General features: G+C 36.5%; 2 protein-coding genes across 3 annotated transcripts; both read right to left on the reverse strand.

The window, feature by feature from the left end:
- Positions 1-3,352: 3,352 nt before the first annotated feature.
- Positions 3,353-193,313, reverse strand: CHGB (chromogranin B). 2 transcript variants are annotated; one of them, XM_056823497.1, is made up of 6 exons: positions 193,178-193,313; positions 24,763-24,863; positions 15,821-15,867; positions 13,256-13,349; positions 5,968-7,736; positions 3,353-3,762 (listed from the first exon to the last, which is right to left on the reverse strand). In XM_056823497.1, the coding sequence occupies exons 2-6, from the start codon at positions 24,809-24,811 to the stop codon at positions 3,679-3,681; spliced, it is 2,043 nt and encodes a 680-aa protein (XP_056679475.1). In that variant the 5' UTR covers positions 24,812-24,863; positions 193,178-193,313; the 3' UTR covers positions 3,353-3,678. The 2 variants fall into 2 exon arrangements, with proteins under 2 accessions (XP_056679475.1, XP_056679469.1); XM_056823491.1 differs by lacking the exon at positions 193,178-193,313 and adding an exon at positions 42,662-42,785.
- SHLD1 (shieldin complex subunit 1) lies at positions 72,313-126,953 on the reverse strand. The gene is made up of 2 exons (XM_056823498.1): positions 126,731-126,953; positions 72,313-72,990 (listed from the first exon to the last, which is right to left on the reverse strand). Exons 1-2 carry the CDS (start codon positions 126,735-126,737, stop codon positions 72,551-72,553), a joined length of 447 nt encoding a protein of 148 aa, XP_056679476.1. The 5' UTR covers positions 126,738-126,953; the 3' UTR covers positions 72,313-72,550.
- Positions 193,314-288,358: the final 95,045 nt, after the last annotated feature.

A 288,358-nucleotide genomic window follows, 5' to 3' on the forward strand; every position in this document is an offset into this window, starting at 1 on the left:
ATAATGTGCATTGGTTTCAAGACAGAAGAGTGGTAAGGGCTAGGCAATGGAGGTTAAGTGACTTGCCCAGGGTCACACAGCTGGGAAGTGTCTGAGGCCAGATTTGAACCTAGGACTCTTTCCCGGGAGAGGTAGCTCTGGCTGGTGACTTCCTGGCTGGTGAGCAGGCTGAGTTCAGTTCAATCCTGAAATTCGAGCTTGGAGGAGCTCCCTCAGATAGCTTCCTTGAGATGGTCACGTGGTGAGTGATAAGACTGACTCCCTTTCCCTTGGCTCTCAGGGGAGGCCCCCTTGGCCAAGGCCTTGAACTCCTGCCTGGCTGAGCCTGAGCCAGAACAGTTTAAATTAATTATTCTCTCTCTCTCTCTCTCTCTCTCTCTCTCTCTCTCTCTCTCTCTCTCTCTCTCTTTCTTAATTTCTTTCTTCTATATTAATTAAAATCACCATAAACTTCCAGCTGATTTGGGTATTTTATTATGGGATTTCCTTGGTGACCAAATTAATTTAGATTTTAAGTCACAACACTAAAATTATCCTTTACATTTGTTAGTTCTTTCCAGATTGTTTTATGGATGAGAAAAGCATTTTGTAAAGCAAGATATAAATGTAGGTTGTTTCTTGGATAAAAGGACCCGAACAAAGGAGAAAGACAAGGGTCACTAACAATTACTTGGTAAAACTGAGAAATGTGAGAAGATGAAGGAGGAAAAGGCAAAAAGGAGGAAGTGCCATGAAAATAATTTGAGCCGTAAGTGGATGAAACATTTAAAAACATCATCCTTCCAAGAAGAGCTTTATTAAATGAGCCAGTTTCCTGGGTGTCACTACAGATGATGCATGGAAATAGGTGGGGTAGCTCAATCACCGAAACTTCTGTAAAACTGTAAAATGGTAATTATGGCATCTCAAGATAATTTGCATAGATTCTGGGATGACAGCTGAGTATTACATAATACCTACCAAACAAGACTATTTTCTGAGCTTAAAAGTTTCAAAGTAATTGTTAAAAGTTGCTTTCTAATAATTAATCTATTTGCTCACCTGGTACTACTATGTCATGGGATCTTACTCGAACTTTTCTTTGTTTCTTGAGACTAGGTTGGAAGTGCTGTGACCACTCAAGCCTGAACCTCATGCCGATTTGTATAGCGTTAACTTGCTCCACTTTTCAGACCTGGATGGGTTCACCCCTCCTTAGACACCTCGGTGCCCACCTCTATTTGGGGAGAAATGGGGCTCACCAAATTGGTGCTGAACTGACTCAGGCCACCTGATGGCCTTTAGCCCTACTGAAGCCCCAGAACCCTGAGCTGAAGCAATCCACCAGTCTCTCCGTCTTCCCCAGCAGCGGGGATTGCAGGAATAGACCCCCATTTGAATTTTTAAAGGAAGACTTCATTATAAAAATCATAAATGACATGACAGCAACTAAGAAAACAGTGGAATGGCTTTGACCTATAAGTGCTAACACAGTGAATTGGGAAAATGTGGTGGATTTAAAAAAAAAAATTAATTCCTCCTTGGGATAAGTAGGACATTTGCAAAAACAACTGGAAATATGTTAGCAACACCCCAGTTACTGTGACTAAACTCCGATTAGACAGATTGAGTTCTCAGCTCCGACCAGGTGTCTGCTGACTTTATATTATGCGTATTGGCTCTCTCTACCAATTTACAAAAAGACCAGTACAAATAGCACTTGAGCGACAATAGGGGCCAGTAAGAAACTCTCATGGTTCTGTCTCATGCATTGTTTATAGGCTACAGGAAAATTGGGCTCTTCTGTGTTGTTTGTGCCAATTGTTCCTCCCATGTGGAGCATCTGCTGTGTGTCATTTTCTGGGCTGTAATTTTGGTGCATTGCAGTGTTTTGCATCCTCTCAACTGATATTCTCTCTCTCTCTCTCTCTTCCTCTCTCTCTCTCTCTCTCTCTCTCTCTCTCTCTCTCTCTCTCTCTCTCTCTCTCTCTCTCTCTCTCTCTCTCTCTCCCGTGAACTTTCAGTTTTGTTTTTTCCCCATTATTAGCCACTGGGGTAACTACCGTGTTGGTTTTGCGATGCCCTGTGAAGGAAAAGGAGGGGTATATGTGTTTGTGAACAAGGGCAGATGCTGTTTCATGTATCATAAAATAGACATCAGTTGAATGTAATAAGAGAAAGGCTGGGATCTTTCTATAATTTGTCAACAAAAAAGGATTTGACTTTAAGTGATACTTCAAAATTAGCTGTCTTCAGTGTTTCATTTAAGGTGGAACAGTATTTGTATCTATCTAGCTAATGATTATTTGGGTTAAAATAATTTATGGTCAGATTGCCTCCTTGGTCTTCTGAGCGTCAGGACATGAACACATTCAAGTAGCTCTTTTTTTCCCTCTTGTAAAATAAACTCCCTTGAAAAGCAATATTAATCCTACTAATACTTTTAAGAAATAACCTGAAAAAACAGCTTTAAAAATGCAGCTGGTTCTTGATTATGCATAGTGGAGGAGAGTGAAGTTGGACAGATGAATCCACCTGTATTCTGGCTTTACTATCTGTGCGTTGCAGCCTCCTCTTTTTCAAAACTTGAACTGGCAAGTAGAGAACACCAGAAGTGCTAACAAAAAATAAACTCACAGATAATAAATAACAAAGGAAAGAATTCTAGAATTCTGAAGCCTCAGAGATTCATGGGGCTCATTACTCTACCTCATTATACAGATATGGAAAACTGTAGTTACAGGTTGTCTCCAGCAACCCTCCTAAGTATGGGAGATTGGGACACTCAGGTAAACAACTCCTCCAGTGTTTGTGTTCTGTTCATTAGACTCTGCTGCTTTCTCAACTCCTAAATAATTAAAAATTGGTCATACTTAGTACAGGGCAGCTACAGTAGATAGAGTTCTGGCCCTGGAATCAGGAGGACCCAAGTTCAAATCCAGTCTCAGACACTAGCTCTGTGACCCTGGACAAGTCATTGAACCATGTTTGCCTAAGTTTCCTCATCTTTAAGATGAGTTGGGAAAAGAAATGGCAAACTACTCCAGTATCTTTCCCAAGAAAACTCCAAATAGGATTAAAAAGAATTGGAAATCAACTAAACAACAATACCTACTGTGATGATTTTAAAGCTGAGATTGTTAAAATGGTTTTACCATGTTGAGTATTTGATGTCTCTTCTGCAAGGTGGCATAGAAGTCAATCTATTTACTTTGTTACATATCCATTAGGCCACTCTTACTCATGCCTTCTATAACCTCAGGAGGTTCACCCACCATCTTTCAGCTGGGAGATCATGAAATCTAAATACAATACATACCCAAAGGAACATTAAAAGTCATACTCCTCCCTCACCAAAAAAGAAAGTCGAAAAGATGGTCCTGAATTTTTTTTATTTTTTTTTTCAAATGAGGAGGCATAATATATTTCTGAAGGACATTAGCACACTCATCACAAAGCATGTTCAAATATAAGTTTATATGCTAAAATTTATGCTATTCAAATTCCAATAGCATCCTAGAAAACAATAAAGACATTTCCAGCTGTGCAAAGCACTATACATTGAGTGAACAGTAACTTGCTGTCTTTGGGTAAATGATACTTTCTGGTGGCAGCATCTATCAAGACTAGGTAGTGTGAATACATGTACATTAAAGCTACCCACTTCTATAGAACACTATACCACTGTTCTCTGAGTGGTCACCCTCTCTGGGTACCACTGAATTTCTCCGCTATTTTCTGTAGTTCCATGTCCATTGCAGCCAAGTTTTCCAGTTCCTTCTCCTATAAAAAAATCAAAAAGAAGATTTAGACCAAGAACCATGAGTTCTAAAGGTTAGCCCTTGATTTGAGATGGATGGATTAGATAAAAATAAGCCAGTTTGAGCCTCTAATCTCTGGTACTAGACCATTCTACTTGCCATCTCTGCCTCTTCTGGTATAAAATCATAAAATTTCCAGATAAAGAAACCTAGAAATAAATTAGTTTAACCCTTATTTTACAAGTAGAAACACTTATTCTCAGAGTTGGTGACTTCCCTAAGGTGACACAGGGAGGGAGGGACAATCCTCTGACTCATTTTCCATTGCCCTTTTTATCACTCTGTACTTCTTTAGTCCTTGAAAAGAGCAACAAGCAAAAATTTTAGCTTTTCCCTTGTCAGATAGATTTGACCTGCTGGGACTGGTGGATGGATACAAAAATATCTCTAGAACAGGATTCTTAATCTGAGTCCATGCACTTTTAAATATATATGTATATATATTTAATAACTATTTCTACTCAGTTGCTTTCCTTTGTAATCATGTATTTTACTTTATGAATTTTATGATTTCTTGATTCTATGAATTCATGATTCTAAGAAGGGATTCATAGACTTCACTGGACTTATCGACAGAGGGGTCCAGAACACAAAAATGAAGATCAAAAAGCCCTGCCTTAGGGATTTCTTCTAGCCTTCTGATTGCACAAAGAGGAGGAGATACCTTTAAAGAACTCTGTCTAATGCCATTCTTTGGGAATTGACATTGGACCATCAATTTTCTCTAACTGGGGGATTGAATGCAACAGAGGGAACTTGAGGGATGAAGCTGGATATAATGCTTCAAATACTTGTAAGATAGTAACTATGGTGAACTCAAATACTGACTCCCTACCTCAGGATTTCCTTTTTTTTCCCTTTTGATAGAGCGAGTATCTAGTTATTTGGAAGGAGATGGTTTCTACAAATTAATATAGTAAGAGGTTTGGGGAGAGGGATGAAGAATCAATTACACTTTGAGAAAGTGGAGAATTCTCTGTAATGAAGTAATACAATCTAGATGAATGGTTTCCAAACCTCTATTAGCAAGGCAGCTTTGTGGAAGGTTATTTCACCTCCTTTTCCCTCACCACACACACACACACACACACACACACACACACACACGCACACACACACACATTTTAATTCACACAAATTTCCCCTGATCACTGTTTCTCTAACTTGAAAAAATTTCCCTTCTTACTTATTCTATACTTCTCTTAAGCACTAGTCTTTGAAAGACCCCATTTGGTAGATGGGGCTCTCATAGATTTCCATTATGAGGACTGAGTCCCTTACATCCTTTGCTTCATTGTGAATTTGCAGAAGTGACTCCTTTACAAAGGGGAAAGTAGTGAGCCAGAAGTTTAGATTACTTTTTCCCTGATTAAGCACTATTACCTTGTGAAAGTTTAATACTCATTAAAAATAATTTAATACAATATCATTTTAATATAACATTGAGGAGTGGATTAAGAATTGTTATCAAAGTCTGCAGGACCTGGTTCAAGTTCTCTCTCTGACACAGAGTGGCTGTGTGACCCTGGGTAAGTCATTTCATCTCTCAAGCTGCTGAAAACTATATAAGTTATAGAGCTCTTGCCAGTCTTTTTTGGTAGTGTTCCTTCCTGCAGCAATGAAAATACAGGTCTAGATCCACTCCCACTCCTACCCACCAAATTCAACACGCTATGTGAATCTTATACTTCCAATCTTACCTAGGGAAATTGTCACTTTTGTTCCTTCTATGTGAATCAATAGGTAGGAAGAATAGCTTTGATAAATATGATCTCCCCAAATTTGAAATTGTACTTTTCCATGTCAATTTCTTTCATCTTCCAAAAGAACTATGAGCCAGAAACCAAATAAATTAAATGGAATTTCACTTGCTCTGGCAATGTCTCCTTTAAGGCTGGAGGCACTAATGTACTGTAAAATGAACAAGAATCATGCAGTAGAAGAGATAGTACCGAAATATGGACCTTATTTATGTATCTTTGCCCTTTCCCACCTCTCCCCATCCATAATTATTAGATAATCAATATATATATTCCATTAGGAGAGGCAGGTCCCCTCTGTAATTTTCTTCCCTTTAACTTCCCCCATTTGTTAATATCAGATATTCTTGGACTCATCTGTCATTAAACATTGACTAACTTCTTCAAATAAAATTCAAAGGTCATACCTCCTCCTCTGTCAGAGGCTGCTGATTGAGGCCACCATTCTCATTTCTGACCATCTGGTGTTTTCTCATGTCTTCATCAGAGTTATAAAATTCTGGAAATTCAGCAGACTTCTTCCTGTAATTGAGAAGCTGGGCAAGTTCATCGACTCTGTCATATTGCCTTTTCAGATCATATTTGGGGATGCTGGCAAGATTTCTCTTCTCAGTATGCTCTTGATTCATGTCTCCTACAAATGGCTTTTTGTCCCACCAGTCATAATCATTGTAGTCAGGAAAGAAAGTCTTTTCATTCAGGCGAGATCTGTTTTCCTCTTCATTCTTGGGAAACTGATCATCCATTCTGTCCTTTTCCTCAAAATGTCTGTTCTTCCACCCAAGCGGTTCATAATAAGGACTGTATGACATCGCTAGCCTCTTCATCTTCTCTTCTGCACGATTAACATCAAGTTCTTTTTCTTGAAACCTGGTTTCTTCTCTCTCATTTTCACCATCTTCATCTATCTGCTGCCACTTTTCTATATCACCTTCCTCACTGTTTCTCTTATCATGGTCCAAATAGATTCTGTTTTGCTCTTTTCCCCCCTTAGAATGCCTCCTTTCATTGTCCATGTTGCTTTCTTTTTCATACTGTCTTTCACTGGGATACCTTTTATCACCTCTACTACCATAAGTGGAATGAACACCCAGGTCTTGTTCTCTCTCTCCATGATGGCGGCTCTTGTCCTCATCAAAGTGCCTCCCCTCCTCACTTTCTCCACCATAGTGATGTCTCACCTCTTCAATTTGTCTGTTGCGATGGCTTCTTTTCTCATCCTCTTCCTGGCTCTCCATATTGTCGTGTCTCTTATCTCTATACTCCTCGCTTGCCCTGCCATCATATCTTTCTTTCTCAAGATCATCAGAACCATGGTTCCTGTGGTAATTCCCCTTCTCTTCATGATAACTTGGTTCCTCCTCTAGACCTTCATAACTGTTTTTATGGTGGTTTCTCTTGTCCCAGAAATGGTCCTTATCTTCTTTTGATTCTTCAGACTCAAGTGTGTTTCTTCTTTCTTCAGAGTGAGCCTTCCTTTCTTCAAAGGACTGATCCAGTCTATATCTTCTGTGATGGTGTCTAGGTTTCAAACGACGTTTGATCACTTCAGAGACAGCAGTCTCTTCACTTTCATCTGATTCTATACTTCTGTGTTGATTTTTAGGCTCCCAGCCATGTTTCTTGCTGCTATTATCCTCACTATCCTCCTCACTCTCTTCACTGCTTCTTTCCTGGCTATGTGTCTTCTCAGGAGGCACCATAGAGAATCTATTATTTTTGGCTGAAAACTCTTCAGTGCTCTTAGCTATGGCTTGGTTTCTTTTGTCAAGGAAGGTATTCTGAACTTCTCCTGACTCTTCATAGAGAGGTTTCTCTTGACTTCCTTCTTCACTGTGATCATCTTTTTTATATGTCTCAATTCCCCCTTCTACCTTTTCCCTTTCTTTTTCATTGCTATTTTCAGTCTGGTGCTTTCTTGCCTCTTTAAGGACTTGATCTTCATGAAGATGAAGGCTTGTTTGGTACTTTCCTCTTCCTTCCTTATCTTCTTCTTCCTGCTGGAGTTTTTCTATGTCTTCTTCCATTTGCCTTTTAGATTCTTCCTCTATTGGCTTTTCTTCCTCCAAACTCATTGGTGTATGAGTTTCCCCATTATTTGGGTCTCTCAACAACCTTACTGCAAATTTGGAGTTTTCACTTTCATTTTCTGTTTCATCTTTGTCCTGTTGTCCACCTAAAGTGAAAATTTCAAAGAATTCAGTGTACCTTATAGTCTGTTTTGACCTACTCAATAATTACTAATTTATAACTTCTATATATCCTGAGCTGCTGAGGTATATAGGCTGAAGTTGGCCTCTGTGTTTCTTTTAAACTCCAATATTTCTTGAAAATAATTTGAGCATTTTTAAAAAGACTGATAACCTGATAAAGAGCTGACAATACAGTTTTACATAGATGGCATCTAAATCTGACTGTAAGCTCTCCAGATGCTCTGAGTTTTGTTTTGCACAAAATATTTTATTAGCATAATGAGTATAGATATTAATATTATATAAAAATTCTAATATAGAGTGAGAATCACTTTAGAACTAGAAGGGAGCATAGAGATCAAGCTCCTTTTTATAGGTGAGCTGACTGAATTCAGCAAAGTTTTATATCTATATCTATATATCTTTGTAGGTGTCTCTATCACAAGGCTCAGGATCATTCTTTACTGTGTTCACCCTGATCCTAGGGATAGAAAGATTATTAAGTAAAGTAGAAATATGATCAAAGATCAACTAAATTTAATTAAGGTAAATAGAAAATTTGTATAATTAAGGTGCCCCCCCAAAATCCTCCATTTGGCCCCCAAATGATCTGTTTTGGTCATCTATAACCATCATATCATAATGAATGATTTGAACTAATATAACTAATGAACTAACTAACTAATGAACTCACTAATGAACTAATCTAATAGTTAAGAGAGGCTAGGCCATAATAATAGAGGAAGAGATGGAAACCTTCTTGACAAAGAGGGGCTGTTTAAAAACTTCCAGTAAAAGGCTCATTCAATTTCCAGAGAGCTCAATTTGTTGGAAAATTCCTTTTTTTAAGTGAGTTGAAATTTGTGCCCTTAAAACTTTCACCCACTAGACCCTAGTTATATCTAATGGATTTAACAGAATAAATCAAACCCCTCTTTCATATGTTGTTGTTCAGTCATGTCCGATTCTATGACCCCATTTGGGATGATGCCATTCAAAGATCTTTAGATAGTTCCTATGCTCCTTCTTTTTTTAGACCTTCTCTTTTCTAAGTTTAACAATTCTAGTTCCTTCAAAGGTTCTCAAATGACAGTTTCAAGTCTTCACCATCCTAGTTATCAATATCTCATTTATATGTGATGCCTGGATTTTAGCACAACTCTTTAGATATAGTGTGACAAGCCCAGAATAAAATAGTACTATCGCCTCCCTTATTCTGAACTGTGCTTTATTAATGCAAGCCATAAACAGATATTTTTTTGGCAACCTCAGTGAACTATTGATTTAAAGTAGCCTTATCAATTAAGATTTCTAAATCATTTCCCCATATATTGCTATTAAACTACATCTCCCCCCAGTCTGCCCTTGTCAATTTATTTTTTCAACCTGAGTACAGGGTTTAAAATTAGCCCTATTAATTTTATTTTCGTAGAATTGTTCATTAATACACCCTGTTCTTTTTGGAAAACAGTTGTCATTCAACATATAAACTACCCCCTATAGGTTTTATGACATTTGTAAATTGGTTATGCTTATATTCTTTTCCAAATCGTTGAGTAAAATATCAAACAGGATAGGGTGGAGGATAGTAAGTCTTCTAAGATGATACTGATCCATTAATCAAAATCTTTGGCTACCATTATTTAATAATATCTAATTTTAAATTAGATATGAATTCAGCCACCTCCATTTATCCATCTTGTCTCCAAGGATATCAATAATGCCTCCTCAAATCTATAATACGCTGTGCCTATAGCACAACATAGCAATATAAGTAGAAAGGAAAATATATTTAGTCTGTTATAATTTTTGGTTGGTTCTTAATGGTTATTGTTTCCTTCTTTATAGCCATATGCAATGTTATTTAACTTTCTGAGTCACCAAACAACCATCTTCAAAAAGTTAACTATAAAAATATCCTTTCAGACAACCCACTGATTTCAGAGGCTGCTCAGGTGCTATATGTTTCTAATACTTAGAATGTAAACTGGCAAGATAATGAATGTTAAATGAAATATTTTACAAGGCAATGGAAATTTTATCATTCTAATTTTTGTACCATAGATTATATTCAGCGCGATGATGATGCATTGTATTGTCAGTTTTAGTTTTGTTGGCTTAGAAGCCTAGTATTATCATAGAGAATGAATGGGGTGGTGGAGCTAGCTAAGCAGAAAAAAATCAAAGTAGGGATATAGGCAATTTCAGAGTCTGAGAGGTCAGAGAATCAACAAGAACAGCATCAGATAGCAGAGTTAAACTCTGACCCTAGAGTAGAGGGCCTATTTCATTTTGGGGTTGGATATGAGTATGGATGATCTTTGATCATAGTCAGAGGGAGGTAAGGATATACCTCTGCTTCCAAGTGAATCCTCCTCCTAAATGAGGCAAAGAAAATTTCTAAGATTAATTCAAATGAAAAAATAATTTCTTTTTGGATTTTTCTCCTATTAAAAAAAACTCTTGTTTGAGGCAGCGGTGTCAAAATTGTAATATTCCCTGCTAAATTTAGCTGTAAACCATAGCAAATGATAATAAATGAGGGCTGCAATTATAGCTCATAGGCTTAAGAATCTTCCTCTGGGGAGTTAAATACTGAACCACAAAATTAAGTTGTGACAGTTCTACAATTAACCCTAATTTTTAAGTCACTAGAATAGCCAAAAAAAGGCATCCAATTTAAAGACATTATGGTATAGTGGAAATAAAATTGGACTTGGAGTTGGGGGACCTGCTTTTCAGTCCCAACTCTAATACTTACTAGCTGTGTGTCCTTAGGAAAGTCACCTAACATCTTTAAACCTCAGTTTACTCATCTTTAAAATAGGAATGAAAACACTTGCCTTGCTTATCTCCCAGGATTATTTCAATCAAAGTGCTTTGGGAACCTTAAAACAATGTGCAAATGAGTTATTATGTTATTTAAATTGGAGAGTTACAGATATTAGCCAAAAGTTAGTTTTTGCTACAGGAAATGCACTTTGCTGGAAAATGCACAAATGCCTTCCTTCTTCACTTTCAGCTCCAGACTAAGTCAGTTGGAAACTGCTCCTTGGAACTCTGACCCAACCACCTCATGAAAGAGTCTAAGTCTTTACATCTGTCCATCATTGTTGCAACTTCTACCTTCCCTTGCTACAAAAATGACTGGAAAATTGGGCTAGCTGGTTTCTAAAATCCTTTCAAATTCTAAGACTGTAATTTTGAAAATTCAAAATTTCTATGAGTCTTACTTTCTCGCAGTTTTTGTGTTTATTCAAGAGCAAACACTGTCTACAAGAGTCAATGGAGAAGTAAGGATGGAAAGGTAAATAGGAAGATTGAAGGAAGGAAGTCTGAGGAAAAGCACATCAATTAATTCAAGGGAGATTCAGAAGCAGGTCACTGTAAAAGAAGGATCAGCAATTTCTTCAGCACTCTGGCCAAGGGAACCCATTGGTACACTTAAAGCAGAGAAGAAAGAAGGAAGGAAGAAAGAAAAAGAAGCATAGAAAAGTAAAGAATTGGCATATAGGGACCCCAAGTCCAAAGACAAGTCAAAGATACATCATTTGATTATTAGTGTCTTTCCTGGGGATCTCTCACTGACCATGAGAGCCCAGTCCATGGTCACTGACCACTAGAGGGCCTGACTTCCGTTAAAGCAGAGACCTGATTAAGGACTCATAAGCAGTAATTCTTATGGCAAATGAATGGCTTTCATACTGACATTGCAGGGAGAAACGTGTTTGTTTACATTTATGTCTAGAAACTAGAAAAATATCCCATTACTCTGTGTACACAGATGTGCACAGTTATACACAGAGATCCATCTTTTCATCAGCTTCTTCTTAGAAGAGAAGAATATACAAACAAACAAACAAACAAAAGAAGTGAAAAGGAATGGAGAGTCTTAGAGAGAAGTTACCAGTAACTATTTCTAGTGCCCCAATGTATGCATGCATCCTCCAGCTTACATTGGGTATTTGGATAACACTGAGTTATTCCTTCAACAGACATTTAATGAGTGTTTTCACTTGTTTTATGGAAGAGATGAAAGTAGGCTGGGTTGGGAGAGGAAAGAAAAAATGAGAGGCTTCACTCCATTTTCGAACTCCATTCAATATTTCTAACTAAAGAATCTTTTTTTGTAAGAATGGAGAAGGATTAAAAAAAGAATTTTCTTGATTTGTTTTTATCTGGTGTGATTTTTAAACACAGTTGAAAGAGGAGACACGTGGTTTTGGAAAACACCTTAGTTATGTCTACTCTTATTACATTCTATTCTGTTTATATCAATGCCCAGATCATGTCCCAAGCACTCCAGATACAAGAAATATCCTGATTCAAGCTAGAGTTGTAATCTGTGGATATACACTCCATGTATACCTTTTCTAACTGGACTAACAGAGTCCACACTGAAATGGACTTTTAAATGATCAGCATCATATATAGGTCAAGTGGCTTTTGTTGTCACTATTAAAGTTACTAACAGAACATAGTAAGTCAAGAGGAATATATTAAGAATACTTCATTTTCCAATCTTTTTTCCTAACTTCACCCCATTTTCCAATGCCATCATTTAAAATACTGTTCTTAAAGAGTGTGTTGTTTGTTAAATATTGATCAAGATTGATATCAACTGGGAAGTTGGTTTTTATTTACTTGTCATAGTTATATCCTATTTGATATGTCTCTACCATATCTGGGGACTAAAAGGAAAAAGAAGATGGAAGGATTTAATTTCATTTTGATGACATTATTTCTTCAAGTTTCTAGATAGTGAGTGCACAGTCTTGATTGATCAGCCTTGATAACCCTATCACATTGTCTCAAGTCCAGTTCTGTCTATTTTTGGATGGCCTGAGAGAAGAGATGAACACGTTATACTGCAAACTGGCTCTGCATACTGAATATATTATATATATATATGCCATATATATATATATGCCAGCTCCTGACTTCAGTGAGGAATGAATATGGCTGAATGTCATCACAGAAACCAGAATCACCTCCTTGTAAGTAATCTTTGATATTACTCTTTTTTACTTTCTTCTTACCATATCCTACCAGAAGCTTATCTTCCTCATCCTTAAAAAATATTCTTTAACCTTTCTAACCAAGTCAGCCATGCCTTGACTGCTCAACTTTCTGAAAAAAATGTTCTCTTCCTCCTTACCTTCTATTTCTCAGCCTCTTGCAATCTAACTTTCATACCATGCAACCAAAACTACTCTTAGAAATAGCAATGACCTCTTAATCATGAAACCAACAAGCTTTTTAAGATGCCTTTCCTTCAGCTTTTGACATACCAGGCATTTCTGGGTATTATCCTCTCTGGGCCTCTCTTTCTTGTTTATTTGTTTCCTTTCTTTTCTGTTTTCCCACCTCCTTCCTGCTACATTCCTGATTAGAAATTATGTGGTTGCTAAATTAAAATGTAACTAAACCCCAATCTAAACCAGGAGGCTGTTGTGTATCATCAAGTGTCTCAGCTCATCAGGCCCCATAAAATTACACTTACTCTTCTTCAGGATTTTCCTGCACTCTGGATTTATTGGAGGAGCATTTGGTCTTGATAAAGCATTGGAAAGGACTTCCACTATGCAGCGGGTCACCTGGGGAAAAGAGATAATTTCTTTGTTAACAGAATTATATGTAGTCTAAAGCACTGTAAAAAAAAGGCATCTAAGGGACCAAGACCATGTCATGAATCTTGTACTTATGCAGTATACAGCACACATAGAATTGCAGATATTACAACCAGAAAGAACTTAGTGACTCTTATAGCAACAGTAAAGATTTATAGTAGGATTTATTTCTAAAGTGATATGCCCTAAGATGTCAATACAATTTTGTTTCATCATAGGACAGAGATGAAACACCATATAATGACCATATAATTAAATTTTGATGTTGATAATAAAATAAATAAGCATGTGAATCTAAGAGAAATGTGGCTATTGGTATTTAAAATAATTGGTGAATACTTATTAAGCACCTGTTATGTTTAATACATTTGTATTAGGCACCATGGGAAATACAAAGTGAGTTATGGATTTTGTCTTTAAGGAGAATAAAGACTTTGGAGATAATTACATAAATACAGTGATAATTTAAGTACAGTTAGGGTCATTTGGACAAGAAGCTTTATTGGGAATACTTGCAGAAAATCTAGTGGATCTACTCAAAATATAATTAGATGAAAGGGAATTAAGTAGATTATCACTCTTTTGAGGCATTGAATCATAGGAATATAGATTTTGAAAATGGAAAAAGTTGATAAGGGGCAGCTAGATGGTTCAGTGTATAGAGAGCTAGGTCTGGAGATGGGATGTCCGGGGTTAAAATCTGGCCTCATATACTTCCTACCTGTGTGAAGTTGGGCAAATCACTTACCCCAATTGCCTAGCCCTTTCCACTCTTTAGCCTTAGAATTGATACTTAGTATAGATGCCAAAATAGAAGGTAAGGGTTTTTATAAAAATAAAAAAAATTAAGTTGATGAAACTGAGTTCCAAGTAAAGTTAAATAACTTGTTCAAGGTCATCTGACTATTAAAAGACAGGATCAAGACTAGAGCTCAGGTATTCTGAGTCAGATCCAATTTTCTTTCTATTATAATAAGAATGTTAAATGCCAAATTAAAGAAAAATAAGAAACATAATTAGAATTCAGAGGAAAAGGAAATTCTTGGGTCTAGAAGTCTATATGGGTAAACCTTTCTAAGAAAAATAAAATGAGCTCAGACTTGAATAGGTAGTATTTCAATAGGTGGAAGGAAAAAAAAAAGAAAAAAATAGGTGGAAGGAAGTGGGGAATAAAGAAATACATTTCTGAACTCCTCAAGGTGAATGCACTTCATTTTTTTGTGTTTACCATAGTGTAACCAGGCATAAGGTAGCCTCTCTAAAGAAGATGTTGCTTAGAGGAGTGATGGAAGCAAAAAAGAAAAAGTATCAATGAAATAGGAAAGTAAAAGACAGCAGAAGGAAGTTCAGAAGGCATTATAGATAAGCAGGGCAGTGTTGTTACTACTACCCTATTAAATTTAATATATACTTTATAACTTTTTATTACTTAATTTTAAAATAGCCCTTACTTTTTGCCTTAGTAATAACTCTAAGATAGAAATACAAGGGCTCGGCAAATGGGATTAAGTGGCTTGCCCAGTGTCACACTGCCAGGAAGTATCTGAGGATAGATTTGAAACCAAGTCCTCCTGATTCCTCAATTCTATCCCCTCAGCCACCTAATTTACCTTAATATATACTTTATAAAAAATAAATTATGTGTAAATAATAGAGATTCATGGTTTCCTATGCAATCCTTTTTTTTCCTCTTCCTCTGTATATGCAGAATTCATGTTTATTTGATACTTGTCAAATTTATAACTTTTAAGAAAAAAATTTTGGAGCAAAAGAAGTACATGTGACCTCTACTAGATTTGAAAGTATTTAGTTCAGAATATAGCAGAGGGGAATTACCATGCAACATTGAGATCTCTTTCATTGTCCAACACTGGGATACTGCCAAATCTAGGATTGTGCTGGGGGAGCACCAGAGAAGAAGGCAGTCTTTTCTCCAAGACCTAGAACCTTGATTCTGAAAAGGCCAAGATCTCCTGCTGGCAGAGCTAGTTTTATATGCCTTCTTCTCCAAATACCTGGCATTTATTCTTTTTATAATTGTATGTGCACCATGTTTTTTTCTTCTCTGATAGGCTGTAACTCCTTGAGAGCAGAAATGGTTTCATTTCCTGTTTTTCCTTCTCTAATACCTAGCACAGTACCTAATATACAGTAGGTACTTAATTAGTGATTGTTGATTGATTGATTCAAGGAATCAGACATTTGTAGCAAACAGTGAAACGTTGTTGTTTTTTTAAATCGTAGGAAATTTCACAACTGAAAACAGCAAGTGGTTTTGGCATGACATTAATGGTGGAGTTGGAGGAAGCAGGAAAGGGAAGAGATAAAGTGCTACTATTTAAGGAAAACTATATTAGGGAGCTAAAACTAGGAGCTGGGGAGGAAGAGGGGGAAAAGGGAATCCTAGAATTGTATTTTAAACTATTATTTTAATTTACCATTTCTTCTATATGGTCTCCTTTATCCACTGGCATGGAACTGACAGCTTTGGAAGAGAGAAGAGAAAGAGAAAGAAAGTTATATTAATTGATAAAAAAACAACAACTAAAATACATGATCCAAAATTCACAACATTTCCAGCTCTCCATTAGATAATAATGATTATCTAATTTTTACATTATATAATTATTATAACTCACATTATTACTCACATTCCTATATCACTGTAAAGATTGTCATGTGTTTTCCTACCTATAACACTGTGTGGTAGGCAATGCTCCCCTTTTATAGGTGACAAAACTGAGGCTTAGAGAAATCAAATGATTTTTCTCATGGTCATAAAGCTAAGTGTTGGAGTTATGACTCAAATCCAAAGCTCATGTCTATAAATTGTGTGCTCTTTCCACCATGCTTTCTTTCAAGACAAAAGGCAAGAACTGAAGCTGTCCCTGGTGTTGAACAAATTCTCATGAATGTCTTAGACTTTTGGTTGACTTCTGTACTAGGCCTTTCTTTTTTTCCTTCTTTCCTTCTTTCCTTCTTTCCTTCTTTCCTTCTTTCCTTCTTTCCTTCCTTCCTTCCTTCCTTCCTTCCTTCCTTCCTTCCTTCCTTCCTTCCTTCCTTCCTTCCTTCCTTTCTTCCTTCCTTCCTTCCTTCCTTCTTCTTCCTCCCTCCCTCCCTCCCCCGCTCCCACCCTCCCTCCCTCCCTCCCCCCTCCCTCCCTCCCTCCCTCTCTCTCTCTCTCTCTCTCTCTCTCTCTCTCTCTCTCTCTCTCTCTCTCTTCAGCCCTTCCTGCCAGTAGTTGGGGGGGGGGGGGGTTACCGATACACAAGTCTATAGGTGCAAAGAGGGAACAAAGCCAAGAAAGTTTTGAAAATTATACTTATTTGCACTGGAAATTGTCCCTATATGCTATTGTCCTCTGGAAGCTTTCTGCTTTTACTGTGAAACACACAATTTGACTTATCACAAACTAAATATTAACATGATGGTGGTGGAGAATTCTCTTGGCCTTAAAAGTATGTGCATTTATAAAATATTCAATTAAAAAGTACCCCTCATTGTAACTTCTGTTAGCTGCAGTCCAGGCAACTGCTTATTTGGACTGCCCCTAGACCCAGCTGTGCTTTGAAGAACCCATTGTAATATAATAATAGTAAGCAAAGTTTAGTTGAGCAGGTAGGCAGAGTTTGGGGTGGAAGAGAGGAAGAGAGGTGTCTTTAGAAGCTGGTACTGAAAAAAAAAAGAGCATGAGGCACATATATTCAAATTAGCCTACAATCTTCCTTTTCATCCTCCTCATCCCCACCACAAGGCAAAGGTTTAGGTTCCCTCCACCTCTTAAAAGTTCTTTATGCTTTTCTTTCATGTATTTGCTTTATCAAAGCTATATTTTCTTCTCATTTTAACCTGGTTTCATCTGTGTAGGAATGGGAGAGAGGGAATGAAGGAGAAGAGACATGGTATGAGATGTCTCAGATTCTGTATCCATTGGTTGATAGCCCTGAATGGACACATACTCACTTAAAAATGATCCTCAAGGCTGAGATGTCTTGATAAATGAGGACAAGCTCGTTGAGTTCACTATGTCTAACTGACCTGATCATGCTTCTCATTTCAACTGGCCATTTACAGAGGCTGTTTTGTCATCTTCCCAGATGCCAACTCCCAAAACATTGTCTCTTTCCCTGGGTGCAATATCTAGAATAATATTACCATTGCTTCTGGAAAGGGTATTTCAGTCAGCTGCCCTATGAGTCAGTTCACAAGTGCTATAATTCTCCAAACCAAAACTCTCTTTCCTAACTACCGCTCCTCTATATGTATGTTCCTCCACAATTAGAATACAAGTTCCTTGAGGACAGGAATCATCCTATTTTTGTATTTATAATTTTAATATATAGAAAAGTTCCCAGCCCATTTTGTTGCTCTTATTATGCAGTCATTTTACAAATATAGTATTTGACTATTCTTGACCACATTTGGAGTTTTCTTGGCAGAGATACTAGAGTGGTTTGCCACTTTCTTCTCTAGGTCATTTTACAGATAAAGAACTGAGGCAGAGTTAAGTGACTTTCCCAGGATCAGACAGCTAGTAAGTGTCTGGGGCCAGATTTGAACTTATAAAGATGAGTTTTCCTGATTCTAAGCCCAGTGCTCTATCCACTGTACCATTTAACTGCCCTCTTGGCACAGAGTAAGTATTCAATAAATGCTTTTTCATTCATTGACCTGCAAAGGACATTCTCCCTATTTTAGTTATAGAAGCTATGACCCAAAGAAAGTAAATGATAAAAATATTTTCAATTCAACATCTGAGCCAGAACCAGAAAATACATTTTAAGCACCCCAACCCCCTCCTCTGTTTGACCCATTGTTCTATTCATTATAACAGTCTGAAAATCTTATGGCACTTCTATTATGATGACTGAGGAGCCAGTAAGAACTGTCCAAGAGAAGAAAAACATATACTTAGCAGAAGGGAGAGTAAAGTATAGAGAAGTAAACTATCTGCAACCTCCAAGGAAAACTGGTTAGTGAGTTATGACCTACTTAATGACTTTACTAACTTTACAACTAATAGATCTCACAGGGAAGTTGAGTTGCTTAGAGATTTTTGGGGGTGAGTGGGTGGGGAGGGAACAATTTGGTAACTAGTTTCTTAATTATTTGCAAGTCAGCTTGCTGACCAGCACCCTGTAACACTGGTTGCCAGAAATATTAATGTTGTCATCCTAAATGTGACTCAGGAAATTGTGTATCTAGATTGCAGTACTCTGCAAACGTTGATAGAGTTGGCAGAACTGTTTTCTTGCTTTCCTGGGTATATGGGTGATTCATTCTGGAATCCTTTGCCTGAAAGAGTGCCAGGAATTTGGAAAAAAATATTTTCAAGTGAATGTGAATAAAATAGTTTCACATTTCCTGGAATACCACACTTACAAAAATAACACATTCTGCTTTGTATCATACTTATTTGTGAAATGTCATCTTCTCCATTTAGACTATATACTCTTTGAGAACATGAAGTATTCTCCTACTTACTTCCTATGCAACCTGGGGCAAGTTAATTAACTTCTCAGGGCCCCAGTTTCCTCATCAATAAAATAAGGGAGTTGAACTAGATGACTTCTAAGATCTCTTTAAGCTCTAAATGTATGAGTTACAATTTGGTTGATTTTATCTTTGTACTCAGGTATTCATTCATTTATGCACAGGAAATGATTAATAATAAAAGGGGCAGCTAGGTGACACAGTGGATAGAGAACCAGACCTGGATTCATATTTTTGAGTTCAAATCTGGCCTCAGACACTTAATAGCTGTTACCCGGAGGAAGTCACTTAAATTCTTAGTGCCCCTAGGAAAATTAGCCAATATCATCATCCTGTTGAAAACATCTAGGAAAACAAAACAAACTTGGAAACCACATAACTGCCTAAACATACCAGAATAATATTATGAAATCTGTCGAATGGCAGCTCAGTGTGTATGTATTCCAGTATATATACACAACAGGTATACATAATTTATCCTCTGCGTTCCTACTCCAGCAATGTCTAAAATATATTTCTAGACTGCTATACCCTCAAGCTATCATACTACATCTCTGCTTGCCTTCTCAGTCAAACACTAAGAAAAAGCCATCTGTACTCATTGAATCTACTTTCTCTCCTCTCATACTGCAATCCTTTTCAATCTAGTTTCCATCCGCAGCACTCAATTTCACAGGGCTCTCTCCAGTATTACCAGTGAGCTCAATCTTCATCTTTCTTGACTTCTCAACTGTATTTGATGTTGTTGTGCTGTTCAGTCATTTCAGTAATGTCCAACTCTTCACAACCTTGTTTGGGGTTTTCTTAGCCAAGAGTGCCTTGCCTTTTCCTTCTTTGGCTATCTTTTTACAGATGAGGAAACCCAAGTAAACAGGTTAAGTGACTTGCCCAGGATCACACAGTTAGTAAGTGTCTGAGATCAGATTGATTTGAGACCTGGCACTCTATCTACTATGCTACCCAGTTGCCCCTTGCATTTGCCATTATTGACCACCTTTCTGGATATTATCTCTGCTCTGGGTTTTCATGACAATGGTCTTACATGGTTTTCTTCCTACCTGCCTGGCCACTTCTTTCTAGTCTCCTTTGCTCAGTCTTTGATCTCTTAATCACTATGTAAATCTTTCTCAAAAGTTTCATCATCTTCAGCTCCCATGGTTTTAATTATCAGCTCTATACAAATGACTCACATATACATCCAGCCCTAGTCTCTCATCTGAGTTCGAGTCATGCATCACCATGTAATTATTTACATATTTAACAGGTATCAAACAGAGCTCATATTTCCCCCCACAATTTCCCCCCTTTTTTCAAAACTCTACTTTTATCAAAGGTTCCACCAATCTTCTAGTATTCCAGATTCATAATCTTGAAGTTATCCATGACTCCTTACTTGCTCTTATCTATATATGCAATTAGTTGCCAGTTCTTGCTGTTTCTAGCTCCATATCACTTCTTGCATTGTGCCTCCCTTTTTATTAGTATAGCCATCCCCTTCGTTCAAGACCTCATCACTTCTTATCTAGATTACTGCAACAGCCTTGTAGTTGAAATCACATTCTTTGCCCCCCCCCCAATATATCATCCACATAGTTGCCAGTGAGATTTCCTTAAGCTCCAATACAGCCATGCCTTGATCCTACTCAATAAATTCCAGTGGTCCTCTCTTGCCATGAGGATCAACTATAAGCCTCTCCATTTAGCTTTCAGGTTTTTCATAGGCTGACCCAACCCATCTTTCTAGTCTCATTGTCTATTTCTTCCCTTTTCATGTTCTGGATTCAGTCAAATTGATCCTAACACATATCACTCCATTCCTTGTATTTGTATTTTTGCACTGACTATCTGTCATGTCTGAGAAAAACTCACTTTTCACTTTGCCCTACTAAAATCTCTCACCCTTCAGAATGCAGCCTTAACAGCACCTTCTACATGAAGCCGTTTCTAATCCCTCCATCCATCAGCACCCTCCCTCTTTAATTACTTTGTAATTATTTCTATTTTATTTGATATTTACTTATATGTTTATTCCTTGTCTCCTCTGTTAGAATGTGTGCTCCTTGACAATAGAGGAGGCTTCATTAAAAAAATCCTTATCTTCTGTCTTAGAATCAATACTAAGTATTGGTTCCAAGGCAAAAGAGTGATAAGAGCCAGACAACTTGATGACTTGCCCAGGGTCACTAGAAAGTGTCTGAGATCACATTTGAACCCAAGACCTCCTGTCTCCAGGCCTGGCTCTCTATCCACTGAGCCACTTAGCTTACCCCTGGCTTCATTTTTTACATTTGTATCCCCAGCACCTAGCACAGTACCTGGCATACAGTAGGTGCTCAAGCAGTGTTTGTTGATGGACTGCTGCTGGCTTTTTAAACAGGCAATAAGATTTTGATCTTCATTTAAACCTCAGTTTTAAATATTGTTTTTCCTAAAGAAATGACTCAAAGGGTTTCAGTTTGCCTGTATCACTTTGCAAATGCTGGGAACATAATAAGCACTTAAATAAGTGCTTTTTGACTGACTTTGCAAAGCTTCTTAGTCCCTCATATTTTTTATTTTTACTTTGTCCTTTATAAGCCCTTTTCGCTAGAGAATTTCAAAGCATTTATATATAGCCTGTACATAGTAGAATCTCCACAGTCCTCCCAGAATGCCATATTGCAGATAGAGAAGCTGAGACAGAGTAGCTTAATGAATGGTTCTAGGTCACACAGTAATAGGTGGAAGAGGGAACAAAACTCAAGACCCTTTAAACACTTAATAGTATATACTAGTAAAACAACAACAATCTTGAAGATGATTACAACACCATAAACTTTTTTCCACTCCTTTATCTTCATATGTAGTCGAGTGATAGGTAGTGATACAGAAACAAAATATTACCACCTTTGTTTAAATTGTTTCTTGTCAAGATGAATGCCTACATCATGGGCTGTGATCCATTATGCTGGGTAGAGCAATGGTGATTCAGGTCACTCTCATTCTTTACACAATCTCTTGGTCAGTAACAAAAGGTTTATTTGGAAGTAAAGTACATAAAAACTCAAGCCAGGGAAGGAAATTTAGGCAAGTTTACTAACTGTTCCAGTTTCAATATATTGGACTTTTATCACCCTTGCCTCCATTTCTATGTAATCTAGAGGATGGATGGTTCACTAATTATTTTAATTTAACTAAATTTTTTATTGTTTACCTTCCATCTTAGAATAAATACTAAGTAAGTATTGGTTGCAAGGCAGAATAGAAGTAAAGGTCTAGGCAATTAGGTTTAAGTGACTTGCCCAGGGTCACACAGCCAGAAGTGTCTGAGGCTAGATCTGAACTCAGGACTTCCCATCTCTAGGTCTGGCTCTAAACCACTGAGCCACCTGGCTGACCCTTTAATTTCATTTCAGGAATGACTGTCTTCTAAGACTATTTTCTGCTCTTGCAATGACTTTTCCAAGATGAGAAATTATAAAATTCTTTGGAATCAAAGGCCTCTGAAACTATGAGATGATTACTCCCTTAGTGAAACATAGTTATCTATTAAAATCTAGCTAGAACTAAATTGCTCCAATTCTGTTGTTTGCTAACTATTCTATCTTAACATTAAAGTGTAAAGTACGCAGCACCCAGTGTTACTGAATTGTTTTCATTAACCCCAGTAGGTGCTAAAGCAATAATAACCAATATGTTTGAGTGTGATAATGAGTTCTCTTCATAGCAACAAAAAGGAGCTCAATATTAATTTTGCAGTTGCTATTTTGTAGAACTCATTTCTGTGGGGTTGAGGGTCTCATCTTTCCATCTGATCCTTTGTACCATTTGTACCTTCCTACTCGATACCAGAAACTTATGAAAGTAAGGACATCAGTTTTGCTGGTGAAAATAAATTCAAAGCTTTTTTTTCTTTGGGGGTCACATGCTAATTACTATAGGCTTTCATCTACAAATAACATCTGTGACATCAAATAGTGATTTTGGGGTCCCAGGAGGTAGCTCATTTCATGTTATGCCAGTGTTTTTAATTAGCTTACTTTTGCATAAAGCAAGACTCACAAAATTTCCAAGAAGAGAAAACCAAATAATCAAATTATAAATTAAATTAACAGTTAGTAAATTAATTTTTCAGCTGTGTGTAAGAGGAATTTCTGATGGCTCAAAACTGGACCCCACTCTCTTTAGGTTTGGTTGTAGGATGAAAATACTAACATCAAATATAAATATAAGTACTGTTTTATCTCTATTGTTGACAGTGACAAATATAATGTGCCTACCCCCATGAATATTCATTTTTGACAAAGGTGGTACTAGAAAACACACGTATTGTAGGAATTTATGAAGTCTACTTCACAGGAGAACTCAGTTGTAAAAGAGATAAGGCTAGATGGTGTTTTCAGGTTCCTCTCAGCCCTGTGTTTTGTGAATTCTGAATTTTATATTTCCAGTTGAGGTACTATGGAAATATGAACTTTTGTTGATGTATTTTCATGGATAAGAAACTTGTTATTTTTTATGATTAAATAATCAAAATTTAAACTGTCTCCATAAATGTCATAATAAGCATTTTGCCTATTAAATGTTCAATTTTAAACTATCTCCACCAATTTCATAATTTATCTTTGTTATCTATCTACAGCAGGATTTACATAAGGACTTTAGTCTTTTAGCCAATATCCATTATTTAAAATGTTGACTTTAAAAGACTCGAAATTATTCATTCTATCCTCTTTCAATCAACCAGCAATGTTAATTGCTGAGCAGAAATATCTTGATTGAACTACCTCATAACTATCTCATGTAAATAAAAATCTTCTGCAGATGTGTACTCTGCAATATAACAGATCTTCCCTTGACTAGTTTTGTCTGCCTAGATTCTGGATTTAGTAATTATAGTCAAAGAGAACCAGATTCATTGACAATAAGCCTATCCAAAAGTTGAGAATTTTTTTCTTTGCTTAGCCCCCAGAATTTATCAGCATAGATGCTAAATTAATTCACCGGGCAAGTGCAGACCAAGAAATGTTCAGCAATTTACATCCTAAGAGAATTGCTTGGGGATATTCAGAAGCTAAGTGATAGCTAACTTTTATATTGGGCTTTAAATGCTTTACATAGTGCATATGCATAAGTGCTTTACATATGCAAAATAATTTACATAGATTATGTAACCAGAGTCATTCAGCCAGTAAGTGTCAGAGGCAGGAATTTAACTCAAGTCATCCTATCTCTAGGAAGACTGAACCTCTCCATTATGACATACTGATTCTGGCTTCATACTGTATTCTAACTTCAGCAACAAATTACAGTCCAACAAGGATATATTAAATGACTACTCCAAGCAAGGTAAAGGAATTAGGATCTGACAATTCATAGTAAGGGGAAAATATAAAGAAACCTCAAACACAGACACACAAGCACACACACACACACCTACACCCACACACCAGATTTATTTTCCTCTTTCCCAACCCCCACCACCTTAGGCCATATTAGGCTATTCTTTGGGGGAAAGATTTAGGGAGAAAATGAGGTTACCATGTTTTTAATGCTCTTTCTCACAAAAAATGGTTGGTTGAAAAGTTAGATGCCCCCAGGTTAGGTTAGGAAAATCCTCAAACTTCCCCAAAACTGAAGCAGGAGGGAGAAACAAGGAAAAAGCAAGGCAGTTGTACAGGGATTACCAAAGCAACGTTGGAAATAGAGGAAGCCCTGAGAAAGAGCGAGAAAACTCACACATCCTAATTCTGTCTCAGCCTGACACACACATTTTCTCCATCCTCCTAGGCTGATACCCGTGATAATGCAGACACCGACAGGAAGAAGTACTATATCCAAACTAGGGGGAATGTAACAAAACTGGAAAAGAGCTATCCGAGGTTCTGAATTCCCCATCTCGACTCACCTCCGAAAGCCAAGGCTCCCAGTAGACAGAGCAGGATTAAAGGTGGCATGTTCCTTGTTCACCAAGGACCACGGGTGGTGGGGTAGTTAGTGGAGAAGGACCTGGAGAAGAGAGGAAAAGGAGGTATTAGCCGAGGTTGGTGGCAATCGCAGCAGTAGGGGGCTCAGAAAAGAGATGCTCTATTCACCACACCCCAGGTTCACCGAGTGGTACAGAGGAGCAGCTGCTCTGGCTCTATTTAAAGGGGAATGAATGGGGGCGGGAGGGCCAGGAGGGGGCAGACAGCTAGAGCAGAGATTCAGCCAGGAGGCGGGGACCTCTAGTTCAGTCTTCCTGCGTCACGAGGAGTCCTGAAGAAGAGACGAGGGGGGGGGGGGGAATGTGGGGGGAGGGGGGGAGGAGGATGTGGGGGGAGGGAGCAGAGACACATACAGGAGGGAGGGGGAATCGCCGCAATGAGGCAGAAACTTCAGCCTGCCCAAACGCCTACTTCCTGGGACTGGGAAGCTGGAAGCTAAAAGAAAGAAGGGGATAAAGGAAGAAAGTTGTTCCAGATTTGACTCAGGAGAGAGAACCTACGCCCAGACCACTTTCTTGCACCCTGCTCTACTATTATCCTCTGCTAGGATGATTAAGAGAGAAGACAATAGTCTTCACCAATAGATTTGTGGGGTTTGCCTCGGAATGTATGCATGTACTTACACATATGCTTTGTATAAATTCATACATATATTGCTATAGTAGATGTATTTAGATGCCTATGTATTAATCAGTGTTTGCATTGTGGTATGCACATGCTGCCAGGGAAGAAGAAAGAAAGATGGGAATAAGGAAAGGAATTAAAGGTGGAGACAAATAAAAGAAAGATTGTATTTTTAAAAGAAAAGCAACCAATCATAACCTCCCAAGTCTATGGTTCCTAGGTTATATAAAGTCCTAGGTGAAAGATTTTACCAAAAAATATAGGGAACTTGCATTCCTCTGATGTTCAAAAAATACCACAGAGTTTAAGTGAAAATCGGTTTCTTGATAATGGTCACCCAACTGTGTGATCTTTGACTTTTTCCTGTTCATATGGAGATAGATATTTTTCTCAATTTAGAGGAATGTTCTCCATATTAATATATTGCCAAAATAACTCAGGAACATCACCCTTTTAACAACTGGACCACAATAGCCTAGAAAAAAATGAGGCAGCATTCTACAGTAGAAAGAATGCATTGGCTCTTGAATGAAAGAACCTAGATTCAGAATCCCACTTCTAACATTTATTGACTGTGTAACCTTGGACCTTAATTTCTTAATCCTTTAAATGAGGACAAGATAGCTTCTAAGATATGCTCTAGGTCTGTGATGCTGTGAAAGATATTCCCTTAGAAGAGATGAGAAATATTTTCTTTTCTCACATTGATCACCCCAAACTAATCTCTTCTCAATGGAAAAGGTATGTGATCCTACAAGTATGTGCCTTGCATTAGAAGAAAGGAACAATCCAGAGACTTTATAATGGAGAATGTAGCAAACTGGCTGTGCACATATAGTTTCCCTTTATCTTGAGATTCTCTTTCAGAGAAGAAATAGAAATATTTAGAATTGGAGAGATGCATTTACATCCCTGAATTTAATAGGGTCTAATTCTTTTCACAGTTAGGTTACAAATTTGCCCTTTTTTGCTTGTCCTCTAAAGTAAACTAAATTATTTCACCTAGACTACTTTCACTGACTACTTTACATATTGTATTTAATATCAAAGTGGTCCATTTATATATATATTTATATATAATATAATAAATATGAAGCAATGAAGACTGAAAACAGATGCAAACCCCAGAGTCCTCCAGCCAGAGAGCTCCAGATGAAAAGGCTCTGTCCTTTCAGTTGTGGTTCATATGAAGCTTTTCTACTGGTGAAACCTCAGTAGTCATAATTGCTCTTTAAAAGTCATAAATTCACCTCACACAAACCTCTGAAAATTCCAGGCTCCAAAAAAAGGAAGGAATTATTGTTTTACCTCCTTTAGCAGGTTAAATTCTTCTTATCCTTGCTATTTCAAAATTCTCCAGGCAATTAATGTTCCCTTTTTCTTTCAACAGAATGACTGAGAAATGAAGTTCTTTCTTTTATTTCTCACTAGATATGAATCTTGTATATTTCTAAACTAATGATGAAACTATATTCATGGCACAGGAAGCATTTTAAAATGTCTTCCACTGAGAAATTTAAAGCTCAGAAGAAACATTTACATGCTTTTGTGAAAGACTCCAGGTTTTCTCATTGATCCAGGGCTAACATTCACAACATTGACCATCCTTTATATAACTGTAGTTATGTCACAGATAGTGCTGAAAAGCAAACTTTGGATAATATTTCTAAGGAAAATAAAATAGGAAATATTTAGACATCCTAGTAGACACAAAATATTTTGCATCTGATTTCTATGATAAGTGCTTTAGTCACAGGGAGAGTATTTGGATTTTTTCCCCAACAGTCAGAATACTTACAATTTCAATTGCTATCTTAAAAATGAACAGCTAGAATATTCAGTATATCTGATGCAGACAAAAGTCATATTTTATCTCTCATAATTGGGAGAAATTATGTTTATAGAGCTCTAGCCAAAGGTGTAAGAGTCTGATATATTAAACAAGAAAGTATATTTGATAATAATAAAAATCTAATTCTCTTAAGGAAATTATCACATGGATATTTGAGCTATGTAATTAAATGATCAAATCTACTTTCAATTTAGACTGTACCAATAAACATTCCCTAAGTAGTTTGGCACACTTAAATTTGTGAATCATAACATATCTGTTACTCTATATATTTTGACACATTGATTAAAACTTATATTTCATCAGGGAAGTAGTCTTTGCAACAATCTTTTTTTTATGGAAAACATTTTTCAGTATTCTATTTGAATCCAAATGGGCAGCAATTAGAAGATATCTGAAGGAAAGATGGATTGGCTTTCTTATAACAAAAAAAAAATGTTTTGCACAATGGACAAAGGGGTGAGTCAATAATGAAGAGGAGAATTATGAAATAAATAGGTTTAATGTTTGTGAGACAGTTAGTGGTGCATCTTTCCTTCAGTTAACCCATTTGTGGTTCAATAATCTTCAGTTAGTTGACTGGGGGCTGACACTAGACACACATACAGATGTGATTACTTTGCTGGTCAATTTTGCTGAACTATTTTGCATTGTCACTGGGAGTGAAGAATATGTTGGGAAATAAATGTGATATTAAAAAAATCCAAAGGCATCATATAAAAAAAGGAATAGCACTAATATTCTTAAGGGTATTAACTTCAGTATATGTCATAACCATTTTATATCATATTGATTTTAATATAGCCCTTCCCCTATGCAATAAGCCATCCTTTGTAACAAATAGTTAAAAAGAAAGATGGAAAATATGAAACAAGAAAATTAATTATTAGGCATTCCTTTTTCTCCCTCCTTCCTCCTATCTATTAAAAAAATAAAAGATATTTCTTTACTTAGGTTTATTTCCTAAGGTGATCAAGGAAAATAAATTATACTTTCTAAAATATTTATAGCATCTCTCTTTGTAGTGGTAAAGAACTGGAAATTGCAGGGCTGTCCATCAATTGGGGAATAACTAAACAAATTGTGGCACATGATAGTGATGGAATATTACTATGCTGTAAGAAATGGTAAACAGGTTAATTTTTGAAAAATATCGAAAGACCTCATTGAAATTATAAATTGTGAAAAGAGCATAACCAAAATAATATTATATAAAGCAACAGAAATATTGTTTGAGGAATGACTTGTGTATATCTGTCTCAGAGAAAGAACTGATAAATATAAATAAGACATAATTTTATATATACATACAACTTTTTGTCAAATAATGCCTTCTCCCACAAGGGGAATGGAGGAAATTGAGAGAGTGTTTAAATGTAACAAATAGATAAATTTATAAGGAAAAAGAGATAGAAAGAATTATAGAATTGCTGTATCACATAAGCACAGTCAAGCAAAATAAATTCAGACATGAATCATATTAATAAAATATGCTTCTTACTCTGCATATTAATCATCTTTCTGCTATGAGATAGATAGCATTCTTTTTTATCAGTTATGTAGAATCATGATTGATCATTTAAGTTGTTCAACATTAAGTGTTTCAGAATTATTCATTTTTATTATTTTTATATGAAAGAATATTATATTCTTCTGATCTTGTTTCATTCTAGATCAGTACATACACGTCTTTCCATGAGTCTTTGAAACCATTTTCTCCTCTTTTTTTTTTTTAATTAAAACCCTTACCTTCCGTCTTGGAGTCTCCTCTTTTCTTAAAGCACAATAGTATCCCATTATATTCATATGTCACAATTTGTTCAACCAACCTTTCATTCCCTAGTTGATGGGCATCCCTTTAGTTTCCAATTTTCTTTACAATACTACAAGGGCTATTATAAATAATTTTACACAAACAGTACCATTTCCTCTCTTTGATCCTTTTAGAATACAGACCCAACTGTGTTATAGCTAGTTTAAAGGTTTGCATTATTTAGCAAATTTTTGTACATAATTCCAAATTGTTTTCCAAAAAGGTTGGTTCCATTCACAACTCCAGAAATAGCATATCAATGTGCTTGCTTTCCCACTGCCTCTCTTGACTTTTTTTTTGGGGGGGGGGTCTTCTTTGTCAATCTTATGAATGTAAATTATGATATCAGAAGCACTTTCATTTGCATTTCTCTATTAATGATTTGAAACTTTTTTCTCACATGGCTATAGATATTCTGGGATTCTTCTTTTAATAATTATCTATTTTAGTTTTCCTGTAAGTTATATTGATAATAAAAGAAATTAGGACAAAAACAAGGGATAAGAGAGCCCTAAAAGACATAAATTTACCTCAATTTCTTTCTCTTATTACTATACACTGCATTTCTAATATTAGTGAAATGGAAGTGATGACAATAGCCATTCTTATTTCATCCATGATCTTTCTGGAAAGGATTCAAATTTATCCTGGTTATATATAATACTAGCTCATGATTTTAGAAATATACTATTTACATGTTAAGGAAAAGTACATGTATTCCTATGTTTTCTGATGTTTCTCCCCCAACCGAAATGGGTGCTATGTTTTGTCAAAAATTTATTCTTCATCTATTGACATAATAATATATTTTTTATAATTTTTACTATTAATGGTTGATAAGTTTTATTATGGTTAATTACATTTATATTAGTCAGATAAGTGGTACCAGGGATAGGATGTCTGACCTAGAGAAAGGAAGACATTTTCTGGAGTTCAAATATGGCCTCAGACAACTATTAGCTGTGTGATCCTGGGCAGTCACTTAACCCTGGTTGCCTCAGTGTTTTCATCTGTAAAATGAACTAGAGAAGGAAATGGCAAACCACTCCAATATTTTTGCCAAGAAAGTCCCAAATAGGGTTACAAAAAGTCAGATGTGACTGAATAACCTCCCCAGCTTATTTTTCCCTAATATTGTCAACTCTTCATTTCTTGTCATAGTATATAATCTTTGTAATATGCCATTGTTATCTTTTAGCTAATAATTTTTTTAAAGTTTTGCATCATTGTTCATTAGTAATATTGCTCTACAGTTTTGATTTTTTTTTCTTTTTTGGCTATCTGTGGGATAGGTATCAAGACCACATTTAGGTCATATAAGGAACTTGCTTTTGCTATTTCAGCAGTTTATATAATATTAAAATTAATTACTTTTGAATCTTTGATAGATCCTACTTTTGAATTCATCTGATACTAAAATTTTTTTTCTTTTGGAGTTAATTTCTTTTTCTGAAATTGATTTATTTAAACTCTCTATTTCTTCTGTTAATTTGGTTATTTTATATTTTGGTTAATTTTCATTTATTCCATTTACGTTGTTTTTATTGTTTCATAATTGGGCAAAATAATTTCTAATAATATTCTTTATTTCTTCATTTATTGTGATTTCTCCTTTTAAATTTTTATGTTGGTTTTCTTCTGTGATTTTAATTAAATTATCTAATAGCATGTCTATTTTTTAAAAAATAGCTCCTGATTTTATTTACTAATTTATTGTTCTTGTTTTACTTTCAATTTTGTTAATCCCTTCTTTGATTTTCAGAATTTGTATTTTAGTATTTATTTGGGAGCTGTCAATTTGTTAACTTTCTAGATGTTTGTTTGTTGACTTTTATTTAAATAATCAATGAATTGATCCATTATTTTTATTTTTTTCTTAATGAAAGTGATTAGAGACCTATGTTTTCCTTTAAGATCTGCTATGGCTGAATCCCCAAAATTTGGGTAAATATTTTAGCCTCTATATTAATGTTCTATTTAAAGAAATTATTTATCTTCCCATGATTTGTCCTTGAACTGCCAATTCTTAGTCATTAAGTTTTCAGCTGAATTTTAATACTTTTTCAGTGATTCTTTATTTTATATTTTTTACTGTTTTATGATAAAGCATATGTTTAACATTTCTGCTTTTCTGAATTTGAAAGGTTTTTGTATCCCAATTAAAAGCCAATTTTTTGTAAAAGTGTCATGTACAGCTGAGAAGTGATTTCTCATAATCTTCTTCTATGATCATTCAGTGATTTCCAGAGATCCATCATATGTCACTTTTGTAAAATTCTATTTAGGGGCTGAATTCTCAGACCAAATTGATGTTCCTTCCTTTACCACTGAGCCCTTTTCTTAATTCTGATAGGTTTTTCCTTTGCCCAGACTCTCCAAATCTTGGGACTCAGACAAAGTTAGGACTCAGACAAAAAAATACTTCACTATGCCCTTTTGTTCATTTGGTACACTGGGATTACCCCTTCCTTTGGGGATGGCTCTTAATTGAAGCCCTTTCCTTCAGAGGGGAAGAGAGATGGAAAAGAAACCTTTTCTTCAATCTATTGCTAAATCCTAGGTTGGGCAGCTAGGTGGCACAGTGGATAGACTGCCTGGGCTAGAGTCAAGAAGACTTATCTTCCTGATTTCAAATTTGGCCTCACATTTACTAGCTGTGTGACCCTGGACAAGTTACTGAACCTTGTTTGCTTCAGTTCCTCATATATAAATGAGCTAGAGAAGGAAATGGCAAATTACTCTAGTATTAAAAAAAATAAATAAACCCTTACCATCCATCTTAGAATCAATACTATATATTGCTTCTGAGACAGAAGAGTGGTAGGAGCTAGCCAATGGGGGTTAAGTAGCTAGCTCCCAATCACACAGTGAGGAAGTATCTATAGCTAGATTTGAACCCAGGATCATCTGGTCTCTAAGCCTGGCTCTCTATCCACTGAGTTACCTACCTACTCTACCCCCACTCCAGTATTTTTGCTAAGAAAGTCCAAAATGGGGTCAAGAAGATTGGACAAGACTGAAAAATATCTTAACAACATCTTAACAACCCTCTTCTGGTAGAATGGATCTAGTTGAAGCCTTTTCCTAAAAGGTAGACGGGTAGGGGCCATGATTTTTTTATTTACCTCCATATGTTGAGGCTTTTTTTCTTCACCACCTGCTAAAGCCCACCCACTTTATTTTTCTAAAAACAGCCTTCTACATTAAGGATTTTTTCTTCATACTGAATCTCTCAATTTTTGTTTACTGAATTCTTTCACTTTCATTTTTATTTCTTAGGGAGATCTATTTTTTTTTCCAATGAGGGGAGGTGTGTGTGTGTGTGTGTGTGTGTGTGTGTGTGTGTGTGTGTGTGTGTATGAATCAGATTTTTGTTTAATGGAGAGGATGTCTGAGCCATGATTTTTCCTTCTTCTCCACCATATTAGTCAGAATCCATATACCATTTCTATAGTATGTACTACTGTCTCGGTATCCAATACAGAGCTTCACCTTCAAAATATGTGTGTTTATGGAATGTTCACACACACACACACAAACATATACATCATCACCAGAAATAAGTTCGTTGTCTTCATACTTGAAGAGGACCAAAATAACATCACTATGTCAGGACAAATGCACAGGGGAAATGTGCCCAACTATGGCTAATTAGAAAAAATGAACTCAGAAGGCTCTACCACAGGTTGGGCACAAATAGCCTATATGAACATTAAGGATGGAGATTTCTTTAAATGTCCACATCTCATATTTCTGTTGAGTTACTGCAGTTCTGCTCTGCTCATAGAGCACCCTTTAGAGCATCCTTGTATTGTGTCTTCTAACCTCCACGTGAGCTCTTGCTTTGTGTGAGTTCTCCTTAAAATAGTTTTTTAGAGGCAAATATACATTTGGCATCAGAACGATGCTGCAAGCACATTGGAGTCATTCTCTCTGTAGCCCAATTTGAATGTTTGGCTGTTCAACTTGAGAAAAGATTTGTACTCAGGAAGATGAGTCATCCTGGCACTCCATCCACTCTGCCACCTAGATGCCTATATATATATATATATATATGTGTGTGTGTGTGTGTGTGTGTGTGTGTGTGTCTGTCTGTCTGTCTGTCTGTCTGTCTGTCTGTGTATTTATTATATTATACACACATATATTTACATAAAATATATATGTATATGTGGTGTGTATGAGTGTTCAAGAAGGGCTAGCACCTCTAGTTTTTGGAAGCTTCCCAAGCCCTTCTTAGGTCTGTTTGTCCACATTTGGTGTCTACCTTTCAACCAATTCTTGCCTTGGCTACAAGACACTGTAGCATGTGTATTGGCCACACCCCTTATACTAATTTAGATAGATGAGGTAAACCAGTTTGAGATTAACTGACTGGCCTCAAACTCATAGGCGAGTTAGAACTTTTAGCCTGGTCAGACATCAAAGACACCAGGGTCATCTACTGCATCCCAGACTATCGCCAGTCATCCTGACTTGTCTTGTCACTGACTTTGATGACTCTGGAAGAGAATAAATATGATGACTTTGTGTAAGTCTGCCTTACTTTGATCTGGTTCTTTCTCAAATCAAAACAATATGCTGTGATATTGGTCCTCTTTGAAAAGAAGGACAAACAATAACAACAATTAATTACCAGGTACTGTCTTAGGTGCTTGGTATACAAAAATAAAAAAGCAAAACAGTCTCTACCTTCATACTTACATTATAATGAGGGCAAATCAACCTGCCTTTAGTTTTCTAATCTTTCCACTGATGTAGTTGGACTAGATGCCCTATAAGGTCTCTTCCAGTTCTAGATATAGGATCCCATGATGCTCTATCAAATATCTTTAATTTCTAGTATGTCCCAGCAGCATTAAGGAAGATGAGATGGGAGAACTCGTTCAACATGAAATCGCTCCACACAGACAGTAAACTACTCTGTCTACTTGTAAGTTCAACCATATAGAAAATTGACATATAGTTGTCTGCTCCTAAATAATGAATGTGTTAAATTGTATCTTCCTTTTCTTATGTTAATTGGTAATTTTTCAGCCCCTTTGATGTACTTTTTAACAATACTCACAAGATCTTAAAAAAAAAAGACTGTGAAATTTGGTTGATTTTATAGGTGTTGGTATTTTGTTGTTTTCAATTATTTATGTTAAACACAGAATTTTGAATACCTAGTTAGACTGTGAATCAATGAAAAATTGCTCTATGGATGCTAACTAAAGGAAAACTTCATGCAGACTAATTTTAGCTCTGTCACTTAAGAAAACTTATTGCACCAGTCTATCATAATGGTCCTAAAGAAACCAATACAATAAAACAAGCATGTAAATTAAAATTAGCCCAAAATAGAATTAAATCTGTTTCCATTCTATCTGTCAAAAAGACATTCTTTTAGTACCTCAGTTTTCATAACCTTTGACTATAAGCTTTCTGTCCCTCTATTTCTTACTCTTCTTAGCCCCATTGCTTTCTATTTTACATTATATTCACTCATAAAGAATAAAAAAGTTTCCCAGATTTCTCCCTTAAACTGCCACATAAATATGATGCTATCTGAAATACAAATTCCAATGGATTTTCCACTTCTAAAATAAAAATCTGGAACCATGGTTAAAGGGCTAAAAAAAAAAAAGCATACTCTTTGACTCAGCAATACCACTACTAGATCTATTCCAAACAGGTCAAAGAGAAATGAAAAGGACTTATATATATATAAACATTTATAGCAACTCTTCTTGTAGTGGCAAAGAATTGGAAAATGAAGGGATGCCCATCAATTGGAGAATGACCGAACAAGTTGTGGCATATGGTTGTAGCAGAATACTATCATGCCATAAGAAATGATGAACAGAATAAGTTCAGAAAAACCTGGAAAGACTTATATGAACTGGTGACACTATGCAGTAATTGAAATAGATAGTAAAAGGGACTCATGATGAAAAATGTTATCCACAGCCACACAAGGAACTATCAGATTCTGAATGCAGATCAAAACATACCATTTTTTACTTTATTTCCTTAATGAATTTTTTCTTATATGTGCAATATGTGTCTTCTTTCACAGCATAAGGAACATGGAAATATGTATTGCATGGCAGCACTGGTATAAGCTATATTAGACCTTTTGCCATTTTGGTGAAGGAAAGGAGGAAAAGAATCTGGATTGAAAATGTCAGATCATTATTAAAAATTGTTTCAACATGTAATTGAAAAAAATTTAAAAATTTAATGTACATATTTTTAATGCCAGAAAATTGTTTCCCTACAACACAGATTTGTATTTTTGACATGTCAAGTCATTTGAAAGCTCAAAACCCCTGATATATAGCAATCATGATTTTCATGCCTTACTTAGGGTACATATTCCATGTCCTATTAATGACAACCACCTCCCAAGAGTTCTCCAAATTATGGATAATCTCGGTTTGGGTTGGATCTCTCTAGAGCTAAAGATACATTTCTGTGAGATGGGCCATTGTCTTGCATATGCATTTGAACACATATTTCCATAATATACCAAACTTCAGATAGCTGGGGCATAGGCTTCAGCAGGAAGACAGAACACAGAGTTCTTATTTATTATAACAGAATCACACAATAGAACTCTCAGAGAGTGCTACTTTCTGCTTCTTGTGCTATTACTGTGTTAACTGTGTGGAGTCATACAATACTCTAATCCTAGGTATAACGCTAGGCAAATTTTTTTTTTTTTTTAGTTTTTAAAACATTATTTTATTTGGTCATTTTCATACATTGTTCATTAGATCATTTTCTTTTCTTCTCCCCCCAACCCGCCCCCCTTCCCTAGCCGAGGCGTGATTCATTTGGGTATCATGTGTGTTCTTGATTCGAACCCATTTCCTTGTTGTTGGTATTTGCATTAGGGTGCTCATTTAGCATCTCTTCTTGATCATGTCCCCTCAACCTCTGCAGTCAAGCAGTTGCTTTTCTTTGGTGTTTTTACTCCCTCAGTTTGTCCTCTGCTTGAGGATAGTTTTTTTGTTGTTGTTTGTTTTTTTTTTCTTGTGGATTGCTGCAGGTTGTTCAGGGACATTGTAAAGCCATTACTGGAGAAGTCCATTACGTTCTCTTGTACCACAATGTGTCAGTCTCTGTGTACAATGTTCCCCTGGTTCTGCTCCTTTCGCTCTGCATCACTTCTTGGAGGTCATTCCAGTCGCCATGGAATTCCTCCACTTTATTATTCCTTTGAGCACAATAGTATTCCATCACCAACATATACCACAATTTGTTCAGCCATTCCCCAAATGAAGGGCATCCCCTCATTTTCCAATTTTTGGCCACCACAAAGAGTGCAGCCATGAATATTCTTGTACAAGTATTTTTACTTATTGTCTCTTTGGGGTACAAACCCAGCAGTGCTATGGCTGGATCAAAGGGCAGACAGTCTTTTATCGCCCTTTGGGCATAGTTCCAAATTGACCTCCAGAATGGTTGGATCAATTCACAACTCCACCAGCAATGCATTAATGTCCCTACTTTGCCACATCCCCTCCAGCATTCATTGCTTTCCTTTGCTGTCATGTTGAACAATCTGCTAGGTGTGAGGTGATACCTCAGAGTTGTTTTGATTTGCATCTCTCTGATTATAAGAGATCTAGAACACTTTTTCATGTGCTTATTAATAGTCTTGATTTCTTTAACTGAAAATTGCCTATTCATGTCCCTTGCCCATTTTTCAATTGGAGAATAGCTTGATTTTTTGTACAACTGGTTTAGCTCTATAGATTTGAGTAATTAGACCTTTGTCAGAGGTTTTTGTTATGAGGATTGTTTCCCAATTTGTTGTTTTCCTTCTAATTTTAGTTACATTGGTTTTGTTTGTACAAAAACTTTTTAATTTGATGTAGTCAAAATTATTTTGCATTTTGTAACTCTTTCTAAGTCTTGCTTGGTTTTAAAGTCTTTCCCTTCCCAAAGGTCTGACATATATACTATTCTGTGTTTACCCAATTTACTTATAGTTTCCTTCTTTATATTCAAGTCATTCGCCCATTTTGAATTTATCTTGGTGTAGGGTGTGAGGTGTTGATCCAAACCTAATCTCTCCCACACTGTCTTCCAATTTTCCCAGCAGTTTTTATCAAATGCTGGATTTTTGTCCCAAAAGCTGGGGTCTTTGGGTTTGTCAAAGACTGTCATGCTGAGGTCATTTACCCCAAGTCTATTCCACTGATCTTCCTTTCTGTCTCTTAGCCAGTACCAAATTGTTTTGATGACCGCTGCTTTGTAATATAGTTTAAGATCTGGGACTGCAAGGCCACCTTCCTTTGTATTTTTTTCATTATTTTTCTGGATATCCTTGATCCTTTATTCTTCCAAATGAACTTTGTTATCGTTTTCTCTAATTCAGTAAAATAGTTTTTTGGTAGTTCAATGGGTATGGCACTAAATAGATATATAAGTTTAGGTAGGATGGTCATTTTTATTATGTTAGCTGGTCCCACCCATGAGCAATCAATGTTTTTCCAATTGTTTAGATCTAGTTTTAATTGTGTGGAGAGTGTTTTGTAGTTGTGTTCATATAGTTCCTGTATTTGTCTCAGCAGATAGATTCCTAAGTATTTTATATTGTCTCTAGGCAAAATTTTAAAATAAAGACTGTAATCCATTACACTCATTCCTCTTTTCCTGTCCTCTATTTTGCTCTCATCATAACTTGCCAGCTTTTCACACTGCCCTAGTGTGGGGTTTTCCTTAATGGACTTCCCTGACCAGCAGGGTCCCACAAGGGAAGGGGCTCACCTTTGTGATGGGACCCGAGGAGAGGTAGGAACCAAGAACCAGGGTGGAAATGAAAGACACCGACAAATCAGTGATTGGATAGGGCAGGCAACCCCTATGATTTTCCTTAAGGCAGAAAATGAGGATAATGGAATACAAGGTGTTTGAGGAGATTAAGATAGAGAATGCAGGCCGAGATGGTTACAGCCTCGGGGAAGGAGAAGGTCAAGAAGAGAGAGACATAGTCATTGAGGAGCCCAGAGGAGCTCCATGGAAGGGAGAAAGGCCAAGAGGAAGTTCATGGGATTGCCTCTGAATTTATTCATGTCCTGCTTGGGCGGTACTCCCAAGCACGTAGTACCCACATCACAAAGTATAGACGCTTAAGATTGGGTGGCAAGGTAGAGGGAACACCTTTGGGCGTGTAGATTGCAAACCGCGCTTTCCCGGGGAATTGACTCCGAGCATGCTAATGAGTTTGTCTTAGCCAAGGGCCACATGGCCAGTTCAAGGTTACATTCACAAGCCTCATTGGTATAACCTTATGCTTGGAGACACAGTAATCATACAGTCATCTATATTTCATAGATGTGAATATGCTTGGGATGCTACACCTAGCCATTGTGTTAGAAAGAAATCCAATCTGAAAACACCATTCATTTAATAAATATTTATTAAATAACCTATCATATCCTTTTGTGAAATAATCATTTTTTTATATCCAAGTCAGGAAAGGATAACACAGAGAAAGAGAGTCAGTAGAGTACAGTGGAAGGAATTCTGGATTTAGAGTTAGAGGACCTGGTATCAAATCTGAGTTTTGCTGCTTATAATCCATGTGACCTTGGGGAAATCACTTACCCACCCCTGAACTCTTACTATCAAAAGTAATACATTAAATGAAGGGATTGAACTTGATAACCTCAGTTGTCCTTTCCAACTTTGAAATATATCCACAAGAACGTTATACCAATATTGCTAGTGAAGATACACAAGTAGAACAAAAGAGACAAACAGAAAGAGATAGACACCAAGACAGACAAAGAAGCTGAGAGAGAAAGAAGGAGAGAGGGAGAGGAAAGGGATAAAGAAGAGAGGGAGGAAAGAAGAATAAGAGAGAAGGAGGGAAGGGAGAGAGAGATGGTCTACGCTATGCTGACTTGAGCAATCAAGTGGAAATAAAAATATTAGTTTTATGATCCAAAAGATGTTTCATATTCTCAGAAAAAAACCACAACTGTTCATACAGAGAAACTGTGTTTGGTAAACATAGAAACAAAACATTGCTTACAGAAGAAGAACCTCAGTATAGGTATTAATAAACAAGAATGCAGGGTGAAAGCCACCCTGGCCAACCAATATTTCCAAAAGTGGTTCCAGGGTAATACTTCCTGTAAGGGGGCTTGAAAAGAATTGAAAGTAGTTTACATATGTATGAATGGGGTGTGTGTGTGGAGGGGACAATTAGTATTGAAGGGTGATGAAGTGGTTTAAAAAAACAGATTTTGTCCTTAATAGCCCTTTATTGTACTGACTGGATGTGACTGTTGGCCTGATTAACAAAAGAGCTGAAAAATGTGCTAATTAACATGAGGCTTTTTTTTTTTTTTGCAAGACAAGTCTTAAAAAAGAGCTATAATACTCCCTTTGAAGGGGAAAAACCCTAGCAGGCAGCTGAAGAGATCTCCAGTAGATGGCAGTATCTTAGTGGAGAAGAAAGCCAACCACAAATGGCAATAGCATCTCAGTAGAGAAGAAGCCCAGTTGTACTTGAAGCTGTTCAAATTTTCAAAAAGCAACAAATTTCGGATGTAGTGTGAAGCAACAACAAAAATGTAGAATGAAGCAACAACAAAAAAATAGCCAGCTCAGGAAAGGGGCCACCAGAAGTGTTCCAGCAAGGATGAAAGCCTTGGGGTTCGAGGTCCTAGGTTCATTCATCAATTTAGAGCAGGAAGAGATCTTAGAGGCCATTAAGTCTAACTCCCTCGTTTTACAAATGAGATTACTGAAGCCCAAAGAGGATAGATGACTTCCATAGGGTCACATTGGAGTACCTGAGGCAGGATGTGATACAAAGACTTTCTAATTCTAAGTCCAGGACTCTATGCACTCTGCCTTGTTATCTTTCAAACATTCAGGGACAGTAGTATTATTTCCTTCTTCATATTTGTACACCAGAATCTTTGTATGCCCAAAACTACCTGGAATAGAGTAGGCAATTAAATAAATGCTTTTTGATTAATTGAATGACCCCCTATCCACTGGCAATACATGAATCTGGGAAATTGTGCCCCTTTTCATGTAAGTGTGTGGGCTTCCTTGTTATTTTCTGTATTAATTCAATGTCTTTTACTTTGAATTAGTATCATTTGGTATGATCTGGCATAGAGATTCATTGGAATGGAGTTATTGATACTGACTCAAATAACATATAGAACCTGAGAAGTATCAAGAGTGCCCAGAGTTACATGGTATCCTGAAAGGACCTATGCTAGAGACACTGAGTAAATCAGGTGCAGGAGACTGTAACAGTACAAGTTAGGGAAAGATCTTGAATAGAACATCATAACCATTATGGAATATACATCATGCCATGTCAGAGCAGATTGTAGGAATTAAGACCCCATAAAACTATCTTAGTTAGAAGATAGGTCTTGTTTCCTTTGGTCAAAAAAAGAGTGTGCATAGAGAAGGCTTTCTCAAATATCCTAAATGTTCAATAAAGACAACCATCCATTCCTTGTATCTCAACCCAAGTATGTGAATAAAATGGAGATTTTATTTTGGAGAAAGGAGGTAAATGGTTTATGTTCTTTCTTCCCTTTTCCTTTATTTCCTATAAACATATTTAAAGGTATTCAAAGGCAGCTGAAGAAGATGAACTTCCAGGACTTCCTGAAGTCAGAAAACCTTAGATTCAAATATTACTCCAGACAATTAAAAGCTATATGACCATTAGCAGGTCACTTAACCTCTATCTGCCTCAGTTTCCTCATCTGTAAAGTGGGATAATAATAGCACTTACCTCCCTCCCTGGTTATTATGAGAATAAAACAATATAATTTTTGTAAAGTGCTTTACAAACCCTAAAGGGTTATATAAATGCTAGCTGTTGCCATTATCATTATATATTTCTAGATAAAGAAGAAACATAGACCTTTCTGCAATTAACGTGATGTCTGGAGGCCATATTCCAATCACATTGATGTGGTTCACAAATTCAATTTTCTAATTCTTCCTCTTTGCTCTCTGGCATTATTGAATCTCAAGTGACACAATGACTGATAGCAATATGTGATTTACATTTTAAAAGGGGACCAGAAGGAGTTTTCAGACACTGTGACAAAGGAGGAAGAGAGATATTTTGGTGCTATAGAACCATGTAAGTTCTCCCAATGTTATACCACTGATGGTACTGCCTACTTGGCTATGCTCACTGTCCAAAAGTGATGCCTCAATAGATATTAACAATGGTTAGGCAGGGATGGAAGGGACAAATATGCTGCCTGGTCACTAAGCAAGCAGTTACTAAACATCTATTGAATAAATGTTTGCAAATATATTTGTATCAGATGTTGACTTTCTCTATTGTGGGGTTGGGAAGGTAGAAGGGGAATCACTTGGAACTCAAATGTAACAATATAAATAAATTAACTAAAGAAACCCTCAAAACAATAGATGTTTGCTAAACTTCCATGTGCTAGTCATTCTGAGGGACAAAAGGGCCTGGTATCTACACTCAAAAAGCTTAAACTCTTGGGGAGATAAAACATATACACAGGAAAAATTAAGTAAAAATGCAAGGCAATCATAAATGTCAAATGGATAGGTTAAAAGAGACAGATCCATTGGGGCTGGAGTTATGGGAGACTTAATTGGAGAGGTAGGGGCTTGATCTGGAAGCAATAGCTGATGGATAGGATGTGGTTGGGAAGAGATAGGGCTGAGGATAATGGCATCTTAGCAAAGAGAACAGCATGAAAGAGGAGTGTTGGGGGTAGTGAGAAGACTAGTCTGGCTAAAGCAGTGATGTAGAATAGAGACATATCTCTCCAGAGAACTGGTAAGCCACATTTCAAATGTTTCAAATGAATGCCTAGAGCAGATTATGAAGGGATATTAAAATCATAAACATCTAGGAGAGGGAAACAGGAAATTAAAGATTTTTGTTGTTGCTTAAAGTCAACATCCTCAGAGTTCTGTAACTTACCTGTTACAGAAATCATCACAATCCAACAGAAAAATTGTAAAATGAATTAAAAGTTGGTTTTTAACAATGCTGAAAGACATGGCAACTACGAGAAGGAAAGTGAGGCATGTTGCACTTGTGACAGCCTCCATTTCCAGCCTACTTCATTCAAAGTAGTCTATCATTCAGCAAGTCCAAACTACTCACTCTTCTCTGATCTTATCCTGTCTTATTCTCTGCAATATCCTTTTGAAAATGTCATTCCCCCTGGTTGGCATGATCTCCCTCACACTTCTGTCTAATGAAATCTTTCTTTTTTGTTGAGGTCCAGCTCAGATGCCCCTTCCCCTGTGGATTCTTCACTGATTCATCCTCGTTCCAGCCCCAAGTTATATGCACAATGGATAGAGTGTCAGATGTGGGGTTTGGAGGACTGAGTTCAAATGTGGCTTCAGACACTTCCTAGCTGTGTGACCTTGGGCAAGTTACTTAGCTGTGTTTGCCTAGTCCTTGCCCTTCTGTTTTAGAGTTGTTACCAAGAAAGTAAGGATTAAAAAAAAAAACAAAATAAAACAGAGTAACCAATAAGTCTCTAACCTGTGGTAAATTAGACGGATGCTTCCCCTAAGCTTGTGAAGATTTCCTCTGGCAGAAGGGGCAACAAAAACAATTTGTTCCACTTAGTACTTGGGCTCTTAGAGCTTGGTTAGACATCAAAGATACTAAGGTCATCCACTGCATCCTGAGCCATCATCGGTCTTTTTGACTTTTGTCTTGCCGCTGGACTTCAGTGACTAAGGAAGAAAGAATGAGTGAGTTCTACAACTTTGTAAGACTGAGTCACTTAAATTTAATTTATGCATGAGCCAAAAGACATCACCAGTGATATCTTCGTGGTCCTTTTCAAGTGTGAAGGACAACAATCAGTCAACCAATATCTATCTATCTATCTATCTATCTATCTATCTATCTATCTATCTGTCCATCCGTCTTTCTTTCTTTCTTTCTTTCTTTCTTTCTTTCTTTCTTTCTTTCTTTCTTTCTTTCTTTCTTTCTTTCTTTCTTTCTTTCTTTCTTTCTTTCTTTCTTTCTTTCTTTCTTTCTATCTATCTATCTATCTATCTCTGTTTTCCTCTTAGCCCTTATACTTGTTCTTATCCTTGATAATTTTGAATCCTGGACTTGGTGGGGGTGGGAGTAGATCTGAATAAAATTTAAAAGTGTGAGACTTCAGGCAGCCTGACAGCATTATGGCATGCTAGGAAATTGAAAATAGGTCAGAGAAATACAGAAAGGGAGTAGAAAAGGGTATTTAAGGCAAATTTTCTTCTAGACTCAACTTTGTTCATAAAAGATAATCTTTTTGAATTTTTTGGTTTATTTTTATTTTTAATTATCATGCATATTTTAATTAATTTGTCCCTACTCAAATTAAACAAAGCTACAAACCAAAGTCCTCAGTGTATATCTACTGCATCTAGGGCAGGAAAAATCTTATATTAGCCAGGTCTGAAAATGTATTTTTCCTGCAAATTTACTTCCTCACTTCTTCGTCAGGAAGTGAGCAGCATGTATCATCTTCATTCTTTTGACTTCTTGGCTTTTTATTGCAATTATCAGAGTTCTGACCTATTTTTTTTTCAATCCTTACCTTCTATCTTAGGATCAATACTATGCTTTGTTTCCAAGGCAGAAAAGCAATAAAGGCTCAGTAATAAGGGCTCAGTGACTTGCCCAGGGTCACACAGGTCCTGACCTCCCATCTCTAGGTCTGGTTCTCAATCCACAGAGTCACCCAGCTGCCCCAATGTTCTGATCTTTTAAAGTTTTTTCTTTATCATGTTATTATACAATTGTTCTAATTCTGTTCACTCTGAATCATTTCACAGAGGCCTTCCTAGTTTCTTCTAAAATGACCTCATTCTTCATTTTTTAGGCACAATAATATTCCATTTCATTGATATACCAAGTTTGTTTAGTCATTTCCCCTTACTTTCCAATGTTTAATGATAATGACAAGATCCGCTATAATCATTTGTACATACAAACCTTTCCTTCTTTGTTTTATCTCTTTCAGGGTTCAGGTCTTAGAGTATAGCTGGATTTATATACATATTTTGGCAGGTTTCTGGACCTAGTTCCAAATTATTTTCAAGGATGGTTGGACCAATTCAAACTTGACCCACAGTGTGCACTAGTGTCTCTGTTTTCCTCAACCACACAGGATCCACCACGACCAGTTTTCAGGCTTCTGCACCAATCATCTTCCCCACTTAGAATGTTCCCCTCCTTACCTCTCCCCCAGTTTCTTTCAGGACAGGTGAAATGACCCTTCTCTGGGAGGTCTTTCCCAGCTCTTCCCACACTATCCCACTCCCCAGCTTTGAATGCCTTCCTCACCAAGTTTACCTTGTGTTGGCCTTGTATTTGCTCTCTACATATCTATGTATGGATTGGTTCTCTCCCCATTAGAACAAATGGTCTTTGGAGGCAGGGATGTATCTTTCTTTTCCATGATCATAGTTAGCCCTTAATCAAAATTTGTTGATTGAGTGAATGACTTTCATCAGGTCAGCAAAGGCCATAATGAAATATCATAATGGGGCAAAGCCATGGCAATCCTCTCATGAATTTATCTTACTCACCATATCTTAGTTCTCATTTGGAATTGTGATCATTTTGCCTCTACAAGATACCTTTATGGACTCATAGGATCTTAGATTTAGAGGTGGAAGGAGGCCATCCAATCCACTGACATTTTATCAGGAAGAAAACTGAAGCCTAAAGAGGTTGCTAAGTAACTTGCCTGAAACCACAGGGGTAAGTAGTAGAAGTAGGATTTGAACTCAGATTCTCTGACACCCATACTCTTGGCATTAAACAGGGTACCTCCCTGTGCTTCGATCAGCTTGGCCAGCCTAATCAGCTTTTTCAGATCAGGCGTCTACTATTTTTTCATATGTTGAGGTCCAAACAAGGACAGAGAAAACAATAAAGAAATTGCTGATTGCCCTGAGGTGATGGCAACATGGTTTCTTGTCCCTGGTTCTTAAGGGTGGTACAGAACGTACTCAGCTCCTATCACGTCCTCAAACACTCAGGGGGAAATCATTCTTCATTCCTGTCTTAGAACCACCTGTCTGTGCCAGGTGCTTTTTCCGGGTTGGAGCCTGGTGAGCAAAGCCAGCGCTTGAAGGGAATTTATTAGACACCTGCTTAACTTCTCACTTAATTTGGTGCCAAATGAATGTCTTTCTGGAGGCTTATCAGGCCAACGACAGGCTCTTGGGAACAGACCCACAGTGTTCTGGGAAGCTGGCTAATGAAGGATGCCCTTTGCTCTTTGGGAGATGTGGTCTGAGTGTAGCCATTATCTCCTATGATAACTAATCTCTCCACTCTCATTTTTCATATGTATGATACTGCAGGAAGGAAATTAGGAGGGAGATACTTTGAGGTAAAGGAAAGAAAAACAACAAAATCGGGAAATACAAATTGTGCTGCTGAAAAATAACTCTTTAAGGATGACACATAAGAATTCCAGGGCCAAACAGTCTGTCCTCACCCCAACCCATTTAACTCCTGTTAACTTGGAAAAACATAGAACTACTAAAGTAGTGAAGTCTTTAGTCAGGAAAGAGATAGGTCCAACATAAGCTATCCCAGAGCCAAGTGCCAAAATACTACACAGAGTCAACACCCTGGGGCTCTGGGGGGCAGTATCTCTTGGGAGGATCAACATGGTTTTATAAAACATCCCTTTTGGGGAACTTGACATCAAGCCTACACTGACAGGTTGTAAGCAGGCTTGGGAAAGAGGCTGTAGCCTGAGGTTGGGGCATCAAGGAGTGGTCTGCTTACAAAGGATACTAAAAGGATGCTTCCTGCATTGGTGTTGGGCTTCTTGGGACTGGATCTCTGATGCAATGGGGGAAACTTCCAAGAGTAAAAGGGTATGTAACACATGATTAGGGCTATAGTCCCATCAGGACTGGGATCTTTAAATACCTTAAAGTCCATTGTTCAGTCTGAAAGTGTTGAGTCTGGGACTTCCCTTGGCTTGAATTCTCAGGGGATTGGGGCAGAATTAAGGTCTCCAGATTTCAAGTTGACACTGTTTACTCCTTGTAAACTGCTTCAGGGCATTGACTTTGGGCAGTCTAATGGAAAGAATTTTGGATATGACTTAGGTTTGAATACTACCTCTGGCTAGCTGTGTGAACATGTAGTGACTCGATGTCTCTGAATCTCATTTACTCATCTGTAAAATAAAGATAATAATGCAGGTAGGTGGTGCTGCGGTGGATAGAGCACTAGGTCTTGGGGGCAGGCTGCCTGTGAATACTTAGTTTGATGAATCTGTCCTGGGGCAGTGGGCATTCCAACCATTTGGGTCATCTACTCCTAGGGGCAAGCCTATCTTCTGCTCAAAGAAGATGTCGTTTTAAAGATAATAGTTAAGATAGCGATATCTTTTTAAAAATGTTATATCAAACTTATTTAAACATTAATTTGGTGCATATTCTTGTTAGGATATCTGGGTTTGAGTACCAATTTTGATCTTAGGCAAGTTATTTAACCTTCTAAACCTTGGTTTTATTAAAACTTTTTTTCCATTAACTCATACAATATTCACCAATACTGACAACTTTGTTTGATAGAACCCCCAAATTTGCCTTTGTCCCTTAGGAACTTGCCTTCGGGGAAAGTCCTAGACTGACCTTTTTCTTAGCCAGAAAATAAACCTTAAAGTATCCAATGATCTCAGTTTAGATAGAATTAGGAGATATAATCAAATCTCAAGCACCCCTTTGTTTTAGAAGTTTCTCCCATTGTATCACTGGCCTCTCCCAGCCCTTGATTGGTCTTCTCCAAACCTGGTCTCCATTGTTAGCCAATCAATTGTCCTTCTTGTCCTTATTCCCCAGAAGGATATATAAGACCCCAAGTTCTTCAGCTCATTGAAAAATCCCAGAGACAGTGTTCCCAGAATCCCAGAGCTTTGTTTCTGCTTGGTATCTTGCATATGACTCTGTGTAGGGCCAATTAGAGCATTGTCTTTCTTGTCCTGATTAAAGTCTTTGGTGGTTTTGTGTTTTTCAAGGTTGATAATACCATTTTTCCTCATTTGTAAAATAGACAGAAATAATAAGTGGACTGTGTGGTGTTGTGAAATAGAAACCCACAGACTCAATATAGACAATTTAGGTAAATAAAAGTAAAAAAGCCAAATTTCTCCAAATCAAGGTAGAAAGTTAGATTTTATTGGAAGATGGCCAAGTCCTCCAATACAAGCATTCTCTTGCATATATTACATTGTTGAACCCCAGCAAGAGACAATGCCCAGAGGTGGAGAATATTTCCATACAAGGTTGATGACATATCACAAGACATAACATCACATAGACCTTATTTAGAAACAGTTACCCAATTACAAAGCTGATTGGTTAGTTTGTTTAGGGAAGCCCATTTTAGTCTAATGGCCAAACCACAAGGCAATACCCTTATTTAGGCAAATAGTGATGACCATTACCTCACTCTCATCTGATCTGGGGGGAAGGATGGTTATTTTCAAACAGGGAAGGGTGTGTGATGTTTGTGCCATATCAGAACATGAGACTCAGACGGTCAGCATCTTATGACAAAGGGAAGTACAAACTTAGGGAGGAGGTAAGTGAGAGTATAAGCTCCTGGAGAACAGGGACTGTCTTGTTTTGTTTTATCCTGATTTGCATCTCCAGCACCTTCTGTGATCAGGTGCTTGAGAGAAGAGTTGGAGTTCTAGGTATTGTGGCTGTTTTTCTATTCAAGAGATCAGAAAACTATGTCAACAATCTGAGCCCCTGAGCCAAATAAATCTTAAAGACAGTTTCAATACTGTTTAAAGAAAACAAGTTTAACTTGTATGAGGTAGGCGGTCCTTGCATATTGCTCCCACTACCCACAATATTGACAGTAACCACAACTGATGTTTCAGAAAGAGCTTTCAGTCTCCATTTACACTAGATTCCTTTGCTTGGAAAAATCCTTCCTCTTCCTCTTTTGTCATCTTTGCTAATTTTCAGGGTGTAAGATGAAACCTTGGGATGGTCTTGATTTGCATTTCTCTTATTATTAGTGATCTGGACCATTCTTTCAAATGGTTGTAAAACCCCTTGCTTTTCAGGAACATTTGCAAGCTAGAGGCCCCTTAAGCCACTCTTTTTATTTATTTGGGGAATATTTGGGGAAAATCCATAGATGGCTCTGCCACTTAGAAACTTATTAGGATCATTGAATCATAGCTAAAAGAGACCTTACCTGGCATCCAGTCCAATCGCCTCATATTCCAGATAATGAAACTGGGACTCAGACAAGTTAATTGATTTACTTAATGTCACATGAGGAATAACAAAATCATCATTTGAACATCCAATCCTCTGATTCAAAATTCAGCATGCTTTTCCCTGAAATTGTTAATAAGACTAATAATCTAGGCTCTTTTGAGCCACTAATAGCAGGTAGAAATGATACCTGGTTGAGTGGATGTTTAGAGACTAGGAAGTTTAAGCAAGTAACTGTCTCATCTCCCTCTCTTACAAAGAAGGAGGGACAAGATGTATAATCCTGAGTGTTCTAAAAGAACTGGATAAATGTAAGGTATTTTGTTAGATCTGTGGCAAAGTAAACATTAAAGAGCAGATACAATTATAAGATTTTGAGAAGCCATCATAATGAGTAAATAGATAAAGCAAAAAGCTTGTTTGGGTTATACGGATTTTTTTTATATAATGAAATTGGATTACTGAGAAAGTAATTTTCTCCAAGCTGTAATGGGTATGATTTGTCATTTAAGGAAAAAGGCTTTTGGGATCTCAACTAAAGCTACTTTGAGTTTGGAATTCTGTCCAATGACTACTCCACCATTTCAATAGAGAATGATGAGATACTCAGAGGATAAGTGAAAATCCTATGACAGTTGGAAAGGCAGTCCTAGGCTCAACTCAGAAAGTACTTTCCTGACTTAAGTAAGGATGATAATCCCTGAGTTATGACAGGAGCCATTAATAGCTTTGGTATTCTACATGAAGTCAGACAATGTGTCCTCTTAACCAGCATGGATAGTATTATCTTTTCCTGTCTTTTCTTTTTATGCCAGATTCTCATAATGTAAATTGTAAAGTGAAAGTTTCTATTTCCAAACAACCAAATAGGTCAATAGTTGAAGATTATCATGGGTAGGATGAATTAACATAATAAAAATGACAATCCTACCCAAATTAATTTACTTATTTAGTGCTATACCCATTGAAATATCAAAAAAAATTTTTACTGAATTACAAAAAATCATTACAAAATTCATTTGGAAGAACAAAAGATCAAAGATATCCAGGGAAATCATGAAAAAAAAATTCAAAGGAAGGTGTCCTTGCAGTCAAACTATAGTATAAAGCAGTAGTCATCAAAACAATTTGGTACTGGCAAAAAAGAGGACAGAAAAGAGGATTAGTGGAATAGACTTGGGGTAAGCAACCTCAGCAAGACAGTCTATGATAAGCCCAAAGATCCCAGCTTTTGGGATCAAAATCCACTATTTGATAAAACTGCTGGGAAAATTGAAAGACAGTATGGGAGAGATTAGGTTTGGATCAATATCTCACACCCTACACCAAGATAAACTCAGAATGGGTGAATGATTTGAATATAAAAAAGGAAACTATAACTAAATTAGGTAAACACAGAATAGTATACATGTTGGATCTTTGGGAAAAGAAAGATTTTAAAACCAAGCAAGAGCTAGAAAAAAAAATCACAAAATGTAAAATCAATAATTTTGAATTCATCAAATTAAAATTAAAAAGTTTTTGTACAAACAAAAACTGCAACCAAAATCAGAAGGAAAGCAACAAATTGGGACAAGCAACAAAATTAATAACAAAAACCTCTGACAAAAGTCTAAATACTAAAATTTATAAAGAGCTAAATCAATTGTACAAAAAATCAAGCCATTCTCCAATTGATAAATGGGCAAGGGACATGAATAGGCAGTTTTCAGTTAATCAAAACTATTAATAAGCACATGAAAAAGTGTTCTAAATCACTTATAATCAGAGAGATGCAAATCAAAACAACTCAAGTATCACCTCACACCTAGCAGATTGGCTAACATGACAGCAAGGGAAAGCAATGAATGTTGGAGGGGATGTGGCAAAGTTGAGACATTAATGCATGGCTGGTGGAATTGTGAATTGATCCAACCATTCTGCAGGGCAATTTGGAACTATGCCCAAAGGGCACTAAAAGACTGTCTGCCCTTTCATCCAGCCATAGTACTGCTGAGCTTGTACCTCAAAGAAATAATAAGGAAAAAGACCTGTACAAGAATATTCATAGCTGCGTTCTTTGTGGTAGCAAAAAAAATTGGAAAATAAGGGAATGTTCTTCAATTGAGGAATGGCTGAACAAATTGTGGTATATGTTGGTGCTGAAATACTATTGTGCTAAAAGGAATAATAAACTGTAGGAATTCCATGAGAAATGAAATGACCTCCAGGAACTGATGCAGAGGGAAAGGTCAGAACTAGGAGAACATTGTACACAGAGACTGATACACTGTGGTACAATCGAATATAATGGACTTCTCCATTAGTGGCGTTGCAGTGAGCCTGAACAACCCGGAGGGATCTACGAGAAAGAACACTATCCATATTCAGAGGAAAAACTGTGGGAGCAGAAACACAGAAGAAAAATAACTGCTTGATCACATGGGTCAAGGGGATATGACTGGGGATATAGACTCTAAATGAACATCCTAGAGCAAACAACAACAACATGGAAATACATTCTGATCAAGGACACATGTAATACTCAGTGGAATTTCACATCTATGGAAAGGGTGGGGGGAGGGAAGGGAGGGAAAGAATATAGTTCTTGTAGCCAAGGAATAATGTTCTAAACTGACTAAAAAAAAATTTAAAAAAAAGGATAAAAAATAGTTGAAGATTATCAAAGTGTTAGCTTTAGCTAAGTAGGGTTTTATTAATCAAGGTCTTGATGGAAATTGACTATGATTGAAATTTGGTTCTTGGGCTTAGAAATACGACCCAGAGCTTTCTAGATTTCCTCCAGAACCTGGGGTAGAGAAACCTATCTGTAAAGTATTGGTTCTTATGTGTTTATAAAAGCTGGACTAATGTGTGCTTTTGTAAAGGGTTTTTAGCAGAAATACCTCAAGAATTTCTACAAATAACTAGGAATAAAGCAAATTTCACAAGAAGACTTAGCCTTGATGTCAGAAGATGATTTCTAAAAATGGGGTTTGTTGATTGTGAGGATAAGCTACCCAAATGCTAATGTTTAATCAATGTTATTAATTGCTATTGTACTAGTTTTCTCTGTTTATATCTGTTGCTCCAGTTTTTGCCCCAGGCCTGGCTTCTATACTTCTGCCTTGGGGACCAAATTCCCCCCTTGTGCTCTTTTAGCCAATTAGGGGAAACGGTCACCTGGATATGTCCTTTATCTCTCCAAGCCTTCAGGTCTCCAGCTACTTGGACCCAGGCATTCGCTGAAAATATGCCCTAAGGACTCCCTGTGCCCACAGACCCTCTCCCCCTCTCTCCCTCTCTCAGGGACAGCTCTACACCCATTACCAGCTTTGAAGAAACTATAGAAGACAGACCATTGCCCTTCTCTCCCCTAGTATTTGAAGAGGGGTTAATGATATGAGGGCACAGGTTCCCTCCTAGACAATCTAAACTCCAGAAGTGTTCCAGGTCAAAGGGACATAGGAAATTCCTTTATGCTCCCTGAGAACTTCCCCCTTGGACTTTTCCAAAGATTTTCAATTAACATAGATTTGCACCACCCAGTTGTACCCTGATGGGCATTGGGTGGTACCTAATCCAAACATTCCTTGACTTCCACAGATCATCCCTTATACCTCCCAACCCAATGAATTACCTCATTCCTGATTTATCCCATCCCGCCAACTTATAACTCCTGTTGTCAAAGGGGTATTAAAAACTCTAGACCCCATTTCCTCAGGGAGGCATTGTTCCACCTGCTCACTGTCTCCCACTTATTTAATATTACTATTGTGAAGATTGGATTTGGCTCTCCCCTGATTATAACAATGAAGGTACATAGATTTTCCTTGATTGTGAAGATTGAATTATAACCCCCTGTCTATTTGTTGATTTAATCCCCAAAAATGTAAGCACAGTACTTAAAGTTAAGTGGGAAGATCTGCCCATGTTAGATCTAATCGCCAAAGGTGTAAATATCCTACTTAATTATGAAGTGGGAGTTCTGTGACCCACGTATGTGATAGTGGGTAATGAATTAGAATCAACTAATTGCCTTCTGGACAGTTCTAGAGCAGAGCGTCAGCTGTGATTGGTAGATATGGAATTAGGGGAAGTGACACAAGAAAAAAGGTCTTTAAAAGAAAGATACAAGGGTCTGAATGAAGGTTGGTCTTCTGGGAGTTGTTGGTGGTTGGTTCCTCTGGGGGTTTGAAAGAGACACACTTGGAGTGGAGCCTGCTGGAGTTGAGGCTGATAAAGAATTTGCTGATTGAGCTGACACGTGATGAGTGTAAAGTCTGACTTCCTTTCCTTGGCCTCCGGAAAAGGCCTATCATCTTGAGAATCCTTTCCCCTGGCTGGGACCTAGAAATTCCTACCTGGGTCAGAGGAAGCTGGAGAGCTCTCTCTCTCTCTCTCTCTCTCTCTCTCTCTCTCTCTCTCTCTCTCTCTCTCTCTCTCTCTCCCTCTCCTTTTCTTCTCTTTCTCTCTTCCTTAATATTTTCCCTCTATTATAAAATAAATTACCATAAATTCCATTTGACTTTAGTAATTCATTTTTGGGATTTAGAAATTAAATCCCTGGTGACCAATTAAATATTCAGTCCAACCATAAAATTAACACTTCCAAATGAATAAATTTTTCTTTTTATTTTTAAGCTAACTTTTGGAGTCTTGCATTCTTGCAAGGCAACCTATCCTGAACCTAAGGTTTCACCTCAAAGCTCTCCCACAACAATATGGTGTTTAACAATGTAGAGTGTATCTTTGACATTTTGCCAAGCCTTCTGAAGATACAGATGTCTACTACTAAGGGTAAGGCTCAAACCCTCTTGAGGTTTGAGCCAGGGACTTTACATTATAACAGTCACTTCAGGGGCACTTTAATACATGTCCTATACTCAACCAATATTCTGGATATTTGAAAATGCCACAGTTCATATCAAGTACACTTTCAGAAAATTACAATGAGTTCTGAAATTTTGTAAAGACCCAACAGTTTGGTTCCTTAGGCTAAAAAAGTCCACTCCACTCAGGTACTAGTACCCATTTCCTTCCATGTATTTCTAGAAGAGCTCTATCATTGACCCTGATGTTGCTGTCTTTTAATTTTAAAAAGCCCATATATATATATATATATACCTCATATTGTCTATCACGGCCCTATATACTCGGGCAATACCTGTTAGATTTACTTAAATCAGGAGCGGAAATAAGGTCTTTTGAATAGTGCCCTTCTTTCTACTCCCTAGTGTTAGAGATACAAAAAGAAGTGGAAATCAGTCCTCACAATCCAATAGAAGAGCTACATAAGGGTAAACAAATATGTATCAATCAAGCTTTCTAAGGGACAAATAGGAAATAACTAGGAGAGGAAGACACTAGAATTAAGACGGAGTAAGAAAGACTTCTTGGAGAAGAAGGGATTTTAACTGGGACTTAATGGAAGCCAATGAAGGCAATAGGCAGAGATGAAGAGGAAGAGCATTCTAGGCATGCTAAGAAAATAGACAAATAAAATGCCTAGAGAGATGTAATATCTTGTTTGTAGGACAAATTGGAATCCAATATCATTGGACCAAAGATAATATATCAGGGAATAAAGAAGACAGGAATGGTCAGAAGGAGCTAGGTTATGAAAGGCTTTGAATGCCAAACCAAGGATTCTGTTTGTGATTCTGGGGATGACTGGGAACCACTTCAGTTTGTTGAGTAGAGGGCTGACATGATTGGACCTGAGCTTTAGGAAAAACACTTTGGTGGCTGAATGGGGAATGGACTGGTGTGGGGAGAGACTTGAAGCAGGCAGACCCACCAGCAGGCTAGTCTGAGCCTCAGGTGATGAGGGCTTGCCCGAAAGAGGTGACAACTTCAGAGAAGAGAAGGGAGAGTATTCAAGAGTTTTTGTAAAGCTAAAATTTCTAGGTCTTGACAACAGGTTGGTTATATGGGAGGTGAGAGATGGTGAGGAGTTGAGGATGACACTCATGTTGTGAGCCTGAAAGCCTGGGAAGATCGTGTTGCTCTTTTATAGTAACAGGGAAGGTAGGAGGGGTAAGATTTAGGAAGAAAGATAATGGGTTCTGTTTGAGACATATACAGTTTAAGATGTCTACTGGCTATTCAGTTCAAGATTTCTGAAAGGCAGGTGAAGAAGTGAGATGGAATGTCAGGAGAGAGGCTGGTAGATTTGAATCTGAAAGTAGAGTTAAAGAGAACTCCAAGCAAAGCTAAGGAAATATAGAGGAGGGATTATTCTGGCTAGGAGAATCTAGGGAGACCAGAGAGAAGATAATCATTTCAGCTAGGTATTAAAGGAGGGATAAGCATTAGCTCTGAGGTAAGGGAAGAGAATAGGCAGAGAAATAGTAAGAGATGTGAGAACAGTTAAAAGGATATAAATATTAATTGGATGTTGGGGTAAGGGAGAATGAGGAATCAAAGATCATTCTGAGGTTTTGAATTTAATTTGAATGGAAGAATCATTGTTCTATTGACAGAAATAGGGAAGCGCATAGGAGAAGCAGATTTTGGCAGGAAACAATTTTACAGTTGGGATCTATACTTGCCCTTCCTCTAAAACATCCCAGTATAAAATATTCATTCAATAGTCATTGAGTCTTTGCTCAGAAACTTCAAATGTAGGATAACTCACTACTTCCCAAGGCAATTCTTTCCCACTTTGAATAGCTCAATTTGTTAAAAGTTTTCCCTGACATCAAACCTAAGTCTTTCACTTTGTAAATGTACTTTTTATCCCTGCTCCTGGTTCTTTCTTCTGAAACCAAAAAGAACAAATCAAAATCCAGCACTGCAGCTCTTCAGATATGGGAAGACATCATCTCTCAAATGAGTCTTCCCTTCTCTAGGAAAAATCATTCCCTTTTTCTTCAACTGATGTTTATGTGAAGTAGCCTCAAGGGCCTTTACCAACCTGGCTGCCCTCTTCTGACACTTTCCATTTTATCAATGTCCTTCTGAAACTGTAGTGCCAAGGGCTGAACACAAAACTCCAGAAATGATCTGATGAGGGCAGAAGGTAGCAGGGCTATCATCTTCTTAGGGAAGTGTTAAATTTAATTGTGGTTGGACTGATATCTATTAAATTGGTGGTCACCAGGGATTTAATTTCTAAATCCCAAAATGAATTATTAAAGTAAAATGTAAATTTATGGTGGTTTATTCACAATAAAGAGAAGATATTTAAGGAATGAGAGAGAGAGAAAGAGAAAACTCAAGCTTCCTCTGAGCTAGGTAGACATTCTAAGGTCCTAATCAAGGAAAAGAGTTTCAAGATGATGGGCCTTTCTCAGAAGTTTTACACCTCCAGAAAGGCAGGGTCATTAAGTCAGCCTTTCACTCACCAAGGGTGACTATCTAAAAGGAAAGCAGTCTGAGGTCTCCTGCAGGAGCTCTTCCAGGGGTCCAGTTCCAGAGCCAAGTCCTAGTGTCTGTCTTCCAGTCTCTCCTCAAGTGTCTATCTTCCCTTCCTTCCAGTCCAACTCTGAGTCAGTGTTCTTACTTTCCTCTATCTCTCTTGTGGTCCTCTATTTAAAGATCTTTTTCTCTTGTGTCACCTCCCCTAAATTTCACATCTACCAATCACAGCAGATACTCCTCTCCAGGACTGCCCACTCTTTAGTTCACATCTTCTTTGGGTAGATTGTATATATATTTTTTGGTTAGGTCATACCTTTTGTAGTTAGTTCATACCTTTAGTTCACATCTTTAGTAGTTAGTTCTCACCTTTTTGTGGTTAGTTATATCTTTTGTGGTTAGTTAACACCTTTTTTTAGTTAAAATGGGTAGATCTACTTCAAATACTGAGTTATCACATTTTGGGGATTAAAATCTAAAAATAGATTGTGGATTGCATTTCAATCTTCCCAATAAAGAAAGAGCAAAATACCTTCATTGTTATAATCAGGGGATTTCAATTTAATCTTCATAATAAAGGAAGAGTTTAGTATCTTCATTGTTACAATCAGGAGATAGCTAAATCCAATCTTCACAGAAACCACCTACTGAAAGTAAGGAAACAGCAGATAGCTCAAGAAAAGTAAATGGGTGGAAAGAGGGGGAGTTTTTGGTTTGTTTTGTTTGTTTTTAACATTGGAGTGAACAGATCAAATTTGAAGGCAGAAGGAAAAAGTAAAGATTCTCAAAGAAAGGGATCCTGATTAGGTTTAGATTCTATTCTTGTGGACAAGAATTCTATGTGTAAAGTATCCTGATTCAGTGGCCCATCTTTCCTAGCTCTGCTGGTCAATCAGGGTTGGGGGGAGAAGTCACTCCATGTGCATCTTTCTATTTCCTGAGATTTGGCAGGAAGGCCAGTCAGGTACTCCACCTTTCCCACCTGTGCAGAGTATTGAGCACTTGGAGAAGAACTGAGCTGGGAGGCCTAACCTCTTTTGCTGATGTGAGCCTACCAGAACTGTTTTTATCTCATCAAGAAAGTTATAAGAAACTGGCCTACCCTGAAGAATTCCCTGATTTCCAGTGAATCAACAAGTTGCCAGCTTGATGGATTTTTAATAAACATCTTTATTTTGGGGGGACTGAGTTTTGCCTCCTTAATTAAGGTAAAAGGCCAAAAAGGAAAGACTTTTCTTTCAACACCTGTATAAGGCATTTTCCTAGATCACATAAACATTCCCTTCAGAAAGAGAAAACAAATGACAGGTGCCCTATAGGGTCTCTGGAAGGAATTTTTCAACATATCACCAGAGAATCTGAATAGTTCAGAAGGACAAGAATGCATTTTTCATGAGGCAGAACTGAAAGCCCTTGTTATAGCAACCAATACTGAATAAGTTCCTTTGGAGGAGAGGAAACTCCCGGGGGAAAATGAAACAGAGGGGGTGCTGATTTCCTAGGTCTTTTTCAAACACATGTTCTGAAGAAGCAGCAGTGGGATTTAAACCTGGGGCTTCCAAATCCCAATCCAGTCCTCTGAAATCGGTTTCAGAAAACAAAGTGACCTGGCAACTCTATCTACAAGTTGAGAATCATAGATGTTCTTTGCCAAGGGTGCCCAGGTTTTAGCAAAGCATGAGTTCTGATTGCAAATGATACTTTGAATATAAAGTTGTTGCTCCAGGGGTCCAATTTAAGCAAAGTGATTTCCCCAAGCACCAGAAAGAGAACTGAGGGAATGAGAATGGAGGTGTAGGAGGAGGGATTAAAAAAGACTTTAAAAAAGTAGAAATACAAATAGGCTGTCTCAAAACATATTGAGCTATGAAAATTGTTATGCAAATGAAATGCAAGCACAGAGTAGAATGGGAATGTCTATGCAAATGGTTCTGCTCTCAAGAGATCTCCAGATGAAATGATTTAAATGTATGCTGCCATTGTTATTTTATGAAGACTTGTGGTGAATGTGAAGTTCAAAATTGACACTGTTGGATAGGTCATTCAAATAATTTATATGTCCAGAGCCCAGAAGAAATTAAACTAGATCTAGGAGAAATCAGACCCATAAGAAATTAAAATGTTTAATAAAAATTAAAAAATTTAAAATGATAAGAGCAGAATCAAAGAATCCCAGAACTGGAAGAGAACTGAATCTAACCTGATTATACCTGAACAAGAATCACCTTTCCAAGAAAGTGAAAGTAATACTGACTGATAATTGGTCGAATTTGCTCAAGCCTCCACTTTTCTAGGGGTTTCTGATACATAACAACAATCCTTTTCTACTATAAACTAAGCTTGAGAAACGAGGACCCACTAACTAGCTACACCAACAGGGCTTGGACTGAGAATAATCCTAGGAACCTTTCCTGATAAGATAGATGATCATCATCTCATGAAGTGGAGCTCTACGGATTTCCAGATAAGATGACTGCTATCAACCTATCTCTTGGAGACCCCAAAAGTCACTCCAAGGAGTTATTGTCAAGAATTTGCTGTTAACTAATACACTGCTGATGGGAGTTGTGAATTGGTCCAACCATTCTGGAGGGCAATTTGGAACTATGCACAAAGGTCTTTAAATGAATGCCTGGCCTTAGATCCAGCCATATGACTCCTGGGTTTGTACCCCCAAGAGATAAGGAAAAAAATACTTGTACAAGAATATTCATAGCTGCGCTCTTTGTGTTGCCAAAAAATTGGAAAATGAGGGAATGCCCTTTAACTGGGGAATGGCTGAACAAATTGTGGTATTTGTTTGTGATGGGATACTATTGTGCTAAAAGGAATGATAAAGTAGAGGAGTTCCATGTGAACTGGAACAACCTCCAGGAAGTGATGCAGAGTGAGAGGAGCAGAACCAGGAGAACATTGTACAGAGACTGATACACTGTGGCACAATCTAATGTAATGGATTTTTCTACAAGCATCAATGCAATGATCCAGGACAATCCAGGGGAACTTGTGAGAAAAAACACCATCCACATCCAGAGATGTAGAACCAGAAATGCATTAGAAAAATTAGGGTTTTGATGTTAAAGGATTACTCTACTGCAAATATGAATAACACGGAAATAGGTTTTGAACAATGATACATATATAACCCAATGGAACTGCTTGTTGGCTCTGGGAGGGGGTAGGAGACAGCCAGGGTGGGGCAGGGGTTCATGAATCATGTAACCATGGGAAAATATTCTAAATACAAATTATAAAATAAAATAAAAAGAATTTGCTATTGCGCCTGTTGCTCAAGCAATAATCTTGCTTTTTTCTTTTTCTCCTCCTCATTCAAACAATAAAAGCTGGTTAAACTCTATATTTAATGAACTCCTTTTCTCTGGGAGAGTTCTGCATACATGCTCATTCTGCTGAGAATACATTAAAATACCCTTTGCTTCTTCCTCAGTTTCTAGCGTCTTTCTCTCACTCAGTTTGAGTCTGGTTGAGTGGGGTCAGATGCTCGGGATGATGGTGGGTTGACATTTCCAACAATCTAGACAAGTCATCATAACACTTTAGTTATAATAATACTATATTATATAATTACACATATTAATACTATATATAAGAATAATATAAATAGGACACTTTAAGGTTTGTAGAGTGCTTTACATGAGTTATCTCATTTGATCCTCAAAACCTTTGAAGTAGGTGCTATCACATCCTTTTCTTTTTTTTTTTACCCTTATCTTCATCTTAGAATCAATACTCTATATTTCTTCCAAGGTAGAAGAGAAGTATCTGCATTTAGATTTGAACCCAGAATCTCTCATCTCTAGGCTTGGCTCTTAATCCTCTGAGTCAATTAGCTGCCCTTTATCATATCCTTTTTATAGATGAGATATAGATCAAAGGTAAGTGATTTGTACAGGGTCACACAGCCAATAAGTATCTCAGTCAGGATCAAAACTTGGCACTGCCTGACTCTTGGTCCATCACTCTATCCATAGCACCACTGAACTACTTAAAAAATGCTAGTGAGAGGGACTACAGCTCCCTCCTGAAGTAGCCTGTTCTACTTCTACATAGTTCTTTTTAGAATTTAATTTTTATTTTTTCCGGATAACATGAAGATATAATTTTTTAATAGTCATTTTCTGAAAATTTGCCACCCATGTTCTTTCTCTCTTTCCTGCCTCTTTCCCTTCCCCAAAAGTCAGGAAATATAATATAGGTCATACATGTGTTGTCATATAATATATATTTCCATGTTCATCATGTTGTGAAAGAAGACACACATTGCTTACACTAGAGAAAAATTCATGGAGAGAATAAAGTGAAGAATTGTTTGCTTCAATCTGCCTTTAGACTGTGAGATCATTCTAGGACTGTGGACAGGCTTTTTCATCATGAATCTCTTGGAGTTGTTCTGGATCCTTGTGTTGCTGATAATAGTTCATTCATTCACAATTGATAATCATACATTATTGCTGTAACTGTGGACAACTTTCTCCTGGTTCTGCTCACTTCACTTTGCATCACTTCAGCTAAGTCTTTCCAGGGCTTTTTAGATTTTTTTTTTTGTGATCATCTTGTTTGTCATTTCTTTAGGTGCAATAGTATTCCATTAATCAGATACCAGAGCTTATTTAGTCATTTCCCAATTGATGGATATTCCTTCAGTTTCAAATCTTTGCCACTACAAAAACAGCTGCTATAAATATATTTTTACAGGTAGGTCCTTTCCCCTATCTTTAATCTCTTTGGGATACAGATCCAGTAGTGGTACTGCTGGATCAAAGAGTATATACAGTTTAATGGTCCTTTGGGCACGGTTCAAATTTGCTCTCCAGAATGGTTGTAATTCTACATAGTTCCTAATGCCAATGCTTCAGTGTAGAAGCAGCATGGGCAGCTAGATGGCACAGTGAATAGAGTTCCGGACTTAGATTTAGAAAGATCTGAGTTAAAAAATCTGGTTTCAGACAGGAGCTGTATGACCCTGAGCAACTCACTTAACCCTGTCTGCTTCACTTTCCTCACCTGTAAAATGAGCTGGAGAAGGAAATGGCAAACCACGCCAGTATCTTTGCCAAGAAAACCCCAAATGGGGTCATGAGGACTCAGACAGGACCGAACAAGACCACAGGAAGCAGCCTGGTGCATTAGAAAGGCCAACTCAATTGAAGTTGCACTTAAATGTGAATCATGCCTCTTGTACTCGTCATCTGTAGGACATTTGTCAAGTCAGTTTATGTCTCGATGCCTGGATTTCCTCTAAAATTAAAGGTGTGAGAGTTAATAACTCCTAAGGTCCATCTTGTGCTGGAACAAAATCTCCTACCATCAAACTCATTATCTCTAGGATGCTGATAGGTACCGGCTGGTAATAGGTTGATGAGATCATGATGAACCTGTCTGCAAAGCTGAATCAGGCAACATTGCCCAAAGCTAGGGGAACAAGACCTTTGCTTCCATGGCTATTAAAGCTTTTTCTGGACAAATGGGCAGTGTTAAATCTATCCTCACTAAAGTTCAAATTAAAGAGAAAGATGTCCGGATCCAGGTCTCTCTCTCCTATTAACCTATTACTAACACTCAGATACAAGTAAACACACCCTACTCTCTCTATCACCTGAGGCAATTTTGGCTTTTAGATTTCCAAATTATCTGGGCAGGATTTAATGTTATTAAGATATTTTACTAGGCGCCTGGCACTTACAGCTCCATGATTAATAATGATTACAACATTTCTGATACGGAAATCTCACCATAGAGCAGAAAGTTATTGCTTACTAAATCAATTCAAAGAGTTGGTGTACTTGTCAAAAATCTGGGAAAATCAGATTTAAAAAGTCATCAATTTGGTCTTGTTCATTACCCAAGGCAGGAAAATAATCTTTAGGACTTCAGTCATTGAAAAGTATACTCTTCATATTATTGTACCACAGGTAGGACTTTAAATAATTTTAAATTGAGATTTTTATGACAAACTTCAGAAGTTTTCCTATCATTTTACAAGCCCAAGATTTTAATGGGGGCAGCTAAGTGGCCTAGTGGATAGAGGACTGAGTCTGGAATCAGGAAGACCTGAATTCAAATGGGATCTCAGACACTTACTAGTTGTGTGATCGTGGGCAAGTCACTTAACCTTTTGTGCCTTACTTTCCTCATCTGTAAAATGAGTTGGAGAAGGAAATGGAAAACCCATCTTTGCCAAAAAAAAAAAAAACAAACAAACCCAAATAGGGTCATGAAGAGTCAGACATGATTGAATAACAACAAAGCTTTTAATAGTGGAAATAAAGAGGGACAGCAGATTCTCCTGCCAATAGGAAGCTATTTCAGGAATCCTCTTTTGCATATCTTTTTTTTTTCATTGAAAGGTATATTCATTCTTTCCGTTTAGATTTACTTCAAATGGTGTTGTATTAACTTGTCTGTGTCCTTTCCTTCTTGAAATAATTTTCTAACTACTTTGTATTTATCTCTGTACATGTCACATATCTCTGTCCCCAGAAGACTATAAATTCCTCAAAGGCACCTTTGTCTCATTTGCCCATCTCACCTCAGCACTTAGCACAGTGGCAGGCAATGAAAAAGAAATGTTTGGTGGGTTGAATTGAATTGCTTGGAAGCTCTGGATTTTCTCAGAATTCAGAGTTTTTCATTTATAAGTCCCTTCTTTAAACCAGTCCTCTGCCCTGTTTAAGCACCTCAATTGTATATCCTTCCTGCTTATAGGGACAGAGTTTGACTTCCCAGTTTTTGTTGGAATTCACCTTCTCTGCCAAAAGTAATCTTCTCTTTTCTTCTAATCATTTCTTGATTTGCTATGATGATAATTTCTTCCTTCAAAAGGTCAAGAAACCAACAAGAAGTTCTATTCTGAGTCTGATTGTTATCAGTCCAGAGGAAATGGCTACTAGGCTGTAAACGATGGGGACTTTAGGAGAGAGCGACACACCCATTCTTTTTTATTTTTATGATAGGGAAAGATAAACCAGCAGAGTACTTGGCACCTAGTAGGTACTTAATAAATATTGATTAATTGAGCGATGGCATGCTATTACATTCATCCTAGCTTTTGGGAGAGCAGATTAGAAAGAGATTAGAGGCTATGTAGGATCCTATGGTCTAAAATTCTATAGGCACACCAGCCTAGAGAGGATAAAAATCCTCTCTAACCTGAGTTCAAATCTTGTCTCTTGACATTTACTAGCTGTGTGATTCAGGGCAAGTTACTTGGTTTCTTTTAGTCTCAGTTTCCTCACCTATAAAAGGAAATCAATAATCTTCTGGGGTTTGAAGAGTCAATTACAAACAATTCCAATGAAGAGAAAAGGATAGGTGAATGCAAAGGAAAATTATTCTATATATTTAATTTTAAAATTAATATCAATTAATAAATAATTTAATAAATAAAATAGAAATAGATTTTATAAACACATGTCCAGAAGATCAAAGCTAGAACAGATAAGATAGGATGACTACAAAATCATGGCAATATATAGAGCCCTGTTAGAACAGGACAAAAGTTAAGAATATGCTGAATTTGATAAAGAAAGACAAAGGTAACAACAAAGGTTTGTTTAAGATTATATTGGCAGGGAAGATAGGTGATGGTGGATAGAAGGTCAGACTTGGACATGGGAGGTTCTGGGTTCAAATCTAACCTCAGACACTTCTTAGATTTGGGACCCTGGGCAAGTCACTTACCGTCAGTTGCTTAGCCTTTTCCTCTCTTCTCTGGAACCTATACTTAGTATCAATTCTAAGGCAGATGGTTTGGCTGTGGACAGCATTTTTTTTTATTGTTTGTAAGTTTTTTTTTTATTTTAATATATTTTATTTGATCATTTCCAAGCATTATTCGTTAAAGACATAGATCATTTTCTTTTCCTCCCCCCCACCCCCCATAGCCGACGGGTAAGTCCACTGGGCATTAGATGTTTTCTTGATTTGAACCCATTGCTTTGTTGATAGTATTTGCATTAGAGTGTTCATTTAGAGTCTATCCTCTGTCATGTCCCCTCAACCTCTGTATTCAGGCAGTTGCTTTTTCTCAGTGTTTCCACTCCCATAGTTTATCCTTTGCTTATGAATGGTGTTTTTTTCTCCTGGATCCCTGCAAGTTGTTCAGGGACATTACACCGCCACTAATGGAGAAGTCCATCACCTTCGATTGTACCACAATGTATCAGTCTCTGTGTACAATGTTCTCCTGGTTCTGCTCCTCTCGCTCTGCATCACTTCCTGGAGGTTGTTCCAGTCTCCATGGAACTTCTCCACTTTATTATTCCTTTTAGCACAATAGTATTCCATCACCAACATATACCACAGTTTGTTCAGCCATTCTCCAATTGATGGGCATCCCCTCGTTTTCCAGTTTTGGGCCACCACAAAGAGCGCAGCTATGAATATTTTTGTACAAGTCTTTGTGTCCATTATCTCTTTGGGGTACAGACCCAGCAGTGCTATGGCTGGGTCAAAGGGTAGATATTCTTTTGTCGCCCTTTGGGCATAGTTCCAAATTGCCCTCCAAAATGGTTGGATCAGTTCACAACTCCACCAGCAATGAATTAATGTCCCTACTTTGCCACATCCCCTCCAGCATTCATTACTTTCCTTTGCTGTTATGTTAGCCAATCTGCTAGGTGTGAGGTGATACCTCACAGTTGTTTTGATTTGCATCTCTCTGATTATAAGAGATGTAGAACACTTCTTCATGTGCTTATTAATAGTTTTGATTTCTTTATCTGAGAACTGCCTATCCATGTCCCTTGCCCATTTATCAATTGGAGAATGGCTTGATTTTTTGTACAATTGATTAAGCTCTTTATAAATATGAGTAATTAAACCTTTGTCAGAGGTTTCTATGAAGATTTTTTCCCAATTTGTTGTTTCCCTTCTGATTTTATTTACATTGGTTTTGTTTGTACAAAAGCTTTTTAGTTTGATGTAGTCAAAATTATTTATTTTACATTTTGTGATTCTTTCTATATCTTGCTTGGTTTTAAAGCCTTTCCCCTCCCAAAGGTCTGACATGTATACTATTCTGTGTTTACCCAATTTACTTATGGTTTCCTTCTTTATGTTTAAGTCACTCACCCATTTTGAATTTATCTTGGTGTAGGGTGTGAGGTGTTGATCTATTCCTAGTCTCTCCCACACTGCCTTCCAGTTTTCCCAGCAGTTTTTATCGAATAGTGGATTTTTGTCCCAAAAGCTGGGATCTTTGGGTTTATCATATACTGTCTTGCTGAGGTCGCTTTCCCCCAGTCTATTCCACTGACCCTCCTTTCTGTCTCTTAGCCAGTACCAAATTGTTTTGATGACTGCTGCTTTGTAATATAGTTTAAGGTCTGGGACTGCAAGGCCCCCATCATATGTGTTTTTTTTCATTATTTCCCTGGATATCCTTGATCTTTTGTTCTTCCAAATGAACTTTGTTATGGTTTTTTCTAAATCAGTGAAGAAGTATTTTGGTAGTTCAATGGGTATGGCACTAAATAGATAAATAAGTTTGGGTAGGATGATCATTTTTATTATATTGGCTCGTCCTATCCATGAGCAGTTAATGTTTTTCCATTTGTTCAAGTCTAGTTTTAGTTGTGTGGCGAGTGTTTTGTAGTTGTGTTCATATAGTTCCTGTGTTTGTCTTGGGAGATAGATTCCTAGGTATTTTATTTTGTCTAAGGTGATTTTGAATGGGATTTCTCTTTCTAGTTCTTGCTGCTGAGCTGTGTTGGAGATATATAGAAAAGCTGATAATTTATGTGGGTTTATTTTGTATCCTGCAACTTTGCTAAAGTTGTTGATTATTTCAATTAGCTTTTTGGTTGAATCTCTAGGATTCTTTAAGTAGACCATCATGTCATCCGCAAAGAGTGATAACTTGGTCTCCTCCTTGCCTATTTTGATGCCTTCAATTCCTTTATCTTCTCTAATTGCTACTGCTAGTGTTTCTAGTACAATGTCAAATAGTAGAGGTGATAATGGGCATCCTTGTTTCACTCCTGATCTTATTGGGAATGCATCTAGTTTATCCCCATTGCAGATGATATTAGCTGTTGGTTTTAGATATATACTGTTTATTATTTTTAGGAATGACCCTTCTATTCCTATGCTTTCTAGTGTTTTTAATAGGAATGGGTGTTGTATTTTATCAAAGGCTTTTTCTGCATCTATTGAGATAATCATGTGGTTCTTGCTAGTTTGCTTGTTGATGTGGTCAATTATGTGGATGGTTTTCCTAATGTTGAACCAGCCCTGCATCCCTGGTATGAATCCTACTTGATCATGGTGAATGATCCTTCTGATCACTTGCTGGAGTCTTTTTGCTAGTATCCTATTTAAAATTTTTGCATCTATATTCATTAGGGAGATTGGCCTATAGTTTTCTTTCTCTGTTTTTGACCTGCCTGGTTTTGGAATCAGTACCATGTTTGTGTCGTAAAAGGAGTTTGGTAGAACTCCCTCTTTGCTTATTATGTCAAATAGTTTGTATAGTATTGGGATTAACTGTTCTCTGAATGTTTGATAGAATTCACTGGTGAATCCATCAGGCCCTGGGGATTTTTTCTTAGGAAGTTCTTTGATGGCTTGATGGATTTCAATTTCTGATATGGGATTATTTAAGAATTCTATTTCCTCTTCTGTTAGTCTAGGCAGTTTGTATTTTTGTATATATTCATCCATTTCTCCTAAATTGGTGTATTTATTGCCATATAATTGGGCAAAGTAATTTCTAATGATTGCCTTAATTTCATCTTCATCGGAGGTGCTGTCCCCCTTTTCATCTTTAATGCTGTGAATTTGCTTTTCTTCCTTCCTTTTTTTAATTAGATTGACCAGTACTTTGTCTATTTTGTTTGTTTTTTCAAAGTACCAGCTTCTTGTCTTATTTATTAAATCAATAGTTCTATCACTTTTGATTTTATTAATTTCTCCCTTAATTTTTAGGATTTCTAATTTGGTTTTCTGCTGGGGGTTTTTAATTTGATCGCTTTCGAGTTTTTTCAATTGCATTTCCAATTGATTGATCTCTGCTCTCCCTTGTTTGTTAATATAAGCATTCAGGGATATGAATTTACCTCTGATTACCGCTTTGGCTGCATCCCAAAAGGTTTGAAAGGATGTTTCGCCATTGTCATTTTCCTCGATGAAATTATTGTTTCTATGATTTCTTCTTTAACTAAACGGTTTTGGAGTATCATATTGTTTAATTTCCAATTGGTTTTAGATTTGGTTTTCCATGTACCATTACTAATCATTATTTTTATTGCCTTGTGATCTGAGAAGGCTGCATTCATTATTTCTGCTTTTTTGCATTTGTGTGCTATGTTTCTGTGACCTAATGTATGGTCAATTTTTGTGAATGTGCCATGTGGTGCTGAGAAGAAGGTGTATTCCTTTTTATCCCTATTTATTTTTCTCCATATGTCTATTAATTCTAATTTTTCTAAGATTTCATTCACTTCTTTTACCTCTTTCTTATTTATTTTTTGATTTGATTTATCTAAATTTGATAATGGTTGGTTTAAGTCTCCCACTAATATGGTTTTACTGTCTATTTCTTCCTTCAATTCTCCTAGTTTCTCCATTAGAAATTTGGAGCATTTTTTTTTTTAAATCATGGGTCCATAGATACCTTGGGAATTTGTTTTGCTGATAATGGTTTAGTCCTTCACAGTTGATCATTGTATATTTCTGCTACTGTATACATTGTTCTGGTTCTGCAAACTTCACTTTGCATCAGTTTGTGTAAATATTTCCAGGTTTTTCTGAATTTATTATTTGTCATTTTTTGTGGTGTAACAGTATTCCAATAAGATCATATCTCAAATTATTTATCCATTTCCCAAGGGATGGATAACCCCTCACTTTCCAATTCTTTGCCACCACAAAAAGAGTGGCTAAAAATATTTTTGTACAGATAAGTCCTTTTCCCTATCTCTGAGTTCTTTGGGATACAGATGTAGTAGTGCCATCGTCAAAGGGTATGCATAATTTTATAGCTCTTTGACCATGGTTCCAGATTGCTCTTCAGAATGATTGATTCAGTTCAGAGTCCCACCAATAGTGCAATATATCAGTGTCCCAGTTTTCCTACATCCCCTCCAACATTTATCATTTTCCTTTTAGGCTGTGTTAACCAATCTTATAGATATGAAGGAGTATCTCGGAGTTGTTTTTAATTTGCATTTTCTAATCAATTGGAGCATAAATTGTTTTAATTTCTTCCTCTGAGAACTGCCTATTCATATGCTTTGACCATTTTTAAATTGATGAATACTTTGTATTCTTATACATTTGACTCAGTTCTCTATTTGCCATTTCCCTTCTTGGTTGTATTTGTTTTGTTTGCACAAACCCTTTTTAATGTAATATAATCAAAATGATACATTTTATTTTTCATAATGTTCTCTATGTCTTGTTTGGTCACAAAATCTTCCCTTAGTTCATAAGTCTTAGAGGTAAACTTTCCCATATTCCCCTAAGTCGTTTATGGTGAGTATATACCACATTCTTAAACATTTCACACTAAAACTTCTCATTCTCTTAAGCTATTATCCCAGAACTCTCCTCCCTTTCATTGCCAAAAGCCTAGAAAAGCCAATTTATTTTTTCTACATTTATTTCTTCTCTTATTCACTTCTCACTCCTTTGCAATCTGGCTTGTAAACTCATCACTCCTCTGAAATTGCTCTTTACAAACTTATCACTGATCTCTCAATTGCCAAATCTGATGGTCCTTTTTCAGTTCTAATCCTTCTTGACTTCTCTGCAGCACTGCTGTTTCATTGCATTTTTCTCCTCTCCTGGAGAGTCTCTCCTCTCTATTTTTGTAACACTAACTCTGCTTGTCCTCCTACCTGTTCAGTTGTTCTATAGTGTCCTATTGCTCATAAGTCATATAAGATACCCTAAGTGTGGTTGTACCCCAAGGCTCTGTCCTAGGTCATTTCTTTTAATTCCATAGTATTTTCTAAATACTTTACTTTCTGTCTTAGAATTGATATGAAATATCAGTTCCAAGGCAGAACAACAGTAAGGGCTAGGCAACTAGGCAATTGGGGTTAAGTGACTTGCTCAGGGTAATTCAGTTATGAAATGTCTAAGGCCAGATTTGAAACCAGGACTTCCTGTATCTCTGGGCCGGTCTCTCTAACTACTAAGCTACCTAGCTGCCCCCATTCTCTAGTGTCTTTTTTGGTAACCCTGATCTCATCAGCTCTATGAGTCTACGAGCTCTATGAAGATAATTCCCATATATCTGTCTTTCTCCTGAATTCCAACACCATATTATGTATGACTCATTGGATACTATCCAAGTCCTATAGGCATTTTCAACTCAACACACTGTCTAAAACAGAACACATTGTATTTCTCTCAAAACCCATCTTTCTTCTAAAAGATGGTGGTATCAAAGGCACCAGCATCATCTCAGTCTTCCAGACTCACATGGTTGATTTCATTCTTGATTCTTCCCTCTCTCTGATCCCATCAATCAAGTCAGTTGCTAAATTTTGTAATTTTTAATTCCAGAGCATCTCTTGCACACTTCTCTCTCTTTGTGCATGCACACCTATGTGTGTGTATATATATATATATATATATATATATATATATATATATATATATAATGTATCTATGTCAATACACACTTTTATAAAAATATAGCTGATCTAAACTTAAAAAAATTTTTGATAAAATCTCTCAGGCTATTCTTAAAGTAATGATATAGGGATGTGAGCTAGCCAAAAGTAAGAAGATTGACTGGTTAGACCCAAATTGCAGACATTAATGGTTTGATATCAATTTGGAAGGAAGTCTTCATTGGATTGTCCAATGGATTTGTACTCAGCCTTGTGTATTTTAACCATTTCATCAATGATCTGGAAAGCCATGTAGATTGTGTGACTAGACTAGAGCTGACAGAGAAGATGAAAGTCAAGATCCAAAACAACCTTGGTGAGTGCTAGAACCTTAGTCAAATAAAGCAAAATTGAATAGGGATAAGAATGAAACCTTATTCTTGGGTTTAAAGAAATCCAATGTCACAAAGACAGGATAGAGAAGGAATGGTTAATAATGATAACTGTCATTTATATGGCATATAAAATTTGCAGAATATTTTATATTCATGAGCTCATCTAATGTTTACAATTCTGGGATTATAGATACTGTTGTTGCTTAGTTATTTTCAATCCTATCTGTATGACTCTCTATGACACCATTTGGGGTTTTCTTGGCAAAGATACTGGAATAGCTTGCCATTTCCTTCTCTAACTCATTTTACAAATGAGGAAACTGAGGTAAACAAGGTCAATTGATTTGAGTAGCATTTATTTGCTAGTAAGAACCCGAGACTGGATTTGAACTCATGAAGATGAGTTATCCTTATTCCAAGCCCAGGACTCTATCCCCTGTGCTGCCTAGCTGCCCCAGATACTATGGGCATTGCTATCCAAGATTTACTGATGATAAAACTGAGGATCATAGAGGTTATTTGCAAAGAGTCACACGTCTTTTAAAGGATAAAAGGCAAGATTTGAATCTGAATCTTCTTGACTTCACGTTCAGCTCTCTACCTATAGCATCATCATCCCTTCATAGAAGTTTGTCTAAAAAAGATCTGGAGATTTTGGTGGATGACAAGCTCAATATGAATCAACAGCAGCTGGGTGGTGCAGTAGATAGTAGATAGGGGTGAAGAAGACCTCAGTTTGAATCCTGCCTTAGACATTTACTAGATTAGCGATGCTAAGCAGGTCACTTGTCTTCTCAGAGCATCAGTTTTCTCATGTGTAAATGGGAAACAACAGCACCTTAAGGTTGTTGGGAGAACCAAATCAAGATATGCATCAAGCATTTTGCAAACCATAAAGCACCATATAAATACTACACAATTTTTCTTTATCTTTCTGCACCTACATAAAATATACATATACCCCATATGCATAATATACAAAAAAGGCAATCTCATCTTTGGTTGCATTAAGAATGGGCATTATGTCCTGGAGGAAGACTATGGTTCTGCCATACTCTGCTCTGGTCAGACCATATTTGGAATCATTTCCAGTTCCCACAGCTTGGAGAAAAGTTATCAGTAAGATGGATGATGTAAAGAAGATGGCAAAGAAACTTCAGTCTTTTTCGTTTTTAAACAAGCTGAAGGAAATGGTGATGTTTTGCCTGGAGAAGGAAAGATGTGGATGGACATGAGAAGCTGTTTACAAATTTGTGAAGGGCTGTCAAGTGTCAGAATAATTAGATGTGCTGTTTTACCTCCCCAGAGCACAGGCTAGTCATTTCAGCTACTAAAAGGGAAATGAAGCGTGATGGCAGGACTATCCCCAGACTGAATGGGCTGCCTTCCTAGGTTTCCTTACATTGGAGGTCTTCAGGCAAAGGCTAAATGACCACTTATCTAGGTGGTGGTGGGGTTCTTTCTGGTTGAAGGGTTGGAATAAATGTGTTCTGAGTTTCCATCTAACTATCATATTTTTTGATTCTTTGATCAGTTTTCTGGCTTTTAAAAACTGTATTTACATGATGCTTGGATACTTACAAAATGAGCTTTTTGCAAGCTTCTGGGTTGATGTAGATTTTTTTTAAACCCTTACCTTCTGTTTTAGAATTCATACCAACTATTGGTTCTAAGGAAGAAGAGCAATGCGGTTAGGGGAGTGGAGTTGAGTGACTTGTCCAGGATCACACAGCTAGAAGGTGTCTGGGGTCAGATTTTAACCCAGGACCTCCCATCTCCAGGCCTTGTGCTCATTCACCGAGTCACCTGGCTGCCCCTACCTAGATCTTCTAAACGCCGTAGTCTTGCTTCCTAACTACACGAGTCTATCAGGATCTTTGCTCATGATAAATGATATAATGCTTTCTGTCAACAGAATTTGTTCTGGCAAGAAATAAAAAGTTTCTAAATACCGTTACGGTGTATTCTGTAAATATATCAAGGCTTACTGAAATGACATTTCACTTGTTAAGCCGGCGATGCACACACCCTGAAGCACTTGCCAAGTACAAATGGAGATCATCTGTTTAAAAAGGCTCAGAGGAGATGTATTCCTCCACTCTGCTGGAGAGGAGCTCCACGGACGCCTCGCACCTGGCCTCCGAAAAGGTTACAGGAACATCCCACTGGGCGGCCATTTGGGTAGAGACCTTATGGCAGCTTGAGGGAAGATCAGCTAGCTAGCCTCAGGAGACCCAAGGAGATTGTTAAGGACTTCTCTAATGGTTCCCAGAATGACCGAAGGCTTTGGTCTGAGATTAATCATCTGACAAAAAATGAAAACGATAATAAAAGAGAGGATGCTACCATCTTAGCAGTCTTTCTCTTCCCTTTCAACTGGAGAGTGGTTGACTGATAAAGCAAGGGCCTACTGTATGCTATGTATTCAGCATACATACACATATACATGCTGACAATCGGAATTTCCTTCGTTCTCTCCTTTTTCATTTGCAATATGACAGAAGAAAATAAAAATGTAATTGTTAATCTATAAAATCACACATTTTTTAGAACATCAAACTCTAATGACTCTTGAGGGAAGTATACATAATTGAGATATGCTGGGGTTCTATTCTGATTTAGCTCTTTATTTGCATTCTTTTAGTTCATATATTCTTTATTTCATTTAGTTCAAAATTCTTTATTTCAGCTTCATTTCATTGAATGGCATACTGCACCTGACTCTGCAGATTCATTTTCATAGAAACACTATTTCCCATCTGCTTTCACATCTCCTGTCAGGCCACTTAAATCAGCTACTAACAACAAATTGTATGTCCAGTCCAGCTCCTTAACCTACATGAATTATGCTTGTTTTGTTTTACTCTCCTTTAAGAGGAAACTAATGACATCTGTCGAAAGTCCTGGCGTTGGTTTTTGTGTGTCCTGAGATGCATTTCCTTCTTCCAGGGGATAGAAGTGAACATCTTTACAGTGACTTTGTATAACAGAATATCCGTCCCGGTTTAAGATCACTTGGGCCATCTGAAAACTGTGGAGGGCATACTTTTGACTCTCTTGGCTGCTGAGCTCTGTGATTTTCTGAGAAAGGCGACGAGATACTGCTGTAGAGAGTGCGTCCTCTGGAGGGGGTAGTGCCTGACCATATACTTCATAGAAATGATCAAGAGATTTTCTAAGTCCATCATCTTTCACGGGCTCTGGCTGGTTTGCCATGGAATGGTTAAGCCAAAAGTCCTCACTGGTCCCAGCATCATTCTGTTCTGAATTCAAGTTGCTGGCTTCTAAAAAATAAAACACATTTCAATGCTTATTTTACATTTAAAAATATTAGTGAGTAAATTAAAATCAGATTATGCCACTAATTCACAAGCTTTCTCATTCACTCCTTTTCTTCATATTATGTTGCTGATATGAGTTTCATAGTTGAGGAAACTGAGGCAGAGTTTAAGTGACTAATCCAAGGTTGTATAACTAGTAAATGTCTGTGGCCAGATTTGAACTTAGGTCTTCCTGGCTCCCATCCCAGTGCTCTATCAATTGTCCCAAGTCCTTATTCAACAGTCTACATTAGATAGACTCTCTCAAGTTCATAGGATCTTCTATTGAGAGCCAGTAGGATCCACAAAGGCCAGTCAGCCCATCCCTTTCACTTTAAAGATGAGGTAACTGATGTCCCAGTTGGTTTGTCCAAGGTCATACATGTAGGGGTATTGAAGGCAGGATTTGAACTTAGGTCTTCTGACTCCAGAGTGTAAACCTCAAATAATTAAATTTTGATCTAGGCTGCAGCCCTTACTCAGTCCTAACAGGATTGAATAGGGTGGAGATTGATTCCAAGTATCTCCATTGTATCAATTCTAAAATCAATCATGACTCAAAGAAATTCCTGTTCTATGCTTAAGCATAGGTCAAAGTCCTTTCCATTGTTCAGCAAAAGGTTTCTGTCCTAAAGTAATCTTAAGAAAGGAGGAGAAGGAACCTCCCATGCCAATGGGGTTCACATTCCAATAGTCAAGACCCACTATCAATAGGAAATTTTTCAAGTATGAAATTTCCCAATGGTGAAATTTCCAACATTTATAAGTCTAAGAAATTTTGAGGTTTACAATAGCCAATGCTTTTCTACTATATTTAAAAGGCCTTTTAATTGAGCTTGGAATTTAGATCAGAATCAGGTTAAGTTGTCCTCAAAAAGTTAAGGGTTGATAAAATAACTACTGATATGCCTAGTTTTTAAAAATTTTAAACATTACTCTTAATTAGCAGTTCTCAAAATATGATCTGAAGTCTTCTTCACATCCCTAAGACTCTTTCAAGAGACCCACAAAATCAAAACTATTTTCATAATAATATTAAACCAATGTTATGGTTGTTAAGTTGTGTCTGACCCTATGATTCCTTTTGAGATTTTCTTGACAAAAAATACTGGAATGGTTTGCCATTTCCTTCTCTACCTCATTTTACGGATCAGGAACTGAGGCAAGCAGAATAAGTGGACTTTCCCAGAGTCACACAGCTTGTAAGGGTCTGAGGTCAGATTCAAACTCAGGACGATGACTTCTAGTCTGGTACTCTATTCATTGTGCCATTATTTACAATTAAAATACTCCTCTCTTTTCCAAATGTGTGCCAGATTATCTTCATCTACTTACTTCATCTCAAACAAAATATCACAACAGATTGAATGCAGAAGCAGCTGTCTTCAATTAAGCCAGACATTAATGGAATTTGCAAAAATATGTAATATAATGCTACTTTTCTCTTTTCTCTTCAAATTTTTTTTGTTTTGGAAAATATAATTATTTTAGTAAAATATGTTATTTATGTTAACATGAAATGGATTTGTTATTGTTAGTTTAAAGTGAATAAACATTTAAAATGTATTATTTAATTTTAACTGATTTTTAAATTTACTTGAAAAATCAGTTGTTTTAATTTATTTAATGGTAAATATTGATAGATATAACCCACACAAAGGTACTTTGGGACATTAAATAATTTTTAAGAATGTAAAGGGGCTTTTGGACCAAAATTTTGAGAACAGCTGCCCTATAACTACCAAATTTTAAACAAATTTTAAAATATGGATGATAATTCAAATCACATTTTAATAAAAGCTTTCTAATTTTGTAAAGAAAAAGAACAATGTGCTGTTATCAATCTTTTACCAGGACTGTACTACCCACCCTACCAAATTTCCTCTTGGTAAAGAAAAAATACAAATGAATAGTTTAAGTGAGGAGAGGAATACTTAACAAATTCAATTCATTGACAATTCAGAAAAAAATTATTAAATATCATTATGTGCAAGGTTCCATGGTTGGTGCTCTGGGTATAAGGATAAGAAGAAAATTGCCCCTTCTAATTAAGCAACTTATATTCCATGTTTATGTGCTTTGATATGAGGCATTGATTATTTATTTATTAAGAGGTAATTAAGTGGTGCAATGGATACAGTGCTGAACTTGTAATCAAAAGACCTCAGTTCAAATCTAGTCTAAGACATTTACTATCTGTGGGACCCTGGGCCAATCAATTAGGCTTTTTGCTTCAGTTTCTTATCTGTAAAATGGGAACAATAATAAAGCCTCCCTCTCAATATTATGAGTGTAAGATTAAACTTAATATTCAATAAATCCAAGTATTATATTTTATAAGATTTATTAATAATCACTTGAAGTAAAAGATATAGAACCTGAGTAAAGAGAAATTTTCCCAACTGTGATCAGGATAGCAGGAGGAGAGAGAGTGAGAGGGTGGGGTTACAGAAAGTTTATCTCCATAATGTAAGGACAAAAGTAGGGTTCTGGGAAATGGAGTTCTGGGGTACAAAATTCTAATTACACATGAGGAACATATGAGATAATATTGCAAAAGGCTTTCCAAACTTAAGTGTTCAATAAGTAATCTTAAAGATTATGAATAGAACACTTTTTTATCTTAATCTTTTATCTTTAATTTATCTTCCAATCCCAGGCTCCTTAAAAGCCAAACAAACAAAAACCTGGGAGAAGAAAACCATTATCTCCAAAGGCAACCAATTCAGGTCTTGGCAATTCCAAGTGTTGGAAAGTTTTTCCAATATGAGGCTGAAATTTACCTCTCTCTAACTTCCAAGTTTAACAGGGACTCAGAAGTCAGGGGTTGTAAGAATATGGTGATCGAGGAACTGGCCAGAACACTGATATTATAAACTAATCAGTTTTGGATTAGTTGTTTGAAATCCAATGACCATAAATATAGACCAAAAATATAGTAACTGGATATTGCATTTTATCCAAATGTGAAATAGAATTTAATCCTATGAATTACATAAAAATCCATCTACTGAGAAATTTCAATCTGTATTCTAGGAAAGTTTTTCTATGGACTATATAATCATACTTATTTTATTTTTTTGTTCTCAGTCCAGAAATTATAGTAAAGGTTGAGTCAGATGTTACATTATCTTCTTTTTAAAAAAAGACATTGCCCTGAATCCATCTTAGTCTCTGATCTCTTTTTAAAATTTGTTTCATTCCCATTCTAAAGTCATTCTTGTCATCATGTATCAATTTAAAGGCAATCTAGAAGAAAGCTCCCATGTTCCTTTTCATATCACTGTCTCTTCATCAGAAAATTAATAAAGAGAAAGGACATGGTTCTTTAATGATCTACTCAAATATGGAATTGATGTCTATGGTGAAGGTTAATACATCTTCAATAAATCAGGCAGCTGTGTATCTGTAATGTAGGCTTACATTTATTTTCAAATTCCTACTTTGTTTATAGTCAAGAGGATGGAGATGCTTAATGCTGTGATCCTGAAAAGCTCCCAGATGGCTAAGTAGGCAAGATTGTTTCTATTCCCCTTGGTAGAAAGGCTATCTGCATTCCCTTTCATCATCTCATTATTTAGTTCTACTGATTCCACCTCCTCTCATCTTTTTCTTATGGCTATTCATTGACAAAAGTACATTTTTTATTCAGGAAAGAAACCAGTGCTACTAGGATAAGCTTGGATCTACATTTGCTTTTTGAGGCAGGTCAAAAGTAACTGCAGATAGATTGGAAAGTTGTATGGCTAAGATTTTGTTTCCCCTCTAAATTATATAAAGGGTAGTTTCTTTTCCTTCTTTTCAGTTTAAGTATGTATGAAGTTCTTGGGTGAATAGAAGTCTGCCACTTGTTTCAGTCTATTAAACTCTCCTATGAGCATAGATATAGCTGAGTTTGACTTCTACTGTACAGGGCAATAGGAAGAATGGAATAATAGCAGATTTGAAGAATAACTTGTGAGCTTCACCTTCAGAGAATGAAATCAGTACTGGAAACACAAAAGCCATAATCTATACATTTTGCCAGATGATGTATTCTATGGTGTGTGTGTGGTGGGGAAGGCTGAATAATTTTTAAAAAATTAATAACAGCAGAAGAGCAGAATGAAGCACAGGAGTACTGGGGTTTCATGTAGCTCAAGAGTGAGTAGCACCCATACCTAAAAGGTCAAGGAAGAATAAGCAATGATCATATCCTTCAATGATGAATCAAAGTCCCATACTTAAGAACATAAGTACCCCCATTCCATACTTCAGCAGGTCCAGGACTCATTGCCTAGAATTTCTCCATATGATGTGTAGTCATTCACAGTGAATCCAGAGAAGAAAAGAAGGAATAGATTCTCCAAAGTGCTACATTTTATTCCACATCCTTAGGACAATGTGGCTGATTGTTAGATATATTGTCATCCAAACCTACCCTGCTCCCCAGCATATGTCCTTGTATTCCCTTCCCATTGGCATCATGCCCCCTTCTTGCCCAGGTATAAAAGGGTGGTGAGAGAGGAGGAATAAGCATGATGGAGTTCAGTGCAAGGCACCCTACACATCACAAATAACCTAAGACACCGGCATTGTTGAGTTAGAGAGAGGAAGGCTGGGTATAGGTGCTGTAAAGGGAATGCATCCTGTGGTAATTATTATTCAGTCCCGTCTCCTGCTGCATGACAGAATAGTTTGCAGTCCAAGACCTCCTCATGGATACACACAATTCTTAGGGACAGCCACCTAGGTATACTAGACCGGGGGAGTCATACCATTTTGATCTAATTACATTTCACCTGATACTATTACTCTTCTCCCTTCCAAGATAATCAGCTCTGCAATCACAGGAATGTGCTCAAATATAAAAAACACAAGCTTACAAGTTTTGGCTCTCCTGGTGTGTATCTGCTCCCTGTGGGTAACTCAAGACCAGGAGAAAAACTGGCATTCTCATCATTGCTGCTGGAAGTTGATGCTTCCTTGTCTTGACAGCTCAAAGGTATCGTGAAGATGGCTTTAACTCTCCCCTGCCCATTTTTAGATTTAATCACTAAAAGTGGATACACCCCACTTATCCTTAAGTATGGGGAGGTCTGTGACCCACGTGTGTGAAAGTGGGTGACGAATCAGAACCCACTGACTGCTCCCTGGGTAGTCCTAAGCAAAACTATAGCTATAATTGGTCCATGTAAAAGTGGAAGGAAGGCACAGGAAATGAGGAAAGGAAGGATCTTTAAAAGTGGAAATAACTTCCTGTCATCAGGTCTTTCACCTTGGAACTTGACTCGAAGGAGCTTGGGGACCTCGGATTGCTCTTCAGTTTTCCTTTAGGACTACCACATGGGTAAGATAAAAAGGCTGACACTCTTTCCTGGGTTCTCTGTAGATACTAGCATCTGGAGAGGTCCCTCGTCTTGGAGGAAGCCTTGTGGCTAAAACCTTTGTTTAATTTACCTCTGGACCCCCCTTGTTGGGGCTTCTGAAGCCCTGCCTTATTTGGACCAGGCCAGAGTAAATATCTACCCTCTCTGATTTCTTTACTTTCACTCTTTCTCTTTTTGTAAATAAACTACCATGAAAAGTCATTTGAAAATTGAGTAATAATTCCTGGCGACCACACTCTTATAAATTTAGTCCAACCCTTTAAATTATTATTCTTATAAAATAATTATTATAAATTATTAATATTTAATTAAAAGTATTAATACTTCACTCAATGATCCCCAATTCTTGTTTGGTCAACAGAACACTTTGGGGATTGTGAATCTTGAAATTTCTCAGACTTGTGAATGTTAAAAAATTCCCCATTGGGGAATTCTCCTTTGGGACAATTCCCTATTAGGGACCATTCCCCATCTAAAATGTGAGAACTCTACTTAGATCAGAAATGTGAAGACCTCTACTCCATTCATACTTAAGACTGCTTTAGGGGAGAAAACTCCTTGCTGAACAATGAAAAATACTTACACCCATACTTAAGCCATGCCTATTTTTAGAATTAATTACAAAGGGGTGCTAAGTACCTATAAAGGTCAGGCAACTTGTAAACTTACATGGGACAAAGAGGAAAAAACTTAGACAAAGATTCTAACCTACTCAGGTGTGGATTACTAAAAGGATTAATCTACTCAGGTGTGAATTCAGAATGGGCTGTCCTTTGGAAAACGTCTACTGTGACTGGTAGATGGAAGAACTTAGGGGAGGTAACATAGGAGAAAACCCACTATATAAGAAAAAGGACAGACTGTTGAAAAGATCTCTTGATATATACAGGCTCTTGAGAGACAATCTCTAAGGAGGTCTTTCAAGGGAGGCTGACTCTGGCTGGAATTCCCTCTGGGGAGACTCTGTCCCCCTGAATCCTCACTTGAACAGATCTTAGGGTGAGTGATTAGGACTGACTGATCTTTTTTTTTTAGGGCTTAGGCCTGGATTGGCCAGGGCTGCCTGGGCCGGCCTATTCTTTTCTCATTTATTTCCTTTTTCTCTCTCTCTCTCTTTCTTTGATTCCTCATTGTATTATTAATTTAAAATCTCTATAAAACCCAGTTGACTTGGGTATATTCATAATTGGGAATATTTCCCTGGCGACCACCTTAAATATTTGATTTAAAACAAGACACTGTAGTGAAAACATATTTCCTGAGGTCACAATTTACTCACCCACTCTTATATCTATCACAATTTATATCTTCCACTATTTTAATCACTACAGTTTACGACCCTTAACCATTTTAACTATTACAGTTTATGGCTCCCACTCTTTTAAATGCCACAGGATTGAGGTATATTAAAAAGAACCACACATGCTAGCTCAGGGAATCTTGACACATAATGTATCTTTGAGAAAAATAATGTAGGAGTGAAGCAGGACAGAAAAATAAGGTCACTTTTAACCCAAATACATTATATATTATGAGTATTTGGGGTATAATATTCTATATTCAATTTATAGTAGGGGAAAATATCATCAGCATCAAAATTCTCACAGAACCCACATTCACTGAATATCTGAGCTTTATGGAATAATCCTAGGAATGCTATTTTTGCTAAAACTTTCAAGAGGTTATAGGATCCCCTTGAGAGATGAACAATAATATACTCCCATGGTGTTTCAGAGGCCCACCAATAAGGAAATAAGAAATGCCTAATTCATATTGATTCCTAACTCATGTAGTATCCAGAGAGACATAGGATAACTATTAGAACAATGTTGGAAGGCTTTCATAGTTTCCTTGAACTTTACATAAGAAGTACAGAACAGGGATATAATATGGTACATTAGCAACACAGATAATATCTAGGCTTTCTTCATTAATCTGAAAATAAAATACCAGTTCTGTTAAAGATATATTTTCTAAATTGAGGATTACATGTGGGATTTGATCATTCCTGACATTCATAAGCATTAGATAGCATTTTGAAAACAATCAGAGCTATGACCTGCAGCTGATATGTAGAATTACTATAATTATAAAGCACTGGAAAAAGCATAAGTCTTAATTATCTTTATTCTACCCTGATCTTATGACAATGTTTTAGATAGTTATAAGACATACCACATCTAATTTGCTACCAATTCATGTCCTACCTTAATTACCATGTGTGGATCATTATTTACACAAAGAGATAAGGCCATGCTAACTTTAAAAAGTTTCCTTAGCTCTTCATATAGTTCAGAATTAATCTATCAATTAATCCATCAATTAATCTATATTTGTGCATCTGCAAATCACATGGGGCAAATCATAAAACATTGCCCCTGTGTTATTAAGGCTTCAATACAAAGAATTTTAAGCTATTTTCCCTATACTCAAAGACCATATACTCCATTTGGGGAAAGGAGAAAATAAAGCATATATCACCATTTCCCTTCAGTAAATGAATGATATTAAGGTATCTTTTCCAAGTATATAAGAGTAAGTTAAGTTTATTTTCTTTTATGGGGAGGCTTTTAAATGAATTTGTATTTTGTTCATCACAATGGCATCTATATGTAATTGGAAAAGAGTAATATGAGATTATTTAGTTTATTGAAAGTTAAGTCTGCTATGCTCAAAGGGCGACAAAAGAATATCTACCCTTTGACCCAGCCATAGCACTGCTGGGTCTGTACCCCAAAGAGATAATGGACACAAAGACTTGTACAAAAATATTCATAGCTGCGCTCTTTGTGGTGGCCCAAAACTGGAAAACGAGGGGATGCCCATCAATTGGGGAATGGCTGAACAAACTGTGGTATATGTTGGTGATGGAATACTATTGTGCTCAAAGGAATAATAAAGTGGAGAAGTTCCATGGAGACTGGAACAACCTCCAGGAAGTGATGCAGAGCGAGAGGAGCAGAACCAGGAGAACATTGTACACAGAGACTAATACACTGTGGTATAATCGAACGTAATGGACTTCTCCATTAGGGGCGGTGTAATGTCCCTGAACAACTTTCAGGGATCCAGGAGAAAAAAAACACCATTCATAAGCAAAGGATAAACTATGGGAGTGGAAACACCGAGGAAAAGCAACTGCCTGAATACAGAGGTTGAGGGGACATGACAGAGGATAGACTTTAAATGAACACTCTAATGCAAATACTATCAACAAAGCAATGGGTTCAAATCAAGAAAACATCTAATGCCCAGTGGACTTACGCGTCGGCTAGAGGGGGTGGGGGGGAGGAAAAGAAAATGATCTATGTCTTTAACGAATAATGCTTGGAAATGATCAAATAAAATATATAAAAAAAAAATTAAAAAAAAAAAGAAAGTTAAGTCTGCTATGAAAGGGAATTTCTTTATCTTAACTTAATCAAATACTTTCTAGTGTCCCACCCTTTTAACTCAGTCAGGAACTTGTGAATCCTTTGATAAAAGTTTGCACCCTCAGAGGACAGGAGGTGGGTCCTACAGACAATTCCCCCTGGGCAGTGCTAGGCAATTTGGAAGCTGTGATTGGTTCTCATAAAGTGGGAGAGAGACAGGAAGTGACGTGGAAAAAGGACTATAAAAGGCAAGACTGAGGAAAAGAGTCATTCATTCATTCCTTGAGTCTTCAACAAGGAAACTCTCCTGGGAAAGGAGGATTCTGCATGATTCTGTGCTGGAGGCTTTCTGGGTAGATGACTGGAACTGAAGCAAGAGGCTTACACTGGTGAGACCCATATTGAATAGATTATCGAACTTTCGTGTGGAGATTAAGACCTAAAGGAGCTTTTGTTGGAGTTGAGCTGAATTTCTTCGGATTGGCAATTATAGGGTATTTAGCTAGGATATTTAGCTAGGAAATATTTTCTACTTCCCTCTTACATTTCTCTCTTTTGCTATATTTATATTATATTAAATTATTAAGAGCTATTAACATATTTTTGACCTAAGTTAATTATTTTTATAAAAGGCTACCACAACTATTTTCAAAAATTCTTACATTTGTCAAACCTAATTTTAATATTACATTGCTTAGTCATGTTACATATTTTGATAGAGCTAAAACCAAAATAGTGATGCTTCATGTATATATGTATATTAATTTCCTCAATCCAAAGTTGATAAGCCTGTTTGGGAAAACTGAAAAGCATTTTGGAAGAAGTTAAGTTTAGACCAACATCTCATTCCATAGAATAACATAAGTTCCAAATAGATATAAAACCTTACTATAAAAGGCCACACCATTAAACAATTAGAAGACAATATAGAAGGAGGTACCATTCATAATTCTGGCTAAGGGGAGAATCTATGATCAAACAACAGAGAGAAGATCTTAAAGTAGATAAGATTATTCAACTATATAAAATTTTAAAAATCCGTATGACCAAAAACAATGCAGCTAGTTTAAGAAAAAAAAAATCTCTTGATTGGGGTTAGGGAAATATTTTCATCAAATATTTGACAAAATAATCTAATGTTGAAGATATGTGGATGCCAAACAAATGCAAAAGACCAAAAGGCCATTCGCTTATGGACAAGTAATCAAAGGATATGGTCAATTCTAAAAAGAATAGCAAAACTATCTATTAGAAAGACTGCTTCAAATCACTCCTAATCAGAGAAATATAAATTAAAGCCAACTGAAATTTCAGAACAAATGGGTATAACAAATGGGCAAATATGAAAAAAAAGTCAGAAATAGTGTTAGACTAACTAGTTAAAGAGTTTAACTTCTCTGGTTAGAGAGGTTCTGTAAAAACAAGCACATTAATACACTGTTGGTAGAACAATAAATTGATCCAACTATTCTGGTAAACAATTTGAAATTATTCAAGAAAAGTCACTTAAAATGTCCATACTATTTGACCCAGAGTCCCACTAAGACTTCCTTTCAAAGAAATTGAAATTCTTTGAATTTCATATATCAAATATTCATAGCAGTACCTTTTATGTTAGCAAAAAAATGAAAACAAAGTAAATGCCAATGATTGAGTAAATATTAAAAACAAGTATGGTTTGATGTCATGGAATATTATTATACTATATGAAATTACAGGTGCAGTTAGTGGTGCAGTGGATAGGGTGTTGGGCCTGGAGTTAGGAAGACCTGATTTCAAATCTGGCCTCAGTTATTTAATAACTTTGTGACCCTGGGCAAGTTACTTAACTCTATATTGCCTCACTTTCCTCATCTGCAAAATGAACTGGAGAAGGAAATGGAAACATACTACAAGATCTCTGCCAAGAAAACCCGAAGAGGTCACAAAATTTGGACAGGGCTGAAAACATATAGACAACAAACAACAATATAAGAAATTACAAATACCAAGAATTCACAGAATCATAAGATTTGTATTAACTGATACAGAATGAAGAAAGCCAAACCAGAAAACAACATTCACAATTATAATAAGTTAAATGAGGAGAGCATTAAAATTAAATTTAGTGACATATAATTGTAATAACCAATCTTGGCCCCAGAAAAGAGATGGTTTAATGCAGGGATCCCGAAACGTTTTACATAGGGGGCCAAGACCATTGGAGGGCCGAACTATAAAACCTAACCTTAACCCTAACCCTAACTGGGCAGCAGTATACACAGTGAGGAATCCCCTCCCCCAGATCGCTGCTCACCATGCTGACATCTTCCATTGTGCAGCCACATAACCCTTTGCGAGGCGCCTTGTTCTAAGGTGCCATGCAAAGGACTATGTCACCAGAAGTAGTACTGTACATGAGTGACGCTGCACTTTTTGGCACCACCACATACAGTGCTCCTCTCACTGACAACCAGGGGACCGCATGTGGCCTACAGGCCATAGTTTGGGGACCCCTGATATAATGCATCTCCCTTCTTTTGGGAAGATATGGTGGTTGCATCAATTGCTTGAGCTTTAGCTAAGCTATTTTTCTTTTTCAGTAGAAAGGCTCACTAGTTGAGAAGGTGGGATGTGAAGGGTTACACTGGGAGACGGTTGTGATGTAAAAAGAAAAGGCATCAATAAGGCTTTGATAACTTAAAAATGAAAACTTTCTGGTTTTAGGTAGACTGTGGTCTGCTGTACATCGGTCCCACACTACAGATAAAAACTTGCTAAAGATGCAACATGTATGTTTGAGAACAGGCACTTAAACAAAGATTTGCTGAATGAACTGCATGACAAAGAAACCCAAAATACAAAGCAGCAAATTACATATTCCAAATAACTAGCCACTGTATAAGTGGACATTTTGTACCTTTGAATTACATTCCCCAGAATTCTTTTCCCAGTATTTTCCTCTCTCCACTACATTGCATGGTCATATTTTTGTATATAAGTTTCTGTAACTCCTCCTGCTCCCTCTCTTCTCTTGTGTCCGCAGCTGAGTTAGCTCCTTTTTTACTCTAATTTTTTTATTTTAGTTATTATTAATACATATTACTAAATATAATATCGGAGTTATTATATATTAATTTTTAAGCTTACACCACTAATACTTCTTGTGCAAGGTATGAGAAAGGAGAGAAGACTTTAAAGTGAAATGATCAAAGAAAGATTCATGGAGAACAGTAGATAGAGTGCTAAACTTGGGAATCAGGAAGACATGAGCTCCAAACCTGCTCAGACACATACTAGCTGTGTGACACTGAGCAAGTTATATAACCTCTTTCAACTTGAGTTTCCTCATGTATGAATTGGGAATAACAATTTCCATTCCACAGGGGCATTGTGTGAATCAAATAATATGACCAAATATAAACCTTAAAATGTTATGTTAATAAAATATGTAACAAAAGTGTAATGCATGTTCTACATAATAATTATATTCATAATTAAAATAATAAATGTTTGTTGCTATTATCCTGAAAGATGATATAGGATCTACATGGGTCTTGAAGAAGGGAATAGGATTTAGAAAAATAGAGGCAGGGAATCAAGGATTCTAGGCCAGGGGTTCATTGTGAGGCAATGAGAAGAGAAAGAAAAGCACAAAGTCTGGGAATATCAATTTGACTGGACTAGTGAATGTGCCTTGGGCAACAGTGGGAGATTAAACTCCTGCTAGGTTCAAGAGGGGCTCCTACATTGCCAGAGATAAAAAGCTAGATGATTATTTCTGAGAACCATCATCTTCTTTTAATAATACCACAATATAAAAATATAACAGTGGTAACATGGGAAAATTCATTTGAATTCAATAAATATTTATTAAACACTAAGGCAAAACACTAATTACTAATTGAAATGTAGGTTTTTTTGCTACAATGAGCTGAATGTCATATAATTAATTAAAGAAGGAAACATGGAAAGAAAAATAATAATAATTTATGTGTTAGAATTGGAAAGATCAGAGGATCATAAATTTTGATCTGGAAGGGATTGGATAGGTCAACTTTCTCATTTTATGTATATAAGAACTGAGACTTAGATGCTAATTGCCTTGCTCAAAGTGGCACAGATAGTATTTGAATCCAGGTTCACACTGGTCCTGAAGAGGAGTTAAAATATTCTATATTTCCAAACACATTCTTTTAATTTGCAATTCCCATTTAATTTCCTATTTCAAAAGCTACCCCATTCATTAATCTTGCTTCCATTTGGAGGAATCCTCATTCTTTGTATAAGATCTCCATTTTAAAAATTCTTTTTTTTCAGTCTTTTATTTTTAAAAAATTAATAACTAGTTTGCTGTACTTTGAAAAAAACAATAGTACAAGATATTTTAAAATTTCAAAAGCTCACTTATGTACCAGCATGTGCATGGTGAAAACTCATTAATCATTTTCACACATTACTGATAACAACAAAAATGCTTATTATATGGGCTAAAAATCTTCTTAGGAAAACCAAATATCACTTTCTCACTACAATTAGGCACTGATTGTGCCAGCTCTATGAAAGTTATAAAGTCATCATCTAAATATATCTATATAATGTAAAAAAGTGCTGTGAAAAACACAGGATTCTCCAATTTTTTATTTTACAGGTGAGAAAATATACAGACAACTCATTAAGAGTCACACAATAAAGTAGTGCTGTGCTAATAACAAAATCTTTCAGGGTTAGTCTAATGCTGAGCCACTGTTGGGCCATTTATGTAATTTCTAATCTTTTTAAAGTGGCTGTATTTTTCAATGGCATAGAAGGTAGTTTAAGACCTAGGTATTTGCTATATTCAGGGAAGGACTTATTTAGGAAATGGGGGAATTGTGGGTTTTTTGGTGAAGACAGGGAAACATAAGTTTAAGAATCACTAACAATCCACAGAATGGTGCCTTTTCCCATAATAATGCTACTTAGAATCAGGAAGATGAGTTTAAAGTTCACTTTTTATAATAAGTAGCTGGGTGATCACATATATCTGATATGTTTTCAAGTTAAGGATACTGGCATATTTGACTTAACAGTTAATTCAATAGAGGTATCCAAGTTTAATAATCAGAGTCACTCTAAGCATCCTCCCCCTACCCTGCTCTTCCTACTGCCCCTTCCCCCTTCTTGCTTATAATTAGAAACTCTCAAGTTGATGGTTAAAAAAAGTGGGGAGTAGGATTAGGTAGGTATCAGCAGTGGAAGCCCTATACAATGCTTATCTAAAGTACCATTTGGAAGTAGGGGATATTGCTCACACACTGGTAATATTTCAGACCATTTGTTGAAACTCTATTTTTACTTCATTTGAAATAGGTTTCAGCAGAGATGTCTATTATGGATAGTAATGAAAAAGACTTGTAAATAGAGGGGGAAAACACTGAATGCATGATTTGGATTCCTGGATACCATGGCAACATGGCGTTTCGATGAACAGAGCTTACTTTAGCAGAATTAAGTCTATCATGAGCAGTTAATTAAGATAATGCTTGAAGCCTCAAGTATAAAAACAATACTAAAAATATTAATTCAGGTTGACTGAATTTTTAGCAAGGCCTCCTCCAGTGTGGGGTAATTTCCATTTACTGTGTGAAGAGACTGATTTCTTTTTCCATTGGAAGACAATTTCCCACAATCTGATCAAAATCAACAAATAAAGTGTTGGTATCTATGAAACCAAAAGTTTGATGGAGTAGGAGTCCCATTGATATAGTGTAAACTCCAATGAAGAAATCTGTATAAAAAGGGTTAGGGGAGCTTTTAAAAAATGAACTATATTTGTACTTTAAGTTTATGTTGCATGGGGTGGAAATTACTTTTTCTGTACACTGAGGAGACTCCCTTTGATACAGACTTTGCCATAATTTATTGATTGTCTTAAGTCAATCAATATAAGGAAGTAAATTAAATAGTTTGACCACTTGCTTCTAATTAGAAGGAAGATTTTCTTTTTTTCTTACTTCCTTTATACAACCAGAACCTAGCATAGTGAGTTGCACACACTTCAGCTATTCAAATACTTCAAGGTTACCTTTTCTACTTAGATTGCAAGCCCTTCAATGATCTAGTAAATGGTCTTCAAACAGCACTCTGTCAAACTTAGTAGCTCCAATCTAGCCTCTGAAAACTCAGATAGATTGAGCCTTGGACAGAAGACAAACCCAGCCCATATACAAGTCTTCTTCCAGTTTGTTGGGACCCATGAGAGCCTGTGATTTATAGAAAAAATCTTCCAAAACTCAACATAATGAAGCAACAATAGGACTTTCATCAAGTGGTTTCCCATAGTAGGAGAGTGCTTAATAAAGAGATATTTTGCAATTAACTAAATTAACAAATATGCCAGAGCTTATCTATTTAAGTGAATGCTGTCCCCTTCAAAGTGACCGCTTTGAACTCTTAGTCCAATGACAACATGGCAATGACAGGAAATGTTCATTCTGTGAAGGTGGATGTAGGAATTAGCCCAAAGTCATTTAGATTTGATTCTGGAGAATCACTCATAAAGCCTAGTGACTCCATCTCTGGCAAAAGCACACATCCATATCCACAAGGCTTCACTATAAAAAAAAAATGAGACCAAGCTTCATCTCTAGCTTTCAAATAGCATCTGAACTCCTTCAAAAAAGGATTTCTCAGTTTTTAAAAGGATGATCCTCTAAAAATGATTTGGGTGATGGCAATTAGATTGAAATATATATATATATATATATATATATATATATATATATATATATATACACACATATGTGTGTGTGTGTGTGTGTGTGTGAGCTATTAAAGGAACTACCTTGAGAGGAAATTAATCTTTCAGTAGTATAAACTATGGTTTAAAAATTGGTTTTGTTATTTTATAGACATCTCATAGGTCTTGAAATTTCTGTTGTGATAATAATTTGTCTTGAAACAGCTCTATGCTGAATAAAGTTATAGAAGAAGCAAATAAGGATCCATAGTCTGACCTGAATCATAAGAATATTTGTCATATAGTCTTTTTTTACTGTTGTTACTCTAATATATATAGATACAAATCTATAACGAGATATATTATTTTCTGCTTATCCTATGCCATCCGAGAAGTCCAGGTTAGTATGGATTCTGGATCTGAAAAGGAGGGTCCATACCTTTATACATAGCCATTGCTATCACAGGTTGGTATAAGAGATCATAAGAAATATTAATAATTCATTAAGCATTTGTGCTATGAATTACACAGAGGATCTGAATGTAACAAGTGGAAGCAAAATGTGCTTTTAGAGTAGGTGTTTAATACACAGAAACATAGGGCTACCAGAGTCTTCCAAATGTCACCCAGAATATTCTCCAATGGGCAAGTAGCCTAGGTTTGTTATTTTTCATAGTGTGGGTGTGACCCAAGTGACTCAACATTCACAGGTTCTGGATTTTTTGGTTGCTTTTGTAAATCTAATTAATTCTATAAATTGAATAAAACTTCTCAGGGACAAGCACAAGTTAGTAGGAAGGAAAAATAGATTGGAAAGGATCCAAAAAATCTAATGAACGACCAGTTGGTTATGAGTCAGCAATGCAGTCTTGTTAAAAACATGTGGAATCAAAAGATATGAACAAATAGTTCTCTAAAAGGAGAATTAAAAGTATTAAAAATCACAGAAAGAATGCTCCAAATCACCAATGTTAGGATGTATACAAATCAAAGCAACTCTGAGGTTTTACCTCATACCTTGAAAGTTGGCAAAGATGTCAAGGGGGAAAGATAAACATACTGATACATTGCTTGTGAAGTTGTGAATTGATACAACCGCTTTGGAGAACAATTTGCAATGTGCAAATAAAGTGGCTTAAATTCCCATACTGTCCAATCTCAAGATTCCATTATTGGATTTATATCACAAGGAAGCCACACATCCTAGCAGCCCTTTGTGCTGCTCTTTGCTATTTAGTCATTAGGGCACACCTGAACAAATTGTAGCACTGTATGTTGATGGAACAGTACTATACAGTAAGAAATGGTGACTATGATGAATACAGAGAAGCATGTAAAAGATCTATGTGAACTGATGTAGAGGGAAGCAAATGGAATCAAGAAAATATGCAATATGTCTGCAATTATATAAACAGAAAGAACAATCACACAAAAAGTCAAAAGTAGACACTGCACATGTTTTCAGACTTTTTAAAATGTATTCTCAGTTGTGCTGATTTTTTTCTTTTTCTTTTTTTGTCTTTAAAAATATTATTATTATATGGGATAGATCTCTGAGAAGAAAAGCAAGGATACTGGGGAAAACTAGAATGATGTGAAAAAAAAAACAAAGAAATAAGTAAAAACTTTTCTAAAATTCCAAGAAAAAAATGAGAATAGTAACTAGCATTATAGAGTGCATTAGGGTTTGCAAAGAATTTACAATATATTATCTCATCTGATCTTCTGTTGTAAAAGATTAGCTTTGCAAAAAGCAAGAAGTAAACAGATCCCATAGGGCAATGACAGGGCCAACATTCCAAAGAGCTCAGGAGGTGAGGAACAGAACACAGAGGAGTTGCTCTGGAGGAGTGAGAGTCTACTTTTCCTCTAGCTGTCAGGATAAACCAGGAGGGTAGCTGTCTGGTTTTTCTGGGGTAGACCCAGTGAGCCATTGGTTGCCTCTTTCTTTGGCTGTCCTGACATTCTGCCTATTTCTACTGTTGCTGGTGACATCTTACTGGGATTGCTGTTTGGATCAAAGAAAGGACTCTTGTATTGTGAGATTCCTTTGGGCCCTTTGTCCTTGCCTCTACCAATCCTTCCTTAACTTTAATTAATTAGTTAGCTTAGTATAATTATAGAAAGTTTAGGATGTTAATATCTGGTGTGAGTTATAGGTAAGTTAATCCCTGATTCTCTTCTCCTCCTTTCTCCCTATAGTTAAATAAACCTTTTATTTTATATATATATATATATATATATATTAGATAGATAGATAGATAGATAGTTTGAACACTTCATTTAACCCACCCTATAAAACTTCACAATAATATTCTAAATTAGGTACTATTATTATTTCTGTTTTATAGATGAGGAAACTGAAGCAAATAGAAGTTGAGTGATTTGTTCTGGGTTGCTATCTAAGGCAGGATGTGAACTCAGTTTGTTCCTGATTTAAAGAATAGAATTCTACCTCTATGACACTTAGCTACCATTAGGAACAGTTATAGAAAGTAATCTACAATCTTTCATTGTTCTCAGATCTGATCTGAACATGGTCTCTCTATACTGGATACAACTAAAGGAGAAATCAAGGACACTGTGGAGCTTGGAGAAAAATCACATTTATAAAATTTAAAGGGACAGAGATTGTATAAACTAAAGAACTGAAAAAGGTAATTATACTAGGAACAAATTACTTGTTTTTCTCCAAATCCACTTTGGATTTGAATACGTGATGTGAGAGAAAATAGTTTAGATAGAATATCTTACAATGAAGGGTATTAAAAACTGAAACAAGTAATGAAATGCAGTTGTGGAATTCCCACCTTACACATGGATCTTGAAGGCCTTCCTTGCAATTTTCAGTAAGGAAAATCAGTTATATAACCTTTTAGACAACAGCATTTCTTTGCAGAGGAAGGTCATCTTTTTTGAGTGAGTGTGTGCATCATCTGGAGAGATGATTAATGTAGAGTAATGAAAATTAGTCAAATCAACTCAGATAATCAATAAAATGACAGATGCAACAGTCAATCAACCATAAAACTTAACCCTCTCTAGGATTCTTTAAAAACAGAAGGAATCCTTCTTTGCTTGGGGTGATTTATGTGTAGCTCTGCCTACAAGCAGATTAATGGACTATAGGTCCAATGCTGGATTTTTCAGTTCTCTGACAGTCTGATTCTATTTAATTTGCCAGTAATCTAGCCATCCTTTAAAAAAATCAATTCAAATGAATTTTGATCTTATTCTCATATCACCCATAATCTTCTTAAAGGATGATTTTTTTATTATCACATTTTAAAAACAAAAAGTTCAATTCATGAGAAGCCAGAGATTTGAAAAAACACCCATCTTGAAAGTTAATACAACTTGGTTTTATAACCATCTATTATTTTAAATATTTTGTAAATTACTCTCTCTGCCTCTGGCTTTGTCTGTCTCTGATAGCTGCTTTTGATTTGCTTTTCAAATAACCTGAAAATGCTAGGTCTCTAAGTGGACTGATCTCTACCATCATGCATCCTCAGTTCTTTATTGTAATGCTGAGGAGAGTAGGGCACATCAGTCATTGAATATTCTTTTGGCAGAGAAGTGAAAAGGAAACATTGTAATTTTCATGTGTCTATATTATACTCTTCAGAGTGATGCTTTGATTTAAATGCCAAATTAAACTTTAAACCTTTGTTTTTTAGGAAAGGAATCATATTATTCTCTTTAGAACACCAAATAATATCTGCATGTATATTCAGTGTTTATAGCTAATATTCACCTTAAAGAGTTAATACTTTATTCATATATTATATTTTTTATAAATTCCACAAAGATTTATTAAGTACCATTATATGCCATACATGTTATTGAATATTGATAGGGTAGAAGGGCACAAGAGAAGACAAAATAATAAAATGTCTCTTTTTTTCTTATAAATCTGAATTAGTTCCTTTTATATTTAGGACATGAGACCTTTATAAAAGAAGTCTGCTGGGGCAGCTATGTGGCTTACTGGATACAGAACAATGTCTAGGGATGGGGAGGTCCTGGGTTCAAATCTGGATTCAGATACTTCCTAGCTACGTGACCCTGGGTAAGTTACTTAACCTCAACTGTTTACTGCTTACTGCTTGGTCCTTACTGCTCTATTGACTTGGAACCAATATTTGGTATTGATTCTAAGATGGAAGGTAAAGGTTAAAAAAAGAAAAGGAAACCTGTTGCAAAGATTTTCCCTAAGTTAACTGTTTCTCTTTTTATCTTTGCTTTATTAGAGTTGTACAAAAACATTTGGATTTCATGAAATTAAAATGATCCATCTTTTATCTTCTGAGATCCCTTCTATTTTTGTTTGGTCATGAACTTTTCTCTATACATAAATCTAATATTTCTCGAATTTGTTTATGATGTGACCTTTTCTAGGTCATGTGTCCACCTGGGGCTTATCTTTGTATAAGGCATGAGTTATTGGTCTAAACTATACAATTTTCCTAGCAATTTGAAAAATCAAATAATGACACCTTAATCCAATGGCTTAGTTCTTAGTTTTTTTATGAAATATTAGGATATGAGATATATTTGTTAGGTATGTTACATATGTGATCTGTTCTACTGATCAATTGCTTTATATTTTAACCAGTATCAAATTGTTTTAATAATTGCTGCTATGCAGTATAGTTGGTGATCTGACACTGCTGTCATTCCTATTTCTTTTTATTATTTCTTTTGAAATTTTTGATTTCTCCCCTCAATATTAATTTCATTTTTTTCTAGTTTTATATAGTAATACTTAGGGAGGTTCAATTGATATTGAAATTAAAGAGTAGGTTAATTTAAAGAGTGTTATAATTTATTATATTGGCTTATTTAACCCATAATCAATTAAATTTTTATGATTATTTATATATTAAATATGTTATTCATTTCTGTATTTTACAGAGCCCTTCTGTGTGTTTCAGAAGTTTTATATATTCTGTAATAGTTTTAAATGGAATTTTTCATTCTATTTCTTCTACTGGGTTTTATGAATATTATAAAAATATTGATAATTTTGCAGATTTATTTTTTATCCTGTAAAATTGTTGAAGTTATTGTTTCAATTATTTTTAGTTAGTTTTTCAGGGATTTTTAAGGTACATCATCATATCATCTACAAAAAGTGATAATTTTGTTTCTTTTAAAATTATGGTTATTCCCTTTTTTTTCTTTTTACTATAGGAAGCATTTCTAGTACTATGTCAAAAAAAAAGGAAAGGACCAGAAAGAAAAATGATAAATGCTGGAAGATCTGTGGACAAATAGGCATCTTGATGTATTGTTGGTAGGCCTGTGAATGAATCCAATATTCCTGAAAGAAATTTAGACTTACACACAATAGTTTACTAACCAGTGTGCCCTTTCACTCAGCTATAATACTGCTGGGTTTCTACTCAAAAGAAATCAAAGAAAGAGGCAAAGGTTCCATATACAAAAATATAATAGCTTTTTGTGGTAGGGAAAAAAGGACACTAAGAGGATGTTCAATAATTGAAGAATGGAGGAAATTGTAGCATGTGAATGTGATAGAATGCTACTGTGCTATAAGAAATAAGGAAATTATAATTTTGAAAAGATATTTTATATCTAAACTTATATGAACTGAAGCAAAACCAGAAGAAGAATTTATAATATAATACTGATATAAAACAATTTTGAGGACATTTATAAAGTGAAGGAGAATGAAATGATTAGGACCAGGAGGACAATTTGTATAAAAACAACAACGTGGTCAAAATAAAAAAAAACTTTGAAAACTAAAACAATGATTAATATAATTGCCATTCATTATTCTATAGGATACAGAATGAAATGTTATTCATTACAGTTAGACAATATATTACATATATATATATAAATATATATATGCATATTGTCCTTGAGAGAATTTTTCTTAACTATGCACATTTGTTAAAAGAAATCTGGGGGGCTGCTGGGGAGCTCAGTGGATTGAGAATCAGGCCCAGAGACGTGAGGTCCTGAGTTCAGATCTGACCTCAGACACTTCTCCAAGCTGTGTGACCCTGGGCAAGTCATTTAACCCCCATTGCCTAGCCCTTAGAACCAAAGGTAAGGATTTAAAAAAAAAGAAATTTGTTTTTCTTTTTCTTTTCTTTCCCAATGGAGTTGGAGAGAGAGAAAATAAATTTTAGCTAATTAAAAAGAATAGAGAGGGGACTTCCGGGTAATCATGGCTGCAATCTAGACGCCACACGCTTCCTCTCCCCGGCACCGAACGAAATAGACTACATCAAAGGAGCATAAAAATCACCTTTGGAGGAACAGAAGGACACCCCAGTACTCCCAGTACTCCACAGAGGCGAAGGTACGTGGGGCTTGAACATTTCCACACTATAATAAGAAGGAGGAAAGCTTGCACAGAAAAGTGAACTGAGCTGCCCTTCCCCCACCCCACCTCCCCCACCAAACCAGAGTGAGCTACCTGAGCGCTCACCGGGACAGCGAGTGAGTGGGGAACGACTCTGTGTGTGTGTGGGGGCACTCCAGGGTCCTTGGGATCTGGGGACTGCCAGGAAAAAACATCTCAGGGCGGTTTCACTGGAGAATCCAGCGCTTCAGCGGAGCTGTACTTGGGGCGGCTGCGCAGAACATCTCCGCAGAGCTAAACACCAGGGGTGGACCACACGTTGATTATCTGGGCGGAGCTGAACACCTGGGCAGTGTGGCTGTGATCAGGGACCCAGCGCTCTAAGAAACCTCGGAGGCTGGGAAGAACTAGTCTGAAGCAACCTAAATTCACAGAAAAACCGCCCATATGACCCAGACCCCAGACCAAAAAGGAAAGGGGAATAAAACCACCAAAGAGATGGCTCACATGGCCCAAAATCAAGCCTCCGGGAAGAAAGGGAAAAAAGTGACTATTGAAAACTTTTAAGGTGGAAGTACCCAAGGAAAAGAGGAGAATGAGGAGGAAATCCAAAAAAAATCAGAATATGCCTCCCAAAATGGAAACTATCAACAAGCTCTGGAAGATCTCAAACTGGAACTTATCCAAAAGATGGAAACCTGGAAAGAAAAATGGGAGAAAGAGATCAGCAGTCTGACAGATAAGACTGCTCAATTGGAAAAAGAGCTCGAAGCATCCAATAAAAGGGCAGACAAAGCTGGAAAGCAAAACCAGTCCCTAACGACCAGAATAAAGCAGCTCGAAGAAAGCGAGATCATAAAACACCAAGAATCAATAGAACAAACCCAAAAAATTAATGAATTAGAAGAAAACATAAAATATCTCACTGAGGTCACCGATCTCGAAAACAGAGGGAGAAGAGAAAACCTCCGAATTATCGGTCTCCCAGAAAAACCAGAGATAAACAATAAACTTGATATTATTCTACAGGAGATTATGAAAGAAAATTGCCCCCACGTTCTGGAGCAAGGGGGCAAAATAGAAATAGAAAGGACTCATAGAACACCCTCTATACTAAATCCCCAACAGACAACCCCTAGGAATGTAATTGCCAAACTCAAGAGCTTCCAAGAAAAGGAGAAAATCCTACAAGAAGCCAAGAAGAGGAGCTTCAGATATAAGGGGGCTCCCATAAGGATCACACACGACTTAGCGGCTAACACACTAAGAGACCGCAAAGCATGGAACATGATATTTAGAAAGGCAAGAGAGCTGGGTCTCCAACCAAGAATCAACTACCCAGCAAAACTGACTATATACTTCCAGGGGAAAGTATGGGCATTCAACAAAATAGAAGATTTCCAAGCATTTGCTAAGAAAAGACCAGAGCTCTGTGGAAAGTTCAATATCCAAGCACAGAAAGCAAGAGAAACATGAAAAGATAAATATGAAAGAAAGGGAAAAGGAGACAAATCTTATCTTTTTCTTTAAGTCAAACTCTCTTCTATAAGGACTACATTTACATCAAATTATATATATTAATATGTGGGGAAAATGTTTTGTGTAACTCTCATAAATTGTAGCATCATAAGAGTAGTTAGAAGAAACATGCATAGGGAAAGATTGGGGCATTAAGAAGATTTGGGGAAAGTGGGGGCAAAGAAAGGAAAAGGGAGGGGGGAACCGTCGATAATACTAAGATTAACTTCAAGAAATAGGGGGGGACTCAATAGAATAATCTTTCCCATATAAAGATACATATGGGAAGGGGAGGGGAAGAACTCTCATATGAGAAGGAGAGGAAGAGAGTGTGAAGTGGAATTACTTAAACCTTACTCTCAGTGAAATCAAATCTGAGAGGGAAGAACATCTAGATCCAGTGGGATCCTGAATTCTATCTTACCCATTAGGGCAAGAAAGAAAGGAAAATTAAGGAGGGGGAGGTGGGAGGGAGTATAAAAAGGGAGGGAAGGAGAGGGAGGAGGGGAAGGGAGCATAAAAAGGGAGGGGCTAGAAAGGGAAGCATCTCAAGGGAGGGGACTAGGGGGACTGACCTAAAGTAAATCACTGGTTCAAAAGGAGAAAGCTAAAGAAGAAAGGTCAGAACTAGGGGAAGATATCAAAATGCCAGCAAATCGACAAATGACAATCATAACTTTGAACGTGAATGGGATGAACTCACCCATAAAACGTAGACAAATAGCAGATTGGATTAGAACCCAAAACCCTACCATATGTTGTCTTCAAGAAACACATATGAGACGGGTTGACACTCACAAGGTTAGAATTAAAGGTTGGAGTAAGAACTTTTGGGCCTCAACTGATAGAAAGAAGGCAGGAGTTGCAATCATGATATCTGACAAAGCCAAAGCACAAATAGACCTGATCAAAAGGGATAGGGAAGGTAAATATATTCTGCTAAAAGAGAGTATAGACAATGAGGAAATATCACTAATCAACATGTATGCACCAAATGGTATAGCATCCAAATTTTTAATAGAGAAACTAGGAGAATTGAAGGAGGAAATAGACAGTAAAACCATATTAGTGGGAGACTTGAACCAACCACTATCAAATTTAGATAAATCAAACCAAAAAATAAACAAGAAAGAGGTAAAAGAGGTGAATGAAATCTTAGAAAAATTAGAGTTAATAGATATATGGAGAAAAATAAATAGGGACAAAAAAGAATATACCTTCTTTTCAGCACCACATGGCACATTCACAAAAATAGATCATACACTAGGTCATAGAAACATGGCACTCAAATGCAGAAAAGCAGAAATAATAACTGCAGCCTTTTCAGATCACAAGGCAATAAAAATATTGATCGGCAAGGGTACATGGAGAGCCAAATCAAAAATAAATTGGAAATTAAATAACATGATACTCCAAAATCGGATAGAGAAGAAATCATAGAAACAATTAATAATTTCGTTGAAGAAAATGACAATGGCGAAACATCCTTTCAAACCTTATGGGATTCAGCCAAGGCAGTACTTAGAGGAAAATTCATATCCTTGAGTGCATATATATTAACAAATTAGGGAGGACAGAGATCAAGGAATTGGAAATGCAAATAAAAAAACTTGAGAATGAACAAATTAAAAACCCCCAGAAGAAAACCATACTAGAGATCCTAAAAATTAAGGGAGAAATTAATAAAATAGAAAGTGACAGAACTATTGAGCTAATAAACAAGACTAGAAGCTGGTACTTTGAAAAAACAGACAAAATAGACAAAGTACTGGTTAATCTAATTAAAAAAAGGAAAGAATAAAGGCAAATTAACAGCATCAGGGATGAAAAGGGGGATCTCACCTCCAATGAAGAGGAAATTAAGGCAATCATTAAAAACTACTTTGCCAAACTATATGGCAATAAATATACCAACCTAGGTGATATGGATGAATATTTACAAAAATATAAATTGCCTAGACTAACAGAAGAAGAAATAGTTTTCTTAAATAATCCCATATCAGAAAAAGAAATCCAACAGGCCATCAAAGAACTTCCTAAGAAAAAATCCCCAGGGCCTGATGGATTCACCAGTGAATTCTATCAAACATTCAGAGAACAGTTAATCCCAATACTATACAAACTATTTGACATAATAAGCAAAGAGGGAGTTCTACCAAACTCCTTTTATGACACAAACATGGTACTAATTCCAAAGCCAGGCAAGCCAAAAACAGAGAAAGAAAATTATAGACCAATCTCCCTAATGAATATAGATGCAAAAATCTTAAATAGGATACTAGCAAAAAGACTCCAGCAAGTGATTAGAAGGGTCATCCACCATGATCAAGTAGGATTTATAACAGGGATGCAGTGCTGGTTCAATATTAGGAAAACTATCCACATAATTGACCACATCAACAAGCAAACCAACAAGAACCACATGATTATCTCAATAGATGCAGAAAAAGCCTTTGATAAAATACAACACCCATTCCTACTAAAAACATTAGAAAGCATAGGAATAGAAGGGTCATTCCTAAAAATAATAAAGAGTATATATCTAAAACCATCAACTAATATCATCTGCAATGGGGATACACTAAATCCATTCCCATTAAGATCAGGAGTGAAACAAGGATGCCCATTATCACCTCTCTTATTCGACATTGTACTAGAAACACTAGCAGTAGCAATTAGAGAAGAAAAAGAAATTGAAGGCATTAAAATAGGCAAGGAGGAGACCAAATTATCGCTCTTTGCAGATGACATTATGGTCTACTTAAAGAATCCTAGAGATTCAACCAAAAAGCTAATCTAAATAATCAACAACTTTAGCAAAGTTGCAGGATACAAAATAAACCCACATAAGTCATCAGCATTTCTATATAATTCCAACATAGCTCAGCAGCAAGAATTAGAAAGAGAAATCCCATTCAAAATCACCTTAGACAAAATAAAATACTTAGGAATCTATCTCCCGAGACAAACACAGGATCTATATGAACACAACTACAAAACACTTTCCACACAACTAAAACTAGACTTGAACAATTGGAAGAACATTAACTGCTCATGGGTAGGACGAGCCAATATAATAAAAATGACCATCCTACCCAAATTCATCTATCTGTTTAGTGCCATACCCATGGAACTTCCAAATTTTTTTTTACTGATTTAGAAAAAACCATAACAAAGTTCATTTGGAAGAACAAAAGATCAAGGATATCCAGGGAAATAATAAAAAAAATACAAAGGAAGGGGGTCTTGCAGTCCCAGATCTCAGACTATATTATAAAGCAGCGGTCATCAAAACAATTTGGTACTGGCTAAGAGAAAGAAAGGAGGATCAGTGGAATAGACTGGGGGCAAGCAACCTCAGCAAGACAGTAAATCCACTATTTCATAAAAACTGCTGGGAAAATTGGAGGACAGTGTGGGAAAGATTAGGTTTAGATCAACACCTCACACCCTACACCAAGATAAATTCAAAATGGGTGAATGACTTGAACATAAAGAAGGAAACTATAAGAAAATTAGGCAAACACAGAATAGTATACATGTCAGACCTTTGCGAAGGGAAAGACTTCAAAACCAAGCAAGAATTAGAAAGAGTTACAAAATGCAAAATAAATAATCTGGATTACATCAAATTAAAAAGTTTTTGTACAAACAAAACCAATGTAACCAAAATCAGAAGGGTAGCAACAAATTGGGAAACAATCTTCATAAAAACCTCTGACAAAGGTTTAATTACTCAAATTTATAAAGAACTAAATCAATTGTACAAAAAATCAAGCCATTCTCCAATTGACAAATGGGCAAGGGACATGAACAGGCAGTTCTCAGCCAAAGAAATCAAAACTATTAATAAGCACATGAAAAAGTGCTCTACATCTCTTATAATCAGAGAGATGCAAATCAAAACAACTCTGAGGTATCACCTCACACCTAGCAGATTGGCTAACATGACAGCTATGCAAAGTAATGAATGTTGGAGGGGATGTGGCAAAGTGGGGACATTAATTCATTGCTGGTGGAGTTGTGAACTGATCCAACCATTCTGGAGGGCAATTTGGAACTATGCCCAAAGGGTGATAAAAGACTGTCTGCCCTTTGATCCAGCTATAGCACTGCTGGGTTTGTACCCCAAAGAGATAATAAGGAAAAAGACTTGTACAAGAATATTCATAGCTGCACTCTTTGTGGTGGCCAAAAACTGGAAAACGAGGGGATGCCTGTCAATTGGGGAATGGCTGAACAAATTGTGGTATATGTTGGTGATGGAATACTATTGTCCTAAAAGGAATAATAAAGTAGAGGAATTCCATGGAGACTGGAACAACCTCCAGGAAGTGATGCAGAGCGAAAGGAGCAGAACCAAAAAAACATTGTACACAGAGACTGATACATTGTGGTACAATCGAAGGTGATGGACTTCTCCATTAGTATCAATGCAATGTCCCTGAACAATCTGCAGGGATCTAAAAAATACTACCCACAAGCAGAGGATAAACTGTGGGAGTAAAAACACCGATGAAAAGCAAATGCTTGACTACAGGGTTGGAGGGGATAAGACTGAGGAGAGACTCTAAATGAACACTATAATGCAAATTCCAACAACAGGGAAATGGGTTCGAGTAAAGAACACATGTGATAACCAGTGGAATCCTGCGCAGGCTATGGGAGAGGGAAAGGGGGGGAGGGGAGGAAAAGAAAATGATCTTTGTTTCCAGTGAATAATGTATGGAAACGACCAAATAAAATAATGTTTAAAAAAAAAGAACTGGGAAAAAAATAAAAATAAAAAGAATAGAGAGGTGATGTGGTGCTACAGATATGAAATTATATATGTACTTTCAGATGAGATCATTATATATTTTTAATTTGCTTATCTAAAACCCTTACCTTCTGTCTGTTCCAAGGCAGAAGAGCAGTAAGGACTGGGCAATTAGAGTTACCAGGTCACTATATTATTCATTCTACTTTGTCAGGTGAGACCTCTCACTAAGTGGAAGAAAGCAGTAAATGTTTGTAATGTAAAAATAAGGCATGTTGATAAAATATAAAAACAAAAACAAAGTAATAGAAGATATAGTTCCTGTCTTCACTGAGTTTAATATATCTAATTTTTTAGGTTCTGAGTGCCATCCTCAAAAATGTCCCTCTTCACTCATAATTTAAAGATTTTTTTTTTTCTGGAAAGGAATACCAATTTGAGGAGTATGTGACTAAGAAGAAAGAGAATTAATATTTTCAGGTAAAATTGAATTAAGTGACAATAAATTATAAGATTCATAGTTGGAAAGGTCCTCAGAAGTTATCTAGTTCAATTCACTTACTTTACATTTGAGGCCACTGAGAGAGAAATAACTTGCCCAAGGCCATACAGAAAGCAGCAGAGCTAGATTTTGAAAAAAGTTTCTCTGATTCAAAATCCGGCACTCTCTCTACTATATCACATTGCTTCTGCTCAGGCCTTTCCTTTTTCAGGAGACTTAATTTTAATGCCTTCAAAACAACACATTCCCAAAGAATTCTAAAAATGGATCCCTACAAAAAAATTCCATTCAAAAAAGTATTTCCCTCTTGTTTTTCTATGCTTCCTCGCCAAAAGTCATTCAATATTTCTATCCAATTTTACCTTTTCTACCATAGTAGAAGGTCAGTCCTGGATTCAAGTCCCATTTCCAAGCAGCTTAACCTCTTAGTACCCCAGGGGAACTTTCTAAGACTACGAATTGCTCAGAAGGCAAGGATACATATGTTACATAAGAGCCAAGTTCTTCCCTGGAAGCTACACTGATGAAATCACAGGTCTGGTTAAAAAGAAAAAAGAGCCATCACATTTTAGAATTTAGAGACTTCTGAGGTCAGATAATCAAGCTCCTTCATTTTATAAGAGGAAGAAGCTGAGGTACAGAAAGATTAAATAATGTGCCCAAGAGCACACAGCTAGTTCGTGGGATGCGCGGGAAAGAGACAGATCACCTGACTCGGGTTCTTGCCACTACTTCCAGTTATACTTACTTATAATAAAAAAGTAATTTTCCTTGTGTTGCTGGTAAAACACACTTTTCAAATGGAAAAAAAAAATTAATATAGCAGAGTCCAATGGTAAAATCTAAGAGGTGATAACATGATGTAATATCTTTATTGGTGTAGTGTATATATATATATATATATATATATATATATATATATATATATATATATATATATATATATATATATATAATTTTAAACCCTTACCTTCTGTCTTATAATCATAATCAATACTAAGTTATCAATTCTAAGGCAGAGGACTGGTAAGGGCTAGACAACTGGGGTTAAGTGACTTGCCCAGGGTCACACAATTAGGAAATGTCTGAGACCAGATTAGAATCCAGGCCCTCCTGTCTCCAGGCCTGGTTCTCTATCCCCTGAACCATCTATCTACCCCAGCCCTTCATCTTTTTAAAGCACTGTTACAGATATTTTTCCACTGTTTCCCCAAAATAATACTGTGAGGTAAGTAGGATGGGTATTACTTTTCCCATTTGATAGATGTTTCATTGTGGCATGAAAATGATATGGATAGATGAGAGAACTGAGACTCTCATTGGTCTTTCCCAAACTCACAAAGCTCAAAAATGAAGGACAATAATGGATCCCTGAGTCTCCTTTCAACTATGCATTTGCCACTATGCTAAATTCTGGGATCACAAAGATAAAAATCATTCCTTCTTTTAAGAAATTCATATTCTTTGTATTATATTATATGTATCACTTTCTCTCTAGTACTGTCCCTTTGAAGAGCTATCTGGATATCTTTCAGCAATACCTCTTTGACTTTCATAAACAAATGTGCACTCCTAAATTCTACATGTTTTAGAATACTTTTTAGAACCCTTAATCACAAAGAATAAACATCAGAAGAGAAATACGCAGGAATATTGCTGTATCTAGTTTTTAATAAATGGTACCCTGTGTATCCTAAATTATTTTAGCCAGAAAACTCATCCTCAAAGTTGAAAATCAACAAATCATAAAACATAAAGCACCAGCTAGCATGTCTTTGAAATGCTGTGTTCATTCACCTATAACTTTCAGACAAGTCTTCAATTTTTGAAATAGGCTCAAGAAAAAGGATGTTAAAATACCTATTTAAAGTTGGATCTGTATTAGAAATATAAGCTTGGTTATTTTGAAATAGTCAATAAACATGTATTAAGTGCTCCTTAAATGTAAGGTACTAGACAGTTGACAAAATAATCTCCTAAAACATGTACATGACTATCACTACCTCCCCACTCAAAAACCTCTAGTGGCTCCTTACTGCTCCCCAGGCTACTCTTTAAGAACCTCCACAATTTACACCTCCAACTACATTTTCAGCCTCATTTCACATTACTGAGTTACTTTGACTCCACATTATTTTGCCAAATTGGACCAAAAAGGTGTTCCTCAAGTTGACATTTCATTTTTTCCTTCATGCAACTGCTCAAGCTTTCTTTTAGGTCTGGAATATATTTTCTTTATTTAAACTCAGAATCTTTATACATTCCTTCAAAGAATATATCAGTATTGCTTACTCTTTGAAACCTTCCCTGATCCATGCAGTAGTTCTCATCTTCAAGTTATCTTGCATTTACTTGTAATATGAATTGGTAGAGGAAGTATCCCACACAGAAAAAATCATGGTTCCTTGATGTGGTAGAGTGAGAGATCTAACAAGGTATAAGACATGGTGCTTTCATTCCAAGAGATCTACTTGGGAAAATGGATCCTATCCTTATAAAAATATAACAAAGATATAGATAATTGCCAATTGACTGGTAAGACAGTAAGTATGCAATGGTAGTTGAAATAAAGAAGAGATTTTTAGGTGGGAAAGCTCTAGACAAATTAGTTTCACTGACTAATGCATACCTTCAGTTAAGCCTCAAATGAACTCTTAACAAGATTCAGAATTTTTCAATACTTATAATTTCATCTGCAAACAAGAGCATCTTGAAGACTTCACCGTCTCTGGGGAATCCTTCTTCAATATGAACTTTAAGCTGTATCTCCTCGACAATGGCAAAAAAAAAAATTCCCTGTTTTATATCTCACTTATTTTTATAGTCAAAGGGTCAAACAAAGTTATTCTGTTCTTGTAGAACTCAAGGAAATGTTGTATAATTTTTACTTATGTATTAGAAACATCTTGCTGGGTTTCCTATTAGCCTGAAACATTGTAGAAACCTAAAATGAAATCCATAATTACTCAAAAAGTATTTGGCTTAATTATAAACAAAGGAAAAAAACAAGTGAATGAATGAGTCAGTCAAAAAGCATTTATTAAGAACCTACTGTGAGTCAGGAATGGTGCTATGAAGAATTCCTATTATTCAGACTATATGTGGTTTGAGAAACAACCAATAAGACTCATTCATTACTACATAAATCTTGGATAGATGGGAAATGCATAATGGGCTAATAAGAGCAGAACCAAACAGGAGAAGAGAAAGTGAAATTGCCTTAAGGAAATTTGACAGCTCCTTGAATGTCTTCCAGTGTAACTGAACTAAAGCCTGCCCTTTTAGCAACAACATTCTTCTAGTGTATGGCTATAAGTCATGAAAGAAGTTGGGATTCACCCAAAGTGCAACAGAGAGTTCAATGTGGACCTGTGGAGTTGCAACATGTTTTGGACATGGAATTATGTAGAAGAATCAGTACAAAAGATGGCATCACCAATATGCAAATAGATTTGTGATCTTGTTGACTTAGAATTTCTCTCCAATAACACAGATGCTTGCTTATCCTGTGTGATTGGTCGTCTCAGAAGTTCACCATCCAACCAATATATTGCAGACTATCAATGCTTTATCCAAGGAAAACAAGCGTACTGATGTAGCTCTCTGGCCAATCCCCATCATCCTTCACTCTAGCCACCCGACCAAGACCATAGTTCTCTCATTCCATTGTACATACAATTATTTGAGGACAACTTGTTCCTTTTTTAGAATTGGTTATCTAGTAATATTAGTTGTATAATTAATCCTGTTACCCTCCACCCATCAGCTTTTTTTGCCCTCGGCATGATGCTCATCTTTAGTTTTTAGGTGGCAGTGTTTCATCTAAGTCTTGCTGGCATATAACAAAACTGGAAAACTGTTTAAATTAAAAATATGGTTCTCCATAATTATAGGAAGTCAATAAAAGCATTTTGCAGTTTCTTCAAAGCAATCTAACCTGCTCTTTTCTTCTTTTTAACTTCATATTCCAGCTCATTATCTGCCTTGTCTATTCCAGATCTGAATTGTCTGTTTCAGATAAACACTGTTAGACAAGCTCTAAAGGATGCCCATGGGATAAAAATCTGGGAAATAGACAAATGGGCATCCATTTGGCCTTTACCACGTGGGTAGACAGGCCAAATTCATTTGAGTGATGAGATTTTTTTTCCCTAGAATTATATGCAATATCTTTCAGTTTGATATAATCAACACTGTCTCATCTTTAACAAGAGGATACGGAAAGCCTCATCATTCATAGGGAATCCCTCCTTGACTTAGATATTATGCTGCATTTCCTCCAACAGTGACAAAAGCTTATATTGTATATAACCTCTTTGTTTTAAGATTTGTCTGATGTTTGTTTTTGTTGTTACAAAGGAATCTTGAATGATCTTTTTATATAGATAGGAGACAACCTTTTGAGAAAAAGCTGTAAGGTAGCTTCCCCCTTCCCCCCATGGTCAATTAAAAAAAATTTTTTTATTATTGACAAACAATAAATATAATGGGATTTTATATTCTCTACACCTTTTGGTCAATTGTTAAGACTGTAAAGATATGGTATATTTTAAAAACATCACTTAAAAAAGCCTGATTGTTTCAAAACACCCTCATTGAAGATGCTGTCAATTCATATATAAATGGCTCTCATAAAAGTTTTGTATAGATGGCCAAGTAGGCAGATAGATAAGTAGTTGACGTCTGTTTTAGAAACCACTAAGGTGCAAGATTTTTTTCATACTTTTTTTTTAAAACCCTTACCTTCCATCTTAGAATCAATACTATTTATTAGTTCTAAGGCAGAAGAGTGGTAAGGGCTAGGCAATGGGGGTCAAGTGAGTTGCCCAGGGTCACACAGCTAGGAAGTGACTGAGGCCAGATTTGAATCTAGAACTTCCCATCTCTAGGCCTGGCTCTCAATCCACTGGGCTCCCCAGCTGCTCCTATTTTCCCATACTTTTCGTATCTTCCATTCCTTTAAATATTTTGTAAATTGGCCTCTCAATGACCTCATAATTGTATTTTCTACAGCACAGTATCTCTTCTATGTATATTTGATTAAATTTGGCTAGTTTTCCCATCTATTGGTTCATTTCCAAGAGATGTAAGCATCTGTAAGCATCTCTGCAATTAAAATGGTAGGGCCAGGTGTGGTGGTTTCATTGTTTTAGTAATAATTTTCATAAATCTTTTCCATTTCTCTTTTGTTAGTAGTAGTCTTTCTGTTTTCATACTTGAATACCCTAGGGATACTCTTACTTAGTTGAATTCTTGCTAACCTTTTAAAAGATTGATTTTATGCTTCCTTGCTTCTCTCTGCTTAATAATGAAAATAATAATACTTGGTACTTAGTGATATTATTATCAATACAGTACTTTTAACTTTTCAAAGTTCTTTACAAATACTATTTTATCTTTACAATAATCTAGGGACTTAGGAATAGTCTTATTTTTTTTTTTAGAGGAAGAAACTGAGGCAAAGAAATTTAAAAAACTTGTCCAGGATCACACAGCAAGTGTCTGGTGCAGAATTTGTACTCAAGTCTTCCTGACTCCAAGTCTACTGCTCTAACCACTTTGTCACCTTGCTCCTTTAAGAGGCAATACTATTTACAAACATTCAGCATCCTTCTTAATGTTTTACAGAATTTAAAAGATGTCATCAAAGAAATATATTACCAGAAAATAAAGAGATGGGCTCATCACATAGCACATTAGTAAAAACTTACTGTCCATTACATTACAGACAAATGTGAATATCTCATATTCTCTTAATATATTGGAAGCTCCATGACTCCTTTTCTAAGCTTTTGATTTTCTCCATTATCTAGCACAGTATTCTACATTTAGTAGTTTCTCAATAAATATATCTTGAATTGAATTACACTAAACCAAGGGAGATCATGTGGTGGGTAGAAAGAGTACTGGATCCTAAGTTCCTATCCTGGTTCTGTCATTTGTTTCCTGTGTGACTTTGGGCAAGTGTCTTCACCTGTTTGGACTTCAGTTTCTTCACGTTAAAAATGAGGGAGTTTGACCAAAAACTTTGATGATCCTTTTGAGCTCCAAATTGATCCATTCTGTGGCGAAGGAGTTTCTATGGACAAACATTGCCACATCCCTTAATACAAAGACAATTTTTGACTATCTTTAATTCATGAACTGGCATAACTAGAGAGCTTTATAAATCATCTAATAAAAATAATTATATCACAATGAATTTTAGTAATGTGTTGGTGAAATAAATTCTGTAGTATGTGGTAATGATGTAGCCATCAAAATTTCTGATAAACTAAAGCATTTTAATTCCTATGTCCCAACTATACAGAGAGAGAAAGAAAGAGAGGCAGAGATAGAGAGAGACAGAGACAGAGACAGAGACAGAGAGAGACAGAGAGAGAGAGACAGAGACAGAGAAAAACAGAGACAGAGAGAGAGAGACAGAGAGAGAGACAGAGAGACAGAGAGAGAGAGAGAGAGAGAGAGAGAGAGAGAGAGAGAGAGAGAGAGAGAGAGAGAGAGAGAGAGAGAGAGAGAGAGAGAGAGAGAGAGAGAGAGAGAGAGAGAGAGAGAGAGAGAGAGACCCTCAGAGTGAGGAAGGACTGGTTTCAAGTCCTATGATACTTGTTTACTTAATGACAATGAATAAGTCTATTAAATGCTTAGTGTCCATGCAATGTCTATGACAATAAATTGCAGATGGGATGCTGTCGTGCTGAGAGTTCCCTGTATGGATGAAATTATAATAGCAGATCTACTTCCTCCCCCAAACATTTCATATATGTCATATAGAGATCTAAAATATATTATGTATGGAAAATGAATTGAACAAAAACATAAATTGAGAAGATACAAATAAATCAAGCATGGGACAAGCACATTTTATGGGTGAGTCTCTAGTTAAAGGGGGCAAAGAGGAGGAAATGAGGCATATAGTTGACATAGGAGTTTCACTGCAGCTTGGGCAGGGAAATTGTTAACTTTCTAAAATTGTTATTTATTATAAGGATTCTACCTGGTCAGGAAGAAATATTGTCTTTTTGAGAAGTTATAATTTGAAAATCTGTAAGGATAAGTACTAGCTGTAGACTATCAACTGGCAAAGTTGGCATGTGATTAAAACTGAATTAAGACTTTTTAACAATGCTTCCATCCCCTCTATTCAGATTAGACATGAAACTATAATAACCATGAGCCATAATCATTTCTGTCTCCATAATAGTGAAGGAGATAATAATGTTTTAATGATTTCTGACAAAGTTAGCCTGAGTTAATTATCTAGTGCACAAAGGAAAATTATTTGAGTTATACAGTGAAGTGTTATGAACTACAAAATGAACTTGTCATGAAAGGATATCAAAAATTTTGTCCAGCAAAAATCTACATTAGACAAATATATGTCAAAAGACATCTTTAAATTAATGTAGCAATATAAACTAGTTCAAAGGTAATGAAGTATCCTGTTGTTTCTCAATTTGACTACCTCCTTCCTTTATGTAGCCTTGAATTCTCATTTCTTGATCTTATCTAGCTAATAAGAATAACTCAGTTATAGAGTGATTTAAAATATACAGTTTTCCTCATAACAATCCTGTGAAGTATATTACAAATACTATTACCTCCATTATAAAGCTGAGTAAACTGAAGTGTTGAGAGGCTAAATGACTTTCCCGCACAACTAGTTTATGATCTCAGGATTTGAATACATCTTCTGAGTTCAAGCCTATCATTCTTTTTACTCTACCATACTGCCAATTTCTCCCTTACTGCTATCCTTAGTCCAATTTAGAATTATATTTTCTCTCTCTTGGACAGTCAGTAACTATCTGTTAAACACCAGGCAGTATTCAAGACACAAATTAAGGCAAACAATAGTCTCTACCCTCAAGAAGTTCCAATCCAATCAGGAAGATAATACATAAATAATAATGTACCAACAAGATAAATAGGATAAATAAAAAGACATAGGAAAAACAATAAATAATCAACAAAGTGAAGACTCTAGAATAAGAGGAATTAGGAAAGACTGTAGGTGAAAGTTTAGCTTGGGTTTTGAAGGAAGCCAGAGAAGCCAGGAGGGAGAACATTCCAAATAAGAGAGAGAGAAAATGCCCAGGGTTCAGGAGACAGTGAGTGTCTTGTTCAACAAGTAGCATGGAGGTAGCTAGGTAGTTCAGTGGATAGAGTACCAGGCCTGGAGTCAGGGTACCTGCATTCAAAACTGGCCGTAGATACTTCCTAGCAGTATGGCTTGGGTAAATGACTTAACTCCATTTGCCTTAAAAAAATAAAAAAATAAAAAAAAATATCAAGGAAGCCAGTGCCCTTCTGTCACTGAGAGAGCAAAATATTATTACTGAGAGCAAAATTGTTTCTTGTTGAGCCCTGGGCCCATATTTCAGTTCCAATTTGAATAGGTTCTCTTCATAGCCACTTGAACCCCCCCAAAAGAAATACTCATCAGTGTTATCATGCACAAAAATATTCCCCAAATTCACCACTTTCTTTAATTGGAATATAACCCTCATTCAGCTCCATTGTACTCCTCTCCTTGTGTTCTATGTTCTTGCCTCTCCAAATCACATAATAATCTGCATGAAATCACACTATCAGTTCTCATGCCTTCTGTACTTGTCCCCAAGTTTCTGTTTGTATATGTTTTCAAGATTCAAATCCAAATCTGTTTAGGCATATTTCTTATGCAATAGGTCAAATAATCTCTTCCTACAAATATTAACCTATCTAAACTTTCCAATTACATCACACAACCCCAGCTGGAGAGGGGTATCTATTTCTTCAACTGAAATAAAATCATACATTTCAGGGAAAGAGGCTTTGATAAAGCATGGCTTCCAGGCTTGTGCTAAATATATGTGTGGACATAATCTTCTAACATATCTGTAAGAGCCAGTTGGAAAGTGTGCCTTTCAGTACTTAATGAGTGGCTAACAACCATCTTCAGAGTATTTGAAATCAAACAAAGAAAATCAATTTTAACCATACTACTTCTGCTCAGGTCAACCATTATTTATAGTTTTCTCCATTTGTTTCCCCATAGGAAAGTTTTCTAAAATGGAAATCCATCTCACACACACACACACACACACACACACACACACACACACACACAACCCTTCTGTGTAGAATAACAAGATATAAAGATGTATAGAGATGCCTGAACTGAGTCAGAGGAAGAATGTCTTATCAAGAAAAGCTAAAACTCAAAGATATTAAAAAAAATCAACCAGTTGCCAAGGAGACAAGAACAAATGAGAAGAAATAATATACAGCTTCAGTCTTTGGCAATGAACACTCAAAACACAGTATGAGGTGAAGAGTTCTGGAACAGTTATTTTGCTCCTTTATTATATGGTTATATTAGTGAATGTTTTGAGGCAAAATAGGGAACAACGACTGGAATGGAAAGTAGCTGATCTAAGTTCCAGTTCCCTGACACTAAGTAGTTGTGTGTTCATGAATAAATTATATCAGTGTATAGCTCAGTATATCCATCTCTAATATTAGTTTAAGACCTCTTCTGGTTCTGGAAATGTTGTTAAAAATAAGAAATAGAATCATTTGTTGATGTCCAGGAAGATCTGGGTCCAGTCTTATCTGACATTTGGGGCATTTTGATTTTGGGCAATTTGAGTAATTTCTCAGTGCACCAAATGCCACTAGAAGACTAAGTGACAAAGAAGGTGCTGACCTGTATTAGTGGAGAGGGTTTCTTCATCTGGAAGTTCTTTATATGAATGAAATTAATGGTCCAGTCCCTCTCCTGCTCGAATATGCTATGCTAGATGTCCAATAATAGCAGTATGAGCTTTGTTGAAGTGTCAGTATTAGGGTAAATAATGAGGGAAAATATTCTTTATAGTGAAAGAAAACTTTGTAATTTAGGTAGGCATTGGACCTTAGAAATGGAAAATATTTTCTAACTTTATTTTAAAATATTTATTTAATAACTCTCACCCAAGATGATTTCTCAAGTTTTCAATGATTTCCAAGATTTCCCATTTCTTTTATATTAGTTGAACCCTGGGGCTTGTTTGTCATTGTCTTTCATTTTAAAAAAGGATCAAAATGACATCACAACGTTGGGGTCAATGTACAGTCAGCCCAACTGTGGCCAATCAGATCAATAAGAATTTGGGAATCTCCATCACAAGCTGTGCACAAATAGCCCACATGAACATTTAGGATGGAGATGTCTAAATTTGCACATCTCACGTTTCTTTTGAGCTACTACAATTGTACTTTGCTCATAGAGCACAGTGCCTACTTTAATGGGGGCACACCATGCTGAAAGGTCCTGTGCTAGTGTCTCCCATGATTCACAATAGATATGAAAGTTCTTCAGAGAGACCTTGTAATGGTTTCTTCTGATCTCCAAAGGAGCACTTACTTGTGTAAGTTCTCCATAAAAAAAAACAAACCTTTTAGGCAAATGTATGTTTGGCAGTTGAACAACATGGTTAGCTCATTAGAATTGTGCCAGAATTACAGAGAAGCCAGATAGTAAAAAAGTTAGTCATCAGAACCAGTCTAAACAACTTACATTATACAAAATCCAAAACTTTACAAAGTTTCACTGACCAATTTTTTACTAAAACTTTCTTCCACTTGACTGGTAAAAAATGTTGCCCCTTTTTAGAGTTGAGAAAAATGTTATTCCTTTTCCTTCTAAAACTGAAAGTTAATAAATATTTGTTACTGATCTAGTTAGCTTTTATTGTAATGTATGGTATGAGTTAAGGACTGAAGAGTATTTTTCTGCCATATCCAATTCCCAACACTCTCTCATTGCCATTTTGATTAGCATTATGTAAAATCTGTAATGAGTTTGGGAAGTATTCACCTTTTTTACTATATGTGATTAACCTAGTCATGAGCAGAAGTTATTTCTTCATTTTTCAGTTTTTCCTTGACTTCAGTCAAAATCATTTTGGCTCTGTCTTTATGAAACTTGGTTTCATGGGAAAAAAAAGAAATGGCCAGAGGACTATGAAAACTAGGAAACTTCTTCATCTACAAATGCCAGAAGCTGATGCTAGAAAATACAAAAAGAAGTTAGTTGATAATTTTAGGAGCAACAGACATACCAAGGAAAAGTGCTCCAAAGAGGATTTTTTCTTGTTTCACTTGAAACAGTAAAAACATATAAGCAGTAAATGTTTTAATACTCATAAGAAGAAAGGAAGACATGAACAAGGCCAAGAAGATAAGACATAGGGGGCAGGTAGGTGGCTCAGTGGATTGAGAGCTAGGCCTAGAGATGGGAGGTCCTACGTTCAAATCTGGCCTCAGACACTTCCCAGCTGTGTGACCCTGGGTAAGTCACTTAACCCTCATTGCCTAGCCCTTACTGCTCTTCTGCCTTGGAGCCAATACTCCAAGACAGAAGGTAAGCGTTTAAAAAAAAAAGTTAAAAAAAATGAAGATCAGACAAAAGCAGATACTGACACATGCTCTTTTGTATTTTAGAGTTAAAATAATGATAAATGGTTAAGGCTTTCCTGTGTTTTTTTTTTTAATTTTATTTTTCACACAAACATACCAGAACATTCAAATGAATCTTGAGATCTAAAGAGTTCATGGCATAATTGCTCTGACAATTCTTGGTAAAACTATAAAAATTATAAAATTATATAAAAATGGTAATCTATTTTTTAACTTTACTGAATTTTTATTCCATTTATATATATATATATACCTAATATATATATACCTACTTATATATGTACTTCTTCTCTTGGAATATAAATTTCTTATGAGTAGAGTTTTTGTTGTTTAGTTTTTCAGTCATATCTGATTTTGTGGCCTCTTTTGGGGTTTTCTTGGCAAAAATACTGCAGTGGTTTTCGATTCCTTTCTCCAGTGAATAGAGATTGTACCAATAATTGCATTTATATATTGCTAGCTCCAAGCACAGTACATACTAAAGCACTAAATGAATTCTTGTTGATTGGTTGATTTATTGTAAAAAACATTTATATTAAATATTTTACTTTCCCCTAATTACAAGTAAAAAAGATTTATAACATTAAAAAAATATTGAGTTCCAAATTATCTCCTTTTCCTTCCTCTCTTGTCCCCTCACAGATATAGTAAGCAATCTAAGATTTTACATGTGCAATGATTTAAAACATCTTCCCAAATTAGTCATTTTGAGGAAGAGAACTTGAGCAAGAGAATTTTAGAAAGTCATTTGGACTCCGTCAGTTCTTTGGCAGATGGTGTTTTTCATGATGAGTTCTTGGGGACAATCTTGGATCATTATATTGTTAAAATAATTGTTCACCATACAATATTGCTGTTACTGTAAATAATATTCTCCTGGTTTTGCTCACTTCACTCTGCATCAGTTCATGTAAGTCTGAAATCATTCTGCTCACTACTTCTTAGAGCATAATAATCACATACCATAACTTGGTCAGCCACTTCCCAAATGATGGGCATATTTCCAGTTCTTTGCTACCTCAAAAAGAGCTGCTATAAATATTGTCGAACACACAGGACCTTTTCCCTTTGCACAAAAAATTTCTGAAACATATATTTTTTGTGGGGGATTATTTCCAAAGACACATGGATAACACAGATGAACAACTTCATATTTTATAATTTCTATTTTATAATCATACTTTGTTTTTTAACTAAAAAAGACCCTATTTTAGATTCATTGCCCACTAAATTCGTGAGACTTGACTCTATATAACTTTGGGTTGTTCCTGAAAACTAAATTTAGCCTCAAAAATGCAAAGATTTGACACCAATGAATATATTAATAGACTGTGCTATATTTTATAAATATAATTAAATGCATACATAACTTTATACTTCATACATATGAGAGATAAATCAAATATACTGGAATTTTGTTATAATGTATATATGTGAAGTTTGTGAACACAAGTAAGAAATTCCACAAGTGCTTTTTATCTATTAATCACTTTTACTGGCTGATTATGTTCAAGATGCCCCTATCTACACTGCTTTCAGATAGGTGTCCTATTTTGTTGAAGGGGTTTATAACATAAAATTTTAGAAAGATGGGGTCAGAGACCTGTTTATGTTCAAAGGACCTCTAGTAGGATTTTCTAACAAATTTATAACCTCTCAACTGTGTCTATTACTAAATATAGAGATGCTAAGCACACGGGCTCACAGTTTGCCAACCATATGCTTACCACACAGTAGGGTCACCATGCAAAATATCTCTTTATGGAATGACATGTTAGCAAATTTGGCAATAGGTTACAACCTCCTGAATATTGTAATCAACATGAAGTGCTTGCAGAAATGAAATCACAGGGTCAGTGAAATTAAAAAATGCCCTTTATAAAATCTTAACATTGATGCTAGAAAATTATGCTCATTTCTTATAATGCAGAATTCTTTAGTGTTTCATCATTATCAATATATTCATGTTGATAGGACTTTCTGTGTGTTGTAGTTAGAGAGTATATTATATTGCATTAACAACTTTCCCCCTCCTCCAAACTAGGTAAAAAACCAAACAAACAGACCTACTGAATTTTTAAAAAGTAAAGACTTCTCCAATTATTTGCCACTGAGGCCCACTATCCTTGCTTAAATGGACTTCTGAAACTGGAAATTCTCAAGGTGAAACTATATTTCTGTGTGTCTGTGTAATGCAGCTGAATTTTGAAGCTCACAAACCCACCCTCTGAGATGGAAGGCATTTTAGACAAGAATCCAAAGATATGAACAATATAGCTAGCTTTATATGAAATATAAGAGAGCAGAAAAAGACCAGATGTCTAAACTGTTCTCTCATATTTTGCTAGTTGATGCCAGAAATTATAAGTTAATATTTCATTTTCTCTTGAAGCCATGCTAACCTGTTAAAAATGCAAATATCTCTGATAAAAGTTAAAGTACTTTACAAATCTTAAAGAGGTCTGTAAATGTTAGCTATTATTCTTAAAATGAGTTTCAGAGCCTTTGAGAGAAGATGGAAGAATGAGAGTGAAAGACCATAAAAGCACTGGATGCCTGATAAAGAAGGAAAGGCTTTAATTCCAAAGAGGAGAGAAAGGAATATGGGAAAATGCAATGTGTTAGGTGATCTTCTATGACCTTCATGATTTTTTTATCATAAAAATTATGGAACTCATTTTTTTCTTTGTGCATACTGTGACTCTACATTGAGTGAGAAAAACTAAAAGCAGTGATAAAAACAATGTAATTACCCATTTATAGCCTTGAGAGGTTAGATTTTTAAATGGTAATACTAATTGGTCTGTGCCTTTTTAAGTAGTGCAGTCAATAAGTTTCCCTTTACACCCACGTGTCTGGAACTCATCCATATTTTGATATATAGTTGTACAATTTAGATGTGAAAAACAATGTTAAATTTTGGGTACAATATGTAGTATTTATAAAAATATCATAGTATAGTAATTCCCCCCAGTCCTAAATAAAGATCTAAATAAAATAATTTTTGTTATTATTTTAAAGAATAGCAATCATATTCTCTTAAGTCTCATCCTCTTCAGGTTCAAACATCTCCCAGTTTCCTTCAAATAATCTGTAAAGTGGTGGACAGCCCTACAAAATTCTGGATGCCCTTTTCTGGATGCTCACCAGTTTAATCAATGCTTTTCCTAAAATACAATACTAACTGAATACAATAGCTCAGGTGTGGACTGTCAGGAAAGAATGCATACAGCAATATGATCTCCTCCCTCACTCTGGAAACAATGCCTTTACTAATTCAGTCCAAAATTGCATTAGCTTTCTCAGCTTCTAAACTACTGTTGAGTCATTGTCAATTTGTAACCCACTAAATCCCACATATTTTTTAAAGATGAACTACTTGCTGCCTATCTGATGAAAACTTGGATTACCACCCACCTGAACTTTTGAGACAGTCTACTTTTAGTGGGACTAAAGTATATTCGTAAGAGATTCTAAAATGAGCAAATCATACACAAAGAGAAATGAGGATATTACAACAATCATAAAAAAGGATTTTACTACTAAAACTGTTCTCTACTGATAAAAATGAACAGGCAAGATTTTTAGATTATGCAAAATAAATGCTCCTATATGTCTGAAGCTAACATTAACCACTGATCCAAGGTTAACTATTAGAAACAAAGAGTAAAGAGAAATGGGAAATAGTGATAACAAATGGAGAAATTATGAGTTATATAAGGCTATTTAGGCTGACTCACATGTAATCATTTTTGACCAACTGTTCATTTTGTTAAGACAATAATTTAGCTCATAGACCTTTCTCCCTTTCAGTCCTGTAGCTACTTGGACTTACTGATGCTGGCTACTTCCAATCATATCACTTTCCGTTTTGTTATCTTTGTCAACTTAATGGATATGAAGTAAAGCTTCTGAGTTGCTTTCATTTGTATTTCTTTTATAGCAAACATGGTTAAATGATTTCCTGAGGGTCACATAGCTAGAAAGTATTGTGATAAAGGATGAAAAGGTTTGTGATATCAGCTATTCTTTTCTTAGTGATACTCTGGAACCCTCTAACAACACAAAACTAAGATATTCAATGTTAGGCAAAACCCACTGAAGTTTTGCTTTAGAGATTTTATGTCCACATTTATGTAATTAAATCAAAAGAATCTTGCTATCTCTTAAACACACTTTAGCAAATGGAGATGCTAGGAGGATATCATCTACAAAATGTACTATTTTACTTTCCTTGAATGATATTGTTTTTAAGGTCTCTGTTCAAAATTTGAGAGAATTGACTCGGGCTATCACAGTAACCCTGTGGAAGATGAGTGAAAGTCCACTGAGCACTGTCCCATGTGAAAGCAAAGATCTTTTGAGAATCCTCATGAATTGGTATCGAGAAAAACACTGAACATAAATCTACCACAGTAAAATATCTTGCTTGACTTGGAATGGATGAGATTATAGCAGCTGAACTTGGTACTATAGGATGAGATTAGATGAGCATTTAAAGCTTTCAAATCCAGTATAAATCTATAGACAATTCTCCCATCTTGATTGAGCTTTTGTTTCTTTATTGGCAGTATGGGAGTACTGTAATTTGAAAAACATGGTATTATGATCATTTGTTGAATTAAGGACTCAATAATAGGTCTTATTCCATCTATAGCTTCTTTACACAAAGGGTATTGAGGAACACAAGGAACTGGTCCTTCCTTGGTTGTCACTATTACTGGATTAGTGGATTTCAATAGGCCTACATGTGTGGAAGACTTTGCCCATAAATCTTCTGGTATATCCTCAAGAATAGGATAGATGGAATTCAACTCATTAGCTGTACTGACTGAATCTAAAAACAGCAATGGAAAAGCTTTCAGAGATTCTTCTGGGAGTTGTAATGATATATCCCCAGTGTCAGTACATTGAATCATTGCTCACAATTTACAAAGCAAGTCCCTCCCGAGAAGGTTCATTGGACATTCTGGCATAAAAAGAAATGCATGCTCCGCAATTAATGGACCTAAGGTAATCATTTTAGGTTGTAGTTTTGCTATTCTCTCTGGTTTTCCAGTAGCTCCAATCACTTCCATAATACCAACAGCCTTACAATCTTTAGGAAGACTTTGCAGAACTGATTTACTGGCTCCAGTATCCACCAAAAGATTATATATCTGATTCCATATAGTTACAGAAACATAGGATTCAGTACTATTTGGAGGTTGGAAGGTTTCAAGAATTGGTCAAGCACAGTAACATCAGTACAAAGCTCAGTCATTTCCTGTCCATCCAAGTCTACATCTGCTTGAATTACATGACTTTCCCAGGATTTTGCATCATCAGCTTTTATATTACTATCATTGGTCCTTAATTTCTTCATCTTAGTAGCATTGTTCCTATTTACAATTTCATTATTATTATTTAGTTTATATTCTTCATTAATTTCTCTTGTTATACATTCATTAGGATTTTCTATTAAATTTACATTACAATGTTCTTTCTCTGTACAATTATTTATACCAATTATACCCTCCTTTGATTCAATTAATTCATTTATATCACCATGTATTTTATTTTCATTACTCCCAATTTCATTTAACCTCAACTCATTTTCATTTATATCACACTCATTTCTTGATACATTCTTGTGTGTTTCAAGAGGAAACCTTCATAAGGCACTAGCATTCTTACTCTGGTCACCCTTTACAACTTGGCTGTATTTAAGTCTAGCTCCAGCATTTACCCAAGACTGCATAGTATTTAAAGCTGGCACTTGTTGTCCCTGGCAACAGGCATTTTGACATTGATTAGTATACCTATTTTGATTATTATTATTATTATTATTAGAATTCCATCTATTATTATTATAATTATTATTACTACTTCAGTTATTGTTTCTATTATACCCATTTTTTAATTGTCTTCTAACCTGATTCCTAAATCTGCAGTCCCTGTACAGGTGTCCAATACGATCACACAGGAAACAGCACTTAGAGCCAGATCTCCTCTCATCTGGCTTATTATTATACCTTGGCTGTACAGATCTCAATGCAACCACAGTTTTTATTTCTTTAATTTCACTGACTTTGGCCATCATTTCAGCTTCCTTCAATTTCTGTTTTAAGTCCTCAACAACAGTATCTCTCTCAAAATTTTTATCCTCCAAGTCATTAGTCAAATATGTGGCTTTTCTCCATAAGTCATCCAGATCTAATTCTTCCCAGTCAGGGTAATTTGTTTTAAAAAATTGTCTTATCTTTGGAATAGCATTCTTTACAAAGACCCTCTTAATGTGTGCAATTGAGTTTTCTTCCAGTGGATCCATCCCTAATAAAGTTTCAGCTGCCTCAGTTATCCTTTCCAGGAAAACCACAGGAGCTTAGAGATCTTCTGTTTTATAGCCTCAAATTTTGACCATGAATTTGGACTTTTGGTATATCTCCCCATTACCTCCAGGACTGCATCTCTTGCTTCTACTAATGTATCATAAACCTACTCATCAGATGTATCCAACTTTAAGTCCTCTGGCCAAGATTGCAATAAAGGATCTTGTCTCCTGTATAAATTTGGTTCTCTCTCTCTCTTTGCCAAGACCTCTTTCATCAGTAGGGTAAAATCACTGAAATCAGGATTGTACAAATCAATTGCCCTACGTATCTCTTTAATTACTTTGTTAGGTTCGTCATTGAAATTTGGGGTCCTCTTCTTGATGGATTCAAGGTCTTCTGGGGGAAATCTCTTATGCATCTATACTTTATGGACTTCATTTTGTTTAACCACTGGCATAACTCTAAGTGGGCATAAGGTAACTATTTCTGCTGCTTCTTCTTTTTATATCCTATTTAAGTTTTTCCCATTCGTATTTAATCAGTTGTTATCATGTGAAAAGTCTTGATTCATATTCATGTTTATAAAGTGCTACAGTGTATCTAGTTGAGTTTTCATTTGTATAACCATCATCTTTATGTCATCCCTTCTGAACCAGGTTGTCAGATCTTTAAGACGCTTAACACAAAGGCACACAGAGGCATGAGACTTATAAACAATACAGCCACAGATCATAGCAAGGAGTACATATGCCATAATGTCACAGAGCTTTAAATCCATCAATGGTTTCAGACAATCTATAGTAAAAACATAATGGCAATAACTATGGAATGACACAAATATAAAATATGGAATATACATCAAATAGTTGAAAAACATCACTAGCATATTGCTAAACATGTCTACTGACATGCCAGCTTTCATTGTAAAATTATTAGAAATAACAATATTATTACAATGTAACATACATATAATAAAGAAAACAAACAAAAATAAATTTCAAAAATTAAAAAAACAGTATTTTTCTCAAGATGGCTACTGGGGGTCTGTGGTGTAGCTTCAGTAACCCCCCTTGTGGTTAACCCCTTAAGTCCCTAGCTAGCTAAATACAGATTAGAATGTTGCCCTATACTTAAAAAAATAATACTTATACAATAAACAAACTCTTCAACCTAGCTGGTTCAGGCTCCCATGGGACCCTTGGTCACATGCTACTGTCAATCATTCCCTAATATTTGCATTTCTCAATTTTTGCAACAGTTTTGCAAATTGCAAACCATTTCATCTTTTATTACAGTATGTAAAGCCAGATTTGAATCCTGATTCACCTGATTCCAGGCCTGGCACTCTATCCACTATGCTACCTAGTTGCCTCCATTTGTATTCCTTTATTAGTGTTTTGGAGCTTTTTTCATATAATTATTGATAATTTAAATTTCTTCTTTTCAGAACTGGTTTTTCATATACTTTATCCATTTCCTTATAGGGAAATAATATTCTTTTATATGTGAATTATTTCTTTATATGTCTTAGATATGAGAATTTTATCGGAGATCTGCTCAAAGATTTTTTTCCTCAGGAGTCTACTTTCTAGTTTTAATTGTAATAGTTTCAGTTATGGAAAAAAATTTAATTATGCAATCAATGTTCATTTTATCATCTGTGATCTTTTCTACCCCTTATTTATATGTACTCTTCCTTTTACTATAGTTATAAAAGTTATTTTCTTATAAGCACAGATTCTAATGGGAGCATACTATAGACCTTCTGAATAGAAAGAAGAAATAAAAAAGAATGGAAGAAAGAGATCACAAGCCCAGCAGAGGCATGACAGAGACATGTTGAAAGATTTCAATTATATATACATGTCAGGTTTGTCTTAATTATAATTTCATCTTTTAAAGTGTAGGGGAACCAATAAAGAGAAATTTTTTTCTTACCAATAGGGGAAAATTTTACTATTGTCCTAAACAGGTGGGATAACTACTTGTCATTACTTGGGTAGAGGGAACTCTTATTTAAGTATGTGGGAAGCTTATATCTAGCTCTGAGACTGTGCTTTCCCACCTGCTAATCTTTGCTTATGCTCTTCTGGGCTCCCCAAACATTCTCTTTCCACCTTCATTGTTCTTTGAGCTTCTGACTATCCTCATAAGTTCAAGTGAATGCTGCCACCTCTTTAGGGAAGGTTTGACTCTAGGATGTTAGAAGACATATTATATGTGTCACGGTTATCAGTGGAAGCTATTATATATGCACAGAAGCCTGAAAAATAGTCTTAATTCCCTACCCTGCTGCAGAATCAGAATGGTTTAATGGAAAAAGCATTAGATCTGGAAACTGCTGATGTGAATTTCAATCCTAGCTCTGTCTCATTTCTTCTGTGACCTTGGCCCCAGCTTTCTTATCCAGAACAGCTGATATTGATGTGTAACTCTAAAGTTTGCAAAGAACTTTTGAATATATTCCAAAAATGACAGAGTTAGATTATATGACTTCTAAGGTCACTTGGCATCCTTAAATCTATGCTTTTACAAAAACTCTATTAGAGCAGGCAGTGTAATATGACCAAAAGAACACTAGACCAAGCTAAGAGAGACTCTTTCTCAGACACTGGCTTGCTCTGACACCTACCAGCTGGTGACTTTTGACAATTCACAATCTCTCTAAGCTTCATAGTCTTCCCCATTAGATAAGGATAACAATATTGACTGCCTCATAGAGTTACCTCAAAGAAATTGTATTATAAACTAAATGCCTGCCATTACCATTATCTCAATTTCACATATATTTCTCCCTTCCCCTAGCACTAACTCCCTTGCCTAGCACTAATCAGAAGTGTGATATGGCAGCCAAGAAAGAGAATGTGAACACAGTTGCATTAAAAGGCTAGACTAGAAAGCAACTTCACACAGCAGGTATTTAGTAAATGTTTGCTGACTTTGATGACTTACATAGAACTTTTAAATCTTTTTTTTATTTCAATCAATCAATTTTAATAAAAAAATCAATTTAAAATATAATCTTCAAATACAAAAAAAAAATCTATGCACTAAAACTCAGTATATTCATTTTTGCTTAGAGTATACATTGAGATGCAAAATATTAGATATTCTCTATGATTGTGCCAGAAATGATGAAATGGATAACTTCAGAGGAAACTAGAAAGACCTTTATGAATTGATGCAAGTAAAGTGAGAAGGAATAGTAGAACAATTTACACAATAACAACATTATAGAAAAAAATAACTTTGAAAGATTTTAGAACTTGGATTAACATGATGATATACTACAAATTCAAAAGAATGAAGATGAAACATTCCACTCACCATCTTGTAGAGGTGATAAAACTTTTAAAATGCAGAAGGAAACACATTTTCAAACCTGGCAAATATGGGAATTTGTGTTGCTGGACTATGTAGAGTATCTATCGAGGACTTTGTTTTCCCAGTTTGTTTTTAATTTGCTCAAGTGGAAACAGGGAGAAAGGGAGGAGTAGGAGGGACAGATTCTTTTTTAATTTGTTACTTAAAAAATATAAAGAATAAACTATTAAAAAGATTAATAAGTATTAGTCTGTGTTTTCTGCTCTAGGCTATTGGAGGTAGAATGAGAAGAGTTGATCCTTTACGTGTTTTTCATAATAATATAAAATCAGCAACCAAAATTTTGGCAGTGAATTTTACTGGAGGGTCAGAAAACCACAGCTTTGTGACTAATAACACTCATTCTACTGATGAGTCACTACTTTAAATCCCATGCCTGCAAATAGGACAAACATAACAATCCCAGTCTAGTTCAAAGAGATATGAATATTTAATTAGTAAGGCATTTAAGGAGTTAAATGAACATTAAATGTGATCAAGTTTTATAATGTTATTTTTCAAGGGACTTAGAAAATATCATAAGCAAAAAAAAAGGGGTTCTTCACAAGAGAAAGAAGAAATATCCTGTAAAAATGAGGGCTATTTTCCTGAAATGAGAAAAACCCACTATAAGCCTCCCCTCCTTCTCTGGAGGTTGTACTGCTTTTGGTCATTGTTTTAATGGATTTTATTTTGTCTGGAAGGAAGAGGCACAGTCATGTTGCTCATAAATAAGCTTTTTTATGCCACGAGATCATAAATATCTATATCATAGATTGCTCTTATGTAAACATCTGGTCCCCAAATGCCACTTAAAAGCAGTGCAAACATTAAATGAAGAAAGATGGTGTTTTGAGGTATGACATAGCAGATAACAGTGACATTGTAGATAACTGATAGTACTATAACAGATTATTATGGTCAGCTTTACTAGGAAATGAAAAGATGCTAAACATCAAACAAAACATAATACAGAACCTGTTTTCAAAAAATATTCTTGCCTAATGACACCTCAACTCCTCAAATAATATCAATATAATCCAAATTAAGTGGAATGATAAAAAAGAGACAATAGGGTACTACTGAAAAACAAACAACATTGGATTTGGAAAGAGAAAACCTGAGCTCAGATCCTGATTGTTATTTCTTTATCTCTGTGACCTTGGAAAAGTAAATTAATCATTCCGGACCATAGTCTCTTTATTTTTAAAAGGAAGGTATTGGACTAAATGACCTCTAAAGTCTTTTCTAATTCTTACTCTATAATCCTACAGTCTCCAATGTTCCATCCAGATTTCAGGGAATGATTCTATGTATCAAATTAAATATCTTTTTCATCCTCTAAGAGTTGTTCACAAGGTAATGAATACACTTGTTTTAATAGTCAGGAAAAGCAAAATTTGCTAATATAACTTGAGAGACATTTGTCCTTACTAATAAACAACTCCTTTTAGTTCAATAGATCAGAATTACTTCAGAGGTCTAGAAGTAGCATCTTATTGATCTCACCAGGTTGACCACTTGGAAACATGCTCTAAATAAAGAGATGATATCAAACAGGAAGGTATAAACACTATTCTGCTTTGGGAAGAAAAATTACTATAAATTCTGCATAATATAATAAAGATAACACAGAAAAAAGACTAGGGAGATAAAAAAGTTCTTGGGGTTTTAATGTATTATAAACTCAATATGAGTTAACAGTGCCATATGACAGGTCCCCAAAATTGATGTAATTTGTGATGATTAAAAGAGGCAGAGTTGGGGCAAGTAGATAGCTCAATGTATAGAGTCCAGCCTAGAGTAGGGTGGTCAGATACAACTTTAGACACTTCTTAGCTGTGTGACCCTGGACAAGTCACTTAAGTCTGCTTGCCTAGCTCTTGCTCTTCTGTCTGAAAATTGATAGCTACTAAGAAAGTATGTGCTAAAAGAGGGGGCGGGGGGGGGGGGCAGAGTGTCTAGGACTAGGAAGAAGAAATTCCACTGCACTATTCCTGCTGGACCACCAGAGGATTCTGTTCAATTCTGAGCTACAGGTTTTAGGGAAGACAATGTTAAGCCAAAAGGCATTCAGAAGAGGGCAGCTAGGATGGTGAAGAGTCTTGGGTTCATGACATAATGATCAGCTGAAGAAAATAGGTGTAATTAGCTTGGAGAAGAGAATATTTACAGAGAACATGAAAGTTACCTTCTAGTAGGTAAAGGATAACGTGGCTCTAGGACTCAGAATCTATCACATAGAAGCAAGCAGGCATGATATATGGAAAACCTTCCTTAACTGCTCTCACAAAGCAGGCTATGCTAATCTGGGGGAAGTTGGCCTCCCCTCATGTGAAGTCTTTCAGCAAACACAGAATGAACCTTTGTTAGCTATGATGTAGATGGGATGGTGTTCAGATATGGTTTAGCTTTTAAATTGGTCTTTCATGTTCTTACCAGCTCTGAGGTTCTGGAATTCTGGGATAAGTTGAATATGTATATTGGCCATGTAGCCTTTTATTAGAAGGCAAAAGTATTACTGGGATGTACAAAATAGCATAGCATTTCATAGAATTTTGGAGTTGAAGACATCTTGAAGATCATCTAATAAAGTTTATTATTTTATAAGTGAATAAAAAACTGAAGCATATGTCTAATTGTAATATGAATCATTCTTCCCACCTCTTGGCAGAGAGGCAGAGAGATGATGGACTAGATGGGTATAGTGAGATATTTTTAAACATAGCCAATGTGTGTATTTGTTTTGTCTGATTATATTTATCTGTTATGAGGGCTTTTGGGGGGGGGGGGTTAATGGAGAAAAGCAAGAGAGATAGTGAAACAAAAAAAAGAGAAAAGAGAGTCAATGAAGCATTAAAAATACACAGAAAAGAGCAGAAAGAAGTTCAGAAATAGACATATATAAGCAGGGCAGTAAGAGAATGGCCATGTTAAATTTTTACATATATACATATAGGTATAGATTTCTACTTCTTTGTATAAGGCAAAGCCATGTTTGCTGAGGTTTATTAAGTTTAGATGAATAAAAGGAACATATTAAAAATAATACCTAGCATTTATATACACCTACTATGTGCCTGCTTTACATTTATCTCATTTGATCTTCACAACACCCTTGTGAGGTAGGTGTTATAATTATCCCTATTTTGCAGATGAAAAAACTAAGGCAAACAATTTAATTAATTTGGCAAGGATCACACCCCTAATACATTTCTGAGACTAAATTTAACCTCAGGTCTTCTTGATTCCAAGTCTGGCACTTAATCCATTGAACCATGTAGCTGGAAAAGAAGAACCAAGGGAGGAAGGGCTGACTGATATGCCCAGTCACACATTTGGTTGGAAACAATACCAGAATTTAAACCAAGATCTCCTGATACCCAGTTGAGCAATCTTGAAAATTATAAGATAATTCTCCTACTAAAGTATTATAAATTTTGTCTAAATGTTGGGACTGAGAAATAAGAGTGGCAGAATTTTAAATTTAAAGAGATCCTGCACCCTACTTTCTTAAAGTCTTTCCTTCAACCTCCTAGCACCCAACTCCTAGAAATGAAAGAAAAATAAAACGCTTGAAACAAATGTGCACAGACAAGCAAAACAAATTCCTGAGTTGTCAATTCTTAAAAAAATCTCACTATGAGTCCATTGCCTCTTTGTCAGTAAGAAGATAACACGGTTCATCAAGAATCCTCAAGTCATAGTTGGCCATTTCACTGATCAAAGTCCTTAAATCTTTCAAAACTGTCTGTCTTTAAACAATTATCTATTGTTGGGGTGTATGGGGTGTTCAGGGAGGAGTAATATCTTTGGTATGAAGGGCTTGTCGTGCCCTCCTAGGGCAGCTCTCCAGTCTCTGACCCTCACCTGACACCCAGCTCTCACTTGTGGCTCCCAGTAGCTGCTAGCATGTGACAGCGGCCACACCCCGGGCAATGGCTTCGACAGGCCGGCTAAACCTTGTGAGGGTAGCCATCGGGTCATCGACCCCTGGTGAACCAGGGCTTTGCTCACCCAGCATGTGAAGACTGCTTCAGCTGAACAGGCAGAAGAAACCAATAAGAAGGTTCAACGGCTGAGAGGGCGACGCAGCAAAGCATTGTGGAGTGCTCAGGGCGTGTTGGAGCACAAAAGACAACAGGGCCATCCAATGCAGCTGAGGAAATCTCCAGGTGTAACGACTTTTCGTGCCACTGGACCCAGGCTTCCAACGCCGAGAGAGTGGGACTGTCTTTGTGCATCGACTTTTCCACTTAAATCTTCATGCATAAGTGTCTTTGTGCACAAAAACACACAAAGACAATCGTCATCCTCGGTTACCGAGAGACTACTACTACTATTGTTGTTATATAAATCGTTCTTGTTCTACTCATTTCATTCTGCATCTGTTCATACAAGTAATCTCAAGTTTCTCTCAAATCATTCCCTTCATTATTTCTTATAGCCTAATAGTATTCCATCATATTCATATACTATTATTTATTTATGTGTGAATTTAATATAAATTGTATTCCCCTTGTTCCAAATGAAAACCTATTCTTGGTTGATATCACCCCTCACCCTCTGACTGGCCAGCAGGCATGTTATGGGATGATGCCAGAGATCTTCTGGCTCCCGGGCTCTGGGAAGAGGCTGGTCCTAAATGCCCCATGTCTCCATATTTGGAAGACTTGGACAGAGGTTGAGTTTGTCCAATCAGAAAGAAGCACAAAGGGTGACATCATTGGTCTTAGAAAAAAAGAGATCAGTCCTGGTACATGTGGTTTTGGGCTGGAGACTCTTGGAACAGAGCTCAGTAGTATGGGTGAACAGATTAAGTAGGTGATATGTGATCTTTCTTTCTCTCTAATCTTTACTAATAAATAATTACAAATTAATATACAATCTCCTGAAAATTTTAATCATGACATTCAGCCATTCTGTAACTTATAGTCAACTCCTTAGTTTTCCAGTTCTTTGACTCACAAAAGGAGCTGCTATAAATACTAAGGAGGCTTTAATCTTTGTTTTTAAAATTTAAGGATAGAGGAGACCTAAGCTGGTTTGTAGGAGCAGGGAAGGAAGAAAACAAGCATTTCTTAAGTGCCTACTATGTATCAGGTACTGAGTTAAATGCCTTTCAAATATCTCATTTGATTCTTTTTTTTTTAAAGCTTTACCTTCTGTTTTAGAATCAATACTATGTGTTGGTTCCATGGAAGCAGAGCAGTAAGGGCTATGCAATAGATGTTAAGTGACTTGCTCAGGTTCATATCACTAGGAAGTGTCTGAGGTCAGAATTGAATCCAGGAACTCTGCTCTCTAGGCCTGGCTCTCAATCCACTAAGCCATCTAGGTGCTCCCTTCATTTTATTCTTATAACAACCTTAGGAGGTTGGTACTATTATTATGCTTAAGAATCCCTATGGATATCAATTAATAAAAGCATTGTGGGCCCAAGTGAAATGAGGTAATGGGAGTTTGTTGTGGCCTCAGGATTTGGTGCCTTAGAACAGAGAAGGCAGATGGTGGGATGGACTCAGAGATGAGTAAGGGCATGAGGACAGCGCTTCAGAAAGGAATGTGACTTTAGCTGGGCCTGCAGGAGTGGTTATGATTTGGAGAGGGTCCTCTGGCTATTTGTAGATAGTCATGCACAGAGGAAAATAGTTTGATGAACTTCACCCAAGTATTATCTAAAAGTCATCACTCTTGAACATCCCCCCAGCTTTCCTGCAACATTTCCCCCACTTCAGTGCAGGCCTTCACACCTTATGCCTTGATTACTGTAACAGCCTCTTGTTGGGTCAGCTGGCCTCAAGCCCCTTCCCACTCCAATGAGCCACCAAAGTGATTTTCCTAAAATGGAAGTCTGATCGTGTTGCCCCATTACTCAATAAACTCCAGTGGCTTCCTGGTAAAGCCTCCAGAAGAAAATAAAAAATGTTCCATTTGGCATTGAGAGCCCTTCATAACATAACACCCTCCTACCTTTCCAGGTTTCTTACATATTCTTTGATCCAGAGATTTCTAGGCTGTCCCACAAACAAAACACTTCATCTCTCATCTCCAAGCATTGTTCTCTGGCTGTTACCCTTCCCCAGAATGCTCTCTCTCCTCCACTCTGACCACTGATGTCCATGGCTTCCTTTAAATTCCAACCTTCTATATAAATTCCAACCAATACCCCCGTCTATAGAAAGTTTTCTCTAAAACCACTCAATTCTAAAATTTCCCCTCTTTAATTATTTCCAATTTATTCTGTGAACAGTTAAGTGGCACAGTAAATAAAGGGAATCAGGAAAACCTGAGTTTAAATCTAGCCTCAGACATTTACTAGCTGTGTGACCCTGGGCAAATCACTAAAACCTGTTTATCTCAGTTTCCTCATCTGTAAAATGAACTGGAGAAGGAAATTGCAAACCACTCCTCCAGCCAAGCCAATCCCAAATGGATCACAAAGAGTTAGACACAACCGAACAACAATAGTCTTGTTATATATATAGCATGTTTTCTATTAATTTACTTATTTGTATATTGTTTCTCCATTAGATTATAAGCTCCTCAAAGGCAGGGTCTGTCCTTTGCCTCTTTTTATATCCCCAGTGCTTAATACAGTGCCTTAACACATTGTAGACATTTAACAAATGTTTATTGATTGACTGATTAAAGCAATGATATGTAGTGCTAAAGAGTACTGCCTTAAGAGTCCTAACTAGTAGACTTTCCTCTTTATTTGCTTCATGACTTAGGGCAAATTAGTCCATCTCTCTGAACCTTGGTTTCTTCATTTACAAAATGGTGATAACCTTTGCCTATCTTCCCACTTAGGTATTTGTGATGATTAAGTGAAATAATGTATGTATGTGTTCAATGTTGGGTTTAGCTCTAGTCAGGGTCAAATTGACATTTATATTAGTTTATATTAGCCAATGTAAAAAGATATTGTGTTAAATGTTTCTCAATTTCAATAGTTCTTTGGTCATTTGCTGGAATATGTATAAGTAGATCAGATTTATGAATATGGTTTTTATTGGCTAGAAAGGGTTACATTGCATTATACAGAGTAAAAAAACTAGCTTTTCAAAAGTTTACTGTCATTTTTTAAAATAAGTATCATTTTAACAAAAGCTGTCTTATATTTATCTGAGAACTAAGGCCCAATTTTGCCTTTGCTTGCTTTCAACTTCCATGATAACTTCTAAATCCAAGCCTATGGAAAATGTGGTATATTTTCTTTTGCCTTCTATAAACAAGTCTATGTTTAAAAAATAATATTTTCAAAAACACAAGGTATTTATTTTTTCCCAAGGAAGAGCTAGCTACTGAATTTTTCAATCAAATGACCTGGAGTAAATTAAGATGATTGAAAGGAACTGTATTTTAGTTAAAGGCAAATCATATTATAAAGTACAAGTTGTCTAGCAAAAGCCACTTGTGATTATGATAAAGTTCAAAACAAATCAAATTACCCTCATGAAGCCAAGTGCCCATTTGTAAATTTATGAAAAAAAATATAACTTGAGTTTTTAATTGTCTTCAATTCAGAACTCCAAACATATTCTTATGTTATCAGGTAGAAATGAGGCAATTAGCTTGCAACAGATGTGTCAGTGTTATAACATGGCTCTAGATTTAATCTTTCCTAGTTTTATGAAGACCATCTGCACAATTCCCCCCCTGCCCTTAGGCTTTCAGTTTTCCCTGACAATTCTGCTCAGGCAGAAAACCAAATCTAATTGCTTTTTTCTGATCAGTATCTTCTATTGGTAGAAAACAGAATTAAAACCCATAAAAAAGCTCTACTATCTAAAAATCCCAAGTTTAATTTCCTTTCCAGAACTTTCTGCTCCTGAACATATTAAATCTCAAGAAAAAATTAGATGAAAAAGTACTGAGAAAAAGAGGGGCTCATACTTTAATGTTTTACAATTATGTGCTATGGCCTATTTATATAAAATAATCATTTATTATGGGGTACATTTCATTTTAAGGTTTTAAATATAAATCACTAAAACTACTAATTAAATTTGAAATCTGGTTAGATTATTATGATACTAAATTAATATAACTTAACACCCAAGACCTAGTTATGCCTATGTTCACTTTCAAATGACTGATTCTATTCAATAGTATAATCAAATATATTTTATTTAGAATTAGCTTTCTAAATGCAAACTAGGAGACTACAAATGAAAGTAATTAAAGGAGAGAAAGAAACGAGAATAATTCTTCTAATATGTTCATGTTCTTCAGAGATAAAGGAGAAAAGAGTAGAGAGATTATATATTTAGAGTTGGCTTTACTTGATTAAAAAAAGGTAGTTGCTTATTTAGTTTAATTCATACTCTCATCCCCCAATCTCCCCTGCTGATTCTGGCATGGTTGCTGAACCTCTCATTATGTGACGCACGTGAAACTTTCACATGATACTGAGGGGTTACTGAAGGCTTTGACAGGGTTTGGCTAATGGGAATGAAGGTCCCTATTATACTATAAGTTTTATTTTAGAAGAATGACTCATTAAACCATCATCAACCAATATTATCTTAGATTGGAATGTTTCATCAAATTATTAAACCACCTAGGAGGAGAAAGAATTCCAAATAGGATAGGTAAGTTTGATGAATGGGACAGGATCAATAATGCTTGATGGATCCATATATATGAATATAAGTTACTTGGAAAATAATTCCCTATTCCAGTTGTTAATATTTAGTGGTTTGTGAGCCAGGGTTTACCATGACGATCCAAAGCATTCATGCTAAACTTTCTTTAATGGTACCTTAAGCAATAATTTTCCCAATTATGTCACAAATATGTTTTTTCCTCTGTGACATCAAATGTGCACGTTTGAAGAATTATAAGCTATCACTATAGTTACTTTAATCACTTAATGAATAATATAACTGAAATCATATTTTGAATAATAAATTAAATTGAGAAGATGTACATTAAATATGGAATGGCTAAGTAAGTGATGGTATATGATTGTAATAGAATACTATTGTGCAATAAGAAAAGATGAACAAGATGATTTCAGAAAAACCTACATGAAAAACTTACATGAACTGATGCAACGTGAAGTAAGCAGAACCAGGAGAACATTATATACCATAACAGCAATACTGTATGATGAATAAATGTGAATGACTTAGCTATTCTCAGCAATACAGTCATCCAAGACAATTCCAAAGAACTTAAGATGTGTCATCTGCCTTCAGAGAAAGAATTGATAGAGTATGAACACAGATTGAAATATACTATATTTTACTTTCCTCCTTCACTTTTTTTTGTTTTTGTTTTTGCTTTCTCCAAATTCTCTTCCACAAAATGATTAATATAGAAAGATGTTTATGTTTCACATGATTGCATGTGTAAAATCTATAACAGTGCTTGCCATCTCAGGAAGGGTCAAGGGAGGGAGAGAGTTAAAAATTATTTTTAATTGTAATTGGGGAAAAATTAAAATGTTACTAAAAATAACATGTTAAAAGTAGAAAGGAAAACTGAATTGAGGTTTTGCATTTCTGTCCACTGAGACAGAATTTGAATGTGATGAGAGGGGGAGGGACAGTTGGAGTGAGAGAAGAGGATTGTAGGAGAAACTGCTAACAGAAAGGGTCTTTGCCCTCTGAACTAATTGGAGTGTGGAGCAAAGACCAGGAGCTCTAGATCCCAACCTGTGGAAAAACCTTGCCTCCATTTCCCTTAACCTAAAGAAGAAGATTCCTGATTGTTTGAGAGCATCCATTAAAGGAAGAATCAAACAACTATAGCTGCTGAGAGAGGCTGATCCCTTAACTTCAGGGGTTCACAGGAAGTGATGTAAAGAACAGTCTATATATTTCGCATCACTTCCTCTCTCCAGCTTTCTCATGGGAGTGCTGGGTGTTTGGTGTGCTTGCAGCTCTTGTTGGGGTTTGGCGTTTTGTGGCTTGCCAGTGAGGTGACTGGGAGAAGTTCTTAGTGTGCTTGGTGAGTGGTTTAGGCTGATTCCTTTTTCCTTTATCTCCTAAAATGCTATCTTCCTAGGAGACTCCTCATCTTGAAGGAGGCCTCGTGGTTGGTAGCCATGCTAGATTGAGAAGGCCCCTTGGCCAAGGCCTCTGAACTCTGAACTCCTGCCTGGCTCAGCCCAGGTTGGAACAGTTTAAATTCTCTTTTCTCTCTCTCTTTCTCTTAATTTCTTCCCTCTATTGTAATTTAAACCATCACAAAATTCCCAAACTGACTTGAATTTTTTATTGGGATTGAACTAATCTCTGGCGACCACTAGTATAATATATTCAGTCAATAACCCCTAAATTTTACCTCTAACATTACAGAGCTCCTCCCAGTAAACTCCACTGCCAAAGTCTGTCAAAGCCACAAGCACGCCAAACGCCACCACAAGCTCCCAACCCCGCCAAGCAAGAGCTCACAGAGAGTGATGCAGAATATATAGGCAGTTCTTTACATCACTTCCTGTGTCTCACATGTACCAATGGTGGCTTAAACTTGGCTTAGGACAGCCCCGGGGTCAGTCAGTTGTTTCTAATTTGTCACTTGCTAGCACATGCCTGTCATAGGTCATCCTCTCCTACAGTTAATCCTTAAGTGGGGGTGTATATATTCCTGGTTGCTAGAATTCTAAAAACTAAGCAGGATGGAGTAAATCTAAAATTCATGCAGATTCATATTGAAGGGAGAACAAAGAAAGAGAAGCTGGTGGTTAAGCAAACCGTTAGCCTTGACTAAACAATGAAAGCCAACAGTGACAGTTTGCCTGACAGACAAAGGTAACGTCTGGGGTTCAACTACCAGATAAGACTTGAGAAGTCTTATTATACATTATTCCCTTTTACATATTATTCTTTCCAATGAAACTGGTCCATTTACTGTTTCCCAAGTTCAGCAGTCTTTCACCTCTGTGTTATGTGAATTAAATATCTGGGGGACCTTCAAACCAATCCAATCCCAGAAGACTCAACACAGTGAGTAGCCACAGGAGTCTGGGTCTGCCAGAGTAATGGGTCAGGGAATAATGTATAATATAATAACTCCCTTATTCACAGAAGTTCATTGAAATGCTGGTCCTATAATTCTTAACCTAACCTTACCCAAGGGTATCTCTCTTGTGGGTTGAATATGAGGGAATTACAAAGATAGTCTTTCAGACCAGTGGGTACCTTTGCTCCTTCTCCTCCTCCATTCTTTATTATAGCCTCTCCCTTTTACCTCACCAGCCTCCATATTCCCTCTGTTCCTTCAACTCTTCCATTCCCTGTTACCATCCCTTCCTTATCCCCTGTACCCACAATTATTACATAAATTGCCATAAAGGTTCATAACACAATTTTTCCCCTTTGGTTAAAAGAGGTTTGAGGAATAATAAAAACAAAAACTACTTTCCAATTTGGTAAGAACTGCTAGGAAAATGGAAAGCTCTCAGGTAGAAATTATTTTAACCAATATTTTTGTGGTATAGACCACAATAAGTTCAAAAATGAAAAGATCTGAATATATTCCAATATATGGGGTTGTTGGGGGGCTTAAACCAAGGAGAAAGCCTATGTAATAACACTGTTATGAATAAAAATTAGTCTTAGACACTTCATGCTAAAATTATAAGTATTTATTAGTAAAGAGGAAAAAAAGAGAAAATAAGGTTTTTAGCCTTTCTAATATGATATTAAATAAGGTCCCAGATTCCAGCCCAGCATAATTCCCTCCATGCTGTGGCTTGTCAGCAATGGCTACATAGATAAGTGGGCACTGAAGCAGCTCAATGAATGGCTGAGCACATGAGTCTTGAGCTTCACACACTGGCTTTTAAAGTCTCCTTCTAAGCCCTTCCCTGCAGATCCTTTAAGATCCTTCAATTGGCCCATGGCCTCCATATGTTATATCACCCACCATGACCTCTGCCAGTCAGAGGTCTCACCTGCTGACCCATCACCCTGGCAGACCCATACATGAAGAATTCAGAAAAACTTGAGAAGACTTGTATAAATCAACGCAAAATAAAGTAGGGAATACTAGGGAAATTATTTCAGTGATGACCATAATAATGTAAAGGGGGAAAAAAGAATAAAAGTCTTTAGAACTTTAATCAGGAAAATGACTACTTATGACTTCAGAATCCTGAAGGTGAAGCACATTTCCCACTCCTTTTAGCAAGACATGTGCTAGAAGTATGGAGAGAGAGAGAGAGCTGACCAATGTGTTCCTTTATTTTGCTTGGTTACACTTATTTCTTTCAAAAAAGAGTTGGGGAGGAGTGATTGGTATGATAAGCAGTGGGAAGTGATAGTTTTTTTTTTTTAAGAATATCAAAAAAACATCTTTTAAAGAGGTGTAGGGTGCAGTCATACTGTGAAGAACTTTTAATTACTAAGATTAAGAATTGGCATTTTATCCCAGAGGCAATAAGACAGGATTAAAGTTTCTGAAGAGAGGGAATGCTATTTTCTCATGATTTAAAAAGGAAAGGGTATGTTAGAAGGGAAAAAAGACTAGAAGTATGGAGTCTGATATGAAGTTGTTGCAATCAGTATTCCACTTGAGGTGATAAAGATTTGAACTAGGGTGGTTGCATGAACTGGAGAAAAGGGAACAAATCCAAGAGATATTCTAGAAGTAAATCCAATACCACTAAGCAACTGATTGGATAAGGGGGATGAGAAAGAGGAAGAGTTAAGGATAGTTAAAATGGATACAACATATCTTATAAAAGCACACAACATTAGTAATTCATTGTAATACAATATAATTATAAATGTAAACTGTATTTTCTAATGCTTAACATAGTTTCCTAGACTTCTTGATTAAAAAAAAAGAATGAACATAAAAGCACTTGAAAACACTGAAAGCATTAAATAAGTATATGGTAATCTTATTTATTTTTAATGTATTGTTGCCCTATTTTAATTTGTACTGTCTTCCTGGGATCAGCTGTCTTTATCCGACATGGTTTTTATTCCAACTAGAAATAGTTTGCATAGTGATTGTTTCACCACCCTTAATAGAACAGAGCAGAAGAAGAATGTCTCCTTAGCCAGTACTATGTGCTACCTATTATACCCAAATTGCTGAGACTTTAATAAGGCATCCAGTAATGAGAAATGTGGAAATGTTGATGAGCTATTATGGAGAGAAGACCTATAATAGTATACAGCAGAGGTTCAATGATAGCTGCTGGCAGGCTAGCTTCAGGCTTTTATTTTGCTTTTCATAAATATTTTTATGCTGCATCAAGACTTTGAACAATAAACTGAGGATTTTATACTTAATACTTGATGTGACAGGGAGCCACTGGAATTTACTAAAAGCGACATGTTCAGACCTATGTTTTAGGAAAATTACTTTGGTGGCTAAAAGGAGGATGGGCTGGAGTAGGAAGAGACTTGAGACAGGCAGGCACATTAATAGGCTATTACAATAGCTCAGGCATGAGGAAATAGGGGTCTGCACTAAGGCAATGACAATATCAGAGAAGAGAAAGGGCTATAATGGAGAGATGTAAAGTTGAAATGACTAGACCTTGGCAACAGAGTGGATATGGGGGGCAAGAAAGAGTGAGGGGTTGAGGAAGACATCTTTGTTGTGAACTTGTGGGACTGGGAAGATAATGTTACCCTTGATAAGTAATAGTGAAGTTAGGAGTGGGGAAGGGTTTAGGGCCAAAAAAAAAAACAAGTTTGATTTTGGACATGTTTTGTTTAAGCTGTTTACTGGCATCTAGTTCAAGATGTCTGAAAGGTTGTCGTAGATGTGAGATTGGAGGTTGGCAGAGAGCTCAGAGCAGGATAGATAGATTTGAGACTCCTCAACATAAGGATGGCAATTAAATCCATGGGAACTGATATGATCACCATGAGAAATAGTATAAAAAGAGAAGAAAAGAAGTCCCAGACTAGAATCCTGTGACACACTTACAAGAGATAGATAAAAATCCAGCAAAGGATGGAAGGAGAACTTGGAGAGAAGGGCATAACAGTGATTGGGTAACAAGACTATCTAAGTCTGTGGATAGGTCAAGATGAATGAGGGTTGAGAAAAATCTATTGGATTTGGCAAATAAGAGATCATTTAGCTATGTAGAACTATATGAAAAAAGACTCTAAATCATCATAAATTAGAGAAATGTAAACCAAAACAACTCTGAGATATTGTTTCATGACCATCTGACTGTCTAAAATGATAAAAGTGCAAAGTAAAAAACATTGGTGGGGATATGGGAAAATAGAGACACATACATTGTTTATGGAACTGTAAACTTATTCAACTATATGGAGAGCAATATGGAATTATAAAGAGTTATAAAAACTCTTTTGATCCAGTAATACCACTATTGGGTTATTTCCAAAGATGGTTAAAAAAAGGAAAAGAAATCATATGTTCTAAAATATTTATAGCAGCTCTTTTTGTAATGACAAAGAACTCGAAACTGAAGGGATGTTCAACAGTTGGGGAATGGCTGAACAAGTTGTGGTATATGATTGTAATGAAATACTATTGTGCCATAAGAAATGACAAATAAGATGATCACAAAAAAATCTGGAAATTCTTATATGAAATGATGCAAAGTAAAGTGAGCAGAACTAGGAGAATACTATATATAGAAACAAAAATAAAATATGATGATCAACTGTGAATGATAATTATTATCAATAAGGCAAGTATCCTGGACAACTCAAAAGGTTCATGATGAAAAAAGGATATTCATGCCATAGAAGGAACAGAGTTTGAATGCAGATGGAAACATAATATTCTTTACTTTATTTACTTCACGAATTTTTCTCTAGTATAAGCAACATGTATCTTGTTTCAAAACACGGTAAACAGGGAAATATGTATTATATTATAATATATGTATGTATATACATATATATATACACAATCTATATCATATAACTTGCCTTCTTGGGGGAGGATAAGCTGGTAGGGAGGGGGGAAAAGAATGAGACATTTTTGGACATAGTCAATGTGAGGATTTGTTTCTCTTGGGTAAGCATAATTATTATAATTTATTATGTATTTATAATAAATCATATGTATCATATTATTGTTATGTTCCATATCATGTTATATATATAAAATGGTAACCTCCAAAAAAGAGGTCATTGGTAACTTTGTAGGGAGCAGTTTTGTTGGAATGATGAAATAGGAAGCTAGATTATAAGGGTTTAAGAAGTAAATGAGAAGAGAAAAAATGGTGAATCCTTTAGCTGATGGCCTTTTCTAGGAGGTTAGTTATATAGGACAAAAGAATTATAGGATGATAGTGGGAATGGAAGGCTTAGATGAAAGTTTTTGGAGTATAAGAGAAACATGGATATGTTTATAGGCAATAAGGAAGGAGTATGAAGACAGGATGATATTGAAGATTAGTGATAAAGTAGGGATGACAGAAGGGGCTATCTGTTAGTGGAGAAAGGATGGAATAAAGTTGTTTATGTCTGCAGAAATGCTGACCTTGGTAACGTTTTCATGTGAGACAGGGGTGAAGGAGGAGAGAATGGAAAAAGGCATCTGAATGGTATTAGATGAGGAAGAAGGAAAAAGAGTCATAAGAGGGCTATCAGAGCTGTTCTATACCTTAATCAGTGAACAAGTATTTGTCAAGCACCTACCATATGCCAGGAACTATGCTGGGGACACTATGGGGTACAATATAAAGAATGAAACACTCTCTCCTCATAATGAACTCACATTCTAATGGGAAGAGATGATACATAGAATGTGCAAACTAATAATTATATAATAATATCAAGAATTTATATAGCACTTTAAATTTTGTAAAGTGCTTTCCAAAAATTATCACATTTTATCCTTCACAACAACTCTAGGAGGAAACACCTCTTTATTATTTTTTTTTATTTTTATCGTGATGCAAAACATACTTCCATATTGGTTATTGTTGTAAGAGCACATTCATACATAATCAATACCTCAAAATAAAATTATAAATATACTAATGTGAAAGATGACTCCAACAGTCCTTTCTCTGGAGGCAGATAGCATTCTCCATCATAAGTCTTTCAAAATTGTCCCAAATCATTGCATTGCTGAGAGTAGCCAAGGTTTAGATAATCATTGTCCAATATAGCTATAATTATGTACATTGTTCTCCAGTTCTGCTTATTTTGCTCTGCATCAGCTGGAAGAACCTATTTTTGTCCTCATTTCATAGATGTGGAAACTGAGACAGACAGAGCTTAAGCTTAAGTCCAGGATCACACTAGTAATTATCTGCTGTCACATTTAAAATTAGGACTTCTTCAGAATGTCTAGTTCTTTATATATTTATTTTTTGTATTTTTATTTATATTTTAATATTTATTATTTATACACCCTCTAGAAGACTAAATAAATACAAACATATACAAAGTAGTTTAATATTAAGTGGTTTGGGAGAAAGGATACAAGAATTTGGGAAGATCAGGAAAAGCTTCAGGTAGAAGAAAGTGTCTTTGGTGAATTTCAAAAGGACAAAGATTTTACAAAACCAAGTTAGGTTCATTTCAGGCCTGTGAGACAGACAGGGCAAAGGCCTATATATCAAAGATGCAGTGTTATGTGTCTGGAACAGAGAAAATAATTTTGGCTGGATTATAGAACATGGAGGAGAGTGTATAGGCTAGTGAGGCTGGAAAGACTGGCACTCAGACCTTTTGAAGATAAGCATAGGAGTTCATATTTTATCCTAGAGGCAATGGAAAGCCACTGGAGTTGTTTGAGTAGGGATCCATGTGATCAGATCTCTATTTAAGGAAACTCTTTCTAGCAGTTGTGCAGAAGATAGATTAAGAGTGGAGAAAGGCTTGAGGCAGGGAGACAATTAGAAAGTCACTGCAATAATTTAGGTGAACTGTAACATGAGCCTTAACTGATAGAAGCTTTATGAGTGGAAATAAGAGGTCAGGATTGAGAGACACTTGGAGATAGTGTAAAAAATGCTTGATCTTCTTGTTAATTATAATAAAATGGTTTTGGTTTACTGGTTAAGGTGGTCTACCAGTGAGGTATTGGGTGGATTGTGAGAGCAGGAACAGGGGGTGAAGGAATGCCTATATGAAAGATGGAATAGCAGCTCCCCCTCTCTCTCGATCTAATGATAATAGGCTGCCAGTTATCACTTGAAGCCTCTTGATGAAATGGCTGAAGGGATAAATGTCACTCTTCCCAGTCAGTCCCACTAGAGGAAAAGTTACTATCCCCTTTCCTCAAAGAGGATGAGTGGCAGGCCTTATCTGGGCCTCTCCACAGAGGAACTGGTCTCAGGCCTGAGACTTGTCCCCAGTTTCTTGAAGTACCCTTCCTACTATGATTAAAAGCCAATACAGAAATCTGACTGCTTTTGAGGTATTTATTAATGGGGTTAGGTAAATTGGTTGAGGGGAGTTGGTGTAGGTAGCCCTGTCAAATTCCTATGCAATCTGTGGTCCAATGGGTCTTGTAACAGTGTCCACAGATTTCTCCACCCATTCTTAGCTAAATAGCTGCTTTTATTGACTAAAATACAAGTATGTCCTAAAGAAGTAATTAAGAAATAGTTCAGGGTGGCAGGGAGAGTCAAGAGAGGTATGTCCTCCTTTGAGAGTCTAAGCTGTCCCCTCTTAGGGGACTGAAATGTCTTTTTTCTGAAAGAGGAAGCAGTAGTTGTTTATTTGATGAGAGATCAGCAACAAGCAGGAGCACGAAGCAGGATCCTCTCAAGAAGCTTCAGTAACCTTCAGTCTCCTAAAACTGGACTTTCCAGCTCCAGGTTCCCAGGCAAAAGACCGAGACCCTCTCCAGAATTCTCTCAGAACCATTTGTCTCCTCCCACAAGTCTTTGCTCCTTCCAACTGTCACTCCACTTTTGTCAGTTATCCTCAGACTTCCAAACCTCCCTGTTCCATCCTAACAATAGAAATGGCAAGATTTGTCAATCAATTGGATATGGAAGGTGAGGGAAAGTGAGTAGTCTATGAAAATGCTAAAGTTAAGAAACAGGAGGACTGGAAGGATAATGGCACAGCAAGTCAAGGGAACTATGGAAGAGGAAAGGGTTTATGGGAAAAGATAATGAGTTCAGTTTTGGACAAGAGGGGATTAATATGTCTCCAGGGAATCCAGTTTGAAAAGCCTAACAGGTAAGTGGTGTTGCTAAACTGAAGTTGGGGGAAGATACTGGGATTGTCTATAGAGATCTAAAAGTCATCAGCAGTGATGACAGTTCAGTTTAGGGGAGGCTATCCAGAGAGAGGGCAGGAAGGGAAAAGAACCTAGGACAGAATGCTGTGGAACATTTACAGGTAGGGGCCATGATAGGGACCATAAGACTTCAAAGTAAATAGAGAAAGAGTGGTCAGATTGGCAGAGGAACTCAGTGACGGGCATTATACTCTGTTTTACTGCGCCTTGTAGATATCACACCTGTAGATATAGATATTGGCAAGCAAGTCTATCAGGGCCATTTTTCCATATCAGTTGTGATCATCAGTAATCACTGAACTATGATGTTACTGTTATAATTATTTTAAGGCTCAATGAACTATGCCCATATAAGACTGAATTGAAAGGATAAGTGTGTGTGTTTTGACTGCTTCACTCATCTGCCATTCCTGTCTCTCCTCCTACCTCTTTTTTTCCCCCCAAGACAAAACAATGCTCACTTTCTCCACTAGGTGGTGATGCTGGGCAAAGGTCAGGGGGCTGGGTTCTGTCAATCTCCATCCCAGATGGAAAGAAAGCACAGGCAAAAGGTGGTTTTACCCTTCCTAACCCAACAAGAAAAAGAAAATGGTTTGCTCCTTGGTTTAAATTCAACAATATCAAAACTCCAAACCATTCTGGTTGACAGAATCAAGAATAACAACTGTTATGGTTGAATAAATATGGTATGTCAATGTAAGAAAATTCTACAGTGTTTTCAAAACATGAAGTAGGAACACTAAAACTATGAAGAATATAAGGAAATATGTAGAAATTTTTAAAAATTTTACAAAGCAACATTGGCAGAATAATATGTATATTTGAACATATACATAGTAATATGTATGTCATAGAGAATAATGTATATAACATAATATATACCAAGTTATATATATGTATTTGTGGAGGGGACACATGCAAAACTGGATTTATTATTTCATTAATGTAGGTAGTTCCTGAGAGACTTCTCATGCCAATGTTAATTGGTAGAGAAATGCATATTGACATTTTCTGAATTTTAAAGTCTTAGATGAAGAAGAGATCATTACCGTGATGTGATGACAAACCTTTTAGAGACCGAGTGCCCAAAATGCAACCCTCACACTGCATGTGAGAACCCCCCAGTTCCCTACCCCAGACCAGAGAGGGAGGAAACACTCTCACTGGGCTGCTAGGCAGAGGGGCAGGTAAAGTAAGGAATGTCCTCAGGAACAAGAGAAGAGGGGAAAGGAGCAGCTAACATGGGTCTAGAGCAAGAAGGGAGCTCAAAGGCTAACTAGTCCAATCTCCTAGGGAAAGAAAATGAAATCAGAGACAATAAGAGTGGGAAAGCATTTTAATATGTTTTTCCTTAATATATTTGTAATACCTTATTAAATGCTAAATGTTTTATGTAAAGTATTTTATGTGTTTACTTGATTATTTGGTTTTGTTGATGGTTAAGTTTTTAATAAATTTTAGAATATTAACCATTCTCGGTAACATATTTATTAAAACTGAAAGTAAAGAGAAAACATTAGAGAAAACATCAAATAACCTCCCACACACTCAATTTAAGTCCTCCAGAAACTGAGGCTAATGTCTAAATTCCAGTGCTTTGAAAATTATAGGATACTTGCACAGCTAGAACTGACAAGAGCAGAAAACAAGAACATGTGTGCCCAATAGAAATCTCTTTAAGCCATATTGTTAAATTTGGTATAAAGAAAAGGCATAGAATATATGTACAACTTCAGAGGTCAGTATACTGGATAAACAAAAATAAAGAGAAATTCTAAACTACTTATATAAAACTCAAAAAGAGATTTCAGTTTGAGTTAAAACATTGAGACCTCAGGAAAAATCAGGCAATGGCTGTTTAAAATACTCTTGCCATAAAACTTGCTAACACTGGTACCCAAGAATTGCTTAAAATACTTGAATATTTGTTAGTAGAAGATGAAATAACCTTCTTCCCAATCTCAGTGAGCTAGGTAGCCTCATCTATTATGCCTTGCCCATCAATACAATAATATTCTGTTGGACTAACAGTGAGAAAAAGAACCTATTCCAGAAGAGTCAGACTATAGTTTTTAATTCTAATCCCAGCTTTACTAACTGTAAACAGACAAGTTAATGATGCTCTTTGTAGCCAAATTGGTTTAGCCAGAAATGCAAACACATTTCTTAAAAATGCATCTCTGTACCTTTCAGACATAAGCCTCTACCATCACACTTAAGTAGAACAACTCATCAAAAAATACAGTAGGATATACTTGAGACCTTTCTGATTGTGAGCCTTAAGGCAATAATGTTTGGTTTGGTTCAGCACAGAGCCTCGTTAAAATGTGATATAGCTGAGCCAAATTCACAAACCTCTAGCCTCTCAATTTTGCAGATATTAGGTCAAAGATAGCATTAAAAAGAATCAAAGAGGAAAGAGATGAAGTATTCCTTTCCCTTTGATTATAGGCTTCCTGCTCAGTTCGCTCTCCCAGGATGTCTTTCTACCACCTTTGATTTGGTTGGTGCTACATGTACACACACGTATGCGTGCACACACATAAATTGCTGTTCTTGGAGAATTGATTGAGAATGACAATAGTGAAAGGGTAGAAGAGAAGAGACTGAAGTATTTCCCCACATTCCCTGCCCTTACCTTCATAAATGACCACTAGACCTTCTAGTTCTAAAGTTTATAATCCTTTGATCCATCTAAATTCCATAATCTGCTGAGATTCCTTAGCTGCATCCAGGTCCTCATCCCTCCTCCCCTTTTTTGCCAATTTAAAATGTTTAATTCTTCCAGTGTTCATTATCCACTTTTGTGTCTTGAGGAACTGACTGATTTATTTCTGACAATGGTGGTAATGTTATTTTTTTAATCCACAACCCCCCGCCTCCCATTTTGTAAGAGCTCTTTAATTTGTTCATTGTTTTTTGTTCTTAATTTTCTTTTGACAACTGCTGGTAATTTTTTTTCTTTTTTGTATTTTTGCAATACTTTTTGAGAGGGATCTTGAAGAAATAGACCCACTTATAACATCTTATTCTGCCATTATATCTTCTATTCCAACTTCAAACATATAGCAACAGTGATCATACTTCAGTTTTCTTGCCATGGTAGGGGAAGTAGCACTTTCTCAGACCTAGAACTTTGTATTCTGTTTCTTTGCTATGCAACTGAAGAGACCAGCTACACGTACAGAACTGAAGCCCTGACCCATATTCCTATATATTTTAGAAGAAAGAAAAAAGGAAGCAGGAAAAGGGAGGACACATGGGCCAATGAAAATTAACTACTAGTTAAATGTTTTAAAAGGTAAATAAATAATGGTTTGCTGCTTTTATGCAATAAAAAAGATCCTGTATGCAATACTTTGACATTATGTGGCCCCTCAATCTTTTATTCTTCTGAGGTCAAATATAAATACCAGAAGATTTTTCAGAGAAATATAAACAGTTACCATGATATTCAATAACTATCAGAATATTTCAAATAAAGATTAAGAAGGTGGCTCTTTTGGACTTTAAAGGGGTTTCTCATACAGTAAGCTATTGCTGACTAGCTGGGCTTCCTTGTATAAGTGTAAGAAAACTCTGAGCCTTGGGCCTTAACTGACTTTATTGTCTTCAGTCTCTTTCTACTGAACAGCATAAATCAAATGGCCAGGTTAACAGTTATATATCAAGGTAGCAGATTGAAAAAGAAAAGTCCAAAGCAATAAAAATCAAATCTTTTCTTCTGAGTCAGTTTAGCAATCAGCTAAGGTACAGTGCTCAACACGAGGTGACACTTTTAACCTTGATTTTATGAAATGTTATATTCTTTTTTGGAAATTTTATCTCTAAAAATCTGTCCATCATAAATAACTCTGAAATTATCAAAAGAAAATTTCAATATCAGATTATTTTTCTAGACTAGAATATGCCAAGCCTTTATCAATTCAATTAATTCTTGATTTGGAGTGGTCTGCTGCTCAATCGTGAGTATTTATTGAATGCCTATGTACCCAGAATTGCATAGGGTGCTTGAGGATGATTGTATCTTTAGAACTGAAACGAATTTTAGTTGTCATCTAGTCCAACCTCATTATTTTAAAGATATGAACACTGAGGCCAAGAGGGGCCAGTTTGATTTGTGTCACTTAGGACTTTTCTCTTTTAATGTGCTCCCTTGATATGTGACTTGTAAAGAGACTTGCCTGATATCATAGTTTTCAAGTGACAGATGTAAGATTTGAATTCAGGTCCTCTGACTCCAAAGCCAATAGTACTCCTTCCATTTTATCATGCTTCCTCTCAGGTTATAAATAAATAGAGAGCAAGATTCCTGCCCTAACCTAGCCTTTAAAATCTTATTTGCCAAAAATTAGCAGATCTTTATTCATTGACACCAACAGTTTCTCCCTCAATACATTAACACCCTTAATATATAGATTTCACATGATCCAAAATGTGCTTTGAATGTTCTATTTATTGTCTTATTACTCAATAAACAGGTAGTCATTTGGATACTTACTATATTTGGCAAATGAAAAACAACTGAAAGGTGGAGCAAAGTTTCCAGGGAGAAATATTTAGGTGAGGAAGCACAGAGAAGGACAACCAAAAGCATAAATACATATGAGTGGTCCAGGAGGCACCTGCTGCTGGTGGTTCATCTATTTGAATTTCTCTTTTCCACATTACTAATCTAGTTCAGGACCTCCTTTTCTACCTCCACCCCCAGGCACTCTTCCAGTGATAAGTATTTGTACTAGTAAGCTTCCCTAGTGGCCCTCAAGCCTAAAGAGGCTGCTGTCTCGGGTCTAATGGGTCAAAGCAGTGGTTTAGGTATGAGAAGACCCAAAGCGTAGTCTCAACCTTTCCACTAACTTGGTACAGGATTTCAAGAAATAAACTAACCAAACTATAAGGACAATAATACTCATCCCTATTTGTTACAAAGAAACATTATGAAGAAGATAGAAAATAACTAACATTTAGATATTACTTTAAAGTTTGTAAAACGCTTTCCATGTATTCTTTCCTATGAGTCTCAAAACAAACCTATGAGGTAACTATGACAGTTATTGTTCTCTTCATTTTGTACTAGAGGAAATTTGAAATTTAGAGAGGTAGAAAAGATTATTATCTCAGGGCTAGTCAGTGAGAATCCAGGTGTATCTGAATCCAGCTCTAGCATTCTAGCCACTCTACCAACTCCCCTCAAAACATCTGTGAACATATTTTTAAAAATTCACTCATTTTGGTATTCTAGGCATAGTGTGGCATATTGAAAAGAGGTCTGAACTAGGAATCAAGAAACTTTGACTTCTAGTCCTTCTACTAATTAATTTTACTTTAGGCATGTCAGATAATCTCACTGAACCATAGTTTTCTCATTTGTAAAATCAAGAGGTTGAACTATATGATTTCCAAGTTTCCTTCCAATTCTGTATTTCATAAGACCACTTGTTGATCTATACATTTCCATTTTCCCTGAAGTATTATTAACTCTACTATCCAGTGACCACAGAAAGATAAAGTAAGAACATCTCCATTCAAAGCTATTGTTTCTGTCTGTGATTTAGTAAGCCCATTTTAGTGTCACTGGCATTGTTAGTACAATATTTTTAAGGAAGTAAAAATGGAATTTTTTTTTAAAGATATGATGCTTAGGTTCACATTCAACTTCATGATCAATTACACAGTACAATAACAGTCCAACTATCTTTTTCTCTGTAAGCACGGTGCTTAAAACTACAGGAATAAAATGGGTGGGCTAAAAACCCAGAAACATTTGACTTTGAGATATGCATTATGGTTGTTCTGGACTTATTTTGCTTCTAGACTCCAAGGACCTCATTAGTGGGTCTTAGTCCCCCACTAGTTGTTTCTTCTCTGGAAAAGGAATGAGTACAATGCTCTAATAAGCCTCCTCCCATTTAATGATATGTAATTTCCAAAGCCCCAGATAGATAAGATATACCAATGAAGGAAAACAACCTTAGGGCAATTCTTGATATTTTCTTTCTCTCTCTCTTATGTGTGGGAGTTAGGTGACATTATCAGTAAAAGCAGTTTGGAAAAGAGTTTTATTTAAAACTGGATCAAGTCTAACCTCAAGATCAGTCTCCCAGAGAACATTCAATTTTAATTAGCTCTGTAACATCTAAGTCCCAGCTTATATGATGAATATATAAAGTCAGTTCCAGAAAGTAATGCTTAAAAATACTTCAAACTATTACATGGAAAAGAAATGACATAAGGATCATCATGTTCCTAGAATATGCATCAATGTCCCTTCCTTCCCCAAACTATTAAATTTTCTGTTAGTTCTAAAATATATTTCTGCTCCCTTGCAAAGAATTTTCTGCATATTTTCTTGAGAAAGCTCTCTACCATTTGTGGTCTAACTATCTCTGTAGAGCTAACATGGAGCCAAAGAAAGTTTTAGCTTGAACAGATGACTTTAGAGAGGCTGTAATCTAAATCTCTCACTGCACAAAAAAAGGTAAGAGAGGTCCAATGATATGTGTAGTTAAGGTCACACAAGTTTGGAGCAAAGCCAAAACTAAAACCAAAGGCAGGTCTTCTGACTCTCAGACCACTACTCCACAAAGCTCTTCAAAGCTGCTGAATACCTTCATCTTTCTTTAGCAATCCACAAATAAGACAATAATCACCAAAAAAGGATTTCCCTCTATAAAATGTCAATAAATACCTAAGATTTTTAGAGATGATTACTGGTCATCAAAAATCATGTACAGAGATTTCTGGGTAAAGATGGCGGCAATCTAGATGCAAATTGCTTCCTCTCCCCCGAACCAAACGAAATAGATTACCTCAAAAGAGCATAAAAATCATCTATGGAAGATCAGAGGGACTCTCCAGTAGCCCACAGCAATGAAGGTACGTGGGGTTTGAACATTTCCACACTATAAGCATGAGCTGAGCTGAGCTGCCCTCCCCACCACTCCAGAGTAGGGACCAGCACACTCACCAGAGACAGCGAGTGAGTGAGGAACGTCCCTGCAGTGAGTGGGGGGCACTCCAGGGTCCTTGGGATCTAAAGAGGATTCCCAGAGAACTAGCCCTCAGAGTGGTTTCACTGGAGAGCACAAAGACCTCAGGGGCTCCAGCAAACTGCAAAAGCTGTGGAAGCTCTAGAAACGGCCTGAGGCAAAATCTCCTCCGCTCCATGCTGTAGTGAGGGGGGAGGGGAATGCCAGGGTCCCTGGGAACTGACAAGGACTACCAGGGAACTACCCTGTGGAGTGATTTTACAGGGGAAACCTGCGCACACAGGAGAGAAGAGACCACAGATTGCATGGGACGGCTAAAAAACTTCAGAGGCTGGGAAGAATCAGCTCAGCCTGAGGCAAAAACATCAAAATCCTCCCGTTTCACTCAGATTCCTGACTGACAAGAAAGGGGAAAACCACCAAAGAGATGGCTCAGAGTGCCCAAGACCAACCCTCCAAGAAGAAAGGGAAAAAAGTGACTATTGAAAACTTTTATGGAGGGAAAACAGACGAAAAAGAGGATGAAATGCAAACAAAATCAAAACACGCCCCCAAAAATGGAAACTATTCACAAGCCCTGGAAGAACTCAAAATGGAGCTCATCCAAAAGATGGAAACCTTCTGGCTTGAAAAATGGGAACAAATTCAGAAAGAGGTCTTCAGCCTGACAGACAAAATCTCACAATTGGAGAAAGAGCTGGAAGCCTCTAACAGAAGGGCAGACCAAACTGAAAGAAAAATCAGTCCTTAAATACCAGAATTAAGCAACTGGAAGACAGTGATCTTGCAAAACAGCAAGAATTAATAAAGCAAAGTAAAAAAATTAATGAATTAGAAGAAAACATAAAATATCTCACTGACAAGGTGATAGACCAGGAAAATAGAGGAAGGAGAGACAACTTGAGAATCATTGGTCTACCTGAAAAACCAGAGATTAAAAAAAACATTGATGCCATACTACAAGAAATCATCAAAGAAAACTGCCCCAATGTTCTCAAACAAAAGGGCAAAATAGAAATCGAAAGAGTTAATAGAACACCCTCTATACTAAATCCCCAAAAGACAACCCCCCAGGAATGTAATCGCCAAATGCAAGAGCATCCAAACTAAGGAGAAAATATTACAAGAAGGTAGGAAGAGAAAGTTCAGATACAGAGGTACGTCAATAAGGATCACACATGACCTAGCAGTGAACACGCTAAGAGACCGTAAAGCCTGGAACACGATATACAGAAAAGCAAGAGAACTGGGTCTTCAACCAAGAACCAGCTACCCATCAAAACTGATTATATACTTCCAGGGGAAAGTATGGGTATTCGACAAAATAGAAGATTTCCAAATATTCATAAAGAAAAGACCAGAACTCAGTGGAAAGTTTGACATCCAAACACAAAGAGCAAGAGAAACATGAAAAGGTAAATATGAAAGAAAGGGAAAAGGAGAAAAGTGTTTATTTTTTCTTTTATTCAAACCCTCTTCTATAAGGGCCACAATTAGATCAAATTATATATACTAATACATGGGGGAAATGTTATGTGCAACTTTCAAAAATTGTATGCATTAATAGAGTAATCAGAAGAATCACTCATAGGGAAAGATTGGGGCATTAACATTATTTGGAGGGGAGAGAGAAAAAAACGAAAGAAAAAGGAAAGGGGGAATCAATGAAGGTACTAAGATATACTTGAAGAAATAGAAATCAATTAAATAGAACAATCTTTGTCACACAAAGATATACATGGGAAGGGGAGGAGAAGAATTCTCTTATAAGAAGGAGAGGAAAAGAGTGCTAAGTGATAATACTAAAACCTTACTCTCAGTGAAACCATCTCTGAGAGGGAAGAGCATCTAGATCCATTGGGATCTTGAATTCTATCATATCCAACAGGGTAAGGGAGAAGGGAAAACCAAGGGGAGTAATGGGGGAGGGAAGACAAAAAGGGAGGGAAGGAGAGGGGGGAGGGGAAGGGAACAAAAAAGGGAGGGGCTAGAAAGGGAAGCATATCAAGGGAAGGGACTAGGAGGACCGATTTAAAATAAACCACAGGTTCAAAAGGTAATAGCAAAAGAAGAAATGTCAGAATTAGGGGAGGATATCAAAATGCTGGGGAACTCACAAATGACAATCATAACATTGAACATGAATGGGATGAACTCACCCATAAAACGTAGACAAATAGCAGAGTGTATTAGAATCCAAAACCCTACCATATGTTGTCTTCAGGAAACACACATGAGGCAGGTAGAAACTCACAAGGTCAGAATTAAACGTTGGAGTAAGACCTATTGGGCCTCAGCTAACAGAAAGAAAGCAGGAGTAGCAATCATATCTGACAAAGCCAAAGCCAAAATAGACCTGATTACAAAGGATAGGGAAGGTAAACACATCCTGATAAAAGGGAGTATAGACAATGAGGAAATATCACTAATCAACATGTATGCACCAAATGGTATAGCACCCAAATTTCTAATGGAGAAACTAGGAGAATTGAAGGAGGAAATAGATAATAAAACTATACTAGTGGGAGATCTGAACCAATCACTACCAAATTTAGATAAATCAAAAAATAAATAAAAAAGAAGTAAAAGGGGGTAAATGAAATCTTAGAAAAATTAGAGTTATTAGATATATGGAGAAAAATAAATAGGGACAAAAAGGAATACACCTTCTCTTCAGCAGCACATGGCACATTCACAGAGACAGACCATACACTACATCATAAAAACATGGCATACAAATGTAGAAAAGCAGAAATAATCAATGCAACCTTTTCAGATCATAAGGCAATAAAAAAATGATCAGTAAGGGTATGTGGAGAGAAAAATCAAAAATTAATTGGAAATTAAATAATATGATATTCCAAAATTGGTTAGTTAGAGAACAAATCATAGAAACAATAATTTCATTGAAGAAAATGACAATGGTGAGACATCCTTTCAAACCTTATGGAATGCAGCCAAAGCAGTACTCAGAGGAAAATTCATATCCCCAAGTGCATATATTAACAAATTAGGGAGGGCAGAGATCAATGAATTAGACATGCAAATCAAAAAACTTGAAAGCAAACAAATCAAAAACCCCCAGAAAAAAACCAAACTATAAATCCTAAAAATTAAGGGAGAAATTAATAAAATAGAAAGTGATAGAACTATTGAATTAATAAATAAGACAAGAAGTTGGTACTTTGAAAAAAAACAAACAAAATAGATAAGGTACTGTTCAATCTAATTTAAAAAAGGAGGAAAGAAAAGCAAATTAACAGTATCACAGATGAAAACTTACCTCCAATGAAGAGGAAATTAAGGCAATCATTAAAAACTACTTTGTCCAATTATATGGCAATAACTATGCCAATCTAGGCAATATGGATGAATATTTACAAAAATATAAATTGCCTAGACTAACAGAAGAAGAAATAGAATTCTTAAATAATTCCATATCAGAAAAAGAAATCCAACAGGTCATCAAAGAACTTCATAAGAAAAAATCCCCATGGATCCCCTGATGGATTCACTAGTGAATTCTATCAAACATTCAAATAACAGCTAATCCCAATACTATACAAACTATTTGACATAATAAGCAAAGAGAGAGTGCTGCCAAACTCCTTTTATGACACAAATATGGTACTGATTCCAAAGCCAGGTAGATCAAAAACGGAGAAAGAAAACTACAAACCAATCTCCCTAATGAACATAGATGCAAAAATCTTAAACAGGATAAGACTTCAGCAAGTGATCAGGAGGGTCATTCACTATGATGAAGTAGGATTCATACCAGGAATGGAGGGCTGGTTCAATATTGGGAAAACCATCCACATAATTGACCATATCAACAAGCAAACCAACAAAAATCACATGATTATTTCAATAGATGCAGAAAAAGCCTGTGATATAAAACAACACCCATTCCTATTAAAAACACTAGAAAGTATGGGAATAGAAGAGTCTTTCCAAAAAATAATGAACAGTATATATCTAAAACCATCTGCAAACATCATCTGCAATGTGGATAAACTAGATGCATTCCCAATAAGATCAGGAGTGAAACAGGGATGCCCATTATCACCTCTATTATTTAACATTGTACTAAAAACACTAGCAATAGCAATTAGAGAAGAAAAAGAAATTGAAGGCATTAAAATAGGCAAGGAGGAGACCAAGTTATCACTCTTTGCAGATGACATGATGGTCTACTTAAAGAATCCTAGAGAATCAACAAAAAACCTAATCAAAATAATCAACAACTTTAGCAAAGTTTCAGGATACAAAATAAACCCACATAAGTCATTAGCATTCCTATATATTTCCAACACATTTCAGCAGCAAGAATTAGAAAGAGAAGTCCCATTCAAAATCACCTTAGACAAAATAAAATACTTAGGAATCTATCTCCCGAGACAAACACAGGAACTATATGAACACAACTACAAAACACTCTCCGCAGAATTAAAACTAGACCTGAGAAATTGGAAAAACATTAACTGCTCATGGGTACGACAAGCCAATATAATAAAAACGAACATCCTAGCCAAACTGATCTATCTATTTAGTGCCATACACATTGAACTTCCCCAAATTTTTTTTTACTGAATTAGAAAAAACCATAACAAAGTTCACTTGGAAGGACAAAGGATCAAGGATATCTAGGGAAATAATGAAAAAAAAATACAAAGGAAGGTGGCCTTGCAGTCCCAGATCTCAAACTATACTTTAAAGCAGTGGTCATCAAAACAGTATGGTGCTGGCTAAGAGACAGAAAGGAGGATCAGTGGAATGGACTTGGTCTAAGTGATCTCAGCAAGACAATCTATGATAAACCCAAAGATTCTAGCTTTTGAGACAAAAATCCACTATTTGACAAAAACTGCTAGGAAAATTGGAAGACAGTGTGGGAGAGATTAGGTCTGGATCAACACCTCACACCCTATACCAAGATAAACTCAGAATGGGTGAATGACTTGAACATAAAGAAGGAAACTATAAGTAAGTTAGGTGAACACAGAATAGTATACATGTCAGACCTTTGGGAAGGGAAAGACTTTAAAAACAAGGAAGACATAGAAAGAGTCACGAAATGTAAAATAAATAATTTTGATTTCATCAAATTAAAAAGTTTTTGTACAAACAAAACCAATGTAACCAAAATTAGAAGGGAAGCAACAAATTGGGAAACAATCTTCATAATAAAAACCTCAGACAAAGGTCTAATTACTCAAATTTATAAAGAGCTAAAGCAACTGTACAAAAAATCAAGCCATTCTCCAATTGATAAATGGGAAAGGGACATGAATAAGCAATTCTCAGTCAAAGGAATCAAAACCATTAATAAGCACATGAAAAAGTGTTCGAAATCTCTGATAATCAGAGAGATGCAAATCAAAACAACTCTGAGGTATCACCTCACACCTAGCAGATTGGCTAACAGCTATGGAAAGTAATGAATGCTAGAGGGGATGTGGCAAAGTCTAGACATTAATGCATTGCTGGTGGATTTGTGAATTGAACCAACCATTCTGGAGGGCAATTTGGAACTATGCCTAAAGGGCGATAAAAGACTGTCTGCCCTTTGATCCAGCCATAGCACTGCTGGGTTTGTACCCCAAAGAAATAATAAAGGAAAAGACTTTTACAAGAATATTCATAGCTGCGCTCTTTGTGGTGGCCAAAAATTGGAAAATGAGGGGATGCCCTTCAATTGGGGAATGGCTGAACAAATTATGGTATATGTTGGTGATGGAATACTATTGTGCTAAAAGGAATAATAAAGTGGAGGAATTCCATGGAGACTGGAACGACCTCCAGGAAGTGATACAGAGTGAGAGGTGCAGAACCAAGAAAACATTGTACACAGAGATTGATACACTGTGGTAAAATCAAACATAATGGACTTCTCCATTAGACTCAGTGCAATGTCCCTGAGGGACCAAGGAGAAAAAAACACTACCCACAAGCAGAGGACAAACGGTGGGAGTAAAAACACCGAGGAATAACAACAGCTTGACTACAGGGGTGGAGGGGATATGATCGAGGGGAGACAGTTTAAAAAGCAAAATTGACCAACTGTAAAAAGAGGTACAAAAATTTAATGAAGAAAAAAGTTTACTAATAATCAGAATTGACCTACTGGAAAAAAAGGCAAAAAACAAACCAAAAAAACAAAAAAACTAATGAAGAAAAGAGTATCATGAAATGCAGAATGGACCAAATGGGAGGGGGAAAAAAGGATCAAAAGGTCATGGAAAAAAATTCAATCTTTAAAAATTAGAATTGTATATGAATAATCTGGAAATAGGTTTTGAATAATGATACATGTATAACCCAGTGGAACTACTTGTCAGCTCTGGGAGGAGGGAGGAAAGAGTAGGGTGGGGAGTGGGGGGGATAATGAATCATGTAACCATGGAAAAATATTCTAAATTTTAAAAAAAGAAATGCAGATGAAAACATGTTTTTTCACTTGTTTATTTGAGTATATGATTTGACGTTTTTGTTTTATATGATTACTCTCTTACAAAAATGAATAATATGGAAATGTTTTGCATGGTAATACCTGTGTATCCTAGAATCCATTGCTTGTTAACTCGTGAAGGGGAGCAGAAAGAAGAGAGGGAAACAACAATAGCCATATAACGTTGGAAAACTTGTGTGGAAATTTGTTATTAAAATAAAATAAAGACATAAAAAAGAAAAAATAAATAAAATAAAATAAAAATTAGAATTGGGCAAATAGAAGCTAATGACTTCACAAGACATCAAGAAACAATAAAACAGGATATAGACTCTAAACAATCACCCTAGTGAAAATATCAATAATAAAGAAATACGTCTTGATCAATGACACATTTAAAACCCAATGTAATTGAGTGTCAGCTATCGGAGGGGGGTGAGTTAGGGGAGGGAAAGAACATGAGTCTTTTAACCATGGAAAAATATTCTAAATTAATTAAATAAAATTTTCTGGGGGCAGTTGGGTAGCAGCTGGATTGAGAGCCAGGCCTTAGAGACTGGAGGTTCTAGGTTCAAATCTGGTCTGGTTTTCTATGTGATCCTGGGAAAGCCACATGTTCCCAATTGCTTAGCTCTTACTGCTCGTTTGTCTTGGAATCTGATACTTAGTATGAATTTTTTTTCTTAAACCCTTACCTTCTGTCTTGGAGCCAATATTGTATATTGGCTCCAAGGCAGAAGAGTGGTAAGGGTTAGGCAATGGGGGTCAAGTGACTTGCCCAGGGTCACACAGCTGCTTAGTATGAATTTTGAAGCAGAAGGTTAAGAGTTTTTTAAAAAATTAAATATATACTTTAAAGAAACCAAGAGACACTTAACAGGGTATTATAGTTGCATATAAAATTCTCTTTTCTATTCTTCATATATGGAAATATTAGTGTTTGATAAGTATTTGTCCAGTTCGTAATTTAAAAAGATGTTTAAAAATCTATCCCTTGAGAACTATCTAGATTGCCTGAAATAAGGAAAGTTCAAAATAAAAAAAAATTATTTTGTGTTTGCCTAATTATTGCTGATATATATTTAACATATATATCTACTATGTATAAGTGATTCAATCAGGCACTTCTAGAATAATGAATAAAAACAAGATGCTTTTTTGTTTTAGGGTTTTTAGTGAATTCACATAGCCAGTATATTATTTTGATTTTGTTTCAGTTGCTAAGTCAAAACAAAGTTTTTCAATAAAACAAAGTAAAGCAAAACAAGAAATGATCCTTGCCCCAGGTGAACTTTTTAGCTAGTCAGGGAGTTGGGGACAAATTACTATAATACAAAGGGTACCACAGAAATGCAATAAGACCACAAAGTGCTCTAAGCACAAGACAGACAGGTTCTTTGGCCAGCTTGGAGAACGGAGTGATGGAGAGATATCAGGAAGCAATTTATGGAGGGATGAGTAGGAATAAATTGGCAGAAAAAGCATCCCGGGTAGAATGAACAAGGCAATATTAAGAGACCGTATATAAATGTAGTCATCTCCCCCACTATTTGAATCATTTCTTACAGTCCATAGGAAAGTATAAAAGATGTAGCTTATTGTGGAATTGCTTTTTCTAAAATAAACAAACAAAAAAAGAAAACGCTTACTAAATTGCTCCATTCATCTAAAAATACTATCATATTTTAAAGACTTTAAACACTTAGACTCAGATTAATAATCCTACTTGTGATGAGAAAAGCACAAGGGAATGAATTCTAGTTCACATGCAGCATACATATTGATAAAACATAAAACTTGAAGAAATTAATATATATGGAAGTGTCTGAACTCTAACACATTCATTTGGTTTATAGAGCAGGGCTGTAAGGCCGTATCTCATTTAGATGGCTATATAGCTATAGTGGAAAAGAAAAAGTGCCCTGAGTATTTAATAGCAGATCTCACAAAAATCAAACTAAAGTATTTCCATCTTGGGAAACCTGATAGCTCAGAAAATGTCTCAGTGAGAATGGCTCTCAAAAAGATATATTACATTTAAAAGATATAGGATAGACAAAGGAGCAGAAGAGCAGATAAAGAAGAAGAAGATACTGATGTAAGGAAACACAAGAACCAGAGGGTAGAGAACATGTAGAAAATCAAGAATCAGAAACAGAGGGAATGTTGTTGACAGAACTACTTTAGACTACCTGAACAAATGAAGCAAATGAGGAATTTGGGAAGGAAAGAAGGAAGGAAAAAAACATTTAGTAACCATCTATTACATTCTAGGCACTGTACTAAGTATTATACAAATCTCTCATTTGATCCTTATAACAACTCTGTGAGGTTAAGTGTTGCTATTATCACCACCATATTATAGCTTAGGAAACTGAGGCAGAAGTTAAGTGACTTGCCCAGGATCACACTGCTAATAAGTGTTTGGGGTCACATTAAATACTTGGGTCTCTATGACTGTAGGCCTAGTGCTCTATCCACTCTGTAACCTAGTTGCCTTCAGGAAATGGGTCACAAGCTCAGCACAGACATGTGATGTGGTAAAGATAGGAGACTTTGATAATTCAGAAACCTTTCGCATTTATTTTTTGTCTTCCTGCCTCTCTTTCTATTTCTTTCTGCCAAGAACTAGTAACTTTAAAAATTTGACAATGGTAATTTTATCTTTTAAAGGGTGAAGAAAGTATCTTTTGAAATTATGGTTTGGATATTATATTCACCAAGAAATAGAATTGGTTTTGAAGGGGAAATAATGGGAAGGTGATAGAAAATGGGGAGGAGGAACTGTCTATTCACCTACTAATTGCGGATGTTGTAGAGAGTATTCTTGGTTAGGTAAGGGTCAGACAAGGTGGAGATATTCTCATCATAGGCCACACAAAGACCAAACACATGCTTAGTGTTATTTTCAAAGATATCTGAACTGAATGCTAAGTATTTGTTTCATACACACGTGTGTGTTTATGTATACCCAAACCCAAAGAAGCAAAATTCAGTGGTCAAAAAAACCAAAACCAAACCAAAACAAACAAACAAAAAAACCCAAAGAACTTTAAAGAGACTAGAGGCTATATATTTTGAGACATTTTAGACTCCAATGGTTTATAAAAATCTCTGTATTTCTATTGCATTTTCCTGATTGTTTTGTCTAAGATACAACTTTGTGATTTTTAAGTTCATATATTACTGGATTCAATATTGTTCTGTTACACTGTCCATTTAATGTATGGAGTTTTAAAATTCTGTTGCCTTTCCCTATAACCATATTGAGATCATTGTAATCAAGCCCATATATGAAAAAAACAGCCTTTCTATTTTGTCTTTGTAAATTGTCACATAGAGGATAGATGAACTTCTTCAGAACTGGTTACAATTGCTATAACAACCTTTGGAAATTTTAATGTGCTAAATATCTCAATTGATTTTAAGGGTTTTTTTAAATATGATCTTTGGAATTTTTTAACAATCTCTGGTCTTTTTTGCCTGCCCCTACCACAAGGTAAGGCTCACTCCAGTAGCTGAAGTGAAATACATTTTATAACCCCCAACCTTCATGCATTTCTAAATATGTGAATGGAAGTTGGGGCAGTTAATTTCAGGGCATTTGTACTCTAAAGATTAAAATTTAGGGGAGACTGAGGCAGGTAGAAATTAGTTTCTCTCTGCAAGGAGTATTATATTTTTTAGAGGTTTATTAAGAATTAAGGATTAAAGAGAATACAGGATAAGGAAAATGTGCCTAGGCCAGAGGCCTAGACAAGACCTCACCTACATGATGGAAAGAGCCACGTCTGCTCCAAACGGAAGTCCAAAAAAGACTCAAAAGCCTTTGTAATCAGGTTAAATCCCTTTTCGATCTTGGCCCACCTGAGAATTCCCGTGAGATTACAAAGCATTTTGGGGAAGTGGAGCAAGGGCTTGTGGGGATTGAAGTCCAGAGTTCAAATCTCAATTTTACAGTACTCCTTAGAAAGCCTCCAAAAAAGGAGCACCTCTCATTTATACTCTTCAGCTCATTACTTTACTTCCACCAGAATGATATTTCTTCATGATGTTCTAAACCCAAGATGAGTTTTACTTTGTTTAAAAATATGTTTATTCACCACGGTTGAAAGATTTGCTACGTTTGTAAAAACTTGTGACAAATATCCATCAATTCATAGGTTTTTAAAAATACCATACAACAACTTATGCGAAATACAATAGTGTGTTTGTTTGCTATTGTAATTAATTGGGCTATTGAGAATTTGGGGGATATTGATAACTACATATTTGTACTACTGTTCTTTAAAAATGAAAATTGTTACTTTGTTCATTTCATTTGCTTTCACTCACAGTAGATCATGGCCAGGCATGAAGAGGAAATGGATCTCATTTTTGGTGAGAAAGCCTTGTATTCTATATTTTCTTAGCTGACACAGTGTGTCAATGATTATAAGCTATATTTTTGAATTTTTAAAAGCCCTTTTATTATTATATTTTCTTGCATGTGCAATATACTATTTCAGTATTTTTTTCTCTCCTTTTTATATTTCAAGCACATGCCACCAGCATTAAGATTTTCTTTAACTTTTTGATTTTGCAGTACTATAAGTTTAAAATACATTTGCTAATGCATACCCCAAAAACTTGTGACTATAAAAATGATGCCACTAATTATTTAAAAAATTATGGGACTTTGCTTAATGATTCTGTCTGATTCCAGGAAGAGATATACACACGAGCCATTGCACAGAGCCAAAGAAAAGCCAATACAGGATGGATTGATGCACTTCTAGGCCAATACAAAGGTCTTGAAGCTAGTGTGAAGACTCGAGGTTACTGTGTTTAACATTTGTTATGACATAGGCTTTCCTTGTGTCCACACTCACTCTGAAAATACAGATGAGTATCCCCAAACTTGGCTCCTACTTGGCTTCTATAATCTGGTCCCTTCCTTTTCTGCCTTTCATAGTGTGGTAACTTTCTGTAGTCCTGGCTAGTGACTGGGTAAATGCATCATTGCTTCGATCATTTAATTGGGCCCTGATTCAAGGACCTCTTATAGATTTATTTTTCTTTTTACTTGGAATTTTTACACATAAGACTTTGATAGCCTATATTTTCATCCAGAAATTTTTCTTTTTTATTTGGATTTTTCTGATTTCTTTTCATTTCTTTTGCCAATTAATTCATATACCTCATACCTCAGCCATGCATCCCTAAGTGATCCTGTGTTTTTTCAATCACCCTCTTAATGGGGGAATGTAAAAAAATATATCATTATTTTAAATTGCAACGGTTAAATTCCTTTGAGAAGAATTTTAGGAAAAGAAAGATGATACCTCTCTGAATCCAGAAACTGAACTGTTGGAGAAGACACCATGAAGAAGCCTCCAGACCACAAGCTGCACAGAAATGAACTTTGGGTGTGCTGATCGAACATTTATTTGTATATATATTCTCATGCCAAAGGGGACTGCCCCCTAACTGGCTTTTTGTCAATGCGTCCAGCAGTTATTGGGGTTTTTTTTCTTATCCTCAAATTATCGTAATCTTTAAAATTGATTATGTTTTTATGATCCTTTGGAGAAGTCCTCCCCAGAGGATCAAATGGGGAAATGTAAAAATAGACTCGAATCCAGGACTTCAATCCCCAGAAATCCTTGCTCCACTTTCCCAGAATGCCCTCTAATCTCACTGAATTCTCACCTGGGCCGAGATCGAGAAGGGGTATTTAACCTGATTGGAAAGGCTTTTGGGGGCTTTTTCCTGTTTCCACTTGCAAGCAGACGCGGCTCTTTTCATAATGTAGATGAGGTTGTCCTGTATTTTCTTTAATCCTTAATCTTCAATAAACCTCTAAAAATATAATACTCCTTGCAGAGAGAAACTAATTTCTACCTGCCTCAGTCTCCCCTAAATTTTAATCTTTACACTTTTTAATTTCCCTTACCAATTGTTTCATATACCTCATACCTCAGTCATGCATCCCTAAGTGATCCTGTATTTTTCAATCACCCTCTTAATGGGGGAATGTAAAAAATATCATTATTTTAAATTGCAAAGTTTAAATTCCTTTTGAGAAGAATTTTAGGTAAAGAAAGATGATACCTCTCTGAATTCAGAAACTGAACTGTTGGAGAAGACACCATGAAGATGCCTCCAGATCACAAGCTGCACAAAAAAGAAATCCAAATTGAACTTTGGGTGTAGTTGATTTAACATTTATTTGTATGTATACTTTCATGCCAAAGGGGACTGCCCCCTAACTGGCTTTTTGTCAATGCATCCAGCAATTATTGGTTTTGGTTTGTTTTTTTCCCCCCTCTTATCCTCAAATTGTTGTAATCTTTAAATTGATTATGTTTTTATGATCCTTTGGAGAAGTCCTTCTTCCAAAGAGGATCAAACAGGGGTATGTAAAAATAGACTTGAATCCAGGACTTCAATCCCCAGAAGTCCTTGCTCCACTTCCCCAGAATGCTTTGTAATCTCACTGAATTCTCACCTGGGCGGAGAGCAAAATCATTATTTAAAGGGTCTCCACCCACGGCAGGGGTCTTCTCTTCCTGGTTCCACTGGCAAACAGATGCGTCTCATGATGTGAGTGAAATGTGGGTGGGCCTCATGGCCTACCTAACACGTGCTTCTCTTGCTTGTATTTTCTTTAACCCTTGACTTTTAATAAACCTCATAAAAATAATACTCTTTGCAGAGAGAAACTATCTCTCTGTCTTCTACCTGCCTTCAGTTTCCCAAAATTTCTACCTGCCTTCAGTTTCCCAAAATTTTAATCTTTACAGGATAAATTCTTTTTATCTGAAAGCACTGGATCAAGGGACAGTCATAATTCAGGTACCAGACTGATGGCACTGAGAAGGTTTTAGGGAGTAGCCCTATATTTTTCAATATGGCAATATCACTTTATAGAACCTGTTTAACCACTAAATATAAAATTCCACTTCCTTGTTTGGGAGACTTCACTAATCTGCTGTCTATCTTGCTGTCTGCCAAGAACCAGTAATTTTTTTTACATGCTTTGATGATATTTTTTTCTTTGAAAAGGTGAAGGAATCATCTTTTAAATTTTTATTTTAGATTCTATCTTCACCAAAAAGGAGAATTATTTGTTGGAGTCACCTAACTCCTCAAAGTATCATCTCAGGTTCTTGACCTATAAATTTTGAATAGTATTATATATGTCCTCTCCTATCTTTCAGGGCTATTGTGAAGATCAAGTGAAATAATGCATGTGAAAGTCCATTATAAATTGTAAGGTGCTATGAAAATGTAAGAGAGTAAAATTAACATTGATATTAGTATGCTCATTTAGCCTCTTAGAAATGTTCGGCTTTCAGGAAAAGAATTCTAAAACAAAGGCAACATAAGACCCAAGGTTCCCTGAATCCATGAGAGGTAGAAAGCACCAAAGTTATGCCATTACCAAAAGCACTTTTAAATGCATCTCTACTCTATCACAGCAACATATATGCCATGTTAAAAGCATTATCATCAGAAAATGAGATAAAAGGTATTTTTGAAAAGATCTCATTTTACACACAAAGAAACAGACTCCCAAGGGTTATAAATGACAAGTGTCCAAGAAAACACCATCAGTGGCAGAATAGAGACTCCTCACTTGCAAAGTGGTATTATTTTTGGTTTATTATGTTGCCTTACCAGTTTTATCCTTGAAAGGGACCCAATAACACTTTAAAGAAAAATAGTATACACTCAAACATGTGCCAAGTTAATCATGTCAGCTAACTGAAATAATGGTGAAGCATTAGGGTAGTTAATTCTTGACTTATTTATACTGTGAAGGGGAAAATCCATGTAGGTGGAAGAAGATGAAAGATAAAAGCTATTGTAAAGAAAGTCATTATAAGAGCATACATTTCAGAGCTGGAAGGGACATCAGAGGAAAATTAGTCTTACCCTCTCATTTTACGGATGAGGAAAATGAGGCTCAGGGAGGAGGGCTGACTGGTGTAATATTACTGAACTACAAGTGAGAGAGCAGGGATTCAAATGCAGGCTCCCTGCCTCTATAGTCAGATATCTTTCCACTGAATCACAGAAAGCTTAGATGCGCTGAAGGAATGTCAGTAGTAGAACACTTTGGGCAGTCAAATGAAGAATGAGTTGAGAGGTAGCTAGGTAGCATAATGCCTGAAGCGCTGAGCTAGGAGCACCAAGCCTGAAGTCAGGAGGCCCTGGGTTCAAATCTGGTCTCAGATACTTCCTATTGTATGACCCTGGGCAAGTCACTTACCTTTGATTTTCTAGCTCTTGCTGCTCTTCTATCTTAGAAATTATAATAAGACAGAAGGTAAGGGTTATTTAAAAATGAGTTGAACTGTGGATACTTTGGGGCCCTGCAGGGCAAGAAATGAAAGCACCATCAAAGATGGACATTACACCCCAATTAAAGGAGAGGTAATTTACTACCTGATCAAAGGAAAGCACTTCTTAGCTGTATACTTAAAAATTACCACAGTGAAAAAAATAAATATAATCCTATAAGTTTACGTTTTAGGAGAATTTGTGTATAGCTCCTAGATTTACCACAAATAACAACAATGATAAAGACTAGCATTTATATAGCATTTTAAGATTTGCAAAGCATTTAAAATATATTTTCTTATCTGATTCTTACAAGAACCTTGTGAGGTAGGTGCTTTTTATATTATCCACATTTTACATATAAGGAATTTGAGACTCAGAGAGATTAAGGGTTGGTCCAGGGTCACACAGATATGAGTGTCTTAGGCAGGATTCAAACTCAAGTCTTCCTTAACTTTATCAACATTGCCATCCAGTTGATTCACATTAATACTTAGTTACTTCATGGAATCAAAAGGGTTGCAGATCTCCTTCCTTTAAAAGCATCTTTGAGTGCCTTCTACCAACTAGTTTCTTTAGTAGAAGGCAAGCCCCAGAGGGGAAAGGACTATTTTCCATTTTGTCTTTGTCTCAAAAGCACCCAGTTTATAGGCTACCTATGAACATAGTAGGGATTTAATAATGTTTCTTATATGGGACTGACTATCTAGACATTTAGTTATTTTTTAAAATTTATCTCCATCATATAACTTTAAAAAGAAAAAAGTATGCTTCAATCTTTAATTTTTGTAAAAAAATATTTTATATCCATTTCTAGAAAATGTATCCTAATGACTTTATTTTATTTGTGTAGCATCATGAAAAAATTCTGCTACCTTCATTCTTTTCATGTTTCCTCAATTTTGCCAAAACTTCAAATTTTACATATTAATAAGAACCCTCAAGTAGAAAGTTATAAAAGGGATCTGATTAAATTGACTCTGAAAATGCTTCCAATACTAACAAATTTATTTCTCACATCATTAAAAGAAATCCCATCCTTCATAATGATGTCTTTTCATCAAAGTCAGTGCAATTTTTAAGATCTATTTTATCACTGATATTTAAACCAATTAGCAAAACTCAACAATAAATGTTAGAATTAATTAATATGGTAAAAGAAAAAGGTATCTGGCTCAGTTGAATTTTCCATTTAACTTACACACTCAAGATCTTTTCCTGTCTCAAGGACATTATTCTTAATATCAATTTCCTCTGCATATATTAAAAGATGTTTCAGAGATGGGAAAGAATGTGTATTGCATGACATGCCCTATGTTTTCCTTTTTGGACTAAATTACTAAAATGGCCTGTTTCTTAACTCTTGTTTTATTCTTTATATATTATCTAAGGCTTTAGAGATAAAGTCCAGAGTTGCTTCAGACATGTATGCTCCACAATTGTTAAATGTTATAGATTTGAGCCTAGATTTTCTGACTCTGATATAGTCACTATATCCATTAGACTTCCAGGCCACTAATTAGATCAGGAAAAAAAATCAGAAATGATCCATTCATATGTATTATACACACACAAAAAATAATTGGAAAAAAATAATAAGAAAGGGAAAGAGGCAGCTGGGTGGCACAGTGGATTAAGAGGCAGGTCTAGAGATGAGGGGTCCTGGGTCCAAATCTGGTCTCAGATACTTCCTATCTGTGTGATCCTGCAGACAAGTCACTTAACACCCATTGCTCAACCCTTACACTTTTCTGCATTGGAAATGATTGATACACAAGATTGATTCTAAGATGGAAGGTAAGGGTTTAAAAAATAATAGTAAAGAAGGGACACTGAACACTGTTTTAAGTTAGCTACCATCAAACTAGACTTGGAGAAAGTTCTTTATCTTTTGATCTAATAATTATATACTAGAAGAGGCAGTATTGTTGCAAAGGAAAGAATATATGGAACAAAAGGTTCTTAATTTGAATCCACCTCAGCTAACTTACCAAATGTGTGACCTTGGGCAAGTCCTTAACCTCTTTGGGGCTCAGATTCGCATCTGTAAAAACAAGGGGATTGGACTTCTTAGGTCTCTCCAAATCTATCTATCATTCTATGATTCTACATTATTTGGCCTCTCTAGGCCTTACCTTTCCAATGTGTAAAATTAGTTAAATTTTAGTTAATTTATTTTATTCATATTTAGTTTATATATATGTTATATATTTATAAAATTTATGATTTTATTATAATTATAATGTATTTTAGAATATATTGATATGAGATATGATAATTACACATTACATATTATTTATAATATATAAGAGCTAGGATATGGATTTAAGTGACTTACCTAGAGTCAAAAAGCTAGGAAATTACTGAGACTAGATTTGGACCCAGAACCTCCTATCCCTAGGTCTGGCTCTCAATACAGTAAACTATCCAGCTGCCTCCATGGGCTATTATTTTTGATGGCTTCTCTTACTTGCTTACCTGATCTAACCTACAGTATGGTATTCAGAAAGTGAAGCTCAGGGATAAATCTCTATATCTTTCTGATTAACACAGAGTCTGCCTTTCTCTCTTTCTCCCAAGTTACTAGAGGAGTTAACACACAATCAACAGTGCTATCACTGCTACTCTTTGTTCTATGTTGCTGATATTTGTTTACTATGCCTCAATTTGAGGTTCCTATAGGGCTTAGAACATGAACAGAGTTAATTTCTCCAAAGTGGGACACAAAAAGGAAAAAGGATTATATATTTAAAGGGTCTAAATGGAGATCTAAACTACTGCTGCTGCCCACCAAGGAATATGCCTGAAACATGAATTACACAAATAATAATAATTCTGGGTTGGAGATATATATTTATGATCATGCTATAAAATATGAGTGCTATTTTATCAAGGGCTTTTTTTCTGAATTGGGATAATCATGTGGGGATTTTGTTCTTTGTTGTTTATATGATTATTTTGTTTTCAATATTGAACCATTTTGAATCCCCAGTAAGATTCCAACTGGGCCAGAGCTAATTATTTTCTATATACATTGCTGTATTCTCCGTGGTATTCTTCATTTACTTGTTTTTTTTAACCTGCATTGATAATTAGGTCATACTATTTTGAGTAATTACAAATCTCATTTAGGGGGTTCTACAATATTCTGGGGATTGATGTATTCAGTACAATGTCAGCTGCAAACAGGAGAATCTGGAGGTTCTTTTTATTTACAAGGACTTTTTCAATTAATACTTTTTTAGTTATCCTCTATGACAGTACCAAGCACTTGTGAGGAGCATTTATCTCCTTAATTTATATCATAATTGATATTTATAATCAAAGCCCCTCAACAAAGTTACTTCTTTTGTTAAAATTTTTCAGGATTATGTATAATTTTAAAAAAAGAATCAAGTGAATAATTTGCTCTATCTAATAACTTTTTAATAGTCAACCAACAATAAGCAGTAGACTGGACGTTTTCTACAACTTTCAATTAATTATATAACTCTAAAGATGTGATCTGCTGTAGAATATAATTTTTGAAAGTTCTCATGAGAAGTTTCTTTTTCATGTTTAAATCAGACTAGTCATCATCCATTGTATGCACTGATTTTTCTAAAAAAAAAATTGATAAAGAAGGGAACAGCAGTTAAATGGGGAAGTATAGAGTGCCAGTCCTAGAGACAGAAATACTCATCTTCCTGAATTTAAATTTGGTCTCAAACATTTACTAACTGTGTGACCCTGAGCAAGTCACTTAACCCTGTTTATCTCAATTTCTCATCTATAAAATGAGCTGAGGAAGGAAATGGTAAAGCAGGCTAGTATCTTTACTAAGAAAATTCCAAATGGGGTCATGAAGAACAGGACATGACTCAACAACACAACAATAGCAACAAAGATGGGAAAATAGGTGTATGGAACATAGATCAAAGGATCATATATATCTATAGCTAGAAGGGACCTTACAGAGTAACTGTTCCAAGTCTCCTCATTTTATTACAGGGAAGATAAATGAAGCTCAGAAAAGTTGTTATTAATGCAAGGTCACAAGCATCAGATGCAGGATCTGAACAAAAATCTTCTGCTTCCAGAGTCAATAGTGTTGCCACCATGTCATGCTGTTTTCATTACTGATATTCTCAGACCCTTTTGGGAGAATAATAATAATAATGATATCTAAGATTGTTTTCAAGCCTTTGGTATGTTCTCTCTTTTATAAAACTTAGCAGTCAGAATATCTCGGTGCTTTCAATTCCAGCATGGATCTCCTTTGTATAATACTCAGTTCCTTTTGCTCTTCTTGTCCTTGCTTTTTCTCAAGACCACTTTTGCTTTCTCATACATCAGTAACTGTGATATTGAATCCCAATGTACTCTCTCTACTGTCCCTGATGGTGAAAAGAGTTTATTATATAAATCTTTACAGATCTCTATTTCTAGTCTGGTTGTTTTCCTCTATCCATAAGTTTCATCCTTAAATACTCTTGAAATGATTTTTGGTTAGAATTCTTATCAACCATAAAAATTTTTTCCTTCCATTGAATCCCTTCATTTTATGAGGCAAAAATGCTTACATCCTCTTTAACAGATTTAATAAATAAATTTGCATTCTAAATTGATTGTACTTAGTTACTGTCTTGCCTTTCTGTTTAATAAGAAGATTGCATTATTTCATGTCTAAGGACATTTCTACATTCTTTTGACCTCCTCATTTGGTTATCAATCACAGTTATTTAGGAAATTATGACAACCTGGGTCAATATCTATTCTTTTTTCCATTTCTACTTTTATGCATCAATACCTTGTTTTATAGCTGTCTCATTTGCACATCATATCTAATTTTCATTTCCATGATTTCTTCTCATTTAGCATCATTTTTAATCTTTGTTCTAACAAATTGTACTCTATATAGCTGATTTGGAAATGACTCTCACATCAGTAATCAGTAATTTCCTATCTATTCAATTATAACTCATTTCAATTTTTGTGATATTATTTGGTACTCATGTCTAGCCCCTCCTGATATAGATATAAATCTTCTGTATAATCCACAGCACATGCTCTCTTTGTTTTTTACTTCGGTACCATATTTTACAAGATATTTTATCTGCCTTCCCTATGCCTACACATGCAATGAAGCCACCAGAATCAAAGTAGCAAAATTCATCTTAGAGGATATTAATGAGTTCTTCATAGTTTCTCTTGGTTCCTCATCCTCTGCAACAACTATTGATACCCAAACTGCAATTATTTTCATGACTTTGTTTTTTATAAATGTTTACCATGCAACATGACCACATGTCTGGTAAAATAATATTTATGTTGCCTTTAGAAATACAATGAAATATTGTATAATTAGAATAAATTAGAATAAAAATTTTAATGGAAAGTTTATGTTTCCACAGGTATCAAAACATGCATATACAAAAGAGGCACAGGGCAGAAACATGAAATTGGATCTTTTGTTCCTAAAACATTTTAAGGGAATTTGGTACAAGTCAAATGGTGTCATTCATGGCTTTTCAGATCAGAATGCAAACAAAAGCAAATGCTCATTTGAATGTTACTATTCCCATTCTCCTCCCTTCCCAAGGCAGTCAGAAATCTCTCTAGATTAGTTCCACAGGGAACTGTCAGGAACAAGAAGCAGAACTAGATATTGGCCTGCACTCGCCCTAAGCATGAAGAGGCTTGGCTTTTAACAGGGTCAGGATTAGCTCTATAGAAGTACAGTCCATAATATCCATGATGCCACTCCTTTGGACACAACTGCATATTTCCAAGAAGGAGCTTACAACCAATTCCATTCCCAACTACTCTTTGTTGTTATACCTGGGATTCTCTAATTTAGTCATGGTTGGTGGTGGGCATAAGACTAAGAAGTATGAAGCCAGAAATAGTCAGGAATACCATCCAATATTGCCTGTGAAAAGACAATAAACTCCATTGGCTACTTATTTGCTTTTCTAAGGAGAATCTGTAAGATATCCTTCCACTAAGTTATTATGTTTTCTTGTCTTCCTGTTTTATCTACAGTGAGAAAGTCAAGGTTGATATGATTCAGTTCCCCCAGAATATGTTCATTAGACAAGTAATTCATTCTTGCATATTACTAGCTAAGCTAGTGTTTGTAGACAATCTAAACACAATGTGTTTCTTAGCACTCTGTCCCCTTCTCAATTCTCCTACCATCCCTGCAGAAATGAAAGGGTGTCCCTAGACTGAAGGACATTTTGTATTTTGTTTTTCATTCCTGAAATGCCATGACCAAAGAATTCATTATCATATATCTTTCTACATTTCATACATATTTTACATGTATCTGAGATAGCCTTTCAGAAAATCTTAAAGAGTGTAAGAAATTATTACATATCACAGTTGGAGTCAATTAAATACATTTATAGGATATAAATACATTTATAGAACACATTTTTCCTGAGGAGTTTCAGAAATATTAATATAATGGACAGCTATATGAAAACTAAGAATGGGAGCTTTTTCCTTTCTCTTTTCTTAAAATACCAAATATGTAGCTATATTAACTTTTAGGTTTGATTTAGTCACTCAAATAAATGATCAACCTTGGGCAGAATATCCATTTAAGAGCTTCCAAAACTGTTGAATTGAGTCTAAAAGGCAAGAACATGAAACCAGTGACAAGAGGATTTTAAATTTCAATCTCTTACCTTAGAACATTTTAATCTACTATTTTGACTAATATACCATAAGGGATATTCTATTTGTATGTGTCTCTGTGTTCAAAATGGAAATTTTTTAAAAACTGATGAATAGAAGACTTCTATCCATTTTATAGGTATATGGAAAATATTTATAATATCTAATAAATAAAAATAAAACCAATATTCTGTAAGACTCATCAAATGAAGAAAAAGAGATTCCTTAAATACCAGATCCTACTAATATTAAGCTTCCCTTTCATGAAAAATGTTAGTTAAAATGAAAAAAAAAAAACTTACCAGAAATACATTGAGAGATTCTTTTCTTAACACCTTTATCTAAGTGGTATCAGTTTTGAATTTGATGACTTGAGAACTAATTACCATGGATTTCTACTGAAATGGCTTTTTAAATATCAGAATAATAGGAAATTCTATTAAATATCAATCACTTTGGAAGACTAGGCTTTCATTTCCTGTTTTTCTTTCTTGCACATTTCCCTATTCTTCTCTCATTGTGGTGTTTTAACTCTTAAAAACAAAGAGCTTAAGGGTGGTTCAGATGAGGACATGGGTTTCAATAACAAACCTAGCAACTGTGGCAAGCTCTTTTGCTTAAATAAACTCCTTTGATGCCCCCAAATCCTGCCATTCTACAGAACTGGGCAAACAGAACAAATCAGCTCATAGAACAGCAAATATTTTAGTTAAGACAGGAAAAGAATAAAAAATCCCTGAGAACAAGTTATAAATATATATTACTAAGCATGAGAAATTAGTAAGCTTTTAAATCTAGATTTGACTTGTTTTTCCCCCCAAAATTTATTGCTTATTTTCTTGCTAGATCTCCTTAACTTCCCACTTATTTTTTAGATTAATAGCAACATGGTGTATTTGTAACTCCCACTTCAATGTCTAAGTCTGGACCAGGAAAATATCTCATGCTCCTTGATCTATGTATCTCAGAACACATACTATATTGGGTAGGCCAGGAGGTACTGCCTTCCTAGAAACACTGCTTAGTCTGCCTTTGGATTTATCCAAATTAAAGTCAATTGTCCATTAGACAGGGCTAAATTACCAATAGATGCTTTAAAAAGAGATTCAGGCAATTTGCTGACAAAACAGATAATAGATGACAGCTGAAAAACTGAAATTTTCTTAATTTTTTTATCTGTCCAAGTAATTTTTTAATTCTTGCCCTGTTTAAGAGATTTGGAGATAGAAATCATCTCCAGAGAGGTCCAAATATTGGCAAGGTGTGACTTCTGAGTGCTTAGAAAGTAATTTCTGACAATGACAGATATGTGGAGAATGACATACTTTGGGCAAATGACAGAATTGCCCCAAATTAAAGTGTGACCTTTGAAGCCTCTTGGTCAGAAGTTTTTTTGAGGTTAAAAGCCTGGTATCTCCTAGACCAGAGAAAGGGCATCTGAGGTCAGTATCAGACTCTTGTCTCTCCATATGATCACAGTGGAAGGTTGCTGAAGTTCCAGCCACATGATACTGTGAAACAAATGACCCAGCACTCAGCAAACAGCTTTACTTAGCTTAGCTTCATAGCAAGTGTATCTTTCCTCTGTAAATAAAATTACTTTCAATTCTCTATCATTTTATGTCTTCAAATATTCCAAGTATTTGAAGTCGAAAGAAAACATCTGGCTAAATTTTGAACAAAGTTGCACTGATTAGTTATGGAGGGCTTTTGGTTTTAAGGCCAAAATTCTGTTTCTCTACCTAGTCATTAAGAGTTCACTAACCAGTCCCCAAAGGTAACATGACACTGCACTACAAGGATAAGTGGCAACAGACAATATCACCTAACCACCACATTAATGAAAAGCAATTTCTATAATGGAATTACTAAAGTACTAATGACATAAGGCCACAGGTGGATTTTTCTTGTTCATGCAAGATTATTTTGAGAAATAAAGATCCCAGGATCTGGAGAGAGCCTAATAAAGAAAAAGAATTGTCCCTAGGTCTTAGAGAATACTTTCCTATGTTAAACAATTGCTTAAAATATCAAAGTTATGAGAGCACTGAATACAAGTCATATAAAAAAGCATCCATATCCCCAATGAAGTAGTTTTTCTTCCTGGTACATTGAATTTTAAGAATAACACTTGAGATAATAAATCATAAAGAAAGTAAGTACTTCACAAGCAGGGATGGTTTTACCAATTCCCCACATGGTGTGATTTGAAGGCAGGTCCCTGGTCTTAAATATCAACAATACTATTTATAACCATTGCAATTTTATTCTTTTGAATCTTGAAGGCTTTTTAAATCTTTAGGAATGCCCCTGTTATAATAGTAATATGTCTTGGTAATATTAAGTCTTACCAGACAACATCATATTGGACAGCCAGCTAAGAGCAAAAAGCTTTGAGGTACAAATGGAATACAAAGGGTTAGAAAGGAGGGAATGAGGGAAGGAAGGAGAGAGAGAAAGAGACTCAGACACAGAGACAAAGAAACAGAGACAGAGAGAGAAAGAGAGACAGGCACAGAGACAGAGATAGATACAGACACAGACACAACAAAGAGAAATAAAGAAAGCCAAAGACAAACTCTACTTACTAACATTTCTGCCTTGGTTTGTCCATGGGGTGGGGGTGGGGGGGTGTGTGGGGGGGTTACATCAAGATATTTTAGAAAAGTACCTTTAGCAGTTTAATTGCTATAGTTAATATGGTTGAAGAAGTAACTCATTTTCCATAATGCTGTGGATCTAAGGAACACAGTTAATTATAATTGAGTAGGGCTTCCTAATGGAGAGAGGGAAGATAATTGACAAAATAGCAAATTGTCTTGGTTATATTAGCACCAAAACTCCTGAAAAAACCAGATGCAACAGAAATCTCAGCTCCCTGGCTATGCTGAATAAATTGATTTGTGATATATCTAGGACTAAAAGTAGATAAACATGTAGACTATGAAAGTACCTGTTGAAACAAGTAAGCTAAGACTCCAAAGAAGGTAAGTCAAATGACAGTATGCAGACACCGCCTTCACTGAAGCTTCAAATTATACTTCTGACACTTCCCCTACTGATATTGTGATTTTCATCAAATGTTCACAAGAATTAGAGACAATTCTCATTTCTGTACCTGACGTGATTAGCTAGATAGTGAAACCCATGATACTACTGCTGAACGAAGTGCTGAACAAAGTCCTAAACTCAATTTGAAGCAATGGTAAATTTCATTTTCTAATCTCTCTCATATTTTATATTTGAGGAATACTTATACGTTCAAAGCACATTTATATCACTCATCTCATGTAATTCTTGCAACACTTCTTACTAACTCTTGTCATACCATCTATGTTCTCTATTATCCAGTAACACTGGCCTCTTGTTCCTCACATGTGACATTCTCTCCCCCAACTTCAGATCTTTTCACTGCCTGGCTTGTATGACTGAAACTATCTTCTACTTCATCTTTACTTCCTGGGTTTCTTGATTTCCTTGGCTCTCAGCTAAAGTCTCATCTTCTATAAAAAATATTTCCAAGTCTTCCTTAATTTTAGTTCTTTCCTTCTAAGATTATTTCCAGCTTATCCTGGATCTATGTTGTTTGTACTGTGAGTGAGAAGGATAGATGGGAAAAAGAAGTCTGCAGCAAAGGCTGGAAAAGCAAAGACTCCAGAGCTGTCACTCAAGGAGAACAATCTAATTGGAATGGTGACCAGGAAAGACTGTTGAGAAGGATTAGAGAAACTGAAAAACTGAGTCTCTTTGCCTGGATACAGAAAGGAAGAAGGACAAAAGTCCAGTTCTCTGATTTCTCTCTGCTGTACTACAGTGACTGAATTTCAAGATCTGTTAACCAATTTTCCCAAATCTGAACTATATTCCACCATCCTCCTACCTAGGAATTATTCTAGTATTAGGGAAACCACAAACCCTCTTTTCCTCCATCTTCTCTTTCCTTTTCAAATAAACTCCTTACTTAATTTTAGAAGAGAAAAGAGTGATTTATTTGATACACCATAATACCACTCTGAGTTGATTTTAGAGAGACCAACAGAAGAATCAACTGGAAGGGGAGGGAGGAAAGGAGGAGGGACAAGGAGGGAGGTAACCAGGGAGGGTGAAGGGAGGAAGAAGGGAAGTAGGGAGACTGGCAGATCTGATCTTAAATTATCATTTCTACCTAAATAATTCCCTATTACAATTTGGCACCCTGAACAGACTGTATTCACATCTGAATAGACTATATTCATATCAAATATAGAGGAAGTCAAAAAGAAGACAAGATGTTTAAGCAAATAATCTGTGGGATAGTAGTATTAGCAGCAATTGCAGGATATTGGATATACAATATCTTGTATAGTACCATGACAACTATAATTTTAGATTCTATGGGGTATATAACAAATACCACAACTTTCATACTAAACATGCCATTTCAGAAAGACACTATACTATGGCAGGTACTGACACAGGTTTACATTATTGTAATGGCTGCAATACAAACTCTCACCTACCTGAAGAACATTTATAAATGTGTAGTTCCAAAGCCAACAGCACAAATTATGGTAGTTGATACCAATTTGGAAGTATTGGTGAAGAACATGCTTGAGGAGTTTTTAAAGGCAAAAGGGCTGGATCAGATCAAAGATAAGGGAAATGGTCAGGCAGACGATGTACCCAAGGATAAAGAGAAGAAGGCCAAGAAAACCAAGTCAGGTGCACAAGGAAATGACAATGACAAGGACACTAATGCAAACAAAGAGGCTGAAAAAGTTCTTCCACTAAAAAACATTACTAAGATCTCTGATACAGCTGGAGTTGCACTCCAAAGTCCATAAGCAATTCACAACGCAAGAATTGGATTCTATAAAGAAAAGATTTCCAAAATTTATATCTAAGCCCCATAGATTCCATAAATAATTAAAAAGGGCTTTCTGTATTTTTTTAAGGCCAGTTTTGAAGATATGGAATTCCCTTTCACAGAACTTTTTAGCCCCCATGAACATCACCAATTTATTGATAGAACAAGATCAGAAAGCACCCTGAAGAGTTGGCCAACTGAGGAGCAAAGAGAGGATTTTGACTACTCTAATCCTATTAGTATGACCTATCTGATGAAATGCAGAGAGGACTTGCTCCAAGCTATTAAGATGTGTTGCTCTAAGCCAAATGCTTGGGGTAAATTTGATAAGATGGTGCAAGAGAAGGGAGAACATTCAACCACACTTATAGACCACCTTCCTGAGACAGTAGAGGCTATCATGGGCATAGAGAAGGATTCAGAAGAATCCACATCTCACGTTAGAAGACAATTTCTGAGAGATTGCACACCATACCTTAGGAATTTCTTTAAACACTACTTTCCAAAATATGATTCAGTAAATTTGACTGAGCTAAGAGACTCTGCATGATACATTTTTAACAGTCACACATCAGAATAGACAGTTATCTGAATTAAAACAGAAATTGCATGAATCAGAGCAAAATCTAAAGGAAAAGGAAATTCGGGAAATAAAAAATTTGAACACGATTAACATATAAGCAAAACCTGTTTATCAACAAAAAAAAAGTACAGAGAGAAACCAGGCAATGCTTTTTCTGTCATGAAACTGGACACCTAATCAAAGACTGTGTCCTCAAAAAGAGCTTCTTCTGAGCAGGGACTATTGTTTTGTTGGTTTTGCTTCTCTTTATATCTCCAGCATTTAATACAGCAACTGGCACATAGAAGGCGCTTAATAAATGTTTGTCTTGATTTAAACATTACTGGAATGTGTGAAATGAGAAATAATGAGAAAGCTAAAGCACATTTACATAACATTTTAAGGCATTCCTTGAAATAAAAGCAAATTCTTCCTCTGAGATCTTTGTTCCCAGAATCTTGGCTTGTTTGGGAGAACTTAAAAGCAAATTTAAAATGTAATCATTTCTTCTTGCTTGGCTCAGCCTCCAAACAGAATTAGCTACAGAATGAAAAGTTAGGCAATAATGACTTAATTACCTAAGAAACTTGATTATACAATGTACTAGTGTGCAATCTCTCACTGCAATTGTGTCAAAGCTCAAACCAATCATACCATTGGGATAGGTCAGGATATATAAAAAAGCACTTAAAAAGGCAGCCACTGCTCTATCTCTGCTCACTTTAAAAGATATGACTTTCTACATATCACTTTGTAGTCAATAATTTCATCCCTAGTAAGTTACATGAAATAGTATAATACCTATTATTTTGTCAATTACAAAAATAATAAAAAAACACAAAATTATATTATGCCATTGAAAAGAATTAGCATGACCACTTTTAGCATATTCATATGATATTATTTTATTATTAATATTCATATGATATTATTACTTTAGCATATTCATATGATAATCTATCAAATTCGGAATGCATATAAAATTAAATACTGGACACGTTTCCCTCTCTCAGAGGTTTCTTCTAGCTCCAAATCCTGTCAGCTCTTTCTTGGCCTCCTGAAACTATCCAAAGACTCAAAGCTGTGACAGGGAATAGCAGTCTTCAGAAAGCAATGTAGTTTTATAATTATCAGCTATCCTTTCCAAAAAGTAAAAGCAATATTTTAACTTAAAAATGGATTTTTAAACTTGTTTGAGAGCAAAGGCAGAATCTATGTGCCAGCTCATAAATCCTTATAAATCACACATTGGGCCAAGACTTCTTCCTAAGCAGTTCAGAAAGAAAACTCATTTTGCAACAGCTAGTCTGGTTTAAATATACTTGCCTATAGATTCTAAAAGATCACCCTGGTGCAAATATTAATAACATGGAAATAGGTCTTGATCAATGACACATGTTAAAAACCCAGTGGAATTGCATGACGATAAGGGAGGGGGGTGGGTGGAGGGGAGGGAAAGAACATGAGTCTTGTAACCATGGAAAAATATTCTAAATCATCTAATCAAATAAAATTTCCCAAAATAAATAAATAAATAAATATACTTGCCTAACAGATGACACACAGCTGGTTACCAAAGATTTGGTCCAGTTTCTGATCTTTATACTAAACTTTAAGTGTGCTGCTGGCAGTAATCTTAAAAGATAAAAGATCCTTGAAAAGCAGTTTTAGACAGAGGTAACATTTGCCCTGAAATAGCATAGCTGTCAGGGATAACACACTGCATGTGGCATATTACATGCTACAATTTAACCCAGCATCTATTTGAATAGCATTATATGCAACAACAACAAAAAAGCTCAGAAAGTTTACTGTGTACATAGCAGAATACCAATGACACTCTGCAACACTCCCTATTAGATTATGAGCTCCTTGAAAGCAGGGGCTTTTTCTTAAAATCTGCAATGTTCTATACTGTACTTTACACACATAAGTATAATTTAGAGAGTGTTCACATAATAATTGTAGACAGCCCAATGGCCTACACAAAGTAAAGTCATTTTCTATAACCTCGAATTTCCTAGAAGGTTCATGATAATATTAGGAATTGACAAGGGATTTGAATAAATGCTTGTTTGTGAATGAACAGAACAAAATAAATGGGAAGGACATCAGTAACAGGCAGAGAAATAAAGTCATCAGAACACAATTTAAGATTATGATATGAGGGGGCAGCTGGGTAGCTCAGTGGATTGAGAGCCAGGCCTAGAGATGGGAGGTCCTAGGTTCAGATCTGGCCTCATATACTTCCCAGCTGTGTGACCCTGGGCAAGTCACTTAACCCCCATTGCCTAGCCCTTACCACTCTTCTGTCTTGGAGCCAGTATTGGCTCCAAGACGGAAGGTAAGGGTTTAAAAAAAAAAAGATTATGATATGGCACAGACAAAATAAGTCTAGCATTGTTAACTTCTCAGTTGCCCTAGACCAGTGATGGTGAACCTTTTAGAGACCAAGTACCCAAACTGCAATGCTCATGCTGCATGTGAGCCTCCCCCCACCCCCAGCCCCCTTACCCTAGATAGGGCAGGGAAGAAGCACTCCCATTGAGTTGCTGGGAAGAGGGGTCAGTTATGTGAGAAATTTCCTTAGGCTTGGTGGAGAGGAGGAGGGGAGCAACCCTCTCCAGCATGCTCTGGCACGTGTGCCATAGGTTCACTTACACAGACCTAGTCCAAGATACTCAGGGGGCTACATTGGATATAAAAAAGAAAACAATTATGCCATTTATCACAATGCAGATGTTTCATACTTTGTGCCTGCCAATTTCTGAATCAAATTTCCCTTTGCCACCATCTTCAGATGGCAATGAAAGATTAGCTATTGCTTCAGTTCAATTTGGCACCAAAAAGCAAAGAAAAATATCTGTCACCCAACCTCCTCTGTGAAATAAGCAATAATGACAATGACTTTGCCTTGGCAAATTAACCTTAGATCAGAAATCTCTTCATCTTCATGTAACTGATATAAATTTTAGGGCCTGACAATCATTGGAGGGAAGGGGAGATCAGGGGAGAGCTATGAAGTACTCATATGCATACAATATGAAAATTCTAAAGGGACCACCTTAATTTGCAAACCAAACTGCTGACTTTATTATGGTAAATATTTCTCTAAACTCTTTTGCTAACTATCAAAACCCTGCAATTAACTTTTTAAAAGGCACATAACTTTAAACTGAATATAATTTCAAGAGGCATTCCTAGTATGAAAACACTAGGGCCTAGCAAAGTTAAGAAAAATTTCTTAAGAAAATTTTCTTTAAAAAAAAAATTAAGAAAATTTCTCTCTAAGATATGATTGAATTGTACATTATTGCTTTTCTGCCTTGGTGACTGGAGAATAATGTGTTGGTTTCCACTCCTTAGTGATTTATTTTCATGTAATACAGAACTGAATGGACTTCACAGACAGTCTTTCACAAAGACTGCTTAGTATTTCCTGACACAGCATATGTTCCCTTTGTTAATGAATTTCCTCAGTTGTGTGCTTTCATATAATGCTTTGTATTGCTTCCTTTTTTCCCCTCATGAATTTATGTTTTGTTCTTTGGAACTAGATAATAATATTAGCTAGCATTTATATAGTACCTTACAGTTTGCAAATACTTTAAAATATTATTTCATCTTATCCTCATAACAACACTGGGATATGGGTGCTATTATTATACCCATTATACAGATGATGAAACTAAAATAAAGACATGATTAGTGACTTGCTCAGGGTAACATATTTCATACTGGCTGAGGTCTTTTGGACTTTAGATCTAGCGTTTGATCCACTGGTGTAACACCTCAATTGATGATAAATTCTTTGAGAGCAAGGACCGTGTCTTATATTTCTTTTCCCAGCTGATGATCCTGTTTAATCCCAGGAAGTCCTAAATATGATCAAGGAATTAAGCTAAGGGTATTATTCTCTTACTGTAAAAAATATTTAAGTTAAGCATAATTAGTCATTGTCATTCTAGTTATGTCTGATTCTTTGTGACTCTATTTGGGGTTTTCTTGGCAGAGATGCTGGAGTACTTTACCATTTCTTTCTCCAGCTCATTTTGCAGATGAGGAAAACTGAGGCAAACAGGGTTACATGACTTGCCCACAGTCACACAGCTAGCAAGTGCCTGAGGCCAGATTTAAACTCAGGAAGACGCATTTTCCTGATTTCAGGCTTGGCCCTCTATCCACTGTACCAAGTAGTGTAAAAAATGGATTTGAACTCTGGACTTCAATCCCCAGAAGCCCTTGCTCCACTTCCCCAAAATGCTTTGTAATCTCACTGAATTCTCAGGTGGGCTGAGATCAAGAAGGGATTTAACCTGATTGCAAAGGCTTTTTTTTTTTGGACTTTTTTTGGAGCAGAGGTGGCTCTTTTCATAATGTAGGTGAGGTGTCTAGGCCAGAGGCCTAGACACTTGTTTTTTTTTTCTTTAAAACCCTTACCTTCCATCTTGGAGTCAATACTATTTATTGGCTCCAAGGCAGAAGAGTGGTAAGGGCTAGGCAATGGGGGTCAAGGTACTTGCCCAGGGTCACATAGCTAGGAAGTGGCTGAAGCCATATTTGAACCTAGGACCTCCCATCTCTAGGCCTGGCTCTCAATCCACTGAGCCACCCAGCTACCCCCCCACATGTTTTCTTATCCTGTATTTTCTTTAATCCTTAATCTTTAATAAACCTCATAAAAAATATAATACTCCTTGCAGAGGGAAACTAATTTCTACCTGCCTCAGTCTCCCCTAAATTTTAATCTTTACAGTAGCTGCTCAAATTAGTCATTAAATATATGTAAAATGTTTTGCAAACCTTAAAGTGCTATCTAAATGTCAGCTATTATTATTTTGGAGTCTCTCTTATACATGTGTGTATATTTGTGTATTTTCCAGTTTAAACCTCTTTCCTGAGCTTTATTCCCAAAGCACAAACTACTTGAAAAAAAAAATCCAGCCAGAATAAAATACAAAGGTCTCAGTATGATGTTTAAAGCTTTCTATACTCTAGCTATCATTTGCCCTTCTGGTCTTATTTCATACTGGGGGTGGGGAAGGGAATAAATATTTTATAGCATTTAATACATGTCAGGCACTCTGCTAAGCATTTTACAAACTTCTCATTTGATCCTGATAGCAACTCTAAGGAAAAGGTGCTAATGTTATTATTACCATTTTCATAACTGAGGACCTGAAGAAAACAAGTTAAGTGACTTGCTCAGAATCAGACAGAGAGTTATACATTGAATTGCATTCAAACTGTCCTACTTGCTTTTCCTAACTCATACAATCCCTAGCTTTCTTCAAAGCACAGCTCAGACACTGCTTTGTAACACAGCATCCCTCACCAATTCTTACTGCCCATATTTTCTCTCTTTTCTGTTTCTGTCTCTTGTCTCTCTCATTTTGTAATATATTATGTCTATTCTCTATTTACTAATCTGCGTTCATGTTTCTTTCTCAGAGAAGGTAAACTTCCTGATAACAGACACTTAACATCTTTTTGTCACTGTATCCCTAGTGCTGAGATCATACAAGATAATTAATAAATATTTATTTAAACCAGATAGTGTCAACATTTTACAAATTGCATTGGTTGACAAGTATAATCATCTACAAGTAGTGAAATTATACAAGAGAGATTAATTTTCTGAAAATTATACACAGAACTATCAGGGTCTAGGGCAAGAATGTTTCCTACCACACAATCTTAGGAAAACTGCATGTAGAGGCTTTTATTCAGGCAATAGATCAATATATATAGCTACCAAAATGATTACCTTTAGATTCACTAGTGCTAATCCTATAAACAAGAAAAAAAACAAACCCTCACCATTTAATAGGCATTGATTGTTGTTCAACTCTATCCTAGGTGATTTGGGAAACATAAGACCTAGTTCTTGCCCTAAGTCACCTTACAGTATAGCATGAAAAAGGAATGAAGAGGAAAAGATGACTGAAAAAAAGCAAACATTTTGAAGTAAGAAAGAATAGTATTTGCCACAGGACAGTGTATAAATTTCTAAATTTCCTGTTTACATCTTTCCAGAGAAAGCACACTGTTTCTTGCAAATGAAAAGAGGCAAATATCAAATAACAGTCCTGCTGTTTGCATAGTCACACAATTAACTTATTGTAGATTTAAAAAAAAAACACAACTTTTACCTTCCATCTTAGAATCAATACTGTGTATTGATTCCAATGCATAATAGAGGTAGGCAATGAGGGTTAAGTGACTTGCCCAGGGTCACACAGCTGGGAAGTGTCTGAGGCCAGATTTAGACCTGGAATCTCCTGTCTCTGGGTCTGGCTCTCAAACCATGGAGGCACTTAGTTGTCAAGACTATTTTTAAAAATAGGTTGAAAAATATGCAAAACACATAGAACAGTGGAAGTTAGCTATTACTCTATCACATGTTGAATTTGGGAAATTCTACTGTTTGAATAAAATGAATTATAATGAACTTTTATTTTGACTATTTAGGAAACTGCATTATTATGCAAAAATGACCTACAAAAAATCTGCCACTTTTAAAATAAGAAAATATTAGAAATTATTTAAATGGAATCACTAGAGGGCAGTAGAAACAACCTTGGGCTTGGAGATTTAACTGTATTTTATTGTTCAAAGACATGTAGCTGTGTTAATGGGATTCCTAAGGCTGCTTATTGCATGTTCTAAAACATAACGTTCTCTCAGTCCTTTCTCCTTCAAACAGTACCACCAAACTGCTGCTATTGGTTTTTTTTTTATCACCCTTTCACTTATTCTATATATAACATTCTTTTTCTTTTTCTTCTTACATAACTTAATAACATAATAAAATAAATTTATATTTGCTGCTTAAAATGTCACTCTTAAAGGAATATTGGATCTATTAAGAAAGCAGTTCAAATGCAGATTGAAACATACCATTCTTCACTTTATTTCCTCCATGAATTTTTCTCTAGTGTAAGCGATATGTATCTTGTTTCACAACATGATAAACATGGAAATATGTATTAAATGATAAATATGTACAATTTATAATACTTGCCTTCTTAGAAAGAGGGGGAAGGATAAGAGGAAGAAAAAAAAGAATGAGAGATTTTTGGATATAGCTAATGTAAGAATTTGTTTCCCTTGGATAAGCATATTTATTATAATTTATTACATATTCATAACAAATCATATGTATCATATCATGTTACATACTATAGTTATATAATTAAAAATGTAAAAATAAATGGTAACAAACAAAAAAGAGAGTCATTTAAGGAAAAAATTTTTCTAAAAATTCTCAGATATTATCTTGATTTAAACATTACTAGCAGAAACAGGCTATTAGATAAAAGTATGCAAATTAAAACAGTACAAGTTTTGCTATAAAAGATTTATGGGTAATTTTTTTTTAAGTAAGGGGAAAAAATACCTCTATTGGAGCAAAAGAGGCATGGAGGCTTTTAAAGATCTCAGTCACATTAGGACACAAGTAGCTATTTCTAGCTCTTCTGATTTCTGGTAGAAGAAAAGAAGCAAAAGATCAAGAAAAAAGTGCAGTTTCAAAGGCAAACAAAAGCCTTTCTGTGAGTGGTTAAAGGAATGTCACTAGAAGGGTAAAATCCATGAGCTGTTGAGAACTGAGAAAGCTCGGAGTGCTTTAGAGACCAGCAGAGCCAGAGGTCCATTGAAAACCCAGAGAGGGAAACCAAACAGAGCAGGAAGAAGCAGAGCAGCCCACCTCTGCCTATGACCTCTCCAAAAAAGATCCAAGACCCCCAGAACAGGAAGTGATAAGAAAATTTAACAAGAAATCACCGTGGATCTTTCTTCCAGTCCAAGACAACAAATTCTGCCCTTAGAAAAGTTACCAGGGCAGAAACCTTGGTAGCTCTGATTCTTTGGGAATAGAGCAGACTCTTGGATTCAATCCTCAAGAGGGCAGAAACTATCCACCAGGATGAATGACCAAAGTCATGGGCTTTGGGACCAGGGGTCAGTCTACAACTTTGCTGCTCTGAACTTGCAGAGACTGCCATGGAGGTGACAGAGGAGAGGACAGTAACTGCAGCACCACTGACAGGAAAATCCATTTTGGTACTGCCTAAGCTCCAGCTGGAATTTAAAGCCTAAAAGATACATTAGGACAATGATCAATGAGACTGAACCCTACATCAGACTAAGGCCATTAAGTTTGACAGTTTGAAGCTCCCTAGACTGACGTGAATGAGAGAGAATGAATTGAGAGGTGAATAATCATCTTAAATGTGAAATCTATAAAACTAAAGATATGAAGTGTTTACAAATAACAAGTTTGGCAACTCTAAAATATTGCCTTTGGCTTAAACGGAAAAAAGAAATCATCATCAGTTTTTCCTTATCTGTCACCATCTAGAGAAGACTAAGACAGCTCCCAACCTTGAAAGCTTTGGTGACCTATTTACCAAGGCACTAGATCATTCATTCATGAATACTAGTGAAATAATTCCTTTCTTTTCCCTCATTGACTTTGAAAGTAGAGCCCTGGAAAATGCTTCCCTAAAAAGACACCTGGAGAAGTGGAACATTTCAAACCTTTACCTTCATAGCTTATAGCGAAGAACATCTGAGGAAGTCCTGTGTAGTACTGAAGAAGAATGTCTGTAAACAGCCTCAGAGTCAAACCACCTCTCTTTCTCTCCTTAGCAGACAGTTCACCTTTAGTGCTAGTACACAAGCCCCTTGCTGTCTCATCATGTATATCCCACCACTCCCTCCCTTCTCTGACTGTGTCCTGGCCTTGAATTCCAGGCTCATTGCCTCTTCCTACTCTTGACTGTTTTTAACCTTGATATGTCTGGTCAGTATAGCGTTGAATGTCTGTTTATCTATCTTCAATAACCAATCCTTGCTTTGATCATTATCCCTCCCTATACCATCCTGTAGGCCCAGCATGTGTGCAAAACCTATATAAACCCTGTTTTTTACCTATGCTGGGCCTGAGCCTCTTGGGAAACTATTCCAGGCTGTAGGCCTGCCTACTGCTTTTCCTACAATTCTGGGGTCAGGGTCTTTTCTCTGCCTTATCATTGTAAGTATTTCAGTGATTTAGAGGCAGAGTTGTTTAGTATTTTCTTCCCTATGTGAAAGCAACTCTAAGTTTTAAAAAACACAGCAATTTAATGCTCCTGTATTTCTTTAAGTAGTCTAATAATATGTAAGCTTCAAAGGGCATGATATAATCAGTTCTTTAGCCATTGCAGTATAAGGAATATTCCCAAATCCATTTAGTAAAGGTTTTCTAATCTATGATGAAAGTTTGTATCCCTTTGGGTCACATGAAATTGAGGAGATAAGAACCCTAACAAGAATGGGGAAATGAGCCATTTTTGACGACTTTATGAAATATTACATCATAATCTTAACATTTTCAATCTTAGACAAAATGATGCAAGATAGGATAAAGCCAAAGTAATGGGAGGTTATGAACCTCATGGTGAACTCAAGCTAGTTTGTTTCCTGCAGGTATGAGATTTATTGAGGCAGGTCTAAGTTGACAGCATAAACTTAGAGCAGTGCCTTATGGCAGTTCTTGCAGGGATCTTACTATCTTACATGGCTATTCTAGTTACACCTGAGAGGCAAATAACCTAAAAAACTAAAATAATTGGAGTAATTCTTACACTGAAAATGACAAGACTAATAGTAAGTTGATAGTAAAAACAAGGAGCTAGTAGCTCTTTATAAATTCAAGCCACATCCTCAAGTTTTGAAGAACTGGCCAATGTGATTGCTGAGCTACATCAGTGATACTTCTAAGACCATGAAAAACAGGGCAGGTACAAAATTAGAGCAGGGCAAATATTATCCCTCTTATCAAAAACTGGAAGAGTACAATGAATAGGTCAGAACAGAATATATAGTCTCTATACAAAAGACAGGTCAGTGAGCTTAACTTTGATTCCTGGGAAAATTATAGAAAAGATCATAAAGAGATAATGGTCAAACATCTAGAAGGGAAAGTAGTGATTATGAAGAGTTGACATGGTTTTATCAAGAACAGATCATTCCAGCCTAACTTTATTTTCTTTTTTAACAACTAATCACTGAGGAAAATACTATATATATTGATATAGTTCACATGGATTTAAACAAAGGTTTTTTTTTTTTAAACCTTACTTTCCATCTTGGAATCAATACTGTATATTGGTTCCAAGGCAGAAGACTCGTAAGGGCTAGGCAATGAGGGTCAAGTGACTTGCCCAGGATCACATAGCTGGGAAGTGTCTGAGGCCAGATTTGAACCTAGGACCTCCTGTCTCTAGGCCTGGCTCTCAATCAACTGAGCTACCCAGCTGCCCCCTTAAACAAAGTTTTTGACAAAGTAGTGTGGAAAGGAAACAAGACTGACTGTTTGTGGGGGAAGGGCCCAACTGGGAGTAGCAGTTGGGTCTTGTGACTAGCACTTCCTTCCTGCTGGGTGGGACAGTTGGGTCTTGTGACTAGCACTTCCTTCCTGCCGGGTGGACTGGCTTCAGGTGTTGGAGGAGAGAGGAGCTTGTTCAGCCCAGTCTGGAGTGGCATGCTATTCTTGGTTCAGGCCAAAGATTCAGGCCCATTCATCTCTGAAGGTCAGATCTTGTTTGCTTTCTATCTACTGCTAAGATTCTGAAGTATACAAAACTGGACTGATATAGAGGAGACGGAAGTGGGAAAACCCTCCGCCAGCCTCTAGGGCCTGGCTCTATACTCTGAAGCTAAGGAAAAACTCCAATTCCAACTGGATTATTAAACTTTATATTATTTGAATTTGCAGTCAGATAAGTGGACTATCTCTTCTGGTCATTGAGGGAGCTGAAAATCAGTTCAGTCATCAAGGCAATAAAAGACCTTATTGGACCCCTGCTGTTTCCTCTCAGCAGGGGGCATCTCCCTCCTTTGCCTCTCCAAGCAATATACCCTCTCTCCCCTTAATCTCCTTCATACCCCATACAAACCTCCCTTTATCCCCCATTTCACCAATCCTATTTCCTTTCCCAATAAATATTACAGTAGTCAAAAGTCAACATTTATCAAATGCCTACTAAATGCCACACGCAGTGCTGTGAAGTATCTCATACTATTCTTATAAAAAAGTTGGAGAAACACCCATTAAACTATGATACAGGCAGAAGGATTCAGAACTAGTTCGGTGACCACACCCAAAGTGTACTGGCTAATCATTCAATCTCAGTTTAACAGGTGGTTTCTCGGGGAATCCCCTAGGCATCTGTGCCTGATACTGTGCTGGGCTATTTTAACATATTTATCAACAACTTAGATAAAAGCATTGATATCAGATCTGCAGATTCAAAGCTAAGAAGGACAGATAACAAAGTGGATCAAAGAATCAGGATCAAAAAGAATTGATAGTCATGGATTTCTATAAGAACTGGAATGACCTCCATGAACTGATGTGGAGCCAGGAGAACATTGTATACAGTAACTGAAACATTGAGGTTTGATTAAATGTAATATATTTTGCTACTGTGTGGAGTGAGAAATTAGTGTGTTATTCTCAAATTACGAAAAGTAATATCTGTTGGTGTGTCTGCCCTCTGCTCCACCCCACCCCTCACCCCCATTCTTACCAAAGCTTTGCAGCTTTAAGGAAATCTGTCCAGAAATTGCCCAGGCAGGGGTCTGAGGTACTTTTGACCAAATCTTAAGTACCAATCTTGAGTATGCTTTTGTACTAGAAAACTCTCCTATTGTATCTTTATATTTCTTCTAACTTCTAACTTATTCTAACAGGAGGTCAAGCCCAATGGCTTGAATGATCCTCCCTCAGCCCCTACTAGGTAACCCAGTCTCAAACTGAACCAACAGCTCCCCTCTTTGTATCAGTCTCCAACTCCCAGGTCATTCCTATAAAAAATGTTGATTTGCTGATGTATCCATTGTGAAGCTATTTTCCAATTTCTTGAAGATGTTAATAAGCTTGAATTGACCTGAGACTATGCCCCATCCCATCTCTCTCTCTCTCTCTCTCTCTCTCTCTCTCTCTCTCTCTTTCTCCTCTCTCTCTCTCTCTCTCTCTCTCTCTCTCTCTCTCTCTCTCTCTCTCTCTCTCTCTCTTTCTCTCACTCATATTTTAAAGAACTGATTTCCACGGTTATATTTTTGTTAATGAGTGGTAAAATAGGATGAACTTTGAAATTTCCAGACTCCTCAATTTCCACCACACACATTACTAACAGCAATGCAATGATCCAAGACAATTCTGAGGGATTTATGAAAAAAACAATGCTATCCACATCAAGAGAAAGAACTGTGGGAGTAGAAATCCAGAGTAAAACATGATTTATCACTTGTTTATATGGGTGAATTATTTGGGGTTTTGGTTTTAGATTATTTTATTACAAAAATGAATACAAAATGAATACTATGGAAATGAGTTTTGAGTGATAATATATGTATAACCCAGTGCAATTGTTTGTCAACTCCAGGGTGAAGGAAAAGGGGAGACAACAAGAATCATGTAACCATGGGGGGAAAAAAGTATTGACAGGCTAAAGGGGGGTTGGTAAACTACAACTTAAAGGCCAAATGCAGACCACTGCCTGTTTTTACAAGGTCTTCTCCCTCTCACCCTCCCCCCCCAGTTAAAAATGATTTTTATATTTTAAAATATAATAAAACTTTATTTAAAATTTTAAAAACATTCTTGGCTTGCTGACTATATAAAAAGAAGCATTAGGCCAAATGTAAACCTCAGTTTGTTGACCCCTAGGCTAGAAAATTGAACTCAATCTAATAAGATGAAATTTAATAGAAATATATATAAAGTCTTATATTTAGGTACCAAAAAAAAAATCAACTCCATAAATAGATTTAAGTGTTATGATTAGATAGCATAATTATCAAAAAAATCTAGGAGTTTTTAGTTGATTACAAACTCAACATGTTTCAGTAATGTGGTGTAGGAGTCATAAAAATTCATGGACTCTCATGCTACAACAGAAGGAGTATAGCTTCCAGAAATAGAAGCCATCACACTCTAGATTCTTCCTTTACCAGAGCTTATCTGTAATCCTGTGTTGTTCTGAACAGCATTCCTAAAGAAAAACATTGATAAACTGGAGAGTGCAAAGAAAAGAAAGAAAAAATCTTCAGATGGTACATGAGAGTAGTCCTGAATTAGGTGAAGGGCTATAATGTGGAGGAGCCACTGGACTTGCTCTATTCCCAGAGGTCAGAATATGAAGTAATAGGTAGAAGTTGCAAAGAGGCCATTCTAAGCTTAAGAGCTGTCCAAAAATAGAATGGATTGTAGAGAGAGGTGGGAGATGCTTCTTTCAGGTAGGGGCTAGAGGAGTATTTTTTGGTATGTTATAGTGGAAATTCTTTTCATATATTAGTAGAACTAGACAGTTGCTGAGATCCTTTCTAACCTTAAATTCTTCAAGCTGATGCAAATATTAGTAGTGGAATTTTTAGCCAAAAGGCTGAAAACAGGGTGGTTTCCATGGGCTTGGGAATAACTGAACAAATTCTGGGCCATGAATGCAAAATCAGGAATAGTGAATAAGAAGAATTCAGAGAAACTTGGAAAGACTTATGTAACTAATTCAGTGTGGGAAAAAACGCAGAACCTAGAGAAGCTTATATATGTACAACACTCACAATAATTTAAAAGAAAACATCATTAAAAAGACATTAGAATTAATGTAATGGCCAGTCTTGATTATGAAAGGCTGGTGTTAAAACCTACTTCCCTCTTTTTAGGAGAAAGGTAAGAGTTTTGTTATTAATTTCTTTTTCAGTTATGTAATCTTTAAATTATGGTATGAGACGCCTCTGAGGAGCATTGTTTGTTGTTGTTCAGTCCTGTCAGACTCTTGATCCCATTTGGGATTTTCTTGGCAAAGACACCATAGTGATTTGCCATTTCCTTCTCTAGCTCTTTTCACAGATGGGGCAAACAGAGCTAAGTGCCTAGCCCAGGGTCACAAAGCTAGTAAGTGCCTTAGGCTATACCTAACTCAGGAAGATAAGTTTTCCAGACTGCAGATCCAGTACTCTATCCATTGCATCAGTTAAAGACTAATCAGTGTTGAATACTGTCAGACAAGGTTGATGAGAGCCTGCTTTTCTGTGTTATAAAAGGGCTCTATTTTGGCTTTGGGGTGGTAATTGGGAAGTGATAGTGCTTTTTTAAAAAGTAATTTAAAAATTATAAGAGCAGACAATTATAAGAACAATTTAACCATTGTTCAGCCACTGCCCAATCCAGTGGGTATGTACTTTGTTTTCATATCCTTGCTTCTATAATAAGTGTTGCTGGAAATATTTTATTGCACTCTTATTCTATATTTATTTACCTTTGGTTAAATTTTAAGCATTGGGATTTTTGAGTCGAAGGGATATGAACATTTTATTTTTATTTGCATAGATTCTTTAAAAATATTCCTGATTAATTCCACTTGACTCATTTCGTTGGAACCTATTAACTTTTCATGTTAGTTTCTGTTTAAATATTATTGAGTTTTATTGGCCTTCCATGTCTTATGCCAGGTCTCTGAAATTGCCTGGTAATCTCTTCCAAAATAAAAACATTGCCTTTAAAAGCTTTTTATAATGGTAAGAACACTAGTATGAACCCACTGAAAGCTCAATAAATGTGTCTAACCAACCAACATACTGGGTGCAGATGAGTGAAAAGTAGGTAATAACTCAGGGAAAAAATTATGTAGTTACCTTAAACCTGAAATTTTCCCTAAAAAATGTCATGTCCCACCCTGCAATTCTCTGAAAGAAGTATAATATGGATTTCAGAAGTGACTAGGATTTTTGGTTCAAAGGGATAAGCATATTTTCTCAGCTTTCAGCTCCTGCTCTCTTGCATAGTTTGTGTCTCTTTAAGAACATATGGGAAAGGCTTAAGTCCCCCTTCTAACACAAATATCTCAAATAGACCCAACTCACTTTCAAGACTGTGAAGAAATCCTTGTTCCTTTGAATTACAAATCCCAAGCATATCTGTGAGTTTTGAAACCTCTATTCCAGAAGGTTGGAGATAGATCATTTCCTCTAAGAATGCAGGTCAGCACTTTCTCAATCCTAGGACAGGTGCCCCCAGCCCTGAGAAGTTAAATGGCTGACCTCCTATCAACTATCAGCTTATGTCAGAGGAAGGACTTGAATTCATATCTTCCTGGCTCCAAAACCAATTCTCTGCTGCCTCTCAGCTCTAGAAATAACTTTTTAAAATGCTAAGCTCTTGAATGCTTCTCTATTGCCTGTTAAGCCCCTTTTACAAAGAAAAGAAGGAAAAAAAAGAGACAATGTTAAATATGACTTTGGAGTCATATATAAGGCTCATAAAACATCAATGCTAAAACAGACAAATAAATTTAATATCTATAAAAGGTTCCTCTGATACTTAGATTTTATTTAGAAAAAAATAGGGACTATTAAAGATAGTTGAGAGAGCTTATAAATAATATTAAATATTATAATATGTGGAAAAGGATTATAGAAATTAAAATGCAAAAAACATTTTGGATAAATTAAGCACTTTGAAATTCAAGTTCTAAGAAAAAGGACAATTTTACAAATTTGAAAATACAAGCAGATTATAGTAGTGTCAAGTTGGGAAAGTTGTGAACTTGTACTGTGCTGTGTTTAAAAACTGAAAATCCGTTTCCTAGTTATTTTTTCTCTGTGGTAAGTTATTTCCCGTGGCTGAAAAGAATGATTTTTGGATTAATAAAAATAAACAACCCTTTAAGAATTTATCAAAGGCACGTCCAGTCACTTTTTTCTCATCAGAGTAAAATTCCCTTTGTAAAATACAACAGTTTAAAGCAAAACCCATTTCCAGATTGTGTCCATGTCCTGCTTAGTTTAAATAATGAAAGTATGGCTTTAATAGACAAACTTCCTAAAATCTTAGGGTCAGAAAAATCCACCCCCTGGTAGCCAACTTTCTTGAGAAAGGCTAGAGTTCAGCAGAGAGTAAGAGTCTGTTATCACTGCCTGTGATCCTATGGAAAAGTCTTCAAAAAATAAAGATCACCTCTATAGGAGGAAAGGATGTGCAGCAGAAAGGCTAGGTTTTGGAGTCAGAAGATCTTGTACTAAAATCCCAGAGTTGCCCCTTGCTAGGTGGCTTCTGAGACTTTAATAACTGAATTTCTCTTGCATTAGTTTCCTCATATGTAAAACCTTTTTAAAAATAGGATTAGGTTATTTTTGAGGTCTTCTCTTCAGCATGAAATGTATGATCCATGCCTCAGTGAACCCTGAAATTAAAATAAAGGAAAGGCAAAAGAAAATCCAAAGCATTTTTTTTAGAAATTATATCTAATTCCATGGTAGTCTATATAGTCCCATATTGGTGAAGGCATGTTGGGGGCACTGCTCCCCTCTCCCTCTCTACAATGCCTGGGGACAATGTTCACATGCCCACCCCTCTGCCTAGCAGCTGCATTTCCTCTCTCTGCAGTCTGGGGTAATTGGGGGCAGAGGGGTTGGTTCACAGGTAGCTTAAAGGTGTAGTTTGGGCACATGATCTCTAAAAGGTTCGCCAATGTGGATATAGGCCATCTCTTCTCTCATATGGTGATTTTGTTTTAGTAAGAAACTACAGCATTATTTCTTTCTAATTTTATTTTAAAAATCCTAACATATGTTCAGTGAAAAGCTACTATAATGCTTAAGTGATGATATTCATTCAAAATGTATTTTGATTGCCCAGTTCCTGCTCTCTAGCACTTAAAATTGACCTAAAAGGGGAGATAAAGCAGATATACAATGAGACTACATATGATGAGTATCACCTGATTTGTAAACACAACACATAAATGCTACAAGAGTTCTAAGCAAGGTTATATTCCCAGCTATCGACTGACTAAAGATACCTGGAAGAAGCATGCCTTGGAGATGGGTCTTAAAAGGGCAGGCAGGTGAATAGAAAAAAGAGCCAGGTCAGGAGACAGGAGGTCCTGGGTCCAAATCTTGCCTCAGATACTTCCTACCTATGTAACCCTGGGCAAGTCACTTAAGCACAGTAGCTTAGCCTTTACCTCCCTTTTGCCTTCGAACTGATACTAAGTACTGAATCTAAGGCAGAAGGTAAGGGTTATTTAAAAAATAAATATAAAAAGGAGAGGATTTGGATACAAGAAGATTTAGAGGGAAAAATTAGACAAGTTCATTCTAAGACAAAGGAACAACACTCACAAAGTATGGTTTTCAATGTCACACATAATACAAGTGGTTTCTCACATTGAAAACAAAAGAAATTAGAACCTGCAGGAGGTGAGGGGAAGTAGGGAACAAATAAAAGGATAAAAGACACAGTTCAAGCTAAGAAAATAGGGGTAGGGGATACATGAATTCAAACTTTGAATACTTTATAATTTTATATAGGTCCCCAAGGACAAAGTGTTAGCTTTTCCTATTCCTATTTATGTATAAATGATATTCTCTTAAATTTTAATAAGAGGCTTAGCTCTAATAAGCAAAGGTGCTACTTAAATTCAAAGGAATTATTTTCTAAGGGGGGGTGTTGGAGTCTTTTTAAAAATCTACTTTGTACTGTCAAATTGAAAAAACGCAGAACTATTAAATAGTCAAAATTACTCTTTAATCAAGTGGAAAAGGGGTTCAGTGCTACTGGGTTGCAGCAACAGAGCTGCTCCCCGGACTGCACAGTGTGGACGCCCTGGTCACTAACCCCTGGGAGCGCCACCTACTCAGGATGGACTCCAAGGAACAAAAGAACTTGGGGAACCTATATACCACTCTAGGTGACCTGGGGGCTTAGGATGAGAGGGATAGTTGATTGACTTTACAATGGTAAGAAAGGAAAATGAGGAGTTCCAGACAGGAATAACAGTGAGGGGCTGATGCTCTACAATGGACACAAAAGGGAAAGACTCAGTCCAGGGCTGGGCCACCTAGGTAATGGACCTTAGCCTAGGGGGAGAAACCATAGGGACAAAAGGGATAAGCTGCTCCCACCCAAACTACCAGGATGTCCATTGTCTGGTGAAGTGGGACCTTCCCTCAGGGGGAAACCTCTCCTGTGACAAGGTCAAAACTTGGGGTTTATACCCTTAAACTAAGTAAACTGGGGATTTCTATATTTCCATGTTGACAGTATAAATCAAAGAAGCAGCTAAGTTATTTCCTCCTAAAGTTTGAAAAAATCCACTCTATTTGTTGACTCAAGTGTTTTCAACATTTAAAATCACCTAGATAAGATATAAAAATGTTACTGAAGGTCAGAATTTTTATCTAAAAGTTGTATCTCTGCCCTAAGACATCCTTAGGGCATTTGACTGATTGATTCAATGGGACCTCAAATTCTAAGAAGATACAGGCCTTTGAAATTTGTCCCTTCAACTTTGTTTTAAACAAATAATTTTCTAAAGCAAGCTATTGATGTTTGGAGAGGGGAAAAAACACCATGAACCCACATGCTTTGTGTTTTGGCTTGTTTATTTTTGTAATGTTTCCTTCTTACCTGAATCTAGTGAAAATGATGCCAGAATATCCATTGAACTAGAAGCCTCACTGCTGGCCTCCTGTCTGGGCTTCTGTTGTAGCTGTTGTGTTATGTCATAGGTTAGGGAGAGGTCCAGAAAGCTGCTGCTTTTTTCTGAACAATGATCTGATGTGGCATTCTGGCTTTCCATAGGCCTCACTGTTACAAACCAAACAAAACTGATCAAAGTTAGGGGAAAAAAAAAAGTTCAAGCCTAAAGCAACTTATTTGTCTTACATTAAATTATGAAAGTACTGACACAGCATTTGTTTGAGAACACATCATTTCACCACAGATAGAAACCATTAATAATTAAACTTGGAAGAAAGGCAATTAGAAGTTGGCCTTAGCTGCAGTCCCAAGTAGAACAGAATGTTGCAGGATGACATTACTTTTTTTTTAGAGAACTGTAGAAAAAAAGGTTTACCCAAGATCCCATTTTTCATTGCTTTCAGAAATTTCTCTTTAAAGCCTCATATTTTCATCTAAAAATGTTGCTGAACAATGCTGGCTGCTTATAAAATATCCCCAACCTCACAAACCTTCAAAAGTTCATTATTTCTATTGAGAGTTCTACAATCCTTCAACTCATCTAACTTGCAACATCAGTCATCCTTGACTCTTCTCTCCATATCCAATCCATTTCTATCTTACATATTCCATTTTTCACAACATGTCTTCCATTCTTCTTTTTTTTCCTTCACTTACAGAGCTTTCACCCTAGTTCAGATACTCATCACAGCTAACCTAAACCAGCGATTTCCAAAGTAGGGGAAGATGATAAGCCTATCCAAGCACATTTCAAATCTATATAAATGATGCTTTTATTACTATAAAGGCAAAAAAATCCTGTCCTCAAGGAGCTTACAGTCTAGTATTACATGTAAATAACTAGATATGTACAACATATATTCAGAGTAGATGAAAGGTAATCTCAGAAGAAAGGCACTTAGCAGGCAGTTGGGATCTGGAAAGACTTTTTTTTTTTTAACACTTATCTTTCTTCTTAGAATCAATATACTGTCTTGGTTCTAAGGAGAGCAGAAAGGGCTAGACAATGGAGGTTAAGTGACTTGCCCAGGGTCACACAGCTAGGAAGTAAGAGGCCACTTTTGAACCCAGGACCTCCAGCCTCTTGGCCTGGTTCTCAATCCACTAAGCCTCTCGCAGAAGGTACAAATTGAACCAGGGACATTGAGGCAGAAGTGAGTAGGGAGAGCATCCCTACATAGGGGACAGTTAGTGGAAAAGAATGTTATATCCTGAGTACAGATTTGACACGGTCAGAATTATGCTGTAAAGGGGTCAAATTCCACCTCTCAAATGACACTGGGAAAGACATTTAACTTCCCTGGGCCCCAGTTTTCTCAAAGGTAAAAAGAGGATGGACTTGAGGCATCTGAAATCTCTTTCCAATTTTTGACCTAGGCTCCTGTGGTCAGTGCTCAGGGGCATATCCACTAGCCCTGATGCTACAGAACCTATTTAGCCCTTCAATCCCTTAGGAATGTTTGCCATAAGTAAGGTCACTTGGGAACTATATGGAACAGAGGTATCATGTACCATTTTCCCATGAAATGGAGCCCATTAATAATGCCTCTGGCCACTCAAATTAGACCAATCCCAAAAGACTTGCCCCAGCTATTCTTCACTGAAAGTCTAGACTCAGAGTAACTCAGGAATTTAATCAGTTGGAAAGAACTGGCACTTCAGCTAGTGAGGAAACTCCCTCCAGAATGCAAATCCAGGTTCTGCAGGCAGAGGCACTGGTCTATATTGCTATTAAAATTAAGATGTTTAATGATGTTAAAGGAAACCAAAGATGAGAGAGCATTTGTTATTATGGATTTAAAATCAATACTTTAATTTTGAAGTAAATTCTATGGGTACCTAATAAAGAACAAAAGGCTTACTATATTTGAAATAATATACAGGATCTCATTAAAGAGGCTTTCTAGCTCTGCACTAGCTGAAAACTTACAAGTAATCTTCCTAAATGTTTGAAAGCAAATCTAGTCTGAAAGCAGCAATGCTCTCTCTGTAGGGAATTATTGCTAAAATATTGGTTCATTCCATATAGTCCTAGAATTCTAGAAGCAGAAAGGGTTTAGAGCTCCTCTAACTTCTCTTTAATTTTATAGATAAGTCTGAGACACCTAACTAAGCACTTGGGTCTAGTGGAAAATATACTGGCCCAGAGACCTTAGATAGAGAGGCTGGACTAAATAACCTTAAAATCTTCTTCAAGTTCTAATATTCTATAACTAATTGGCTTTCAAAGATCATTAAATCATAGATACAGAACTGCAAGTGAACTCAGGAAGCCATTTAAACCCAGCTCATTTTGCTATTGTTGTTGTTCAGTCATTTCAGTAATGCCAGACTCTTTGTGTCCTCATTTAGGGTTTTCTTGGCAAAGATACTGGAGTGATTTGCCATTTCCTTCTCCAGCTCATTTTACAGATGAGGAAACTGAGGTACACAGGGATAAGTGACTTGCCCAGGATCACACAGGTAGTGTCTGGGACCAGAAAAAACTCAGAAAGATGAATCTATCTGACTCCAGACTCTATCCACTGTGCTACTCAGCTGCCCTCATTTTATTGAGCAGGTTAAAAAACTGAGTTAAGTTAAATGATTTGCCCAAGATCACACAGTAAGCATCAAGGGAGGAATTTGAACTCAGGATCTTTGATTCTTGAGCCAAAGCCCTTTATACTATTATGTAGTTTATTTCCTCTTATATCTTCCTACTCAATGCTTTAATCTAAATTATTGCCTTTGTACATATAGCTTGGAAGACATGTTTTGCTTTGAGAAGTGTCAACCTGCAAAATACATGTTATTAGAGGATAACAACATTGATGACAATAATGATAATAATTGCTGACTTTGAATAGTGATATAAGTTTTGCAAAACACTTTATATACATTATTAATACATTTGGTTCTCCCAAAGGCTCACTCAGGCAGAGGTTCTTAAACTTTTTGGTCTCAGTATTCCTTGACACTCTTGAAAACTACTGAGTACAAAAAAGAGCTTTTGCTTATGTGGGTTATATCTATTGATATCTATCATATAAGATATGAAAATAGATAAAATGTTAAAATATTTTATTTATGTAATAATAATAAACCGATTATATTTTAAACATAATTTTGTAAAATATATATTTCCCCCCCAAAAAATTAGAGAGAAGTGGCATTTGTTTTTTGCTTTTGTTTTGTTCTGTCTTAGAAATCTCCTTAATGTCAGGCTTAGCAGAAAGATGGCTGGTTTCTCATATTTGCTTTTGTATTCAATCTGTTGTGATAATATTGTTTTGGTTGAAGTATATGAAAAAAATCCAGCTTTACAAAGATGTGAAGTTGGAAAAAAGAGGATTATTTTAGTAGGCAAATAACATTTTAGCATTTTAATGAAAACAGTTTTGATTTCAATGAAACCCCTAAAAAGATCTTGGGGACACTTAGTACTATGCTGATAAATGTTTTAACACAGTTCTCTCTGGCAAAAATGCACACATGACATATTAAGTTTAATCTATCTTATCAACATTTTGTCCATTGTTTTCTTAAATTTAGACAATCAACAAAACAATAAATCAAACCCGAAAGTTTAGCATTCAATATGCATATACAAAGTGCAGCATTTAACATAAAAACATAAAAATATGTGAACATATAAATATTCATAATGAAACTTTGAAGTGAAAACTGGCTTTGGAATAGGAATTCTTAGACCACATTCTGAGAACCACTGCTTTAAGGCAAATACTATAACTATCCTTTCCTACATTTTAAAGGGAAAGGTATTCTGTCTAGGAAAGAATAAGTGATTTGCCCGAGGTCACTCATAAGTATTTGAGGTAGAAGTCAAACCCAAGTCTTCCTGACTCAAAAGTCCAGTACCCACACCACCAGATCAAGATCTGCTGCCACATATCTTCTACATGTGGATGAGTCACAGTTTCAGCTAATTTATCCTGAAGAGACCTGAAAGTTCAAGGTTCTCAAAGAAACAAAAACATCCTTGTTGGTTGTTTTTTTTTTAAATTTCTGTCAGATTAACCAGTCAAGTTTCAAATTTCGTGCCTGTCTCTTTCAGAACTTTTTGTGACATAACTCTTGCTGCTCTGTCTCCCTAGTCTGAAAAACATGTCAATGAAACATAATCAGTGTTTAACAGCTGTGATGGTGCTAAAATTCTGTGACCTGTGTAAAATAGTTTGAAGTCAACAAATACCTACCTTAATGTTTTATCAGAACTGTGATAAAGATGATTTATTTTCCCAGAAAGAATAATACAACACCATGATTAAAAAATAATAATAACATCATCATATATTAAATACCAAACATGTTCCAAGATTGGGCCCTGTACCAAGGAAAGGCTTGCTGATAAGCATAACTCCTTTTTAAAATAAGAACCATTTTGTATTTGCAATTTAACTTTAGTGCTAAATGAAAACTCATCTTATAGGATTCTTGCTGGAAAAACATAAAAGACAAGGAGAGCTTGAGAGCCCCTTCTAGGAATCTGGGAATAACTATTTGCAGTCAGTTTGAGGGATGATTACCTTAAATTGGATTTGATCTTATATGGTCTCTCTACACCCTTAGAAGGGAAATTGCATTTTCTTTTCAAGAAGTGTTCATTTTTTTCTCTTAAAAGTATATATATGCCTTATGGTATCACATTAGTTGCTATGGTACTTTATTTTGTAAGCTGCTTTTAAAAAAAATTCTTCCTGGTTGCCTCAATAAGGAAGACTGGGAAGTTTATAGTAGGAAATTAAGGTGATTTAAAAATGAACAATATCAACCATTTTTTAAACTATGCACAACTACAATGCTCTTTGTGGATGCTTCTTCCTCATGCTTGAGAATAAGATACATTTTGTAACTGTATAATAAACTCTCAGCTCCTAACCATACTAAATCCAATATATCAAGAGTAAGGGGACCTGTTTTTATTTTTATTTTTATGTTTCTTACACTGGTCACTACTACTCAGGAAAAAAAATCACTTCAGGCCATATATGAATGTCAGCTTCATTGACCTTTGTTTTTTCCTTAAAGAGACTAACCAAATATTCAACTTGTATTTTAAAAATAAGAATATAAAACATTATGCAATAAGTGCAATGTGGGCTATACACTTCATTATGAAGAAATAGCATTTAATCCCCTAGCTTTCCAAAGCACGGTCCAAATGCCTTCATCTCCTCTAGAAAGCCTGTCACAAATTCTAACCCACTTCTTAATGCTCTTTCTCCCTACCACAACATGCTTTGTACCTGTGTAAAGGGTTCATCCCCTGTAGGAGAATGAAAACTCCTAGGAGTCTGCCACTGTTCCTTTTATCTCTTGAAATACCCAAGTGTCTTATAGTCGGGGCGTAATGAACTGTTAATGCATTATCATTGTTCATTTTAATGTATTTTTAATACTGAAAGAGATGAGAAACGCCTTTGTGTAGGAAGGGGTAACTCGGATGGGTTCTAAAAAAAGTTACCCTCAGTTCGTAGATTAATGGGTTTATTGTTGAAAGGGACCTTACGGGTCATCCAGCACTACCTCCTCAGAGGAGTAAACTGAGACCAAGAGGTTATCTGATTTGTCCAAGACCACAAGAAGAAATGTCCAAATTGAGATTTGAACCTGGGTTCATTCATCTTTCCATTTTTAACTGAGCAAGGAACAGTAAATTACCCAGAATGCCAACCACAGAGATTGCTCTGCAGCAGTAAAGTTTTCATGACTTAGGCTGGGTGACGGGGAACGGGATTGGGGGAAGGGAAGGAGGAGGGAGGATGTCGGAAGGAGTGGGGAGGAGACCTGGAGGAAAGTCAGTTTTTCATCTTTACTATCTAGGAGGGACTTCATTCTCTTATGGTCAATTTCACTCAGCGCCTGCCCCTTTCCCCCGCCCTAGGGGCCTCGGGCAATTAACAGAATCCAGAGACAGCATTTATAAACCGGAACAATACTCACCAGCAGAAGGCGACCACAGGCACAATGCTGAACAGGAAATGCAGCCACCATCTTTGTTAAGGGAAAACAGACCCCAACCGGAAGTTATGGCACCATGTTGCGTCCTGGCGGTTAGCATTAGAAGGGAAAAGCTGCGGAAGCCATTTTGGTTATGGGCAAGAGCTGCTGGAAGGAAGCTTTGACCTTTCAAACCTGGTTATGACAGGCAAAGGCATTGGGGATGTGGGTGGTTTCTCTAAAGTTGCTGTTTAATAGCAGACTGGGCAGTTCGGAGGTGAGTTGCAAGAGAACCAGATTTAAATGAAAATGAAAAAACAACAAAATAGAAGTAGTGACGAATTAAAAGACTGAAAAAATGTTTGGTTTCTACATCATTTTATAGCTATCAAAATATTTCATGTAGTTAATCCTACTTTTCCAAGACTAGCTCTAGGTTAAAAACCATACGGGAGTCATGAGACAGAAAACATTGTCTACACCAAGAAATCTTTGGAATGCCAAAATGGTACCAGGCACTAGTCTTCCTCCACTATCCAAAGGAGATAATAAACATAATATGTATCTTCTGCTTAAATTCTCTAGACTAGCTGCAGATATATCTGTGGGGCAGGCAAGAGGAAATCTAATGGTACTGATCCAAAAAATAGATGTAAGCTAAACAATAAATTCTTGATAACTCAGCATTTTTTTTAGGGGCAGTAATACCCAAATCTGTGGTGTTTCCCCTTATCTATAGTCAGTTATAGCCTCTAATTGGAGTAGTAGAAGGATACACTTTGTGGGACAGGCAGAATTCAATAGACTGATTTGGTGGCCGAAAATATGGCTGCATAATCTGGAAATATGGCCAGACAAGGGCTAATCTTATACATGTATAGAGTAGAATGACATCTGGAAAGATTCCCTAAAATATGTCTCCAACAAGTTGTTTTCTTTCTCTCTATCCAACATGATATCATTGTTTTGGGTTTGCATAAAATGGTAATGATGTTTATTGAATGTGAGTCAGAGGTTTGGAGCAAGAAGAGGACTTAGAAGTCAACAAATCCAAACACTAATTTTACAGATGAAGAAACTGAGGCTTGTGGGAAACAATTTTTCCAAGGACACACATAGTAAGTAAGCAGCAGAGCTAGGAATTGAATTGAGGTTCTGTGACTCCAAGTTCAGTGGGGTATTTTTTCCATTACTGAGTTGATTAAGAAGTGATTTTCATTTTATTGATTATATAAGCATATTTCCAGACACCATTAATCAAATCAGCCTATTGAATACTATCTACCCTATAGCATCAATCCTTTAATATTCTGATAAGACAGTATGACCAACTACAGATTACAAAGGAAAGCATCACAGATCTAGGTACCCTGTTTCTAGAAATATTACAGTATTATCAGGAATTTATAGCTTAGCTTATATAGTTTATTGGATCATGTACCAAATGCTAGTTGAGGGCTAGATTTTGATAAGAAAGAGTGTGGGGAGATTATAAACTTGTTAATAACTTTGGTTTGTATAGAGAACAGATCATATGGTATGTACTCTTAACTAAAATGAATATTAAGAGCAGCCTTGAACAAGAAGAAAAGTTTCAAAGGAGGAGCAGACAGCCTGAGACAAATTTGGGGAAGGGAACCTCCCCTTGCTTTTTCTTGGAAGAACAGGAAGAGGTAGAGATTTTGTTATATTCTGATTTTGCAGATAGTATACAAAGGGATAGGATTTCATTGGTATGAGTTCCCTTTATTAATTTGGGTTGACCATTTCTGAGCAACTTATAGTTGTGAGCAAATACCTAAAGCATTGAGAGGTTAAATAATTTGCCCAGGATCACAGAGTCAGTAATAAGAGGCAGGGATTGAACTGGCCTTCCTGGTTTCCTTGCTAGATTGCGGTCCATTGTACCAGTGTTTCTCAAAGAATAGTCTAATACCCTTTCATCCTTTTTTGTTTTGGAAAATGTTTTTTCATTTAAAATATTATTTATGTTAAGATATAACCCAAATAAGCAGAAACTCTTTGGGGGTCCTCAATGAAAATATAATTGATCCTGAAACCAAAAAGTTTGAAAGTGATTGCATTATCCTGTTCTGCCTCTCATTTAAGATACGTGCACAGCTAGTTAGCCCAATGGATAGAAAGCAATTTCTGGAGATGGTAGGTCCTGGGTTCACATATAATCTCAAATACTTTCTAGCTTTGTGATCTTGGGCAAGTCACTTAATTCAATTTGCCCAGCCCTTATTGCCTCTTCTGCCTTGGAATTTTAGTATTGATTCTAAAACAGAAGGTGAGGGTTTTTAAAAAATAAAATATATCACAGACATTCAATAAAGGCTTCATGTAGGAGGTAACCTTTTAAACTAAACTGAGAGAGAATTTATTATCAGGAAAGAAGATGTTCACAGGCTTGGGTTTGGGAGATGGAACATTCCTACAAAAATATCACTAAAATTCTTTGATTTCATTTTTGTTAGCTCACATTTATATAACATTGTAGAATGTGTTGGGCAGTATGGTGTAGCAGATAGATTTGGTTTTAAAGTCTGAAATACTTAGGTTCAATTTTGGCATATGACGAATATATTGTCTATGTGACTTTGGGCAATCACTTAATCTCAATGCTCCAGGCAACTCTCTGATGTTATAAATTGCAGAGAAGGTTACAGCCTACATTGTTTGAGGGTTTCTTTACCTGCATGCTCCTCATATGAATGAAGTCACTTGTCCTTTATTGATTACATAGTTTTCTATGCAATTTTTGTCATTTTACCCTCATAATAATCCTGTGAAGTAGCTGGTATAATCCCTCATTTTACAGATGAGGACATTTGAAATTTAGAGTTAAGTGATTTGTCTGAAGTCACATAGCTAATAGATTTTAGAGCAAGTATTCAAATCCAGGTACTATAACTCTAAATCTATTAAACTCTTTTCGGGAAGGAGAGAAGAATGAGGGGGCAAAAGTCATATTTTCTGCCTCCCCCCACCTTTTTTTTTAGTACCAGCCAGTAACATGTTTCCTTTTTCACTACTGGCTGTTTCACTGAGGTACTTCCCAACCACTAGCACATCTGTTCCTTCTTCCCTCTATAGCTTCTCCACCAGGGCGACTGACTATATCCTAGGAGAATTTCTGATGGTAGCAGGCTTTGTGTGTAATAAATTTCCTAGCATGCCTAGCATTACAGCATGGGAGGCATGGAATTGAGGCCAGGGTATTAGTTAGAATAGGCAAGATCTCCTTTATCCAAACTAAGCAAGCAGAGTCCAAGATACTGAATAGGAGGAGATGGGGGTGTTGATCAGAGAAGTGCTATTGTGACTGAAAGGGCCCAAAAGTGGTTATCCAGCCTTTGCTTGAAGACCTCCAATGGGGCAGGGGAAGATGTACTGTCTCCTGAAGAAGCCCATTCCATTTTTATTTAGCTTCAATTGTTGGAAAGTTTGTATTGACATTAAGCCAAAATGTAACTCTTTCTTCTAGTTCTGCCCTTGGGGGTCAAGTTCACAAATCTAGTTCCTCTTCCTCTAACACTTGAGGATGGCTACTTTGTCCCTCATAAGTCTGCTCTTCTTTTGGCTAAACATATACAGTTCCTTCAACTGATTTTCATATGGAATGAATTTATATGGCATAAATCCTGACTTCCTTTACTATATATATTATCTGCCTCAAAACCAAGATGTATGTATAACCTACTCTTGATTATCCTTGAAGAGTTTTTCCCTTGAATGTATTACTCACAATGAAAGATTTCTGAATCCTTAGTAGCAGACTCTGATCTGTCATGCAGAATTGCTTTTCCCCACTCCCATTAATTGTCCTATGTTCAAAGAATTATATATATATATATAATGTAATTAGAATCTGTTACCCTAAAAACTACGATTCCCAGCATCCCGTGTTGCTTCTTACATTATGTGCTGATGTAGGGAGGATATAAATTTGGTGTTACCCCGCCTCTCTCTCTCTTTCTGTGATCCCATTTGATGGAGGTGATGTGAGATGAGTGGCAGGAGAATCTACTCACATGGCCTTATATTTTGTTAGATAATTATCTTTTTATGCCTTTACTTCAAGTGATTATTAATAAACATAAAATATAATACTTGGAGTATTAGACATTAATTTAAATCCCTCATAATAATCATATTATACATATATATATGATAAATAGAAAAGGAAATCTGTTCCTTCCCTTCCCAGAAATGAAAGGGTATATATATTCCAAAGTCAATTGGAAAAAATTTGGAGGGGGGGGGAGCCATTGCTTTCTTGAATTATACAGACTATTACTCTATTCTATCAACATCAATTATAAAATAACCATATAAAATTATCTGTACATAGGTGTGTATATATGTAATTATATATACACAGATAAAAGAGAAAGGGAAAGTTGCTGATGTCTACTTTCCCTCTAAAAAAATTCATGATAAATGATTTAGGGATTTCTTTGCTGGCAAATTCTCAAGTCTACTTGTTCCTTTATATTAGTGGTAATTATAAAATAACTATATAAAATGTTACTTCGAAATGATATACATTGCTTTGTAAAACTCGTATTTTGGTATTCAGATTTATTTTCAGAATATTAAAAGTCAGCAACCTCAGCCACATTTCTTTTACAAGAGTCATATTAGGTGAAAGACCAAAGTAAGTATTTCAGAGAGACCTTGCATTCTTTGTTTTCCCAAAGAGGACAATATTTTCCTTATCTCCTGCGTTGTTATTTTGATCCATGATCAAATTCCTCTTCCTGGTACTGGATAACCTTAAGCAAGAGTAAAAATAAAAATAGCTAAATGTACGTATAAAGGTCAAGTAATTTATTTACTTTCTAGGTGTCTTTTTCTTTTTTCCAGTCAGTAATATGACAAAGCAATGTAATAATGAATTGAAGTATAATGTTCAAATAAAGGAAAATAATATTCCTCCTCTGTTTATTGTCATCAGATCACACTGAGTATTATGTTTACTTCTGAGCATCATATTTAAATTAACAGACTAAAATATTGCCAAACCATGGCAATTTTGATGATAAAGGACTTAAAACTATATTGTGAAAGGAATAATAAAGAGAACTGAGGTTGTTTAGCCTGAATTAGAAACTTGGGAAGACAAAAGGTTAATATAACAGATGCTTTAAAATACTTAAAAGACTATCATTTTTCTAGGTGATTCCAAAGAGAATAACCAAGATCAGCAGGTAAAAATAATGGGGAATCAGTATTAGTCTTTTTTCTACATTGCCTTGATGTTCTCCCTCTAGACTTCTGTAAAATTGTTCTTTCCTATTTGTCTTTCTACCTGTGTGTTGATTCCTTTGGAATATTCTTTCATTATTTAGTTCTTTCTCCTTCTGGCGCCTAAACTTGGTTATCCTTCAATGTTTTTTCTAGTTCCTGGGATTGGCAATCTGCTCTCATAGTTTTAATTGAGATCTTTATGCTGATGACTACCCAATCTATATATCCATTCCCACATGTACTATGAGCACTCATTCTAAATTTTCAGTTGAGTAGATATCTGTCTAGATATCCTGTTAATTTCTCTTGTCTTTCTCCTCAATAATTCTCCCTCCCAAGTTCCCTATTTTTGTTAATGGTACCCCTCATATTTAAAATATTCATTTTGACTACTCCTTTTTTCTCTCTCTTTATCTCAAATTAAATTATACAATTCAAAATTGAAAGGGACCTCACAAATCAGAGATTCCTAATCTAGAACATATAAATTTGTAACTTTTTAAAAAAAGTATTTTGATAACTATATTTCAATATAATAGGCTTCCTTTGCAATCCTATGTATTTTATTTTATATAGTTGAAACATTTTTCTGAGAAAGGATCCATAGGCTTCATGAGATGACTAAAAAAGGTTAAGATATATTAAAAAAAAAAAGATTAAGGATACTTACCAGAGGCTAACAATCAATAAGCATTTATGAGGTACTTGCTCTATGCCAGAAAAAGTGGTAGGCATTGGGGGTATAAAAACAAAAGTGAGATGCTCCTTGTCCTCAAAGAGCTTACATTTTTGTGGTTGTGTCATGTCAGATACTTTGGGCTCCTATTGAGGTTTTGTTGGCAAAGACACTGGAATGGTTTGTCATTTCCTTCTGCTGCTCATTTTACAGATTAGGAAACTTGCCCAGGATCACACAACTAGAAAGTGCCTGAGGCTAAATTTGAACTCATGAAGATGAATCTTCCTGATTCCAAGCCCAATGCTTTATCCACTTCACCACCTAGCTGCCCTTAAATTTTACAAGGGGATAAAAATATTCACAAATAAATAAACATACATTGATTTGGGAGAAGGAAACAACTAGGGGAATTAGGGAAGCCTCTTAGAGAAGGTAAAACTTAAGATGAGTTTTGATGAAAGCCACGGTGAGGAGAGTGGAAATGAATATTTCAGGAACGGGGACATTCCAGGTATGCTCTACCAAGTCACAGATATGGGAAAGGTGATCAGGAGTATCAAGTAGGACTGTTTGGCTAGAATTTAGAGTGCATGAAGGTGGGTGATGTATAATTAGGGTAGAAAGACAGACTGGAGTCAAGAGTGAAGAGCTTTAAATGCCAAAGAGAAGAGTTTATATTTATCCTAAAAGCAGTGGAGCAGTGACATGGTCAGACCTGTTTACTAAAGTGGTTGTAATGAGAATCAAGAAAAGAGAACAGATGTAAGAAATGAGGAGATAGAACTGGCAAGATCTCTTAGTTGATTGGATTTAGAAGGTGAGGGAAAATGAAGAATTGAGAATGACTTCTACATTGGGAAATTGAGTGATAGGAAAAATAATTGTGCCTTCAACAGAAATGGTAGGACAGATAGATTTAGGAGAAATCAGTCAATTAGTAAACATTAAATACCTACCATTTGCCACACACTGTGATAAAGACATTATATAAAAGCTTATTCCCTTTTCCTTCCCCAATCAAAAACTGAGCAAGAATAACTTTGACAACACCCCCAGAAAGTCATCATATTGACTATGCCCTGAAGATTCTTATCATTACAACCTCTCCAACTTGTCTCCTCCCTACTCACACTGTTACCACTTTGGTTAGGACAGTCATTACCTCTTATCAGGACTATTTTAGCTAATAATTTCCTAATTGGTTCCTTTGTCCATTTTTCTCCTTCTCTAGTATAGACATAATCCTTGTGTCAGAAATTTTGTCATGAAACCAGAGGTTCAGGGACATTTTGGAAACATTTATATGATTCGTTGTACCCATCCATGTACCAGGGAACTTCAGTATCTACTACTCACTGAAAGGTGACTCTAAGCGGCTTATAGAGATATCCTGGTTCTTTCAGGTTCAAAATGTCAAATAGTTTAATTTATACAGAAAAGAAATTAGAACTGAGCTGAAGGCAGTCAACAAAGTTTCCCTGCTGGTGCCCTCCTGCCTTCTTCCTAGGGATGTGTACAATAGTTTCTGTGACCACTCTTTCACTGGCAGCTCTTTTCTGGTCACTGTTCTCTGTTGGTAGTCTATACTACATTGTTTATTCCTTGGCAATTCTCCCATTCCTGCTTCCCACTCCTGGAAGGCACCACAGTTCCTTAGAGCTAGTTACCTTCAGGGTCTAGTTCTCAGGCTTATGGGACAACTATATCAGAGTCTTGGCTAATGTTGTTATAAATCTTTCCTATTCCCTGGGTCAATATTTGTCTCTTGTCTGTTGTCTTATCCCCATATTGCTTAGCCCTAACCTCCAAACAACCTACATAGTTTATCCTTAGATGACTACAGGACCTTGTTTCTTGGGATCTCTCTCTTTTTTTTAAACTCTTACCTTCTGTCTTGGAGTCGATACTGTGTATTGATTGGCTCCAAGACAGAAGAGTGGTAAGGGCTAGGCAATGGGGGTCAAGTGACTTGCCCAGGGTCACACAGCTGGGAAGTGTCTGAGGCCAGGGGATTGCTTTTTTAAGGTCAACCATTATGTTAAATCCATGTTTATTGACTTCCCAGTGCCTAAATAGTACACCGGAGGCCAGCTAGTGGCATAATGGATAGAGCACTGGGCCTAATGGCAGAAGTTCCCAAATTCAAATCTGGCCTCATATACTTACTAGCTCTGTGACCCTGGGCCAGCCACTTAACCCTCTTTGTCTCAGGCTTTTCATCTATAAAATGGGGATATACTAGAGAAGAAAATGGCAAACATAGCAGTATTTTTCCTATAGACGTTATGGGATCATTTAGAGTCAAGCTCAACTGGATGACTGAACACCCTGTAATTGAATCTATGCCTTCAGAAGGACACTTCCACTGTCTTTTCACACAAATTTCTAATGTCTACCCTCATCTGGGGCAGATGAGGCAAACCATAAAAATTACCCTGGGCTACCCTGGGCTGAATCTGGAGAAATCTCCAGAAGGGGAGAGTGGATATAGGTGGAGCTAGAGACAATTGTCATCATGTTGAGAAAGAGGGATCTGCTTCCAGGGAAATGAGCTTTTGCCAAGGGAAAGGACGATTTCTATAGTCCACACTGAGCTTCCTTCACACAGCTGCCAAAATAATCTTCCAAAGACTTGTATAAACTGATGCAGTGAACAGAACCAGCAGAACAATTTATAAAATCCCAACCCCAATGTAAAAGAAAAGCAAGGCAAGGACATATGATGAAGCATACTACCCTCCTTTTGCCATATTGCTCTTACATAGAGACACATCTGCCCTCCTCTTCTATGTTTCCTTTATGTGTTGTCTTCCCTCCATTAGAATGTAAACTTCTTGAGAGTAATGACAATTTTGTTTGCTTATATCTGCATCCCCAGAGCACATAATAAATCCTCAACTCTTTCTCTCTCTCCCTTTGTCTCTCTGTGTGTCTCTTTCAATCTCTGTCTGTCTCAGTCTTTCTCTCTGGGCTATAGGTTAAAAACCAAAGCTGTTAACTTCATATTCATATACTCCACAATATGAATCCAGTTTTTCTATTCAATCTTATTTCACTGTATTCCTTTTACTCAGTGTTCTAGTCAAATAAGACAGATAAAATTCCCCCAACATCAGGCTAACATCTTCCACATTTATGTACTCATTGTAGTGTATTAGAAATGGAAATAGAATGTTCCCAGAAATGTCATGCTTGTTCTCACTGTCACCTTCATTTTCCTTAGGTACACTATCTGTTTGTCGATTGTACTTGCCCATCACCTGATCTAGCCCTTTCTCCTTAATCAGTTCCTCAAACATAGCCTTAATCATGCTTTCCAGGTTGTTATCAATAACCAATATGTTTTCTGCCTTAAGGGGAATCACAAATCTAAAGATCTTCTTTACTTGGGTTAGAGTTTGAAGGACAGCCATAAAGAGCACATACATTTGAGCCAGGACCTGCCAGAGTATAGGGTCTGTTTGGAATGACAACTGCAAAACAGACCTTGTTATGTTGCCTATATAATCAATAGATTCCATTATCATATGGGTCATTCTGCTGTACAATATGTGGTAAACCCAGAAACAAGCGATGACAGCAATGACCACAACTCTACCAACAACTTGTTTGAACATTGTTTCTTTCTTTCTGTACTACTCTGCCTTTCAAAGGATTATGGGGTTCAGTCAAACTTCAAGGTGCCAATTGTATTAGAAATAGATCATCTGTGGTAGATATTTCTGGTTGGAGTAAATGATATACTCTGGCTTGTGACTAGAGAGATACGAGGGGAAACCTCAGGGTGCCTAGTTGTAATGGAGATAGAAATACTTCTGAGAGATAAGAGAGATACTACTAGAGAGAGATATTCTGGGGTTTGTCTATTGATCACTACTGATGGTTAATTGATTAATATTTTTCCTACTCTCCTCCTCCCTCAAAAGCACCCTTCACCACCCTTCTTCTGAAGCCTTTGGCTTCACCCCTCCACCCTGAGTGGATTCTGAGGTTTATGAGGAAACATTCTTTTCTCTTCCTTTTCAAAGTAAGGGGGTTTATTGGGAACAACAAGATGGAGGACTGAGGTAAATGAGGTGAGAGGGATAGGGCTATCCCTAGTCTATAAGGAGGGTTAGAAGGATTTTGGGAAATGTCAGCCCTGTCACAGCTGTGACACAAAGTCTGTCAGGGAGATGGAGGACAACTGTTTAATCTTCTCCTTCAAACTCAAATATACAATCAGTTCTTCAGGTTCAACTACTACCATCAGCCACACAAAACCTTCTTCTTGCCTCCCCTCTCCAAAGCCAAGAGACTTCAGCCTAGGGCAGAAGCTAACAGGGGACCTGTTCCCAGCTTCTTCCCTCTTCAACCTGGCTTGACTCTCCAACTGTCTTTCCTGGGAACATTCTATTTCGAATGTTCTTTCTCGATTGACAGTTGAGGTCCTTTACTTTGTTTTGCATGCTTGAAATTCTCTCTTTCTTCATGCCTCTTCCATAGTAGGCCATACCTAGTGAACTTTAATTGTTCGTCTTTTTAAAATCCAAACCTTCTTTTAAGTTTTGTTTCAGGTATACCATGAAACCTTTTCAAATCTCTACAATTAAAAGTGATTCCTCCCCTCTTCCTTATATTTCTTGAAGATACTGTTTAGAATCTTCAATCAATCAAGGACTTATTTAACCCGTACAGTGTGGCAGATACTATTCTGAGCTCTGAGGATTCAAAGACAAAAGTGAAACAATCTCTCCTCGAGGAATTTATATTCTAATGAGAGTGATAACATGAAAACATAAACATAAAGAGAGCATAAAGCAAGCTAATTTTGGAGGGAAACAAATAATTGGGGAAGCCAAGAAAGGCTTCCAAGAAGGTAGTACAAGAACAGAGTACTGAAGGAAACTAAGGATTCCAACAAGTAGAAATAAACAAGGAATGCATTGTATGCTTTATATGACAACTAGTGCAAATGCATTAAAGTAGAGATAACATATTCTGTGTGTAGGATATGAGTATACCAGATGCCTGGATCACATAGTGCAAGGACAAGGGCAAGTATAAAACTGGAAAAGTAGGAAGGTATTAGGTTGTGAAGATCTTTAAATGCCAAAAAAAGATGTAATATTTGATCCTTGAGGGAATAAGGAACCACGGGAGTTTGTTAACCAGAAGGGCAGTATGAGGTAGGAATTGGCAGGGAGATGACATGATCAGAACTGTGATTCCGGAAAAACGTTGTCAGTCAGGTAGAGGACTGCCTAGAGGTTTGAAGAAGAAAAACCAAATAGGAGGCTATTGCATTATAGATGACAAACTATAAGAGGTGATTAGATCCTGAAGAAATTTGGCAATGCTATTGAGAAGGGGATATTCCAGTGTCTGAGAGATTTTTAAGAAAGAAACTGTTTGGAAATGAAGTATTAGTGAGAGGGAAGAGTTGAAGATGAAGCAAGGGATGCAAACCTGTGGCATTTAAAAGAGTGGGAGCCATGAACTGTACGAATTAAAATGGTTGAGGTTGTAAACTGTAGTGATTAAAATAGTGGAAGACTTAAATTGTAGTAGATATAAGAGTGGGTGAGTAAATTTGTGACCGCAAAAAATATGTTTTCACGACAGTGTTTTGTTTTTAAATCAAATATAAGGTGGTCCCCAGGGAAATATTCCCAATTATGAATATACCCAAGTCAACTGGGTTTTATAGAGAATTTAATTAATAATACAATGAGGAATTTAAAGAAAGAGAGAAAGAGTAAGAAAGGAATAAGTATGAAGGGCCTTAAGCCAACATGGCCTAGACCTGAGTCTTAAGAGAGAAAGATCAGTCCATCCTTAATCACTCACCACAAGATCTGTCCAAGCAAGGATTCTAGTGACACCAGGCCAGCATCATCTCAGCTGCCTTCACCAGCTCAATCCTTAATCTGAAATGTCCCTGAGACTCGAGAGAGACCCTTCAAGGCAGCCTTTCCCAGCTGACTGTTTTCTACTCAGATTTCTCATCTCCTTATATTGGGCATTTTCTCCTTTGTCACCTCCCCTAAATTATTACATCCACCAATCACAGTAGACATTTTTCAAAGGACAGACCATTCTTAGTCCACACCTAAGAAGGTGTGGATTTTTGAGTAATTCACACCAGGAAAGCTCTGAGTAAGTTTCCCAGTTCTTTGTTCCTTGTAATTTCACAAGTTGCTTGACCTTTATAGGTACTTAGCACCCTTTTTGCCTTATTATAAGTATGGGTTTAAGTACTTTCATTGTTCAGAAAAGAGTTCACAACTTTATCTTCCCCTAGGGCAGACTTAAGTAGGTGAAGTAGAGTTCTCACATTTCTGATCTAAGTAGAGTTCACTGCCCAAATGGGGAATGGTCTTAATCCAATCTTATAAAGTAGGGTCTGGGAAATTTTAAGGTTTACAAACCTGAGTGACTGGAAAGATTGGGGACCTCTCAAAAAGCAACAGGAAAGTTTGAAAGCAGAGCAAGTGTGGGAAACAATGAATTGCATTTTAGTCGTGCTACCTCTTTATCAGAAATTGGAGTAAAGGAGAAAAAAATAAAAAATTAATATTTGGAACTGGGAGATGAAAGGGAAAGATCAGCAAGTTAAGGAAGAAGTAGATTGACTCAATATTTTTGGATAAAGTATGAGGCAAAGGCATCAACTGAGAGGGGGGAAAAGAAGATATTTGGAGATTGAGAGAAGAGAACATTTGTAATAGCCATTGAGGAGAATGGGATGGCAAATCAATTAGGAAGAAGTAAAAGTACTCTTTTGCTTCAATGATAACTCAAATGAGATTAGATAACATAAATTTGGAATCTATCCAGTCTTCAGTTTTGTGATTTTCATCAGAGTCTGTTCAGTAGCATGTGAATAAGAGTTTAGGAGACAGAAATGTAAAAATGGAGATTTGAACCCTAGACTTCAATCCCCAGAAGTCCTTGGTATTTCCCAGAATTCCCAATAATCTCACCTGAGTCTCCACCTGGGCGAGATCACAATTAGTATTTTTAACTGGCAGTAACGCCTACCTCCCTCTCTTCTATGCTCTCGCTCTCTCTGCTTGGCCATTTCAATGATGTAGTAAGTAAGTTTTGAATGGGCTAATCAGATCTGGGCACTGTAAACCTCAAATTTCCTTAGACTTGTAAATGTTGGAAATTTCACCATTGGGATATTTCATACTTGGAAAATTTCTTACTGATAGTCTATTGGAATGGGAACTCCATTGGCATGGGAGGTTCCTTCTCTTCCCTTCTTAAGATTACTTTAGGACAGAAACCCTTTGCTGAACAATGGAAAGGACTTTGACCTATGCTTAAGCATAGAACAGGAATTTCTTTGAGTCTTGATTGATTTTAGAATTGATACAATGGAGATACTCCACCCTATTCAGTCCTAATAGGATTGAGTAAGGGCTGCAGCCTAGATCAAAATTTAATTATTCCAATCTCTACCATACTCAAGTTAACAGGATTTAGAAAGGGCTGTAGCAAAGGAGTATAGATTTAATCATTTGAAAATATGACCTTCAACAGACATGTGCAAAAGCCAGAAACCTCTGGGCGGTCCTGGGTTAAGCGAGAGCCTCCATTGACAGGGAAATTGATGAAGAGTGATTGGTAGATGTGAGGACTGAGGGGAGGCAACTTGGATGGTGTCCTTAAAGATAGGAGGGTCTGGAGACTGGAGGGGGGGTTGAGTTTTTGGTCGGTGTGGTTCCTGGGCTCTGAGGAAGCTTGCTCTGAAGGAAGCTGAAGGTGGGGGCCTCTGAGACTGTTTCTCCATTTTGGACACGTGAGTAATAGGGACTGATCTCTTTTCTTTGCCCCAGCTATCTAAGGGCTTGGGCCTTTTGGCCCAGCCTAAACAGAAGGGGTATTTAAGCCCTATTCCCTTCTCTCCCCTTTCTCTCTATATATATATCTCTAATTCCTTTCTTGCTCCTATTGTAATTAAACTCCAAAAAAGGCTGACGGCTGACTTGAGTTTTTCATTTAGGAATTACATAGCTGATTCCTTGGCGACCTTAAATTAATATATATCAGTCTTTAAAGTGATTCCCTTGTAACAGCACAAATGTGGTTATTATTTTGTATTCTTGGTTTCTAATAATCCTTAATAAACCTCAGAAAATATAAATATTTTATTACTAGATACTAATTTAATTTTTACAGTAGGCAGGAATAATCCAGGTCAGAGATTTGGCGAGACATGAATGGCAATAATACAATGAAGCAAAGGATTCTAGAGGAGAGGAGAATAAAGAATTTAACTCAGTCACTAAGGGATTCCAACTGGAAAGAGGGGAGAGGGTAAAGGGATTCCAACTGGGAAGAGGGGAGAGGGTAAACCAGAGCAGGAATGATGGACTGATAAAATAGTGAAGGCTTGGAGAATTTACAGTTCACAAAGAGAATGAAAAATAGTTTTGGGACAAGTGAGATAAAGGAGAAATAGAATGAGAAGAGATTATCAGACAAAGGAATTTCCAGAATCTCAATCCTATACTTATTTCTGTACATTAATAGTCTTATTAGGTTGTAATTATGTAATCACTGGGAAGTTGTAGCAGTTTATGTTCATAACCTGATGAGGCATACTTAAATGCCCAAGTTCATAGTAGTGCTATCTTAGGAATGAAGCATGTAAATGGCTTGTGATAATGACCTCAAATAGAGAATGAAAACTCAAATAATGGGCTAGAAGTTGGAAGAAGAAAGCTCACTTTCCTCTATATGGCTCTCATTATATCTTTCATGTCACAAACAAAGGGGCACAAAAATATAAAGGACAAATGTTTAAAATAGGTAAAATTATATGCTAAATGCAACCTCTAACAGAATAAAAGGACATACTGAGAAACAAGTTCTGATTGTATCTTTCTTAAGCAAGGATGAAAAAGAGAGTAAGGATTGCCTGTTCCTGCTATATGTTTTTATTTTCCTCAGAACTCCAGTCCTCCAAGGGAGCATTAGAGATTTGAAAACAAAAACCTCCTTCCCCATTTTTTCTATTTCTTAAAAAGCCATTAAAACCCCCACAGGGGGTAGACAAACTGGCCCTCTCAACCCGATCTCCTGTTACCTTCCTCTTTTCCTGCACTGTAAAGAAATACAACCCTACCCCCTTTAAGGTCTTTAATGATTTAGGTCCCCTGACAAAAGATCCAGTGCAAGTCTTGCTAGAAAGACTATTGCAGGTTTCTAGGGAGAGGGAATGCTTTAATCTTCCTCTTTACTTCCTCAGCCTCTAGTACAATGCTTTGCATACAGCAGTCCTTTAATAAATATTTGTAGACGTAAACTACTCATTGAATACAGAAATGATTGTGTATATAAAAGGTCAAAGTGACATAAAAGATTCAAAGAAAGAATTACTTGTACATGAGAAGATCAGGAATTAATTTACAGAAGAGGTAGCATCTAAGTTCTGTCTTGAAGGAGGAAAGATTGTCAACTAGAAATCAAAGAACAAATACATTCTAAGCATGGAGGATTACATTCAATCCTCAAATTTCACAGGGGTAATGTTACTAGAAAATAACATTAAAGTAAAAAACATGAATGCTGATACATTAGGTTCCCATGACCACCAAAAACCTTCTCTAGAGGTTTCTGAAATTACCACTTTTCTGCATACAGTTCTTTATAACAGAACATTTAATTCTAGGCAGCTAAGCAGCAGAGAGATAAAATGCCAGGCTTTAGAATTAAGAGGATTCAAATTTAGCCTCAGACACCTTCTAGCTGTGTGACCCTGGTCAAGTCACATAACCCCAATTGCCTCACCTTTCTACTCTTCTGTCTTAGGGTTGATTCTAACAAAGATGTTAAGGATTAAAAAAAATTAATTGTGATAATATGCATTTAACATAGTAATTATGAAATAAAATATAACATACAAAATAAAATTGGTAATATGCTAAACATTTTTCTTGCTAATAATTCCTTATAATCACGTGGCTTTTTATACTAACATCTCCATAAAAAACATTGATTTTACAAAATAATTTGGTTTTTATAACACATATAATCTATAGTGCTATAAATACTACACAGCAAATAAAATTCTTAAAACTAAAACATTTTTAATCTGAATCTTATCCTTCCACAATATCATATAGTGATGTGAAGGATTGTGCTGTATACTATACTACTGTAAATCTGTATTTTGGCTACCCTCTGAAAACCAAGGGAAATATTGTTAGAACTTTTTAGTTGTTGTGTCACCATTAGGATACCAGCTGCTCCACAGACTTGTGCCCATTGTGCCTCTCATTTTTTTTTTTATCTACTGTGCATAGCCTTAAATCTGAGTGGTGGTCAGTGTGAAAGTGAAAATAAAGTTACTAATAAAATCACAAGAATACCTGAAGTCACAAAAGTTAAGCTCAGGAATGTTGAAGATAGATTTTATATGCAAAAACATAGGGGGAAAAGAGGGTCAGTCAAGATCAGACAACAATGTTGTTTTCCCAATGTGTGAATTCAAGACCTAACAGAGAACCCCCCAAAACCTTGTTCAAATTGATGACAACTACTGTGAAGATTGGATTACTTATATTATGGGTACTGTGGTACATATTTACATGGGCACAGAGAACACTCCCAGAAAGAATAATTTTAAAGTATTGTTAAAAAGTTATGAAGTTTCAAGCAAGAAGTTGAAGAGTCCCACACAGAATGCTTCATTTCAATGGCTGGCTATTCACCATATTTAGAATTCTCTCCTTGATTGTCATCTCCTGGCTTCCCTGACCTCCTTTAGGTCTCAGCTAAGACCGTTCCTTCTAGAAGAAGACTTGCCTGATCTCCTTTAATGCTTCTGACTTCTCTCTAAGATTATCTCTAATTTTTCTTGTTTATATCTTCTTTGTACTCAGTTCTTTGCTTGTTGTTATTCCTACAGGACTGTGAATTTTTTGAGACTAAGGACTAGTTTTCCTTTGGGGGTAAGCAATTAATGCTTCTTGACTTACTGACAAGGGCCTGTACAGAAGTACAATCAAAGGATTTTGATAATTGCAAAGATCTAATGGCCTCATTGTGTTTGATGTGAAATACAAAAATATTCATATACCATCTTTTATTAGATCCAATCTCATAAAGCTAGCTTTCTTTTTTTGTTGTGGTTTATAACAGAAAGCTTTGTGAGAAGCAGAAGAGGTCTATATTTATCTAGGAATAAGGGACATTGTGTCAACTTTCTTACCTACATTCATTTCTTTGTTTGTTTTTTTGGAAAATTTTATTTAATTAGTCAATTTAGAATATTTTTCCCTGGTTACGGGAATCATGCTCTTTGCCTCCCTTTCCCCCAACCACCTTCCATAGCCGATGTGCAATTCCACTGGGTTTTACATGTGTCCTTGATCAAAACCTATTTCCATATTATTAACATTTGTACTAGGGTGATCATTTAGAGTCTATACCCCCAATCATATCCCCATCAATTCATGTGGTCAAGCAGTTGTTTTTCTTCTGTGTTTTTTTTTTTAATAATATTTTATTTGATCATCTCCAAGCATTATTCATTAGAGACAAAGATCATTTTCTTTTCCTCCCTCCCCCCATAGCCAAGGCGTGATTCCACTGGGTATTACATGTGTTCTTGATTCGAACCCATTGCCATGTTGTTAATATTTGCATTAGAGTGTTCGTTTAGAGTCTCTCCTCTGTCATGTCCCCTCAACCGCTGTAGTCAGGTAGTTGCTTTTCCTCGGTGTTTCTACTCCCACAGTTTATCCTCTGCTTATGAATAGTATTTTTTCTCCTAGATCCCTGCAGATTGTTCAGGGACATTACACTGCTACTAATGGAGAAATCTGTTACGTTCGATTATACCACAGTGTATTAGTCTCTGTGTACAATGTTCTCCTGGTTCTGCTCCTCTCGCTCTGCATCACTTCCTGGAGGTCGTTCCAGTCTACATGGAATTCCTCCACTTTATTATTCCTTTTAGCACAATAGTATTCCATCACCAACATATACCACAGTTTGTTCAGCCATTCCCCAATTGATGGGCATCCCCTCATTTTCCAATTTTTGGCAACCACAAAGAGCGCAGCTATGAATATTCTTGTACAAGTTTTTTTCTCCATTATCTCTTTGGGGTACAGACCCAGCAGTGCTATGGCTGGATCAAAGGGTAGACATTCGTTTGTCGCCCTTTGGGCATAGTTCCAAATTGCCCTCCAGAATGGTTGGATCAGTTCACAACTCCACCAGCAATGAAGTAATGTCCCTACTCTGCCACATCCACTCCAGCATTCACTGCTTTCCTCTGCTGTCATGTTAGCCAATCTGCTAGGTGTGAGGTGATACCTCAGAGTTGTTTTGATTTGCATGTCTCTGATTATAAGAGATTTAGAACACTTCTTCATGTGCTTATTAATAGTTTTGATTTCTTCATCTGAAATTCTTCTGTGTTTTTATTCCCACAGTTTTCCTTCTGAATTTGGAGAGCGCTCTTTCACATAAATCCCTCCAAATTGTTCTGGATCACTGCATTGCCACTAATGGAGAAGTACATTTGATTGTACCACACTGTATCAGTCTTTGTGTATAATATTCTGGTTCTGCTCCTTTCACTCTGCATCAATTCCTGGAGGTCATTCCAGTTCACATGGAATTCCTCCAGTTCATTATTCCTTTGAACACAATAGTTTTCTATCACCAACAGATATCACAATTTGTTCAGTCATTCCCCAATTAGAGGGCATCCCCTCATTTTCCAATTTTTTACCAATACAAAAAGCGCAGCTATGAATATTCTTGTACATGTCTTTTTCCTTATTATCTCTTTGGATCAAAGGGCAGATAGTTTTTTAGTGCCCTTTGGGCATAGTTCCAAATTGCACCCCCACACACATTCATTTCTTAATCTACAGAACAATTATAATTATTTCTATCTTGCCATATGCACCAGTTCAAGAACTACTATGTGGTCTAGTGTAATGGAAAGATCCCTGGATTTGAAACCAGATAGTTTGGACTCAAATCCCTAACCCGCCTTTTACTAGCTGTCTGATCCTCAGTTAGTCTAATTCTCCATTTATAAAATGGTAATCAAAATTTGTTTTTAGGACCTATGGAAAAATAATAGAATTTTTAAAGGAGCTGTCTGGGACCCATAGGAAGGAAAAGATCACAGATGTGTTGCCTGGAAAATTACATGCCCTATTCCAGAACTACAGATCAAAATGTTACCAAGCATAGATTCAGAGAGTAAAGGAAAACTTTCTTCTAACTCAAAAGTTAGAGATAATTTTTGCATTTTTAGGAAGCATTTTTGCCAAAAACACACACAGACTTGGCTTTCAAGGCCTTCAATGATTTGGTCCTAAATAACTTTCCATTCCTCTTTTCTACTCTTCCTTTAAGCATATAATATGCTTCAGTCAAATTTAACTGCTTCCCATTCCCTGAATTCAGTCTATCCTTTCCTATTTTCTCCCAATTATATCCCTCTCCCAGCTTTTAAAAATCTTTTATGTACTTGAAGGTTTAACTCTATATCATCTTTTTAAAAGCATTAATAAATTGTCAAGCATTTAGAAGATCAATCAATATAGAAAAATGATGTACTTTCCTGCCTTTTGAGAGAACTGGGATACTTACTCTTGGAAGACTGATTAAACTTGTCCAGCTTGATCCAAAAATAATAACTTTGGGCAATGTGTGAAAGTTACAAGAAGAAAATTTAAACATGATATAAGCAAAATCTTTCCAAGAATTATGCTTATCCAAACTTTCCTATCCTCCTCCAGGTCTTAATATCTTCTCCTCTGAGATCACTTCCCATCTATTGTATGTTATTGTATGTTTCCTATATGAAGCTAGTTATTTTCATGTTGTATTCTGCATAAGAATGTGAGAACTGTGAGGACAGGAACTGTGCTTTTGCTTCCTTTTGTATCCACAATGCTTAGCACATTACCTAGCACATAGTAAGTACTTAATAACTGCAGTAGCAGATGGAATGTTTCTCTTCTCTGGTGGTCTCAAATCAATCTCAGATACAATGTAGAAGGGATTCTTGTTCAGATATGATCTTAATAGATAGCCTCAGTAGTTTTTTCCAAATCTGAGATTCTATAATTCCTTGATGTCTTCCAGTGAAAAATGAACTCATCTCCTTCTGAACTCAGAAGCTGTTTGTACCTGTCTTATCCCATTTATAAAATTCTTCTTTGTATAATTACAATTCAACACAAACATATTTCATTGCCTTTCTTCACTCCAAGATCCTTGAAGGCAGGGATAGATCTTATTCTAAATTTTGGCAACTCCTAATAATAGCACAGACTATTAAAAATAATAAGAAGTACAGTGATCCCTCACCTATCACAGGAGTTACATTCCAGAGACCCCCATAATAGGTGAAAATTCCCAAAGTAGAGGCATATTATATATACATATATATATATATATATATATATATATATATATATATATATATATATATATATATATATATAGGCTTTATAGACCCTTCCCACTCTCCTATAAACCTTTTCCACACTCTTATTAACCTTTTTCCACCCTCTTATAAACACTTTCTATATGCTTTTAAACACTTTCTATACTCTTAAACCATGTAATTTTAACAACATATAAAATTCTATATGGCTACTCACCAGTGAAGTACTGTACCTCACAACTTGAATGATGAAGATCATGAATATGTAGCTGTAAAGTAGTTCTGATGGTGGTGAAGATGATGATGGTGAGATAAATGTACTGCACAGCCAAAATAGCATTATAGCTCTTCTGAAGACTACATCATGAGACACTTCATGAGGTGGTACAGTATCTTCGCCCTGGGTGGCTGTAACTTCTATTTTAGCTCCGACTTTATCCTCAGAGGCAGCTTTTCCATGCAGAGAAACATTCTTCAGCCCAAAGCATCTCTGAAATTTGTCAAATCAGTCCTTGCTAGCCCTGAATAGGCTTGGTCTGGTGGGAGAAGCACTCGATGGTCCTGCTTCTGTGTTGTCATCCTTGTCTTCATCCTCATCACCATCGTGAATGCCTGTGCTTTCTGCAAAACTATCATAAAGTTTTTTGGCCTTCATTTGGATGGTGTTGGTGTCCAGCAAGATATTCTTCTTCCTGCAGTCATTTATCCACAGGGCCAATGCAGACTCCATCCTTACTATGGCCTTATTGTAAGAAGTGACCACTTTCTTTGCAGTCTTGTTAAAAGTCATTGTTGCCATAGACATAATATTCTTCTCATCTTTCTTTATGTAGTGAATAGTAGATTCATTTATCCCATAATGGATGCCTAGTCATGCAGCTTTTGCCTTCCCTTAACATGTTGAGAAGTTTTACCTTTTCTTTGATGGTAATCATCTTTCTCTGGTGTTTGGGTTCACTGTCAGAAGCCTTAGAAGACTCAGAACATTTGGGTGGCATAGGCCTTGAAATAAATTCAATCTTTTATGAAAACTTCACAAAAACATACAGAGCAATACTAAGTACAGTGATCAGACATCATGTGACGTAGACAAGGAGAGATGCTGAATGTATGGGCACAGTGTGGGAGAGCAGACAGACCAATGCTACAGTCACTGAGCCAATCAGCACTCAGGATACAGAACACAGTGCTGTGGTTGGTTGCCTTTCATTCCAGCAACCAATAATGTGCTGTGTACAATCTCATGTTAGCAAACTTGCATAAGCAGTAGTGGCATACTACAGTTCTATTGTGTACAGTATGGTATTCATCTACAAATTCCTACGATATAGCAAAAACTCTGTGATATAGAATTAGATATGTTATATTTTTTAAACCCACAATACAGTGAAGCTTTGATAAGTGAACTGTGATATAGCAAGGGAGGACTGTATTTAACAAATGTTTGTTGAATGAATGAATAATAATTGTTCAAAATATCAGCAACCCTGAATTTAGGAATTCATTTGCATACCAAAATTTCAAAACTTGGCAAGTCTTTTCATATAGAAAGTCTATTTCATCCACTTTTTCCCTATAATAATGAATGGTACTAATAGTGTTACAGAACCTATTTTCTAAATAAAATTACATTTCTACTAAAAAATACTTCCAGAGTTTTAATTTTGCATGCAAAGACATGTTTCTTTTCCTGAAACACAGGTAGCAAGAATGTAGCTCCTCCTCCTTTCCACCTGCCAGGTAGTAAAAGCAATTATTTATGACTTTTGTGACCTGGGACAGGGGCACCCACAAGGCAAGGATTTGGGTTGAAGCCACGAGAAACAATTAGCATTAAGAGGCTCAGAGACAGGGTATAAGGGTGAGAATAGTGAATAAGGAAATGGGAATTTTTAGCCTTATTGCTAATTGTTTCTTTGTTTGAGATCTTGGCACAGAGGTGAACTGAGGAGAGCTTCTGTTTATATTGGGGCTTGGTAAGAATTTGCTCATTGCAAATCAGAGGCTGAGGGAGTTAGCAGAAAGACAGAAAACTCCCAATAAACAAATTCATCTTTTTGTAGGAGACTACACTCCTCCACCCCCAAACACTCGATTGAAGCCCCAACACAGAGAAAAAATATGGCAAACAGGTAAATAGGTGGAAGAGATTGCTGAGAGAAGTACCAACAAGAACAGAGAATTAAGGATTGTATATCTGGTACATGTAAGAGGCAAAGGGAATTTTACTAGTCTATAGGATATGCTAGTGTATGTAACACTGACAAGTAATAACTATGTTTTCCTAGATATCCTTCCTAAAAAAGAAAGTGAAAGAGCTCAAAGGATGTCTCTCTACTCTCTGAGTTCAGAGAAAATGGGGTGTTCTTTGAAAGAATAGATGAAAAAATGTTTGAAGAAGCAAAGAATAAAATCAAAAAGAGATTAAGTGGGATCCCATCCAGCACCAGGAGGCTAGAAGGTAGAAGAATATGATACAGAAAAGAAAGGAAACAGAAAGATCACGGAACATTTGATGCTTAATTACATGAATGATATTTTTACTATGGAGGACCTAGACGCTGTCAAGAGAGAAATTATTTGTTCACTATACTCAGTCAGTTCTAGTTGAGCATCCAGTTAAAAGATTTTTCATCGCTAAGCAATGAACTGACAGGTAATAGTCACAAAATACCTGTGTATGCTCTTAATTGAGGAGAGGAATAGTTTCTTTGTTAAGCATTTAAACATGGATTGATATCCAGGCAGAATATATTCTGAATTCTTGAAGGACTCAGCTCCTATTGTCCATTCCCCCTGAAATATGGCAGGATGGAATTCAAGATGAAAATATGATATAGAAAAGCACATATTAATGCAAAGAGAAGATGGGGGGGGGGGGAAGTCATTTCATGTAGTAAAAATATATTTATATGAGGAAATTCAGGAACCAGAAGAACTTAGCAATTTTTAAAAATCTTTACCTTCTGACAGAATATATTAAGTACTGATTCTAAGATAGAAGATGAATAAACATTAGGTAATTCAGGTTAAATGATTTGCTGAGGGTTACAGAACTAGCTAGTGTCTGAGGTCATATTTGATCCCAGGTCCTCTTGACTCCAGGCCTGGCACTCTATCAAGAGTTTAGGATTATATGGAGCACTTTGATGATAATCAATGGAGAAACAGAAGAAGTTTGTACTGGGAGTTTACAATAGAACCATATGAACAGAGGGAAGGCATTAGACATAGAATTTAGGATATAAGTCATATATTTGGCATGGAAACATGATATCAAAGTTATGGCAGATTTTAATTATTGAGACATCTATTAAAGTTCTCTGAAAAAAATAGGTTAACTCTTGAAATTATTCTTAAGCTTTAGTGATAATTTCATTCTTGAAATGATGGAGGAAGAGATAAGGACAATTGCTATTCTAGACTTTTTTCTGACCAACAAAAAAGTATATTGCTGAAGTAGAATTATTGGAATTTTAATAGAGGATAGAAAATGCTATATGTAGAATCACAAAGATTCAGCTTTTTAGGAACCTCAGAGAATATCTAGTCCAACACATACCTGAATAAGTATCTCCTACAAAACTAACTTGACAAAGAATCATCCAGTTTTTTTTTAAGATATCTCATTGAAGAGGAACCCTATATTTCCTTAATGATTCTGCTACATTCTTAGATAACTTTTTCTGTTAGAAAAAAATTTTCTTACACTGAGCTGAAATTCTGCCTCTTCATTTTCCACCCATTGTTCCTAGCTCTATTCTCTAGGGTGAAGCAGAGGAAGTCTTATCTCTCTTTCACAAGATAGACCTTCAAATACTAGAGTATTTTTCTCATATTTCTCTTCATCCTTGTTTTCTTCAACATCACTCACTCACTGCAGGATATGAGTGTGAGTCCCATTATTATCTTAGTCACCTTCCTCTGAACATTTTTCAACTTATCAATATGTTCCCCAACCTGTGATACCCAGACCTTACCTTTTATATCAGATGGCTTTCTGACCCAGGCAAAGCATCATGGAACTATCAGGTGTTGATAGATCCTAATGGGATCTGAAACTTAAAATCTCATTAGCCTTCTTTGGTTGCCATATTAATTTATTTGAGCTTGCAGACCATGAAGCTCTTAACTTTTTTTTTAAATAATCAAAAGCAAAACAGTTTGATTCAATTTTTAAATTTTTAATTTTTTTAAAAACCCTTATCTTTCATCTTGGAATCAATACTGTGTATTGGTTCCAAGGCAGAAGAAGAGTGGAAAGGGCTAGGCAATGGAGGCTAAGTGGCTTGCCCAGGGTCACACAGCTGGGAAGTGTCTGAGGCCAGATTTGAACCTAGGATCTCTCATCTCTAGGCCTGGCTCTCAATCCACTGAGCTATCCAGCTGCCCCCTTAATTAGATTTTTAAAAGGAGAAGCATGATAATATTGAGAAATACCATTCAGTAGATAATATGACAAATTCATCACTTTCTTTTATGCTCCCAAACTTTATGTCTTTCCCACTCTCTCAGGCCAAAAGTTATTCTCTTCCCAATCCATGTGCTACTTCTATGCTATCAGAAAAGAAACTATCAGAGAAATGAGCAGAACCAGGAGAACACTGTACACAACAATAGTAATATTGAATAATGATCAACTGTGAATGACTCAGCTTTTCTCAGTATTACAAAGATTGAAGATAATTCTAAAGGACCTATGATGAAAAATGTTATCTATCTACAGAGAAAGAACTGATGGAGTATGAATGCAGAAAAAAGCATACTTTTTAAACTATCTTTGGGGGTTTTTGCCTATTTTTTTACAAAACTAATGTGAAAAAATTAAAACAGTATAAATTCTCCAAAAAAAGAAAGAAAGAAACTAGCCAGTTATTCTCAAAAGTGGCTCAAGCAGCTCTGAGAAGGATTTGAAATCTACTCATTCTACATGCCTCAAATAGTTTAACATCTCTATACATTGACATTTTTACATTTGGTCATTCAGTTCCCCAGATCTTTTTCAGGATTATAGCCTAGTCATACTTTCCCCACAAATTACTGTTGAAGTTGATTTTTTAGCCTGAAGTAGAAGACTTTACATTTATACCTATTAAATTTCATCTTATTAGAATTGATCTGATGCTCTAGTCAATTAATATATTTTTGGATTCTGTCATCTAACTTTGTATCAAATTAAGTAATACATGTAAAAATACTTTGCAGACCTTAAAGCAATATGTAAAGGCTAGATATTATGATTATTCTTCTAGACTACCTTTGTGTCATCTAATAATTTAATATGCATTCCATCCATGCCTTTATTCAAGTTATTGATAAAAGTATTAACTAACACAGGGCAAAGCACAGGTTCTTCAAGTACTCCATTGGAAATTCAGTTTGACATCAAATATTAACGAATTGGGGTAATTAGGTAGCACAGTGGATAGAGTGTCGGGCCTTGAGTCAGGAGGACCTGGGCTCTGGGGAATGGTAGAGTATATCCAAAAATAACTCTGATTTACAGGTAGAAGGAATCAATAATTTTTTAAAAATCTGATTACATCATTCTTACCTCAACTTCCTTTGTGTCAAGATCAATAGATCAATGGAAGTCTGCCTACATAAGCTTACCTATAGTTAGCAAAGTATTTCATAAAGTCTCACATGCTGGTCTTGTTAACTATTTGGAAAGATGTAGTCTAAATGATAGTATAGTTAGATGAAAAACAGAAGTGGTTGAATGCCCAAACCCAAAGAATATTCATTAAGATTTCTTAAAAAAAAAATTAAACTCATCATTTGCCTTAGTATCAATTTGAAGAAAAAGAAGTGGCAAGGCCTAGGCAATTGGGGTCAAGTGACTTGCCCAGCTAAGGCTAGGAAATGTCTGAGACCAAATTTGAACCCAGGACTTTTCATCTCCAGGCCTAACTTTCTATTCACTGAGCCATCTAGCTGCTCTGTATGCATTAGTTTCTAAAGGAGAGATTGTAATACTAAGATGAGCCAACTTGGAGGTGTGAGTTTAAGAGGCTTAGAAATTCTGGATTACTTTGTCAGAGCCAACAGGAAGCAGGGAAGTTTCAGAAAGAATACAACTTAGAGGGGAAAGAATTCAGCTCCTAACCCAGCTTGGCAGAATGTATGGACCTGAAGGGTATTGTTTGGCCAGTATATCACCATAGTAAAATGTAAAAGAAATGCCTATTCTTTAGTCTCTGAAATGCTTTGTTTTGGAGTATTTGTATTTTAGTCTCAACTTCCTAGGAGAGTATAATAGTACTTATAAAGGATTTTAAAAATCTTTTCATCATTATGCTCTTATAGTTCTGCATATAAAGTATTTCTTTTGTATTGATGAAATAAATAGGTATCCTATACCTGGTTTGTAATGAATTTATTTGGTACCCTTCTACTGCCTCCTTTGAGAATGCTCTAGACAATCTAAGCTTGAAATAACTTTTCTAAAGGGATATGGTATGGGAGATATTGAGAGCCAGAGTGTAAAATAAAGGAATCTAGACTCATTAGAGAGTAGACTTTCCTCAGGATTGAACTCAATCACTGAATATGCAGGATTGGAGCAGAGATGTCTCTTAGCAGAGAAAGAATCCTACTTTTGCTTCTCTCTAGTCTTTTTTTTTTTTAAATCAAAGTTGATTGGGGAGTTCTCTGTACATCCCTGTCAGCTAGCCCTTCTAGATAGTTCCTCCTATTCCTCCCCCCCAGAATTGTCCCTTTTTATCTTTTAAAGTTCATTCCCAAGAACTTTCCGTTCTGTGAACACACTTTAAAATTAGTTCTCCCCAAATCTATGTAGTGTATGCCACATAATGAACGCCTGACTTCCCTGTCCCTCTCCATCACAAACTCTAAGAATATTCATTCTTCTTTGGTAGCCCCATGAAGTTCTTTCTCCCTGGCAAAAAATTCTGGGTTTTTTTTTTTTTGTTTGTTTGTTTTTAAGAATCAGATGTAGGGTATGATTTTCTCTTATTGGTTCCTCCATCTTTTGAGTATGAAATTATCATTAAGGAATGTGAAGAAATTAGTTGCTGCTTTTTTTTTTAAACCCTTACCTTCTGTCTTGGTGTCAATACTGTTTATTGGCTCCAATGCAGAAGAGTGGTAAGGGCTAGGAAATGGGGGTTAAGTGACTTGCCCAGCATCACACAGCTGGGAAGTGTCTGAGGCCAGATTTAAACCTAGGACTTCCCGTCTATAGGACTGGCTCTCAATCCACTGAGCCACCCAGCTGCCCCCTGCTTTTGGCAGAGACAGAATTCTAGTGGATTCTGAGATAATTGAAACATTCCATGACAGGTTTGTGTAATGTTTCCCAACGTCCTCATCTATTTTCTCTTTCTGGACAGGTGGCCTTTAGTTATAATATGAAGATAATATTTATTTTTCTTGCTTTTACCCAAATGTTCTCCCTTGTTTTCTATGCTTCCTCCCTTGATGTAACCACAATGGTGACAGATTCCAAAATATTTATCTGGTTAGCCACTGGAAAGCTGTGAGACAAATGCCTTAAAGACTAATCTCTATCCTTTCCTGAGGGAGGGAGGAGAATTTTTATAAAAAAAGATCCTAAAGGAGGAGACCTGGAGCAAATATGAGACACTAAGATAAACCATCTGTGGTGAGGCAGAGAGGGAGAGAAAGGGAGCTGCCAGTGCCTCTGGCACAAGTGAAGGTGGAGCCATATGCCTCTGCTTCTTTTGTTGGGTACTGATGAAAGTGTGGAAGAGAAATGGGGCTATGCATCCTGCTGCTGCTACCCTGATCTCAAGTGAACTGGAAGGGGAATAAATGTGGCGGCATTAAGGCTATTGCTGAACTATTTGGAAACCATAGAGCATAACCTTATCTAGAGTTCAATTCTGGGTGTCATTGTTTAAAAAGGACATCGATAAACTGGAGAATGCACAGACGCAGGCAACCAGGATAGTAAAAGGAAGAGGCCACGTTAATCCTGGAAAAGAGAAAACTCTGGAAGATTAGGATGGCTGCCTATAGGTATTTTAAGAGTTGCATTGTGAAAGGAGATTTAGATTTGTGTCTGGATTCAGAGGACAGAGCTGAGAGAAATGACTAGACATCACAAAGAGGTCAATGTATGCTACATGCCAGGAAAAAGCTTCCTAACAATTAAGGCTGTCCAGAAATAGAGGGTCTGCCTACACAAGTGGTGGATTTCCTCTTTGTGGAGGTCTTCCAGAAGCTAAATGACAACTTGTTGAGAATGATATAGTGGAGGTTCCTTTCTGGCATTGATTGCTCAGAAGTCTCCTGAGCTCCCCTTCCAACTTTCATATTCTGTGGTTTGAGATACAGCAATTCGAGCCAATTTTGCTGCTCAGAATAGAATCTATACTTTGCTATCCTTGCTTCATTCCTACTCTCATTCTCTCTGTGAGAGAAAATTGAGTTTCTTTTCCAAGTCTTGTTTCTTAAATTTGTTTTATTTTCTGATTCATTGTTTCTCTAAAATAAAGTGGTTAGGGGCAGCTGGGTAGCTCAGTGGATTGAGAGCCAGGTCTAGAGACAGGAGGTCCTAGGTTCAAATCTGGCCTCAGACACTTCTCAGCTGTGTGACCCTGGGCAAGTCACTTGACCCCTATTGCCTAGCCCTTACCACTCTTCTGCCTTGAGATGGAAGGTAAAAGTTATAAAATAAAAAAATAAAATAAAATAAAGTGGTTAATGTAATGTTAATTTAATATTTCATTATTCAAATACAACTGAGAGGCCATAGGTGGTAAAACATATTGGAGGGAGAAGCAGAAGATTATAAACTGCATAATGTCTCCCTGTGTCTGTCTCTGTCTCTCTGTTCCCCTGTTTGCCTCTGTCTTTTTCTCTATATATACTTATGTATTTGGGTATATATGTATATGATATATATATGTGCATATTTATATATATATATATATATTTGCAGAGAGATGGATTATTTTCCTAGTTTCTGGTAATTTTACAACTTGGGGCTCAAGGTGTACAAAAAACAGTTATTGGTTTGTATTTTTATTGCTTCCTAAAAACAAAAAGATGGATTGAAGATAGTCCTAGATTCAAAAAGAGTCAGTAGTTTCTGTTTGGGGGATAAGAAGACTATGAGAATTTAAAAACAAAACAAAACCTCTTCCCTATGGGATAGAGCCAAGATAGTGAAAAAAGGTAAGAGATATACCCAAGAAGAATCTGTGGGAAAGAATTGGGGAAGAGTTGTGTTACCCATATGAGTAGAGAGGTTACTAGTGTAATAGTTAAAATAGTTGGTTGTCATAAACTGTAGTGATTAAAAGAGTGGAAGATATAAATTGTAGTAGATATGAGTGGATGAGTAAGTTGTGACCACAGAAAATATGTTTTCACTACAGTGTCTTGTTTTTAAATCAAATATATAAGGTGATCACCAGGGAAATATTCCCAATTATTAAAATATACCCAAGATAGCTGGGTTTTATAGAGATTTTAATTAATACAAATGTGGAATTAAAGAAAAGGAGAGAAAGAGAGAAAAGGGGGTTAATGAGAAAAGGATAGGCCGGCCCAGGGCAGCCCTGGCCAATCCAGGCCTAAGCCCTAAAAGAAAGATCAGGCAGTCCTTAATCACTCACCACAAGATCTGTCCAAGCAAGGATTCTAGTGACACCAGGCCAGCTTCATTTCAGCTGACTCCACCAGCTCAATCCTGAATCTAAATGTCCATGTGAATGAATCTGAGCTCCTATTTAAAGGGAATTTTCTCCTATGTCACCTCCCCTAAGTTCTCACATCTACCAATCACAGTAAATGTTTTTCAAAGGACAGACCATTCTTAGTTCACACCTGAGTAGACTAATCTTTTGAGTAATTCACACCTGAGTAGACTAGAATCTCTGAGTAAGTTTTCACCTCTTTGCTCCTTGTAAATTCACAAGTTGCCTGACCTTTATAGGTACTTAGCACCCCTTTGTATTATATCCAAAAATAGGCATGGCTTAAGAACTTTTTGTCTTATTATAAGTATGGGTTTAAGTATCTTTCATTGTTCAGCAAAAGAGTTTACAACTTTATCTTCCCCTAAGGCGTGCTTAAGTATAGTGAAGTAGAGTTCTCACATTTCTGATCTAAGTACCTTCATTGCCCAAATGGGGAATGGTCCCAATGGGGAATGGTCTTAACCCAACCTTATGAAGTAGGGTCTGAGAATTTTTAAGGTTCACAATCCCCCCCTGATGATCATTGGGAGACTAGTCTCCCCATTGATCATTTAACATAATTATCTTATAATCCTAAATGCACTTCTAACTATAGATATACACAATATTCAATTTTCTAAGAGGAAATTAGAATAGTGAGGGAGAATTAGAAAGAAAGAAAGCAAAACCAATGTTTTGCTAGGCACATTGACAGAAAGCCAAATTAGGGGCAGTCCCTTTTGACATAAATGTGTACATTTACAATAAATGTTTAATCAATGTTTAGTTCAATCAACCATATCCAAAGTTCATTCTTGATCTTCTTGATGTAGTATAGATTTTCTGTTGGTTTGGTTGCAGATCAAAGCATGCCATCTTCTACTTTATTTCCTTCACGAGTTTTTTATTGTATGTGTGATATGTATATGCTATCATGACATAAACAATGTGGAATTATGTATTGCATGAAAAAACTGGTATAACCTATATCAGACTATTTACCACTGAGGTGGTGGAAGGAGGAGAGAGAATCTGAATCCTAAAATGTCAGAAAACAATTTTCAGAAATTATTTCTAAATGTAACTAAAATAATAAATAAAATAATAAAAAGATTAGCAGGGCCCTGAAGCATACTGTCATAGATAACAATTTTTTAAAATTATTTGCAGCCATTGGTAAATTCTCAGAACAACAAAACAGGCTTTTAAAGTTGTGTTGCATGCAAAAGAAAGGAAGGGATTCTTGCTTGGGGGTAGGTTGGACAGTGATAAATAGTAGTAGTAGTCTCTTAGTAACCTAGAATGACAATTGTCTTTGTGCGTTTTGCACAAAGACACTTGTGCGTGAAGGAGATTTAAGTGGAAGAGTTGATGCACCGAGACAGTCTCACTCTCTCGGCGTTGGAAGCCTGGGTCCAGTGGCACAAAGAGTCATTACATCTGGATACTTCCTCAGCTGCATTGGATGGCAGTGTTGTCTTTTGTGCTCCAACACGCCCTGAGCACTCCACAGTGCCTTGCTGCGTTGCCATCTCAGCCGTTGAACCTTCTTATTGGTTTCTTCCTCCTGTTCGGCCAAAGCAGTCTTCACATGCTGGGTGAGCAAAGCCTTGGTTCACAGGGGTCGATGACCCAATGGCTACCCTCACAAGGTTTAGCCTGCCTGTTGAAGCCGTTGCAGCAGCTACTAGGAGCCACAAGTGAGAGCTGGGTGTCAGGTGGGGGTCAGAGGCTGGAGAGCTGCCCTAAGAGGGCCCGACAAGCCCTCCAAACCAGAGATACTGCCCCTCTCTGAACACCCCGTACACCCCACAGTGATAAATATCTACAGAGAAAGGGTGGGTCTATTTAGCTCTTATATTGTTTCTGTTTTCTATGCCAAAGAAAATTATCAAAGAACTTCCCTCCTCAAATAGGGAGCAGGGGAAAGTCCAGATGCTAATTCAGGTTCTACTTCCAGGAGGTAAGAGAATGGGGATCATCTTCAATTAAGAAGACTAGAAATAGATTAAAGAAGCTCAGGAGGAATTAGGGAGAATTTTTGAAGAAGTAGAAGGATAAGAAGGCAGTTTCTAAAATAAAACAAGGTAAGCAAGAAAAGCTAAGTAGAGTAATTAGACTATTAAGCAAATGAAATATGACTAAGTGGTGTCAATCATGGTTTTGGAACCCCCAAGTTTGTCCCTGTGCCTTGGGAACTTCCTTAAGGGCAGTCCCAGACTGACCTTGTTTCTGAATAATAAACCTTGAAGTATCTATTGATAGGTAGGATTAGTAGATAAAATCAGACTTTTTGTCTTGGAAGTTTCTCCTGTTCTACTGGAGACCTCTCCCACTTAGCCCGGCCCCTGACTTGAATTCTCTTTTTGTATCCATTGTAAAGCATCAGCCTCTCCCTGATAATCCAGTCCTGGACTCCTCATTTCCTTGTGTCCATTGTAAAGCTAATCGATCATACTTCCCTGTCCTTTATTCCTCAAAAGACATATAAAGCACCTAAGTTCTATTGCTCTTTGGAAAATCTTCTTTGGTGATGTTTTTCCAGAGACATTGTATTATGGGGGTCGATGTGTTCCCCTGGGGTTTCCCTCTTTCTTCTGGGCGCCAAAATGTTATGGGCATGAAGGATACCTTTGGGGTTCAGGAAGGATACCTTTTGCAAGAATGCAAGACTCCAAAACTTAACTTAAAAACAAAAAGAGAAATTTATTAATTTAGAAAGTAATGTTGAGAATGGCCAGGAGGATAGCAAGGTGAGACAGCAAGATGGGGAGCAGTTCCTGGGAGGACAGCATGAATGGAAAGGCTGTTCCTTCATGGGGACAGCATTGATGGAAAGGTTGTCCACCAGACATCAGTTCTGGGGTTTATATACTCTTTACAACAGATGCTATGTCATGGTGTGGACCTATAGAGTGTTAGTCCCTCAGGCATTTGGTGGGGTGAGGTGGTCATCTGACTGGGGCCTGCCTGGAGGCATAAAGATTCATTTCTTTGTCCATCTTAAATCTAGAGGACAAAAGAGGGTAAACATCTCAGGACCCTAGGGGGGTCATTGGGTGTTTCTAGGATGCAAAGGCAAGGGAGTTTCCCTGATAATAGTTCACCTGGGTTTCTGGGGGTACAGTGCCCATGTCAATTGTTCCTAGAGTCCCAGAGCTTTGGCACTGTGTGATATTAATTCTATGTGGCAGTGGAATCTTGAGCACTGTCTCTTGTTCTGATTAAGGATTTGTTCTTTCTAACTACTTCAGTGGTTCTGTGTTTTTCAAACCTGACAGTGGGAACAAACTGATTAAACAAATTGACTGCAGTTGTACTGATAAAAGAAAGACTTATATGGCTATGTGATTGAGATAAAGGAATGGAATTTGCCTGTAATTTTCTATACAAAGTTTTAGACAAAAATTTTGTATATACCTACAGAAAATCAGAGAAGGGGGGAAATTATTCAGTGACTTAAATCAAATGTGTGATATTTGTATCTTTCACAGGTAAGTGATCATTATCTGTGTCAACATGGAAATATAGAGATCCCCAGTTTATTTAGTTTGGGTGTAGAAACCCCAGGTTTTGACCTTGTCACTGGAGAGGTTTCCCCCTGAGGGACCTCTTCACCAGACAATGGACTTCCTGGTAGCTTGGGTGGGAGCAGCTAATCCCATCCAATATTAAGTATTGCTTTTGTCCCTATAGTTTCTCCCCCTAGGCTAAGGCAATGCCCTGGGTTGAGTCTTTCCCTTTTGTGTCCATTGTAGGGCATCAGCCCCTCACTGTTATTCCTGTCTGGAACTCCTCATTTTCCTTTCTTACCATTGTAAAGTTGGTCAACTGTCCCTCTCACTCCAAGCCCCTAGGTCATCTAGAATGGTATATAGGTTTCCCAAATTCATTTGTTCCTTGGAGTCCATCCTGAGTTGGTGGCACTCCCAGGGGTCAGTGACCAGGGCGTCCAGACTCTGTGCAGTCTTGGGGAACAGCTCTGTTGTCGCACTTAGTAGCACTAACCCCTTTTCCCTCGATTAAAGAGTGATTTTGACTATTTAATAGTTCTGCATTTTTTCTAGTTGACATCTGTATACTGAATGAAGATGAATCTCTCTTCTGGAAGAGGGGAAGAGATTAGGGGAAAGAATGAACACGACATCACACTTCAAGTTGTGAGGGAGAATGAAGTATTTCAGAAGTAAACTGAAGTAAGAGTTCAATGGGAAAGAGATTTGAGGCTAAGGAGAGAATGGGTGTTACTGTTGTGGGGAGGACTTGATGTGAATCCCAGGTTTTGGATAGGTATCCTCTGTAACAATGTAAGACTCCGTAACTTAGATTAAATATACAAAAGAGAATTTTATTAATTTGGTATTCATGTTGAATTTGACTGGGAGGACAGTGCAGGTGGGACACTGCCTCCTAGAGAAGATGTGTTCTGGGCTTTATATACTCTTTTGACAACAAGGGCCATGTGAATGGAATGAGATTGGGCAGAAATGGGGGATGTTTGTTATATGACCAGGGTTAAAGTTGATGTTTTGTGTCCCAACAACACAGGGGGTGACCAGCCATAGTTTAGAGGACAAGTAGATGTCCTCAAAACAGCTTGATGTTATTGACATGGGCACCGTACCCCAGAAACTCAGGCCAACTATTATCAGGAAAACTCCCTTGCCCTTGCATCCTTGTGACTCTTAACCTAGAAACACCCAATGACCCCACCTAGGGTCCTGAGATGTTTACCCTCTTTTGTCCTCTAGATTTAAGGTGGACAAAGAAATGAATCTTTATGCCTCCAGGCAGACCCCAGTCAGATGACCACCCCACTCCACCAAATGCCTGAGGGACTAACACTCTCCAAGTCATGTCCACAGCAGGACATAGCATCTACAGAGTATATAATCCCCAGAACTGATGTCCTCTGGGGGACAGCCTCTCCTTTCATGCTGTCCTCCCAGGGACCTGCTCCCCATCTTGCTGTTCTACCTTGCTATCCTCCTGGCCACTCTCAACATTACTCTCTAAATTAATACATCTCTTTTTGTTTTTAAGCTAACTTTTGGAGTCATTGCATGCTTGCAAAAGGCATCCTTCCTGAACCCAAAGAGTATCCTTCCTGCCCATAACATTATCAGAGCATAATTGGGAGATATATTTGTGTTCATCTTGAAATCTAGGGGAGAATCCAAGGGGAATATTTCTCTCAGGGATCTTTCCTTATTGTGAGTCTCTGATGCCCAGAGTCACCTTTTCCTCAGCATTAATAAGAATGTAAGGAAGGAAAGGAATATCCTGCTTCCTGTTTTACCTGAAACACTTTTAGGATTTGGTGGTGTCCAAGGGAAACCCAGGGTCCCATACCATTACACAGAGAAGAAAGAAAAGGGAAAGGAAAATTCTACTTTTAGAGTATATAAAAAAAAAAATTTGAAGCTCTTCCTGAAGAGGAGAGAGCTGGATGTTCTGAAGAAGAAGCTGTTTGTCCCCCCAAGAATGATATGATAGGACTGCAAAAGATATCAGTCATGGAAGTTGCTTCCACATCATTGATTAATAGGCAGAAGAAGAAGAGAAAAGTAGTAATGGGGGGGGGGAGGGTTGTTCAGAGGTACAGAGGAAGGGACTATTAGACGTGTCCTAATAATAGAGAGGTCTTTGGGGTTCCTATGGAAGGGATCCAAAATATGGAAGAGTATATTTCAAGACTTTTCAGCATGAAAGACAACTCTCCACTTCTGGTGATTCATATGGCCTCAAATGATTCTTCCAGATATTTAAAGAATAGTTGAGAAATTCAGAAAAGACAAAATATAAGAAATGAGCCAGTTGTTCTTTCCTCCTTTATTTTTGAAGAGGACAATAACATCACAAGGGTGATGTTTTGGCTTACACTTGACTTGAATTTAAGTGAGGCTGAGCTGTGCAATAATTTCACTCTTTTTCAGAATCATAAAGTCCAGTGGCAGGACAAAAGTCAAGATGACTGGTGATGACTTGGAATGCAGTGAATGACCTTTGTACTTCAGTTTCTGATCAAGCTCTAAGTGCTTCTCAGTACCTGCTTCAGCTGCCTTCATGGACAATGGAGCAAATTGTTCTCATCTACCCAATACCTAGTCTTTACATGCTTGGAGTAGACATTCCCCCTAATTTGCCAGTGGTTTAGAGATCTGTCAGTTACCTTCAACATGGTTAAGTCTATCTGCAGAGATGATTTTACTGGAGAAAGGCTGCTGGGCATGCTGCAGCTTTTTGAAACCACAGGTAACAGTTGGGTGAGAAGCCGACCAAGGGTACATGAGCAGCCCTGAAAAAGGCTCAGCAAGCCCTCATACCAGTCATACTAGTTCTCCCTAAGCACCCTATAAACCTCAGATATGAGTTAGCAGAAAAATCTACAACCCTAAATATCTCTATGCAAATACCCAAGATTTAGGTATCAAAAGGAATTAGGAGGTCTAATGAAAGAGTAGTATTCTAAATTAAGATGGCAAGATATAAGAAAATCCAGGGAAGGTCAGGATGACAAAGAGTATTTGGATAAAAGTCAAAGAAGAGCAGACAGAATTGGAGCTGTCTTTGGAATAGACTAGAGGCCACAGGGATGAAAAGAGGAAGTAAATAGATAAAAAATTTGAGAAGTAGATCACAACTCTGGCAAAGAGCCATGATACAGTGCTAATGGCAGGAGTAATGGGGGTACATTAATTACTCTTATGTTATCTGAGCTCTCTCTCTACAAAAAGGAGACTTTCCTTTGTGATGCTTTATTCTTTCAAAAGGTGGAGTAATCAATAAAGGGAAATTATATTCTGGATTTGATTCTAAAGAACAAGTAATAAACTGATAGAGTAGAAATGGTGGAAACCTTATGGGAAAATGGTCACTTTGTTTTTGAGTTTTTTAGAAAGAAGGAAGAGGAAATCTAGGCATTGTCTGAAATATACCCTAGATTTTGGAAAATAAGATTTCAGAAGGTTCAGAGGATAGATTGGTAGGACCCTATAAACTAAAACTTCAGGAAAAGATGTCAGCTCAGGGATGTTCAAGAATACTATTCTGATGCCATAGTAGAAACAATTCCATTGGGATTTATCTGAAGAAATAATGTAACTCTAGAGGGAACTCACAAAACATAAGTTAAAATGTGAAATATACAGATGATAGAAGCAAGTCCAGGTAACAGAAGATTAATATGAATTGTTTTCCTGTAAAAAATAGTATACCATATTGGGAGGAAAAGGAGAATATTAATAAAAAAGATAATATCTTTACTTGATGTAGACAGTTTTATAACTGACAACAGAGAGAAATATAGGATTTCCCAACTAATTTTGTTTCTCTTTTCTGTGTCAAAGACTAAACAGAAAACACTGATTCTAAGAGATAGCATAAAAAATTAAACTCAAAAGTTCAAAAAGAAGAAAATGTAAGATGTTTGCTATTAACCCGCCCCCCCCCCCCACTTGTTCTATGTCAAAGAAGCTAATTTCAGATACTCTTAAAACCATAGGTTAAAAGTCTGGACATTATATTTTAATAAATGATAAATATAAAATTCCTAGATCAATTGGAACCAGAAAAGAATGAAAAGATAGAGTCATTGATCACTTCCAGAAAGAAACCCAAAAGGAAAAAATCCCTAAAATGCCATAGCTAAAATCCAAAGCTTTCATCTCAAACAATAAATTCTACACCCATTCAGAAAGAGTTCAAGAACCATGACCCTAATATTAAAATTACAAAAGACTTGACAGCTTCTATAAAAAAAAAAGACAGGATATTTTGAAATACAGTATTCTGAAGGGCTTTTACGATAGAGAATTATGAACAAAAATAAACTGCAAAGATGAGTATAATTTTATAGAAGGAACAAGAGATCTTTAATAGAATACAGTATAAGATTTTCATACATTTCTGATAAAAGACAAAGGGCCAAGTAGAACTTTGGTTTATTTACTTATTTCTTTGTTTGTTTGTTTGCTAATTAATTAATGTATATAAATCTTTACCTTCCATTACTGTGTATTAGTTCTAAGGAAGAAGAGTGGGAAAGGCTAGGAAATGGGGATTAAGTGATTTGCCCGGGGTCACACAACTGCAGCCAGAGTTGATCCCAGGACCTCTCATTTATGGGCATGGCTTTCAGTCCACTGATCCACCTAGCTGCCCCTATGAGTAGAATTTTTAAATACAAACATGAGTCTTGAGAAATCTAGAAAGGCAAGTTTATTTGAGCAATTGAAAGGTGCTGTGTGATTTCAAAGGGCTAACATTTAGATGCTAAAAAAGAAACAAGTGTACCTTCAGAATCTTATTTCTTCAAAGGGTATTGAGGACTTTGCTTAAGAAAAACAAAAGTCTTGATCTTGGATTAGCTATTCTGAGGATTTTAAGAGAAGAAATAGAAGGCAGAACATAAGGAACACTCCCTAATGTAGAAAGGAAGAAGGGAATGAACGTTTTTTCCCCTGGGATATGGGAAGAGTACATAAAGTTGGAGGAAAGGGCATCAGATAAACCTCATTCTGACTTGAACTGGACAAATTAGTGTTAAACACGTACACAGATACACAAATAAAAAGTTTGATATAGATATGAATCAACATCTTTAGGGATACAAAGTGAAAAAAAACAAGTGAAAATATAAGAGGATAATACAAGTGAGAGAAGAGTTGCAAGCTGAACAACCATACTGATAATGGGTTAGTGAATAGGAATTAAAAGGAAAAAGAAAGAGCTGAAACTAAGTGGAAATACATTAGTCAGAGAATGGCTGAACAAATTGTGGTTGTTATGATTAAAATTATCTCAAGAGACTGATTTTTGGGTAAGAATAGAAATTTATTGAGCATGTCAGGGTTATTAGTTAGGCCAGCATCATAACCAAAAATGTGATCTCCATGGCTCTTGCAAGCAGTGTGAATTTTAGTTTACTCCACCCTGTTTAGTCTTTAGAATTCTAGCAACCAGGAATGTATACACCCTCTCTTAAGGATTAACTGTAGGGGAGGATGGCTTATGACTGGCATGTGCTAGCAAGTGACAAATCAGAAACAACTGACTGACCCCCTGGGCTGTCCTAAGCCAAGCTTAAGCCACCATTGGTACATGTGAGACACAGGAAGTGATGTAAAGAACTGCCTATATATTTCATGTCACTTCCTGTGAGAGCTCTCTCTGGGCGGTGTTGGGAGCTTTTGGCAGCATTTGGAGCTTTTGGCAGCATTTGGCATGCTTGCAGCTTTGGTGAACTTCAGGGGCGGAGTTTACGGGGAGGAACTCTGTAGCTCTGACTTGAGTATTTCATTGGGATTGAATTTAAATCCCTGACAACCACTAATATAATATATATAGTCTCAACCCTAAATTTACCCTTAACAGCAGGGATGCGCTGGACTAGGGTCAGGCAGCCTAATAAATAGATTTTTAGGAGCTTATAATGAGTCCCTCCCTTGACCAACCCAAGACATCCCCACAGGTGGACAGGTCACATATGTTAGAAAAAAGGCCCTTGTCTCAATTCATTAACCAAATTATGATAAAAAGGAAAACAGTATTTGGGATTCTCAAGGACAAAGAAAATGCAAAAAGCAGCAGACTCGATGATATTTCTGACCAAGGTCCCACACACAGGAATACACAATAATTCTCCCTAATATAAAGAAATTAATACAGTATATAAAAAATAAATTCTCACGTGGTATAATGCCCCATAAGAGATGACAAAAAAGAAAGAATCCTTGGAAGTAGGAATTGATTCAGAGGGAAGTCAGCAGAACTAAGAGAAGAATTTACACAATGAAAAATTATTTAAAAAATTTTTTTAAAGATCTGAGAAATCTGATCAAAACAATAACAGCCACACCTCTGGAAGACATTATAAAGTTTATTATAAAGCCTGTTATTCTCTTACTTAGTAGAAACATAATGGAATCATAGAAGGAAACATTTTTTGGACATGGCCATCGAATGGATTTATTTTGTTCCACTATGCTTAGTTATTACAGAAAGTGTTTACCCCATGTTTCATGGTGTGTGTAAGGGAGGTTGGTGAAAAGAAGCATTGCAATAATTATTTAAAAAAAAGAGAGAAGCAAGATGAGGAAGACCATTGAAATATTCTTAAAAGTACACAGAGAAATACAGAGGATAGCTCAGAAGAAAACACAGTTTTGGGATGAAGAAATCCAAGCTATATATAACTAAATGAAAAAATGTTCTAAATCATTATTGACTAGAGAAATGCAAATCAAAACAAATCTGAAATATCATGTCATACTTATCGAATTGGCTAAAATGATAAAAGGGCAAAATGATAATTGTTTGATGGGATGTGGAAAAATAGGGACACTAGTATATCATTGGTGAAACTGAATTGATCCAACTATTTTCGAGAGCAATTTGGAATTATGCTGAAGGAGTTATAAAATTGTGATATATTTTGATGCAACAATACTACTATATTAGGTTTATTTCCTCAGGTGATCAGAGGAAAAGGAAAAGAGCCTATTTGTTCTCAAATATTTATAACAGCTCTCTTTGTATTGGCAAAGGACTGGAAATTGAAGGTGTGAAGATTAAATTTAACTCTTCCCTGATTGTGAAATTTAAATTAACTCCCCTGCCCATTTTTTGATTTAATCACTAAAAGTGTAAACTCCTTACTTAAAAGTTGAGTGGGAGATTTGTCCATTTTTAGATTTAATCACCAAAGGTATAAATACCACATTCACACTTGAGTGGAGGAGGTCTGTGACCCACATGTGCAATAATGGGTGATGAATCAGCATTAAACTAATTGCTCCATGGCAGTCTTAAAGCCTTCAGCTGTGATTAGTAGAAGTAAAATTAATGAATGGCAAAGGAAGTGATGCAAAAGAAAGTGTCTTTAAAAGGGAATTACAACTTCCTGAGTGCAGTTCTATTGGGAGTTCTTCTTTCTTTGGAGTGGAGGCTGGTGGAGAATCTGCTGACTAGACCCAAGACCCTGTTCCTGGTGAGGCTGTTCTAAAATCTCTTCCTTTGGACTGAACCATGGTAAGTGAAAAGCTGACTCTTAACTGCTGGATTTTTCTGAAGAGATTAGCCTCAGGAGAGACCTATCTTCTTGAGAGAGACTTCCCCAGGTCCTTGGCTTTGCTGAGGTGGGTTGAAACTAACTATCCCTGCCCTGGTTGAGCCAGAGGCCAGGAGCACATTACTTAGCATTTAGGCTAGATATCTTACCCTATTCTCTCTCTGATTTTCTTACTTCACTCTTTTTCTATTTTGTAAATAAATTATAAATACATCTCTTGTGAAATAAATTAAATTCCTGGTGACCCTATTTTAAATATAATCCAGTCCAACCTTTTTTTTTTTATAAAAAAAAAAAAAAACCTTTTCCTTCCTTACAAAGGGATGCCCATCAATTGGGGATTGGCTAAACAAGTTGTGGCATATGATTGTAGTGGAATATTTCTGTACCATAAGGAATGACAAAAAGGTTAATTTATTTTATTTTATTTTTTAATTAATAAATTAATATAGAATGGCTATATGATTCATGATTTTCCCTCCCCCCCTCCTGGAGGTGACAAGCAATTCCACTGGTTTATACATATATCATTGTTCAAAACCTATTTCCATGTTATTCATATTTGCAGTAAAGTGATCTTTTAACACCAAAACTCCAATCATACCTACATCAAACTACGTGATCAATCATATGTTTTTCTTCTGTGTTTCAATTTCCACAGTTCTTTCTTTGGATGTGGATAATGTTCTTTCCCATAAATCCCTCAGAATTGTCCTGGATCATTATATTGCTACTAGTAAAAAAGTCTGTTACATTTGATTGTGCCACAATGTTTCAGTTTCTGTGTACAATGTTCAGCAGGTTCTGCTCATTTCACCCTGCTTCAATTCCTGGATGTCTTTCCAAGAACAAGTTAATTAAAAACAAAACAAAACATGGAAAGACCCACATGAAATCATGAAGAATAAGACAAACTGAACCAAGAAAACATTACATACAGACAAACAAAGCAAAAGCAAAAATTGATAAATGGTCAAAGGATGTGTACAGGCAGTTTTCAGAAGATTTCAAAACTATCTATTATAAGAAAAAATGCTTGGTCACAATAGGGAAATGAAAATTAAAATAACTATAAGGTACCACCTGATACCTATCAGGTTGGCTAACATGTGTTAATTTTAGATTTTCTCCACCCTGCTTAGTCTAGCAACAAGGAATGGATATACGCATACTTAAGGATTAAGTGTTGAGGAGGATGGCCTATGACAGCCATATGCTAGCAGGTGACAAATAAGAAACAACAGACAGACCCCCTGGGCTTTCCTAAGTCAAGCTTAAGCTACCATTGGTACATGTGAGACGCAGGAAGTGATATAAAGAATGGTCTATATATTTTGCATCACTTCCTCTCTCCAGCCTCTCTCAGGGAGATGTGACTCTTGCTCTCACTCTCGCTCACGGAGATGTTGGTCTCTGTCGGCAGCGTGGAGAGTGGGGGTGACCTTTAGCGTCTTGGAGGTTGGCGTTTTGCGATTTGCCAGTAAGTGTCTAGAGAAGCTTGGTGGCATGGGTTTGGTGAGACAACTTCCCTGAGTGACCTGAGTGAGTGATTTAGGCTGATTCCTTTTTCCTTTACCTCCTAAAAGCACTATCCCTCTCAAGAGGCCCCTCATCAGTAGACCTCGTGGCTAGAAGCCAAGCTAGTTTTAATCTTCTGAGGAGGCCTTGTGGCTGAATTTTCTGAACTTCCCCTGGCTTAGGCTGGGGAAAGGGGGGGGGGGGAGAATCTTATACCCTTTTCTCTCTCTCTTCTTCTTAATTCCTTCCCTCTATTGTAATTAAACCACCATAAAATTCCAAGACTGATTTGAATATTTTTATTGGGATTGAATTAATCCCTGGCGACCACTAGTATAATATATTCAGTCAATAACTCCTAAATTTACCCTGTACACATGACAGAAAAGGAAAACAACAAAAGTTATAGGAGATGTGAAAAAATAATGTACTGTTGGTGGAATTCTCCAACCATTCTGGAGAATGATATAGAACTATGGTGAAAGGGCTATAAAACTATGCATACCCACTGAACTAGCAATACCAGTACTAGTTTGTGTTCCAAAGAGAAAGGAAAAGAACACATATATACAAACACATGTTAAGTGGCTCTCTTTGAAATGGCAAAGAATTGGAAATTGAGGGGATGCTCATAAATTAGGGAGTAGCTGAACAAATTGTGGCATATGATTGTTCTGGAGTGCTAATCTGCTAAAACAAGGGAATTGATATTAAAAAATGGGAAAAATACCTATATGAAGTATACATATATATATATATATATTCAAATGGTACCTATATGAACTTATACAATATAAAGTGACTAGAATCAGTACATCATTGTATACAGTAATAGCAATATTGTAATGATGATCAACTTTGAAATACTTAGCCAGTATGATCAACACAAAGATCTAAAATAATTTCAAAGGACTCACAATGAAAAAATGCTATCTAATTTCACAAAGAGAATGGACGAACTCTGGAAATTGAAGTATAATTTTCTAACTTTATTTTTCTAGGGGTTTTTTGGGGGCCTGTCCTATGGTTAATATGGAATGATATTTTGCATGATTTCACATGTATAATTGATATCATATTGTTTGCCTTCTCAGTGGGTAGAGGAGGTCTGGAAGGGAGGAAGAAAATTTGGTATTCAAAATTGAAAAAAAGTTAATTATAAATAATAAAAATTTTAAAATATGTAGCTTGCAAGGATAGTTATGTATGAATTAATGGTCCCTATGTCTTTTTGAGTTTGACAACACTGATTTAGATCTTTTTCTTCCTTTTCCCCACATATAGCATATTAAATACTTCTCCCCTTAGATTTTTCAAGGCACATCTGGCTTAGTATCTTTGTGATTTTGGGTAAATAATTTAGCTTCTCTAGTCTTGAGTTTCCTTATCTATAAAACAAAGTGATAACATTGTATGATATTTTATATCCCTTGTTAGTTCTAAATCCTGTGGTTTTTTCTTGGTCTTTCTGCCCTGTCCCCTCAGAATCTTGCCTTTCAGGAGAATAATTTGATTATTTTAGTGTCAGTGACTGAAGTAATGCCTTATCACAATTTTCTACTTTAATAAGTTTGGGAACAACGTTTAAATGAATATCATTATTAATCCAATGATAATTTTAGGTATCAGGCCATTTGGATACCAGTAAGGCATTGGGGAAAGAGTACATTTTCTATCCCCTCTGACTAAAATATTGTGAGTAGCTTTCTACTTCTGCCCTTCATTCATGAACATGGTAAGGACTGGCACCAAGGAAAGACACAATGAATAAAATTCAGGATCCTACATATAACAGCATATAGAATGAGACCAACTTGCATTACAATTGGTTCCTTCCATGATATATTTGGATTCACCCTCTCCTCCCACTGTCACATATCTCCAAATCTAGGACAGGCTTGGGGAACATGCTATCCTTCTGTTCTCATAATTAATGATAATTTGCCTAGCTCCAATTTGTCCTAGATCTAAGATTACTTGTCATTTTCTGGTTGGGCTTTAAATCCAAGGTTGATTATGCCCTGGGTAATCATTTATTTACCTGATGGCCTGGGAGGGAATTCTACATTTTCTTTTCTTTTCAGTAGAGGGAGAAGATTTGAACCATAAGAATTTGCTCAGTGTCCTTTGTTATCTTGTCCTGCTTTTCTCATGAAATACTTTAAAATTCTGTAAGGTAAATAATGTATTAATTTAATAATATCCTCAATTATTGTGAAAATTTTCTCAAATAATCAAATAAGGGCAGCATGATATATTAGATACATAACCGACCTTAGAATTAAGAACTATGTTCAGTCCTACCTCTGACAAATAATAGCAGTGAGGCTGATCAAATCTCTTAACTTGCATCTTTGGCAATTCTAGCAAACTATAAATGACAGTGAAATTGCAATCTGCCTTGGTGTAAGGAATGATTTTTTATAGCAGGATTTTTCTACCCAAATAAAATGATGGGTACCAGAATTATACCTCCTATGCCCTCCCCCATAAGGAAATACTTTTTTGTAATATATATCAGAGTTGTGTTGTCATAGTGAAAAGATTGGAGAATTATTGTATTATAGAACTGTTAGAGTTGAAAGTGAGTTTAGAGATTATCTAGCCTAATTCCTCATTTTTTCCAAGAGAAAAACTGATCCAGAGTAGTTATTTGACTTATTCAAAATCAGAGAGCTTGAAAATATAATTGTAATTAAATCTGGTAATGGTCAACAAGGTGAGCCTAATTTATTTAAATTCACAGATATTCTACAAGTTACATATTTGTCAGTTTTCATCTCTTCCCTTGTGAAACTTTTGCTCTAATAGTTAACAAATTGGAACAGGAATAACCTAAAGTTTAACTTCTTTTCCCTTCCCTAAGTCTGATGCCAGTGTAAACAACTCAAAAAAACAAAAAAGATAGGAGAGACCCCAGAATCATGAATTATAAAAATCCCTCTGAAAACTTTTAGTGAAAAAAAAAAACAAAACAAATGAGATCATATAAAAATGCTTTGGAAAACTTGAAGCACTTTACAGATGCCCATTTTTGTTGGAGGAGATATAGATGAAAGAAACTTGGGCATCAGAAGGCCTGGGTTCTTGCTATAACTGTGCAACTTCCTAGTTGTGTGACTATGTGCAAATCACAACCTCTCTGAGCCTCAGTTCCTTTATCTGAAACATGTTCAGTGAAACAAATATTTCTCTAGGAAGATGTTCTGCTAAGTGACAGAGATATAGAAGAGAGAGACAGAGAAGAGAGAGAAGAGGGAAAGGAGAGAGATACAGAGGAGAGAGATGGAAGGAGAAGTTGAGACAGAGAGACAGAAAGAGAGAGGAGGGAGAAGAGGGAAGAAGAGGAAAAGAAGGAGAGAGAGAGGAAGGAAAAGGAAGAGAGTGAAAGACAGAAAGAAGGAAGAGAGGGAAAAAAGACAGACTTGAAATCTGTTTTTTTTTCTCTTTCTATTTCTTCCCCTTTAGTTAGTTGATACAATCATAGGATGTGATCAGAAATGAAAAAAAAATTTATATGTTAAAAAATACCATGATATTTCTTTTTTTTTTTTAACCCTTACCTTCCGTCTTGGAATCAATACTATGTATTGGTTCCAAGGCAGAAGAGTGGTAAGGGCTAGGCAATGGGGGTCAAATGACTTGCCCAGGGTCACACAGCTGGGAAGTATCTGAAGCCAGATTTGAACCTAGAACCTCCCATCTCTAGGCCTGGCTCTCAATCCACTGAGCTACCCAGCTGCCCCCTACCCTGATATTTCTTTATTAAGTATGACTACTTTCTGAATCAGAATAAAGTCATTGGGAAAGAAAGAAAGAAAGAAAGAAAGAAAGAAAGAAAGAAAGAAAGAAAGAAAGAAAGAAAGAAAGAAAGAAAGAAAGAAAGAAAGAAAGAAAGAAAGAAAGAAAGAAAGAAAGAAAGAAAGAAAGAAAGAAAGAAAGAAAGAAAGAAAGAAAGAAAGAAAGAAAGAAAGAAAGAAAGAAAGAAAGAAAGAAAGAAAGAAAGAAAGAAAGAAAGAAAGAAAGAAAGAAAGAAAGAAAGAAAGAAAGGGAATACAACTCTGAGGGACTTTAAATAGCAAAAACCAAGAGACCAAATCCAGAAGTTTGGGAATTCTAGATTTGTGAATATTATAGGCCAAAGAGCCAGCAATAGGGAAGAACCTAGATTTTTACTTCTTTGGGAGAACCCCCCCCCCAAAGTGGAGTAGAACTACTAGGCCATAAGAACATATCCTATCTATCACTTATTCCATTCAAGAGAGGTTGGGCAGAATAGAGGAAGCAGAGGCACACATTCCAGATTGATAGGGATCCAGAGAGGCAATCACTTACAGGAACAAGCAACTTTTTAATAGGACTTCTGGCAGCAAAGAAGAGGATTAGCCTTGGCAATAGAGAATTAAATTTTGTGAGGACTCCACTAGAAGAAAAAGGACATTGAAGTCTCTATATAGTATGACAGCTATGAGTTGTCTTGGCCACATGTATCCCCTATGTGTGGCCCTCCTCTTCTTATGCTCTTCAATTTTTGCCCATTCTTCTCAAAGATATTGTGTATTTGTATGACAGTATTCCCCAGGTTTCGGGGGGCGTGGGGGTTGTTTAATAGCTATTTTAAAAAATATTTTACTAAATGTCTTTTCTTTAAGACATTCATGATTATTGACTGACTATTAATTCAAAATCATCCTGGTGGGGACTCCTGACCCATGGGAAGCCTACCCTAGAGCCTGAGGTTATAGCTACTCTCTGAAGTTCCACTGTAACCTGCAAGTTTGGGGAGATAATGCAGAAGGTTTCCCTACAAAGGTAGGGAAAAAATAGTGATTATTGATTATAAAGATGAAAATTTTAAAATACTCTGATATGAAAGAGTTTGCAACAAAAACAGGGAGAAAAAACCATGAGGTACATAAATAAATAAATATGATGAAATAATATGTGCAAATTGAAACTTCACTGAACCTCAGTTTTTTTAATCTGTAACATATTCAGTGAAACAAATATTTCTCAAGGAAGGTATTCTGCTAAATGACAGAAATGCAGAAGAGACAGAAGGAGACATGGGGAGAGACACAGAGATAGAGAAGAGAGAGTGACAGACTAAAAAGAGAAATAAAAGCAAAGAAATCTAAACATTAATGTTTTAAGACATTTATGAAGAGGGTGATTGCTTTCAACTGGGGACATCTGAGGAGATTTCAAGGAGCAGATGGCACCTGAACTGAACCTTTAAGGGAAGAAATATATAATCAGGGATATATAAATTGATTAAATTCCAGACAAGAATGGTGGTGGTGGTGGTGGTAAGGTTTGCCTCTGAAAATAGAGATGAAAGAGCAAAGAAGAAATTAGAGGCTTTTAGTCTGATTTAACTAAATCAACAGAAAATGTGAAGGTCAAAAAAAATTTTTTTTGAAGACAAAAATAATGTTAGAAAGTAGATTGGTTCTAGATTTGTGGAGGGTGTTCAAAATTGGACTAGGAAATTTGTATTTTATCTGGGAAATACAATGGGAAAACCTAAAGACTGTCAAGCCTGGGGCTGACATGATCAGACCTATGCTATAGGAAGAAGATTTAGGTTGATCAGGGAAAAGATGAGACACTTAGAAAAACTTAGTGTAGTAGTACAATAGCTTAGGTAAGAGACTTGAGCTGGAATGAGGGTCAGACCTAGGATATTAATAGAGTGAGTTGAAAGAAGAAGACAGAAGAGCAAGATGAAGCAGAGGTAAAACTTGGGACCTAACCAGTGATAGGATGTGGACAGTGAGAGAAAAGACAAGGTCACAGATGAAGCTCAGCTTGAGTGACAGGATGGTTCACCAACAGATGCTATCTTTAACAGATGTTTACAAGTTGAGAAGAGAGGAATGTTTTTTGACAGTAGAATCTGAAGCACTGCCAAGAGATCCAGGTGGAGACATTCAAAAGGAAGATAAAGATGCGGGAGTGAGTGGAATGTAAAAGCTAATTTTGAGCTGGATATGTAGGTTTGAAAGTCATTTGCAGAGGAGTGACAGATAATTAAAGGCATGGGAATACATGTTACTGCCAAGGGAGAGAGAATAATATTTATAGCATAAAATAGCTAGCACTTACATAGTACTTACTATGTGCCCGACACTGTGAGCTAAGTGGTTTACAGTGAACTCAGTTGATGCTTACAATAACCCTGGTAGGTAGACACTTTTACTTATTCCCATTTAAAGATGAGAAAACAGAGGCAAATAGAGGTTAAGTAACTTGCTCACAGTCACACAGTTAGTAATCCACATCTGAACTCAGGTCTTACTCCCTCTAGGCCCATTGCTATATCTACTGAATCACCTAGCCAAGGACATTGGTGCCAGATGAAGGAGCAGGAGATAAAAATAAGGAGAAAATTCAATGTTGCAGCACTGGAAGGAGGCAGAGGCTTCTCTGGATAAGGCAACCTAAATTTCTAGTCACAAATTGAATGCTATGAGTTTGAGTGGGAAATGCTTCATAATAAAACCCTAATCTGTAAGGGGGGGGGGGGGGGGAAGGCCTGTACCTGTGTAGTGACAATTTCAAAGGAAAGAAGGGGGGGGGGAAATGTCTATGAGAGGATTTGAAAACAGGACTTAAACACTGACCAGTGAGATATAAGTAATGCGTTTTGGATGATACCTAGATTGTAAATCTAGCTTTCTGAAAGGATAGTGGTAGCCTAGAAAGCAATAAGGAAGTCAGGAAATGGGAGAGTTTGAGGTGAAAGATAAGTTCAGTTTTAAACATGTCTAATTTAAAATGTCTACAGAACATTTATGTTGAAATTTCTAAGAAACAGAGGTACAAGACTGGAGGACAGGAAAGAGATTAGGAATGGACAAGTAGATCTAAACCAGCTGCACTGAGATTAAAATTGAAACCATGGGAGTTGATGAGGTTATCTTGTGAAAAAGTTCAAAGGGAGCCTTAGAGAAGCAAACGAGACAAAGCACAAGGCAGGCAGGTAGGAGGGAAAACAGGAGAGAGCAGTATCATGAAAACCCAGAGAAAAAAAGAGTTTAAAGGAGAAGATGGTAATTGATAGTACCAAAGATTGCAGGGAGGTCAAACACGATGAAGATGGAGAAAAGACTGTTAGATTTGGTATTTAAGAGATTATTAGAAATGGAAGAAAAGAGTTTTAGTTCAAGTTCAACCAGGCTACAAAGAGTTCTGAAGAGAGAGAATACATTTTTTCAGTGAGACATGAGGCAAGTTTCTCAGTTAAAAGGGGAGAGAGACTTGAGCAGGGATGAAAAGAAGTGAAAAAGCCTCTGGTGAGTGGGACAGTTAATCAGTTAAGGATTGCCTTTTGTCACAGTGGAGATTATGTAACAATGTTGTAGAGAACCTAATCCACTGTGTGGAGGATGAATTTGAGAGAGAAGAGAGTGAAAGTGTAGTGGTGAATTGGAAGACTGCTAGAGAAACCTAGGCAAGAAATAACAAGAGTCTGAAGTAGGGTGGTACCCTATGCATAGGAGGAAAGTTGTGTATATAAATAAATATCAAAGAGACAGAATCAACAAGACTTGGCAATTGATTGGTTGTGAAGGATTTCTCTGTGGCAGTGAGAGCTCACTAGAAGTTAGCTGCTGTCTGTTGGAACTAGCCCCTACAGCATTCAACCTTTTTCACAGGATGGTGAAGAAAGTGTTCTTAGGCTCTTGAAGTAATTTATAAACGCAAGCATATACACTGGCTTGTCTTATTGAATGATATATGTGGCTGTGACTGATAAAAACAATTCATTGATATTTCCAATGTTCATCTTGTTTAATTTTTAGGGGAAAAAAAAACCAAACAAACAAACCCTGGACCTACCATTTCATTGAGGCTGGGAACTCCCAGCAAAGTAACTTCCATCATCAAAGATGACTGGTAAATGCTTTCTAACCAATGAGTCTTAGAGAATTGATGAATGATGTGCCCTCAGTGACACAGCCAGTGTCTGTCAGATGTGGTACTTGAGTTTTCCTGACTCTGTGGCCAGCTCTGTGTCTATAATACTATGTTATCCCTCTTTTAAAAAAAATTGGCTTAAAAAATATGGTACAGAACAAAATTTGAAAAAGAAACCATATAATTAAGCCTACAACTTATAGGGCACCTCCTCCCTTTAGTCTCAAGTAGATTGTCAACTTTGTTCCAGTTTTCATGAGACCTTTCTTCAGTAGGTGGAATTGGAAGTAGTATTCTATCCTTTAAATATCATAGCATTTACTAAATGCATAGTTTTTACTAAAGAAAAACATCTAATCAATGAGAACTTATAGGCCACTTATAAAAACCAAGGCTCAAGAAAGCCAAGGAGTGGGTGTATCTGGTCACTGTGCCAGGTGCACTAATTCAACATATGCTCGAAAATCCATGGTTGGAACAATTTATTCTTGTCTTCTCTTTTTTGTTTCTTAACTTTGGTCCCAAGGGCTTCAGAACCAAGTGTTTCCACTAACTTGTTCTTGAAAGTATTTGTTTTTGACTAGTACACAACAGACTGGTTTGTGAAGCATTTTCCAGGGAAGCTGTCAAATGGTTTTTAGCTGCCAGTCTTCTAAACTGTATCATAGGGCGATACTGGCAGCATAGATGCTCAAGGGATTTTGTCTGCCTGACTTGTCATAAGATGTGGAACGTGCTCAGGATTTTTAGTAGACCACTTACATAAATTCTGTCGAGTCTTTATTTATACTTCTCCTAAAGTTGGACTCTCATGCCTCATCATGGCATGGAGGTGACCTTGGCATCTCTAAAGCTAAGTCAGCACAGTGTAAGGTCTGGCAAGTCCTACCAAGCTGGAAAGTCATTCAAGGAAAAGAATTCTATCGGGCAGTTAATCTGTCATCTGAGGACTAGCTAGCTAAGTTTAGAGAGGCATATCACCAGGATGATACAGGGTGATGACTGTTTTGGCCATAGAAGCTGGGGAAAATCATTTGCTAAAGGATTTGTGATCTGCTTCAGGGTGGAAGAAAGTGCCTGTTTGCATGAATTCAGATCCTGAAAGTATGAAAGCAAGTTTATTTCTCTCTCTATGAACTCCTTTCTTCTGGAACTGCATCTTCAAATTTAAAGTGGGAGCTAGGTATTTGAAATAATTCCTAGGCAAATCCAGCCAGCAAATCCCTATATTTACCTAAATTTCCTAGAAAATAAGGGATTTTAATGTGGATTTAAAATGTTAAATAACTATCTCTATGCTTTGCTAACAGCCTATACAGGTTTAAGGGTTCTTCTAAATTGTGAGTACTGTATATGGATTGCAGTATAGAACCAAGGAAAGTAAATCTTAGAGAAATGGAATACCAACAAATTACTTTTTTTATTATTTTCTTTTATTTTTAAAATCTTTTTTCATATTTACATATTTTGTTTTCTTTCCCTCCCCTCTAGCCTCCCTTCTCCTGGATCCAATAAGCACTTCCATTAGGTTGTACAAATGATATCACTTATACCTATTTCCATATTGTTCATTTTTGCAATAGAGCAAACTTTTAAAATCAACCCCCCAAATCACATAACCAATATAAATAAGTGATAAATCATATGTTTTTCTTTTGTGTTTCTACTCTCACAGTTATTTTTCTCAATGTGGATATATTCTTTTTCATAAGTTGCTTGGAATTGTCTTACATTAACAAAGTCTATTATATAGTATTGTTCCACAATATTTCATTTTCTATGTGCAATGTTCTCTTAGTTCTGCTCATTTCACTCTGCATCAGTTCCTGGAGGTTCTTCCAGTTCATGTGGAAATTCTCCAGTTCATCATTCCTTACATCACAGTAGTATTCCATCACCATCATATACCATAATTTGTTCGGTTATTTCCCAATTAAGGGACGCTCCCTCATTTTCCAATTTTTTGCCACCACAAAGAGCATGGCTATGAATATTTCCTAAAAAGTTTGTTTTCTGTACTCAAATCCAATATTTGCACAAACAGATTAGTAGAGGAAATCCCATAAGAATACTTCTTTTGTACTGTTCCCCTAATCTTATATTCTCTCATTTCTATTTTTATTCTTTCCTCTAATATAATTATTCACTAACAATGTTAGCATTATTTCCTTCTCATTTTGGGATACAATATACCATGTTATGATAATTTAAATATATCTGTTAAAAACAATGGATTATAATGGAAATAACTCTAGAAAATAAAGTGAGTCCCTATCAGTTTTGGGAATGCCTGTATAAATTGTGATAAAAATTATAATGGAATATTACAATACCATAACAAATCACAGATGTTAGACTTTCATATGAGATCTTAGATATTTGTAGTGATGCAAAAGAAAGAAAATAATGAAAACACGGTATGTATAATGGCCACAGTGTCGAGGAAAACCATACTAACACACTTCCATATTTAGGTTAACATAATGACCAATTTTATCACAGAGAGCAAAGATGAAACAAAATTCTATCCTGGTTAACTAATGATCTCTCTCTCTCTCTCTCTCTCTCTCTCTCTCTCTCTCTCTCTCTCTCTCTCTCTCTCCTCTGTCTCTCTCCTTACCTATCTATTTATCTATCTACATACTCTTACCTTCTGTCTTAAAATTAATATTAAGTATTGGTTCCAAGGCATAAGAGCAGTAAAGACTAATCAATGGGGGTTAAATGATTTGCCTCAGATGGCACAGCTAGGAAGTGTAAAGAAATTAGATTTGAACCCAGGACCTCATGTCTCTAGGTTTGGCTCTCTATCTGAGCAATCTAGCTACTCTAGAGAATGTATTTTAATGTCTTTCTCATGTTCCTCTTGCTCCAGAAATAGCAAAAGCAAACAAAACAAAATTAATTTTGCCCTTTTCTTTATAGACCCTTTGGTTTCTGATCTGCCTAGATCCTAGATTATTTTATATACCTAACTTCTTGGTTTTATGCTTCAATGTTTCTGATCTGCCTGCCTGTATTTGACTCACAACATACGCTGACTTTACTAGTTGTGTGTTCCCTGATTCTAGCTGATAAAGCCAACTCTAAATTCCTAGTGACTCTCATTCCTAATACATGGTATCTGCCTACCTTTTCAGACTTTACTGCCCCTTCCCTGATTCTAGTACTCATATCCATATACTACTTGTGACCTGTTCTTAGGGAGTACAAATACATTATTTTTGTGTAATCATTGTCAAAGATAGTAACAATGGACTGTTTCCCAAGCTTATAAAGATACTAAGAGGGTGATGTTATATAAACTGAGAAGTTTCCTCTAGGAGTTTGATGAAATCCAAACTGGTTTATTAAAAAAAAGGTATCCATTCAAGCAAAGATGATCTTTTTAACTTGGGCTAAAAACTGAATGTTTTCTACATAAAAGTAGAAAGTTATATAACCTTGATATTGATCTCTGATGAAGGAAGGGAGGAAACAATTTATTAAGTGCTTACTGTGCTGAGCCTTGGGTATGCAAATAAAAACAAAAAGGACAGCACTTGCCTTCAAGGGGCTTATATACCAACAGGGGAAGAAAATACAAGAGAATTGAAAAGGTGGATGGATGATCCCAGAGTTTCCGGCATGGTTTAGAAGCCTGGGATCCAGGCACAGGGCTGAGAGGGGAATGAAAGCCAGCCTGGAGTCCTCCATAAAAATGGAGGATCCAGGAGAAATTTACCAATGATGGAAAGGGGTGGGCTTTTAAAAAGAGATATTCTGTGTTGAAAAGATTGCAGAAGAGGTGATAGACATTCCAGTCAAGGTTCTAGGATGAGACAGAATAGTTTAGAAATCTAGAAGATAGGAACAAAACCAAGAAAGGAGTGAATGCCAGCCTGGACACCTTCACAAAATGAAGGCATAGGAACTGAGATATGAATTTTAATGCTCTCATTGGGTAATTACACGATTTTGTGCATATTGTGCAGCCTCAATTTTTTTTATCTACAAAGACTGACAATATTTGATGTATGAACTCTGAGTTATCTTTATCCCAAATCTCATTCTTACTGATGAGATGGATCTCTAGAATTATAATGACTACATCTCAAGGTCCTAGAGGTAGAACTAATGGATTAAGATGATTCTTTAATGCTGCTGTCTCAAGCATCCATTGATTTACTCCTTCAGTCACTTTGGTGGTTGTTCAGTCCTGTCTGACACTTGGTGACCCCATTTGGGACTTTCTTGACAAATATGCTGGTGTAGTTGGCCATTTCCTTCTCCATTTCTTTTAAAAATGAGGAAACTGAGTCAAATAGGGTTTAAGTGACTTGCTCAGACACAGCTGGTAAGTGTCTGAGGACAAATTTGAACTCAGGACTTTATGACTTTAGCACCAAACCACCTGTCAGCCTAGCCTTCCCTTAGGCAGTCAATGAATAAACTTTTATTAAGCATTTACTATGTTCTAGGTAGTGTGCTGGAACTCAGGGGATGCAATAGGTGGCAAAGTCTCTGCTCTCAAAAAGCTGGCAATCTAACAGAGAAAGATAATACAGAAAAACATTGAAAAGAGGGAGATGGGGTGGAATTGAGAAGAGGAAGAGTACCAAGTATAGAGGGTATCAGGGCAGTCCAGAAGAGTACAGCCAGGTGGGAAATGATGAAATGATTGTCCTGGGCACTTAAATAAAGGATTTGAGAGGATCTCTCCACTGTCAACCCTCTATCCTCACCAAATGAAGGGAGTACCTTATGGGCAAAGGACACTGAGGAACTGTGAGTTTCAAGACTGATGCAATCTTACAGTATTATGAGATTCCAGAGAACATCATGAAGTCCAGAGAGATGCAGCAATTATCAATTTTAGAAAGAGTTAGTTATTAAGGTAGCTAAATAAGAGTATATTACAAAATTCTATAAAAGTCCATGACACTCTCCTACAAATACATATACTCTTCTGAGTAAAGTGGATTCAAACTTAGAAGACATCTATGACAAAAACACTCTGCTACTAGTTGCTAAGGGTCCTTTTATCTCATGCATGGAATGCTTGACAAGTTTCCTTTAATCATAGTGAATATACATGTCTTTGGCTCCCCAAAATATAAGCAACCTCCCTGGTGTCCAAAGGGAATAATTCTAGGACACTGATGAAAGATTAGGAAGTCTAAAATCTTCCATATGTTTGAAGATCACAAGGTCCTAATAAATTAGGAGAACTTGAATTTCTTCCCTTCCACTCCCCCTCCCCCTACTCCCAGATAGTTCCTTCTCAGGAGGGTTTTCTCAGGTGGGTTTCAGCTAGAACTTCATGTTCACTCCAGTTTCTGAAATAGATTCTCATTCTAGTGAACTGAAAGCTATATATAGGACCCAGAGGGTATAACAAAATCCAAAAACCAAATGGAAAATAATTCTTGTCTAATATAATTTCACTTTATCAGATGACTTTCAAAGACCTTTTTGCACTTAATCTTTTGATTGACCAGTGGTGTGATTAAGAGGTATGTGTTCTCACCTAGTTAAGGTATCAGGCTAGAATGAGATGATGTGGTTTTGATGCTACACTTACATTGAACTCCTTAATGAATAAAAACTGCTTTTGGTTTTTATACCAGAGAGTATCTATTTTGCTTGTATTCTATTTTATTATCTAGGTCTATGATTTGAATCTTATGATGATGAAGTCAGTTTAATAAGTCACTTTATTTAAAATATCCATCCTTCCACCTCCATTTCACCTTTGTATGAAACACTAAATCAAAAGAGTCAGATCATTGTTGTATAGTAAGAGTTTTAAACTTGAAGTCTAGAAATTTTTTTTAATAACTTGGTAACTATATACCAGTGATGGCAAACCAATGGCATGGGTGCCAAAGATGGCATGCAGAGTGCTCTCTGTGTGCACATGGCTGCCACGCCCCCTCCACTCCCTCCAGTTCCTTACTAGAAAGGCAGAGAGTCTTAGGAGGACTTGCTCCCCTCCCTTTCCCCATGGTGCCTGATTACATTTTTTCAAATCACCCTCCCCTCTGCCCAACAGCCCAATGGGAGCACACAGGAGGTAAGGTGGTCAGCTCACAGGCAGAAGAGCTGGAGGGAAGTGGAGCTCTTGGACCACTCCCCTCCCCCTCTCTACGCTAGTGGAAGACATTGACACAAGACATTTTCAGCTAAGGTCCCACAGGATGGAACTCCCTCTGGCAATTTCCCAGGCCCTGGGCTTGACATCAGTGAACAGCTGTCTAATTGGGCTTTGCTGCAGAGGGAACATGCCTCCTAGCATTGGCACCTCTTTGCTGAACTTTGCATATCATGTGGAGGCCTGTGATGAAACTTAAACCCAGGGCTTCCTCTTTGTGGGAAGTCCAGGTTTGCTTAATTTTTGATGACTCCATGTGAAGTTAAAAGACAAACAAAAACAAAAACAACAATAAAAAAACTTAATCAGTCTCTCTGTCCAGCAGCCCAATGGGAGCACTTTCTCCCTCCCCTGTAGGGGGTGGGGGTGGGCACTGCACTCCATCTCTAAAAAGTTCTCCATCACTGCTATATACTGTATTTCAATATAATTGCTTTCCTTTGCAAACCTATGTATTTTACTTTGTGCATCTAAATTCGGAGAAGTCTTCTCCAAACTCCCAAGGTGTCCTTGACACAAAAAAAGTTTAGAAACTTACATCTAGATGAAGCTTGAAGGAGTCTTAGGAGCTCTCTAATCAAAACTCTTCATTGTATAGACTAGAAAATGAAATCACAGATGGCACTGGAATGTCAGTATTTTGACTCTGGCTTCTTTGTCAAGCACCCTGTGGTTGAGAAAAAAGGACCTATAGCAACTAGGAGAAGAGAGTTACTGTTTTGTCCCAGGTGAGCTCTAAGTTTGTATGCTATTAAAATGTGAAAGTTTCTGAAAAAAAAAATGTAAGGATGGAGACTATTTTTTTTTTTAAACCCTTACCTTCCGTCTTGGAGTCAATACTGTGTATTGGCTCCAAGGCAGAAGAGTGGTAAGGGCTAGGCAATGGGGGTCAAGTGACTTGCCCAGGGTCACACAGCTAGGAAGTGGCTGAGGCCAGATTTGAACCTAGGACCTCCTGTCTCTAGGACCGGCTCTTAATCCACTGAGCTACCCAGCTGCCCCCTGGAGACTATTTTTTCCCTGATATTGCTGCACTGAACAAAAGGAGAAAAATTAAAACTTTCCATACTCAGTAAATATGTTGTGTGTGTATTTATCTAATCAGCATCTTGTTAAGAGTTCTTGTAACCTTTATTGTTCTTCTACTTCTTAAGAATATTTTTTTTAAACATTATTTTATTTGGTCATTTCTGGGCATTATTCATTGGAGACAGAGATCATTTTCTCCCCCACCCCCACCCCACCTATCCCATAACCCACTCGCAATTCCACTGGGTATCACAAGTGTTCTTGATTCAAACCCATTTCCATGTTGTTGGTGTTTGCAGCAGAGTGTTCATTTAGAGTCTCTCCTCAGTCATATCCCCTCAACCCCTGTAGTCTAGCAGTTGGTTTTCCTCGGTGTTTTTCTTAAGAATATTTTTTTTAAATAAGGTAGAATTCTAAATTTAGAGATAGAAGAAAACTCAGAGGTCATTTAATGCAGCACCTTCATTTTGTAAATGAGGAATAGAGTAGGTACTGATTTGTTCCAGGTCCAACAGTTGGTAAATAACATTGAAGAATAGAACCCAGAATCTCTATATGACAAATGCAACATTCTTTCCACTATACCAACTCTACTGCCTCTCAAAGAACAATGTCTAACATTTGAGTTAGTAGAAAGTTTTTGCCTTATATTTAAAAAATGCATAAATTATATATGTGTGTTAATATAAATATCCTGTTTTTGAGTTTCCACTGGATGTTTGTTTTACTTGGCTACTTTTTTCTCTTGATTTTGTGGCTATTATTTTTAAGGTAGTCATAGTATGTATTATTCTTATTCTCTTTTCATCTCTTCATATGTTTCCCTTATTTTCTTTCATAATAGACAATTTAAAAATATTTGTTCATTTATTTGACTGGATTAAAGCATGTAAAAGATCATGTTTGCTACAGAATGCAGCATTTCATATTTCTATCTTTTCCCCAACTGAAATGGGATGTGTGTGTGTGCGTATGTGTGTGTGTGTATGTGGGGAAGGTGTTTATAAACTTGTGTGTATGTGTATATTTTGGTACTAGAGTAGCAATGGATAGTACTCTGAGAAAATAGATCTGGGGAGAAGTGTAGGAATAGTTGATGACATTATGCAAAAAGTAATATTGTGGGAGTTCCATAGTACTAAAAACAACTACAGCTGACCTCTTAATATCATTATTTTCCCATTGAAGTTTCAATATATCTTGAGTTGGCACAAGAAATTTAATGAGAATTTGGGGGAGTTTTGTGGAAGATGCAGATGACACATGAAAGCAAGTATATGACAGAAAAAGTTTAGAAACTCAGAAATCCATAAAATATGTGTATAATATTATACAATATTAATATATTTTATATTTTAATACTATAAATATGTATAATTTCTTTTTTAAATGTAAAGGGTGAATTCCAAATAATAAAATACCCAAGTCAGCTACCAAATTTTATGGTGATTTAATTGATATAGTAGAGAAAATTTTAAGAAGAAGGAGGAAAGAAGGGGCTAATCCCGGGCAGGAAGATAGGAAATCTAGAAAGCAAGGGTTTGAGTGTGAAGGAGGAAAGAATCAGCTCGACCTCCAAAGAGGCTTAGCTAAGATGCCAGAACCTGAAATCAACTCCAGGGCAAAGTCACCATCCAACACTCCAAGATGTCAGGACGCTTAGCATGCTGCCAGACAGAGTTGTCTCTTCAGGGAAAGAGAAAGAGGCAGAAACTGGTGTGCCTTATATGGACGTTTTTACATCACTTTTCTGCATCTCATCTGTACCAATGAGGACTTAGCTTGACTTAGGACAGCCCAGAGGTCTGTCCTTTTTTTTGCACATGTCTGTTGAAAGACATCTCCTCAGATAATTAAATCTTGAGTTTGATGCAGACCTTTCAAAATCTTGTTTAAACTGAGTAGGGTGGAGAATGTGGGTTTTCTAAGACCTGATTCTATTATTTCAAGCATCTTCATTGTTATTGATCAGGAAGCAGCTAAATCAGATCTTCTAAAGAATGGTATGATTAGGGTGGAATAGTTTTAAAATTCACATAAAGTTAAAATAAGTAAAAAGTTAAAGTTTGTGAAAAAAAAAAGTGAATGCCTGCGGATGACACACAAAGGCTAGGAATGTAGAGATATCTTAAAAAGTTTTTCTCATGAATGCAAAGAATGTATATATTGTTACAATAAGGTTACCTGTATGATATGTATTTACTATTATAATAACATATAAAACTACATAATTTTTTTCCTTAAAATTAGTAAAAGAACTAAAGTTCTACAAGCTGATTTGAGGATGCCAAAAGTGCTTTCAGCAATCTCTCACATGGCATCTTGCTATGAGACTGCAGTGATCTTTGTCATCTAAAATTTCTTATATCTTGTGTCATTTAAATGCCATAAATTCTATTAAAATAATGGGTCCCAACCATATTGTTCCTAGTAATTCAGAAAGTACTCCCAAGAAACATAGGAAAGTGATGAACCTGGAAGGAAAAGTAAAATTGTTGGATATGCTTCATTCAGGTAAAATGACTGCTGAAATTGGTGACCATTGTGTCATTCATGAATCAACCATAAGGAATATCAAGCAAAAACGGGAAGAAATCCACCAACAACTACAAAAGGTTTACATCAATGACGAGATCCATTTCTCTCTTGCACAGAAAGTGCAACATTTTTGGGGGGGTTCAGAATTGTTATTTAAAAAAGGCATTCTAGTAGACTCTGGAATAACAGGAGAAAAGGCTAAGTTCTTGCATGATTCCCTAAAGGAAAATGAAACTGAAGCCTCTACTCCTATAGATTTTTCAGGCCAGCAAAAAGGCTTGAAATTTTTTTGAAAAAGTTTAGCCTCTGCAATGTAACAGTAACAGGAAAGGCAGTGTTTGCCCATCAAGAGGCAGCTAAGGAGTTTCCTGAAACCCTGAAGAAACTAATTGAAGAGAAAGGCTACAAACTAGAGTAGATATTCAGTGCTGATGAAAATGCCCTATTTGGGGAAAAAAATGCCTCAGAGGACATACATCAGTCAAAAAGAGAAGGAAGACTCAGGTTTTAAAGGCTCAAAGGACAGGGTACTTTGCTCTTTTTTGCCAGTGTCATAGGCTTCATAATAAAGGCATCCCTAATATATAAAACTACTAATGCTCAGGCTTTGAAATGAAAGGACAAGCTGCCTGCCTATCTTCTTGATGTTCAATAAGAAAGCATGGGTCACTAAAGCACTTTTCATCAATGTTTTGTGCCTGAGGATAGAAAATACCAGGACAGCAATGTTACTGCTTCTGGACAATGTCCCTGACCAAACCAGAACTCCACGAATTCCATTTTGAAAGTGCTGAAGTTGTCTACATGCCAACTAATACTACATCTTTTATTCAGCCTCTGGATGAGGGGTAATATGGACATTTAAGGCACACTGCACATAGTACTCAATGGAGAGGATCATAGAGACTATTGAAGAAAATCATGACAAAGACAATATAATGAAAGTGGGAAAGGATTTGAACACCACCTGTTCCTTCTATAGTTATGGGTGTGCTTTTTTTTTGGTCATGAATCCCTTGGAGTTGTACTGGATCCTTGTTTTGTTGATAATAGTTAAATCATTCAGTTAATCATCATATGTTATTGTTGATATTGCATTCAATGTTCTCCTACTCACTTCACTTTATATAAATTTTGCTAGTTTTTTTTTGTCATTTCTTATAGCACAATAGCATTCCATTACAATCTTATATCACAGCTTGTTCAGTTATTCTCTAGTTGATGGGCATCCTTTCAGTTACTAGTTCTTTGTCATCACAAAAATAGTTGCTATAAATATTTATGATCAGATAGGTTCTTTCCCCTTATCTTTGATTTCTGTGGGTTACAGACCTAGTAGTGGTATTTCTGGGTCAAAAGGTATGCATAATGTTATGGGTCTTTGGGCATGGTTAAGATTGGTCTCTAGAATGGTTATATCAGTTCACAGCTCCAACAACAGTATATTAATATCCCAATTTTTATATATTCCTTTCAAAATTTATGATTTTCTTTTTTTTTTGTAATGTTAGCCAGCCTGCTGGGTGTGAGGTGGTAGCCCAGAGTTGTTTTAATTTGTAGTTGTATTTGTATTAATAATGATTTGAAGCATTTTTATATGATTAAATATGAAACATAACTTCCTTATCTGAGAAATGCCTGTTAATATCCTTTGACCATTTGTCAATTGGGGAACTTTGTATTTTTATATATTTAACTCAGTTCTATCGGTATTTGAGAATTAAACCTTTATCAGAGAGACTTACTACAAAGGTTTTTTTCCTTACTTTGCTATTTGCCTTTTAATCTTGGTTGCGTTGGTTTTGTTTGTGCAGAAAATTTTTAACTTAATGTAGTCACTTATTTCATATCTCATATGACTTGTTTTGACCTAAATTGCTCTTTGATCTATAGGTCTGATAAGTATACTATGTCATATCCCCCAATTTATTTATGGTTTCACCTTTTATTTCTAAATCATATATCCATTTTGACTTTACTTTTCTACATGGTGTGAAGTATTGGTCTATGCATAATTTCTGCTACAGTTTTCTAGTTTTCCCAGGAGTTTTTGTCAAGTAGCAAGCTCTTCTTCCAAAAGGTTGTATTTATGGGTTTATCAAACACTAGGTTATTATGGTCATTTACCATTGTGTAGTGAGTGCCTAATCTATTCTATTGGACCTCCACTCTATTTCTTAGCCAGTACTAGATTCCTTTGAAGGTTGTAACTTCATAATATAATTTGATATTCAGAAAAGCTAAGCCACCTTCCTTCATGTTTTTTCCCCCATTAATTGCCTTAATTCTTCCAGATGAATTTTGTTATTATTTTTTCTAGCTCTATGAAATAATTTTTGGGTAGTTTAATTGGCATGACACTGAAAAAATAAGTTAATTTAGGAAGAATAGTCATCTTTATTATAATGGTTTGGCCTACTCATGAGCAATTAATACACATGACATTCTAACCATCAAGTTCCTGACCAATCCTATTCATTCCTGGAAATTTCAGTTGGTATACTGAGGAAAGGCAGCTCATTCTTCTTCTATAGGATAGACACTGCATTCTCTCTTGATTCAAATCTCTTCAAAGCTTTTTTTTCCCCCTAATGATTGATTTTTGTAGTGATATATATTAGAGCTCTTCAAGGATATTTTCTAATATGGAATTGAGTAACTGATTTGCTTAAAATCTGGCCCCTACCTGGGGAGAGAAAATTGTCATATGGACACTTATATACTCTTGTATGAGTTGAGAGAATTCCAGTATATTGAGGAAATTCATTACTGCACCAAACTTTACCCAGGGCCTTTGCGCCCTAAAAAAAAATTTTTTTTTTGTACTGAATTTGCTGAATCTTTCATGTTTCAATCCACATCATTAGAGTCTTTTTGACAATGTAGTAGGGATTTACTTGTCCCTTAGAAAGACTTGAGAATAGAAATTTTGTCCAGTGTTTTATACTCTGACATAAAAGGGAAACAGAATAATCTATTTCTATATTGATTTATCCCTTACCATAGCATAGACCTTTAGAGAGCTTCTTTCAACAAGATTATGATAGCTACTCACCAAAAACAGATATGAGAATTGCAAAGATACCTTCTATTTTCCATAATTTTCCTCTTAAGAAGTGTTTTGGTTTTTTTTTGAAATTCTAGATATCTATCTTCACAGACTCTTGATCTATGTAGTTTCACTGTCAGTTCCATTTGAGAGATACTAAGACCTGAATATAAGAAGGTTGAGGACCGTTGATAGACTTTTATGTGGAAAAGTTCTGTCTAAAATACATTTTATTGCTTTCTGCCTTACCATAGATGTTGGTTTTAAGTTCCCTAGAAGAAGAAAATATTCTAATCCCCCCCAAAATTGATAAAACCAAAATATTTAGAATTGTAGTTCAAAATGCTTTTTTTAAGAATCAGAATACAACTAAGCATAGCAATCCTTCCTGAGAACATCTTGTGATTGAATTCATTATAATCATAAAAGCATGTTAAGACAAAAATTCTTCTTGACATAATTAAAATGTAATAGCTGAGAGCTCAGGCAGCTATTATGATGCTGATTTTGATGATACCTGTGTTCTTCACTGTCTCTAGAATCATATTATTTATTCAGTTGAAGTAAAAAAATATGGAGAGTCCGAGACTTCCATTTTCCAAGATAAAATAGATCTAGGTAGCACTTTGGAATGAAGGGAAGAGTCCAAAGTTCTGTGCCATTAGAAATATTATCTGTTATGAATCAATTATGCAAATACACACAATTTGTGTGTTAGCAACCAATGGCAAAATATAATATTATCATGAAAGAAATTAGGAAAACATTTTCATTTTAATACAAAAGAGAAAAAAGAAAAGCAACAAATGGGTCTATTGCTCAAGTCTTGTACTTCTAGAGGGGTAAGCAGATGATATAGGTTTGTTTTTGTTGTTGTTGTTGTTTTTCTTGGTGCAAAAATACCTACAAGGAGGTCTTTCACTCACTTAACTTTATTGTACTTTATCACTGTTTACTAATCTTCTTGTATGGGTACAGCAGGATATCTGTAATACTATCCTGTTTTACTACTAAGGAAATTGAGACCAAAGGAGGTTAAGTGGCTTGATCCACAGTGAGTCACTGATGGTCATGATTAGAAGGAAGGCACATTCAATACCCAGAAGGGTGTGCCAGGTACTGGCATGTGTCCTCCCTCACGAGGTGTGAGCTGGGAGTTTAACAACATTCTCAACATGACCTTTCTCGAAACAGTTTCAACATTAGTTTCCTCAAATTCAGAAATACAATTTTCTAAGTCCTTTTCTAATACTACAAGGTTTTTTCCCCCCCTTTCAGGTTTCCTAAGTATGAAAGAAGATGAATATAATGTAGATAATTACATAAGGATTATTTCTATTGCCTGGGACATTCTCTGCAAGGGTGGAAAGCCTAGGAAAATTATGTAATGTGTTTTCCCCTCCTTCTGTGCATATGTAACATTATCCAAGTGAAATCAGATTAAGATGCACTAGGGCAGCTTCAGAGAAGAAGCATTGTGACTAGAGGCAATGAGGCAAGTCCTATCTGTTTTGCTATTACAACAGGAACAAGTATAAACTATTTGTACTTAAATATGTGTCGTTTTCCCACTAAAGTCTTACTCTGATGCTTCATCTTAAGCATAGGCATGATCTGAGTTTCTCAAAGGCTGTAATAACGGAGCATAAGCGCTGTGGTCTCCTACTAAATTGGAAAGGTTTCAGCTCTGTGCCTTGGTGTAAACTGTCATGAAGAGACATAAGTAGAAAGAGCCAGCCAGGGCTTTGGAATTTCAGATCTCTGAAATTCAGTGGTCACTAACAATACTTATTCAGGAGGTAAAAATCACTGAACTTAGAGCTAGTGAGCAAGAATAATTAGGTAACATAGGAAATGACCATATGGCAGCTTCTTTCTCATCCCTACCATCTCTTCTTGCAGCCCAGGTTGTCTCATCCTGCCCCAACTAGGTGCTTTTCCCCCAATAGGGACCTTACAATGTTTGCCTCACTTCCATTGGACAGTGTCTTTAAGTCTTTGTCCCTTCCACTCAGGCTCTGTCTCATGGGGTTTAGGATTTCTCTCTGAGGTATTCCCCAGTCAACTGAAATCTTTTCTTTTGAAGTTGATTTGAACAGGGCAGCTAGGTGGCTCAGTAGATGGAGAACCTGGCCTAGAGGCAGGAGGTCTTGGGCTCAAATCTAGTCTTAGAAACTTCCTAACTGTGTGACCCTGAGCTTAACATTTTTTAAAAAATAACCTTACCTTCCATCTTAGAATCAATATGAGTGATAAGGACTAGGCAATGGGGGTTAAGTGACTTGCCCAGGGTCACACAACTAGGAAGTGCCTGAGGTCAAATTTGAACCCAAGACCTCCTGTCTCTGGGTCTGACTCTCAATCCACTGAGCCACCCAGTTGCCCCACCCTGAGATTAATTTAATCCCCATGGCCTAGACTTTATCCCTCTTCTTCCTTGGAATCAATATATAGCATTGATTCTAAAATGGGAGATAAGGGTTAAAAATTGATTCAAGGAAGTCTTTTATAATTCCTTGCCCCAGGAAATAAAACTGCTAGTTGCACAATTGTTGTCATCTGAGGTCAACCTTACTAAGTTTAGAAAGGCTTATAGCCAAACTATTAACTACTAGATGATAAATTTTTTGATCCTAGTCACTCATAAATTATGAAAGCATCGTTATTTTCAGACAAGATAATAACTTTAAATGAAATGAAGGCTCTCTTTTTCTGAAGTGTTGATACTATATCAATACTTCAAGAAGTTTGTGACCCTCAAAACTTTGTGGTCCCAAATGAGAAGTCATTTATGATGAGGATTAGATATTGTCTTTAGCACCTGACATCCCCTTTCCTTTAATATTCTGAAAGAGAACATAGCATTAACTTCATGAATCCAGCATTCTAATGTGGACGAGTTGCTCATTTTATGCAGGATAGCCTAAATAGGCAGAGGTTTTACCTTGACTAAAAAATATGCTAGAATTAAGACACGTATTGCTTTCATTTGAAAGCATTAGAATAAAAATTGGCCCTTGGCCATTTTAAGCCTTACTGATTACAAATGAAAGCTTGTTTTCTTCTATTTGTTCTGGCACAGCACAGCTACTTAATTGTTCAGAGAAAGGCTAAACCTTACAAGTATTATTTAGGTTATATAATGTGATTTCCATGGTTTTTAATAATGGGTTTCCAGAGTGTGCTTTCAGCAGCTTCAATGATATAAAATTCCGGGAATAACACAAAGATTGCCCTTATTGTTCCCAAACACCTCAGATTTCAACTTCAAATAATGTCTTCCAGTATTGCAGAAGTGAAGCTTTCTTCTTCATCAGGTATCATCCAGCATGTGGAAGTAATGAACCATAGACTTCTCCAGTGACTGTACTAATGTACATGAAGGCAAGACATCTGTAAGAACAGAGGTGGATTCCCCAGAGTCATTTTTGGGATTTGAAGTGAGGGTTTTACTTTATATACTGGCACGATTGAGTTTATTCTTTATTTCTCTTTTCCTTCTACAAGTAGCGCTTGAAGTGAGGGATGGAGGACTTGTGTGTGTAGCATCCCAACTGGAGAACTGAGGGGTGATTTATTAACATGCACAGACTAATAAAATCTTTTGACTCAACTTCTCAGATCAGGTCCTGGAGGTCCGGGACTATGTCTTATTCCCACAGTCTTTGTAGAGAGTAGATATTCCATAAACATATTGAATGAATGAATGAGTCTATTTAGAATAGCAGGGTAATATTTGGTCCCAGCTTATCCTCCTAGTTTTCTGTGCACTAGACCATAGAGCTTCTAGAATTCAGTGTCCTCATATTTCCTTTGACATTCTAATAAGCTACATAATTTTCTATAGATTTCTTAAAAATACATACAACTCAATAATACTTTATTTGTATTCCCAGCATTTTGCACAGTGCCTGACATATGTTGCTGTTGTTCAGTTTTTTTTTTCAGTGTTGTCTAACTCTTTGTGACCTTATTTGGGATTTCTTGGCAGAAATGATGGAATGATTTGCTATTTCCTTCTCCAGTTTTATTTTACTGATGAGGAAACTGAGGCAGAAAGAGTGAAATGACTTGCCCAGGGTCACATTGCTAAGTGTTCTTGAACAGATTTGAACTCAGGAAGATGAACCTTCCTGATTCCCAGCACAGAACTCTATATTACATCACCTAGCTGCCCTGCCTAACACATAAGAGGTGCTTAATAAATACTAGCTCATTGGCTGGCCAGATTAAAAGGGAGTGAGAATCTCTATACAAATTTACTCTGAAATTTTGAGAGAAAAATTTTTTTGTCTGTTGCCAGACAAAATCATGTTTTAATCATCCATCTTGGAACCATCCCATGCCAGAAGAGCAGCAAGGACTAGACAGTGTAGGTTAAATAACTTGCCCAGGGAAACACAACTAGGAAATGTCTGAGGTCACATTTGAACCCAGAACCTCCTATCTCTAAGCCTGACTCTCTATCCACAGAGCCACCCAGCTGCCCTTCAAAAGCATGTTTTAAAAGATACTAATGTATATACAAATATTGTGTGTGTGCCAGAGCTTCACTGAGAGTCAAGGACACACTACAGCGAGTCATGTGTGTTCTTCTGTTGACTGGCTCTACACATCCAGAGCTGTCTGGCATTCACAGGACTCAGCACAAGTGCGTACTAGATAAACAAGCAGAATGCCAAGAGACGATGGGTAAATAGCATGTGGAAACTTTTCAACAAGATCCTGACAACCTGTTCTTTAGTCTTAGGGAAAAAGCAGAGCACTAGAGTGGTGGTAGGCAGGAGTTTGGGTGCTAGTTCTGTCTGTCACTTAATTGAAACTTCACTGTGTTTACTTCATCTCTCTTGAACTTTCTTTATCTAATAAATGAGAGAGTTGGACTGTATTCAATTCAACAGGCATTTATTGAGTGGCTATTATAGGTTAAATAGTGTGTAAAGCTCTGGGGATAAGGAGACAAAGACAAGGAGCTTTTTATTCTACTTGGGAGAAACATACAAGTAAATGCAAAATGTATACAAAGTCAGTACAAAGTGATTTTTGGAAAATCTTTGCCATTCATTTTAGAATCTATACTAAGAATCCATTCCAAGGCAGAAGAGGGATAAGGGCTAGGCAATTTGGATTAAGGCACTGGCTCAGGGTTACACAGCTAGGAAGGATCTGAAGCCACTTTTGAACCCAGAATTCCTGTCTCTAAGCCTGGCTTTCTATCCCCTGAGTCACCTATCTTTCCCTAGGAAGTGATTTTGAGGCTAGGGAAGTACTAACAAAGTAATTTAGGGGGAGTGGATGAATAAGGAAAGGCCTTTTGTTCAGGAAATGGGAAGTTGAGATTAGCCTTGAAGTAAACCAGGGATTCCAAGAGATAAAAATGAGTCATGAAAGAAAGCCTTTGCAAAGGGAGATAAAATCTGTATACAAGGAAAAACAAATAGGCTAGTCTAAGAGACACAGGTTAGGTGGGATGGTGGGGCAAGGAAGGTATATTGTGAAGGCTGTTCTATGACTGGGAATGGGGTGATGATGCCCCAAACCAGGTGGGTAGTTAGTCATAGAAACAGTGAAATGGAGGGATCTAAGATGTCAAAAAGACTTGGCAAATGATTGAATTATAAGGGAGAATGAAAAATTGAGTAATTCTCTGAGTCTGCAGACTTGATTTGGAATGATGGTGATACTTCTAGCAGAAACAGGGGTGTTAGGGAGAAGATGTGTTTTAGAAAGAGGATAATTTGTTCCATTCTGAATGCAACTTATAAGTTCCCTTTCAAGTTCAAAAATTCCATTATTCTCTGGCAATATAAAATATATTTCTGGAATAGAAAATTTGAGTCAACTGTAATGCCAATGAATTATGTACTGAATTTTAAAATAATCATATCAGGACATTAAGCATATATAAGTTTAATATCTTTAATTAATTTAGATGCCTTTAAATAGAACAGTCAGAGAGCTGAGGCACCCATGAGTCAACAAACATTTATTAAGCACCTACTATGTGCTGAGGATGAAAAAGAAAAGGGAAAAAAGTTTCTACTCTCAAAGAGAAGTCATAATCTAATGGAAGAGACATGTGAATCTTGAAATTTCTCAGACTTGTGAATGTTAAAAGATTCTCAGACTCTACCTTAGAACATTTGGTTAAGACCATTCCCCATTTTAAACAATGAAGCTACTTAGATCTAAAATGTGAGAACTCTACTTAAATCAGAAATGGGAAGACCTCTACTCCACCCATACTTAAGACTGCTTTAGGGAAGAAAACTCCTTGCAGAACAATGAAAAGTACTTAAACCCATACTTAAGCCATGCCTATTTTTAGAAAGGGGTGCTAAGTACCTATAAAGGTCAGGCAACTTGTGAACTTACAAGGAGCAAAGAGGTGAAAACTTACTCAGAGCTTTCCTGATGTGAATTACTCAGAAGTTTTAGTCTACCCAGAAAAGGTGAGAGCAAGATGTGAATTAAGAAAGTGATGACAAAATGTGAATTAAGAATGGCCAGTCCTTTGGAAAACGTCTACTGTGATTGGTAGATGTAAGGACTTAGGGGAGGTGACATAGGAGAAATTGCTCTTTAAATAGGAACTCATATAGGAGCTCAAGGAGGAACTCATTCTGAAACAGTCAGCTGGGAAAGGCTGAATTGAAGGAGACAGCTGGCCAAGGCTGCCTTGAAGGGTTTCTCTCTCGGGACTCTCTTGGGGACATTGGACACATTCAGATTCAGGCATTGAGCTGGTGGAGTCAGCTGAGATGGAGCTATCCTGGTGTCACTAGAATCCTTGCTTAGACAGATCTTGTGGTGAGTGATAAAAGACTGACTGATCTCTCTCTTAAGACTCAGGTCTAGGCCATGTTGGCTCAAGGCCCTTCATACTTATTCCTTTCTTACTCTTTCTTTCTTTGATTCCTCATTGTATTATTAATTAAATTCTCTATAAAACCCGGTTGACTTGGGTATATTTTCATAATTGGGACTATTTCCCTGGTGACCACCTTATATTTGATTTTAAAACAAGACACTGTAGTGAAAACATATTTTCTGCGGTCACAATTTACTTACCCACTCTTATATCTACTACAATTTATATCTTCCACTATTTTACTCACTACAGTTTACAACCTCAACCATTTTAAATATTACAGTTTATGGCTTCCACTATTTTAAATGCTACAGACAACATATAAAAAAGGCAATGTAGAAGCAAAATAAATTTGGGACATGTCGAGGGTGATCTCAGAGGGAAGGCACATAAATTGAGGAAAATTGAGAAAGATTTCTTGCAGAAAGTGGGATTTAAGCTGAGTCTTGAAGGAAGCCAGAGAAGCTAGGAGGAAGAGATGTGGAAGAGTGTTCCAAGCATGGGGAACAGTCAGTAAAAATGCTCAGAATTAAGAAATGGAGGGCACTGTATTATGTGTGTGTGTGTGTGTGTAGTAGTCTCTCGGTAACCGAGGATGACGATTGTCTTTGTGCGTTTTTGTGCACAAAGACACTTGTGCATGAAGATTTAAGTGGAAAAGTCGATGCACAGAGACAGTCCCACTCTCTCAGCGTTGGAAGCCTGGGTCCAGTGGCACGAAAAGTCGTTACACCTGGAGACTTCCTCAGCCGCATTGGATGGCCATGTTGTCCTTTGTGCTCCAACACGCCCTGAGCACTCCACAGTGCTTTGCTGCATCGCCATCTCAGCCGTTGAAACTTCTTATTGGTTTCTCCAGCCTGTTCTGCTGAAGCAGTCTTCACATGCTGGGTGAGCAAAGTCCTGGTTCACCAGGGGTCGATGACCCGATGGCTACCCTCACAAGGTTTAGCCGGCCTGTCGAAGCCGTTGCCCGGGGTGTGGCTGCTGCCACATGTTAGCAGCTACTAGGAGCCACAAGTGAGAGCTGGGTGTCAGGTGGGGGTCCGTGGCTGGAGAGCTGCCCTAGATGGGCACGACAAGCCCTCCATACCAGAGATACTACCCCTCCCTGAGCACCCCATACACCCCTATTATGTATTATGTAAAGAGGCTAATATCAATGATACAGGCATTATATGGAAGGTATTCCATATAGATGTAGAGATACCAGAAAGGTAGGGAGGTGTCAGTTTATGAAAGTTTTGAAAGCCTAAGAGAGGATTTCTCATTTTATAGGCAACCTCTCAGATTATAGGCAACCACTGGAGTTTATCAAATTGGAGATTTTTCTATCAAATTTTTTATGGTTCGTTTGGCTAGAGCATGGAAGAGGGTGCTAAGAGTATAGGACTAGGAGAGGTGGTGCACAATCAGTACACAAATTCTATCTTTCTATGAAGTCTTTTCAACCATCCTAGCCCATAGGGGTTCCATTCATCCCAAATTTCATAGCACTTATTATCTATCTGTACCATTCATTTGGCAGTCATAAATGCTACCTTATGTTATTATTTCTTTCATGTACATATTCTGCTTCTTCAATGAAACTGTAAATAACGAGAGCAGAGACCATTCTTTTGACTTCTTTGGAAAAGGGTAGACTCTAGTACTTTGTTCCATATATTATTGTAGTACTTTTGGGGGGCTCTTTTGTGCATGTTGCCTTTGTGATGCACCCCACATCTCCATTGCACATGATGTTGTTACTGTTGGGTATTTCATTACAGAGCTGCTCTCTGCTACAGTCTTCAGGACTGGTTCCACACTTCTATTTACACAAGCATAGTGTCTAGAGGGTGGTCCTTTATCTTCCCAAAGATTAAAGCAGACTGAACTCTTTTAGTTCATTGTCCCAAGGGACTTAAGCCACTATACCTACCCAAGGCAGCATGTACAGGGAATTCAGGAAGGATTAGTACCTCTTTTGTGAGGACTGCCAAGTTCTTCTTGGGTTTGCTTCCCTCTTTTGATGTCTGCTCATCCCCCAGGTCTCATCTAAGGTTCCAAGAAGCTGTGGGGCTCTAACAAGTAGTGGCCACATCCTAGTAAATTGTCTTCAAAGAAAAATTTGGGTGATTTAGTGATATGTCTACTCCAGGTATGTAAAGACCTTAGTGTTATGAGTAAATGAAAACAGTTTGTTCCAAAGGCCATGAAGGTGGTTGAAGTGTGTGTTCTGAGTGCTTAGAACTTTTTCAGACATTGAAGAAGCCGAGATACATCCTGAACCATTACCAGTTGTCTTGATTTTTATCTTGCCAATAATGGACTTTGATGAATCTGGAAGAGAGAATGAGGCTAAAGATTTTGTGCAACTCTGCCTTGTTTAAATCTAATTTATGCTGGAATCAAAAGACATCACCAGTGATTTCATTTTGGTTTTCTTCTTGAGTATGAAGGATAACAACCAACTAACAAACCAGCTAACCAATCTAAAGAAGGCAAACAAAAGTCAGGCAAAGAACAAAGTTAAGTCTATTCTTTTGATTTCCTTGGTGTCCCCATCCACTCCTATAGGTTTAACTCTCATCTCCCTTCTGATGACTCTCAAATCTATAAATGGATCCCTGGTTTCTCTCCTAAAACCCAATCTTGTCTTGCCACCTGCCTATTGGACAATTAAAGATAACCTACAGACATTTCAAAACGAACACATCTAAAATAGGATTTATTATCCCCTTTCCCCACCCCCCACCCCCACACAAAAGACAAAACAAACCCTTCTCTCTACTGAACTTCCCTTATTCTTCTAAGTGTACCACTAGTCTCCTAGGCTTACAAGCGTGGGAATATCCTTAGCAATTCAAGCTCCCAAATTCCATATATGCAATCCGTTGTGAAATTTTATTTTTTTCTATTCAACACATCTTGTGTCTGACCCTTTTTCTTTACTCACACAATTAACACCCAAGTTCAGGCACTCATCACCTCTCTCACATTATTATAAAAGCTCCACTAATTGATGTTACAACATCAATCTTTCACCACTCCAATCCAACCTCCCCAGCTATAAAAGTAGTTTTCCTTAAATGCATATCTGATCACGTCACTCCTCCAATTAATAAACTCCAGTAACCTCCTACTACATCATAATTTAACCTTCGCTCCTCATACTCTTCTTTCTGCATTCTATTATATAGACAAACTGACCTTGCTATTCTGTACACATTCTGTCTTCTGTCTCCATATCTTTTCACTGGCCAGCTACTTTCCTTGGAATGCTCTCTTTTTTACCCTCAGCTTTAAAGGATTCTTCCCATCTCTCCTCTCATTAGAGCCCAGTATTGAACTTGGTCAGAATGAATTCCTAGGTTCAGAGCAGAGGGGCCCTTTAATAGAGAAGAAAGGAGTCGAACCATGGTTTTCCTAGTTAGTCAATGGCATTTCACATTCATATATAAATCTCTGAGATAGATTCAGCAAGTACCATTATTCTTATTTTACAGGTGAAGATACTGACACCTATATGTCATTGAGTTATCTATGTTTACATAGCTAATGAGTATTGGAGGTAGGGTCTGAATCTTCTGTGTACACAACTAGATTCTTCCTATTGCACTATACTAGTGCTTAGATATTATCTAGTCCGACCTTTGCCTTTTATTATTTATTTATTTTTCAATGATCTTTTTTCCCTTCTCTTTATCCTCCTCATCCTTCCTCTCCTTGTCCTCTTCTTCCTCTGTCCCTCTTCTTCTTCCTCCTTCTCTAAAATAGGTGGCAAGCCTTCTGTCAGAGAGAATTTCAAAACTTAATATTAAAAGGTCCATATTTAAAATTTTTCCAGCTTGATAGAAAGATCTCCCAAATTTGAGACTCAATATTCAAGAACCCAGAATCAGCTGCCTATTTCTTTAGCCCACTGACTTACTTTGATGCATTCAAAAATAAAATTTTGTCATAATATCTCAGGGTGGTAACCAATTAAAAAAGTTAAGTACCCAAATGTCCAAATATGCTTTATTTTAATATCTAAGTAGTGTTAAATCCTCAGGATACTGCCATCAAAAGGAGCTATACAACTTTTCAAAAAGTTTCATTAGACTATTCCTTTGTATCTTTCTCAGGAACTGAAATACTATCCAAAATTTTTCTAATTTTTTTCTTTAATTTGTTTTTATTACTGTTACCTTTTGGATCAGGGCTATTGAATTTGAATCAAATTCAGAATTGTTTCCTTCAAGTATTAACTCATATTGGGGGTTTGAAAAATAGTACAAGCAACAACTTGGTCTCATGACCACTCTTCAGATATATTTTTTACTCAACAAGTTTCTGACTTCAACAAATGAACCATGCTCTTGAATAACATTGATGGGGAAGTGAGTTTACCCAGGCCTAATCCTGTGATGAAAGGTTATGTCTGAAAACCCAGGGCAACACCCTTGATTTTCTTTTGTACATGACCACAAATTGTGAAAACTCTTGCAAATTCCTTTTTTGATTTCCCCACTACTTGGCAACATGGAGTTATTTTTCTTCTTTCTGAGGAGGCTGGAATTAGTATTGACAAATGATATTGGCAGAAATATCATTGTGGGATTTCTTTGAGACTCTTTGTAATACTGTCTGTCCCTTCAGAAAGATGTTGGCATTTTCTAGGATGTTAACCATCTAGTTGAGGAGTATGGTCTTCATTCTCTCTGTGGCTGAACCAAAAAGGCAACTCCCTCCTTTTAAAGATGAAGAAATTTAGGCCTTCAGAGATTAAGTTTATATAGTTCACAAATAGCAGATATGAGAGTCAAGCCAGGTTTTCTGACTCTAAATCTAATATTCTTCCATCATATCATGCTTCTTTCTCAAGAAAAAATAAAATTAGGAAGCTGTTAATATGGGACACGTAGCAAGAATTTGAGCATGGCATGGATACTACAGGGCAGAGACTCTTTTTGTGCCTTTGTCTCCAACCATATTCTAAGGTATGTACGTATGTTCCTATATAACTGAGAAACTTTCAAATAAATCAGCATTCTTTCAAGATTTAGGCCAAGACCCATGCCTTTCAAAAATGCTTCCTAAATATCTCAGATTCCTGCTACTTGAGGAAAAGTTGAAGAAAATGAAGATGGAGAAAGAAGACTTAGGGGTGTCATAATAATTGTCCCCAAGTATTTGAAAGGCCATCATGAAGAAAAGGTTTTAGATTTAGGATCATACATTGTGGGACACAGCATTATATAATAGATATTTGAATTTCATACTGGAAGAACCTAAATTAAAGTACCTCCTCTGACTCATAATGACTCTGATACATAACATTGTAGGCACGAGCAGATAGAGCACTAAGTTAGGAAGACTTCAGATTAAATTTGGGCTCAGACACTTACTAGCTTTGTGGCCCTGGGCAAGTCAAGTCACTCAACCTATGTCTTCCTCAGTTTCCTCATCTATAAAATGAGGATAATGACAATACCTACCTCTCAGGGTTGTTGGTTGTTTTAAAGAGAAAATGAGATACTTGTAAGATGATTTGCAAACCTTAAAATTCTAAAGAAATACTATGTAGTTTTAATGATTATGTGATTCTAGGCAAAACACTTAGTTTCTTAGTGCATTAGACAACTCTCTAAGACTATAACTGTAGAAAAGGTCCCAATCTTTATTGGTAGGAGGAATTTCCTCACCTGAAAATTGTCTATGAAATAAAAGTTCTAGTTCCTATTCCCAATTCCTGTCAAAATTATAGGTATGAAGGATCTCAGATATCATCTAATCCGAGGAGTCTTCATTGATTTTTGTGGCTTAGATCCCTCTAGCAGGTGAAGCCTAGGGTCTTCACAGAATAATGTTTTGTTACTCCTATTTTTAATTGAAGGAAATGCTAAATTTCAATGAAAGCTTTATGAGGTTTCTTCTAAAATTGAAATTCCATGATTCCTGCCACTACAAGCAAAGTAAAGTCTAAAAGAAAAATGCTAATTAGACCTAAGCCAATAAGAATTCCTGAAAAAGCTAATAAAGAGGAAAAACTGAGGAAAATAAATTAGTGATGCAAGAAAATTATGAAAAGAGAATTAACAGTTTGGTAAAAAAAGCACAAGAATATAATGAAGAAAATAACATCTAAAAAAACAGAATTGGCTTAATGGTAAAAGGGGGTCAAAAATTCACTGAAGAAAAAAAACATTTTAAAAATCATATTTAGGGGGGAAGCTAGGTTAATACAGTGGATAAAGCACCAGGTCTAGATTTAGGAGGACCTGTATTCAAATCTAGCCTCAGATACTTCCTAGCTTTGTGATTCTGGCAAGCCACTTTGCCCCAATTACCTAATCCTTACCAGTCTCTTGCCTTAGAATCCATACTTTGTATTTAGATTTTTAAAATTAGGTTTAGTACTTAGGTTAAAAAAAAAAAAGGAAGGGGGCAGCTGGGTGACTCAATGGATTGAGAACCAGGCCTAGAGTCGGGCGGTCCTAGGTTCAAATATGGCCTCAGACACTTCCTGGCTGTGTGACCCTGGGCAAGTCACTTAACCCCCATCGCCTAGCCCTTACCACTCTTTTGCCTTAGAACCAATGGTCCTAAGACATGTAAAAATAGACTCGAACTCTGGACTTCAATCCCCACAAGCCCTTGATCCACTTCCCCAAAATGCTTTGTAATCTCATGGAATTCTGAGGTGGGCCGAGATTGAGAAGGGATTTAACCTGATTGCAAAGGTTTTTGTGTCTCTCTTGGACTTCCGTCTTGGAGCAGACACAGCTCTTCCATGATGTGAGATTATCTTGTCTAGGCCTCTCTAGCCTAGGCACGTGTTTCTTATCCTGTATTTTCTTTAATCCTTAATCTTTAATAAACCTCTAAAAAATATAATACTCCTTGCAGAGAGAAACTAATTTCTACCTGCCTCAGTTCTCCCCTAAATTTTGATCTTTACAGACAGAAGGTAAGAGTTTTAACAAAAAAAAAAATTAAAGATAATTTTTAAAAATGGGAGAGTTGGCCAAATGAAAAAAAGAGGTCTAAAATCTCACTAAAGAAAATAATTTCTTAAAAATTAGAAGGCAAGTGAAAGCTTGTGACTGTAAGAGACATCAAGAAACAATAAAATAAAGTAAAAAATGAAAAAATAAAAGAAATATTTAATATCACATCAGAAAAACAACTGACTTGGAAAATAGATCAATGAGAAATAGTTTAAGAATTATTGGAATACTTGAAAGCCATATTTTTTAAAAAGAGCTTAGATATCACAATTCAAGTAATTATCAAGGAAAACTGCCCGAATATCTTAGCTCTAGAGAGTAATATAGAAAATGAAAGAATCCATTGATCTCTTCCAAAAAGAGGGAAAATAAAATGAAAACTTTCAGCAATATTATAGCAAGGTTCCAGAAGTCACAGGTCAAGGAAAAAATATTTCAAGTAGCCAGAAAGAAACAATTCAAATATTGTGGGGCCACAGTCAGGATCACACAAGATTGAGGAGCTTCAACACTGAAGGAATGGAGAACATGGAATATAATATTCCAGAAGGCAAAGGAGTTAGGATTACAACCAAGAATCACCTACTTAGCAAAATTAAGCATAATCCTTTGGGGAGGGGGGAATGGATGTTTAATTAAATAAAAGACTTTAAAGCATTCCAGAGCAGAATAGTAAAAAAAAGGAATTTAAACTCCAAACTTGAGGATAAAAAAGTAAACATGAAAGAGTAACCATAAGGAAGTTTATAAAGCTTAAATTCTTTGCATTCCTATATGGGAAGATGATACATGTAACTCCTAAGAACTTTACTATTATTAGGGCAGTTTAAAGGAGTCTTGCATAGACAGAAGACATTGGTGTGATTTGAATATATTGAGATTATCCCCCCAAAATAAATGAAAGGGTAAGAAGATGGAATACACCGGGAGAAGGGGGAAAAGAAAGATAGAATGGGGAAAATCTTTTCACATAAAAGAGTCTTATAAGGAAGAGCTTTTACAATGGAGGGTGGAATGGGGTAGTGACATGCTAAGCTTGAACCTCATGCTCATCAGAATTGGTTCAAAGAGGGATGAATATTTTATATGTATGTGTAATATTACACATATGTATGTGTGTATCACACACTCATTACTGGGTAGAGAAACATCTTTCTCATTAGGAAAATTGGAGAGCAAGGGCATAAGAGATATGGGAGGGTGATAAAAAGGAAGGCAGATTAAGAGAGGCAGTGATTAGAAGCAAAGCTGGATTTTGGGCAGGAACAGGATAGAAAAAGAAAGAGAAGTATATTCAGAAGAAAAAAAGAAAATACACAGTAATTGAAACTATGGTTGTGAATGGGATGAGCTCCCATTCCATAAAAAAAAATCAGATAGCAGAATGGATTATAAACCAGAATCCAACAGAATGTAATTTACAAAAGATACAATAGAAATAGAAAGACACAAACAGAGGTAAAATAAAGGCCTTGAAGAGAATTTACATGTTTCACACTAACCTAACAAAAGACAGAGATAGCATTTATGATCACAAACAAAGCAAAAGCAAAAACAGACCTAATTAAGAGATAATTAGAACACCACATTTTGCTAAAAGGTACTATAGATAATGAATTAAAATAAAAATCCTTACAGAGTTTCTCTAATGAAGGCCTCATTCTCAAATATATAGGGAACTGAGTCAAATTTATAAAAAATAAGAACCATTTTTTATTTGACAAATGGCTCAAGCATATGAACAGTCAGTTTTCAGAAGAAAAAAATCAAAGCTATCTATAGTCATATTTTAAAAAGCTCTAAAATCATTATTGATTAGAAAAAGGTAAATTAAAACTCTGAGGTACTACCCACCTCATATCTATCAGAAATTGCATATTATGGAGGGGAAAATAGCCAAGGGGCATTCCCAGAAGATTAAATCTAGCTCGACTTCCAGCCACAAGGCTTCCTCCAAGATGAGGGGCTTCCTTGGAGGCTGGTGCCTTCAGAAAGCCAGGGAAAGAGGATTCAGCATTGACATTCACCACATGGTCGCCTAAGGGAAGCAGTCTCAGGTTTCTACACTCTAGCCCTCTAAGTCAAGAACCACTGCAAAAAGCCACCAAAATCCCTCCCATAGGAAGTGACATGAAATATCAAGGCAATTCTTTACATCACTTCCTGTGTCTCACATGTACCAATGATGGCTTAAACTTGTCTTAGGATAGCCCAGGGGCCAGTCAGTTGTTTCTGATTTGTCACATTTGTCACTAAGTGGGGGTGTATACATTCCTGGTTGCTAAAATTCTAAAGACTAAGCAGGGTGGAGTAAATCTAATATTCACAATCTTCCCTGATGATGATTAGGAGGCTACTCTCCCGAATTGATCACTAAACATAATCATCTTGTACCTCTAAATCTTCTAACTACAGGTGCATACAAAATTTCACCTTCTAAGAGGAAACTACAATAGTTAGAGATAAGAGGGGAATAGAAGAAAGAAACAGCAAAACCAATGTTTTGGTGGGCTCATTGACAAAAACCAATTGGAGGCAGTCCCCTTTTGGCATAAGAGTATACATTCAAAAAAGATGTTCAATTAACCTTCAGTTCAGTCAACCACACCCCAAAGTTCATTCTGGATCTTTTGATGTAGTATAGGTTTTTTCAGGCATCTTTCTACAAACAGTTCATTCTCTGGATTTTAGGAGTTAGTAAGCTTCTTTCTTTGAAGATCTTTCTAGAAGAAAAAATTCTAAATCTTGGATTTCTATGAAAATACAATACACTAATAAACTATTGGGGCAGTAAAGAACTGGTCTAATCATTCTGGACAACAATTGGGAACTATGCCCAGAGATCTATAAAAATGTGCATATTCTTTGACCCAGAAATGCCACTACTAAGTCAGTATCTCAAAGTAATTAAAGAAAAAGAAAAAGGATCTAAGTGTAAAAAAGAAAAATATTTATAGCAACTCTTTGTGGTGTCAAAGAATTAGGAAATTGAAGGGATGCTCATCAACTGAGGAATGACTGAATGAGTTGTGATATGATTGTGATAGAGTATTCTTGTGCTATAAGAAATGACAAGGGTGGGGAGTAGTTTCATAACAAAAACACACACACAAATGGGAAGACCTTTATGAATGTATGCAAAGTCAAATGAGAAGATCTGGGAAGATCATTGTGTAAAGTTACAGAAATGGTGTAAGGATGATCAATTTTGAAAAGAGTTGACTTCTCTGATCAATACAATAATCTGAGGCAATTTGAAAGGTTTCATCATGAAAAATACTGTTCATCTCCACAGAGAGAACTGATGAACTATTAATACTAATTGAAGTATAATTCTCTCAATTTTACATTATCTTTTACTTTTTGTGATATGCATAAGATAGCATGATTTGCATGATTTCACATATAATTGATATCACTTTATTTGCATTCTCAGTGGTTGGTAAATGATTAGATAGGAGAGAGAATTTGGAATTCAAAATTAAAAAGAAAATAATTCTAAAAATAACTACATAATATGGTTGAGTAAAAAAAACAAACAAAAAACAACCACACACCACATTAGTCTTGTGACAGAGGCTGGCACATAAGAAAAGTGCCAGGCTGAAGAGTGTGTGAAACTAATCACCTAGACAGGGGAGGGGCCCCAGGAGGTGGGAATATTGAGGAGCAGAGGATTCTGGTAGGAGAGGAATTGGTCTCTCAGTTGGGAGAAGCTGAAGAGAGAACTTGAAAAAGACTTTCTCCTGAGGTTTACCAACTTTTCCTGCTTGTGGCTGGAAATCCTTCCCCCCAACATTTCCCAATTGAAAAAAAAAAAAACTATTGAAGGGACTCATTGAAGAGAAACCTGAGAAAGTCATTTTGAATCTATCAGACTTTACCTCAGCTCCTGTTGCCCTGAGTCTGAGTTGGCCCTTGGCCAATGGGCCAAATCCAGTGTGTCAACCTGACTTTTTCTCAGAGGGCTCAGGCTGCCAAGGCCCAAGTTTCCCCCAAATTTGAGGAGGGAGGGAAAAGGGTTTTAGCTAGAGACAGGGACCCCCTTTTCCCCACTTTCCTCTCCCATTCCTTTTCCCCTGCTCGTTATTCTTTGTATTACCCTGATTGAGTTGACATTAAAAGTTATCTGTTCCCCAAGCTGTGAACAAGTGTGAGTGAACAGATCAAGTAGTGGATGGGGGGGGGGGGGGGGAACAAGAGGGACAAAAGCAAATCTGGGAGAGCAACCTTAGCTAAGGAAGGAAGGCAGAAGGGGGAAAATCTTCAAACCCCCTCTCCTCTCTCTGAGCCAACCCTAAACATCAGCTGTCTCCCCTGAGCCCCGCTTTGAGAAGGGGGGTTCTTCTCTTTTTCACCCTCTCAATACTGAAAGACCAAACCCCTTGAATACAGTCTTTAACCTTGGGAAATCAGTCAGGTTAACATTATTATGAAACTTCAGCAGGTATCATCTTGGGAAGATAACCCTATGAGGACAGGGCTGGCCACTCCTAAACACCTATGAAGTGGTACTAGGCAAACCAGACTAGCTGAAGTACAAAGGTATCCTGTGATAGACTGGAGCAAGCAAGTGCTAAGTAAGTTGAACACCAGCTAGTTTCCAAACTCAAGGGAGATAGTTTGGGACTCAGAACCCAGGAGGCTTGGAAAGAGCAATGCTTAATCTGTGATAGCCCCAGAATACTACATCTACTTCTAGCCCAGCTATTATAGCCATCACTTTGGGGAAAGGTTCAGTTTCCTTACTATTGCTAATACTAGATGCTGTCCTTTACAGTACTCACTGAAGTGGCAGCACCTCCCAGAATATGCATCCGACTTCCATCTCAGCCCCTTAAGCTATACCCTAGCAAGCACTCCCCTCCCTTAGTCATTCATGGAGATTTGACCTAACAGCTGTGTCTGTGAATCTGCAGCCCCAGTTACAAAACACCTAGAAAATTAATTTCTCACTATCAATGTTCTTGACAACGTAAAATGATTCAAAATAAAAAACAAATATGGTTTTAACAGCAGAAATGACACTAAAGAAGATGCATTACTCTTTGCTTTGCCATTGTATCCATAAGACCCTCCTATCTGACTTACAGCTGAAACATTTTCTATGTATTATCTCCCACTATTAGGATACGGAGTTCTTAAGAGCAAGGGCTACCATGGATTGTGTTGATTGAATTAACATAAAGTGTGCTTAATAAAAATCCTTTCATTCATTTGATATTTAAAAATTTTAATTTAAAAGCTAATTTCATTGCATAGTGAAGGAAGGATGGATTTTTTTTTTTTATATATGCAGGAGTTTCTACATAGTAAAGTAGATTGAAAATCAAAGGTCAATGAGTTCCCTAGTTTGTTTGGTTCCATTTTATATTTGAGGGGAAGGGGAAAGTGAAAGGAAGGGGAATATACATTTATATATATGGTGCTTACTACATGCCAGGTGATGTGCTAAGCACTTTACAAATATTATCTCATTTGATCCTCAAAGTAGTTTATGTTGTTATCTCCATTTTACAACTCAGAAAACTGAGACAAGCCATGGTTAAGTGACTCACTCATAGTCACACAGCTACTAAATATCTAAATCTGCATTTGAACTCAGTTCCCCCTGCCTCTGGGTCCAGCACTCTATCCACAACATCACTTAGCTTGTCTCTAGGTAGAGAGACCTCCCTTTTAGTAGGTACTAGGAACATGGATAAAAGGGAGAAGAGCTATTATTTCAGTAGTATTTGTGTACAACACAATGGAATGAGGACCAGTTTAGGGAGTATGAGGCTTTGGGTTCTAATTGTGGCTATGTGATTTGTTCTTTGGGTCTCAGTTTCTTCATCTGTAAAATAAGAAGGTAGAGAGCATCTAAGAAACTTCTAGATTGAAATCTATGATCCTGTGACTTTGAGATGTCATTCAGCACTTGACACACCCAGAAATGTCCAAGTCAGAATCATCATGTCTTACAGAGCACAAGTTCCTTCTCCCAAAGTACATTTAATCAAGACAAGAAAACTTGTTGATCACAATCGCAAAAGTTTTCACTTTTGATAGGAGACAGTTGTGGAGACGGGAGTCCTTCAGTTGGTCTATAGGAAAATCCAACTTGCCCACACTGGAAAGGAAGTCCATGTTTACCACAGGAAAAACAATTTCTTTCTCTGAAGGCCACACATTATGAGTGACTGTCCAAAAGGAATATGGGAGCATCATACATAAAGCAGTTTTATATCTAAAGGACAACAATGAATATCCTTTTTAATACGTTGCCAAAGGGTACTTTGACATAGCCTAAGACTGTTGGTTTGCCACATTCCTCCTCTATGGGGAAATTTAGCACAATAATGACCACCAGGTTGCTTCAGTGATCCAAACTTGGCCAGCTTCACAAAGATCAAGGTTAGAAACAGAGCAAACAAAACAACTCAGCTCATTCATAACCTTGACCACACAGAGAAGAAAGCCAAACAGGCATGGGTCTACCTCTAAACTTCTGAAATTTTAGCAGTCTCCTTTCTTAGGTATTTCTGTCTTCTAAGATTCACTCTCAATAGAAAATTATTTCTCTAGGATTTCATGAATTCTGTAAATGATGCCTTTAGAAATGTAAGCCCCAAGCAGCTATGTATGGATACCCTGTTTCTGAGCATTCTGTCATTGTCTCATTATGGAGACCTGATGATGAGGATGAGGATGAGGATGATGATGATGATGGTGAAGATGATGACGATGACAGGTGTTCCAATACTTTAAAAGTCATTTATGGCGGTAGCTGGGTAGCTCAGTGGATTGAGAGCCAGGCCTAGAGACAGGAGGTCCTAGGTTCAAATCTGGCCTCAGACACTTCACAGCTGTGTGACCCTAACCCCTATTGCCTAGCCCTTACCACTCTTCTGCCTTGGAACCAATACACAGTATTGATCCCAAGATGGAAGGTAAGGGTTTAAAAAAAAGTAATTTGCTTCCATAATCTTGTGAAAATGGTCTTGGATTTTTAAGACTAAGTATTTATTCACATATTTTCTTTCTTAAATTCTCATAGTTATGCCCACTATCCCTTTTCCCTCCCTTCTATTTTTAAGACAGAAATTCAACTAATTCAACTAATGAATACATTGAAAAAAGCCTAAAAACATGTGCAATCTGTAACTTGCCATTTCCATGAAGGGCAGTATTGGGGATGACTTTATCTCTTCCTTAAAGTCCTACTTGAACTTTATCATTTTGTTATATTCATTCCTCATTTTTTGGAATGTGTCTTTTCTTTCCATTTTCATTGTTATAGTCATATTGTTTTATCGGCTTTGCTTAATTTACTTTGTTCACGCAGATCTTTACATGCTTCTCTGTATTCATCACATGCTCATACTTATAATACATATTATTACAGAAAAGTAATATTTCATTACCACATTTATTTAGCTATTTCCCAATTGATGGGAACTTTTTTCCCTCCCTATTCTTTGCTATTACAAAAAAGTGATGCTATAAATATTTTGGGGAATTTCTTCATATCAATGTGCTTCCTTGGGGTTTGAGCCTAATAAAAGAGTCTCTGGTTTAAAGGGTCCGGACATTTTAGTTACTTTATTTGCATAATTGCAAATTAATTTCCAGAATGACATCATTTCATAGCTCTGGCAATAATGTATTAGTGCGTCTAGCATTCCATAACCCCTCAAATATTTCCTTTTTTGTAATGTTTGCTAATTCTCAGAGAAAGAGGTGAAACATCAAGGCTATTTTGATTTGTATTTCTCTTATTAATAATTTGGAATTGTTTTTTTGTGTGTATGATTGTGGAGACCTTGCAATTCTTTTGAAAGCTTTTTTTTTTTTCATATCATTTGAGCACTTATCTATTGAGGAATGGGTGACACCCTGGTTTGATTAATTTACCAGTCAGTTTGAAAGGGTTTACAGTACAAAGTCCCTCAGTAGTTTGTAATCATCTGAGAAATACCTCCCTATGGAGTGTGAACATGCCTACTAGTGCCTTCCTAAGAGGACTCAGAGATCTACTGAAGAAGATGATACTAGTTCTCAAGAGGTTAGATTCTTGTTAGAGGAGTGATTCCGCCGTCATCTATGAAAACTAGCTAATCAGTTTTGTCTCTTTGGAATTCCTTTCACATTTTCCTATTCAGAAGACAGACTGGTGTGTAGAAAAGTGAAACTATATGCCAGGAGTAGGAGGAGGCAGGAGAGGAGTACATTGAAAATAGTATCTATGCAGAGTCTTTCCTAATCTTCTGCCCCACTCAGAAACTGAATCTGGCTGGGTTTAGGTAGAGGCACATGGAAGTTTTATATGCTTGCACGCCATTTGAGAGGTGAAAACTCAAGAATGGATATTTTTAACTTACTAGATGGTAGCAGTTTAGAGGCTGAGAGATTTCACGTAGGAGCATATAGTAGAAGCATGTGTGTGTTCTACTCATTACAAAGGCAGATCCAGCATAGGAGGCTGCTTTGTGAGTAAGATCAAATTTGAGAATTTCCAAGTTTGAGTCCCCAGTCTAACATGAAGAGGTCTTTGGGTGGTTGAGGGTGTGTGTGTGTGGGGGGGGTTATGGTAGGTAGGGGATAAAGGTGAGGCAATAACTCAAAGAGAAAATATGACTCTGATTTATGGATCAGTCTTCATATCTGAATCTAGTCCAGGTAATCCCAGAGTATGGAAAAGTCCTGGAATTTAGGTGACAAATATAATCAAGAAAATAATTCAAAGGTCCAATAATGGTGTTCCTTAGTGGCTTTGCATTTTCTACATAAACTAGACAACCTAGTGATACAATGGTCAGAGTGTGTAGGCTTTTGATAAAGGAAGACAAGTTCAAATCTAGCCTCAGACACATTAGCTATGTGACTTTTGGCTAGGCACATAAACTCTCTGACTTGGTTTCTTTAACTTTAACACAGAAAATAATAACACCTATATCTCAGGGTTGTTTTGAGGATCAAACGAGATAATATATTACATGTAATAAAATAGATAATCTATGGAAATATTTCTGGTAGTAATAACTAGAATATACTCTGGCTGCTAGAGAGCTGCTAGGGGAACCTTCAGGAAGCCTATTTGGTATTGAGATAGAAGTACTTCTGAGAGATGGAGAGATGCTGCTTGTGGGGTTCTCTGGGGTATTCTGGTTTTGCCTATTGATCACTACTGGTGTGGCATTTGAAAGAGTTGAAGTTGTAAACTGTAGTGAGTTAAAATAGTTGAAGATATAAATTGTAGTAGATATAAGAGTGGGTGAGTAAATTATGACCGCAGAAAATATGTTTTCACTACAGTGTCTTGTTTAAAATCAAATATAAGATGGTCACCAGGGAAATATTCCCAATTATGAATATACCCAGGTCAACTGGGTTTTATAGAGACTTTAATTAATAATACAATGAGGAATTAAAGAAAGAGAGAAAGAGTAAGAAAGAATAAGTATGAAGGGCCTTGAGCCAACATGGCCTACACCTGAGTCTTAAGAGAGAGAGATCAGTCAGTCTTTTATCACTCACCACAAGATCTGTCTAAGCAAGGATTCTAGTGACACCAGGCCAGCTCCATCTCAGCTGACTTCACCAGTTCAATCCTCAATCTGAATGTCCCCGAGAGAGTCTCGAGAGAGACCCTTCAAGGCAGCCTTTCCCAGTTAACTGTTTTCAGAGAGAGTTTTTCGTCTCCTTTTAAAGGGCAATTTCTCCTATGTCACCTCCCCTAAGTCCTTACATCTACCAATCACAGTAGACGTTTTCCAAAGGACTGTCCATTCTTAATTTACATTTTGTTATCACCTTCTTAATTCACATCTTGCTCTCACCTTTTCTGGGTAGACTAAAACTTCTGAGTAATTCACATCAGGAAAGCTCTGAGTAAGTTTTCACCTCTTTGCTCCTTGTAAGTTCATAAGTTGCCTGACCTTTATAGGTACTTAGCACCCCTTTGTAATTAATTCTAAAAATAGGCATGGCTTAAGTATGGATTTAAGTACTTTTCATTGTTCTGCAAGGAGTTTTCTTCCCTAAAGCAGTCTTAAGTATGGGTGGAGTAGAGGTCTTCCCATTTCTGATCTAAGTAGAGTTCTCACATTTTAGATCTAAGTAGCTTCATTGTTTAAAATGGGGAATGGTCTTAACCAAATGTTCTAAGGTAGAGTCTGAGAATCTTTTAACATTCACAAGTCTGAGAAATTTTAAGATTCACAATGGCTAATCAAGATATTTCCTACTCTCTTCCTCCCTTCACCTCCCTTAACCACCTTCTTCTTGAAGCCTTTTGACTTTGCCCCTCCCCCACCAGTGGACTGTGAGATTTATGAGGAAAAATTCCTTTCTTTTCCTTCCTCAAGTAAAGGGGGTTTATTGGGAACAACAGGAGTGGGATTGAGTTGAAAGGGATAGGGGTGACCCTAATCTATAAGGAGAATTAGGAGGGTGTGGGAAATGTCAGTCCAGCCACAGCTATGACTCAGGAACAATCAGAAAGTTTGGAGTACAAGTATCTTTCTTCTTTTCTTCTTTCTTTAGTCAGATAATCTCTGCTTGAGTAATTCAAGTCCAGACTGTCAAAAGCCACAAAGGTCTCTCTCTCTGCCTAGGTCAGGAAAAGCCATTCTCTCCCCTTTAGTCAGAAAACCCCAAAGAGCCCAAAACTCCTCAGTTCATCTCCCTTGGCCAGCTCCAACTGCCTCTCCTGGGAACATTCTGTTTGGAATCTTCACCTTGATTTGCAGATCAGGTCCCCAGCTTTGTTTCTTGCATGCTTGGCTTGTCTTGTAAGTCCTCTCTTTCTTCATTACTCTTCCACATACAGTGCATTGTGCATAGAAGCACTATAGAAATGTTAGCTATATTTAACTGTTTTACTTGTTTCCTTTCTTCCTTCTCTCAATTAAGAAATCTTGGATATCGTGATTAAATAGAAAGCATTCAGTATTATATGTGTAACACTGTGTACAAAATATAGAAATTTCATGATATAGTGGGAATAAAGCTGAAAAATGTCTAATATCAAGCCCTACTTTCCCTTGGCACATTGTCTGTTGTGATAATACAATTGTGGTTAGTTATCAATTCATCTAGGCTTTGATGAATGATTTCTTTCATTGTTGAAGCTATGTTAAATAAGTTTTGATTAAATCTCTGAATTTTTCTGGAGCCTCTGATATAAGGAATAAACTGGACTGTTCCATATGAGAAATCAGTGTCAAAGTTTGCAGACGTGGGAGGCTATCCTCATCCAAGATTTCTCACAAATAATTTTCAATTTTAACATTAATGTGTGAAAAGAAAAAGTCTTGATGGCTCAAAAGTAATTTTATCATAATAAATTACTTACTGAACTCATTCTTAATGTTCACTCAGGTTATAATTCCAAATACAATAGAATACAATTTTGCTATGTAGATAATTTCCACTGGTGACTAAATCTATGATTCAAACACTTTTAGGTAAAAAGGATCAGGATTTATTTTTGTCCACATGGCTCATGATATCATTTAGCCTGACTATCATACCTAATACCGAATCAATCCAGTGGATTTAGTTAGTTGAGTGGAATCCTTCAATCAATTCATGTTGAAGGAGAGAGGTGGCCTAAGGGAATGGAAAATTAAACAGATAAAGTTTGTGTTAGGCATAGAGATAATTAAATCTAATCCAGTTCAAATAAACATTTATTAAATACTCTGGGTCTACAAAGCAAAGACAGGGAGACAGAAAGGAAATGGTCCTTACCCACAAGGTGTTTGTTTACACTTTACTGAAGGAAAGAAAATTCTACTTTGGCAAATTATAAATTTTCTCTGTATCTCAGATTGTTCATCTGTGAAATTTATATAATATCTATAGCTATCTTCAGAGCAGAATAGGGAGTTTTGGAAATGAAGCAGGGGAAAAACTGATCAAAGCTTCCTTGCTAATCAGATATAGGTTTGAGCTTTGTAATATATAGGACCAGAATGAGGTCACCTCCACTTACAATGGGGAACTAGAGAGAGAGAGGTGAAAGAACTAAAGAAATGGAGAGAGGGAAAAGA

Source organism: Monodelphis domestica, chromosome 1 (genome assembly GCF_027887165.1).
Source record: "Monodelphis domestica isolate mMonDom1 chromosome 1, mMonDom1.pri, whole genome shotgun sequence".
Taxonomy (NCBI): Eukaryota; Metazoa; Chordata; class Mammalia; order Didelphimorphia; family Didelphidae; genus Monodelphis; species Monodelphis domestica.

Coding starts and splice junctions, on each gene's coding strand:
- CHGB (XM_056823497.1), bottom strand. CDS start 24,811: ATGCCACCTTTAATCCTGCTCTGTCTACTGGGAGCCTTGGCTTTCGGA. Junction 13,350..15,820: donor GAGACCATATAGAAGAAATG/GTAAATTAAAAT, acceptor TCTTTTCCCCAG/GTGACCCGCTGCATAGTGGA. Junction 7,737..13,255: donor CAGGAAAATCCTGAAGAAGA/GTAAGTGTAATT, acceptor TTTTCACTTTAG/GTGGACAACAGGACAAAGAT.